Here is a 288,358-nt window from a genome sequence, read left to right as displayed (position 1 = left end):
TATAATAAAATGCTAACCAAATGCATTCATTTCGTAATTTATTTGATGAAGTAATCCTCCTGTATTTTTAAATAAAAATATATAACAAATATGCCTTTTTTATTTTATCATATTATTAATATGCCACACGTAATTTTTACATTTTGTTTTTACACGATAATTTTTACTACTTTAGTATTGTTGTTGTTACATGGTTTTACATTTTTGCTAAGGAACTATAGTGTCAAATGTATTTTTTAGCATAAGCTTTTAAACATTCCTCTTCCTTAAAAAATTTTTTAAATATTTTCAACTCAATGTGCAAAATTCTTGACCACTAAGGTCTCTGATTCATGTTGCCTTTCTACTTTTATAGGCATGTATATATATATATATATATGTGTGTGTGTGTGTGTGTGTGTGTGTGTGTGTGTGTGTGTGTGTGTGTGATGTACCAGCTTTTGTCCGGAATAAATAGATTGGTGAAGAATCATAGATGTAGTCGTAGCTTAAATTATCAGACGATAAGTTTAAAAAACAGGATCCATTTATTATTATTCAGGGGAAATAGCATTTACAAAAATCTGATCTCCGGAGTAAATAACAAAGAATTACTAATCACTTTTTGTATGAAGTTTACTGCATCGTGACATTTAAGAAAAGCCCTCAATATTCTTTTGGGAGTCCTTTTATAGCCTCTGGAAAGGCGGAGCTTCCAAGAAATAACGTCAGCCTCGTTAGCCAATCCAGTTCGCTTTAAATATTTCCAGAACATTCTATAACTGTACGTGTAGAAAAGTCGGGAAAAACAACTTGACTACGGGGTTGTGGATTTAATTAAAAGTACTTTCAAATAATAGAACGTCGTCATTAAAAATGAAAAGAACATACAGTTAGAATTTTAAATGTATTCTTGACTATGGTATTTTATTATATATATATATGTATGTATGTATGTATGTGATGTACCAGCTTTTGTCCGGAATAAATAGATTGGTGAAGAATCATAGATGTAGTCGTAGCTTAAATTATCAGACGATAAGTTTAAAAAACAGGATCCATTTATTATTCTTTAGGAGAAATAGCAGTTACAAAAATCAGATATCCGGAGTAAATAAAAATAACTACTAATAACGTTTTGTATGAAATTTATTGCATCGTGACATTTAAGAAAAAAAGCTGCCGATATTCCTTTTACAAGTCCTTTTATAGCCTCTGGAAAGGCGGAGCTTCCAAGAAATGACGTCAGCCTCGTCAGCCAATCCAGTTCGCTTGAAATATTTCCAGAACATTCTAAAACTGTACGTGTAGAAAAGGAGGGAAAAACAACTTGACTACGGGGCTGTGGATTTAATTCCACGTACTTTCAAATAAGAGAACATTAAAAATGAGAAGAACATACAGTTAGAATTTTAAGTATATTCTTGACTATGGAATTTTATTATTACATATATATATATATATATATATATATAATGTATTTACTCATTGATTTTTTTCTAAATAATCCATTAGTAAATAACTTATCATAACTTACTATTGGATTATTTAGAAAAAATGAGATTATTTAGATGGATAATTTAGAAGAAATCATAAATTTATTACTTTGCAACTTTTGCGCAAGTATTAGGTAATTTATGACGATTAATTAAATTGTTTACTAAGAATGTCTGTTTGTGTGTTTGTTCTTTTGTTCGCGTTATTGATTTCGGATCAATTATGATAAATGTTTTACCACATTGAATCGACTAAAATTGAATATAAGGGACATACTAGATGGAACTTGAGCTTTTACGCCCATTTGATTATAAAGACGAAAAATCATTAAAAACTGCGTGCCGTTGTTACTGATATAATGAGAGAGAATTAGCTTATTTTTTTATTGAAATTTTTTATGTGGGTTCCATATCGCATCAGAGTGAAAAATGTATGACTATGGATCGTATTTTTTGCATCGTTATTAGAGAAGGATTACAGCGGTATCGTTTTTTCTGTTTGTTAAATGCATTACTCTCAATGTAACTTAACTGACGTCGGGTACTTCCGCTAGTATAAAATAAAAACATTTCCCATAATACATCTGAGAGATAGAGCCGCACCAGAGGATTTGGAAACCCTCTGGTGATGCGACTTTAAAGTCTGAACCCCTTTAGATTTTTATAATGAGTTCATTATTATATTATTTTCTCCTAGAAATCTCCCTTTTTTCACCTTTCTGCTTTCATAGCAACTTTATGCATGCGGGTCGTGATAAATCAACTTTCTATGCACTTGGATGAGTTGCAAAAGTTTGAATAACGCTGAATTAGATGATAAGATATCAGGTTCAATGTTCCGCCTTACTTTCTTTGGGAACATGCAAGGACCTGACTCGGAACAGGGAGCTTACTAAAGCTATGTTCAATAACTGTGGGAAGTAGACAAGATACACAGGAAGGGTATACAAAACCCTTTATTTTTCACTCTTTACAATAATTTCCGTACTTCGGAATACAGAGACCAACTACTTGTGGTCTGAACGTAAGAATATAAAAATATAACTAAAATCTAACTTAAATTTGGAATAATCAACAAGGGCCTACGTGTAAGATTGGCCGGATATTAACAGGAAGCCGTATGTCGTACAGAGAACTGTTAACACTACAATACGTTTAAAATTATCACGAGGATTAAACCTCTGGCCTGGAAGGCAAACAGCAACCGAGTAAAACTTCTAAGGCAAGCGGCCTGCTTCGACTAACTCCTTCCTCTCTCTCACTTGGCAAAAAGCCACAACTTAAGTACTTGGCGTTCGCCAGACAAATTTTGCATAAATAAGTTAACGCTTTTAATTCTGGCCGGAAGTAGAAAATAAGAAGTGATAGTAAAGATTTAAAATAAAATAAACGTTAGTAAAACTTAAGATCCTTACAAAGAAAACTAAACAAATAATATTATCATGTTAAAGATACGTAAAAGTCTTATCTTTGAAATGGAATCCTCCATTGAAACACACAATTAACTAATTAAAGAGAAAACAGACAGAAATGGAAAAGATGTATGAAACTAGCAAAGACAACCAGGCTAAATCATTACATTAAAGAAGAATAAACTTCTTCTGAAGAAGCACAATCCTGGCAGAATACCTTGTAAGGTTTATTTCCAACTAACCCATTTTGTTTATGTAAGATCTTTCCTGCATTTCTACTGTTTCATCTTTCGCTGTTTCTTTTGTAAAAGCTGTCCTGTACTTCTACACCAGAATAGCAAATTAAAAGAAGTTTAAAACAGAGTAAAAAAATCTAAGATTAGCCTCTCCAGTCCTTCACAGCAATACTTCTGTTTATATTCAACGCCAGCATGGTATTTTCTGTTTGTAATGTTTTCGTATGAGGGAATTAGTTCCTGGAATTCACCGAATCGGGTACTAGAATGGAATTTAACTCGCGAATTGTATAAATTTCGAAGCTACGTGTTATATATTACACATAATTTGAATTCATGCTGAAGTTTTGTTTTATTCCATTGTGTTGTTGTCGTGTCCACATTACATGGAACCATGGTTGCCAGAGCTTACTCCAAAGAGACGTTGGACTTCTAATTTCTACCCGGAATTTTGAGGGAAAGCACCCAGAGGGTATCCGGGGTTCTCCCAGTAATCCACACGAGAGGACTTTCGGTTCGCCGCAATATAGAGTGCCGCCATGCTACACCGACACTGTATATTTATAAACATCCATGTCTTCTCCGGGATTCGAATCCAGGCCCTCCGATACCGTAGTGGGCTTCCCTTACCACTATACCGTCTGGGCGACATTCCATTGTGTTTATGTGTCATTATAAAAGTGTAGAAGAAGCAGTAGTGCGGGAAAAGGGGGCAAAGATGGTGGTTTACCCCGGTGGCACATTTTTGGCGCAGCAAGCATTATTTTATTGGACCTAGTCATGTGGACTGTCGAGTCAGGTGAAAAGTAATGAGTTCATGAATTGCTATAAGGAATAAAATCGAGAGGAAAAATAGTTTTGACTCTAGGAAAAATATCCAAAGAAATCGCCACGAGATTTTAGGATGCAAAGCCAGGACGAAAATTACTCTCTCAGACTGGACTAATTTTAGTCAAGAAAAAGGGAGTTTAACCTTATAACTCACCGAACAGATTGTTCACGGAACTCTATTGAAAATTTTATTTAAAATAACTGCTAAAAGAATATTCCCAAGTCAAACAGCAAAAATCAGCGTTAATTTTTCAAAATTTTCACACATCGAAACTAGTCTTGTGAAAATTTTGAAAACTAACGCTGATTTTTGCTGTTTGACTTGGGAATAGTACTTATTCGGCGTGTGTTTGTGTCTTAATGCTAAAAGAATGTCAAAGTTTTCCCAATATTACAGCAATCTTAATTACAGAAAACACAACAACATTCGAGAGGTCAAATTTTCCTTGCTTAAATTATGCAGGTATTACGTTATTATTAAAAACGAACAATGAAATGGAACGAATTAGTTATTTTTTGATATCCCGCAAACAATTTCCTTTCGAGTGTCTCAAAAGTCGCCAAAATTCGCCATTTAAATCTCAACTTCATGCACGCACGGAAAAGGAGCGAATATTTCTGTGAGAAGGCGGCGGAAAAATTAAATCCCCAATCAACGAGCCTTGTTCGCGACTTTTATCAGAGCCCAACAACCTGTCGCTATGGTTACCACCGAGAAGAAACTGCGAGATAAGAGGTATTTTAGGAAATTTCGGACACCATTCTCAGCTCTCTCCCTTCAAGAAGCTCTCATCAACATCGTTTTCGTATATTTTCCGGCAATGATCCAGTTAAACGGAGAGATAAACCGCTACTTCCTCAGAGTCTTGGCAAATTGGGAGGAAGTCCTGTAAGTCGTTGTAAGGCACTAGAAGGTACTTTTCTTACGCTTTTTCTGCACGCTGTTTTAAATCCGCATTTATTTATTTCGTTCACGTTAAGTTTTATTTAACCGCTGATTATTTCGCGACGTGCAAATTTGCACAATTGCTGAAAATTCAGAATATTTTTCTGCGTTTAGTTTTAATAATCGGGGGGGGGGGAAAGAAAAAGAAAAAAAAAAGAAAAAGAAGAAGGAAAAAAAAAAAAGAAAAGAAAGAAAAAGGGAAAAAAAAAAAAAATCGTTACTTTTTCGTTTCTTCTTTTTTCTGGTTTTCAGTTTAACCGTAACTTAGATCTACGATTTTTTTTTATCAATCACTTCTAATTTTTTTTTTTTTTAATTTCAAGTTTCAGATTTTCAACAGTTTCTGAAGTTCTATATTTTCACTCCGAGTTGTAAAAGGATTTATTGTTTTAAATTCTATTATTTAATTCATCATTTTAGAAAGGTCTGGTAGATTCAAACGAACCAATAACTCTTAAGAGCTTATTTATATTGAGTAATAATTGTATTAGCTTCTATTTTATGTTTGTTATAAGTTATCAGTAAAATATACATAAATAAAAAGCTATTTTTTCCTCGACTAATATATATAAATTAGAAGATATATGTATTTGTAACGACAATTTTTTACCTCTGAAAATTTTGTTTTATTATTTACGATCAAATTTCAGCAGAATTTAAAAAGATGCTGTCTGTAGAAATAAATAAATGAAAGTTGCAATCCTTTATTAATTTATCTAAAACTGCAACTTTATTATTTAACGTTCGGCACGCTGAAAATTCACAATGCAAATTGGTATTTATTATATTGTTATTTGTATATCTTTACCTTTTTAGAAGTAAAATTTTCTTTCCAAAATATAAATATTTAATGGAAACGAGTTTTAAATTCCAATTCTGTTATATATAATGTAATTAGAATTACATATAATAAAATATTTGTAAATAAATCGCAATTTTTTACTTTTAAAAATTATATGCATATAGTTACGTTAGCCTGTTTCCGAAATCTTTAGCCAAAAAGGGACGTTAGTTCCCAAGGGAACGCCAATTAGTCTCGAAATGGCATTTTACGTCGAAACGCTTAAGTGCGTTGTATCGTTTTTCACACTGCCGCTATCAAATATTATCGCCCTGTATTATATTTAAATTAAATAATGAAGAATCTTCAGGAATGTATGTATGTTTCTCGCATTGTGAAAAACGACAGTACCTAGAGACATCCGATTTTGAATAACGTAGTCCTTCACCCATAATGTAGTCGCCCAATGTTTATTAAGGTTTTTTTATGTTTTCGCTAAACTCGAAGTCTACCTGTCTGCTGCTCCATTTACTCCAAAACTTTTTTTTTTTTTTTTTTTTTGTGTGTGTGTGTGTTTTGTCTTTTTAGCTTTATAATTAAGCATCATTTTCTTCGCACTTACGCCCCATACAAACAGCAAAACTGCAAAAATTTTAAAAAGAGTATAGCAGTATACGTGTAGAATTCCCGATGCTGCCTTAAAGTGTCGCCATCTGTATATATATATATATATATATTGTAATAATAAAATTCCATAGTCAAGAATACACTTAAAATTCTAATTGTATGTTCTTTTCATTTTTTAATGGCGACGTTCTCTTATTTGGAAGTACGTGGAATTAAATCCACAGCCCCGTAGTCATGTTGTTTTTCCCGTCTTTTCTACACGTACAGTTATAGAATGTTCTGGAAATATATAAAGCGGACTGGATTGGCTGACGTCATTTCTTGGAAGCTCCGCCTTTCCAGAGGCTATAAAAGGACTCGCAAAGGAATATCGGGGTCTTTTCTTTAATGTAACGATGCAGTAAACTTCATACAAAAAGTTATTAGTAATTCTTTTTTATTTACTCCGGATATCTGATTTTTGTAACTGCTATTTCTCCTCAAGAATAATAAATGGATCCTGTTTTTTAAACTTATCGTCTGATAATTTAAGCTACGACGACATCTATGATTCTTCACCAATCTATTTATTCCCGACAAAAGCTGGTACATCATATATATATATATATATATATATATATATATATATATATATATATATTTTTTTTTTTTTCCGGACTTTTCTCAGTTCACGAAATCAAAATTCAGCTTTCTTACTTACTTTGTAAAACTTTTTTTTTTTTTTTGTTAGTAACGTTTTGTGCGTTTACTTTATTTATTAAATATCACTTTCTAGCCGCTTACGCCGCGTACAATTCAATTAAACGGTAAAATCACAAAATATTTAAAAACAGCATATCTCAGAATTTCCGATATAAAGTCTCGTGCGCTGGAGATAGAAATGTTTTATGCCGTACAGTTTTGCCACTGCTTTCTTTGATATCGTTGAGTATGTTATAAGGTATTTCACCCGCCGCCATAGCGAGCCTTCGCGGTGTAGTGATCTGCACGCTCAGCGCGTAATTAAGAGGTATGCGGTTCGATTCCCGGCGAAGTCGTTGCTAATTTTTCATCTTGCCTGCTTCCAAAAAAATACCTAATGTCTCTACAGCGGCGTCCAAACTAAAAGGGTGCTGATGATTATTCTCTCCACACAGGATTTGGTCCCCTGAAAACCCCAGTCGCCCTTTAAAAGGGGGAGTATGTAAGGTATTTCTCCCGCCTTCTTAGCGAGCCTTCGTGGTGTAGAGGTTTGCAAGCTCAACGCGTAATTGAGAGGTTTGCGGTTCGATTCCCGGCGAAGGTATTGCATATTTTTCATCTCTGCTGCTTTTCCAATTAACCTAATGACTCTACAATGTTAATCAATAATTCTTTAAAGTTTTACAAAATATTAAACAGATAATAAAACGAAATCGAAATTCCAAACTTGGTTTCCAGGTGTCCATGTTGGTATGGAGGACTACGTTATTCAAAGCTGACTGGTTCTCTGCAACGTTGTGTTTTCACAATGAAAAAAACGGGCACACATTCATGTAGATTCTGCTTTAGCTAACGTCTTTAAATATGTTACAGGGGGATAATATTTGGTGGCAACAATTTTCAAAGTGATGCAACGCATTTAAGTTGTTTTGACGCAAAATACCATTTCCAGACTAATATCCCATTCGGAACTAACGTCTCTTTTGGGCTTTAAAAAAATACATTATTAATTTTATGTTAGTTTAATGCTAATTCTGGTGCTGATAAAATATTTCAAAACTAGAACATAAATTGTTTCTAAATTTTTTACAAATTATCAGTCAGTGACCAGTTAGTACATATTTTGGTGACCTGGATGTGATTACATGATTTTATGTTAAAACGTTTTTGCTTGCAACATTCATAAAACGTAATATGAAGACGTCTCCATGATGATCTCGAGATACTTTATTATACTAGTTTTTGAGTTTTTTAGAACTTGATTTAAAAAGAGTATCAATTAACGTGCGCCTTCATGGCATAGTTGGAAACAAAGCGGCTAGCATTCGGGAAGTGCACGCGAACGGGCTGGCTGCATGGGAGTTTTCGTGGTTTTCCCCATGTGTAACGTGTATACGAGCCAGTTTCCCTTAGAAAGTCCTCCACGAAGGCATTTCTCCCTTAAGGCAGATAGCCCACGAGAGCTTTGCCGTAATCTAATAAAACCAAACCAAACCAGACCATTCGGGAAGTGCAAAGTTCTCCTCCCGGCAAAGGCATTATTGGTTTTCTCACATTTCCTGCCTCCAAAAAATTCTAGAAGATTCTACAAGTGGCGCTCGAATTAAAATGCGATGGACGATATTTCGTTTTTTGACTGGGAAATATCGACTGGGTCTCTGTATGAAATACAATGTGTTCAGCCAACGGGCGCGAAGTGAGAATTTTCGGTGCACAAATTTCTAAGTTAATATCCTGCTTCCAAAAAATTCTAGAAGTTTCTACAAGTGGCGCTGCTCGAATTAAAATGCGATGGACGATATTTCGTTTTTTGACTGAGAAATATCGATTGGGTTTCTGTATTAAATAGAAGGAGTTCGGCCAACGGGCACGAAGAGAGAATTTTCGGTGCACAAATTTTAAAGTTAACTTTCGGTCACACTGGGTAAAAAGACACCGAAGTTGGTGCACAACTGACTTAATTCAGTATTCTTCCAAATTTCAAAGGTAAATAAATAAAGGCCTCGTTAGGCCTAGCGCCACTTAAACTTTTAAATTATTGATAAATGCAACTACTGTGTGCAGATTAACTAAAGGTAAAAAAAAGTTAACCGGAGCATAAGCATAACATAATTCAAGTACTTTAAAAGCAAAAAATTCATAATTTATCAACATTTAAGAATAAAAATACTAAGCTCACCGAGAACAGAAGCGGAATATATATATATATATATAATTTATTTACTAAAGAATATTGATTATATTATCTCCCAAGATTAATTTTAGTAGAATTATCTTAAAAGAGTGAATCCATACTTAGTAAGTTCAATTTCGAAAAATGTTTAACGGGGACTTGAATTAAATCATGAATAACAAAATTTCAGTATGCAGCTTAAGTGTCTGTTTGTCGCCGATAGTTTATTGGTTGCTTGCGTAACTGCACTAGCCAATGGGGTGAAGTCGCCACGGCATTCAAATAGTCCATATACACTGATACCATACATGCAGTTATCACTGTTTTAATTAAATTATCATGGTATTTAATAAAATTTACATATGAATTACCTAGAAACTTGCAAGCGTTGATAAATTAAAGGATACGAAACTAACTAACGAGTTGTGGGTAGTACATCCCATCAGGTAGGTTTACCCAAACTCCTATGCTAAATATCCTTTCGCGTAAAGAGTTTAAAATTTTTCCCGATTTTATATTGACATTGTATTTTTAACTGAATTTTCAGCTGAATGCAAATTGGGCGTCTCAGGGGGAACGTGAACATTTGTTTGCATTAGCAATCATCTGTTTTTGAAATAGTTTACAACTGAACGAAAAATTGAACTGAATTCAGTTTGAATTTGCAGACACCTTTGCGGAAATCATTTTAATTACAATTTATAATATCTAGAAAAGCGGTCATTTCGTATGACCGCTGGGCTTTCTAGTATATATATGTGATGTACCAGCTTTTGTCCAGAATAAAAGATTGGTGAAGAATCATAAATGTAGTCGTAGCTTAAATATTATCAGGCGATAAGTTTAAAAAAACAGGATCCATTTATTATTATTCAGGAGAAATAGCAGTTACAAAATCAGATATCCGGAGTAAATAAAAAAGTTACTTATAACTTTTTGTATGAAGTTTACTGCATCGTGATATTTAAGAAAAGCCCCGATATTCCTTTGCGAGTCCTTTTATAGCCTCTGGAAAGGCGGAGCTTCCAAGAAATGACGTCAGCCTCGTCAGCCAATCCAGTTCGCTTTAAATATTTCCAGAACATTCTATAACTGTACGTGTAGAAAAGGCGGGAAAAACAACTTGACTACGGGGCTGTGAATTTAATTCCACGTACTTTCAAATAAGAGACCGTCGCCATTAAAAATGAAAAGAACATACAGTTAGAATTTTAAGTGTATTCTTGACTATGGAATTTTATTATTACATATATATATATTATAATGAAGAGGAATGTTTAAAAGCTAATGCTAATGCTAAAAAATACATTTGACACTATAGTTCCTTAGCATATATATTAAGTGCGGCCGATTGCAGCGAAAAAGCTAGGTGCACAACTAGATGTTATAGCAGTCCCATATACAAAATTTCAACGTTTTACAGCCACTCGTTTTTAAGTTATGCGAGATAAATGAATGGGCGTAGGTACGTACGTCCATGAACAAAGTGTCTTCTGTATCCATTTTAAATCCATTTTACAATCCTTTTTTGAAAAAAGGGTCCTTTATTTTGTCCGTGTGTACAGATATCACGCAAAAAATTCTTTCAAATGGTTCCCAGAAGGGTCGCAAGGGATATTTCCTTTGAAATAGGTTCCCCGAAATTTCAAGCGATTACAATACTTTTTTTATTTCATAAAAGGAAAGAATTAGATTTCGTTTACGGAGAAGCAGTCAAGAGCTAGCTGCTGATATAAATGAAACTTAATAATGTAGAATCAGTTTAAATATTTCAACTACATTAATTTCTGCCTAGTTATTCTACAGCATAAAAAGTTAAAATACCGAGAAGATTATGTCAAGTTCAATATCCGTGGCATAATGAGTTGATTGCGTGGCATGTTTTATGGCTTTCGTTTCGTTTTACATTATTGCTACATCTTATTCTTTCTCGGAAACATTTCACGCTAGGCTTGTTCCTTTGAGTCAGATACATCTAAAGCTTAAAATATACCTCTTTTGATATTGACGTAAATGTTTGGAATGTTGATCGGGAGAGAAGCATTATTAAAACAAAAGTAGGGTACATCGATCTCCGATAGAAACAGATTATGTATGTCAAGCTTAAGGAATCGCGTTTAAATGGCAGTTTAATGTTTCATTGGTAGAAATAATTTTGCTCGTATTTGAACTTTCGGATCAGAAGAAAAACGAATCTTGTTTATCAGAAGCTTATAAAGGATACGAAACTAACTAACGAGTTGTGGGTAGTACATCTCATCAGGTAAACCAAACTCATATACTAAATACTGTTTACCCAAACTCATATACTAAATATCCTTTCGCGTAAAGAGTTTAAAATTTTGCCCGATTTTATACCGACATTGTATTTTAAACTGAATTTTCAGCTGGACGCAAATTGGGCGTCTCAGGGGGGAACGTGAACGTTTGTTTGCATTAGCAATCATCTGTTTTTGAAATGGTTTACAACTGAACGCAAATTGAACTGAATTCAGTTTCAATTTGCAGACACTTTTGCACAAATCATTTTAATTACAATTTATAATATCTAGAAAAGCGGTCATTTCGCATGACCGCTGGGCTTTCTAGTACAGTAAGACCCCGCTTAACGCTGTTTCGTTTAGCGCTGTTTCGGTTTAGCGCTCTTTTATTTCAACCCGGGGATTCTCCGAAATTCTGCGCAGCGCTAGGTTTCCAAATAACATATCCGAAACAGTGTAGTTGTGTTTCGTGCTTTTTATCATTTGAAACATTTGTTGACATTATTGTAAGTTTAAATTTGTATAATACTATAACGATTAATACGGTGACAAATATTATGATCTTTAGTTTTTATCATGGGTGATAATAAAAAAATAAGAAAAGAAAGCAACCAGAAAAAGCATTTCACTGGAAACTCAAATGCAAGTGATTAGAAGATTAGATTCTGGTGAACGTCAATCTCAAATTAGTGCTGCATTGATTTTGGCAACTTCAACAATAAGGACAATTCTTAAGAATAAAGAAAAAATAATGTCATCGGCAACTGCAACTACGTCCAGCTCTGCAACTAGAATTACCCGTTCTAGAAATAACATTATAGAGGAAATGGGAAAACGACTGTCTATATGGATTGACGACGAAATTGAACGCAATATGCCATTAAGCCAATCTATCATAATGCCTTCTTGACAAAAAGGCAGAAAATTGGAAACCCAGAATAGACTGAATGATCTGACTGAGAATTTTATTTGTTTTTAAAAGTATATGCGTTTATATTGTTTTTATTTTTGTAAGAAATAAATGTTTGATTTTATTTTTATTAAAAAAACATTATTAAATTTAATGCCTAACCATTTTTTATCTGTCTTCCCCTAACCCCATTATTTACATGTTAAGATAGCCTCGCTTAGCGCTGTTTCGCATTACGCTCTACTTCGATGGAACGTATCCCCCGCGTTAAGCGGGGTCTTACTGTATATATATGTGTAATAATAAAATTCCATAGTCAAAATTACACTAAAATTTCTAACTGTATGTTCTGGCCAACTCTTAATCTTAAGTAGAGTGGATTGTTAAGGTAATGAGAAAATGCTTAAAGGCCTAAGGGAAGGGATACCTTCTTGGAAGACTTTTTAAAGGCAACTGTCTGATATTCACATTACACACGGAGGAAAGGTGTGGTAGCTCCCATGTACTTTTCCAGTTCTTCAGGTTAGAAACTCGATGGAACTACAAGTGTTACCCGGTTCTGCCGCTGGTGAGCCTGATATCTCAAGCAGAAATTCTCATAGAGTCAGAAAAAAGGTGAACTTTCTTAATAAATTCGTTTATATTCGGTCGATTTAAAGGTGGATTATTCATAGAAATATTACCAGGTCAAAAAAAGACAGAGCTATAATCTTTGTTACAAAATTTTGTTTGCGTATTTAATTTTTTATGTTTTCTGCTTCGGCTTCGCATTATGAGATTTTTGTTACGTATTTTCGAAATAAGTCTGCACGTATATGCACTCTGTTTATATTTATGTATAAATTCCGTATCACAGATGCTAAAAACGTAAAAAACAGGAGCGAATAAATAAATTAAAAAGTTAATTAATTCGAGGAAATAGGTTTAAATAAAGTGCAGCAATATACTAAGCCGTGCAAAGGAAGTGATGTGGCGTCTACATCATATTTTTTAGTTTTTAATATAAACTAAATTAAGGAAAATATTAAAGGTTAAAGGGAAAATATGCATAAATGATTAGCAATTAATTATTTTATATTTATTCATTTGCGTGTACCTTGGAAGTTAAAGATATTAGCTCCCTTCAACTTCAGAAATTCAATACTTAGGTTCCTTTGAAGAGAAAAATAAATTTGAAATTATCTGTACGAAACAAGTGAAGTTTTCAATGCATTTTTTTGGCCCAGAAGGAACGTTAGTACCGAATGGGATATCAGTCTTCAAACGGACTGTCACTAGTCACTTTTCAGACTAGTGACAGTCCGTAAGAAGCAACAGCAATCTCTACCGCTTACTCACGTACTTCTAGGGAAACCGCAGTTGAATTTCCACTGTCTCTGATCCGATACGCATCTCTTCCATGGCGCCCGAACTAATGTGGTAAAGGATAAATCTTCATTATCAGTTAGGTCTCGTGTCTCACCCCAGCCTTGTTTTAAGCGGAAGAGAAAATAAGAAATTCATGCATTCGCTTGCGCATGCTGTCTTAGTGTTGTAAGGATCCTAAGTTTTACTAACGTTTATTTTATTTTAAATCTTTACTATCACTTCTTATTTTCTACTTCCGGCCAGAATTAAAAGCTTTAACTTATTTATGCAAATTTGTCTTGCTAACGCCAAGTACTTAAGTTGTGGCTTTTTGCCAAGCAAGAGAGAGGAAGGAGTTATTAGAAGCAGGCCGCTTGCCATAGCAGTTTTACTCGGTTGCTGGTTGCCTTCAAGGCCAGAGGTTTAGTCCTCTTGATAATTTTAAACGTATCGTAGTTTTAGCAGCTCTTTGTACTACATACGGATTTTGTTAAATAACGGCCAATCTTTTAGTTTTAGTTAGTAGTTTTATATTCTTACTTTCAGACCACAAGTGGTTGGTCTCTGTATTCCGAAGTTCCGGAAATCTCTGTAAAGATAGAAAAATAAAGGGTTCCGTATACCCTTCCTGTGTGTATTGTCTACTTCACAAGTTATTGAACAGAACTTGAGTAAGCTCCCTGTTCCGAGTCAGGACAGTTCATGTTTCCAAGGCAAGTAAAGAGGAATACAAGTCCTGATAGTGTAAGTGCTTAACACGTATTGAAGTTGAAAGATTCATGGTTCGAATCCAGACAAGGGCACATTTAATTTTTTATGTTTTCTGCTTCGGCTTTGTATAACGATGGTTTTTAAAGAAAATTAAATGTGTGAAATAAAATATGCAACAATTTTAATATGCAAGAAATCACAGAATTTTATGCAAAATAAGATAATTAAAATACTATAAGAAGCGGAAGGGATTAAACGCTTTGTTTTTCACGCAGACTTCCATCACACACACTAAAATCGGCGCTGAGATATTTAAAATTTCCTCTCCTTTCAACTCGACGCCATGTTACTCCTATCGCTCACGAAGGAACAGATCAACAAGATATGTAATTGATGGTAAATCGAGCTCCACTTCGCTCTCATAGCTAGTTGACGAGTTGCAGAAAATAAATGGCCTCAGCATTTCCTTGATGGTACATGGAAAACTCTTTCGTAAAGTAACGCGTTGACAGTTGAAAATGTCTCGTCCCTCTCCAAGGCCTCTAACTGGGATCTGACGCCGACAGATATTGAAGTAAACAGAGCCCTTCGGCAGCTTCGGAAAAGGGACAAACATACAGATAGGCAGCGAAAAGGATTCTTCTAGCAAGTTCTTCTTCTTTTTTTTTTTTTTTCGTATTTTTCCCCTAAATCTGGTGAGAGGAAGTTTGCTGTTATCAGCATCTTTTATCTTTTATTTGTTAACTAGAGGAACGGGTTCCGCTTGTGACTAACGCTTCCCAGAAAAGGGAAGGATTAAAAAAAAAGTACCCTGTCAATAGATTGCCAAGAGGGTCTCGGGTTTTGAGAAAAACCCGGTCTTCAGTTCTAAACAAAGTATTAGCTATCTTCAACTGCAGAAATTCAATACTTAAGCTCCTTTGAAGTGAAAAATAAATTTGAAATTCTCTGTACGAAAGAAGTGAAAATTTCAATGCATTTTTTTAGCCCAGAAGGAAAGTTAGTACCGAATGGGATATCAGTCTTCAAACGGACTGTCACTAGTCACTTTTCAGACTGTTGGCCATCAAATATTATCACCCTGTATTATATTTAAAAAACCAAATAACGAAGAATTTCTTTGAATATATGCATGTTTCACGTATTGGGAGAAAACAACCGTACCCAGAGTCATCCAGTTTTGGATAACGTAATCTTCCACCCGAATATGGGCACCTGGAATCCCCAATTTTGAATTTCGAATTAATTTTATTATCTATTTCTTATTCTTTAAAACTTTAGCAAATTTTTCATTACAAACTGGACAATTTCGAAGCGGGAAGTGGTAACACAATAAGGAATAAAACATTTTTATCTCTAGCGCGCGAGACTGTCTATCGGAAAATCTAAAATATTATTATTTTTGAACATTTTGTGATTTTTCTGAATCGAATTTTATGTGGTGAAAGCCCCAAGAAAAATTTAATAAATAAAGTAAATACACGAAACGTTAATAAAAATACAAAAAATGTTTTGCAAAACCATCTTAATAAGAAAACCGAACAGTGATACGATGAACCTAGAAAAGACATAAAAAAACAGAAAAATCTATGCCAACACCTAACGCTACATCGGGAATTCTAAACGCATACTGCTATGCAGCTTTTAAAATTTTTGTAAATTTGCTGTTGAATCATATATGGTAAGTGCGAAGAAAATGGTGCTTAATAAAGCTAGCAGAAATGAGTGCAGCAGCAGGTTGCTAGACTGCGAGCTTAGCGAGAGCATAAAAAAATCTCAACAAATCATTTTGGGCCATCTTTAAAATCTGAAATTTTTTTCAGAAATTTTTTTAATTTAAGACAAGCAAAGGCGTACGGACAACAGAAACAAAATTTCTTCCAGTTAAAATACATGTCGTAGGATATACACAGCCAAATAAATAAATAAGTAAAATATGAAAAGGTTCAGATTTTAATCGAACCCAAAAGGACTCTTTTAAGGCTTAATAAGCTTTGTCAGTAGATATTTTGGGTAGAGATAACCAAGGTGGAATAGCGAAACATTTTACGGGATTTTGGATGAATATACATTACCGTGAAAGTCCAAAATTGAAAAAATGTCGACATTGTCCGGGGAATGTCAATAGATACTAAATACGTCGGCGAAAAACTGAATATTTATTTATATTCTTATACATTCGGACCATCACGAGAAATGGAAATAAAATTTAATAAGGAGAAACATAATGAAATTAAATAAGATATTATGCATGGCAAAATTTTAAAATGTGCAAATTATGAAGCCATAAGTCAACATTTCAGACACTGGCATTTTAATCTGTCTACTAAAATGGTATATCCCAGGTAAGTTACTGCATAAGTAAATATCAAATACAAAAATAATTAAAACGTGCAAAAGTACAATACCAGAAGAAACAGTTATTTGGGAAAATATGTACAAAACATCAATATATGATTTTAGAAACTGTAAACTTGAAAAATTGTTGCAAACAATTTTTATACCTGGAATATGAAACCAAATGACCCATTTCTGCGTTCAATTATGATTGTGCGCCGCCTCCTGTCCTCCTCAGGTTACGTAACAGTAACTCAGTCATTTTCTACAGTTTTCAAGAATCTGATGCTAAAAAAGTTCAGTAAAATTATAGAGACTGGCTTTTAATTAAAAAACATTTTTCAAAATAAAAATTTATTTAATATTTTAAAATAACGTAAAAAATAAACAGTTATTTCTGCTTAATACATTCCAAAATCTAACACTATACAAATGACAAATGAGCTCTTGAAAAGCAGATTAAGTTAAAGATTCAGTCACTTTAAAGTATCATTTAACAACAAATCACAGGAAATACATTCTGAAAAATTAAGTGGAAAACATGTTGTGTTATATTACAGCACTGGACCTTTCATTTAATTTATCATAATTCAGTCTCTTACTTTAGTCTAAATGCTTTTCTAAATGGCCACTACAAAATTATAAATAAAATACAATTGTAACATGTACTTTTATAGAATGCTATTACGAATTTATATTTATATAGCTAATTTTGGTAGAATTATAATTAAAATTGTTGTATTTCTCCTTGCAACGTAGCGCAAGACAAATTTTAAGAGAAAGCTATGCCGGAGAAGTAAAAATATAGGAGCACAGGCATTTAACATTGAGTAAATGGATATCTCGGTAATTTGTTTTGAAACCGAATAAGTGTAATTGACCACTATGTTGGCTGTAACCATGATTCCACACTTTTTGCTTTCCAGAAATCTCAAGAAGCAGAAATTACTAGAAAGATCTCGCCCGACCGGTTGAAAACTATTTAAGGCCGAAGTCGCGAGTTGTAGTTCCGTGTGAACTGAGATAAATCGGGTTAGTTTTCTCTTTAAATGTGCTGTGCATTGCATTCTGCTTAAAGTTTTTAGTAGTTTGAACTGATTATTGCTGAGTAATATTGTGAACACTTGTACGAATTCTCTGAAGAAAGTTCCAGAGTCCTGATATACCAGAGTTCTGATGTATACGAAAGTTAACAAGTATCGAAAGCTATGCTAGATTTTGTTTATATCAGCAGAGAAAACTAGTCAGACGAAATACTACTTTGTATTATCTTTTAGTAAATGAGTTTTTATTACAAAACTGAGTTATAAATCAGGTAATTACAGCAAATAATTCATTTCAAATCTGTATTTACTCTAATGTTACGCCCGAATCAGTTAGTTCCAAAAAGGTTTTTAATTCAAACACAATACATTTAGTTAGGATTTAAGTTTATCATCGGTGTATGTCGACAAATACAAATATGGTCTGTTGAAGGTCCAAATGAGAAGCAGAGAAGACAGACGGAGAGGCATTGTAAAAGCAAGGGACTCTTTTACAATTCAAAGTGTCATAACAATTTCAATTGTTGCAATAAATAAGATTGTGTAACGTCAATCATATAAGTTTATTATTGGCGTTATTTTCTTTTTTCGTTTAGAATGTACTGTTCGTTTTAGGTTCAGCAGTTCATTTACATGTGCTGTTACTTATGCTTTCTCCTACTATAATATGTTTTAATAATTAAGTATGATTTAAAAACGTAACAAAAATATTTTTATTCAACATTCACCATCCGACATTTCTAGGTGTAAGTGAGAAATAAAGGTATTTAGTAAATATACACCAAGGAACTATGTGAATGCCGATTTTCACAGGGAAAAGGTCAACATTCTCCAAATTTCGGTCTTTCACGATAACGTACACATTTCGACTAACATGGCATCTTCATTACATTTGAAAAATGAAGAAAAATATAACATCATTCAAGTAAAAATATTGAATGTGCTTAATTAGACATATCATCAAACAAATTGTAATGTTCCTCTCTTTTATCCTCTAAACTAAGTGTTGAGGAACCTAGCGAACTACTAAGCGAATAATCGCTGAAGTCCAAGAACAGGAACGTAAACTTAAGAAGGGTTAATTACCATTTATTGCTCAAAATAAAAATTCACAGATGGCCCCTTTCTCAGGGCGTACAACAAAGCCTCCCTTTGGGTTTAAACTAAAAAATCTGTTGTGTACACTACATGACTTCCTTGTACGCAATATTAAATCATACGCATTTTTTCTTCCATTTCATTTAAACTTATTGGATTGAATTAAATCTACTTCGCCGACAGCGCATAAACCACAGTAGAATAAATGCATTCTTTAAAATTCACTTTGTTTACCATAGCTACACTCTGGCGCTAGGTTTACTTAACAGTATTATATTTCGTTCATATTATAACTCAGAATGCATAAAATTTATATCATTTAAAGAATTATCTAATCGTTGCCACATGTTCTATTCAAATACTATAATAAAGCTAGAACAATGTATAAAAGAAATTAAGCAAACAAAACAAAAAAGAAACAGTTTTTCACAGACGATTGTGTATTTGTCATTCAATTAATTCAGTTCTCACTTCGCGAGAAGGCAAAAATACATAAAAACTCAAAATATCTATATTAAAAATTACGAAGTAAATCTTTTAAACACTTATTTCCTCGAAAAAAATTCCAGAAAGGATTAAGCATGATTTAATTGGCAATAATAAATGAAGGCGTTATCTTTGTTGTTTCGAAGCTAAGTTTCTCTAGATTGGTAACAAATCCACTAGTCTGCTGTTTCAAATGTAAACAATCAATGGCTGCCATTAAAAAAAGGCTTACCGGCACTTAAACAACTTTAAAATTGTTGATAATTCTAAAAATATTGCACACAGAATTACTAAAGGCATAAAAACCTAAACCGGAAGATAAAAACAACATAATTCAATCATTTTTAAAGCGAAAAATGTACAATTTACAAACATACAAGAGTAAAGAAACTGAGATCACTGAGCCGGGTAACAGAGTGGATATATATATATAAATATATTTATATACGTTTGGTGCGGCCGAGTGCAACCAAAATACGAGGTGCACATCTACATGTTATAGCAGTCCTATATACAAAATTTCAACGTTCTGAGGCTACTCGTTTTTGAGTTATGCGAGATACGTACGTACGCACGCACGTACGTACGTACGTTCGTACAGACGCCACGAAAAATTCTCTTCAGAATTAATTTTAAAGCAGTTTTATAAATTTTTTGAAGGAAAAGAGTATTTTATTCTGTCCTTACGTACAGATATCACGCAAAAACATCGTTCAATTGCATTCGATAGCGGTCAAAATGGATATTTTCGTTGAAATATGCTGTCTGAAACTTTTCGCGATTACAATGCTTCCTTTTTACTTCGTACAAGGAAGTAAAAATATATATTATAAGAACTAACTGAGGACTAACTAAAGGGATTTAGCCGAAGCTAACACAAATTCTCAAACTAGTTGGTCCGCAATATTAAATTACCCTGTGAACTATCAAGGGCGCGTAATATGGCAGAGCGTAGTGACAGCTTAGAGAGACGTATCCCAAAGGCAAACGCGCGCTATTCAGTAATCCTAATTCTCTCTCCCGAAGTCAGTGGAACTTTGACTTAAATACTTACTCCTTCTCATTTGCATTTAACGCGAATCTAAAACCTCATTGTGGTAAGGAATTGTAAACTGAAGCTAGAAAGTGTAATAAGCTTGAAATAAATGTTATAAAATTAGGATCTACGTTACAAAATTCCATTTAATTTGAATCAATCCAACTCAAAAAAAAAAAAAAAAAAAAAAAAAAAAAATTCTTAAGAACGATATCTTTTAAATAGCTTAATTTGCTAACTAGTAACAGACAGATTAAATCTGAACGATAAGTATCTTATATTTTTCCGAATAGGAATAGACTCGAATAAAAACTGAAACAATACAAAATTGCATTTCGAGACTAAAAGCTTTTCCGGGCAATTATAGTAACAAAAAACAATAACGAAATAAAAAGACGCTCAATAATAAGCATAATGCTAGAAGTTTGAGGCCAAGGTGGTATATACCATAAAATGGCCTAACATATGCGGCAACTCTTTGTCAGACAAAGAATAAGATAAAAAAATAAACAAACAAAATAAAGTTGTTTTTTCCGCCAGTACGGCAATAGCTACCTGTTGTAGCGTGGGAAGACACAGAAAGGAAAGGGGCAGAATACAGGGAACTTTTTTAAAGAAGGTGAGTACCCCAACATCTGGCCCACTTCCCCACATTTTGTGTCCACCGGACCTGTCGAAAACTTTCGCTCTCTGGTCAAAGACGACCCCGTCCCAAGAAAAGTCATAAAAAACTGTTTTCCTTTTTTTGGAGGAGAGAAAGCAGGAGCTAGGGGAGGATGAAAGTGGACTATCGGATCGCAGGTGGGAGGGTGCCAATAGTCCCTGGATGTATTTCGACCTTGAATATGTCTTTACTGGATTTCTCAATAGACAATAGCTTGGCTCTGAAAAAGGTGAAAATCGTTCCACGGCCTTGAACCTTTCTGCTCACGACAGCAGGCCTCCTCAAGAAGACCGGAAATTTTGTTTTTAATCTCCAAGGGAGTAAAAGAGAATAAAGTAACTTTTGAAGAATGAACTTTCTAGCTTTGATTACAAGACTTTGTGACAAAAACTTATGTATGAATAATGTACTTGAGATCTGAAAACTTCATAGAAGGAAAAGAAAGCCATCTTCGCAGATGTCACTTTTCTAAAAAAAAAAAAAAGGTTGTATTTTTTTTTCCCAGTTATTTTGCTAATTTATTCTACTGGAGCTGAAAAGCAATTTTTAACAGCTTCACTATATCGATCAATTCTTCGAAGCTTAATGCTTTGAGCTTTTAGAAATCTCACTGCTGGTATTAAAAATCATACAACTAATATATAGTAATCAACTAATTCCTAGACAGCCTTTTTTACTAATTTCCATTTAGACAAATTTTAATTATTCTCCGTATTTCGTTATTTATCTGAAAAGTTTTTGTCTTAAATAAAAAGAGAGAGATAAAAAAACAATCCTTTACGTAAGCATTTGCGTATTAGCCCAAAAGCTGCTGTCAGTCTCAAAATGGAATTTTGCCTTGGCTTTCTGTAAATGGCGCATCACTTTTTAAATTGTTGCCACCAAATATTATCGCCCTGTACTATTTTTAATGAAATTACATAATGAAGAATCTGCATTATATATGTATGTTCCTCAGATTGTGAAAAATCATGGCTAGAGCCATCGAAATTTGAATACGTTGTCCTCCACCCGAACATGTGCATCTGAAAGCCCGAAATTTGAATTTCAGATTTGCTGCATTATTTTTATTTCATATTTTGTAAAACTTTAACGAATTTTTTATTAACAAACTTGACGATTTGAAAGTGAGCAGTGGCAACACTGTACGGATATAATCTTTTTTTCTCCAATGCGCAAGGCAGTTGCCATTCGAAGAAATGTAAGATATTTATCTCTCAATTTTAATTAACAAACTCGGCTTTATGAAAAGAATGTGCTGCCTCGACCGGAAATGAAATACTCTTATCTTACACGCTCCAGCATGTTGCCCACCAGTAAAGCCTAAAACACTGAGCAATAAACTAAGTGATTTAAAAGCAATAAACATAGCTCTTAAGAATACTTTTTCTACTTTTTAATGCGATTGATTTAAATAAACATGAAATAAAATCACGGGAGGTCTGATAAGAAATATTCAGTATTTTTATAACATGACACTAGCTGAACACATTAAAATCATTATATACTTTTTCTTTTGTATAATAACCATTTTAGGCGGCTAGTATTTAAAAAAATAATATAGCAAATGTAAAAATATGCATGGCGACCCCTGACACTTTATCGGGAATTCTAAAGATATACTGTTTTTAAATAGTTTGTGATTTTATTGTTGAACTGAATTTTATGAGGCATAAGGGCGAAGAAAGTGATATTTAATAAGTAAAGTTAACACATAAAAAATTAGTAATAAAATGAAAAAAAAATTGTTTGCCATCTTAGTAAGAAAAATTAATATTGATAGGCTGAACTGAGAAAAGGTTGAAAAAATATAAAAATGCATACCAACACTTAACACTGCGCCGGTAATTCTAAGAATATGCTGCTATGCATCTTTTAAAAATTTTATGATTTTGTTCTTGAACTGTATGTGATGTTAAGTGCGATGAAACGGTGCTTAGTAATAAAGCTAAGAAGAACCGGAAAAAAAAAAAAAGGGTAAGTAAGAGTGAGTGCAACAGCGGTGTAAAAATCTTAACAAACCCTTTTGGGCGATCGTTAAAATCTAAAAAACTTTCAGGACTATTAATTCCGTTTTGGCTTTCTGCGTCGATTCCCGATAAGCCTTGTTTCAATTTTCAAATTGTTGCAGCAAAATATTATCGCCCTGTGTTATATTTGAAGAAATTAAAAAATGAAAAATCTGCATAAATGTATGTATGTTTCTTGCATTGTGATAAAACAACGGTACCTAGATTCATCAAAATTTGAATAACGTAATCTTCCATAGAATATGGGCATGTGAAAGCCCTAATTTGAATTCGAAATTTGTTTTATTATCGATTTCATATTTTGTAACACTTCAACGAATTTTTGGTTAACAAACTCAACGATTTAAATGCGAGCAATGGCAACACTGCGCGGAAAAAAAAATTCTCCAGCGCGCGAGACTCTGTATCGGAAATTATAAATAGGCTCATTTTAAAATTATTTTGCGATATTGCTCATGATGTTTAACAAATAAAGGTTAGCACAGTAAACGTTAGAAAAAGATCATTTGGACATAATTTAAAATCTGAAACCTTTCAGATTTTTATTTTTTAATTGAATGTGGGATTTTATTTTTCTATATTCTAGATGGGAAGAATTTTAAGGGCATATGACATTTAAAAGGTCATTAATGGGAAACTGATGTTTAATACTTTGCCTCATAATGATTTATTTACGTCGAATATGAAACTAAAACTTATAAGCAATGGCTGTTTATGTTAAACATTACATTTCAAAGTTAAATTATGTTTTCAAACTATCTGAAATAAAAGTCATTTAAGCTGGGCAAAATAAATGTTTTTCAGTATTTGCAAAGCTGTGAAATAATTTTAATGCTGTGAAATAATTAGTATTTCTTTTTCAACAGTTATTTTTGGGAAAATATAACGACTCACAGCAGATTACTTCACAACTACCAGCTCTCATGAACTGCACAGAGAAATGAAGAATTAGACAAGCGCCAATATTATGCTAACGTCTACCTACATAAAAAAAAAAGCTTTGTGCATATATCAAAGTCTATTCAAGAAAAGAGAATCGTGACCAAAATCGCTTTCTTGCATTATTTAAAAGCAATTTAGAGAAAGAGGTTAGGCGGGAAGTTGATTCCTAGCTGTGTAAATAAATTCGAGAAAATAAAAATTATGCATACGATATCAAGCGTTAACATATCTAATGAAAATTCTGTTGTGTAAATTGTTTTGGCAAGCAAAACAAACGCTGTTTCAAAATAAAAATAGGTCAGTAGAAAGTTTGTAAATAAAGGATAAGAATGGTTAACCTCTGATCCCATTCGCAAAAGTGCTAAACTCCATCGTGGAGTTAGTAGCGATAACGTTTTAAAGGTCAGTTGCAAAATCAGATACTTTTATACATATTTGTAGTGAACTGCATATAGTTGAAATATAGAAAGGTATAAATTTCTGAAACAGTTTTAAATTCACGAGTATATACTACATGATTTAAATTTAGCTCTAAAACTTCCCATCAAAATTAAGAATGTCTTAATTGAAGCAGGTTTTATATGCTGATAAATATCCACAGTTAATTATAATGTATCTTAGTACTGTTAATAATTATTTTGAGATTATATTTGTAAAACATAAAATTAGATGTATTTAAAAGTGGTAATGTATTTTTTAAATTTTCTCATGATTTTAAGAATAGCTCTGTCATATATTAATGGCCAACTGCCGTCTGTTACATAATTTTTCATCTACATTAAAATATTGTACTTTTAGTTTTTGAATATCAAATTTAACCCGATGTATACTTCAAGGAGACAAATTCTCTTTCAAGATTTGTAATGTAGAAAGTTTCATAAAAGTTAAATTAAATTAAAAGTATTACAGCATATAAACTTTAAAGATATGAGACAAAATGAAAGAAATTTATAACTAAGCTTGTGGATACCATTAGGTTTGGTTTGGTTTAGTTGATTATGGCAAAGCACACTAGGGCTATCTGCCTAGGGAAGGGATGCCTTTGTGGAGTACTTCCTAAAGGAAACTAGCACGTATATACGTTGCACGTGGGGAAAATCGCGAAAACGCCGATGCAGCCAGCTCGTATGCCTGGAATCGGACCCAGGTCGGAACTACCAGTGGTCAGCGATTTTACCGTTGGGCTGCTGGTGGACGTGGATACCAGTAAGCCTTTTTAGAGCCAGGAAAAAGGGAAAATCAACTATGCCTTCGCCGAGGTCCGAACCATTGATTTTGTGACTGCTAGCTGGATGTCCTACTAGTTACACCGTAACTGTAAGAGCACGCACAGGGAAAAGCGATAGTTCCTTATATTTTACGTCACTAAAAAAAAACCTGTGGGGAAAGGACATAACCCAGTCAACCAAATCCAGGTGAGGACGAATCATCGCCTGCCACATTTTAATTCTAGCATCATTGTATATATATTGTCGGTGTCGGGAAAGGGGAGAAGTAAGCTTAATTTGTTCTTGTCAGGGGTCGAACTATAGATCTTTCCACTGCTACCTGAACATGCTACCAATTACGCAATATAGCCTGCACGAAGGAATTCTGTAATTCTTCATAATTTATTCATTTTGTTCTAATTAAATTCTTTCATCATAGATTAAAAAATAGTAATCATCTTGAGCTTCAATATCATATAAAATTCCAATTAAGCATACTTTAGTTTTGTGGTAGCTCTTTAATCAAAAGGTATCTCTGTTCTTTAGTGCTTTAATGAAATTCAGTTTATGTAATGAAGAAAACAACCTTCATCAAGTTAACGAGACGCCTATGTGAAGATCTTTAATTTTGGCAAACGGTCGACTTGCGGTGCCAGAATCTTTATGACGTTTTATGAAATCCTCTAGACTGCGGACATGAAAATACCTTACTTTTATGTAATGGAATGAAGAATTAGATCCATAGATTATTAATTTTCGACGAGCCAATGACGACGGTATTATTTAATACTATTTGTATTAGTACATCTTTCGAATTTTATTATATGAAATATAAAGGTTAAGACGAGTATCCAATTAATCAGTAAGAAGATCCGAATTACACCTAGCTTAGTGTCCGAAATACATTATAATAGTTATAAAAGTAGGGTACAAAAAGTAATATTTAATACGAAAACAAATAGTGAATCAAATTGCGTTAAGTACTAAAAAGTAGACAAACAAAAAAAGGTAAAAAAAAAAAAAAAAAAAAAAAAAAAAAAAAAATGCATATGGGGTCTCTTTGTTTGGAGCTTCACAACAGAACTTGTCAAGGGAAAAGTGTTTTGAAGCTTCATACAAAGTTGATCAACTATCCAGCTATAACAAGTTTCGTTCCGACTAATTCACTGGTGTCCGCCGATAATATCGCGGTAAAAACATCGCGGACGAAAACGTCGGGGAGAAAACAACGCAAGGCGAAAACGTCGTGCTACAAAACATCGTGGGAGAAAACATCGCAAAGAGAAAACATCGCAGTTCTAAAACAACGTGGTACAAAACATCGTGGGAGAAAACATCGCAAAGAGAAAACATCGCAGTTCTAAAACAACGTGGTACAAAACATCGTCGTCGAAAATAAAGCGATTTAAAAACTTCGCAGTTTTAAAACATCGTCGTCGTAAATTAATTTTCTATGCTTAAGTTTCCTTTTTTTTTCTCAGAAAAAATTTATTAGTTAATAAAAAATATGAAAGTAAAAATTATCCTTCCTTCCATCTTGCGCTCACAAATCATTATGGGAATATCCATTTACAGTTATGAAAGCCTGAAAAAAGCATGGCTGCGATGCTATCGTCATGCGATGATTTGTAGATACTTTATTTTTTAAAACGATATTTTCGACGACGATGTTTTTAAACTGCGAAGTTTTCGAATCGCTTTATTTTCGACGGCGATGTTTTGTACCACGATGTTTTAGAATTGCGATGTTTTCTCCCACGATGTTTTGTAGCACGACGTTTTCGCCTTGCGTTGTTTTCTCAGCGAGGTTTTCGTCCGCGATGTTTTTGCCGCGATGTTTTCGGCTGTAACCAATTCACTGAGACTTAGAATAGTAGAACGTAATAAAATAGTCAAAGGTAATAGCAGAATTAATAGTCTCATTGAATTGCCTGTTGTCTCTTTTAAACCATTTAAATCAAATGATGAACTTACTCTACGGGCACCAGCGTCTCGGCAAGTTTCTCGGATTCCCCCCAACTTCAGCCGCCCTGCAGATCTCTGTCATCTTCTTTTGAAATGTATAGGGATTTTTATTAAATCAATGCTATTAAGTTGTATTTTGCCTAATTGTAAAGCATTTTCAGCATGAGGTCTAAATCTACGGCTATTGACAAAAAGTAATATTAGATAAATATTAATAAATATTTAATAACGTTTTGGAAAATATTTGTCACGTTATTTAAATGACCTGATGCTATTATTAGTCCAAAGAAGCAATTTGTCCAGAAGGGCTATTAATTTCGTTTTGGCATTTTGCGTCTGTTCACTAAAAATAATATCGGTTCACTTTTCAAATCGTTGCCACCCAATATGAGAGCCAGAGTCGTAGCTAGGGTTTTCAGCGCCCGGGGAAAGTTGAAGATTTCTCGCCCTCTCCTGTTTGCTAAGAATAGAAAATAAATATTTTCTAAAGTCTAAAATTTCTTAACACCAATTTGGCTTCCTCTGGATGCTGCGCCCAGGAACAGATGTCCCCCTTTGCTCCCCTCATGAGAGTCTTACATCATATTTAAGTAAATTAAATAATGAAGAATCTGCATGAATTTGTGTATGTTTCTCGCACTGGGTAAAAACAACGGTACCTGGAAATGTACAGTTTTGAATAACGTAATACTCCACGAAATATGGTCATCTAGAAGCCTAAATTTGGAATTTGTTTTATTATCTAGTTCATGTTTTGTCAAACATTAAAGAATTTTTTATTAACCGATTTCAAACCTAGCAATGGCAACACCGTACGAAAAATTCAACTCCATAGAATATTCGAAGAAAAAGGAAACATTTTCACTGTACGAAAAAGAAAACATTTTTACTGTACGAAAAAGAAAACATTTTCACTGTACGAAAAAGAAAACATTTTCACTGTACGAAAAAGAAAACATTTTCACTGTACGAAAAAGAAAACATTTTCACTGTACGAAAAAGAAAACATTTTTACTGTACGAAAAAGAAAACATTTTTATCTCCAGCACGCGAGACTGTGTATAGGAAATTCTTTCAAATTATATTGCGATATTTCTGCTGAATTGAATTTAATGGTTTAAGTGCGAAGAACATGATATTTAATAAATAAAGGTAACACACAAAAACGTTAAAAAACGTCCGTTTGGGGGTAATATAAAATCTGATGGCTTTCAAATTTTTATTTTTTATATTTAAAAATTTTTTACGTATACCATTCAGACGCAGTGTATGCCAAAAGAAGTTATTTTCATAGACAAATTTCCTTCATCTGGTAAAGTTCACGCCTTTGAGCAGTAAACTAATCAGCGAAAGCTGTTTTGATGAACCAAGTATGTCGATGACTTATCGGACGTCAAAGAATTTCGCAGTCTACAAGTCGATAACTTCGTAGCTTCCACAATAGAAAACGCAGGCGTGCCATCCCTTTCCAGTATCTTGCCTGATGTTGATACGCGATGCAAGTAAAGTGCAATAGATGAAAATGAGGCCAAGAGTTTATCTAAATGACCCACTTGAAATGCATACTTGGGTAAAGTTCGATGCACGTGCAGTTCGTTACTTGCTTCATCCTCTTCTCCGAATTTATTTGAAAGAATTTACAAAAGGGTGAAATATAATTTCGCAAAGTTATCCCTCGACACTTTACGATGAGTTATAAACCTGTTTCATTCCTAAATGGTCGCACTCTGCCGTTGCCAAAAAATCATTTTTATAAGTGGTACTACATTGAATAAAAACTGCTTTTGATTAACTCTTTCGCATCGAAGTCGCCCGTAGCGCCCGTTCATTCAGGCAACGGCAAACCGCCCCAACGCCTGGTTTATTTTCTATTTAGTTCTTTCCCCTTCACGTTAGTGTATGGCTCATTGGTTTCGCGAGTTGTTAAAAGACATGTCAATCATTCTTTTGAAGCAAATAAAGTAGAAATACGGAAAGCTATTGACGTTCGCAGGTGCAATCCGGCCCTAAGGTGAAACTGCACACAATGGATCTACCAGGCAGGGGGAAAGGAAAACTATTCCAAGACAAATTCGTAAACACGGGCGTTTTCGATGTTTGTTGAAAACAGATTTGGTCGTCTCTCGATGCGAAAGAGTTAAAGTTCTTAAATTCTTTAAAAATACTATGGTATTCAGTTTTGCAACTAACAATGAAACGCTAGGCCTTCCACTGCAAAACGCTTGTTAATTCATGAACACTTATAAGCTATTTCCCCTGCCTTCTTAGCGTGCCTTCGCAGTGTGGTGGTCTGCACGCTGGGCGCGTATTCCAGAGGTCCGTGGTTCGATTCCCGGCGAAAGCGTTGCTCATTTTTCACTTCTCCTGCTTCCAAAAAAATACCTAATGTCACTACGCATTCACTAATTATATACACTAATAATACACACACACTCACAATAATGTAGGCACACAACAAATTAGAAAAATTTAAATTGAATAATTATAGAAAAATCTATTATTCCAGAGGGATAATAATATATTCATAAAAAAACAGTTGTATTTTTCATTAGTTTTTCAATTAACTTGTTATTAATTTAGGCAAATTAATTAGCCCGTTTTAAAGTGTTTGCGATATCCACAATTCACCCATTTTCGAATCTTAACAAATACTTTGATGTTTAATTGAATGGTTAACTTTTAATTTGTTATTAATTAAAACAAATTAATTAGCCCGTTTTAAAATGTTTGCGATATCCACAATACACCCATTTTTGATTCTTAACAAATACTTTGACGTTTAATTGAATGATTATTTACTTAAATTGAATTAATTATCTTTTAATTAATTAACTTTTAATTTAACGTTTAATTGAATTGATTAACTTTTGATTGAACTTGCAGATTCATTATATAAATGCCAATTTTTTACAATGTTATTTTTATACTTAAAATAATTTTAGTTAACGTGCTTAAAAAAGAAAGCATGAATTAACTTTAGAGCACCGTCCAATAGGAAATTTTACAAACGCCTGTAAATGTTGTTTCTTTGTCGATATTCAACCCTTTCAGTACAGCTACATTTCAGGGTCAGCAAACGATTGATGCAAGAACTAAGCAAACGAAGTTACCACCAGTCAACTTGGGTGCATTTTTTAGTCGTTGACTATTTAGATATTTAAAATAACAAAAAACAGAATGAGTTATTAATGATTTATTAAAATACATACCCAATATGGAAAAATTATTCGAGAATGATGCCCCAAGTATTAGATTTGTTTTAATATTATTTAAGTTATATTTCTCGTTACCTTTCTGATTTGTATGACTATATTTTTGTAAGGTAAGAAGGCAAGTATAATTAATGAATTTATAACCCAACAGAAATAATTTAAGCCTTATAAATATGTGTATGAAAATTTGGAAAATACTTTTTACAAACTATCTGTAAATATGGCTGTTAATTTAACAAACTCAGTTCAAATAGATGCTGTACGCAAGTCTCGCGTTATTTATAATTATCTTATTATAGTCATTAAAACAGAGAATTATGATAACTATTAAACTTTTATTTAAATTTACAAACAAAAGAAATGCAGCGAATATTCTATACAGTTGAATACCTTTATGAATATCAGATTGTTAAAATAATCTCATTTTTCGTATTTTTCCGTTGAAACGGGACTAAAATCTATTTGGATAAAAGCTATAATTCTCTAACGTGGCCATCAAAAGTCGGAATAAATATTAAAAAAAATTGAATAATGCGTTTCTGAGTAGAAATTTCGAAATGCTACGTAAAATTTATTTCCATTAATTTATTAAAGGCAGTTTCCATTAATTTGTTAAAGGTTTAGCTACGCACTTTAGTTTACACTTTTTTTAATGTTATTTTTTAAAATGCGGATTAGCCAGACGTCGACCTATAACCCTCCTTGGAGTTTGGAAAGCCGTTCGAGAGGAATGGGATAAACTCCCTCTTCCGATACTACAAAAGCCATTATTGTCTTGGAAATTACAGTGTAGAAAGATAGCGAAGAATAAGGCTTATCAAACAAGATATTTAAAACGCAAAATTTTAATTAAAATATTTCTTTAAATGCAATGAAAATCGTCTAAAAAATGTACGAACAACATCTGTTCTTTAACTAATATGAATCTAACTGGAAAGTCTACAGAACAGGTTTAGAACAAATTTTGAAACGAAGATAATGAACTTGGCGTTATCGCAAGCAAAACCAGGAAAAGAAGTATTTGTTTATTTCTTGGACATTAAATTTGATTGAGCGTAAAGAGATTAAGTTAGAATTATTTAAATAATTTACGACACATTTAAGGCGTGCAAAGAGTATAAGGTATTTCTCCCACTTCCCTAGCGTGCCTTCGTGGTGTAACGGTAGCACGCTGGGCCGGTATTCCAGAGGTCCGTGGTTCGATTCCCGGCGAAGGCGGTTGCATATTTTTCATCTCTCTGTCTTCCAAAAAATGCTAATGTCTCTACAGTGGCGCCCGAACTAAAAAGGTTGTGGATGATGATTCTCCACACCCAGGATTTGGCGACTAGGTCCCTTAAAACCCTAGTCACCCTTTAAAAAGGGGAGTATATAAGGTATTTCTCCCACTTCTCTAGCGTGCCTTCGTGGTGTAACGGTAGCACGCTGGGCCTGTATTCCAGAGGTCCGTGGTTCGATTCCCGGCGAAGGCGGTTGCATATTTTTCATCTTTCTGGCTTCCAAAAAATGCTAATGTCTCTACAAGAGTATAAGAAATATTTAGTCAGTTACAGAAGCAATAATGATTCTTATTTTTATCATAAGCTTTTAGTTACGGAATTTCATTTTTTAATTAATGCTTCGTTGTGATTATACTACCGTATGCGAGTGACAATCATTATTACATGCTACTCACGTTTAGATTTAGGTTCAGTTCTATTCTACTAGTCTTAGCTCTTGACACAATATTCAGTCAGACAAGAAAATTATGCAAATTTAATAGAAAGCGACGTAGTTTTAAAACAGGAACTTAATCTTTGTTGTAAGATTTGTAAGGTTTATTTAATTTGCTTAACCAGTTATTTTTTATGTTCAAAATTTTTACTGTCACTTCTCTTTTTCTCTTTTCCCGCCAGCATACTAATTAGCTCGCGCGTATTTCAGTTGAGGTTTGAGACGTAAGTCAGAGCGTATTTTGCCTGGTAAAGGCCACGTTGCTAGGTGGACTATTCTAAGATAAGAATTCCTGTCATCGGCTATGCATTATAATTGCCGCACGTCGGTGAAGCCTTAAGAGCCAACTTCGCGATTAATTTACTCTGCGTAGCCTTTGGCTATTAGCTATTTAGATTTAGATTTATACTGAAATTCTGTTTTGAGTTTTTGCCATAAATGCTGGCTGATTTGTAAGCACTAGATGACCCTTTTGTTCAAGTTATTTTATTTTAAAATAAAGGGTCTTTTACATATTTCTCAAGTCTCCGTAATACTTTAAAATAGCGATAATTAGCTTACTTACTGAGGTTATAAGGATTTATTTAATTTTACTAAGCAGTTATTTTAATGACTCTTGCTGTCTTTTTCGCTTTCCATTTCCCTGCCAGAATGCTAATTTCTAGTTCTTGTATATTCCAATGAGGTAGAAAGGAGACAGTATTTAAAGGAATGTTTTATAGGGTAGAATCAGAGCGTGTGCAGCCGCTTTTGCTAATTGATTCGCTTGAGAGTAGTATGTCTGCGGCTTCGCGTTATTCTCGGCATTAGGCTTGTCGCGCCGAATTTAGGTCTGAGCCAATTTGTGCGTTTGGTGTGTGTAGCCTTTCAGTTAACGTAACTTAGTTACAATTTAAAATTCCTTTTCTTTTGATTTAGGCCAAAAATGCTGGCTGTTTCTGTGAGCATGAGTAGTGCCTTTTGTTAAACTTTTATCCGAGTTAAATGAGAAGTCTTTTACAACCTTTCCACGTTGCTGTCATAATTTCAAGACATAGTCACAGGTCACTTACGTCTTTAGAGTTCTCGTCTAATTTTTGCTACCAAAGAAAAGGAAACTCTATAAGGTTTCGTCAAAAGTTACATTTAGTGAAAGGCTAATAACTGTTGGAGATTTTTCATCTCTGACTAAGCGTTTCTTCCCAGCTGCGATTGTGTATGGCTAAAATTTTTTTATTAGCTGTGCCGTAGTAAGTGTTTTACAAATTTTACAAGTGTACAACCATGTGCTGTGTTTTTGATTCAGAATTCTTATTGAAAAATGATTTGAATCTTATCGGCCAGGCCTTCGTCTAATAATCTTTTGTAAAGATAAGTCAATTGTCTTAGTTTGTGTTATCATTGTGCAATCCACCAGAAATGGATAAATAAATATTTATTAGCCAAAAGGGACGTTAATCCCAAATGGGATATGAATCTTGAAACGGCATTTTGCGTCAAAGCACTTTAATACTCTGTATCACTTTTCAAACTGTTGCCATAAAATATTATCTCCGTGTATTATATTTAAAGGAATTAAATAATCAAGAATTTGTATGAATATATGTATGTTTGGGGGAAAACAACGGTACCTAGAGTCATCCAGTTTTGGACAGCGTAATCTTCCGCCGAACATGGGCACCTGAAAGCCCGAATTTTGAATTTCGAATTTGTTTTATTATCTATTTCATATTTTGCAAAACTTTAACGAATTTTTGATTAAAAACTCGACAATTTCAAATCGAGCAGTGGCAACACTGTAAAGAGTAAAACACTTTTATCTCTAGCGCGAGACTGCCTATCGGAAATTCTAAAATATTATTATTTTTAAACGTTTTGTGATTTTCCTGAATCGAATTTTATGGGGCGTACGCTCCAAGAACAGGATATTTAATAAATAAAGTAAATACACAAAACGTTAATAAAAACACAAAAATGTTTTGTAAAGCCATCTTAGTAAGAAAAATGAACATCGATACGATAAAGTGAAGAAAGATTTTAAAAAAAATATGCCAACACTTAACGCTACATGGGAAATTCTAAACGCATACTGCTATGCTGCTTTTAAAACTTTTCAAATTTTGCTGCTGAATTGTATAGATGTAGATTGTAGAACAAGATGATGCTTAATAATAAAACTCAAAAAATCTGATGTGTACACCACGACTTCCTTGTACGGAATATTAAATTATACGCATTTTTTCTTGCATTTAATTTAAGCTTATTGGATTGAATTAAATCTACTTCGCCGACAGCGCATAATCCACAATAGAATAAATGCATTGTTTAAAATTCACTCTAGTATTTGTTTACCATAGCGACACTCTGGCGCTAGATTCACTTAACAGTATTATATTTCGTACATATTATAACTCATAATGCACAAAATTTATATTCTGTAGCAATCTTGCTTTCAGCAAGATGAAAGGAGGTGAGGATATCAGGTTCAATGTTTCTTCTTACCTTCTTCGGAAACATACAATGACCTGACTAGAACAGAGAGCTTACTAAAGCTATGTTCACTAATTGTAGTAAGTAGACAGGATACAGACGAAGGGTATACAAAACCCTTTATTTTTTTCTTTATATACAATGACTTCCGTACTTCGGAATACAATGACCCTCCACTCGGGGTCTAACTTAAAAGATATCAAAATAAAACTAAACTCTAATTTAACTTTAGAATAAGATTGGCCTTATAATAACAGAAAGCGTATGTAGCACAGAGACTGTGAACACTACAATACGTTTAATTTATCAAGAGGATTAAAACCTCTGGCCTGGAAGGCAAAGTAGCAACTGCGTAACTTCTAAGGTAAGCGGCCTGCTTCGAACTCACGGCTTCCTCTCTTCTGCTTGGCAAAAAGGCCACACTTAAATACTTGGCGTTCGCCAGACAACTTTGCATAAACTCCTTCACGCTTATAATTCTGGCCGGAAGTAGAAAATAAGAAGTGATAGTAAAGATTTAAAATAAAATAAACGTTAGTAAAACTTAAGATCCTTACATACTTCCCGCCAGAGTTAATTAGTTTGAAACTGAGGTCTAAAACGACCTTGTTGAAAACTTTTAGCTCTAGAAACTAACGCGAGACCAACCTTTACTTGTTCGTCCTTGATACGGATGTACAAAGGTACTTTACCTACGCACTTACATTGTTCTCCTTGCGCCGCTAATACTGTTGTATTATCCGCATTATATATGCGGTATTTGCGAAAATACTTTCTAAAAAAGACTTCTGCCACACAGGAACACTGCGCGCCGGTATCCAGGAGTGCGGTGGCCGGGATATTATTTACCAAGACTTCAATCTTCGGAAGAGTTAAATTTTTCACCATTACTGTATTTAACTTGTAGGAAGAGGGGTTTTCGTGGCCTTCGGATTTCCGCACCCTCTCATCAGCAGAAATCCGTTTTAGTTTAAATTATTTTTTCTTTCGGTGCTTTCCTTCTTTCTCCACTGGCCTTGAGACTTTTTTCCTGGGTTGCTATTGAACTGTCGACGTTCGCCGGCTGTTTTTGAATGCTCGGGTTTCCTTGCCCACTGATTCGCTTTTTCTCCGTAGCCATGTGCTTGAGTTTGCTGTAGTCTTGGCGTACCAAATTGGTTTCGCTGTTGATATTGGCGTCTTCTTTCGACGTCCGCCGTTCTTCTACTTTCAAACTGGATTGCTAGCTCAAATAATTTTTCCAGTGTAGTCGGATTTCTCAATTCAATAAAGTCTTGCACTTGGGGTAGTAACCTCGGCAAAATCACTTGAATTATTTCAGGATCCGGACGGTTTCCATACAAGAGCTTGAAAACGTGAATTTTTCTTAAAATAAACCTGGAGAGGTTTTCCATTCTTTGTTGATATATACTGAACAGTTCTGTTTCTAATTTCGCACGATCCCTTACAACAGGGAAGGCTTTTAGTAGGGCAGTCTTGAAATTTTCGTAGGTATAGGTGGGACTTCCTGCTTGACCCAAGAGACTTCTGCCGATACATTTGAACCAGTTAAGCGCTTGGCCCCTCAAAGCGCTGGTAGCTAAGGTAACTTTTTGAAACTCGTGCACGGGGTAGAGCATGAAGTGGTCATCCAATTTTTCCAAAAAACTGGTTACCTGTGAGTTTCCATTAAACGTTGCTTCCGGTTTCATCGAAGCGCGCATGGTCTGGACAATATACCCAAATCCTTCCAGGGCGGCAGCTGGCATTTCTGGATTCTGAGCTGTTTCTGCAGGCAGCACAGGTTCTTCTTGAAACTCGGCCATGGTTATTCTTCGTCGGGCGCCACTATCAGGTTCAATGTTTCTTCTTACCTTCTTCGGAAACATACAATGACCTGACTAGAACAGAGAGCTTACTAAAGCTATGTTCACTAATTGTAGTAAGTAGACAGGATACAGACGAAGGGTATACAAAACCCTTTATTTTTTTCTTTATATACAATGACTTCCGTACTTCGGAATACAATGACCCTCCACTCGGGGTCTAACTTAAAAGATATCAAAATAAAACTAAACTCTAATTTAACTTTAGAATAAGATTGGCCTTATAATAACAGAAAGCGTATGTAGCACAGAGACTGTGAACACTACAATACGTTTAATTTATCAAGAGGATTAAAACCTCTGGCCTGGAAGGCAAAGTAGCAACTGCGTAACTTCTAAGGTAAGCGGCCTGCTTCGAACTCACGGCTTCCTCTCTTCTGCTTGGCAAAAAGGCCACACTTAAATACTTGGCGTTCGCCAGACAACTTTGCATAAACTCCTTCACGCTTATAATTCTGGCCGGAAGTAGAAAATAAGAAGTGATAGTAAAGATTTAAAATAAAATAAACGTTAGTAAAACTTAAGATCCTTACAAGGACTTTGGCGAACGCCGTTTCCTCGAATCCGTGAGGAAAATTTATATCATTTAAAGAATAGAATTATCTAATCGTTGCCACATGTTCTATTCAAATACTAGAATAAAGCTATAATGATGTATAAAAGAAATTAAGCAAACAAAACAAAAACGAAACAGTTTTTCATAGACGATTGAGTATTTCTAATTCAATTAATTCAGTTCTCACTTCGCGAGAAGGCAAAAATACATAAAAACTCAAAATATCTATATTAAAAATTATGAAGTAAATCTTAAACACTTATTTCCTGGAAAAAATTCCAGAAAGGATTAAGCATGATTTAATTGGCAATAATAAATGAAGGCGTTATCTTTGTTGTTGCGAAGCTAAGTTTCTCTAGATTGGCAACAAATCCACTAGTCTGCTGTTTCAAATGTAAACAAGAGCAATGAACGCCATCAAATTAAACAACTTTAAAATTGTTGATAACTCTAAAAATATTGCATACAGATTTACGAAAGGCATAAAAACCTTAACCGGAAGATAAAAACAACATAATTCAATCATTTTTAAAGCAAAAAATGTACAATTTACAAACATATAAGAGTAAAGAAACTGAGATCACTGAGCCGGGTAACAGAGTGAATATATATATAAATATATTTATATACGTTTGGTGCGGCCGATCGCAACCGAAATACGAGGTGCACATCTACATGTTATAGCAGTCCTATATACAAAATTTCAACGTTCTGAGGCTACGCGTTTTTGAGTTATGCGAGATACGTACGTACGCAGGTACGTACATACGTTCGTACAGACGCCACGAAAAATTCTCTTCAGAATTAATTTTAAAGCAGTTTTATAATTTTTTTTGGAGGAAACGAGTCTTTTATTCTGTCCTTACGTACAGATATCACGCAAAAACATCGTTAAATTGCATTCGATAGCGGTCAAAACGGATATTTTCGTTGAAATATGCTGCCTGAAACTTTTCGCGATTACAATACTTCCTTTTTACTTCGTACAAGGAAGTAAAAAAGAGAAAGGTTAGTAGGCGTGAACGTGACAGCAGAATGGTAGACTGTGACCTCATGGAGAGCATAAAAAGCCTTAACATACCCTTTTGGGCGACCGTTAAAATATGAAACCTTTCAAACTTTTTATATAAAACGATATTTCTGAATTAATATACTTGCTTTATTTTTAACTTTTTAGTGTTTACTATTCAATAACTTTAACTCTGATACTTCGCCAACAGGATGTTAACCGTCAGGATAAAATCTCATCTTAACTTCATAACACGGTAGTTATACGTATAATTAAGTTTATTTACAATCTTTACCAAAAAAATTGTCTTGTGTAATTAAAATCGTACCTTTAATGAAGTAAGAGATATAAATTTATTACTTCCATAAATGACTGGAGCATGATCCTCATATCCTGCTTGTCGAAAGAAATTATGGTACAAGAATACTTCAGAAGCAATGGACGATTACTTAGGGAAACCAGCGAGAAATAAAAGAGAGATATAAAAGTTTCATGCGCTGATCCGCAATAAAACAGTATTTGAGTCTGTCTATTAATAGTTTTTACAAACATTACGGCCCCGCCTAATTTTCTTGGGACAGGTTTGGGGAATGGATTAACAAAAGAACTCAGGAAGTACGGCTCATTTCACTTCACTTGAACAGCAGAGAATTTGAGTGATGGCCGGTGACAAGCAGTTAAGAAAGTAACGGTACTGTTTTGCAACCTCCCAGCAAGAACATTTGTTGTAAAACACCAGATCTTTTTGGGGATAGTGGAATACGAAATCCTGTTTTAAAAAACTGACACATGCTTCTGTATGTTACGGCATATAGAGTTAACGAGAGCCCACATGTCGTTTACGGCTTTATTATAGTTCTAGTGGACTGCTGCAGCAGGAGGAGCTCAAATTTCACGCTTAGTGGGTTCTTCAGGTATAGAAAACTCGCAGGATATATAGTGTGCGTTTCACAATTCACATACATGTAATAGGGGAACCGGAAAGTAATGTCGCTTTCTTACATTAAATTCAAAACGAATACATTTTTAACAAGTTTTTATTTTTAATCAGTAATATAATTCCCCTCGTTATCAATAACCTTTTGCTAACTAATGTGCAGATTTTCAATCCCGGACCGAAAAAAATCAATTGGTTTTAGAGTAAAATTTATCGAGAGGACATTTTGGACATCATCCAAATTTTCAAATTTTTTGCCACTAACAAAATGTTGTAGGGATCCGAATAAACGTAAATCCAATGCTGCGATATCGGCCGAGTATGGTGGGTGAGTATGGCAGTACCTCCCACCCCAATTCATTTATTTTTTCCAGTGTTCGTCTTGCACAGGGCGGTCTTGCATTGTCGTGTTGCAGAATGACGCCTTTTCTGTTGACAATTGATATTTTTCGATTAAAGATTGGTTCACTCCATCCAATTGTTCACAATAAAGGTCTGCATTAACAGTTTGTTCAGGTTTCATCAATTCAAAATGAACAATTCCGCGAATACTCCACCAAACACCCAGAAGCGCCTTTTCGGGATGTAAACCCTTTGTAACTCCTATTAAAACTGCCTTTTGAGTTTTTGATTATCATATAGGACTTATTTTTTTGTCTCCACTAATCAAAGATCAAAAAACGTTTCTGTAGGGTGTCGTTGAAGCAATACGTTGCATGAGATGGATAGGTTGGCTTTGTTCTTTTCGGACAGATTATGGGGGATTCAAAAACACCTGCTTTGCTTATTTTTCTTAAATGTTCTTGGATGGTCGACCAAGGTTGGTTAAGAGTGTTTGACATGGATTTGCTTCCACTTCTGCCCTTAGCATATTGTTGTCAACATGCGCAGAAACGACATTACTTTCCAGTCCCCCTATTATATTAACCAAAAACAGAGGAAGGTTTCATATAAGGAAATTAATGTTATTTGTTTTCTACCTTTGTAATATAATTAAAGAAAGGATAAAGAATCCATGCGTCAAGTAACCTGCGTTTGAAATAGCTTTTGCTTTTGGATCTTGCTGGAGACTTAGAGAGACACTTTTTATCCATAATATATAAACTAAATAATCAGATGTGGACACCACATGACTTCATTGTAAGGCCTTTTAAATTATACATTTTTGCTGCATTTCATTTGAACTTATTTCTCGAATTTCGCTAGAGGTATATTTCGTATATTTCTCATTCAATTAATTCAGCTCCCACTTCGCCGCAAAGCAAAAATACATAAAAACTCAAAATATCTTCATTAAAAATTGTAAAATACAGAAAAAACCTAAAACACCAAATACAGTTAAAAACAGCTGAATTTTTTTTCTTACAATTAAAATTAGAGTTTCTACGTAAAAACAAGCAATTCGGTCAACGGGCAGGAAGACAAAGATTTCGCTGCACAAAATCGAAAATTAACTTTCGGTCCCACTGGGCAAAAAGACACTGAAGTAGATACACTAATTGACTTAAATTACTACTCTACTAAGAGTTTCAAATCTAAACAACTGACGGCCTCGTTAGGCCTAGCACCACTTATTAAAGAACAGGACGCCCATTGAAGTCCACGTTCTCTGTCTATTTACTGGACATAGCGATAAGTCGCTTACTTTCAGCATGAGTCTCAAAGAAGTTTACGTTTCCAAAGAAGATAAGACTCTACGCATTAAACGCATAATGTCAAACAAATGAATATAATAATGCAAAACAATACAATAATAAAAATGCATAAAAACTAAAGCACATTCAAAGAAACACAAAAATTTGCAACAGTATTAAAGAAATTAATAATGAGTGAAAAATCTATCTACTAAATACGAAGGAACCAATAAAAATCATAACAATTGACTCTTTCGTATATTAAGAGGTAAAATGCCTAAAAAAACTAACAGCTAATATCTACCAGTTTATGATCTGTGTTATTCGAAACGTGTTCTTCCGATCCCATACAAATATCATATGCACTTCCTTCGTATGAGATTAAATTTCTTGCCTGGTTCTGTATTAATCTGCCACTCAAAAGCCGTTTAGAATCTTTCCTTTTGATTTAAACGGAATTTATCTCGATTCATCTGAAATATGATCTCAATGAGATTTAACTTTTTCCTTCTTTCTTAATTTTTTTATATAAGTCTCCGGAATCTATTGCATTTTCTGACATAAGAGTAAAGTTGTAATCTGTCGGATATTAAATCGAGTCTTAATGCTCTCAAACCGAGCTATGTGTCAATAAAGATGTAATCCTTAGATGTTTCCATCTGTTGCGTAATGCTCAGCTTTAAGAATAAGATCTTCAATTATTTTCTATTAAATAAATTTATTATTGATTTACATTTATGTACAGCTCGAAAAAATCTGAAAAATGAATCTAATTTGGCATAATAAGTGAGAGTTGCATATGGAATTATGGAGTAGAACTATAATAATGTTTCCAAAGATTAGATTGCTGTAAAACTCTGTTGTTGCTCTTTAGGAAACAAAAATTAAGTATACTCTTTCTCGTTTTGTCAAGAACAGCTGAAACCCATCACTCATTTAGCCATCTTTTCAAAGAGAACATTGCCTAGGGTACATCACGGGGGGCGATCGATATTAGATCTGCAACAGGGTTGACAAACTCTTATAACTACCCAAGTCTTTTCTGAAATTAAAAGCCAGAATCCAATAATAAGGTAGTCGACAATAATAAGGTAGGTACTTTCACAAGGGGGCTTCGATTTAAGGATGCCCTCAATTTTATGCGGATCACTCGTTGTTCGAAAAGGCTGGAACCATCATAACGGTGCACCAATATAGACGTGTCGTACTCTTATGAAGATCAGATCCTAACTTGGAAAAAAGCAGCCTTCATAAGGGTGCGGATACTTTATGCCAAGGCACCCTTATGTAAGACCTATTTTCGTCTGCATTGCTGATTAATTAACTGAGCAAAGAATGAAATAAATCTTCTTTACCTTTACAAAAAATGGGAACACTGCAAAAACGATAAATGAGCACAAATGTGTCCGCACCTTTCTGAAAATGACGTGATTTTGTATAAAATGTTAACGAAGATTTATTTTCTTTTCTACTTAATTAACTAATAATAATGCTGATGAAAATTATACTTGCATAAAGATATATGGACATTAAGGATTTTTGAATTAGAAAACACTAAAAATGAGCAATGCCCTCACCGAGACTCGAACCTGGACCTCTCGAATACGCGCCGAGTGTGCTACCGTTACACCACGAAGACATGCAGAAAAGAGGGAGAAAATTCCCCCCTTTTAAAGGGCGAATCGGGATTAGGGGACCCAGTCGCCGAATCCTGGAGGTGAAAAATCATCATCCTCCACCTTTTAGTTCGGGCACCACTGTAAAGACATTAGGTTATTTCGAAACAAGATTTTCATTACCGGGACTCGAACCACAGACACGCTTTCAGCGTGCTGACTACTACACCAGGAAGACATGCTAAGAAGGCGGGAGAAATACCTTATATACTCCCCCTTTTAAAGGGCGACTGGGGATTAGCGGACCTAATCGCCAAATTCTGGTGTTGGAGAATCACCATGCACCACCTTTTTTTAGTTCGGGCGCCGCTGTAGAGACATGTGGATATTTTGGAAGCAGAAGATACTGAGCAATACCCTCGCCGGGACTCGAACCACATACCTCTCGAGTACGAGTCGAGCGTGCCGACCACTACACCACGAAGGCATGCTAAGAAGGTGGGAGAAATATCTTATAATTTATAGCTACAAAATACCTTACAGTAAGTAACGCAATTAATTACGAAACCAAACGAAAGGCATATATTGGACATAAGGATTATAAGGACATTAAGGATTACTGACATTAAGGATTTTTGAAGTAAAAAACACGAAAACTGAGCAATGTCCTCGCCGCGACTCGAACCTGGACCTCTCAAATACGCGTCGAATGTGCTGCCGTTACACCACGAAGGAATGCAGAAAAGAGGGAGAAAATAGGTATCGTATCGTAAAAGTGCCAGCACTTTTTTTTTAAAGTGACGTGAATTTGATTACTGAATTAATACAGATTTATTTTCTCCGCTCCTTAATTAATTAATTAATAATGCTGATGAAAATCAGATTTGCATAAAGGTTCTTCGGCGTAAAAATGCCAACACCCTTATGAGAATCCTTCTTTCCTAATTAGGAACTGATCTTCGTAAGTGTGCGGCACTTTTACGCCGGTACAAATCTATGAAGATTTTAGTTTCAACCTTCGTAAGTATGTGAACGTCTTTATGAAGCGATCCTTTCAACTTTATTAACCGTACACCGAAAACGGTGGCAACAGTTTGGGAAATTGAAGTTGGTTATTTCACTATTGGTCTGTAAAACTTAACACAATTACGTGAAGCTTCACTTAATGTGTTCATTAGCCCGTTAGCCGTGTGAAGCATCCCGTTAGCCGTGAAGTTTGAAGCAGCTGAATTCTCAGAAGGTTAGTTTCTGAGCAGCGCTTATAGCCCTATCCCCGCTGGGAAACAATAAAGGATTGTTGGCCTCGTTTGTTCTTCCAACTGCTAAAAATACGAGCTAAAAATACGAATTTCGCGAAGTTTGTTGCACGAAATCATCAGCGAAAAGCTTGGTTACCACAAGTTTTGTGCAAGATGGATTCCAAAAATCTTGACAGAGGACCACAAAAATCAGCGAATGGCTGCAGCGTTGAACTTTTTGGACGCTTACCATAAGGATGGTGACTCTTTACTCGATCGCATCGTTACTGGTGACGAAACATGGGTGAAACATGTGAACTGTGAAACGAAATTGCAATCAATGCAGTGGGGGCACACAAGTTCTCCCCAAAAACCCAAGAAATGCATGCAAACAATGTCGGCAAGGAAGATGATGGCGACTGTTTTTTGGGACAGAAAAGGTGTAATTTTGGTGGACTTCCTGGAAAGAGGCACTACAATAAACTCTCAAAGGTATTGCCAAACTCTCCAAAAACTCAGAAGAGCAATTCAAAACAAGCGCAGAGGAATGTTGAGCTCTAAGATCTAGTTGATTCACGACAACGCCCGGCCCCACACGGCAAATGTCACTCGTAAAGTTCTTGAATCTTTTAAGTGGGAGTTGTTTCCTCATCCGCCGTACAGTCCCGACCTGGCACCGAGCGACTTCCACCTATTCCCAGCAATGAAGAAGTGGCTGGCTATGCAGCGTTTTGATGACGACGCACAGCTGCAAGAAGAGGTAACGAAGTGGTTGAAGGCGCAGGCGGCCGAATTTTTCGACGAAGGAATTTCCAAGCTCGTACATCGCTACGATAAATGCCTTAATTTGTATGGTGACTATGTAGAAAAGTAGTATTTGAGTGTGGCTTTCATCTGTATATAATAAAATTTGTTTCCTATACTTTGTTTATTTTTTTATTCCAAAACATAATCTACTTTCTGGATAGCCCTCGTACTTTTCGAAGGTCCTTCGAATGCCTTTCATAATGCTCCGGTTAAAGCACATTAAAAAAAAAAAAAAACATCGTTATGATTTTAGTGCCAGAAAGCGCAGGTGATCCTACCGGGTTATATATTTATCCTTGTCCAAGGACTCTTTCGCTACCTTTACCTTCTAAAATGCAAGAAAATATGCGAAGAAGTCAACGTTGCGTCTTTCTAGACGCATTAATATTCGATACGAAAGGGGCAAATATTGCATCACCTGCTTTGTCTGTATGTAGGTCGAAGTTATGTTTGGAAGGCAAGTTGCGTCATTAACTACAATCCACTTACAAATTTGCATTTGCATCTTAACTGATTCATCCCTACTGCGTAGATGTTAAGTGTGTTGCAGGTAGCTATAAAATCCCATTTTTCTAATGTAGAAGCAAAGATATATTCTTATGTAAACAGGAAATATTTCTCTGAGACTGAACTAATACAGGATTTTTAACAAACACAAAATACTACAAGCATTACCTTAAACCTTAGCTGGAGGGTAATGAAGGATATAAAAGAGTAGAGAAATTTTTAATCTAAATATTTTGTAAATATGTATATTTAATCAATACTGGATTCTTTCCTTTTACTAATAAAGGACAACTCTTTTCAAAAGTCTCAATTATAGCCCGAATTGAGTGAAGATTTTAATCTTCTTCTTCTAATTTTCTATACTTTAGCCAGTATTTAGTTAAGTTTTGATATACCAATTGAAATCAAGTTCATTTAACTTTTAATATTTTCTTTCATTAAATTTAAGTTTTAATTAACTTCCTAAAGTAATTTTTGAGAAATTTCTGGAATTTTTTAGAGGTTATTTAAGGACTTCTTTTCAAAAAAATTTGGGAAATTTTACTTTAAAACTTTAATATTAAAACATTTCAGTTTTCTTAATTACTTTAATTTTTTGCAATTTTCACACAAAAATATTTTTCTACAATTTTTACACACTTTTTCAACAGAACACACATTTCACATTACAAACACTTTACATTTTATTCACAATACCACTTCACTTTATTTTTCTTCAAGCAAACTTACATCTCTTGATTGGCTCGGTTCTTAACTCCCTAAAAAATTATAATTACTACCATTAGGATTTTTAATTTTTAATTTAATTTAATTTAATTTTTAATATTAATGTTTACAAAAAAAATTTTTACTATAACAAAGATAGCAGCTTGACACTCAAATTTACCTACATAAGCGCCATCTATATAATTTGAAGAACACACTTACTTCTCTTTTACAACACTTTTGCAGATCCCAACACTCATATAGTAGGTAAGTTAGAATTAAAACTTACTATTTACTTGCTTTAAGTATTTTTTAAATTTTTTTATGTAGTATCTAAGTATTTTCTAAATATGAAATTATATTTTTAAATATATATATATATTTTTAAAAAACTGTGAATTAGTTCTTTTTGTTTCTTATTGGTTTATATGGATTATGTCTAGTTCTTTTTTAGTTTCTTTTTATTGATATCCATATTCGTGTAGGGGAGGTTTCTGTAGACAAGGGTTTCTAAAATACATTGGTTTCTAGATTATTTTTTTATAAAAATTAATTTAAAAAAAAAAAAGTTTAATTCTTGACTTTACTTGCTTGTTTATCAAAAGACTTCATTAGCATTTTCCTTTTTGAACTTTAATTCTTAAATGTTAATTTCTAAGGGAACCACTTTATTGGAATTACTTTTGGTTTTGACTTTTACCCTTGCCTGCATGAATGACGAAACACGAATTGAATGATTGGAGAGTTAGGTTTGGAGGCAACTTCCCCTTGATAAGTCTGTCTACTGCCTACTCAACGGTCATTCACATATGCATTTTTTTTTAAAAAAATGTTTAATTTAATTTTAATGTATTAAATTAGTAAATTTATTTTCATGGATTGATTTTACACTTGATTTGCTTATGCTTCTGAATTTAAATGATATTGTAGATTAGTTCGAGTATTCAATCTTTTATATGTTTGCACATTTTAAAAAAAAATTATTTTGGTTTTTTTCCTTTTTTTAGGATTTAAATTTGCTTTTTTACTTTTATACGTATTTGTTAAAAATTAAATTTAATTTTAATCATATATATATATGATTAAAATTAAATTTATTATATATATACATATATAATATATATATATATATATATATATATAATGTTGTATGAACTTAAATCCATTTAGTGCGAATACAAGTTATTATTACTTGTGTAATACTCAATTGTGTAATTACTCAATTGTATATATTACTCAATTGTATATATTGTAAAAAGCTAATTGTCTTCAGACATATACTGTTACTATACTGTTACTAAAAAAATGGGCCTATTTCCTGCCTTTAGACTGTGTAATAGCTCTTGGACAGCGAAAATGCCTTTTTCCTTTCTTAAATTCTTAATCATTGCGACACGACAATTAGCCAGAAATTAATTAATTTCCATTCACTAGTATTTTAAAAAAAATCTTAACAGACGGTCTCTCTCAGATAAGAACTCCACAAAATACATCCTTCAAGAATTCCAAGTCCCACCCACTACCATAAATTACTTCACCCAAGTCTTACCGACTGATATTATTCAAAGCCCCTACTGCCGCTAAGAATTTTCGGACACCCTACACTTCTGAGTCAGACGCGAAGAGAACACTTTGCCAACTCCCCCACTAGAAAGAATGTAAGTTACTTAATACCTTTCTGGCCTTTATATCTTCATGTACCTTCACTAATCTTATTTATTTTATATTATTTTTATGTTTTCTTTAATTTGTTTTTACAAAGTTTGCATTATTTATCTTTTTTATAATCTTCTATGTTTATTTCAACTTTACTTTGAATTCGATTTCATAATGACAATTTCCAATGTTTAATTTCTACAAATAATATAGTACTCAAATACATAAAGATGATAGTGTCGGGGACGGTTACTCGAGTTTTACAGGATTTCTCTACAGTAATTGATTTTTACTCCAAATTGAATTAACTAAAATGCTTCATGAGAATAAGTTCTTTGAGTAGCAACTATTCGCGGAAATATTTGGCCTGACTAGAATTGCCGGTTTGGCTTTAACTTATAACTCGAGTAAAGACGAAACACTTTCATATTTACGTATTTTTATCAATTATTGTTCATTGAACGGGAGTTGGTTTGTTCCCCTTGAAAAGTCAACTAATTTCCGATCAATGACAATAATTACATGTTTTAATTTTTCCTTTTACAATTGAAATATTATTCTTCGTGATGATTTAACTCCAGTCCCCGTTAAAACATTATTAACATTTTGCTTTCAAATTACTTCAAAACATCTTTCAAAATATAACTTACCAGTATGGATGCACAGTTTTAAAATAATTCTACTTTAATTAAACTAAGGGGATAATATAATCAATTAATCAATACTGTTTAGGAAATAAATTATATATATATATATATATATATATATAATTTATTTACTAAATAAAATTGATTATATTATCTCCTAAGATTAATTATAGTAGAATGATCTGAAAAGAGTGACTCCATACTTAGTAAGTTCTATTTCGAAAGATGTTTTTAAGTAACTTGAATGTAAATTGCTAAAAATGTTTAAAGGGGACTGGAATTAAATCATGAATAACAATTTTAAAAGGAATAAATTAAAAGCTAGAATTAAATTAAATGCAAGTAATCATTGTCATTGATCGGAAATTACTTTACTTTTCAAAGGGAACAAACCAACTCCCGTCAAAGTACAATAATTACGAAATATATATATGTTTGTGTGCGTTTGGCTCTGCCTACTGCAATAAAAAAAATACAGTGCACAATTATACGTTATAGCAGAGCCATACACAAAATTTTGACTCTCTACGGCTCATCAATTTTGAGTTATACAGATAAATACATACATACGTGCATACGTAAAGACATCACAGAAAAAATTCCCTTTTGAATTCACTTTTAAATCCATTTTACAATCCGTTTTCGGAAAAAAGAATCCTTTATTCTATCCTTATGTACAAGCATCAAGCAAAAAAATCATCCAAATGGATTCAGGTATGGTTAAAACAGATATTTCTTTTGATATGATATCTGAAATTTTTCTCAGTGAGAGTATTCCTTTACTATGTACTTAAACTTGGAACTGTCTTTCGAAACTTGGAATCAGGAGATCTAATAATACAATAATTAATGTCATTCATACCAGCAAAAAATCTACAATCAATATTTTTTGCAGAGAACAGAAAACCAAATTACTCTTCCGAAAAACTGTACTTCGAAGAGCGTTTAAATATTTATATCTATGATTCTAAAAAGATCCACCTATTCAAAAGGAAATATCATCTGTTTTCAAACTGTCCCCCCTAAGAATAAAATAGAAAACTATGATTCAAACGTGAAAAGAGCAAAAGAGAAAAAGAAAAAGTACAGTATTTATTATCTGCTTTGGACACATGAGGGTAGCATAGCACCAGATGTAGAATTCTTTACGACAATCATTTTTCACGTAAAAAATGGTAGTTTGTTTTTGTTTATAGACAAATCACACCTATTTATGAATGTCTGTAACTGAAAATGTTCAAACTACTATCTTACTATTGGAGAGGGTAGTTCAAAATTTAATTCCGTGTGTGTAAAAGAATGTTTTAATAAAAGATGTACGGTTATACCTTATTTTTCATGCAGTGGGAAAATTCGAATTAAGAAAAGTCGAAAGAAAACGTAGAAATAACTTTACATTTTATTGAAGCTATGTGTTGACTCTCACATTTTAAAAAAGAAATCAGAATCATTTATATACATAGTGTAAAAGAACATGAACTTCACCTGAATATAGGCATGAATCATGTATCATCTGTTAAAAAATAAAGGAAGAAAATTTAATATAAAATGTACATTCTCCTCACATTTTACCGAAAAGTCTCCTGTTCTTGTACCGATGGTTTGCTATGCTTTTGAACTGTTAAAAATGGCACTTTCTACAAATCAACAAAACCAGATTATGTAAAGCAAGGCAAGAAAAGTGGGGAAAATTCCAGGGTATTAAGAAAGTCTTTTTAAGTACAGAAAATACAAAACCCAAAGCTAAAACTTATTATCCCTCACTTATCCTTACAACAAAACATATACTGAGGTTTACAGAGTCACATCGCACATTTTTTGGACTATTTTCATTGTATTTACAGAATTATTTTACTTAAATGTTTTGTCTTTAAATGTTCTGTTTGATAATACTTATTATTCGCCATCTTTCTGCACAATCGTCTTAATAACTTACAACTCTTAATTAGATATTTAAATTTAAAAAAATCATAAAGTTGTGCATGTGATTAATTTGCGAAATTCGTTCCGTTTTCGTATCTGCAGCTGATCCAACATCTACTCCCATTAAATGATGATGAATCTGTGATGTGTGTATGTTCCTCATTCTGCGAAATGATGTTGGTATACTTAAGTCGCCAAATTTTAAACACTCCTCCTCAAAACTCGAATTTTTAATTGCGTATTTGTTTCTTTTTTTGTTTATTTCAGGATTTTTGTAAACTTAATGAAATTCATTTAGCAAACTTTACAATTTAAGAGCAATATGTTGCTACTCGTTAAACTCATATTTCAAATTTAATCGTCAAATTTGGTGATTCAAACGAAATGTGTTGAGATATGGCCAAACGTAAGATATGTGCTTTTCGAATTTAATCAACAACCTCAATGATTTAAAAGAAATGTGTTGCCACCATTCGGAATGAAATACTTTTATCTTTCATACTCGACAATGTTACCGCTGAGCAAAGCGTAAGATATTTCTTTTTTCTTTCAAATCTGCATGAATTAATAAACTCGATATAAAAAAAATAAAATGCATTTCTTTAGCTCAATTATTAGCCCAAAAAGGCACCATAATCCCGAATGGGATTTTAATCTCGAAACGGCATTGAATCACTATAAATGGCGTATCACTTTTCAATTTGTTGCCACCAAATATTATCACTTCATATTATATTCAAAGAAACTAAATGATAAAGAACCTGTTTGAAAGTATACAAACGTCTCGCACTGTGTATAAAGAACGGTACTTAGAGCCATCGAATTTTGAATAACATAATCCTCCACTCGAACATGGGCACCTGGAAGCTCCAATTTTGAATTTCGAATTTGTTTTATTATCTATTTCATATTTTGTAAAATTTTAATGAATTTTTATTAGCAAACTGAACAATTTCAACCCGAGAAATGGCAACGTTATATGGAATAAAACATTTTTATCTCCAGCGCGAGACTGTCTATCGGAAATTCTAAAAATATGCTGTTTCTAAATATTTTGTGATTTTGCTATTGAATCGAATTTCATGTTCCGTACGCGCCAAGAACGTAGTATTTTAATAAGTAAAAACACAAAACGTTAATAACAATAAAAAGACATTTGTGAAGTCATCTTAGTAAGAAAATTGGACCTTAATATGATAAACTGAGAAAAAAGTGGTAGGGGCAGGAAAATATACGCCAGCACTTAAGACTGGATCTGGAATTCCAAACGTATATTGCTAAGCTGTTTTTAAAATTTTTTGAAATTTTGCTGTTGAATTGTATATGGCGTAAGTCGAAGTAAATGATGCTTAATAATAAAGCCAAAAAGGGGGGTGTTAGTAGGAGTGAACGTAGCAGCAGAATGGTAAACCGCAAGCTCAGTGAGAGAGTAAAAAACATTAACAAACACTTTTGGACGACCGTTAAAATCTGAAATCAGAATAATTTATTATTATTAATTTTTCCTCTTTTTCCCATGGCTTCCAATTGAACTCGTTATAATCATTATATATTTTTCTTTCTTTTTTTACAATAACTATTTTTGGTGATTACTGCAGATCTATTGAGGCAAACGGCTTAATCTTTCAAATATCCCCTTTTTCCACTAGGTACATACGCTTCATTTCTAAACTTCAAATTCATATTTGGTTCATTATACTGACTCTAACAAGCTCCATGTTCCAGAATCCTAACATTCTTATCTACAGTTTATTCCCGTGGTTGGTTATCAATATTTTCTTCTAAATATCGGCTAGAACTGGGTCAAAGTTCGAAGCGTCCGATTATCTTCAGCATCCACGTGTAGCTCGGTGGTTTTACGAACTTGCGGAATTACCGATGCATCATACGGTCTTGTTTGTCGGAGCAAAGGTCAAAGCGGACCTACGGAATTTGCAGGTATGCTCAGATAGCTGCAGTGAGCAGGCATGCACTTCGTGAAGCAAAGGTTGTAGCGAATTTAATTACAGCATGGCGACCTACATTTGTAAATGTGGTTCTCTCAAAAGCGCTTTCAGCTTTTCGTGATTTTTTTTTTTTTTTTCGAAAAATTTTTTTTTGAAAAGAAATTAAGTTATGATTATTAGTTTTATTAATCATTACGAAAGAAATTACTGAATTTTTTTGGCCTATCAATCGAAGATTTAGGTTAAAAAAAAGTTTTAAAAATTCTTTTGATCGATTCTATTTAAATTAACTAAGTTAATGATTATATTAAAATATCTGTTGTGGGCACCACATGATTTCCTTATACGGCCTATTAAATTATACAAATTTTTTTACTGCACTTCGTTTAAACTTATTTACTCGACATTTATTAGAGATGTATTTCTCATTCAAACAATTCAGTTCCCATTTCTCAACAAGACAAAAAAAAAAACTCAAAACAAATTCGCTCAAAATTGTAAAATACGAAAAAAAAATTTTATACAACAAACATAGTTAAGAACAGTTAAAAAAAAACAATTTTACAATTAAAATTTAAATTTCTACATGAAAACAAGCAGATCGTTCAACGGGTAAGAAGACCAAATTTTCCTTACACAAAATTGAAAGTCAAACTTTTGGTCCCACTCGGCAAAATAACGCTAAAAGTTGGTGCACCAACTGACATAATTCGCTATTCTACTGAGAGTTTCAAAGTTAACAAACGGCGGCCTCGTTAGGTCTAGGGCCAATTAAACTTTTAAATTATTGATAATTCTACAATTATTTCATGCAAATTAACTAAAGGCATAAATACCTTAATCGGAACATAACAATGACACAAATGAATCACATTTAAAACAAAAAAAACGCGCAATTTACCAACACATAAGAATCAGAATACTGATCTCGCCGAGCAGGGTAAAACAGTGGTTTTATATATATATGTATATGTTTAGTGGGGCCGATAGCAACGAAAAAGGGAGGTGCACAACTAGATATTACAGCAGCCCCATATACAAAATTTCAACGTTCTACAGCTAATCGTTTTTGAGTTATGTGAGATACTTACATTCTTAGGTAAATACAGATGTTATGAATAAAATCTCTTCTGAATTCATTTAAAATCCATTTTACAATTTTGGGAAAAAAGAGTTCTTTATTCTGTCTGTACGTACAGATGCCATGCAAAAACATGGTCCAAACTGATTTGAGAGAGGTCAAAATGGATATTTTCCTAGAAATATGGTATATGAGCCTGGTATAGCATGCAGTTGTGCACCTCCCTTTTATTATTGCATTCGGCAGTACCAAAAGTATGTGTGTGTGTATATATGTATATAATATGTGAGCGCTTCTCTGTGTATATAAGGCAAATGAAAAAAATAATTAAGTAATACGTGTGTTTAAGCTGCATGGAATTGAATTTTAAGAAATTTAAAAAAAAAAAATTATTAATAATATTATCCTATTCTAGGAAAAATTGTTTAGGTTGTGAATATTTCCTCATGTTAATGCGTAATTTAATGTTAAAGTTGTAAAAATCATTGCTAATTAATTGTCCAAAAATTGCTAAAAATATTTCTATTTGTGACAAGAGCAAGATTAAAAGAGAAAGTTATTGTCAGTATGGGATAATTAGAAATATTTTTTAGTAATTTTTGGTCAATTAATTAGCAGCAATTTGAGTCTCAAAATGACAAGAAGAAGGAAACACGTGCGTTCGGTGCTCATCAGACATCCGGGTTATTGTTTGAAATACTTAGCCGCTTGAGAAGTTCTATTTAAAGCATTAAGCAGAGGGGTATTAATACTTTTTATTTGTTTCTCCCAATAATATCTTTTCAAACTTCAATTCTTTCAAGAATTTTTTTTTTCAACTTAAACACTTAACTAGGAATTAACATGAGGTAATATTAAAACCGCAACCAATTTTTCCTAGAATGAGATAATAGTTTTAATAACTTTTTAAAAACATTTATTGAAAATATCCGCGTTTGTTGCAATTTTTGTTATTAATTTTCTGTTATATAAATAATTTTGCTAATTTTGAAATTAAAACCATCGCTTGGTTATTTCTTTGTTATATGCCCTCTATCTGAAATACTAGAGGAAAAATAAACTTAACATTGTAGTAATGTAAAAACTGAAATAACGCATTACAGTGAAAGAAATTTGTTAGAAGGAAGAGACAGCCGATTTCGGTCTTAACAATAAAGACTTTCCACTGAATGGCTTAACTACCACTTTCGCAAACTTGGTATAATCCAGTAACACTGACCTATATCCTTTTCACCCAGAAACGTTTAAGACTTTTGCATTCGTATTTGCAAACGGTTGGATAGCTCCTGGCGTCCCCTATTTTCAAAAAGCACAATGGAAATTCGTGAGAAAAATAAAATAATAAAGAACCCTTACTGCAGTACGATCTGAGACTGTAAACAACTGACTCATGCGTAGTTCTTTCCCAGCGTCCTCCCCCAGACACACACCAGGAAACACTGCATCCAGACGCAAGCCTTCCGCAAGGAGTTGTGGGCCTGTTCCTTCGATATTCGTAAACAACACACAGGTTAACAATGAGTTTTGTAGTAATAAGTTATGGCAGGAAAAGATTCCAGTGACCTAGTTCGCATTCGGACTTTGAGAGGGGAGAGTTGTTTTTCTTTTAACCCCTTACGGGAAAAAAAATGAAAGAGCATGAGAATCAAATAAAAATATGAGAAGATAGTTTTCGTTCTTCACTAAAGAAATATAAATCTGATACAGAAAGATCATGGTTTAAGTTTTCTTGTACTCAAATTTCTTAATTAATTGCAGAAGAGTCTTGATCTATCATTAACTTACCAATCGTTTTTACTCGTGCACCTTTCGCCATTTTAAATGTAGATTGAAGCTTTATAGAAATTGCTAACTCTAAAACAATCAGACACAGAAATATGAAAACTTTAATTTTTTTTACCTCCCCACTACCTCACTATGATGATGAAACTAAAAATATACAATATAAGGTTACCAGTCACCTGGATCTGACTTAAACACAAGCTTCCATCAACCTGCCAGGATTTCTAACACATCAATCCGTGGTTAACAGAGACTACAAGTTTCTCCTAATACCGCGACAGAGATTCAAATTGTAAACGTACCAAAACCAAGTCTATCCTTTCTATATTTCATTCAATACCAGCGTTGAAGTCGTCAGTAGAGAAAGCCAAACTTCACATTGCAAAGGCCAACGTACAACAGTTCTTGGAACTTCACAATAAAACTTCTTGCCACTCAAATCTACATATATTCTGAAATGTGCGAACCTTGTGGAAAAATATGGTAGATAGGAAGACTTAAATTACATACTATGGCGCACAAATGAATTGGGATAAAATTATATTTTTTTACTAATTTATGTACATACCTTCATATATATCGATAATAAAATTAATAGGGAATAAGTCCTCCTTTAACAGAAATGGCACCCAAAATGTTCAATTCTACAAGTCTTTTGCATATTTACTTCTTTATCACGGAACTACATTTTTAAAGAATTCATGAGCATTTTGTTGAGCAATCCATTTTGCTAAGATGTTCCTTGCGAATGTTCCATAAGTTTTCAATTTAATCGGTTTTAAGTCTGGTGAATTTCTAGGCCAATCTTTCTCAATAATTTTATTTTCCAACATGAAACGTCTCACAGATTTCAAATTGTGGCATGAAGCCAAATGATGTTGAAATGTCCCTGCAAAGGTTTCCGAGAATGACAACAATCTTACATTTTAAAATTTCCATATACTTCGATAAATTCATCATTTTATCAAAAGGAAAAAGGGCTTCCAGTGCCATTTGCAGAAAGAAAAAAAAATCCCAAATCATTTTTGAGGGTATTTTATGATTCATTGGATATATTAGTGTCATGATTCACAGTTGATGTCATTGATTTGTCTTGTCATTATGTTGAGATATGTTGTTGTCATTGATTCACCGTTGCATCGTCTAACGACGTCTGATGCGTAACTATGAGCAAATAAATTAGTCTCATCGCCGAAAATCACCTTTTCGAGTCATTTATGGTACAAGATTTGTATTTTTTGAAAACGATCCAATTTCATTGTGCCAAAGTCGTAGCTAGGGTTTTCAGCGCCCAGGGACAACTGAAGATTTCGCTCCCCATACTCAAAGAATCTGTAAGGAGAAGAATGAAAGCTTCCATAGACGCAATGTAAACCTGTTTCGCCTCTGCGCCGCTGTAACGAAGAGCCACGGCTATGCAGTGAAACTACAGCGCAGGGTGAAATTTAAACAGCGCAGTTCGAGGAGATAGTAAATTTTTTACTTTGCAATAATTCAAAATGTTTTATTTTCATACATTTCTGGAGTTTTATGAGCAAAAGGATGTTAGTTGGAATTTTGGGACGAATTATACAAATCCTGTCCAATTTTTATTTCAATTTAAACAGCGAGCCGTACGAAGACAAAATTTAAATGAAATAAATTTCTTAATTCTTTTCTTCTGTAAACTTAAAAAGGGAAAGAAACACATGCCATACAAAACGTAACAAATTTTTATGGATCCATAGTTAAAATTTTACAGTGAAATTTTAAAAGTAAAATTTGCAATAACTAACTGCAACAGAAAAAAATATTTAAAGACAATTAAAGGCACCCCTAAATAAATTGAAAACACTGAAATACATTATAATTATCCGACAACAACTTTAAAAACAAATTACCATGAAAACGTTTAAACAATTATTTGGAATGACCATTGTGAAAACCAAGAGCAAAGTTTTCACCCAATAGCCAAAACCATTTCACTTACAGCATTACATTTAAAAAGGCCTTTAAAAGAATTTCACATAGCTAAAACCAAGTACCTCTGACTACAACAACAAAGAACGTTTTCGAACAACGTGGTAAAAGATTGCTAACATGGCCGACGGCATGCTGCCTTCTTTGATGCTGCTTTGTTGCCTCCTGATGTTATTTCGCACATGCGCAGTGAGGTACGGAGGGTGGATAGCTTTGGAATGGTTTGCCCCTTTAAAGTAAACTTCAGGGATATACATAATGTGTCTCTTCGATCTGACGGAGCCACATTTGCCCCGGGGAACCTTTACTTCTCCTTAGAGATTCTTTGCCCTACTGCTTGCCAAGGATGGAAAACATTCAATTCTTAAATGTCGTTACATCAGTTGGGCGCCCCTTGGATTCTGCGCCCGAGGACAGATGCCCTCCCTTGCTCCCTCTAGCTACGCCCCTGCATTGTGCCTCTTCAGAAATCGAGAAACGTTCTGTTTTCTAACATCAACAGCGAAAGCAATATTTCTTACAGTGACTGTTAAGTGCGATAATCTTTGCTGTCTTTATTCGATCTTATATCCATTGTTATTAGGCTAAAATGAACGAATGCAAAACTTATTCAAAAGGTATGTAAACGTGTAGAGTCATTAGGGTTTTTTTTTGGGGGGGGAAGCAGGAGACATGAAAAATGCCCTCGCCGAGACTTGAACCTGGACCTCACGAATACGCACCGAGTGTGGTAACCGTAGAACACGAAGGCATACAGAAAGGAGGGAGAAAATACAAGGGGTGACTGGGGATTAGGGACCATATACCGATGAACAATGCCCTCGCCGGGACTCGAACCTGGACCTCTAGAATACTCGCCGAGTGCGTTACACCAAGAAGGCATGGAGAAAATACCAATTTCCTCTTCTCCCAGAAACGAGCTTAATAATGGTGCAATAATTCTAATTTGCTGTTTAAACCAGCTGTAAATAATCGAAAGCAAGCACCCAAACAACATTAAGGGGACTCGTACACCTTAAAACCCATAAGATGTTCGAATAGGTGACTGTCGCAAGAATTGGGATAACTTATTTATTTTAAAAGCAATTACTACCAACTTTTTACAGCTGACTACATAATATAGCTGCTTTCTGAAATAGTAATCAGAACGTTTGTGTTGCCACAAATATTTTTATAATTTAATCCCCTTTGTGACAACATTTTTCGTCATGTTTCCAACTTGCGCGCACAGTTTAAAACATTCTGTTTCAAAATTTAATTCCATATTTAATATATAGCTTTTATAACATTTGGAAACTACTGTGAACCTAAAATTCTAAAAATTTCATGTTAAATTTTTATTTTATTTTGAGTCGAGTTTATAAAATATATTTTATTAAAAATTTTTTTAATATTTTCATCCATAAAATTTTTTAATATTAAAATATTTATCAGATTTTTGGTTCAGTTAGAAGATAGTGCTCATAAAATGAATTCCATCCAATTTCAAGTATGTACCATTAGCCATTTTTAAAATATCTTGCGCGCAAGGTGGAAACACGACGAAATATTTTGTCACAAAGAGGATTAAATTACAAAAGTATTTGTGGCAACACAAACTTTCTGGTTACTATTTTCCAAAGCAGCTATATTATGTAGTCAGCTGTAAAAAGTTGGAAGTAATTGCTTTTAAACTAAATAAAATATCCCAATTCTTGCAACAGTCACATATTCGAAAATCATAAGGGGTTTAAGGTGTATGAGTCCCCTTAAGACAGATAAACTGCTTTGAGAGAACTATTGGTTCCAGCAAGCAACCAGTTTAAATGCTGTGAAAAAGAACGCTTTGTCCCAATTAATTGCAGACTGTAATAACATTTTGATAGTGAAACCTAAACACTCATTTTACAAATGAATAAATATGAAGCAATCTTTCTCTGATTTTATTGATACAAATTTAAAACATTCGTATTAATTCGCTACACTGAGTCGTGTGTCGTCTGACAGGAATGTTTAAATCAATAGTTTGACGCTACGTTTATGTATGTCAAATGAAATAATCCAACGCTTTTGATATATTTCTCGATTTCCTCGAACGAGGAACATAAAATTGCCCTTTCTCTGCAACGTATCCTTGAAATCACGTCTCACTCATTGCGTTTATGCAAATCCTCTTACCTTTGCACAATCGAGCTCTATTTTACTTTCCGTTATTAAGGAAAAGAGGAAGAAAATCAGCTGAAGACGTTTCATAAAAGAATGGATAGGAAAGGAATTCTGCGATAAATAATATTGTTTGCAACACTCTCTTTCAAGTGATGTCAAACAGATAGTAAGCATGAAATCAAACTCATTATAAAGTAGGAAAAGAGGGCTCGTATATAAAGAAAGATTAATAAGGCACTTTAAAAATTACAAGTGAGTTTTCATGACTGTGTGCCACAAAAAATGATTGCAAAAATTTTTTGATTTTGCAATTAAAAGCATTGATTTAATTTTAAACCATTACAAGATTGAATTTACTCCGCCTTGGAAGAAATGAGAATGGGAAATTGAAAATAATAAGTACGTCTTGATAAATGCATACCTGGAGGGTACATTAAGCATTTAATTCGAAGATATTATATAAAAATGAATTTCCTCTGCATTAGAAGGAAAAAGATTATGAAAAAAGTAATTTAGTTCGTGTTTGATAAGCGTGTGACATAAGGATATATTATCAAGCATTAATTTAATTCCAAGGCATTGCCAGAAAAGAAGAAAAAAGTTTTTCTTCGTATTAGAAACAGAATTCCTCAGGTATTTGCTAATATTAAGATCAAAATACCTGATATGGACACAACATGACTTCCCTGTACGGGCTATTAAATTATATGCACATTTTTGTTGCACTTCATGTAAACTTATTTCCTGGAATTTTATTGGAGATGTATATCTCATTCAAGCAATTCAGTTTTCGCTGCGCAGCAATGCAAAAATACATAAAAACTTAATCTTCATTTAAAAATTGTAAAATGCAGTAAAACATAAAACCCCAAACATGTTAAAAACAAGTCTTTAAAAATTTTTGCAAATTATTATTTACAATTAAAATTAGAGTTTCTACGCCAAAAAAAAGGGGGGGATTTCATTCGACCAGCAGGCAGAAAGACAGATTATTCGGTGCACAAAATTGAATGCTTACTTTTGTTTCCACTCGGCACAAAAAGACACTGAATTTATTTCACAAACTGACTTAATTCAGTATTCTACTAAGAGTTTCAAATGTAAACAAATGGCGACCTGGTTAGGCTTAAAAACCACTTAAACTTTTAAATTGTTGATAGTTCGACAGCTATTGCATGCAGATTAACTAAAGATGCCCTGGATGCCGATTTCATACACATATTGACATACGTTTGGTGCGGCGATTTTGACCAAGAAAGGAACTGCACAACTACATGTTACAGCAGTCTTATATACAAAGTTTCAGAGCTCTAAGGGTACTCGTTTTTGAGTCATGCGAGATACATTTGTACGTACGTACGCACAGACATCATGAAAAAATATCTTCTGAATCCGTTTTGTTAAAAAAATGTGTTTTATTCTATCCGTACATACACACATCACGAAAAAATTTCTTCTGAATTCATGGATTTTTCGTTCATACATTTTATATCCATGCATGATAGAGTTTTGATATATGCACGAAGAATAAAAATATAGTTCAGAATTATTTAAAATGAATTAACCTAAAATTTAATAATTTCCTCTAAAAGCATTGCTTCCAGGGATGTAATGCTTTCAGAGAAATTATTACTTATCGAATATAAGGGAGGTAATATATTCTATCCAAAAATTCGATAGAAAAATTTCAGTGAATAAATACGAATTAGGATCCTTACAACACGTTGGCACTGTTTTTAAAATTATATCTATCTGTATGTATGTATACGCCTATTGACCTTCCAAAAATTTCTGTTTTCCCTATTTAAACTTTCAGCATTCATATAAAGTGTTAATCAAGTGTGTAAAACTGTGCTGTAATTTATTTGTATTTTAAAAATTAAACTGTTTTTTAATTGTGTATAAAATTAAAAATTTTAATTATGTGTAAAATTATATTTTAATTGTGTAGACAACTGGAAGTACTATTGGACAACTGGAAGTGATATTTTTCTTGACGCCCATAATGGTTTTGTCCATAATGACACAAATATTGTCACAAGTACTCATATAAACTATAGTATATTGTTGCAACTGAACGAGCATTGTTTACTGATAAATATCGCGGTATTATACGTGCAAATCAAAATGAATTTAGATTTGTTGAATCTGTAGAAATAATACAGAAGGAAATTAAGTGTGATATTCGTTTCAAATTACTTATTTTAAATATATTATTAGCCCTTAATTTTCCTCATTTAAAACCAATTAAAATATATATTATTCAACCTCCCAATAAAATACAACTTTCAATTATAAAAACAGTAAAGGGGCATGCATTTAATTATATCAGTATATTTAGAAAAACCGGGATTTAGACAAGGCCAGCTGTGCCTAATAAAATGCAACCCAAAATTCTGTCTTACAAATCTTTCTATTTATTGGAACAGAAAATTAGATATTGTTTACAAACGATCAGCCGGAAGTGATACTTCATTTGAAGCTCGTTTCTATTTACAACACGGGATAGGTGAGAAGTCATGTGTTGGCTATATCTTGATTTTTCATTTGTTAGTGTCATGTGACCTCCAACGGTTTCGTTTTGGACATTGCTTCCATTTTTGTTGTATATATTTATGCGCACATAGACGTTATTGTTTCAATAAAACAATGCATAGTTTTATTCTTCGTCGGGTCAGTTTATGGTGCGTAAATTATTCGCGAACAATCTGGCTGTTCAACCAATGAAACTGACGTACTTAGAGTGGAGAGCATCCCTTTCATATAACTAAACAAATACCGCTCCCATTCCATCATATATTTAATTAGGAACGACGCTAACTGAATCGTGGAACATTAATATGCGACACATGGTCGCCAGTTGCTGATGATAACAGAGGGAAGCTCACGTGTACAGAAAGGGGGTATGTATGCGTTTGCTGATAGAAAACGATGGACGTTGGGAGGGAGGTGTTACACACCACCGACTACGTCACGCTTTTGATCGAGCATCTTGGATGTTGACAAAGGGGGAGAGACGTTAGGACAGAAAGAAAAGAAGGTAGGGGTGCTCGCATGACAAAAAATGTGTTCAGAGTTCAACCAATTCTCATGATGTTTACCGCAAAATGGCTCACTAGCTTGTTTGTTCGCGAAATATGTTTTCGAATTCGAATATCATTTCGCAACTTACTCTCTGGCAAAGGGTGCTGAAAGAGTATTGTGTTCAAGATGAGGAAGAGTAATAAAAACTGGCGTCCTTCTAAAGTAGGTTGTATCGTTTGCAGAGAAAAACTGGGTCTCGACTCCCCATTATGCGCTCAGTCTTGACCCACATTCATAAAAACCATGAAGGGTCCTCGAATCGAAAATCAATATCGAAACGTTCAGAGCAATTTCTGTGAGTATAAAGCCGTGTTTGACAAAGTTCATAAATGTATGATTTCCTTGTAAGTAGCGTGATCAGTACCGACACAGACCGTGATTTTGTTCCATTATTAGCATGATGTTGGTGTATTCTTTTACCACCGTGATACAGAACTATTTATTTTTATTAAAAAATATCTGATGTCGATACTATATGACTTCGTTTGTGCGGCCTATTAAATTATACACATTTTTTGTTGCACTTCAAGTTATTTCCTCGAATTTCATTAGCGATATATTTCTAATTCAGTCAATTTAGTTCGCACTTCTCGGCAAGGCAAAATACATAAGAACTCGAAACAAGTTCATTAAAAATTGTATACAGAAAAACCTAAAACACCAAATATAGTTTAAAACAGTTTAAAAAAAAGATTTGTAATTAAAATTAGAGTTTCTACGTCAAAACAAGCCAACCAACGGGCAGGAAAGTAAAATTTTCGATGCATAAAAGTAAAAATTAACTTTCTGCTCTACTGTGCAAAAGACTCTGAAGCTGGTGCACCAGTTGACTTAATTTACTATTCTACTAAGAGTTCCAAATGCGCAACCGGTACACACGTGGGCTGCCAAAATATTCGAAAATATCCAATTTGACTGCTCTCGAATCCATTTCATAGAAAATATCCAATTTGACTGCTCTCGAATCCATTTCATAGAAAATATACAAATTAAAAATTATCTCCTATTGGAGGTGAAGTAAAATTTAGTTAGTAAATGTGTACTAATGTGGAAATCAAAGATTGAAATTTGTAATTAACTGGCACTGGTAATAAAACGCTAAATTAATAAAAGTAAATTTCAACAGTTAAAACAAAAGAATCATTCTTGATTTCTCAGGAAATTTCCGACTTCGTCTTTTCCTGTTTCTGAACAAAATCTGTATTTCAATTTGAAATTTTTGATCAATTTTATAAAATATGAATTTAAATCTCAAATAATTTCAGAAATGTGAAAAAATTTCCCGACGCGATAATACACTATTAATTGTAATTAAACTTAAATATAAATAAGAAAAATATAAAAAATAGTATTCACACAGAACAAATCGTAAACTTAAAATTAAGAATAATTGAAAAAATGAAATAAAATTAAGAATCAAATGAAATTAATGCGGTTCTACAATGTAATTATTTGAAAAGTATTATAAACTTTATATTTTCTAAGGAAATTGAAAACGCATATTATTGAAAACGAATTAATTTTTTTAAATAGTTTTTCTTAAAATTTCTCCAAACGTTAATTCAAACGACAAAAAAAGAACAGTTCTGCGAGATGACTTACTCAAAGAATAAAAGGGATGAAATCGAATCAGTACCCCTTATTCAGGAAAAGGGAGAGCAGAGATTTAACGATTACTCAGTTAAAGTTCGAAATGACTCAATTAAAAGATCCTTTCTGTGATAGAATATAAATTCATATCGTAATATCAGCTAAAATGGCAGAATTACCTGCTCCGATAATCCCTTTTCGTGAATTTCGAAACGGAAGACAAAGCCATGCATTTTTAACGATTACAATTAACTCTCGGAGTTCACCTGCGGAAATGGCCTTACTGTATTCAAGCATTTGATCATCTTGTAACAGAAGAATAGGCGTTGTAATAAATAGAAATAGGCGGTCTTAATTCGTTTCATTTTAGGCACATATTAACACCATAACTATTATTATTATTATATTTCCTTCTTTAGTACTGGCGCAGTTAGAAAATAATACTGGTACAATCAGAGAATAATACTGGCGCAATTAGAAAAATGAAGTCTTACTTTCTTGGGAACCATAAACTAAAACGAGACTCAAGCTGAAGGTAAGCGACATATCGATATGTCCAGCTATCAGATAGAGAACGTAAGAAGGGTCTATAAGACGGGCCAGCATTTGTGGCGTAACTCAAAAAGTAATGAATTCAAATTTAAATTAAATTGTAAGTTAGCCAAAGGCTACACAGAAATGATTAACGCCCAAGTTGGCTCAAACATATGCTGGTGTGTTACAAGCACTAAAGCCAGAATAACGCAGCGCTGCAGACAGACTGCTATCAAAGTGTTTCAACTAATAACGGGGCCAAATGTCTCATAATGAGAATGCCAACTTAACATCTGATTACAGAATACATTAACTACATATAAGTATTTGGAACCGATGGTAGAAAAAAAATGTTTTCATATTCAATAGTTGGTAGAGCCTCTGTGAGCTTTTAAGTTTCTCCACCGATGTTGGACACCTGCAATTCGACAATCCATTTCGTCCCAGGGGTTTTCGATAGAGTTCATGTTTGGGCTCTAGGCAGGCCAGTCCATTCAGTTTACCTCATTGCCACCATGGTGGATCCATGGTGCCACCGTGATCATACCTCATTGCCACCATGGTGGATCCATGGTGCCACCATGATCATACCTCATTGCCACCATGATCCAATCCATGGTGGACCTCGCAACATGACAACCACATTGTCTTCCTGAAAGTAACACAATCCATGGTGGACCTCGCAACATGACAACCACATTGTCGTCCTGAAAGTAACATGGAACCAACCCGTAAAACTGCCACAACATAGGAAGCGCACTTTCATCCAAAACAGTGCAGCAGTCGTCGGCGTTGAGCTTACCATGAATTCAAACCAAGGGTCCCAATCCATACCTAGAGAAACACCCCCAGACCATAAGTCCACCTCCTCCGAACTTTACTGTGGGCACAATGCATTCTGACTGGAGGCCTTCTCCAGGCAGACGCCAGACCCAAATCCTGTCATCCGAACGGTAGAGCATGAATCTTGATTCGTTGATCCATAGCACCCGTTTCTACTGTCGACGTACCTTGCACCACATTAATCGAGCGGTTGAACTTTGTGATCAAAGGCTTATGGGGGGAAGCACGTCCATGAAAACAAAACAGATGTGCTTCTTTAGTGATGATATTCATCGAAACAACATTTCTGTATGCCTTCTGAAACTTTTGAAGTATGTGGGCCCTCGGTTGGGTGAGGTTCTTCCAAATTTCTCTGGACAGCATCCATCGGTCTCTCGGAGTTTCGTGGGTCTGGCGACTCGGGGCGCATTCCGACAACCACCGTTCAATTCCATTTCTGAATAACATAGGCCATTGTCAATTTTGGGTAATTCAGCTTGCGAAATATGCCCTTCAAGGACAAGCTATTTCTGTGATAACCGACGATTACGTCTTTCTCGAAATCAGTTAACTGTGCACTTCTTGCATGCGATTAATGCTAGTGTTGTTCCTACACGATATTTTAAGGTGGAGAGCCATGACGTGTATCAGAACCGCAGATATCGGCATTTACATGGGTGTCTAAATACTTATTCGTAGATAGTGTACAAGGACAAATACGAAGTATTGAAAGATGCCTATGAAGATTATTCATAAAGTCAACGATGGAAAGGACAAATTTTTTTTCAGCATTTCAAGGCTTTTAGAAACCACATAAGCTAAACCATATAAACGCACTATTAAATGTTGTTATTAAAAAAAAAGTAAACTGTTTCTTAATATGTAAGCAAACCAAGACGGTTAAATATCCATTATTTATAATTTTATTTAAAAACTTAATGGTATTATATATTATATCTCACACAAATTATTATATCTCTCTCACAAAACATTCAATCAATCAATCTACAATCAGTTTTTCAAAACAAACTTAAAAGGAGAAAAAATTTAAATAATATCTCCCAGCTGGGTTGTTTTAAAGTACAATATGGTGTATCAGTAAAGGTTATGAATAGAGATGTCCCAAGTGTAATAACGAAAGTTTTATAGTATACTAGAAGAACTGATGTTTAGAATAACATGGAAACGTTATATGTCATCTGTAAATTCGAAAAGTAAAAATATATATAACGTCATTGTATGAAAATATTAATGTTTTTAGTCACATATGCTAAGAATTAAATACATTTTTATTTAAATAAATCAAGTTAAAAAATAAAAAAGTATTCTGAAGAACTGCATATTTTTCTATTAAATAAATTAAACAGATTCAGTTTGAAAGATAAATATATTATGTTTTGCCGCATGGCAACACTCTCCTACGAAAAGAGAAACAACCCATTTAAAGTAAATTAACGCAAAATCGTGTTCAAGACTAATAGTCGTCTTGGGCTTTTAAAAAAAATGTTAATACTTCATGGAGCATAAACTTATTTCTTTTGAAGATTGTCCACTGTTGGTTACATTGTCAATGGTTAACTTTACCAACGATTCAGAAACTGACAGCAGACTGTGGAAAACTGAAAATACCTGAGCAGAAGCTAAAGAGATTAGGACACCGGTGGAAGAAAGGGGCCGCATTTTTTTCTGGCCCCATAATTCCCTCAGTTAACCCTGAGACGTGAGTTGTGAAGGCCGTGAAATGAAAACTGCATTACCTGATAGATTGTTCCCTTTGAAAAGAGAGCTTGCAAGTGGAGATTCAAGGCCATGCAGTCAAGGGCATAGATACATTTTCCTTAAGCATACGGTTTTTCCGTCTCTTCAGAATGTCTGCACCCTTTCTGGAAGATATCTATAACATGTGAAAATATCTTGACGAAAAAATGTTAGTGTCTCTCGGCTGTTACATTATAATAGTAAATTACTGATATCGATGAAAGAAAAACTGCAAAATTGTCATTTATCATCAGTACTTTGTTGAAGATTAAAATCCGGTAAATTTTATTCAAGGTACTAGGTCAGAACTTGTACGATGCCAAATTGTTCAAAAAGTCAAGAATTACACAGTACCAATACTGACATCCCATGACATACTAATCAGCAGCCATTTTATTTCTACAAGTTTATTGCTGGCTAGAGTATGATGAGATGTCAGTATTATTATCACATAATTCTTAACTTTTTTAACAGTTGCCATCCCAGATTTGTATGTTTTTATTATTTTCCTCGTAATATGATTATTTCATTCTTATTTGCTTGATAATTTATTTATTTATATGGGAATGAAATAAGCCCATACATATTTCAAATCGAAAATCAAAAGAATTGCATATTATCGGTGAAAGTTATAGTGGTTAATTAGGATTTCAGAAATTTTATTTTAATTTTTCCAATTTCAGAAAATTTTATTTTAAGGGGGCTCATACACCTTAAAACCCATAAGATGTTCGAATAGGTGACTGTTGCAAGAATTGGGATAACTTATTTATTTTAAACGCAATTACTACCCACTTTTTACAGCTGACTACATAATATAGCTGCTTTCTGAAATAGTCATCAGAAAGTTTGTGTTGCCACAAATATTTTTATAATTTAATCCGCTTTGTGACAACATTTTTCGTCATGTTTCCAACTTGCGCGCACAGTTTTTCATAATTTAATTCCATATTAAATATAAAGCTTTTATAACATTTGGAAACTACCGTGAACCTAAAATTCAAAAAATTTCATGTTAAATTTTTATTTTATTTTGAGTTGAGTTTATAAAATGTATTTTGTTAAAAAAATTTGTAATGTTTTCGTCCATAAAATTTTTCAATATTAAAATATTCATCAGATTGTTGGTTCAGTTAGAAAATAGTGCTTATATAAAGAATTCCATCAAATTTGAAGTATGTACCATTAGCCATTTTTACAATATCATGCGCGCAAGGTGGAAACACTGCGAAATATTTTGTCACAAAGAGGATTAAATTACAAAAATATTTGTGGCAACACAAACTTTCTAGTTACTAGTTTCCAAAGCAGCTATATTATGTAGTCAGCTGTAAAAAGTTGGAAGTAATTGCTTTTAAAATAAATAAAATATCGTAATTCTTGCAACAGTCACATATTCGAATATCATGAGGGGTTTAAGGTGTATGAGTCCCCTTAAATCTTCTGTCTTCCTAACAGAGCTTCGAACTTGAGGTTCTCACTTCAAATATTAAACTACAAAATATTACTGTTTTATATGATTCTGACTTTCCTATTATTTCATCTTTAAACGATGTAGTTTCTAAATGCTCTGCTATTAAGAACCACAGATTAATAATAAGTTTTATTTCTGAATTTGTTATAATCTGTCCTCGTCCCAGGAGCAAGGATGTTTGTTTTTGGATAATAAAGTAGATTAACAAAAGCACACGTACACCATATAAACATTTTTCAACAAATTGATATGTCTGGAGTTATTACTTAATTTTTAGACCGGAAGGAAAACCAAAAATAAGAATAGATAAAAATTAAATAAAACGCAGTTTTATCTACATGAAGTAGAAAATTTGAAATTTCTTGAAGTAAATGATTTTAAGACTTAAGGATTTTAAATTTACAAAATGAAGCTCATTGAAATGATTCTAAATTGTTTATTGTAAACACGGAACAAATAACAGCGGATTTTGATTTCCTATGATAATTAACAAAAGTTTTAATTATGATAATTAACAAACTATGATAATTAACAAAAATTCAAAGCTGCCACAGATTCATATATCCACCTCAGTTTTGTATGTATTGATAGCAGGATGACTGTCAACCAAATATTGCTTGAATTCATTTTATTATCCAATTATCAGTTTCATTTTCTTTCAAATCCTCATTTTCTTTCTACTATCGCATAGACTAAATATACTTTTTTATGTTCACGTTTTTGACCTAAGAAACATTTAGGCATTATTAGGTCCATTAAATTACTCACTGATGTTCTTGATCTTTGTCAGAACTAACTAAACTATTTCATGCTTATTTTTTTTTCCTCGCCAACAATAGCTACCGAACTGGAATGAGACAAATTTATTGCGAAGAAAACTTAAAATTTAGAGCTATGTAAGCATATTAGAATCTAAGATGCCTGTGCAGCGTTTCCAAAACTAAAACCGATACTATATTTTAACTAGAAGCTAAGTTTCACCCAACAATAAGGCTGTTGTTTAAAACAGAAGAACCTCCCCCCCTTCTTAAACAGCGTAATACAAGAGAATGTTTATCCCAAATGAAAGCGAGCACTTTCATTGAATGTTTCGGAAATGAATTGTTTTTAATGAAGTGATTCTTAATTTCTTAATTTGTTAACTCTGTGATCTCAAAATTACGGCCCATTTGCTGCATGCTTCTTCCCAAGCAATCCACGATGACATTTCAATTATGTGTTTGTTGCAAATAAGGTATTTGTTCCAAAGATTTGAAGCTTATAGTTATTTGAAGCCCCAGCTTACCTCATTTTCCATTAAAAGGAACATGAATAACGCACTAGAAAATATATAAATGGAGCTAATTAATTTACAGTGTGATATAAATCTTATTCAAAATTTCAAAATATAGATTTTATTAAATTTTAATTAAATTTTAAGACTAAATGTGAGTATACTGCTAATTCTTACAAAATTAGTTTAATAGTAATATGAATTCTCTGAATATATTATAGGTTAATTTTTTAATAAAATTAAATGAAGTAAGATCGAAGTAAAAAGTATACAACAAATCACACAATTAGAATGATATAATAACAGAACTGGGCAAACAGTCACAGCTTTCAAAACTAAATTATTTTAAATTCGAGTAAATTAAATGGAAATAAGTAGAAAAACCATTTTGCTAAACGCAAGAAATTCGTTTACATTCAGTCTTTTCCCCAGAAGTACTATTGACCTACTGCCACTTTATTACTGACGCTCACTTATCTGTCTGTAAACCTATCAAAAGAGAAAGTAAAAAACTCCAGCAACAAAAAATCATAAAACGCCAAAGGGTTTATAATAATAGATTCATCATACATCCTTGTTACAAAGAAGAAAAAAAAAAAAAAACAGAAGCAGGTGCCTTATCACTTTCACGCTTGAAAAAATTCAGACAGCGAAGTAATAAAAAAAATGATGAAGAGTTAGGGGGAAAAGTGGTTTGGGAAGAGCGATAGGGTTAGAAGACATCCCGCAGAAACCCTAACCTATCAGACGAATAAAAAGGTTGATACATACGAGAAACTTTATCGCTCTTTTGGCTTGATGGTTTCTTCTTGATAGCAGTTCTTAATAATGTATCTTACCCGTATATGATACCGCCAAACATATCAGATAAATCCCATTTTTCAAAATGTATAGCAAAAGAAAAGATATATCGCATATAAAATAACATCACATTTAAGACCTTGATATATTGAATGTGCTTGGCAGCAAAAATAACTAAATTGACAAAATATCATATTCTGAGAAAAAAGTAAGATTTTTTTTTTTCCCCCAAATTATTTGTTATTATATGGTATAGTAGCTTTATCTGGTTAAGGAGAGGTACGTCTATGTGGTGAACTTTTTAAAAGAAATTATTGTTCGTATTCACATTCCACACGGTGAAAACGCCTATGTAGCCAGCCCATTCCGGAGATTTTAACTAGAGTCGAAGTACCAGTTTTTATTGGTCGCTTTGCTGCTAGTGAGCCTAGTTTTATTTTAAAGTAAAATTTAAGTAATAAGATATAAATTATGGTAATATATTTTTGAAATATAATACTTAGCTCTATTTTAAGGGGGAGAGGTAAAGTCCTTTCTTTGTGCTCAACGTATCTGTTTAAAATTTCCTTCCCCCCTTTCCATTTTTTAACAAATACTTTCAGAAACATTCTGCTTTTCGGAGCAGGAATTTGAAAAATCCAGTTGCGCCATTGCCGGGATTAGAACCATGTATCTTCAAACTGCTAGATGGACGTGTTAGCAAATACCGTACAAACGTAAGCATACGGGAATTCGTTATATTTTCCTCCACATAAAGAACGACTCGATAGAGGCACGAAAACTAGTCGACCAAATCCAGATATAGATAAATGATCAATTACCGCATTTTAGTAGATACCATTAGTATTATTATCAATTACCGCATTTTGCTAGATCATTCGTCAAGTAGATACCATTAAGATTTTTGAACACCACAGAGCATAAAAAGTCGACTATATTCTTGCCAGTGTTCGAACCCCGGATCTTTAAGTTATTGCATGAATCGTGGCTGATTTGCATACATCTTTCCTTTTATGCAGCTCTAAAGGATAAAAAAAAAAAAAAAAAAAAAATCTGCTGTGGACACCACATGACTTCCCCGTGCGGCCTATTAAATCATACACGTTTTTTTCTGCATCTCATCTGTACTTACTTCCTGGAATTATTCTAACTTAATTAACTGATTCCTCGAGGCAAGTTGAAAATAAAATTAAAAATTGCAAATTTTGAAATTAAATATCTCGGTCAAATTTTTGCTCTTCGGAAATTTATGCGATTGCCAAAAAGTTTCCTCGAAGATTTTTTTTTTAACTCCAACAAGTCCCGTTGCGAACATTAGAGAAACTGCGATATGTTGGTTCCGGTAAAATATACCTATAATAATGTGTTGATTAAAAAAAAAAAAAAAAAAAAAAAAAAAAAAAAAAAAAAACTTAAATCTTTCAGATTTTACATTACGCCCGAAGGGGAGTTTTTTAACGTTTAGCGTGTTACCTTTATTTATTAAAAATCATGGGTCTTCGCCCTTATACCATAAAATTCAGTTCAACAGCAATATCGCAAAATAATTTTAAAGCGAGCCTATCTTTAGAATTTCCGATAGACAGTTCTGCGCGGAGATAGAAGTTTTTTTTTTTTTTTATTATTTTATTTATTTATTTATTATTCCCCGTAGAGAGTTGCCATTGCTCCTTTTTAAATCGTTGAGTTTGTTAATCAAAAATTCGTTAAAGTTTTACAAAATATAAAGTAGATAATAAAAAAAATTCCAAATTTGGGCTTCCAGATGCCCGTATTCGGGTGGAAACGTACGTTATTCAAAATTGGATAGCTCTAGGTAGCGTTGTTTTATCACAATGCGAGAAACATACACACATTTATGTAGATTCTTCATTATTTAATTTCTTTAAATATAATACAGGGCGATAATATTGGGTGGCAACAATTTGAAAAGTGAATCGGACATTTAAATAATCGGACTAAAAAAAAAAAAAGCAATTTTCGTCCTGTGTTTGCTGAACTATTCATTTAATAAATCAGCTCTGTACAATTCTATAAAGAAAAAGAATATTTTCAGTTTGATCATAACTCTAATCACGCTTCGTAGAACAGAACTAGAGTGCAAAGGCGGGAAAAATTTCGATTTATTTTTGACGCCAATGCGCCAACTTGGCATCTTTCGCACGCGACGTACCCAACAACCGGGTGTCGAAAAAAGACCCGAAGGGGTAATACATTAGACTAGTAGGCGGATAATCGCTGGAAGGGGTTAATTTGTAACTTCCTGCTGAGCGGATAACTTTTCGTCGGGAAAAACCCTTTACCGCTAAACATATAATGGGAGCTTCAATTTCAAGCGTCACTGAGCCGCTCACCCCTACCGCCCCCGAATGGAGCACGGGATGGTTCCAAAGGATTATTCTTCAGCCCCTCGTTTATCCCTCTTACCTCATGGATCACTTGTTGTTTTTGTCAACTGCTTTCTAACGATTTTTTTCCCTATTGTTATTTCCCTTTTAGAGGATTTATGTCGTTCATTTTTATGCATAGGCTTTAATTCTTTGATGTTGCCGAGGCGTGAACCAGGTGACTTAATTAAGAGGGCACGCTGACGTGTAACAATGCGAAACAAAGTGCGAAACGTTAATTTCTCGTTCCCAGGATGCCGTTTTTTCTTTGGAGGGGGGGGGATGTGATTATTCAACGAATAGACACCGGAATAATTTATTTATTTATTAATAAAAGCTTAAATACTTAGGTTTGGAGATGCACTCGTGCGTTATATCGTGTGTTCTGCAGGCTTTAAATAATGAGCAGGGTAAAGCTAAAATTTTCGTCATTCGTGAGGAATATAAAGCAGTATGTACGCCGCGCCGTATTAAAGAAAAGTGTGTGTGTGTATTTAATTATGGCAAAGCACACTAGGGCTATCTGCCTAAGGGGATGGATGCCTTTCGTGGAGGACTTTCTAAGGGAAACTGGCTCGTATACACGTTACACATGGGGAAAACCACGAAAACGCCCATGCATCCAGCCCGTTCGCGGGATTCGAACCTCGGACCGAACTACCAGTGTTCAGCGACTTTACCGCTCGGCCGCTGGTGGGCGTATTAAAGAAAAGAAAATTTAAACACTGCGTTCGTTTAATATTGTTGCGTGCGTATAGGTTGGTAATGGACTGAATGCACACATAACCGATGGTAGCTTGAGAAAATTTATTTTACCAAAAGAAACACTTCACAGTTCTGGAACTTTCTGCAACAAATATTCGTATAACTCCTCTCAGTATCACGTTATACTGCTTACTCAACGCTGAACTAAACACCCAACTACGGAGAAACTGGTCTTATACTACTTTTCTCCCGGCTGCCGAGGAATCTCCAGTACCTTCTCGAAATTACTGGAAGGCATACGAGGTGCGAATACGGTCAGTTATATATAGGGATCAATTACAGTTATACCTGACCAAAATGGTGCCAATTCGTCATGTTTCGCGACTTCGCACCATTGCTCGCCAAATTTGGTGACAAAAATAGTCGCCAAAACCGTCGCTAACTTTGTAATATCTCGCGAGATTACCATTTATTAAATATTTAATAGGCTTGCTCCCGTATTCTTATTTTTCCGGGAGAGCATCGTCTCTTCAAGCATTTCATGTTACTTTATACAGAAAAATATTTCAGTTTCACGTATAGTTTCATCAAAATTATTTACATATATTCAAAATTCGTAACAATATATATACAGTAAGACTCCGCTTAACGCTGTTTCGTTTAGCGCTGTTTCGGTTTAGCGCTCTTTTATTTCAACCCGGGGATTCCACGAAATCGCTCGCAGCATACGGGGATTCCCCGAAATATTATGCAGCGATAGGTTTCAAATACATATCCGAAAGAGTGTACTTGTATTTCTTGTTTGGTGCGGTATTGTACAGACATATTTTGAAGGGGTAAATGTGGAAGATGTCGAAGAAATAATTCAAGAAGCAGCGGCTAGTCTTTCTAATGATGAGCTCAAGGAATTAACCGAACAAGAAGAAAACAAAAATGTTGACAGCAGTGATTCAGAAGAAGAGCAAAAAGAACTTTCGATGGCGTTTGTAAAAAGGAGTTTGTCTACCATAACTGAAATAATGGATCAATTCATTGAAAATGATCCGAATTTTGACAGGAGCTCAAAAGTAAGGCGTGGTGTTAAGGCTAACTAAATATGACTGACTTAGAATTTTTTTTTTTTTTTAAGAATATTCGTTTTGTTATTTATATTTTGTTTTTATTTTTGCAAGAAATAATAATGTGGTATTAATTTGGGCTTTAAGAAATAAATGTTTGGTTTTATTTTTATTAAAAAAACATACTTTTTAAATTTAATACCTAACCAATTTTCTAGCCATCTTCCCCTAACCCCAATATTTACATGTAAAGATAGCCTCGTTTAGCGCTGTTTCGCATTACGCTCTACTTTGATGGAACGTATCCCCCGCGTTAAGCGGGGTCTTACTGTATTTATTTCTTTTTCAATAATATTATTATTATTGCTGCTGTTCCTATTGTTGTTGCTATTACTTTTCGCATATCTGATGTGCCTTTTGCTGTTCGTTCAAATGTTTTGCCTCGCAATTTTTCATGTGTGTCCTATTTTAGATTTATGTTACAAAATCTAATTTGTTTTGGTATCATAAACTAGTATTAAACTCCTTGCAGACGTTAAGAGAACTAGAGTCTTAAGAAGGTTTTAAAACAATTTTATTAAACCACAACTGGAACATAAGGGCTTACTAGTCAGCCAACCATTTGTAGCGATGTAACTTTAGTAACAGTTAATTCGAGTTTAAAACTTAAGCCTCGTAGCCACACAAATAATTCAGCGCGAAGTTGGCTCGCTATTCTAACCGGCGTGAGTATTTTAATGTCTGCAATGTAATTCAAAGCCGAAGATTCGAGTGTTATCTCAGCTAGCAAAATCCTAGTACCGTGGCCTCGAGAGACAGAAACACACTCTGTCTTGTAATCTAACAACTTCAGCTTAAATCGCTCACAACTAATTTGCATTCTGGTAGGGAAACTCAAGGGAAAAGTGACAGTAGAGATCTAAATCATAAATAACTGTTTAAATTAAATAATAATTCTTACAACGCATATGCTATTTTAGGTTTAAATATCTGTTTATTTCTGTTCCATATATCCTTCGAGTGATTTCACTCTGCATTTCAATAAAAGGTATTGCTGGCAGTTCTAAAATAAAGGATGAAGTTATCTTATAAAACAGGATTTCTTGTATTTTCACCTTTAGATAAAATTCAAAATCGATTGAGAAAAGTAAAAAAATCTGAGTAAGTTTATGAAAATTCATTTGATAAATTAGTGTTATTATTTTCAAATTACTTTAGTATTGCTGTTTATTACTTCCGTGTGCGAAGTGAAGGAAGTAGTGTAACCACGAAGATATTTCGAGTGTCATATTTCAGCGAAAATATTCATTTTGAAGTCTTCATTAAAAATTATAGAATACGGAAAAACATAAAAACCTAAGACAGTTTACAAACAGTAAAAAAAAAAAAAAAAAAAAAAAAAAAAAAAAAAAAAAAAATTTACAATTAAAATTAGAGTGTCTATGCAAAAACAAGCCATTCGGCTCGAGGGCAGGAAGACAAAATTTTCGGTGCACAGAGTAGAAAGTTAACGTTGGGTCACACTGGGCAAAAAGACATTGAGGTTGGTGCACCAACTGATTTAATTCACTATTCTACTAAGAGTTCCAAATGTAAACAAATGGCGGTCTCAATAGGCTTAGTACCACTTAAACAACTTTTAGATTGTTTATAAATGTACAACTTCTGCATGCAGATTACCTAAAACATAAAATCCTTAACCAGAACATAAGAACAACATCACTCAATCCCTTTATCCTTTTTAAAGCGAAAAATGCATAATTTACGAAATAAATAATAATAATAAACCCGAGCTCACGAAGTCGGGTGATATATTTATCGATTGCAACGAGAAAGGGAGATACACAAATGCTGTTAAGCAGTCCCATGTAAAAAATTTCAACGTTCTACGCCTACTCGTTGTTGAGTTACGAGACACCTACATGCGTACGTACATACGTACAGACGTCACGAAAAAAAACATCTTGTGGACCCCTGTGAAATCTATTTTACAATCCGTTTTGGAAAGAAAAGTCTTTTATTCTGTCCGTACGTACGGATATCACGCAAAAACGTCGTTCAAATGGATTCGAGAGCGGTCAAAATGGATATTTTCTTTGAAATGGGATACCCGAAATTTTTCGCAATTGAGATACTTCCTTTACTTCGTATGTGGAAGTAAAAAGGGGGAATGTCTTGTATTTTTCATTGCCTAGGGCGGTGAAGTTCTATACATGATTTGTGGACATCGTGTATAAAACAAAATTTTATGGATGTATATGGCTGCCTTAGTTACCATCTGCAATGCTTGTTGTCTGTTACCTATTCCCCTACCACTCAAGAGAAATATAATTTTTTACAAACTGACGCTTCTGCGTCGAAAGCGTTGTTTGCAAAGCGCCATATTAACGACTCTCATTGATTTCCCATTTATTTATTCTCGAATCCACTTTTTTTTTTTATTTCGTCTAACAAAATCGTAATTTCCCTCTTGGCTCATTTGACTGCGGATCGGAGAGAGAGTCCACACCGAAAGGCATCCAGCGAGTCTTTGTGTCTTGCGGTTTTTTCCACTACCAAGCGACGAGCATTCTGCAAATGAGTGCGGGGTTTTTTAGGGTGGGGTGCTCGAAAGGGGGCATCAGGATAAATCCAGATTCCCCCATCTCGATTTTTCTATATCCCCCTTCCTGATTGATGAGAAGGCCGCCAGTGCGTCATGCCCGAGTCAAAAGGAGAGAAAGAGAGAGAGACGGACAGGCAGACTTAGAGTGCAGAGTCGGGATGAGAAGGGACCAAAAAAATATCCCTGGCTGATTATCGTTTAAGGAGACTTCTGGAAACAAACATTAAATGCTGGACAGTGGAAAAAAGAGAGAGAGTGAGGGAAGCAGGGAGCAATAATTGGGATAGTGTAAGCGAAATTGTGAGCATTGTGTATGAATTGCGATAGCAAGTTACAGCAATCTGATGGAAGGGAGAATGTATTGCAGCTAGCAAATTTAGACTGTCAGAAAAGAAGGAAGTAAATGATGTAATTGAGGAGCAAAATTATCCTTAATGTGCTTCTGATTTGAAATTTCACTTAGCATTTGGAGGAAGTGAGAAAAATTGTGGTTACTAAGATGGTTTACGAAATAGCTGATTAAAAGTAAAAATAAGAAATGAAAATTTTATGTTTATATTTATATTTTTAATATGAGCTTATTACATTGTATTAAAACAGTAAAATTTTTTCAGGACATTCCTTTTCAACCTGTACATATTTCTTCTGACTGTTTCTAATCATCAAATGAACAAGTTATAGCTTGCAAAGTACGAAACAAAGAAAGAGTAATATTTTTTTTAAGGCCCAAAGATGCTGTTAGTCTCGAAATGCCATTTTGCTTCGAATCACTATAAATGCGTCATTTCACTTTTCATTCAAGTCTGTTACCATTTGGTAAAATGTAAGATTCAGACTGAATCTGTCTCTTGTGGATTAACAAATTAAGTTATTTGAAGGCAATAGATAGATTTCTTTAGAATATTCGTTTCTTACTTTTGAATCGGACTGATTTAGAGATTAAAAATGAATTTAATTCATGATTTATCTAAGTAAAAATATTTAGCACACTTACAGAATAACGTTACTTAATTTTTTATTATTTATGTTACATTTTGTAAAACTTTAATATTTTTTTTATTAAGAAACACAACGACTTGAAATCGAGCAGCAGCAATACTGTACGGAATGTACACAGACTGTCTGTCGGAAATTCTAAACATATGCTGTTTTCAAAGGATTTGTGATTATACTGTTGAATCGAATTTTATGTCGGGTGAGGGCGAAGAGCAGGATATTTAATAAATAAATTTAATACACAAAACACTAATAACAAAATAACAAACACAAACACACACACCAAAGAAAAAAAAAAGGAAAAGGGGAAAAAAAGGGGGGAGAAAGAAAAAGAAAATTTGTCAGCCATTTTTACTAAGAAAATTGAACATTGATACGATAAGCTGAGAAAAGACTGAAAAAAAAAAAAAAAAAAAAAAAAAAAAAATGTCTTTTAATGTGTGCCAAAACTTCAGAAATATTAGCGGCATATTTCTCTATAACTTTATTAAATTATATCTATATAGATGTCCCGTGCATCTGCTTAACATTTAGATTGTGAAGGCTCATCCATTTAGTCAATTAATTATGCACAGAAATGTTTGAATACCTTAAGGCAGCTGTAGTGACAAAGTTGCAAATACAATTTTTTGGGGTACCCCATTGAAGCATATGTCATCATAAGGTAATCTTGAATAAATATATTATTTAGTGTTGTACATTCTCTTTTGCTGCATTAATTATTAGAACAGATTAAGTTCTGATATTTTTTAGTGTATAAAATGTCTATCGCAGCTCCTCCAGGAATTATCTTAGGTTAACTAAATTTTAGCAAATATACTGCCATCTTTCGTAATCATCTGGTTTGATCAACATTTAGCGTTAGAAATTGCAAAATATTTCGTTTTGTTTAACGTGTCAGTTACCAGCAGCATACAATTTTACTGTATAGTACATTACAGTAATAACAGAGTATAATGTTTCTGAGCCTCATCTAGTTGAACATGTACTGTCAAATACGAAATACCATATTATGAAAGAATATTAGAAATCACGCAATATTTGAAGTGCAGTTAAAGAAGCATTTCTAAAATACAGATTTTAATTTCGATCAATTACAAGTCTCCGGTAGCAGAAGTTAACAGTAAGTAATAGGGCAACATTTGGCTTGATCCAATCGTCAACTCGGAGCGGTGTTGATTCAAGAAGGAGTAATATTCTGTCCCGAGGATCTGTAGACTATGTAGACTGGGCATTTCGCAGATTGAAGTCCTCAACTCATCCTCATTGCGAAAGCATCGGGGGAAAATTATTTCCAGAACAATCAGTCAGATCTCACCTTTTCTCGATTGTCTAGAAATTTTGAGGACCGTGCGGGCTAAAAGATGACCCGAATGTTTTGCGAAGTTAGCTGCATGGGGGGCGAACATTATTCTGCTGAAAATGTTGCTTGATATACCCCGAAAATACGATACTGAGCTAGATTGCAGTACCTCGTCATCAACATATCGGCTTGCCCACATTTTACATTGATATGCATTTTGAAAATAATGTATTGCTACTAACGGTATTTCAAATCATGACTTTGGGTTGATGAACTATGTAAATTTTATATTATCAGAGTCAGGTGGCCATCATTGCTCAGGCGAAATTGAAATGAGCACTGAATACCACACTGTGCTGTTCGTTCCAACAGGCAGATCTATACTACTGAAGATACGACTGTAGGCATTCACAATGGTGGTTAGAAGCAAGTCGCTTCGAGAAGGACTACTTGACTGCAAACCTGATTCAGCCAATCGATGATTATCTGTTGACATCAGAGCATCCTAACCTTTTACATACACAGCAAGATATCATCAACTGTGAAATGTGAGATTACAGCTCCCTGATGTCGAATACGTCTGTATATACATTGTTACTTCCTATCCCAAAAAGAAATCAAATGATCTTCTTCTAGTCATTAGAATTTGGTGTATGACTGCTGGATTATTTTTAAATTCTGCTATAATACATCGTGAATAGCAATTGGTTGTATGTAGTTCTGTAATAATACCTTCAACACGACCACCTGGTTGACAAAATCCTTCCACATGATGCTCCATTGCCATTTCCACCTATAAATCTTTATTCTGCCACAACATACAGCAGAAAAGAAAAAAATTAATTTTCGTCCCCTCGGAAAAAGGTCTTAACAGACTAGATTTCCCTTTTATGCAACGCCCAGATCACTTTTTGAAACTGAAATTCAACGCTTGTGCAACTTATTGGCCTGAAGTTTAAGTAGAGCTGAGGCAAAATTTTAGCAGTGTGTTTCTTCTCTGTGAGGTACCACATATTTACAAAAATTTTGAACATGAAATCCACTTTGTTTAATTAGATGTTCCACTGATTATATTGTAACGAATATGTAGCTTTTATACTCCCCCCCCCCGCCCAAAGAAAATTAACAGCAAAATAATAATTCCACGAAATTCTACGATTAGGGGAAGGATCAGAATCTTTGACTTTAACAGCTTATAGATTCACCATTCTTTCATAAACAATTAAATTATTGATTGTGAAATTATTATTAGTAGTAGCAGTTATTAATTTATTAGTTATTATTAATTATGATATTAGTTATTTCTGATAAAGAAATTAATTTATAATAAATACGTGTATAAGACTGGTATCGAATGCGTATTCTATAATTTCATTATTATTGAATTCATTTATTTAAAAGTGCGTTCTTCCATTATATTAAATTTGTCATCTCGTCTTTTAATAGATAAATTTAGAAAAAATATTGGTGATCAGAGATTTATTTTTAGCTATGCCATAAGATCGGGAAAATTGAAATTTTAGCAATACAGTTTGTATTTGTTATAGTTGGATATTTATTATGTACATATCTGTAATAAATAAACATCAAAAAGGCGTATTTTTTATCAAATGAATAACAGTTAAAGAAGGATCTCGTATGATTTGTACCATTGTTAATTCGAGCAATATCTTTTCTTTGTCAACGTATAAAACTGTCTGAAAGAAAAGAAATTTCTAGGCTTCTGTATACTGATAAAAACAAATAACGATTATATGATTTGTTTACTCTGACTGTTTTAAATCTATGATTACTCTGAAATAAAAGCTTCACTAGCACTGCATGCATTGCAACTGTGAAAAATTCTGAAGTCTCGTAAATGTAAATTTCTCAGGGTTATTTTGGAAACACTTGCAAAATATTTACAGTTCTAAAATTTGTGCTTTCCAGAAATAGGAGAAAATAGTCCAGCCTTTTTTTTTTTTTAACAAATATTAAATAACATAGCTAGTTATACAATCTCTTTTCCAAATTATTACAAAATTATTAATAATTTGCAAACTACTTGGCTTCCTCCTTTTGAATAAATTTCATCAAGATCAAGATTTCATTTCATCACTTTTCAAAAACATGAGCGATTTTTGCTTTCTTATTTTTTTCCTTTTCATAATTGGTAGAATTCATAAATTTTAAACTGCAATAGCTTGAACGAGAATTTTGAATATATTTCTCTATTTAGCTTCAATGAGTTGGATTTTGAAGAAATGTGTATTCAAATCATATAAAGGTTAGTCTGTCACACATAAGCACAGGGGGAGCAATCGATGGCAGTTATGTAACCGACCCGAATCGCTATCGACCCGAAGCGACAAATCAGGTGCGTCTCGAATTCTGTTGAAGGCTCTGTCGCGCGGAGGTAAAGGGAATTTGTCACCTTCGTCTCTCGACGCATAAATTGAGAAGAAGAACATGAAATAAATCAAAACCAGTAGGTGGGGATATGAGGGAATCCTGGATCGTCCTACCCCCATTGGTCCGAAACGCTGGCTATCGTCGTAGTGAAGTCCTGTGCCATTGGACGAGACGGCATTCGCGTGTTTCTTATTGGCTGCAGGGGGTCGCGGGTGAACGACCCCCCTTTTTTCTCTGGCACTTCGTCAGAACGAAAAGCTTACAGTAGGGAAAGGCCAGAGCTGGAACAAGGGGGTGAAATTTTGAGTCGGAGAAAGAAGCGTGGCTCGAAATTCGAAAAGAAAAAAAAGAAAAGAGAATAACGAATGAGAGAGAACGAACGCGAAGCGATGACAACACTGAAAACGAGGTCGTAAGAAAGATTCGTGTATTTCTTTTTTACCTGAGGTTGGAAGAAGTGCTTTTGGCGATCGCATGAGGAGAAGTGGAAGACTGGAGCTCGTGTGTGCACGTGCAGATTCGGAATGGGGAAGTAAAGGGAGACTCCATTGATATGGCGGCTGGCTCCGCGGCTGAGAGTGAAGTGGAGAAGAAGGTATGTTCATCTGCTTTATTTACAACTATAAAACGCGGCAGGTAGTGAGACAGTCACGAACGAAGAGCATAAAATTCGAGCCACTAGCATGGAGATCCATCAGAAGAGTGCCTCTCCGAAAGAGATGCACTAAAATTAAAAAGCTCTTTAATGTCTAGATTTCCTAACAATCGATAAGAAAATTAATTCACATCCCTAAATAATGGCCATAAATCAAATTTATCCACATCCAACAAAAGCTAATTTAATTTTATAAATGATAGATTAGGTTATGGACGCATAAATACTTTTTTTTTAATCAGCATTGTTTAAAGCTGCGCTCGAAGAAGAAATTTTGTATCAAAATTCTGCTATCGATGCCCGACAAATTTACTCTGTAACATAGCTGTAAGTTTAAAAGGCTTGCTTTGTCAGAAATATCAAAAACTGCATTTCTTATGCTGATGTAGCTTAGAGGATCAAGCCTCGAACAATTTATTAGTAATTTTGTCTTTACTCTTATGCATCCGACTCAATAAGTTAAAAATTATATTTAATGTTGTTGCCATATTTTGTATCTTTAGTGTTCTAAACATACAATTACATGTTAACGGAAAGTTAAATATAGTCGGTGCATAATTTTAAAATTCAAAAAACACAGAAAACGTATATGATTAGATGAAATAGACAAATATTGTGTTAAAATGTATTTCACAAAAGTACTGTGTAGCAAATATGGAGTTTGGTGGAGAATCAACAGCTGTTGGCTAAAGATTTATCAGTTAGGCTTTTCAGGCCTAAAGTCCTCTTCAAATAAGAGATTACGATAACAAGACTTAAGCAAAGAGGATTACAGAAAATACTATGCTTTGATTTATTTTTCCCACTGAAAGTATTATTTATGTTTTACACTCACACTGATATGCAAATAAATTGTTACGGTATGCATTTCAAGCTCGAAAATATGCTTTCCAATTTGAGAAGTTTGATAAAATTTTCATCATGAAAATGATCTTAATAATTTTATTACAGTTTGATGCTTTGCATTTTTCACCCGGATCTTAATATTTTGCTTATAAAGAATTTTTTTTGTATTCGAGAAAATTATATGGCTACTGTATTCTGATATTTATTCATATGCATAAAACCGTAAAAGTTAAGTATAATAGATTTAGCTTAAATGTGTGTTTTAATGTATGAAAGCGCATTGCTTTTCAAATCATATAATCCCATTGAAAATAAAGTTCAAGCTACTTGTTTTCAAACAATATGTTTCAAGGCCTGGCCGTGTTCGTTTAAAAATTCAGTATTTGAAATTACAAAATAGAAATAATGGACTATAAAATGAATGAAAAAAGAGAAAAATAGATTAGTGTCATAAAACTTGGTTTCATCCCTCTCTTAAATATTCTGAGCTAAGTAGATATGGTATGAATGCTATAATAGTTTATGCATGCTATGGATAATCTTATGTTGTGAAAATGTGAAAATTTGTATATTTAAAAGCATACTTTAGGAATTTTCAGTTTCTTAATATTCGGATATAAAATAATATGTAATATCCATTTTACAGTTTTATTTAAACTATCAAGAAACTAGTAATTCCTGGTAATGCATGTGTGTTTTATATTTATGCCATGTATAAAAATTTAAGATGTGCAAAAGATTAAATTAACTCTAAATTTTATACTGAATTATATTTGACCAAAATAGGTAGAAATTTTAAATATGTGTTAATGTTATGAAAAAAGGCCATAAGTTTTATTCAAACCAAGCTAATAACAGATGTTACTGGCGATTACCAAAGTTTATAAACATGAAAACGAAAACAAGTTTATTAAATGCATATTCTTGATTACTTTATGTGGCGACTAATAACTATTCGTGCTATTTATTGATTTATAAAAATCATTTACAGCAGCTATAAGTATTTCAATTAAAATAACCAGGCAGATAATTATTATGTACTTTTTAACATAAATACGATACATAACTTGCATGCAAGTATTTTAACTTGTATTGCATTATTTATATATTTATTTCTAGAGACATTTAACTCGAATTAGCTTAACATATTTTACTTAATCTCTTAGCTATTACATATTTCGAAATCTTAATATATCTATGAATAATATCTAGCCTCAAAATTATTAAAATTAAAACATTCGAATTTAATGCCTTTGCAAAAAGAGCACATATGCATTCTAAAAGGGAAACTGTTCTCTTTAAAGCCACTAAAAGTAAGTAATTCTTTAAGAGTAATCAAATGTAAAAATGAAAAATAAGAACTGCTATGTTTTAAAAAAGTTTAGTTACATTACGTTTTGTTACATTAATTGCTAACTGCTCCTAAAACGAATCCTAAGACAGCTCCTAAAATGATCTCGTACATAACGCAGCTTCTAATATGATATGCTAACTACGACAAGTGAATTCCTGTTGTACACTTGGACAAACCAGTTCCTAAAATTATAGAACAAATCTATTATTTAAAGGATGTTCTAAATAGAACAAATTAATTCCCAAAATTGCATTCTGACTAAAAAAATTACTTCCTAAAAGTATATTCTTACTAAGACAAATTAATTCGTGAAATGATATTATGTGTAAAACAAAATAACTCCTAAACTGATATTCTGATTCGCTAAATTAATTCGTAATATGATGTCATTCTGAAATGATGCTCTGATTTTAAAATGATGGAAATGTTCAAGAATTTTATTTGGAAAACTGTTAAATAGACATTCCAGGTAATTCTAAAATATACTTGAATGTTATAAACCATCATTGTTTACTATTTGCTTTAAAGGAAATTTAATGGCTTTTAAAATAAAAACCGCATTTAAGAAATTAGTGTGTTAGAATAAAATTATTGTTTTTACTGATTATTAGTATTAGTTTCAATATGAATGAGTATGCACATATGTGAACTTTAAAATAGTCCAAAAAAGTACAAAGGTAATTAATTCAATTGAACAGTTCAAGCAAAATGTTTTTCGAGTGATTTTTTTTTTTTTTTTTTTTTTAATTTTCTACCTGTTAGCCTGTATGTAAAGATTATGAACTCACTTCAATTTTAGATTTACTTGATTGATATTTCTAATAAAAATATCTAATATTTTTATCTAATATCTTTTTTCTAATACCTTTTCTCATGTTGATTTTATGTGTTTTCTTCTCAATTGAGATCGAAATGTTATTCGCATATATCTTCATCTGAAATGAAATATGCTTCTACTGTTAAAAGTACTGCTTTAAAATTGGTTATTTAAAACTTATTTACTTAATTAAAAGAATAGGTGAAGCCTAGATAAAACTTTTAAAAATAACATGGATTTCAATTTGCTATCCATTTACATGCATGCAGTGGTGTAAATACATAAAAATAAAATAAAAGTTTGTCTTAAGAATTTAAATTCCCTTACGAAAATTTTATATTTTTACTTAATTTTGTTATGAAGTTATTACTTAGTTCTTTACTACCAAATTTAAACCACGAAATTATCATCTTTGCAGCAATATTAAATAAATAATATTTTTGTTTAACCAAAACGACAAAGCAACAATAAAAAAATAGTGAATAAAAAATGTTATTTTAATTCTTAGTCTCTTGTATTCCGTTATAACATTGTTCTCATTTCTTTTCATAAACTAAGCTTTTTCTATTAATTTTTACCTTATTCAATTAGTTTTACACATTTTTAAACTCTTTTGCTGCATGTGAAAGTACAAGTGCATGTATCAGATTGTAAGGAAAAAAAATAGTCATGGTCAATTGAAAATTCAAGTGAATCAAACTGAAAAACTAATATTAACGTTCAAACATAATATCATTGTATTTTTATTTTTGCTATTAAAAATAATGCTTTTCGTTTTGCTCTCTCAGTGACAGAATTATTTCTAGAAATTACTTCTAAATTCATTATTTTATCTTTGTTAGTAGAATTTAAAAAATTGGATAAAAAGAAAAAAGCAAAAAATTTGCAAGTAATGCACTAAATGACGTTATAAAGGTAAATGGTAACCTAGAATACTCAAAAATGGATTTGAAATTTTAATACTCGTATTGAAACTGATTAACAAATTTACCTTAAAAAAAGTTTAAATATTCCCGGAAAGTAAAACTCTGCATTTTACTTTTTGGAAGATTTAGGCACTAAAATGTGAAAATTATGAATGAAATGTTTAGAATAGTACTTGCTCCTAGTGAATCATTTCTAGGGTAGTTACAAAAAATCAATAATTTAGTATATAAATGGTCATAATGGTTAGACTGGAGGCTTTTAATAAAGACAGCCAGATCTTAAATCAATTTTCTTTTACTTCGAGATAGACAGAGAGAAAAAAAGGGGTTAACAAGCCGTAATGACCAAATGTAAGTGACAAATAAGTTAATACAAGTCGAAATGACTTATTTACGGCATTTCAAGTCGTAATGTCATAAATAAATTATTCTCATAATTAATACAAGTCGTAGTCTATTTCTTCCAATATAGCGCTTTCCTCTTTAGAGTTTAATAACTATTTTTACTTCACTTTCCAAAAAACTCCCTCCCCAGACTCGAAACTTTAAGACTTAAAATTACATTTCTGTTTTTTCATAATGTGTACAGTAGACACATTTTCTGTGTAATAAACACAATATATTAAAATAATATAAAAATTATATTAATATAATATAATTTTTATACTTTAGAAACTATTTTAATTTTATACCTTATCCAAAGTATATTTTTCTCTAACTGCAGATTCTTCAAAATAAACAATTCAATTTTTGGCAACATTAACAATTTTATTTGAGCTTTTTTTTTTTAAGCACAAAATTATGTTAGTTATATCACCTTAACATTCGGTTAGTTACATTTTACAAAAGAGTTCATCGAATATCATTTAGGTGTTGCCATTCCGTTAAAACACAATTGTTTTCCCTTTAGTCGAGAACTTGCGATCTTCATTTTTTTTATCATCTGTAAAAATCATTTGTATTTAAAATTTAGAGAACTGAAAAACGACGTAACAAGAAATTTGACTTTCATCCCAATGGAATCGGGTATTTAAACTAAGAGACACAAAAATTATCTCTTCGTTTAGGAATTTTCCACTCATTCATAGAAATATAAGATCCTTTACTAGGCGAACAATAATACGCAAAGGCACAACATTTGAAGGGGAAAAAATGTAGATATTATCACCAATGGAACAATCACTTTCACTCCCTGTTCTAAGATTTATTTATAGGACATAAAGACCTCTGTGTCCCAAAAGAGATTTTTTTTCTTTGCTGGTATTTCTTTTGTTCTTTTCGGTAGCTTCAAAGAATTACAAGAAGTTGCGCAATTAAACGCTTTGTCTAAAAAATTAGAAGGCTTGTTTTAATTGCAAGTGCTACTAGTCTTTTAGCATAGGATAAGTTTTTATTTTAAATTAAAAATGAATTATGACATATATATTAGGAATTTACAAATATGAAAATCTCTCTTGGGGTAATTAAAAATTAGATTCGTGACGCTAAATGTAAACTTATAAGCTATTAAAATTTAAGATCATACTAAAACATTATGCATATGACACTGAAGCTGAATACTTATTAGTTTTTCTTCCACTTTTGTTAAGCATGAAAATCTGATAAGCATAGTATATACAAATACAGTGCTTATCAGATTGTATAAAACTGTGCTCATCAAATTAACTGACTATGTCTTCATTATGACATTGTCAGTAAATGTGCTGAGCAATGTAATCAGTTTATACAACAAGTAATTCCATATGATTTCAGTAGCCATGCTTTAAAAACCTGACATCGTCAGTAAATTTGCTGAATTTTATATCCGTCGAATACAATAAATCATTTTATATATTTTCGATATCCACGCTGAATATTTGATAGGTAAATCTGCACAGTGGGAAAGAAAAAAAGGCAAATAGAAAATTTTCTTTTATTTAACATTTGACAGTATTTCTGAAAATTTTAAAATTACTTTATGTAATAATGATTTATTATTTAAAATTTAAAAAAAAATTCTAATCAAAATTCACTGTTGGAAGAAATATATTGCATGTAAAACTATTAACTTTTTTTTCCTAATTCGTTGTAAGGAATTTGCAGCACAATTATAATTAATGTCAGAGCCATTTTTAATTTAGGATTGTAGCATAATATCATTACACCAGCTGTTTTCTTACTACTTTTCATAATTACACAAAGTTTATGCTGTCGATATACGAAAAGCTTAGTTTCATTCATTCATAGAGACATTATTTTCCCTAGTATAATATTAAAACTAAGTAGGATAATTATATTTACAACTAAAAATTCTATTAAAAGAAAAAAGAAATGAATGAAAACGAATTTCACTTCAAAAGTTGAATAACGAGATGTTGAGTGTAAATTAAAAATAAATCAATTTTTTTCCCACGGTTTACATTATATGTTAACTAGTCTACAACAAACGTGCATTTAGTTATGGAAAACATGTGTCTGTGTTATAGCAAGTTAAGTGTTATTAGCCCAAAGGAAAAGTTAGTCCCGAATGGGATATTAGTCTCGAAACAACATTTTATGTTGAATCACTTAAATGCGTTGTAGCTCTTTTCCAACTGTTACCACCAAATATTATCGCCCTGTATTCTCCTATGAAATATATATTCATATATTTAAAGAAATTAAGTAATGAATAATGTATGTATGTATTTATGTTTCTCGCATTGTGGGGGGAAAAAAACCAGAGCCATTGAATTTTGAATAATGTACTCCATGAGCACCTGGCAAGCCCGAATTTTGAATTTGTTTTATTATCTATTTCATATTTTGTTGTAAAACGAATTTTGGATTAACAAAATCAACGATTTCAAAGCGAGCAGAGGCAACAGTGTACGCAATAAAACATTTTTGTCTCCAGTACGAGAGACTGTCTATTGGAAATTCTAAACATATGCTGTTTTCAAATATTTTGTGATTTTACCGTTGAATGGGATTTTATGTGGCGTAAGTGCCAAGAACGGAGTATTTAATAAATAAAGTAAATGCACAAAACGTTAATAATAAAAAGACAAAAAAAGTTTTGTAAAGCCATCTTTAAGAAAACTGAATATTAATATGATGAACGGAAAAAAGACTTGGGGAAAAAAAAAAAAAAAAACACATAAATATGTACGCGAACACTTAACGCTGCTGGAGAATTCTAAACGCATACTGCTATACTGCTTTAAAATTTTTTTGTGATTTTATTGCTGAAATGTATATGGTATAAGTGCGAAGAAAATGGTACTTAATAATAAAGCTAAAAAGACAAAAAATAGTAGGTTAGTAGGAGTGAACTGTAGCAGCAGACTGTTAGAGTGCAAGCTCAAGGAGAGCGTTAAAAACCTTAAAAATCCTTTTGGTCCACCGTTAAAATCTGAAACCTTTCAGGTTTTTCTTTTCTCCTTTTTTTTTAATTTTACTATTAAAGACATTCACTCTTGGGCAAACTGTTTCAAGAATTCATAACAATTGTTTTACTAGGATTTTTAATGGAAACTTCAAAATTAATTGGATGCAGTTTACAAATATGTGTAACTACTGTTTATGTATATATATATAGCAAGTAATTATCGCTATTGATCGGAAATTAGTTGACTTTTCAAGGGGAACAAACCAGCTCCCGTTCAATGAACAATAATTAATAAATGCGAAGGTGACTTCCTACGTATGCGTTCCCTCTTTTTTGATACTTCTACTAAATTTATTAGGAGATAATATAATCAATATTCCTTAAGTGTGTGTGTGTGTGTGTGTGTGATTATGGCAAAGCCTCGAAGGCTATCTGCCTAAGAGGAGGGATGCCTTCGTGGAGGACTTTATAAGGAAAACTGGCTCGTATACACGTTACACATGGGGAAAACCACGAAAACGCCCATGCAGCCAGCCCGTTCGCGAGATTCGAACCTCGGACCGAACTACCTCGGACCTCGGAACCTCGGACCGAACTACTGTTCAGCGACTTTACCGCTCGGCAGCTGATGGGCCCTTAAGTAAAATATATAATATAAATCGTTTCCAGTATATGTGTCTGGGAACTAGTGAATTTTTCTGTTGCGTTTGTACAATATTTCTGACAACATTCCAGTTTAGCCTATGAAATCTTCCTTTTGTAGACTGCGCGGTTTTTCCTGAAAGTCAAATATGACTGAAATTAAAAGAGTGGAAGAGTGTATATATATATATATATATATATATATTACATTCACACATACAATTAAGGATATATGAGACACATTTCAAAGCTAAATCTTTGAAATGTAGGAAAAAGCTGATAAATTTGACGTCAACTCTCTTTCATATATTTACTGGAAATAATTGAAAGCAGAACATACATATGCAGTTTATACTACTTCTTGCATTTAATCACACTGTAATATTAACACATTTATATCACATTGTATTATAAGCAATATGATAAAACAAAGGCTTCCACCATATTTTTACTTAAACCATTAAAAATACTTAATTTTTACTTAAACCATTTACTTACCATTAAAAATTACTTTTGAATAATAAATATGCTATTACTATATTTTGAGCACTTTTTTTTTTTTTTTTTTTTGTATACTGTATGTCGCAAGGAAATCTAATTTAAAAGAAAAAACTAAAATTCCAGACTTGATATAAAAGCTTCCGCCGTCTTTAAACCCATTATGTGTCCATAGAAATATAACCACGTATATAATAAATTACTAATTATAAGACAAATAAAATAGCTTTCAAAGGAATTATGACAAAACCCTTATGTTTAAATTAAGACTAGGGCATAGAATAGCTGGAAAATTCGTTAGAATGTTTGTGAAAATGCTACCAATCAATAAGGGATTAAATTCTGAAAAAAAAAAAAAAAAAAAAAAAAATTGAAATGGCCAAACAAAATAACCTCTCTGGTATAAATAAATGAAAGTGGAGTAAATATTCGAGTAAACATATCCAGTCAAAGATAAGCATAACGAAAACATCTCTACTGAAGGTAAAGAATTGTTTTGTTAAATGTATGTGAGCAAGAATTAACCAAACAATTCAAAAATGTTGTTTACTGCTCTTTCTTGTTACGCTGTTCTTGTTTCGTTTCCAGTTGCGTTCTAAAAATCCCTTCATCATTATTTATGGATTTCCTGGACCTGGCTGATCCAGAAAATCCATACATTATGATGAACTTGTTTTTTGTACAATTGTAACAACTGAATTTTTTTATAGCTATTGCATGATAGCTATCGCAACTAGATAAAATCTATGGATTTTGAATTGTTTAATTATTTCGGATCGCTTTCAAAAAATTTACCTCGCAGTAAATAATTCTGAAATTTTTCTTAAAACATTATTTTCCTTTTAATTTTTCTCTTCACTTGCCTGTCTGGCTTTTCTTTCTGCGTTTTTCTGCCATTTTTCGTTTTTCTGTTTCATCATTTATTTTCCTAGATTGATTTCCTTGATTTTATATTCTTTGATTGATTACGTACTCCTACTGGTCATACGTTGTTGAAAATAGTGTATTACAATTATCATAGTTGAGATGTGTGTGTGTGTGTGATTATGGCAAAGCCTCGAGGGCTATCTGCCTAAGGGGAGGGATGCCTTCGTGGAAGACTTTCTAAGGGAAACTGGCTCGTATACACGTTACACATGGGGAAAACCACGAAAACGCCCATGCAGCTAGCCCGTTCGTGGGATTCGAACCTCGGACCGAACTACCAGTGTTCAGCGACTTTACCGCTCGGCCGCTGGTGGGCTATCATGTTTGAGAAAACTGTGAGAAACTAAATCAAATTTCTATAACCATCAATGGCACGCCAAATGTTGCTATAAAACAAAAAGGAAACAGACAAACAAGCGTAAATAATCCCTGCTGTAAATTAAAGGTCTAAAAAATTTATAACTGGGTTCTTTATTCATTTTTGCTGCCAGTTATTTTAATTTGTTTGGTATTAAAATAAATCTGTAGAGTGTCATTTGTATATCCATTCTCGGCCATGACGGCTTTATTTGGAATTACCGCTTCGAGGCAGTCATTTCTGCTTATGAATTTCAGTAAATTATGTCTTATTAACTTTCATGTAAAAAAGAACTTTATTTCCAAAAATTAGAATTTAGTTGATTAACAAACTCAACGATTTGAAAACAAGCAGTGCCAACACTGTTTGAAATAAAACATTTTTATCTTCAGGGCACGAAACTGTTGCCATTCTGAAAATTATCTTTAAGTTTTAATTAACAAACTCGACTCTATGAAAGCAATGTGTTACCGCGGCCGGAAATAAAATGCGTTTATGTTCTACGCGCCAGCGTTTTGCCATTCAGTACAGCCTAAGATACTTTCAGATGTAATCTGAAAATTTATTGTGTAATAAACTAAGCGATTTAAAAGCAATAAACACAGTTCTTAAGAATATTTTATTCTATTGTTAATGTGATTGGTTTAAATAAACATGTATTAAAATCATGATACGTATTCTTAGAAATATTCCATATTTTTATGAAATTACACTAACAGAGATGATTAAAATGATGATATATTCTTTATGATAACTATTTTAGAAGGCTGGCAGCACGAGAGGTTCATTTTTAAAGAAAATAATATAGGGAATAAAAAAATATGCATGACAACCTCTAACACTCTATCAGGGATTTTAAAAGATATGCTATTTTTAGATAGTTTGTGATTTTATTGTTGAATAGAGTTTTATGAGGAGAAAGCGCGAAGAACGTGATATTTAATAAACAAACAAAAAAAAATTGTTACCCATCTTGCTAAGAAAACTGAATATTGATATAATAAACTGAGAAAAGACTTTAAAAAAATGTAAAAATGTTATGCCAACACTCACGTTTGTACGGTGAGAGGAAAACGGGAAAAGTTATTGCGCATTTCAGCAAAGATATTTATAGAGTTGAATCCCTTGTTTAAATTTTGAACAGTAACTGGGCAAGAACTAACAGCATTATATTTAAGATATAAAATATGATTTAATTCCTGATTTTAATTTAGCTACGTCCCTTTCCTGGAATCTCAACTGTATCACTTGAAATTTAATCCACATGTTATCTTATTAATTCTGGAATGGAGTCAGCTCTTGCCCAATCACCTTTCGAAATTGAAACAAAGGATTTAACTCTATAAATATGCTTTGCTGAAACGTGCACCCACGTTTCCTGTCTTCTTCTCGCTGTGAAAAGGCGAGTTGTTCATTTTTCTTATAGGCTTAAGTTACAGGTGACAGGTAAGTAGATGATGGTCTACCTACCTATCACCTGTAACTTAAGGTGCCTATCACCTGTAACTTAAGCCTAGGTAGGAATTAGATGATGGTTTTATGATACTATTTTTGGGCCTTTTTCTTTTTTTTTAACTGATTTTCTTTCTTGCCAAAAATTACAAATACGAAATCAAAAAGATCTGATGCTCTGATGCGGACACCACATGAATTCCTTGTATAATCTATTAAATTATCCCCCCCCCTTTTTTTTTTTTTTTTTCTTGGCTGCACTTTGTTTAAACTTACTTCTTCGAATTATTACAGCGTAATTAACCCATCCCCAAGGTGAGTTGAAAATGACATCCAAAAAACGTTCTCCAACTTTCTCTCGTAAAGGAACCGGGAAATCGCATTAAAGATTGGATATCGTTAATTTTCGCAAATTAATTTTTTTAACCAATGAATATGTAGCAAATGTAACCAAGCAAACAGCAGATGTAACCAAATGAAAATATTGTATATACCAATGTAACCAAGGATCATTTAGCAAAGAAATACGGGAAATGTAACCAAACCAGCATATAAATGAGCGTCAAAGGAAAATGTAAATGTAGTAAAAAATGAAAAAATGAACATTATTAGACTAGAAAAAGTTATAAATAGCATTCAAAAATTATATTTACAACAAAACTTAAGCAATGTCATTGAGTTCAACCTTTAGTCAGGCAGACCATTAGAACCTTTTGCTATTTGCCAGAGTTCATCTAGCAGACACATCGTGTTCTATCACTACTGCTATCACCCGCTTTTTTCTTTCCATTTTGTATCTTTCGTGAACATTTTTTTCCCTGACGTTTTATGATGAAAATTTTTACATTCTTCTGCAATAAAAAAATTAACATTTTTAGCCCAAAGAGGCGTAAGCTCAGAAAGGGCTATCAGTCTAGAAACGGTGTTTTGTGTTGAATCACTGAAAGCGTTGTATCATTTTCCCAGTTGTTGCCACCAAATATTATGCCTGCATTACATTTAAAGAAATTAAATAATGAAGAATCTACATGAAAGTATGTATGTTTCTCGCATTGGGAAAAAAATGGAACCTAGAGCCATCAAATTTCGAATAATGTTGTCCTCCATCCGAATATGAGCCCGAATTCGCAGTTTGTTTTATCGTCTATTTCACATCTTGCAAAACTTTAATGAATTTTTGATTAGCAAACTCAATGATTTCAAAGCCAGCAATGACAGCACTGTACGGAAAAAAAAAAAAAAAAAAAAAAAAAAAAAAAAAAGTATCTCCAGCGCGCGAAACTGTCTACCGAAAACGCTAAAGATATGCTGTTTTTTAATATTTTTAGCTCAAAGAGACATCAGCCCAAATGTTCTCGAAACGTGTATGTGTGTAAATGAAAAACGGGCGTAAAATAAAATCTGAAAGCTTTCAGATTTTTTTTCTTAATTTATGTGTGTGGGTTTTTTTTTGGGGGGGGAGATGCACAGGACGCAGTTCATCTGGAACCTGGTTAAACGGGAAGTGACTATATGTGCAACACCAAGTACTTGAAAAATAACTTTAAGGGATAAAAAAAAAAAAAGGGGGGGGGGAAAGAAAAAAAAAAGAATCTGCATCTGTACTCTAGCTCAGCATTTTTAAGTGCCAGGCAAAAAAAGCGTTACAAAACAAGACCCCCTTTCTTTCTCCCTCTCTGTCTATTTTCCTACCTTTAAATGAAACCCTCCCTTTCTGTCTTGCAGAAGAATGAACTTCACTCGCTCTTCAAACTGAAGACTCATCACCAAATAGAAACATGCCACTCGAATCCAAACGTTTTGATTCATTTCTTTTCTTTCTTTCTTTCTCCTTTCATACATATTTTTTCCTTGCCGCGAATTATCGCAGCTAGTAATAGAGGAAAATATCTTTACACAATCGAAAATAAACAAAAGTACTGCTAATGGACTTCGCTCCTACAAACTAGTTTATTTATTTATTTATTTTTTAAGCTTGTGTGTCTATTTCGTAGAAAAATAACGATCTTTTTTTCCTTAGATTCTGAAAAGTTTTTTTTTTTTTTTTTTTTTCCCCTAAGCAATAAGTGTTTGTAATTCGAAGCGTATGAAGATATCCCCGTTCTCATTAAATATTTCGATAAGCAGATATCTTTCTAGGAAATAGCCAAATTATTACCATTTGCTAGTATTTGTAACCAAGTTATTAACATTTGTTAATTCTTCATTGCTTATTGTTTAACGTGAGCGAAAAAAATATGATATGTATTCCAAATCATCACTTTATAGAAAACAGTGACTGAAAATGAATTTTAATATAAAATTACAAAAAGTTATATATTTTCTAATCAAAAGTAACCACCTTTAATTTAACATCTTCGTCAAAAGTTAATTTTCATCCTGTGTCGAATGCTAGGCAGACTTTTTTTCAGCTTTTTATCTACAACATGTTACATTGTTTTCATAATAGGTGCCAAAGATAAAATACTTCTAAAACTTCGATTTATTAATTTACAAAAAGTCACAAAAGGTAATTGGTGTTCCTCTGTCAAAAGATGCTTTTCTCTATTCCTGAATGGCAACACGAGAAGTAATAGAGAAAGTAGTAGATTGATTTAGAAGACGATAGATGGCCATAATGTGAATTAGAATAATCTTTTGATCTGTTGATGCAGCTTGTTAGATTACAGTAGATTCATTTGGTTGGCGATATCGATTATCGCCAACCAAATGTGTGTCTTTGAAGTTAGAATAACCACTGAACTTTATATGTAGGTTTTAGATGCGGCCAATCTTAGATATGGAAACATTTACTTTTTAAATGTTTCCATTTTCAATTTTTTCACGATTCATATTTGATGTTTCTTTTTAAAAAATTTTCAAGATTCATTTTTAAATGCTTATAAGTTACTTGATTCAACTAAAATTCTACTAACTTTCTCAAAGGACATAATATATTCAATAATCCATTAGTAAATAAATTATTGTTTTATTACTTTGCACCTTTTGCTCAAGTATTGGGCAATTTATTAAGATTTATTAATATCTTTACTATTATGTTTTACATGGCTGGGAGAGATGTGTATTTTTAATTTTATATGTTGATGAACTGTGCATTTTTTTGCTTTAAAAAGTGGTTGAATTTTCTTCTTCTTATGTTGCTGTTAAGGTTTTTATGGCTTTAGTTAATCTGCATGCAATAGTTGTAGAATTATCAACAATGTAAAAGTGGTGGTAGGCCTAACGAGGCCATCATTTGTTTACATTTGAAACTATTAGTAGAGAAGTGAATTAAGTTAGTTGGAGCACTAACTTCAGTGTCTTTTTGCTCAGAGTGAGCGATGTTTTAAATGTTCTGTTTCATGCCTTTATTCTTCACTAGCATTTTACTCCTTGATTTCCTATATAATAAAAAACCTTTTGTAGCATCAGAAGAAGTATTTTATTCATTCCCTTTGAATAGATTTCCAAAATCCAAGGAAGGTTGTCTGTCGACGTCTGAACAATCCACTTTTCAAAAGTCCAAAAGTGCAAAAATCCATGGGTGATATATCAGAAGATTTAGTGGGTATATGAGTGAAGGATATGTCCTTGCTACCTGTTTCTTTTTCCATTTTTTCCAGGAAATTAAGAATGGATTTTGACATTTTTGAATGGATTTGTTCCATTTTTTCCAGGAAATTAAGAATGGATTTCCTGCTCCTTGCTTTGTCTTGATGCAGACTGGTGGCACTGTGGATACAGAGAATCTATTTCACATTTAAAAAATTAGGTATAAAATATGCTCCTGGTAATATGTGGAGCTGATCTTAAAATTTTTCTCCATCCTCTTATTTTTAAATTGCCAATACAGGGAAAACCAGCAACAATAATAAAGTAACTATATAGTTACTTTATTATTGTTGCTGAAAATACTAATTATTAAATAAATTAAATATTATAATTATTAAATACTATTATTATATTATATTATTATATTATAATTATTAAATACTATTTATTGTTGCTGAAAATACTTAATTATTGCTGCTTTATTATTAAATTTTAAGAAAGTTATTTATATAAATAACTTTCTTAAAATTCTTTGAATCATGTTTTAAGACTTTTTGCTCCTCTTTGATCATAATAAATGGATCTCTTTTTATTGCATTCATTTAAATACATCCAAGATTCCTCTCTGGTGACAACGATTTTTTCATTTTTTGCCGGATAAATTTTTCTCAAAGAATTTTGCAGCACGTTCTGCCTTCTGCGAAATACCACGGAAATAGAAGATTTATTTTATATTTGTTGTTCTTTTAAGATTCAAATCAGCATTAATCACTTTGTTTACAGTTGGCAGAGCATTTTTACTATTTTGTAACTATCTTTTGACTTGGCGGATTTTCTTCTTTTAATATTAAAGATCTTTCTTACCTTTGGAACATTCGAAAGATTCCGTTTTTAACTTGGATATGTATTTGAAATAATTTTTCCACTTGAAGCCAGATTTTGACGGATTTTTCCCCCCTTTCTTTTCTTTCGGAAAGAGCACAAACATAGCTTCATTCACTGCTTCTTTAAAAGTGGAGTTTGCATAAAAACAAAACTGTCAGTAGCAGATGATAATTTATATTTTCAAAAATATAGCTGCAGTTAAAAAAGATTCCAAGCAGACGGTTTTTTTTATTGCTAAGCAAAATCGTCTAAAAAATTTGCGAACAACCTCTGTACTACGAGCAGAACGCTGCAAACAAAGAAAAAATAACTGTAATAATAGATCGAGGGTAAAATATGAATTTGAACGACTCGCTCCTGAAGATTGGGCTGATTTTACTGAAGAAATAATATAAAGAAGTATTACGCAGGTTTCTCAATTTCCCACAAATATTGTAAGAAAAACAAATATGCAAAGATTAGCACATCCCTCTCTCTAATGTATGGATTGGAATAGCCTGTGTTGTAAAAATTCTGTGTTCTCAAATCTCAATATAAATAATTAGAAATATAACAAATACGACATAAATAAACACAAATACAGTATAAATAAATAGAAATATAACAAACCCAGTATAATTAAATATAAATAAATACAGAATAATATAAATAAATGGAAATAAAACAAATACAATATAAATAAATACAAATACAATAAATATGATATAAATAAATAGAAATCTAGCAAATACGATATATTCTCCAAACGTAAGCTCACTTTTTTCTTATTAATATACATATCTTAGCTAAGCTCTAATAAATTCAATTCTAACAATTTTTATAAGTTTTCTCCTTAATATATTTCTTAATTCTACAAGAAGCTTATATGATTCTTACTGTCTTAAATGTTTGTAAATTGTGTGGCCTTTTAAATATAACATCATTTAATTCTATTACTTTTAATGAAATATCGCTTTTATATGCATGAAATTCATAATTTTAACAAATTATTTTAATCAATTACATGAATTTTTTCATTAATTAATCAGGCATCAGCTGAATCAGTCCTGCTTACATCCATAAAATAAATAAAAGTAATAAATGAATAAATATATTAAAATGAATACGTTACAATCGTAAAGAATACTTTTCATTTGCAAAATTCCGCATATAATTTCAAACAAAAATCTAATTATTTTGTTTTTCTTCTTACAGATCAGTTTAATCAAATCATATAATTTGTATGACTTAAAATTTCCTTATATTTCCCGGATTATTTACAAGCCGTTCAATTCTTGTGTAAATTCAGCTTCGCTGTAGCTTCAGCTCACTCACTTTATGTTGTAAAGAATTAAAAGTTACAATAATGAATTAATACCTTTTAAAAAGGTAGTTTCGAAATTTTGTGCCAGTGGTTAGTTAATGAATCAATAAAGTACACTAAGCTATTTACGAGCTGCCTATTTAAACAAATATCAAAGGTAAAGAAGAATTTTGAAACGGATTTTTTTTGCAGGTTCGCTGCCATCACAGAAGCTCTACATAAATACTGGGATATTTATGTACAGAATCCTAATATTTATGTACAGCGATCTGTGCCTTGCAGTGATAAGAATTTAAGGGATAAAACTTTGAAGAAAAGAAGTCACAGTTAATGTACAACATTTAAACAGTTAGGCAGAATTAATGTCACACTTAATGTAAAACGCAATTAATGTACATATTACATTTGTTTTATTTTCATTTGATTTCAACGCTATCCAATATAGCAGTCGAAGAATATAAAAAAATCATTTTAGATATTTTAATAAATGCGATAATTCAAAAGAAGAAATATGAAATATAAAGAATTAGTAATTGTCATATTAATAGACACATGAAAGAAAAAGTAATATGTAATAACATAATCTAGTTTAAAGATTTAATTAATTAATTGGCAGCCTTCTACAACGAAATGATTATTGTTAAATAATTCAAGTAAAGAAAGTTCTTAACTGTGGGAGAACGTCCTCTATTGGGGGGGGGGAATTAAAACTTAGAGAAAATGATCGAATAGATAAACATTGTAGTACAGCTGATATAATATTCTTCTATGCATTAATTTTATGTATTAATTAATTAATATCCAGTATTGCAGTAATTAATAATGGCATTATCAATGTATATTAGGGTCTTATCGAAATTATTATTATATTTATCATATATTTCATTCCATTCTGTCCTGAAATATTTAAATCTTTCTCATAAAAATGCCTGAAACATTAAATTCGAATGGAAGGCGATAACAATTCAAAAGTAATGAATGAATAGGCGAATAAATGGGACAGCATTTATCTCGATGTGCAAATTATGTAAATTATAATTTCTTGCGGATTCGGTATCACTCATATAGCAATAGTACACTAAATACGTTTATTTAATTTGAAAGTGTGTCAGGAGTTCAAAGAGAAAAGAAAGAAAAGAAGGAAGAGAGAAAGAGACAACAAATGAAAGTCACTCTTAAGAAGCCAATAGTGATTCGTTACACTCGTTCGACTATTTGATCAGCGAACGGATCATGCTGACACGTGCGTCAGCTGGGCGCGTTAACCCCACACATCACCTGTTCCCAGATTTGGCCTCTTATCGCTCGCATGGCATTCACGGAAGTCGTGATAGTTTAGATCTTGCTAATGTGAAACTGCGTTATCGAATGAGACGGAAATTTATTATGCGGAATTAATAACATGTATGTATGTATATCACAAGTACTTAATAAATGAAATAAGCTCAATTAAATCCGTGAATTAAACAACGCTCGGAAAGCTTAAGTAGTAATAAGGAAGGGAGAAAAAATGTACAAAAATGTCTAAGAGGTTTTAGATTTTAACGGTACTTCGTCCAAATGAGTTTGTTAAGGTTTTTTACATTCTCGGTGAGCCCGCAATCTACCAGTTTGCCCTTGCACTCCTCCTGCTAAACCATTTTTTGGGGAAGGGGGAACTCTTCTGCTATAGGGACAGGATTAAGAAATAAATGTATGTATGCACCTGTATACGTATGTCTGTATATATTTATGTGTATACCCACAAATACATATGTTTGTACATACATGTGTACATACATGAAGACATATATGCATACGTACAGGCATACATACATTTCTAAATCTGGTCCCGATAAAAAAAAAAAAAAAAAAAAAAAAAAAAAAAAAAAAAAAAAAAAATTATTTTATTTTATTTTATTTTATTTATTTTTTTTTTTTTTACTTTCTTGTACGAAGTAAAAAGGAAGTATTGTAATCACGAAAAGCTTCAGGCAGCATATTTCAACGAAAATATCCACTTTGACCGCTTTCGAATGCAATTTAACGATGTTTTTGCGTGATATCTATACGTAAGGACAGAATAAAAGACTCTTTTCCTCCAAAAAAACTAAAAAACTGCTTTAAAATGAATAAAATTATGATATAAATTTTTAAAAGATATAAATTTTGTGCATTCTGAGTTATAATATGAACGAAATATAAACCTAGCGCCAGAGTGTCGCTGTGGTAAACAAAGTGAATTTTAAAGAATGCGTTTATTCTATTGTGGTTTATGCGCTGTCGGCGAAGTAGGTTTAATTCAATCCAATAAGCTTAAATTAAATGCAAGAAAAAATGCGTATAATTTAATATTCCGTACAAGGAAGTCGTGGTGTACACATCAGATTTTTTGAGTTTTATTATTAAGCATCATCTTGTTCTACAATCTACATCTATACAATTCAGCAGCAAAATTTGAAAAGTTTTAAAAGCAGCATAGCAGTATGCGTTTAGAATTTCCCATGTAGCGTTAAGTGTTGGCATATTTTTTTAAAAATCTTTCTTCACTTTATCGTATCGATGTTCATTTTTCTTACTAAGATGGCTTTACAAAACATTTTTGTGTTTTTATTAACGTTTTGTGTATTTACTTTATTTATTAAATATCCTGTTCTTGGAGCGTACGTATTCAGTCTAATAAGTTAAATGAAATGCAAGAAAAAATGCGTATAATTTAATATTCCGTACAAGGATGTCATGTGGTGTACACATCAGATTTTTTAGTTTTATTATTAAGCTCTATTTTCTTCGCACTTACGCCATTTACAATTCAACAGCAATAAAATTTTAAAAGCAGTACATACGTTTAGAATTCCCGATGCAGCGTTAAGTGTTGGCATAAAAACACTTCTTTTTTTCAATCTTTTCTCAGTTTGTCATAGCATTTTTCAGATTTCTTACTAAAATGACTTTACAAAACATTTTTTTTTGGTCTTTTTATTACTAACTTTTGTGTGTTTACACTTTATTCATTAAATATCACGTTCTTTCGATTGAAAGGCAAAATCACAAAATTTTCCGTACTGTGTTTCCACTGCTCGCTTTGAAATCGTTGAGTTTGTTAAATCAAAAATTCGTTAAAGTTTTAAAAAATATGAAAAAATAATAAAACATTTATTATTAATTTAGAATTAATTGTTATTAACTTAATGCTTCATTATTATTAACTTAATACTTAATTATCTTTAATTTTTTTTGGTTTCTCTTTCACTTTAGTGTATTAAGTTATATTTCACTGGAAATGTATCTAAAACTTCATAGGTCAAAATAAAAATTTCCTTAATTATTAGTAATAACAGGTTATTATTATTATTATTATATTAATAATAACTACAACTTTTGGCTAATGTAATAACTAATGCAAAATAATCACATTTACTGGTAAATATTAATAAATACCACTGCAGTTTGGTCAGTGCAATTAATTAAGCATAATAGACGGAAATCCAAAACTCTAATGTAGTTTTAATGTCATGCGATAGAAAGTGCATGAAATTACATGCATTAGCAGTTTGATTGCAATGAAATGTGGTCAATATAAAAAAAGATGTATGTTATACAGTAATAATTACTATTATTTATAAGTTGCATTCATTATTTATTACCTCAAAGAAATTACATTTCACACAAAAGCTCAAGGCGACACTAACAAACAGCAAATTGAAAGCAAATTACATTACAAATATAACTTTATTGCATTTTTAACAAATTACTTATTTTGATAAGAAGAGCGACTGTGGAATCTGATGTTACAAAGGATTTTTGAATTTTTACATTTGAAGCGATTTTTATTATGTCTCTCCGGTCGTTAGAAGTAAAAATTACGCTGTTCTTGTGAACCGGAAGTTTCTGTTTAAGAACCCGGAAGTTGATGTCTAGAGGTACAAAGACTGCTCTAAACAACTTTACATGTTTACATGTTTTCATGTTTAATTGCACTGACCAAACTACAAACAAAGAGAATTTTTTGATTTGAATACTTATGGTGATGTTTAGAAGATGATTTTTACCCTTTCTGTTTGTAATCATGTGTCCGGGAACGAGATTAGTTTTGCAATTGAATTTTCATGGTTGGCAACATTTTCTTTTTCTTCTGCTTGTGCTTGTTTTACTTTGAACCTTTAAAAAAAAAAAAAAAAAAAAAAAAAATTGATTTTCTCCAAAGTTTTTGTTACGAAAAAAAAAAAAAAAAAAAAAAAGCTTTAACTTAAAATATTGCTCTAGTAGTTTCACGAGACTTTCCAAAAATATTCTATGAAGTATTATGAATTAAATGCACTAAACGTGAGTTTATATTGTAGAGACATAAGGATTTTTTGGGGGGCCGCAGAGATGAAAAATGCAGAGACATTATGTACTTTTTGGAAGCAGGCAAGATGAAAAATGAGCAACCGCCTTCGCCGGGAATCGAACCACGGACCTCTGGAATACCGGCCCAGCGTGCAGTTACACTTCGAAGGCACGCTAGGAAAGCGGGAGAAATACCTTATTATATATATATATATAAAATTTTTTCAGACAATTTTGTAAATAAGAAAGAGAGAAATTTCTCAAAAAATAGCAAGTGCATGTACTCAAGCAAGAAATTTTACTTTATCATTTAGATTTTAGTCCATTTAATTCCTAATACCTTAATAAATATACGCGACAAATATCTGACAAATATAAAATGTGGGAACATATCTAATAATCTTGAAATTTAACACATTTTTAACCCAAAATTTAAGGAAAAGCCAAAAAATTATACTTTGATAATATGTTTATTTCCTGTTACTATCATTTTAAGTATATCTGTTAAATAACACCAATAATAGATTGACTTACTTTATTTTCCTCAATTTGGGTGTCGAACATAGACGGCTTACAATTTTGAATTCATGCCACATTCTAAAAATTTCTTTAATAATTTCATTGCCAGAATCCTGGTCATTGTCACTTTGAAAGATGCATGGCGCTTCAAATATTGTCCATCCAATGATAAGTAACTTCCTCTTCCAGTTTTCTGTCTAAAGTTCTTAACTGAACAACTTTCGTTAATTGGTCTTGATAAACCATTAAAGTCTCCCCTCCCGTTTGTGATTGCATGTCAATGAGATCAACATGACTCCTCAAATTTCACTCAATGTCTTGTCTTTATAAAAAAAAAAAAAAAAAAAAAAAAAAAAAAAAAAATCTGAAAGGTTTCAGATTTTAACGGTCGCCCAGAAGGATCGGCTTAGGTTTTTTACGCTCTCTCCGAGCTCGCAATCTACCAGTCTCCTCTTACACCCACTAATGCTAATTTTCCTTTTTTTGTCCTCGCATTTATGCCACATACAACTCAACAACAAAATCACAAAAATTTTAATAGCTACATATGTTAAAATTTCAGATGCAGCGTTAATTGTTGGCAAACATTTTTATACTTTTTCAAGTTTTTCTCAGTTGATCACATCAATGTTCAATTTTTTGGGTAAGATGGCTTACAAAACTTTTTTTTTGTCTTTTTTTTTGTGTTGTTTTATTACACAAATTATTGCGTTTTATTTTATTTATTATTGCGTTAATTTTATTTATTAAATATCACTTTCTTTGCATTACGACCGATAAAATTTAATTCAACAGCAAAATCACGAAAAATTTAGAAACAGCATTAGAATTTCCGATAGACAATCTCGCGCGCTGGAGAGAAAAATATTCTAGTCCCAACACGCATACACTGGTGTGCAAAAATTAAGGACGAAGTCGAAAAATTAGCATATCAGCTGAACGAAGAGGCAGAGCGGACAAAAGACCAATCTGGAGATTAACTAAAGTGATGTACGGTAGCACATGCGCAGATATGCAGGTAGACGTAATGGGGGAGTGTCTGAGTAGTATAAAGCATGTTGTCGGTGTAAGATCAGTATTTCTGGCAAAGAGATTGCATGCCGTATAGCAGTTAAAATCACACCGAGTTGCTGCCTCAGCGAGAAATGGCGAATAATCAATCTGTTAGACGACATCTGGATGCTTTTACCCGAGGTCGAATCATTGGGAAGTTGGAGGAAGGCCGCAGTGTGACAAGTGTGGCTGCAGAGTTCGGAATTGCTCACAGCATCGTTTCACGACTTTGGAGACAATTTCAAACTAGAGGAAAAGCTATCCGGGGGTTTAGTAGTGGTCGTCCACGAGGAACCACACCCGCAGATGACCGGTATATTGCCTTTCAGGCCAGAAGAAACAGGCGGCAGACAGCGGAAGAAATCGCTAGACACACGACACAGGCGACTGGACGACCGATATCGCGTTTTACCGTGGCCAAAAGACTGCACGGTGGTGGTCTGTTTGCACGACGTCCTGTACGGTGTGTACCTCTAACGCCTGCCCATCGGAGAAGGCGTTCTCTGTGGTGCCGGGAACACCGGAATTGGAGAGACAATGAATGGGGACGAGTCTCTTTACAGATGAGAGCAGATTCAGTCTGAGTAGCGATTCTCATCGCATACTCATCTGGAGAGAGCGGGGAAGCCGCAATCATCCCTCGAACATCATTCAAAGGGACAGGTATGAAGGTGGCGGTGTTCTCATTTGAGGAGGCATCACGCTTGGTAGTCGTACAGACCTTCACATCTTCGACGCAGGTTCAGTCAACGGGACCCGTTATTGTAACGAGATTCTTCTTCCATATGTGCGTCTTTTTAGAAACGCTATGGGTCCTTTTCATGGAAGACAATGCACCATGTCATCGCACAGTAGCTGCCGAACAGCTCTTAGAGAGTGAGGATATTGAACGTATGGATTGGCCGGCACGATCTCCGGATCTCAATCCCATCGAGCATGTATGGGATTTTCTAGGCAGACGCTTGGCAGCTCGTACCTTACCACCAGTAACGATTCCGGAGCTTCGATTGGCGCTGCAAGACGAATGGGCAGCAATGCCTCAACAACTCATTGACACCCTCATTCTCAGCATGGGCAGACGCTGTGAAACCTGCCTAGCAGTGAGGGGAGATCATATCCCCTATTAAAGACCGGATGTTTCTTGCTGAACACCCATCACAGGGATGTTTCGGCCTTCAGTCGCATTGCGCTCCATGCTACTTTTTCAATAAAGCTTCTTTTTATCCCTCTGATTTCTCTTTTAGTAAGTGTTGCTTACATTACTCATGTCCTTAAGTATTGGGGATCTTACGGTATTAAATGTGTTGATTTAGAAAGCTTTTGTACAAAGTTATATTGAAAAAACCGTCTCGTCCTTAATTTTTGCACACCAGTGTAAACCATGTATGCTTTGAGCTCTTTGAGTATGCTGATCAAAAATTCATTCAAGTTTTACAAAACATGAAATAATAATAATAAAATATATGAACACAATCTATGAAAATACTGAATACTTTTAACCGAATAGATCATAAATGAAATGCGTTTTTATTATTTAAATCAATCGGATTCAAAAGTAAAAATCGAGTATTACTTAGAACTACATATACTGCTTTCAAATAGCTTAGTTTGTCGATCCACAACAGACAGATTAATTTTGAAAGATAAATATCTTATATTTTACCGAATGGCTGAAAACTCGAATGAAAAGTGAAAAGACGCATTCATAATCATTCAAAGCAAAATTGCATTTCGAGGATAACAGCCCTTTTCGCTTTAAAAAAAAAAAAAAAAAAAATCTGAAATGTTTCAGATTTTAAATTACGTCCAAAGGGGCGTTTTTTTAACATTTTGTGTGTTACCTTTCTTTATTAAATATCATGTTCCTCGCACTTAAACCATAAGATCCAGTGCAACAGCAATATCGCAAAATAGTTTTAAAACGAGCATATCTTTAGAATTTCCGATACAGAGACTCACGCGCTGGAGATAAAAATGTTTTTTCTGCACAACGTTGCCATTGCTCGCTTTGAAATCCTTGAGTTTGTTAATCAAAAATTCGTCAAAGTTTTAAAAAATAGGAAATCGATCATAAAACAAATTTCAAATTTCAAATTTGGTCTTCCACATTGCTCATATTCGTTGGAGGATTACGTTATTCAAAATTCGATGACTCTATGTACCGTTGTTTTATCACAATACGAGAAATATACATACATTTATGCAGATTTTTCATTATTTAATTTCTTCAAATATAATGCAGGACTCTAACATTTTGTGGCAACAGTTTGAAAAGTGAACCGACATTTATGAGTCCGACGCAAAATGCCAAAACGAAACTAATAGTCCTTCGGGAATCAAATCCCTTTGGACTAAAAAAAAAAAAAAAAATTCTTGGAATGCTTTTTTTTCTTTCGAAAAGGTTCACAAAGAATTTAGATGTATCATAATTTCGACTTTAATCTCCTTATAGTTTGTCTCAAACATTTTTATCATTTTGCTTCTCCCGCAGTGGCCTACTGTAATATGAATCTTACGAATTATTTGAAAATTCTGATGTAGAAAAGTAACGAATAGTCAGGTCTTTTTCATTCTCAGCCGGAACGAGGAGTTTTTTAAGTTCTTATCGTGCCTTGATAGTAACTGATAATCTTCGGATGATTTTCCAAAGGTCTTCTCCTTTCTTTCCTTATCTTCCTTGCAAAAAACGCATTATACTCTTCTCTTGCAAACAACTGATGTGTGTTCTTTTTTTTTTTTTTTTTTTTTCTTCCTATTTGATCATATCCAAATATTAAGTCAAAACTTGACTTTTAAATCATCTTCTGCAGTTTTTATAAATATAGTAAAATTTGCGAAAATTTGAAATCATTTATGCTTACCCTGGGAACTGACAAATAAAAGAAGATTACATTGACACTAAGCAGAACGTATAACATTTGAAACTATCGGGCGCGAAGTATTTGCGAGCTTTCTGAAAAATGCGGGAGCCGCCATCCAGATGGGGGAGGGAAAATAAATTAATTGATTTTTTTTAGCTGTTGCCAGCAGGCTGAAATAAACTCGAACACTCACATTAGCTACCATAAGTCTGCACAATTGTGATGCATTGACGCAGGAATCGTATTCATGCGTAATGAAGAATCTCAAACTGAACGCGCATAAAATTATTATATTTACCATTCATTGATGGGACTTATTAATAACGACTGGTCCCTGTCATAGATTATTCCCTTTATCCGGCTTGTTTGGTTACTATTAATAGTAACCGATAAATCGGACTTACTGTAACATGCACACTGGGTTTACAAAAGTCCTTACCAGGTCTTTATTTTCGTAAACGTTCAGTTACAAAAGTATTTTAAATGAAGTACATATTCATGTTTTGGCATCCTTAAATTTTAATTTTTTTAATAAAATCATAAGATATATTTTTTTACGTTCTCTCACTCCCTACACTTGCATTTAAGAAAGTATTATGCTCATTATAAAAAATATTATACATAGAGTGTGCTTGCTCCAGTGCAATAAAAATTAACCGACATATTAAATTTTAATCTTAGACATTATTTCCAGTAAGCAAATTCAAAGCGAATTGTTTAAATTTCTATTTAACTAAAAATAAGATATCGTTTTAGGAAAAAGGTTTCTGATGCTAAGTTAAGAAACGAGCGTTTCTATGCAGATTCTCGTGAAAAATATTGCTCAATTTAACTTTCTTCCAAAAAGAAATTTTATTCACAGAATCTTACAGATTTCATGTTCAGACTTAAATATTGTCATTTAGACCACTCGTAACAATATTTCAATAAATTAAATACCTGATGTGGACATCACATGACTTTCTTGTACGTCCTATTAAATTACATACATTTTTTGCTGTACTTCATTTAAAATTATTTCCTCGAATTTCGCCAGAGATAAATTTCTCATTCAATAAATTCAGTCTTCACTTTGTTGCAAGGCAAAAATCAAAACATCTTCATTAATATTTGTAAAATACAGTAAAATTTAAAACATCATGCAGTTAAAAATAGTCCCCTCCCCCTTTTTTTTTTTAACAATTAAAATTAGAGTTTCTACGTAAAAACAAGCAATTTGGTCAACGGGCAGAAAGACAAAATTTTCGCTGCACAAAACTAAAAGTAACTATCGATCTCACTGGGAAAAAGACCCTGAAGTGGTGCATCAACTATCTTAATTCACTATTCTACTAAGAATGTTAAATGTAAACAAATAGAGGGCCTCGTTACACTTAATACCACTTAAACAACTTTTAAATTGTTGATAATTCTACAACTATTGTATACAGATTAAATAAAGGTATAAAAACTTAAAAACAGGAACATAATTCAATCTTTTTTAAAAGAAAAATTGTACAATTTACCAATATATTAGAATTAAATAGTGCATTCGCTGAGCCAGGTAACAGAATGGAAATATATATATATATATATATACGTTTGGTGTGACCTATTGCTATGAAAAAAGGAGGTGCACAATTAGATGTTATAGCAGTCCCATATACAAAATTTCCACATTCTACAGCTAGTCATTTTTGAACTATGCTTACGTACATACTTACGTACGTACATACTTACGTAAGTACATACTTACGTAAGTACATACTTACGTACGTACGTGCGTACATACAGACATCACGGAAAAAATCTCTTTTGAATCCATTTAAAATCTATTTTACAATCCTTTTTGGAAAAAGAGTATTTTATTCTGTCTGTATGTACCAATGTTATGCAAAATCATCATTCAAATGGATTCGAGAGCGTTCAAAATTTTCTTAAAAATATGACGTCCGAAATTTTTCGCGATTACAATGCTTCGTATAAGGGCGTAAAAATTAAAATATTTCTAGTTTATTTCTAGTTGCTAGTTTTCTAGTTCATAAAGTAATAAAACTGCATGACAATATTAGTAAAGTGCTTTAACGGTTGAAAATTTATAAATTATGTTTGTGAGAACTCTTTTGGCATACCATTTGTAACAAAATTATAAATTAAAGAATTTTATACACTAGTAAATCACAAATAATAATAATAATAATAATAATAATAATAATAATTTTTTGGCATTTAAGGGGAAAAATTCAATCTTGAACCATTCGATTTTCTTTATTAACTTATAAGGTATTTCTCAAACCTTCTTAGCGTGCCTTCGTGGAGTATTGGTCTGTACACTGGGCGCGTATTTCCAGAGGTCCGTGGTTCGATTCCCGGCGAGGGCGTTGCTCATTTTTCATCTTTCCTGTTTCCAAATAACGTAATATCTCTACATTCGCGCCCGAACTAAAAGGGTGGTGGATGATGATTCTCCACACCCAGGATTTGGCGATTGAGTCCCCTAAACCCCAGTCGCCCTTTAAAAATGGGAGTATATAAGGTATTTCTCCCGCCTTCTTAGCATGCCTTCGTAGTGTAGTGGTCAGCACGCTATATATATGTGTGTGTACACTTATGGTACGGCCAATTTGAACCAAAAAGGGAGGTGCACAACTACATGATATAGCATGATACAAAATTTCAGCGTTCTGAGGCTTTTAGTTTTTAAGTTATGCCAGGTACGTACATATCTCAGGAAAAAATCTTTCTGAATCCATTTTAAATCCATTTTATAATCTGTTTTTGGAAAAAGAGTCCTTTATTCTGTTCTTACGTACGGATATCACGCAAAAACGTAGTTAAATTGCATTCGATAGTGGTCAAAATGGATATTTTCGTTTGAATGATACCGCAAATTTTTCATGATTACAATACTTCCTGTACTTTGTACAAGGAAGGGAAAAAAGACAAAATGGGGATATGTTCCGACACGGAACATATCTAGAAATCAGAAATTTTAACATATTTTAATACAAAGTAGAAGAAAAAAAAGAAAAAATTATGCTTTGATAATATATTTGTACTATTTCTCAAACTTTGCAAGTCGAATACCTTAAAAAAGCAAAAATGCAAAACGGCTTTTAGTTTGTTCATTTCCGAATTGTCTGAACCACTTCTGTAGTTCCTGTGAAGGAAGAGAGAAGTAAAACCTGTAAGGAATTTCATATTTTGTAGAAAAGGGTAGTAAAATTCGATTATCTCTATAAAGTTGCATTATTACTCTTAAAATTATATTTAATGGAAATCAGCCGAGAAGCTGTTTCAGCTGTATTTCATGATGTAATTTTGTTTTGTTTTCCTATTCGACTCAATCGTGCAAATCGTAATGTTTGAATCATTTATGTTTGAAGTAACATTTTATAACCTAATTAAAAGAGTTCCTTCAGGCTTTCAGATTACATATGTTTGGGAAATACATTCCTTTCAAAAATCCTTTTGTTAGTTCAACGAATTACGAAAATGAATAAACAAGTTAATCATTGTTTGAAGAGCACGAAAAGAACAAAGATCCATGAAAGATCAATAATATTAAATATCGCAGTAGATATGGGATACATAATCTTTTTCAATATAAACTGAAAACAATGTCCTTCTTATTTTGAAATATCAGATGTGGACGTCACATGCGTTCCTTGTACGGGTTATTAAATTATATACATTTTTTGTTGCATTTCATTTAATCTTATTTCCTGCAATTTCACTAAAGATACATTTCTCATTCAATCAATTCATTTCACTTCTCGGCAAGCCAAAAATACATAAAATGTCAGAACATCTTCCTTAAAAATTGTAACAAACAAACAAAACAAAAAAAAAAAAAAAAAAAAAAAAAAGCATAAAACAACAAACACACTTAAAAACAGTTAAAAAACAACTTTTTAAAATTAAAATTAGAATTTCTATGGTAAAAACAAGCAAATTGGCCAACGGGCAAGAACATAAAACTTTCGATGCACAAAACTGAAAGTTAATTTTTGGTCTCTTTGGGCAAAAAGACACTGAAGTTGATGCACCCACTTATTGAATTCGCCATTTGACTCAAAGTTCGAATGTAAACAAATGGCGGCCTCATTAGGCCTAGTGCCTCTTAAACTTTTAAACTGTTGATAATTCTACAATTACTGCATGCACATTTACTTAAGGCCCAGCATATAAGAATAAAAATGCTGAGCTCATGGAGCCGGGTACCGGTGGAAGCATATATGTATATACATAATGTTTGATGCGGCCGATTGCAACAAAAAAAGGGTGCACAACTACATGATATAGCAGTGCCGTATACAAAATTTCAATATTCTATGGCCGAACGTTTTTGAGTTATACGAGATACATACATACGTATGTGCAAACGTCACAAAAAAATCCTTTCTGAATCCATTTTACAAACCTTTTTGGAAAAAAATAGTCCTTTATTCTGTCGTTCGTACAGATGTCACCAAAAAAATCGTCTAAATGGATTCGAGAGCAGATCAAAATGGATATTTTCGTTGAAATGTGATATGCGGATCTTTTCGTGATTCAATACTTTCACTCAATACTTCGTACAAGGAAATAAAAAATGAGAAGGGAGACTTAATTTTGAATAGTTCCTATTCGATGCTTCAAATTTATCAGTTATATATGTAATATCTAGAAAAACGGATGTGCACAAATGTTGAGCCATAATTAAGAGCAAACTTGTCAGCTGAGGCAAATTAAATATTCATTTTTATTTTGATTGGAATTCGCTGCCACAATTGACCATAATCGTGACTATTTCAAACATTTTACATTTTTGATGGCTTTACGGTGAGAAGAGAAACCTCGTGGCAGCGAGAACAGAAGCAAAGTGTGTAGCTATGCAATACGAAAGCTCAGTAAGAGATGAATTCAAAATTTCGAGAACTGAAACTAAGTTCCGAAGTAGCTACGTTATCATCGTTATGTAAATCATATGATGTGGAATGATCTAGAAAGAACGCAGTCCAGAAATAAATTTTATTATTTTAAGAACAGAGAAAGGAAATACTCATATTAAAATGAGGTAATTAAAGGCCATTAATTTAGGTTATATTTTTGGTTTACATATTTTTTATCTTGTATTTATATATTTTAATATATATCACTATAAGATTTTTCACTGAAGCCATCAACTGAGTTGAAAGAAATTTAGACATTGACAATTGACATAGTTTAAGGTTCGTAATTTTGAACAAATTTTTTCAAATTATTCAGTGAAAGTTACTATAATTGATAGTTTTCACTGAGTGATATAAAGTCTGCATACAGAGTAGAAAAACACGTATTGAGTTTTCTCACTCTAAAGTTAATTTAAAACGTCTTACCTTTAGTAGTTTCGAATTCACAAACGTTAATCTGGAGCTTCTTGAAAGAAATCTGGATTTAAAGGAATTTTGCTGTAATTAAAACGTACATATTTTTTTAATTTTGCGTTATTTCCCAATCTGACTGACATATAGACTTTTCGACTGGTTTAAATGTCTTCCACAATTCAAAAATTTTTTATTAGCTTCTATTCAAATCTTTTTACTCGTTCTGTTTTCCCACTAGATGACTTTTACTACGCGCATGCGCAGTACTTTTTTTTTTTTTCCCCCGCCGTTAAAGTAGAAGTCCTTCTTGATTATCGTTTGTAACAATTATTACTTTGCTTTCGCTGTCTTACAATATGTTATTTTCATTATTCCAATTTTACTAGAAGAAAAGGATATGTTTCTTTGTATGTGAAAGAAAAAAACGCGAATGATTTTTCAGATGAGTGCGTGTATTTACAAAAGCCAAATCTACATACGACTTCAAAGCATTTCCAACTTTGTTACTTAAACCGATGCTTTGAGTTTTTAATTCGTTAAATATGAATTTCACTGTATCATCAATGAGTCATATTTTAAACTAATACTTTCACAACAAAGTGTGCGATTATAGAATATTATTGTCCGCAACTTTTTTCAAAATTTTATCAGAAAAACATAGAAGCTGAGAAATTTATGTTAGATTTTTTAAATTTATGATCTTTCTTCTAATTTACCAACAGCGAAATCGAAAAGATTGATACGAAGCATATTGACATACAGTGTCTTACAAAAGTGATGGGACACTTGTGCTTTACAAAAGGAAACTGTAAAATAAATTTTAAAAAATGAAAAAATTTTTTGTGAGTGTGTTTCATACTGAAATTTAGTAACAATTATTACATAACATACATTTTCTCAAAACATTAAAATATTAATTTAATAAAAATACAATTGTTTAGAACGGAGCAAAAATTGGCTCACATAAGTGATGGGACACTTACTTTTCCATCAAATATTTATCCAAAAATTTTACTTTTTAAAAGGTTTTTAATATTTTGTTGGATTTCCTTTTACTTTTAAAACATGATTTAATCTTCTTGGGATGGATTCGACTAATTTTTTTGTGATTTCTGGAGTGATTTTACCCTATTCTTCTTGAAGCACCGATTTTAATTGTTGTTTTGAAGAAATGGTGTGTTTGCGAATTCTTGATTCCAATTCTTGCCAAATATTCTCTATGGGATTTAAGTCTGGAGATTGCGGTGGTGTTTGTATTATTTCAGGATAATTACACAGCAGCCAGAGGTCTAACGTTCAAAGCAGTGTGCTTGGGGTCATTGTCATGGTAGAATTTAAAATCGTTATGAAGGTTCAATTTTCGTGCTGAAGATTTCAAATGATTAATTTGATTTAAAATGTCAATATACTTGTACTGATCCATTATACTGTCAATAAAAACAAAATTACCAACGCCAGCGGATGACATACACCCCCATACCATAACTCCTCCTCCACCATGTTTTACTGTTGGCACCAAGTTCTGTTTGCGAAATTCTTCTCTGGGTTTTCTCCACATGAAGATTCTACCGTCAGAACCAAATATATTAAATTTACTCTCATCAGCAAATATAACTTCATTCCAGTAATCAGAATTCTTATTTATGTTGGATTTTGCGAAAGCCAGTCTAAGTTTTCTATTCTTTTTACTCACGAAGAATTTTTTCCTGGCTGCTCTACCGTGATATCCAGCAGATCGAATTACCCTTCTAATAGTCTCAGGATTAATAATTACTCCATATAATGCTTGTAAATCAGCAGCAACTTTAGGAGCACTCATTCTTGGATTTTGTTTTAATATTTCGAACGATAATTCGCTTTATTCCATTGGATAGCTTTGATGGTCGGCCAGGTCTTCTTTTATCCTGAATCATATGATTATTTTTATATCGTTTAATGATATTGAAAACTGTTGAATGACTCAAGTTAACTGTTTCAGAAGTTTCTGTAATAGATTTTCCACGTTCAATATGCAAATTAATTACTAATTTTCGAATTTCAGGCAAAGTTTCTTTTCGTTTAGCATTCATGGCTGCACAGAGCTAAAAAACGCAAAAATTCCAAAACAAACTGGAGAGAAATACTGCAGACGATTTTATAAATTATTGCCAATTGCTTTTGAGTAAAAATAAAAACCCCCAAAAATATCTTTATTGTAGTATGTAGTAGTATCTAATGGTGTCCCATCAGTTATGTGAGTCACTTTTTGCTCCATTCTAAACAATTGTATTTTTATTAAATTAATATTTTAATATTTTGAGAAATGTATGTTATGTAAAATTTTTACTAAATTTAAGTATGAAACACACCCACAAAAAATGTTTACATGTTTTTTAATTTATTTTATTACAGTTTCCTTTTGTAAAGCACAAGTGTCCCATCACTTTTATGAGACACTGTATATTTTTTCTTGCCAATAAAATAATTTTAATCATGGGTAAAATTTTTAGGCTATCTTTCGCGATTTAACGACAGAATTGCATTCCTTAATAAAAAATCTATTCTTTCTGACCCTTCGTTCTGGCTCTTAATAAGGTTACTGGATGTGGGCGACGTTTTGAGATCTTTGATGAAATGTGTTCCGACTATTCTAAGATTTGTCCCTGAGCCTTTGTCTCCTTTTCGATGAATTTTTCAGTTGCTAAGATATTACATAACAGTTGAATCTATTTTCAGATTACGTAAGAGTACGTAAAGGCTGAATCTATTTTCAGCCACTCACATGAACGTTATGGTGGTCTGAAATCCTAAAGGATTATCAGAGGAAAAAAAAGTTTTGAATCTATGCCATGGAGAGAGAATCACCTTTCTTTTCTCCTTCAGTGTTATCCTAAGTATAGGATTTCATGAGCTCGACAGTTATTCGAAATTCTTTATCTAGATAGTTTATCTTTCCTTTTTTAGAAGAACATCATAATTTTTATAACTGAATTCCTTGTCACCATATACAGTTTAATTTTAATGTACATTTTTTTAATGAAATTTTTAATTCTGTTACACGCTTCTTGAATTAGTATTTAGGACATTCGTATTACTTGATTTAATACTTTAGCGAATTATTATATTAGCTCAAATGGGCTGTTAGTCTCGAAACGGGATCTAACGTAGCCTATTATAAATGGAGAATCGCTTTTCAAATTGTTGCCACCAAATATTATCCCTGTATTATTTTTAAGCAAATTAAATGATAAAAAAACTGCATGAATGTGTTTATGTGTTCCTCGCATTGTGAAAAAATGGCGGTACTTAGAGCCAACAAATTTTGAATAACGTAGTTCCACCACCCGAATATATGCACCTGGAAGACCGAATTTTATATTTCATATTTTGTAAAATACGTTAATGATAAAAAGACAAAAAAAAAAAAAAAAAAAAGTTTTCTAAAGCCATCCTAGAAGCAAGCTGAACATCGATATGATGAAATGAGAAAGACTGAAAAACAGAAGAGTGTATGCCAACACTTAACGCCGAATCGAGAATTCTAAATGTATACTGCTATGCTGCTTTTAAAATTTTGTAATTGTGCTGCCGTACTATATATGACTAAAGTGCGGAAAAATTATGCTTAATAATAAAGCTAAACACACACACACACACACACACAAAAAGGGTTAGTAGAAGTGAATGTAACAGCAGACTGGTAGACTGCAAGCTCAAAGAGAGCGTAAAAAACCTTAAAAAATCCTTTTGTGTGACCGTTAACATCTGAAACATTTCATTTTTTTTTTTTTTTAAATGGTTAACGTGTAAGGACTTGTGTTTCCTCTTTATTTGCGTTGGAAACATCAATGATCCTGAATAGGAACAGGGAGCTTACTCAAGCTATGTTCAAGAAGGTGTGAAGTAGACAACACAAGCAGGAAGGGTATACGAAACCCTTTATTTTCAATACTTTAGAGGTATTTCTGAACTTCGGAATACAGAGACCAACCACTTGTGGTCTGAACGTAAGAATATAAAAACTACTAACTAAAACTATAACTGAAAGCTAACTTTGAATTAGTATACAAATGCCTAGCACTGACTGGCCTTTATTTAAAAAAGGTACGTATGTAGTACGCCAAGCTGCTAAAACTACGATACGTCTGCAAATATCAAGAGGGCTAAACCTCTGGCCTTAAAGGCAACCAGAAACCGAGTTTTAACTAAAACTGGTTGTTAACCTAAAACTCCTTCTCACTCTCTCTTGGCAAAAAGCCACAACTTAAGTACTTGGTGTTAGCAAGACAATTTGCATAAACAAGTTAAAGCATTTAATTCTGGTCGGAAGTAGAAAATAAGAAGTGATAGTACAGTTTTAAAATAAAATAAACGTTAGTAAAACTTAGGATCCTTACAAACGATTCCGATAAAATGGTGTGATAATTATCAACGTATCCGTTTATTAATGCTTAAGATTTTAAATGTTACTAAGCTACATCATGTATACGAGAATATTGATTATAAGTTAGAAACACTTAAAAGATAATTTTGTTGCGTACGGGTTGTAGTTGGATTATTGGATTGAATGCCCATGGAACTGAGGATAGCTCGATGATTGTTTTTTTCAAACGTACTTTACAGTTCTAGAACTCTTCACACAAACGTACTCACACATATCTTCTCAATATGACACAGTCAGTTGTAACCACTCTAAGCCACTAAGAATGTTGAACGCAAGGCAACACAAAGTGCCTAAATTGCGTAAGCTTGCACAAAGAAATCTCAGTATTCTTAGGTAAACTCTGAACTCAACTAAAAACTGGTGACTTCTTCGTCTCTTATATAGTTTTCCCCCGTTCGCCGAGAAATTTCCAATACCTCCGATTTCTTGAAATTGCTGCAAGGCATTACAGTGCCATAAGGCCGGGTACAGTTACAGTTACATAGGGATCAGTTGAGTTACAGTACGTACGGATCGGAGAAATATGTCGCCAAATGGTCGACAAGTACCCTGACATTTAGCGATTTCTCGCCAACTTTTGGGCCAACAAATAAGCACCAAAACCAACGCCACCTTGGCGCTTGATTTATCTCAATGTTTAGTGGACTTCTCCGGTAACTCTGTCTTCTCCCTCTTGAAGTCTACCATGTTACATTATATAAAATATACTGAAATGTGCATATTATTTCACTAAAATTATTTGCATATATACAAAATTCGTAACAATATTTATATCGCTAATGAAATAACATGTAATATTGATATCCCTCGGCTAATGAATTATTCTTCTCATGAATAATCATTTTTCACTTATGTTTTTATTGTATAACAAAGTATTGTTTTTTTTATTCCAGGTGAGCCGTAAGCGGCTGGCTGGAAAGTGACGATGAAGGAAGAATCGGAGGGGGATGGCGGAAGCAATGATGTCCCGACCTCCAGAGATGCAGACAGCACTGTTTCGAACGGCAACACCAATGGACCTGCATCGGTGGTCTCAAGCCAGCCGCGAAGACTGCTTTCGGATCGACCACCATCCATGGGGGTCACACTCGCCGCTTTGGGTGCCGAAGTGGCTAGCAGTGCTCTTGCTTGTACTACTATTGCCGAGCATGGTAATTTACCATTAGGCGGAACGACTTTAGCAAATGCCCTTCGAGGAATGGCCATGGATGTGAACCGACGTTCGAATGGGAGCCCCAGCAACAATGGAGAATCTATCATAGGCGGTATTCATTCTACAAATTCCAACAATGGCGGAAAAAGTGGAAAAGGTGATAACATCGGACAGAATAGAGACAAAGTGTTTGTATGCAATATTTGTAACCGCTGTTTTGGTTACAAGCACGTTTTGCAGAATCATGAGCGTACTCATACGGGAGAAAAGCCTTTCGAATGCAAGGAATGCCACAAGCGATTCACGAGGGACCATCATCTCAAGACACATATGCGTTTGCATACAGGGGAAAAGCCATACCACTGCGATCACTGTGATCGGCATTTCGTCCAAGTGGCCAACTTACGCAGGCACTTGCGAGTGCATACGGGAGAACGACCATATGCATGCACAATATGTAATTCTCGATTTTCTGATAGTAATCAACTTAAAGCTCACATTCTCATACATGAAGGAAAGAAACCGTATGAGTGCGAGAAGTGCAATGGACGATTCCGTCGGCGGCATCATTTAGTTCATCACAAATGTCCGAAAGATGAAGCTAACATTGGGAAACCTAGAAGAGGTCGCCGCCCTAAAGCATACGATCAGCTCCCATCGAATTTGCCTATACTATCACCAGTTCTTCAGGAGCGATTATCTACACCCATTCCTGAACTTCCACCTCCCCCACTGCCAGTAACAATAACGTCCGTTATAACAAAAAATAATTCACCTCCTTTGCCTCCTTTGCAACTCCAACAACCACCTGTGGCTCACATGCAACAGCCGAGGAGAAATCACATTCAAGCTCCTTATCATTTAAGTCTTGCCCAGAACTTAAATGGTCGATTTCATGATATCGTACAGACGGGTCCTTTGGATATGACGGTGTCCTCTGCACCAAATAATTCTGTTTCAGTAATAGTGCCTCGAATACCTCAGCCATCTGCTTATCATCCTAATAGCTCCCCGATGGATGGAGTGCTGGACTTGTCCAACTCGCGGAGTGATTCAGAGGCTGAACCCATCGAGGAAGAAGTGGACGAAGAAGATGAGTGCATAGATGAAGGAGTGGACTCAGAGTGCGAGGACGAGGATCTTCAGCATCTTCGTATGATCGATGACCCCTGGCAAGGGCATGGCTACCACCAGCATCATCATCATCATCATCTAGATGATGTTCAACAAGGAAATGGTGAAACGTACGAAACGTACAATAGCGAAGGAGAGAACAGTAACATGGCGCTCCAGCTCACCACTTCCTAGAAGTATATCATTTTCCGAGTTCATTTGCTTCAAATCAGGGATTAAGTGTTCTTTATTGACCGTCATTCAATATTTTTAACAAGAAACTACCTCAGAAGGGTGGTGGGTTTTACATCAGCAACTTCCATGTGACCTGTCTGACATTTGCAACCTCGGAAGCCAGGATATTATGGGTTTGACACTGTTGGGTGTAACGCTTGTCCCAACGCACAAAATTATTTTCACCTTTTGTACAATTGTCCAAAGCATTGTACAAAGAGCTTTCCATACCGTCATAGGCGGAACACCAGAAAAGTCGAATGATTTCCAGTTGAGATTTTCTAATTGTTTTTACAAGAATTTAGAGGACTTTTTTACAATATTATATGAGGGGTATTCATTTTTATTTTGAAAGCCATCAGATTGATTAAAAAAGAAAAAAACATATCCTGGCGCAGAAGTTAAGAAATTCAACAAACTTCGGGAAATAGTATCGCTAATTAGAAGTAATATTTTACTTAAAACGCTCTCAGGAATACTAGGTGTACTCTAACCAGGCTCTAAGGTTGTAATACACTGGTGATAAAGGAATCAAAAATGCAATGTCAAAAAGAGCACTGCACATATTCACTGTGCAGCAGTCAATTATGTTCCTAAATGAATCAAAAGTAACCTATTAGTGTCATTGTAGACGTGCTGAGGGTCACTGTGTTCAATGTCTGTCAGAACTCAGTGATCCCACGCCTTGCCTGGTTAGATGATTACATTGAAAGGCAGGTCACATGTGTGGCTTTTGATTTCGAGAGAATGCTGCTGAGTCCACCTTCCAGAGAGAATTCTTTATATATACCATTAATACAGAGATATATAAATATATATATTTATTTTGTGCTCGTTACCCTTTTCCTGGTGATGTTCTTGCCCATCAGGCTGAAAATAATGCTAAGGAATGCTCTCAGGTGATTGAAGGTAAGGATAAGATATTTGTGTTGTTTTTAAGAAGTTCTGTACTTTTTTTTTATGAGCATAGATATAGGTGATATGTAAAGCTCACTGCAATAGACTCTATTCAAAGTCCTTGCAAATGATGTAGCATTTTGCCAGGATATGTACACGAATAATGGAACATCTGCATGTCTTCAAAAGAACGATGCACTTAAATTTTAAATCCCGCACCCTGACTATAATGTTCTAAATTTGTAGATATATAAATACACGCATATATCATTATTTATCTGTACACGAGATAAAACTCGCTTTTGAAACATAACCCAAGCTCACTAAGAAATATATTTTTTATTTGCTTGTCATGTACTGAAATATATTTTCCATCACTACTTTCGAAAAATTAATAAAAATTATTTTCTGAGCCACAAAAGTGAAATATATGTAGATTGGAATTTTTAAAAATGCGTTTAGAATTTAAATAATGAATGTTTTATTCCTACGAAACAATTATCCAAAAAGTAAATGTTAATATTTGTTGAATCTTTAAGTCTAAATTTCGAAGAGCTACCTAAATTATAATTTTTCGAACTGGCTAAAAGAAAATTTATTTGTCTTTCTTTTTCCCATTTATTTACTTAAGGGGACTCATACACCTTAAAACCAATAAGATATTCGAATAGGTGACTGTTGCGAGAGTTGGGATAACTTATTTATTTTAAAAGCAATTACTACCAACTTTTTACAGCTGACTACATAATATAGCTGCTTTCTGAAATAGTCATCAGAAAGTTTGTGTTGCCACAAATATTTTTATAATTTAATCCCCTTTGTGACAACATTTTTCGTCATGTTTCCAACTTGCGCGCACAGTTTACAACATTCTGTTTCATAATTTGATTTTATATTTAATATATGGCTTTTATAACATTTGGAAACTACTGTGAACCTAAAATTCTAAAAATTTCATGTTAAATTCTTATTTTATTTTGAGTTGAGTTTATAAAATGTATTTTATTAAAACATTTTTTAATGTTTTCGCCCATAAAATTTTTCAATATTAAAATATTCATCAGATTGTTGGTTCAGTTAGAAAATAGTGCCCATATAAAGAATTCCATCAAATTTCAAGTATTTACCATTAGCCATTTTTAAAATATCATGCGCGCAAGGTGGAAACACGGCGAAATATTTTGTCACAAAGGGGATTAAATTACAAAAATATTTGTGGCAACACAAACTTTCTGGTTACTAGTTTCCAAAGCAGCTATATTATGTAGTCAGCTGTGAAAAGTTGGAAGCAATTGCTTTTAAAATAAATAAAATATTCCAATTCTTGCAACAGTCACATATTCGAAGATCATGAGGGGTTTAAGGTGTATGAGTCCCCTTAAAGAAACTTAAATGATGACGAATAATTCATATTTATGTTTGATATCTGAGCAGGTATTATAATTTAATTAAAAGATAGGAGTTTTGCTATTATTTAATGAGAGGCATTCTTTACACATTTCAGCATTATCTTTGAGTGATTAGTTAACAGCAGGCAAATGAATTGATTTATAATTAGCTAACATTAAAATATAAAAAAGGGAAGATAAAGAATCCTTTTTTTCCCCCAAATCTGGCTTGCAGCAAGTGTGGAAAATTTTATTTCAGTCATGGATGCAGTACCTTTATCGCATATTATAAATAATCTGTTATACACTGGTTTTACGAACTTGTATTCGTTAGTGTCATTTTAAAAAAATGCTTCTCCTTTTCTATCATCTCTTCCTGTTTACTCTTTTCTATTCTATAAATCATTTCGAAAGGATATTGATGCGACCTCACCTGAGAAACGTTGAAAGCCTTAAAAGTACAGAGAGCATTTGGTCTAGATCTTAATGTATTTTTATCCCCTTTTTCGATGCTCAATCTCCATGCGAAACTTCTGCCAAAATCTTCTACGGAAGATCGCAGAATCAATGATCCAGGCAAAACTCTGTTGTTCATGTACATAGTACCTATAAACTTTCATTTTTTGCTGAATAGTATTTACACAGAAAAACCGAAAACTGAGCTTTGTTTCATGTGTATTATAAAAGTATTATATAACCGGCCGAAGGAGTTAGTGCCGGTTTAAAGCTCAGTTTGCGATGTTTTTCGTGTCGAACAATCATTTAAACATTCTTTTGTGTCATAGATGGCTGAAGTACGTAAATGTTATAAACGTTAAAAAAAATTTTGTTTTTCCAAAATATGTATCTAACATGTTTGGTAATTCAGACTACTTTTAAATCTTTTATGTTGTAAATGTTGATATTTAAAGTCAATATTTTCTAGTTCCTATGGCAAATATATAAATGGACATATGTGCTTATTTTTCCAGAGAAGCGTATATTTAAACAGGTATATTATTATAAGGTTGTGGGCAAATGTAGAGTAGCAACGGGAATAAATCATTTTTTTTATTTATTTATAATGAAAAATTTTTTTATGTAGTTTCTGAAGCATTTTTCGATGTTACTCAAATGCATTATTCAAAATATGTAAAAAAAATTACAAAATTTTAGAATAAGTAATAATAATAATAAGCATAATGAAGTAATATAGTTACGAATTATTTTAATTACAAATTAATTTCAGCATATACCTGCTGAAGGGCCACAGTATGTGCATTTAGTAACATCGATTCTTCAAGAGGTTTATTGTCAGATTTCTTTAAAAGATGCAAAACAATGCACGTAACCAGAGAAAAGTGTTGACTATGAAACACAAATTTTTATTCCAACTTTGTACCTGATAGACTAGTTCAGCTGTGTTTCGAAAAATATGTGCATTGTTTTCCGTTTTTTAACAACCCATTTTTTTGGATCTAACATGCGGTGACCAAATTTCTTCCTGTGATGGTCAGTAAAGATGTCTGGCCGGAAATATACTGCAGACTTAAGACTCCAATGAAAATTTCTTTTAGACTGCTTATTCATGCGAGTTAATTTTCAAAGACATTTCTGACTAATGCCAAATATCAGCCAAATTCAGAAATGCTCTTTAAGCCAAATCCAAACATGCTTATAGAATACAAAATATTCAGCAAAAAGCAGTGCCTTCTGTAGTTTCTAGTCTAACTAATCGTCCATTATTCAAATTTTGCTTAAATAATTCCATCAAACTGGATTTTAAGTGAAAATTCTAGACACATTTTGGTCACCGTCATGTAATGCCAGTAATCTAGAGCAGTGGTCTTCAAACTGTGCTCCGTGGAACGCTGGGGTTCCGTGAGTCAGACCCCAGAGTTCCGCACCAAAATAAAAATTCGGACATTTTGGTAACCGTTATGTAATGCCAGTATTCTAGAACAGTGGTCTTCAAATTGTAACCCCGAGCCAAACTGCAGGGTTCCACATCAAAATAAAAATTCGAAAAGCACTTTTCTCACTAGCCGACTAGTGTTTGTTAATTAAAAAGCATAAAGATCAATTTAGTTACAGATTAGCTTTAAAACTTAACATGTGGTCATGTCATGTCAAAGAGAATGACGTGCTATCCTTTGCAAAACTAAACAGTTTTCTAATGTAAAATGAATTAAATTTAGACGACAGTGTCATCAGTTATAGAATGAAGTATGTTTTGACTTGAAGAAAACTTGTAATGTTCCCACTTGGAATTTACAGCTAAATGTGTGGAGCCTTGAGAACTGGTAAGCGAATAATCGCTTTAGCTCAGAGAACAGAAACCCAAGAAGGGTTAATTACCGTTCATTGCTCAAAATAAAATTTACAGATGGCCCTTCCTCAGGACGTACAGAACAGCCTCCACTTGGGCTTTAACTCAAGAATAATAAGAACCAAAACTTAACTAATGCTTAACTAAAAAGATATAGCCGAAGCTATCAAAATTCTACAGGAGTTGGCCCTTAAATGCTAACTAAACGGTGAAGCTATCAAGGGCCTGAAATACGGCCGAACGTAGCTTAGAGAGAGAGAGAGAGAGAGAGAGTAGCCCAAAAGGAGAACGTGCGCTAGTCTAGAATCTCTGGCTCTCTAGCGAAGTCAGTGGAACTTCGACTTTAAGTACTGCTCTTCCTTCATTTGAATTTAACCGCGATTCTGAAAATATATTCTGGTAGGAAATTGTAAGCTGAAATTAGGAAGGACAGGAAAGTGGCTTTAACTAAAAATAATTGCTAACTGTAATTGTTAGGATAAACCTTACAAACTATAAAAGTATATTTTCCAGAAGACGAAATATAGCATGAGTGGATAAAAAAATAATTATGATATATCAGAAAGGGCGCCATAGAAGGAAAGAAAACCACTTATTGATATATCAATAGATTTGTTAAAAATCTAAATTTAAGAAAGAACAGCTCCTAAATTTTTGGCTGTAGATTCATGCAGAATACCCAAAACGTTTCTCACTTAGCTTGTAAGCATTTGAATGCAGTTTCGAACAATGTATTTAAATGAAAAAATTTTCTCGTCTTATCTGACAACAAAAACAAAATATAGAAACAAATTGAATCAGAATATGCAATGCAACTTGTGCAAAAACAATTATGTTCCGTGAGTCGACATAGTTTGAAGACTACTGATCTAGAGCAATTATTTAGTTCTGTGCTAAAGATTTAAAGTATATCATTGTCATAAAGTGTGCAACAGCTCAATCATTTTGCCTTCATTTAAATCATCAGGGTAATTAACCAAAGTTTCAGCATTTAGTCCCAAGATACGGTTAAAGTTTGTCATATGTCGTTGCAAGAGAACTGTCTTTGGATTGACTCGGGTACAGAGAGGTGGAAGCAACACCTTATGATTCTCAGGAAAACGAGTAAGTTTCATACTGTAGCTGTAACTAATTTTAATATAGTATTGTCAAAGATGTCTTTAACTTGATAACATTAAATTTTTTTTTTTTTTTTTTTTTTTTTTTTTTTTCAAATTTGTTTAACTGTATAACTCAGCAAAGTGTCATTACGAAACATATTCTTAAAAATACATCTTATTCTTCCTTTCGCATTACAGATTTGGATAACGATTTTCGTAATTTATCCCAAAACTTACAAAATTTAATTTTTTTAGATGGTAATTACTCTTTGTTACCGCAAATTAATTTTATTCTAAACATGTATCACACTTTCAATATAAAATGCATTTTTCATTAAAATAGTTCATAGCTTTGAAAAATATTTCAAAATTTTATTTTGCTGTTTTGAGATTTACAAAAACTCTCTTTATTATTCTCTTCGATACGTAAATATTTTCTCGCCATAATTCAAACGAGATTTTAAGATATTCTTGTGGGTTTATACATTATTCAAATAGCAAAGGCAGTTGTTTTATAAATTATCGCTTGCACAATTAATTAAGCCTTTAAGAACTTTCCTTTTTTTTACATAAAAATTTTTATGACATAAGATATTCACGATTGTTTAATCATTTTAATGAATGTTATATGGCATCTTTGGCAGTTAAATTACTGATTAAATTGAATTAAATGTGAGCCATCCAATTAAATGTCAAGAATTGTTTCTTTTTCAGCAGTCATCTTCTTTTTCTCTTCCTTTTTCTTTTCCTCAGAAACATAAGTAAGAATCATAGTACATTTTTGTTATTAATTAGGCTTAATGCTGTTTAGAAAATTAGAATTATGCTATGTTTTTATAACTGTAATCTTATTACAGTAAAAAATAGCATAATTATATCTTAAAAAGTATGATTCGTTTTTCCAATGCTAAAATTAATTAATTCTCTTAACGAACAGTGTTTATTGGACGTTAATCAAATGGCGCCGAATTCGAATGAACAATTTCGTTATATATTATACATACAAATTGTAAACATATAATAATTAAATATCTACACATAAATATCTAATAATAATCCGATATCTAGCGATGGAATTCTAAGGAAGACAACTCGAAAGCGTGTTGCTAACGCAGGGTGACGAATAGATGCAAATTAATTACGAGATGCGTGAAAGTAAACAATTAGTTTATACTTATGTGAGGCATGTTTAAGAAAAATACAAGTTATGAGGTGTAAAAGTGCATAGAAACAAAATAATATCCGAATAAAGAATAATAAAATAAGAAATTAAAAAAAAAAAAAAAAGTTAACATTGAATTAGAAGCTGGGATAATTCGAAACTTAGAAGTTTAACATTTGAATCACCGTTACAGTTATCAAATAAATCAGATTTAATTTTATATTAGAATATCAAAACCTTGCAGATTTTAATATAAAATAACTAACTGCTCTTTTTTCACTGAGTGTGCAAAAATTTCTTTTAAAGCAGAGATTATCATTAGACTACAAATAATAATGAAAAGTTTTTTTAAGTCTTTTCCGTCTTATTTAATCATTCATTCAACTGTACATTTTTACTTTTTTTATCCCCCCTCCAAATTGCTTTTAAGTTATACATTGAAACTGACGCATTGCATTGATACTAATATTTAATTTTTGTTCTAATTTTAAAATATTATTTCGACTATGAAATACTGCAAAAAAGCAAAAGCAAATCTTTAACCGTATTGTATTGTATTATGAGGCAGACATATACGTGTTTTTTCGTGCAACAATATACAGTTATACTCCCTTCCCTAATCTTTATATATACTATATATAGTACTAGCGGAGCGAACACTTAGGTCTTAATGCTGTTTTCCTTTAGTTTTCATAAATCATGTAATAAAAAAAAGTATTATCGATTAAATTATTTTATTAAAGTATTATTTTATGACTTTATTAAAATTTGATTAGTTTTGATTGATTACTCCTGAAAAATTGATTATTGATAATTTTATTGAAAATATTACCTAGTAGATTATTTTATTAATACAGTGTCTCAAAAAAGTGATGGGACACTTGTGCTTTACAAAAGGAAACTGCAATAAAATAAATTTAAAAAACATGTAAAATTTTTTGTGGGTGTGTTTCATACTTAAATTTAGTAACAATTATTACATAACATACATTTTCTCAAAATATTAAAATATTAATTTAATAAAAATACAATTGTTTAGAACGGAGCAGAAAATGGCTCACTTAAGTGATGGGACACTTACTTTTCCATCAAATATTTATCCAAAAATTTTACTTTTTAAAAGGTTTTAATATTTTGTTGGATTTCCTTTTACTTTTAAAACATGATTTAATCTTTTTGGGATGGATTCGACTAATTTTTTTGGGATTTCTGGAGTGATTTTACCTCATTAATCTTGAAGAACCGATTTTAATTGTTGTTTTGAAGAAACGGTGTGTTTGCGAATTCTTGATTCCAATTCTTGCCAAATATTCTCTATGGGATTTAATTGTGGAGATTGTGGGGGTGTTTTTATTATTTCAGGACAGTTATACAGCAGCCAGAGTCTAACGTTCAAAGCACTGTGCTTGGGGTCATTGTCCTGGTAGAATTTAATATCGTTATAAAGGTTCAATTTTCGTGCTGAAGATTTCAAATTTTGATTTAAAATATCAATATACTTGTACTGATCCATTATACTGTCAATAAAAACAAAATTACCAACGCCAGCGGACGACATACACCCCCATACCATAACTCCTCTTCCACCATGTTTTACTGTTGGCACCAAGTTCTGTTTGCGAAATTCTTCTCTGGGTTTTCCCCCACATGAAGATTCTACCGTCAGAACCAAATATTCATCAGCAAATATAACTTCATTCCAGTAATCAGAATTCTTATTTATGTTGGATTTTGCGAAAGCCAGTCTGAGTTTTCTATTCTTTTCACTTACGAAGAATTTTTTCCTGGCTGCTCTACCGTGATATCCAGTAGATCGAATTACTCTTCTAATAGTCTCAGGATTAATAATTACTCCATATAATGCTTGTAAATCAGCAGCAACTTTAGGAGCACTCATTCTTGGATTTTGTTTTAATATTTCGAACGATAATTCGCTTTATTCCATTGGATAGCTTTGATGGTCGGCCAGGTCTTCTTTTATCCTGAATCATATGATTATTTTTATATCGTTTAATGATATTGAAAACTGTTGAATGACTCAAGTTAACTGTTTCAGAAGTTTCTGTAATAGATTTTCCACGTTCAATATGCAAATTAATTACTAATTTTCGAATTTCAGGCAAAGTTTCTTTTCGTTTAGCATTCATGGCTGCACAGAGCTAAAAAACACAAAAATTCCAAAACAAACTGGAGAGAAATACTGCAGACGATTTTATAAATTATTGGCAATTGCTTTTGAGTAAAAATAAATACCAAAAGATATTTTTATTGCTTACTTCAGACGATTTTTGTTGCATAGTACGTAGTGTCCCATCACTTAAGTGAGCCATTTTCTGCTCCGTTCTAAACAATTGTATTTTTATTAAATTAATATTTTAATATTTTGAGAAAATGTATGTTATGTAATAATTGTTACTAAATTTAAGTATGAAACACACCCACAAAAAATTTTACATTTTTTTTTAAATTTATTTTATTGCAGTTTCCTTTTGTAAAGCACAAGTGTCCCATCACTTTTTTGAGACACTGTATATTCATTTTAGTTCAGGAGAAACTTAGTTCAAACGCTTTCCAATTTGCTTTTTCATATTTCTATCAATACACTTTGAGAAATTGAAAGTGTAGAGACATTCAGTTTATTTTATCTGTAGTGAATCTGAGCATTTATATTTATAAAGTTACTTTTCTACGCAACGAAAACCTAAGGAATAGTATAAATATGATTAAACTACCTTATTTAAAATTATCCGGAGCTGATAAAATTTAATACTTGAAAGAAAATAGTAGAAAAATAAACCAAACGAATTCAAGTATAAAACAATGTGGTACATATCTCCTAATAACCATAATAGGGTTGATTCCACCCTATAACGCAACAAAATAGTCATGTTTGTAAACTACTCAATGAAAATTTAATAAAGTCAAAATTTAAAAATTAAATCAGTGAGTTCTTTTATAACATAATCAAAAAATCAAATAAATTGCTCATATATATATAATCAGACACCTAAGTGTATATAAAAGAAAAAGAAAAATGACTCATTTCGTATCAAGAAAGCAAAGCAAAATGGCTTGCAATCATGCAAAATGGCTAGTAATGTGGCGTAAGTCCAACCAAAAACACAGAACAGGTTTAAAAAAAAATCAATGATATATATTTTTAAAAAGAAATTTGCTGCAGCTTTTTAGCAGGACGAAGGTACAAGGTGTTCGGTTTAAGCTTATTTCATTTTTTTATTATTTTTTAATTATATATATATATATATATATATATATATATATATATATATATATGTTACACACACATACAGAACAAATCATAACCTATTTTACCCTATTTTTTATCCGATTCGATTTCTGAAACAACCGGCTGTGCAACTGAATTAGTAATAAGGTGGTCCCTGTCGGCGTGCAGATGCATTTTACATCCGTTGTCATGACAACAGATCCAATGCACAAAGAAGGGGAAGAGTCGTTTTTTAACCAGTGAACACTTTGGAAAGGCATCTTGCCCCTCTGCCCAAGCAACGCTAGTGGTCAGAAGGGTTTTTCCACTTACATTCAGGCTATTTTCTGGGAGTTACACATGAAGAGAATTTTACTGTTATGTAATAGAAGTCATCATGAATTCATTGCAGTATACAGGTCTTGGATTGATTAGATTCTAAATGTATCGTGGAACGAGGACGGGAAAAAAAAAAAAAAAAAAAAAAAAAAAGCATAATGAAAAGCCTCTTCTTTTTTTCTGGTGCTTAAAATCGGAATCTTGATTATCGAATTAGATTAAAGTTTATCGAATTAGATTTAAATTGTGATCGTAAAATAGTCAGACGATATGTAACTCCGTCAGACTGAGAGAAGCAGCCCATTTGTGCTTTCTTGATGTAACGTAAAATGTCTGATTTTTTTTTTCCAGCCAAAAAACATCCCACCCCGAATCACATTTAGTTGTACTCCCAAGAACTTAAGACTATTTCCTTGATTCGAAATAAATAATAACTCAAATGTGCTTCCTCCCCCTTCAACAATCATTGATCGTACATCGGCGAGCTAATGGAAACAACCCCCCCCCCAAACATTTACTTCCTCAACTGCAGCCCAAACGCATGTGGGATAAATTTACGAATTCCCAATACTACTCAGTAGAGGGGGGTGGGAAGTACAGAAAATGAGAAGGGCTGAACGGACAGGGAGTTAAAAAAGAGAGAGAGAGAAGAGAGAAAAATTAGAAAAATAGACGTAGCCATTGGAGATTCCATGTTGTAAAAAAAATAAATAAATGGTAGAGGAAAAAATTATACTCAATAGCTTCTTCAAAAACTAACGAAATCCCCTGTGCTTACAGGTGAAATGGCTGTAACAGCCTGACAAGCATTAGTTATATATTTATTGATGCTCTTTTTTTACCCTGTTGCTGTCGCCACGATCTGGCTTCAAAGTTGTTTGCCGTCGAAATGTGCCTATACTTAGTCCCAAGACGCTATCGTCTGAAGAGAAAATACACACGCTCCCACTAAGAAGCTCTAGAAGCGTAGAAAACAGAAGCTTTCTTATTTTATTTGCGCTTCCTTCTTTTATTTACGAAATTTAGCGTAGTCTACTGCAACCAAAAATGAGTAATGTTGCTGGCGTGCCTAAAATTATAATTCGTTACTTTTCGTGTTCTAATGGCAATAGAATGTTTGAGAAGTTCATCCAGCATTTTTGGTAATAAACGCATCTACTGACCTTCCATTTCACAACGAATTTTGAAAACCTTGTGCGCAATCGATCAAAACAATTTTATTAAAAAAAAAAAAAAATTCGAATTTTGAGGATGGGTACCGTTAATTTTCATAAATTTTTAAAATGATATTATTTAATGGTTAAAGGGGTGTCTTAGTATAGAAAGCAGCTTTCAAACGAAATTCGATTTGAAGTTAATAGTCTTCTATAAATTTTGAAAAATTGTAAATTTATGTCATTTTTCCCGGAAGTAGAGAATTTTACTATTTAATTTTTTTCATAATTATATATTACTATAAAACATTGGAAAGCTATCAGAATTTTAAGGACAACTGGCTCGTATTTGAACCAAAAAATCTCCATGGCAACTAGACCATCTTTGTCATCCAGAAATGAATTCTGGATTTACAGCCAGAAAAGTACCACGCACGCAGATCTCTGGTTGCAGCCTCTTATTATTTTAATTGAATTAATTAAATTATGACAAAACACATTGGAGACCTAAGGGGACGGATACCTTTGTGGAGGACTTTCTAAGGGAAGCTGGCTGTATTCATACTGGACATAGGATAAACCACAAAAACGTCCACGCAATCAATTTGTTTACTAGGATTTATACTAAGGTCGAACTACCAGTGTTAAGCCTTCTTATTTGCTTGATCGCTGGTGGGTGATATGGTATGTTGATCAAAATCTAGACTCAAAGGGCGAAGACTACTAATCGTTTACAAGTTGTATTGAGTTACAGTTAATAACATTATACAGCCTCTTCCTCTAATTTATTACCAACTGGTTAAAAAAGTATTTAATTATTAGAAAAGGATGAAAACTTGCTTAGTCTAAAAAAAAGTCAACTTAGTTTGTTTCATACAGAATTTTGCTTTCTAATGATATGATGAAAGTCTTAAGTCTCTAAAATGTGATTAAACAATTAATAATTATTTAAAATTTTTAAGTTTTTTTCCTGTGTTTTCTTCATCAAGAAAAATCCCGAGAGACATAAAATATCTATTTTTAAATAATAATAAAATACTTTTTTCATTTTAAAGTTATTTTAAAAATCAGTTCCATTCAAGAAGTATTAAAAGCGAAGAAGTTTCCCTTAGAAAGTCCACGCTGGTGGATCGGATAAGATCACTGAATACTGAGAGTTCGACCTACGTTAAAATCCTAACAATAGGCTGCCTATATAATCTCCTTCGTAATTTTCGCTATGTATAAGGTGAATGCGAGCCATTTTGCCTTAGGAAGCCCTCCCCGAAGGCATCCCTTTCTTTAGCCCGCTAGTCGTAATGCTTTGCCATATAATCTAATAAATCCAGATAAAAATCCTTGGAAAATCCTTCACGGAGATATCTCTTATTTGATACGTAACCTTCTTGTGCTTTGTTTTATTGATTACTACCCTCCTCCCCCCCCCGCAAAAAAACCTATTGAAGTAGGGATTAAAAATAAATTAGTTACATATAAAATTTGAAAACAATAATAAATACTTTTTATTAATATTGTCATTTGGGAATATTGAGAGATAAATGGTTACAGTTAGACTGTTCAGCTTTTGTAATATTTTCCTTTCTTGCTTTGTTATTAATTTTTTAAAACTTATATAGCAATCGAATCGCACATATTTTTGCAAACATTCAATTCAATTTTAATTTTTCTGCAAACAGACTCTGAAGATTATTTCCCCCCCCCCCCATTTTTCAGTCTCGTGATTTTTTAAGGAATGTCGCTTAGGAACCCAGTGTTATACATTCTGTTACCTTCTTATACGTAGAATATTTGTACACCAGATATTTCCGTAAACATTATTACGAATCATAAATGCTCAAGTTTCAAATGAAAAGAGGAAAATATTCTATAATAACCTTGCGCTATTTTTCAAGAGAGCCTTTTCAGTTAATTTCTGTCATGCAACTAAAATTCTAATTCATCAGAAGAGAAGATAGCTTAAGAGATCAGCGATGAATCATATAAAGCTGTTGGAATTCAACAATGAAGAATGTGTATGAATAATTTTCTTTCTCTCCAAGAAAGCCGGCTAAATTTTGCTAAGATTTTCAGCACGGAATGCAGACATACAACTCACCAATTTCGAATCCCTAGAACGGGGATAAACAACAACACCCGTCTTTTGAACTTCTGGCCCCCTTTCCTCAAGCAACCTATCCCCCCTTTACTACAAGTAACCCCTCTTTTTTATTTTTTTTACAAGAGCCAGAGAGTTTTTTTAACCTCCTTTCTGAGGGGCCCAAGCCCCCATCTTTTTCCGACCGAACTCAGGTAAACAACTGCATAAGTTTAGTCAACCTGTTATTGTCGGAGATTCTGAAGCAGTTACAGACAGAGATAGAAGGAAAAAGAGAGGAAAAAAAAAAAAAAAAAAAAAAAAAAATTGTCTTTAATTTTTTATGCCTTTTTTCCTGGGGGTGATGGGGATATTTCGGCATACCTGGAGGGAGGGGGGAGGCACACTGAATCTTGTTTACGCCCAATGCCCGTTGAGGTCACGGGTTGTTGTTCGTTGACCTTGCCGAGTTCCGGACTGGGTTGGTTAGTATTCATGATTTGTCTGTTTGTCTACTCATTCAGTTTTACTTCGTAGTTGTTTGCGTGGCAACATTCGAGAGGGAAGTTTGGGGAACTGGCTGATTTTATGAAGTGGTTATAATGGTGTTAATAGTTTGTCAGAATTTACTAGAAAGGATTTTAGAATTATTTTTTAATATCAAATATTCTTCCGCCCAATCTAATTTTTTTAACAATATTTTCCAGACTTAATGAGTAAAAATATGAGAAGGAGGTCACATTTCCTGTCTTAATTTTTTTTTTTTATAGGGACAGAGTTACAAAAGTGACAGAGCCTTTACTGCAAGCGGCTCTTACCCCCCCCCCGGGTCTAGTTTTATTTATTTATTATGTTTTATTTTTTATCATTATTATTATTATTATTATTATTTGCGAGGTAGCACATATCAGTAATGACATTTATACCAATTAATTCATAAAAGCATCGTATAATTCAAAATTTTTTCATTTAAAATTATTAATTATTATTATTAATAATTAAAAATTATTAATTAAAATTTTAAATTATTTTTCAATTAAAAAATTTGTTTTTATGGTGTCGATGTATAAAATGCTGAATAAAACATAAGTTTACACACATTTAAATCGAGACCTTATTTCTTCTGGAAAGTAAACAAGCTGTTATAAAATACGGCGCAAAGCATACGAGACCTATCTGCCAAAGAGGTGGGATGCCTATGTGGAGGCTTTTTTTAACGAAAGTGTCATTCGTGCGCAATGCAACCAGCTTGTTCATATGAGTTCGAGTCGAGTCTAACTATCGCAACTCAGTGATCTTAACCACTCGGTCACTTTCAGAGTTTCGTTTTGCTTTGTAAAGTTAGGTTAGGTTAAGCAATTAAAGCAGGACGCAGAAGTATCATTTGCCTTATCACATGTTCAATTTTCTGAGAAAATGGCTAGCAAAAATGTTTTCTGTCTTTTTATTATTAGCAAGTCGTGCATTAAGTTTGTTTATTAAATATCACTATTTTCCACTTACGCCACATAAAATTCAGTTCATTAACAAAATCACCAGATATATAAAAACAGCATATCTTTAGAATTTTCAATAGACAGTCTCGTGCGCTGGAGATGAAAAGGTTTGATTTCATGCAGTGTTGCTACTCCTTGCTTTCAATTCATTGAGTTTGTTATTCAAAAATTCGTTAAAGTTTTACAAAATACGAAAATAATTTCTAAATTCGGGCCTCCCGGTGGCCATGCTTTGGTAGACGATAAGTTATTCAATATTTGATGGCTTTAGGTACTGTCGTTTTTTCACACCGCGAAAAGCATTCATACATTCATGCAAATTCTTCATTATTTAATTTCTTTAAAAATAATACAGGACGATAATATTTGCTAGCAACAATTTAAAAAGTGATAAGCCGTTTATAGTGATTCAAAACCTAACGCCCCTCGAAATAATAGCCCATTTCAGCTAAGGCCCTTTTTCGGCTAACAAGTTTGAATTTTAAAATTATTTAATTTGACGATTTTAATTGGTTTGAGAGAATCGGAAGAATGTTCCTCACCCAAGATTGCAATTCTTTACTTTTGCTTGCATAGTTATTGAAACTGTCAATAATAAATTATTCGTTCTTTACGATTCGAAAATGGCATTATAATACAAATGCGAAATCTTTATGTACAAAAGTTGCCACTTAAATAAGAGCTGAAGTGTGAAAGGAAGAACAGTTATTTTTAAAATATCAACTGAATAAAAGAATCTGATTACATTTCCTTTCACATACTGCAAGAGCAAAAAGGGAAATGAACGCGTGATTTAGGTCAAACAGACCAAAATATTAATACAGCTTTCTTATGAGCTATTTTTGTTTTCCGGTGTGCGTCTAAAAGAAGAAAGCAGTCTGCGCAGGCTCTACAACACCTGCGTTTGATTATCATTATCGTTTGAACGTTTAAGGAGGGGGGAGGGGTGAAAAAGCGGCTTTAACGCAGTTCATCCTTTTCTTTTCCTGAGTTTCTCAGACGTGATTTAGATTGTAAGATTTCGCCATTCGACCTGCTATTGAAACACAATAAATAAATTAAATACGATTTAAAAATGGCAATAAATATAAAGGAAATTAGAAAAAATTATAAAAAAATAAATGCGATTTTAAATGTATGCATTTGAGGCGGAAAAAAATTGATGTGTACACCACATGACTTCCTTGTACGAAATATTAAATTATACGCTTTTTTTTTTTTTTTTTTTTTTTGGCATTTCATTTAAACTTATTGGACTGAATTAAATCTACTTCGTCGATAGCGCATAAACCTCAATAGAATAAATTCACTATATTTCTTTACCATAGCGACACTCTGGCGCTAGGTTCACTTAATAGCATTATATTTCGTTCATATTATAACTCAGAATGCACAAAATTTATATCATTTGAAGAATTAGCTAATCGTTGGCACATGTTCTATTCAAATACTATAATAAATCTAGAAAGATGTATAAAAGAAATTAAGCAAACAAAATAAAAAAGAAACAGTTTTTCACAGACGATTCAGTATTTCTCATTCAATTAATTCAGTTCTCACTTCGACAAGGCAAAAATACAAAAAAAAAAAAAAAAAAAAAAAAAAAAAAAAAAAAAAACCCTCAAAATATCTATATTAAAAATTACGAAGTAAACCTTGAACATTTATTTCCTCTAAAAAATTCCAGAAGGGATTAAGCATGATTTAGTTCGCAATAATCAATGAAGGCGTATTCTTTGTTGTTGCGAAGCTTATTCTCTCTAGATTGGCAACAAATCTACTGTTCTGCTGTTTCAAATGTAAACAAATATGTCCGCCATGTTATTTAAAAGTTAGGCTTAATCGCACTTAAACAGCTTTTAAATTGTTGATAATTCTAAATTGTTCAATTTTAAATTGTTCAATGTATTACAATATTCCAGTATTACACAAAAATATAGTATGTGATTTTAATCCACCGTGCATATGAACATGAATGTTACGTAGTAACACTGATATTCTCAAATGTTAATTAGCAGTATACAGAGGATGTTCGCACATTTTTCAAACGATTTTTCATTGCATTTGCAGAAATATTTTACTTAAAATTTTTGTCTTTTAAATGTTTAATTTGATAACCCTCATTCCTTACTATCTTTCTATACCGTAATTTCTAAAATAATAGAGCCTTTTGTAGTATCAGGAAGGGGTTATTTCATCCCATTCCTCCTGAACAGCTTTCGAAAGTCCAAGTCGTGATGCATCAGAAGATTTAGAAGGGGCTGCGAGTGAAGAATATGGCCTTAATGCCTCTTTCCTGGTCCATTATTTCCAGAAAACTAACGGTGGATTTTAACGTGGGGCTGCTTTCTTTGTCTTAATGCAGTTCTGATGATTGACGGCACTGTAGATAAAGAGAAGGTATTTCATATTCGAAAATTGGATATAAAAATATGTTCTTGATAATACGTGGAGTTGATCTTAACAATTTTCTCCGAATTAAGACTGTCTTAATTTTTATTTTGCCATTATATGAAAAAGCAGCCACAATCATAAATACTTTGAATAATTTTCTTTTTATGTTCTTTGAACAGTATTTTAAGAAGTTTGTTCTCCTCTTTGAGGATTTTATTGCAGTAATTTAAATGCATCCAAGATTCATCTATTGTGACAGCGTTTTCCCATTTTTGTGCGAATAAATGTTTCTCATAAAAAACCTCGGCGCCATGTCTTGAAGGAAGACGATGCACATCCAGCACTAACAACAGCAATTATTGCATGAAAAATTGGAATGCTATTGCAAAGCATAACAAGAAACTGTTTTCTGCTATGAATTGGATAATCTTGGGAATATTTTTGCAATTCATTTAAAATACTTTAATATGTACTACGTCTCGCCGAGATGGGAAAGTGGTTTGAGACTTTGACTGCCGTACTAAAGAGCAAAGGTTTGAATCCCGGAGAAGGTATGGATGTAATTCGTCTGTCCTTCATAAGATGCAACGGTGATTCTCCTGTTAAGTGTCTCCATAGTAAAGTGACCACCGCCTCCGGCCTTAGTAGTGACCAACGCCTATAAACGGCTACTGCCCACCGATAAATTTATTTTATTTTTTAGATACCCAGACGAGAAAGTGGTTAGTGACTCTGACTGCCGTACCGAAGAGCCTGGGTCGAACCTCGGAGATGGTTATAGATGTAATTTGCCCGTCTCTTCATAAGATGAAACGGTGCTCCTCCTTCTACTTGCCTCCATAGTAAACAGACAACCGGTTCCGGCCTTAGTAGTTACCAATGCCTCTAAACGTTTACAGCCCGCGATGGGAACAAAACAAAAAATGTAAATGCATTTAAAAGTGAATTTTGAATGTACTATTATGAGTCTATTTACTATGGAAAATTATATTACCTTTTCATACAAAATTTTTCTCGAACCAACATATCCAATAAACGAAAACAAATATTAAAAAGATTTTTAAGAAGGAAGAAACTGGATGACACATTTAAAATCAGTCACGAAAATCCTTTAGAACTAACTACATGTTCCTGAATACAAAGACCAGGTAATAAATACTAAATTTCAAATAGGAAATTGAAACTTATTAAAAAAAGAAAAGTGTTTCGAAAGAAACTTAAGAAAGCAACCAGGGCAAAACTAATTTAAAGTGGGGGACGTAACAGGAAAAAAGACCGCACTTATCTCGAAACTGAGACAGGTTCTTTCTTCGTAACCTCGAAAATATTCAAAGCGTGCGGTGTCTAAACAAACAACAAGTGCCCTAGGGGTAGTTATATCATGGGGGTTGCATAACGACTAAGGGGGCTAAGCGCTGACCCTAATCTTGGCCACCTGAGGTCAATGACCCGACACCTGGTTCTTCAGGGGATGGATAGGGGTCTTCTGAAGTGGGTTTGGCCGGTGGGGGGTCGCCAGAGATAAGTCTGTCAGAAATGTCTAGGCAGAAAAGTAACTAACCCTCAGTTGTTTATTATTACGTCTTTGTGCCCGCAGTTGCATAATTGCGGTGACCGCCACACGAAGGGAAAATACGGCTTGGAGATTTAGATTGTTTCTCTATGTTCTCTGACAGACATTAAATTTAATTGGAAAAATGTGGCAAGCTGAAACAAATTACCTTTGTCCTTAACGGTTCAAACTGAAAGCATCTGAAATTTTAAAGACCTTCATCTAGTAGCCGTATACATGCATTTGATTTAAATCACCTTTTAAAAAATAAGACTTTTCAAATGTAACTGCTATGCAGTTTTGGGCTTCTTACGTATAGGCAGACCATATAAGCATAATTTTATCCATTCTCATCCATTAACCCTTTGTACAATTTTTGCTATCAAATCTCCGTTTGATTTTGATTTGTATTTTGATTGCAACAAAGTAGAAAAGAGTTATCTGCCTAAGGAAACGCCTTAACAAAAAAAAAAAAAAAAAAAAAAAAGCCTTTCCCTTAAAATAGGAAAAATTTCATAGGCGGGTTTGCTGTATTAATTTGAAAATATTCTTTTTAGGTTTAATGTGACTTTTACAGTTATTAAAAACCTTGAATCGTTTAAGTTTCGAAAAACAAATTTCTCTAAATCTCTGCATTGGGCATAGAATGTTCCGAAAAGTCATAATAGAGAAATATACCGTAAGGAAAATTCGGATGCAATTGTTAAAAATAAAATTTAAAAGGAAGCAAAATTATCTTAAATTTGCTGTCATGATTTCCCAACCGAATTTAGCAAATTCGGTTGGGAAACGTATTTAGCAAATTGTGCCCCCACCCTTAGCCGAATGGCTTAATCGGAACTGATCGTCTTTGATTCGATTCCTGGCTCTGCTGACTGTATGAATTCTTTTTTGATGTGTTACTTTGACTTATTTAATGTGTTACTTTGACTGTATGAATTCTTTTTTAATGTGTTACTTTGTGACTTATCGTCTTAGAGTAACATAGATCAAGTCTGCAATTTTATCGTGGCGAAGAATGTTGGACTTCATCTCTCGTCGGCATAGACTTTGCACACATGCCCAGCTCTGTCCCTGTTTTGAATGAGAAACCGGGGGATGCAGCCGAGGATATCTCCCCTTATTTTCCCGCCACCAAGCCACTATAGAGGACTTTTCGGTCAGCCGTATATTTCAAGTGCCCCCGTGTCGCAAAAACGTACATTTACAAATAAGCAAGCCTTCTCCAGGATTCGAACCCAGGTTAAGGGTACGGCAGCCAGCAGTGCTAACCATTATACGATCAGGGCGGCATAAATTTTGTAAACGTTAAACTATTTTTTTTAACCAATGGCGGGCACTCGCCTATTGCCACTTGCATTGGCCACTCCTGACGTCAGAAGTGGTGGCCATTTTATTGTGGAGGCACCTAATAAACGGCCACCGTTATTACCTCCTATTGAAAGGACAGACAATTTTACATTATCTTTAAGTCCAATAACATAACTTGCAAGAGATTTTAAATTACAAATTCTTCTGTATTTTGGTTTTTTGAAGCAGAGTTTAGGATAAATGATATACCCGAGTAGAGGTAAAGAAGAGTATTAAGTACTATGCCCAAGCCACAGAAATGGACAATGAATTAAGTTCTGGTAAAAATATAACAGCATAAATTTTCAAATCTCTTGAAAGTAATTTTAAAGGTTATTGGAATCGTTATAAAGCAAGCATTTTCTCGTCAAGGAATTTCTCGCCAAGGACGCGTGGATTTGACAGTGAGTTAAGCACTCACTGTCAAATCCACGCGTCCTCACCGAGAACGGTGCCCATGCAACCGATATCACTGACAAGAAAGGAGGAATGGTATGTCAGCCAGTTTCACTAACCGCCCTACAAACAACCCTACCGGCATAAAGAATCTTAGACCGTCTTATTACAACAATATAAAACAAATAATTTCTTGATAAACGACTTTAATTCCTTGACGAGAAAATGTTTGCTTTATAGCAATTCCAATAACCTTTAAAATTACTTACAAGAGATTTGAAAATTTATGCTGTTATACTTTTATCAGAACTTAATTCATAGTCCATTTCTGTGGCTTGGGCATAGTACTTAATACTCTTCTTTACCTCTACTCGGGTGTATCATTTATCCTAAACTCTGCTTCAAAAAACCAAAATACGGAAGAATTTGTAATTTTAAATCTTTTGCAAGTTATGTGCGTGCGATATTTGTGCATTCTGAAGGTACACACACACACAGATATCCTGCTGTCTGCTCGAAATCGTTCTCTGTTTCCATCATATAAGCTCAGTGTTCTGTATCATGTCGAACTAAACAAACACCATAAAGTAATTTACAAAGTGTATCTAATCTCATTTATTATAACTGCATTACGAGAATCTTTGAGAGTCGAATTTGTTTATTTTTAAAACACTCGTTTCTAGCGTAAATATCATATCCATGTTGGAAAGTATTGCTAAAATCCTGAAGTTACCACAGAAGCTTAGTATTGACATTTTCGCGTGAGGTGGATCATTGAGGAACTTGGAGTTGGAAGTACAGGTTGAAAGGCAAAAGGCACTTCTGTACATCGGCGAAGTTATAATAACCCTTGAAAGACCATTGTGCAATCGTAACACGTGATACACATAGCCGTCACGCAAAGCATATAGTGTATTAGGTTTCCCGATCCCTGCACTTTCCTCCTGTAATTTGCTATACACACGCAATAAATCTTCCTTTAAAGTAACTCCTCCACTACCAAACGCGCCTGGTTTACCCACTAACGTATTCTCATCACGAGTGAAGCCGAGGGGAATAAATAATATACAAAGTTTAGCAACGTTACTGCAACGAAAGGATGGAGGGGCAAGAAAAACTTGCAGAAGCAACCTCCTTCCCCAGAGGAAATACAAAAAAATTAAACGTAATTTCTTACAATAAATTACCCAAATTTCATTCAAACTAAATTTGGCAAACCTTTAATCAGATTAGTTAAGGACAATGAAATCGGAGTCTGATGGATATATACGGGACGTCGACTTCGCTTTCAGGGCGTCCTCATAATCTTTCCATAATTTTTAAAATGTGTAAATCTGTTTTTATTTGTATCTAGGTTTTGAAAGTATAAAATTAAAAACTAGAAAAAAAATTAAATATCGTGTTTTAATTTTTATAGCTTTCTTCAAAAGACACTGGGCCGTTCTCTTGCACTTTCATTGGTGATTGACCAGCATTCGGTGAAGTTTCGATCTGGTTAGGTTAGGTTAGATTATTTGAGTATGGCAAAACTCACGAGGGTTACCTGCTTAAGGAAAAGGATGAAATGTGAAACAACTCAAAATTCTGTTTTGAGACATTTTGGATTGTAAAAAACCTTGGTTTAAAATGAATAAATTTAGAATTTAGAAAACACATTGTAGGGAATGTGTTTTGCAACTAACTGTAGTTTGTGACAAATCCCTGAACAGACTTGTTAGCGACTTATCGCTATGTCTAAGATGAAACATGATTCCATAATACTAAGATGATTCCTTTAAATACTATCTCTTTCATATGAATACGCGCGAGCTAAAAATTAGCATTCTGGCGGGAAAACGGAAAGGGGAAATGACAGTAAAGTTATCTGACATAAAATAACTGGTTAGGATAAAAATAATTAAGGGGACTCATACACCTTAAACCCCTCATGATCTTCGAATACGTGACTGTTGCAAGAATTAGGATATTTTATTTATTTTAAAAGCAATTACTTCCAACTTTTTACAGCTGACTACATAATATAGCTGCTTTGTAAGCTAGTAACCAGAAAGTTTGTGTTGCCACAAATATTTTTCTAATTTAATCCTCTTTGTGACAAAATATTTCGCCATGTTTCCACCTTGCGCGCATGATATTATAAAAATGGCTAATGGTACATACTATTTTCTAACTGAACCAACAATCTGATGAATATTTTAATATTGAAAAATTTTATGGACGAAAACATTACAAATTTTTTTAACAAAATACATTTTATAAACTCAACTCAAAATAAAATAAAAATTCAACATGAAATTTTTTGAATTTTAGGTTCACAGTAGTTTCCAAATGTTATAAAAGCTTTATATTTAATATGGAATTAAATTATGAAACAGAATGTTGTAAACTGTGCGCGCAAGTTGGAAACATGACGAAAAATGTTGTCACAAAGCGGATTAAATTATAAAAATATTTGTGGCAACACAAACTTTCTGATGACTATTTCAGAAAGCAGCTATATTATGTAGTCAGCTGTAAAAAGTGGGTAGTAATTGCGTTTAAAATAAATAAGTTATCCCAATTCTTGCAACAGTCACCTATTCGAACATCTTATGGGTTTTAAGGTGTATGAGTCCCCTTAAATCCTTACAGCGTAATAAATTGAGCCATGAAAGCAAAACATATAGAGAGGAGAAGTGTGTATTTTTGTTTAAATAACTCCAATAATAATTTATTTAAATGAAAAAAAAATAGTAAACCCTTTGGTTACTTTACGAAATACTTTATATAATTCGTATCAATGATATTTGCTACCTTAAAAAAATAATGATATTAAGAAGTTCCCCCATAAGAGGTTTTGCCCCAAATCTCCAGGTTTGTAAATTTGCCCCAGATATTTAATCTGTATTTTGTTCGAAAAATTTTGCGTAAAACTTTCAATATGTACTCTTCGTAATAAGATCCTTAAGATTCTTTAACTAGCAGCAATAGAATCGGCCCATGAATTGTCAGTTTGAAATAATCATCCAGAATAATATATTTTTTCAATTCTTTTGTTTCGGGAATTCCCTCCCCCCTCCCTCGGTGAGAGGGGAATAAAATGAAGATACTTCTACAGATATAAGAATTCGCCAAAGCTGTTTACGGTTTAAAGAAAAACTGATGTTTCAGTTATAGTTTTAAGAATTCCTCTCCAGACATAAACAAAAAGAAAATCAGCTAAACTTTCGCTTCTGTACCTTAGTGCCCTAAAATACTAGTCTATGGCATTAATAATAATTATATAAACTTATTTTTAAATTCAGGCTCAGAACAATTGAATATTTACAAAATAAATCTTATATTTTCAAAATTTCGCCACTTTTAGATCTTCAAAAATAAATACCCAATTTTTCTGTACTGTATTAAAATTCTATGTAACTTCATTATTAAATTATAAATATATAGTAACAGATATTTTAAGTTTTCACATTTTTAAAGTTTTCCTTTGAAAGTCCTCCACGAAGGCATCCCTCCTTTAGCCAAATAGCTCTCGAGGCTTTGCCGTAATCATTTAAACCTAAACCTAACCAGATTGGGCAGATTTAAAAATACCCGAGACCCGTTCACTACACTTCAGTCTCCATAATGGAAACCATTCTTAAATTTTAAGCTACGTACAGTACATTATCGATTTCTTATTATATGCTTTCAGGAAGAGTAGTTTTATAAATATCTTCTGTGTATAACAGTTATTACTAATAATATTCATTAATAAAATTAAGCCTTCTTCAAAAGACTTTTTCCCATGACTATTTCACTGTTTCATCAGTTATGCAGATAAAAAGCTCATTTTCGGTTATATATGATGTTCTACTGTCTTTAAACTATTATATTCTACCTGTAATACTCGTATATTCATACGCCTGTCCTCGTTTATTTACATTTCTGTGATAAAATAATCATTACTTTTATGTTTTCTATTGATTCTACAGTGCAAAGTTACCAATAATTATCCATTCTATTATAATCGCGCCATTTTGTTTCTGCGGCTAATATCAGGCATATTTCTCAAAATTATCATTCCCTACACGAAAGTTTTTACTTCACATTTTATGCTGTTGCAAATGCTTCATTATTAGCCCAAAGGAGCAATTGGCCCAGAAGGGCTATTAATTTCGTCTTGACATTTGAAATTGTTGAAAGTAAAATGATCATGTGATCTCTGGCGGTCGTGCGTTTCTAAACGTCTGATATCTTTTTCCCGGCAGGCCTTGTGATAGATGATTATGTAAACAAATATTTAGAATTCGAAATGTAACGGATATTTTTTGCTTACTGGGTTAGTTTATTCTTTATTCTTTTTCTCGGATTACCTGATTAATTATACTTGGATTATATTTCAGACTAATACATTCATGTACAAGATGTGTTATGAATAAAAATAAGAAAAACTTGGACAACATGGTTTTCATGCGAGAATCACGTTTATTCTTTAGTTTGATATAATATTTTTTTTTATGATATTGCTGTTGAATTGAATTTTGTGGTTTAAGTGCGAAGAACGTGATATTTAATAATTAATAAATAAAGGTTAATAATAAAACGATAAAAAAGTTTTGTAAAGCCATCTTAGAAACCTGATCACTGGGCGGAATACAAAATCTAAAGGCTTTCAGATTTTCTTATTTTTAATTTGAAAGTTAATTGCTTAATTTTGGACAAAATCAGTAGTTTTCAATACACGCAGTACTTAATTTCATTACACGCAGTACTTAATTCGCAAGAAATGCTCAAAAGTGTACTTTAAGTTTTAGTACTATTTTAGCATTTCTCATTAGAAAATGTTCGTGATACTGTTTTAATTATTTGAATGTGTCCATAAAACTGTTGTAATTTCATGTACTTGCACCAAAGTGCTTTTTATTAAGTACTATTATAAAAAGCGCATACCCCTAGCCCTAGTGTATAGTGTACTTTTAGTGTGTGTTTGTGAAGGATTTCTAAAATTAATGACTAAAATCTTGTAATCTGATTACATAATTCCATGCAACAGAATATTATTATATCAACAGCATGTAAATTTCCTTTCTATGCCAATTATTAAAAACACCAGGTACTTTTCCATAACCTGGCTAACGAAGCACAAACTTCATACTACATCTGCCCGTCGACCAATCAGACCCGAAGCGCTCTTCTCCAATTAAATACAAGCCCTTGAAAACCAATCTTCATGATGGCCTGATCAAAAGTTTTTGTGTGTTTCTCTCTGTGTAATGATGATGGCCAACTACTCATCCAAACCCAAGCACGTGGGCACGCATCACACGCTTAATGTACTACGATTGGTCGAATGAATGTGGAAGCATCGATTTTCGATGCAGATAATGTAAAATGGGAGGGTTCTAACAAAATATACGAAACTTTATCGTTATGTCTAAAAATTGATTTCTGTTCAGTAACATTAAATGGCATATTAGCCGGAAAGCACGTTAAAGAAAAACGAACGACGAGTTGCCGCAGTAATCAATTTATTAGAAATTTTCGGCTTTATGTTTTTTGGAGGAACGGGAGAGATTTTAGAAGAAATGTTTTATACATTTATGTCCTGTTTATCATTATTAATGTACTTATTTACATAAGTATTATCAGACATTGCTTACAGCATTGGTAACAGCTTGTCAACAGCACTAAATAGCAATTCATTTTTAAGCCAATATGATTAGTTTGATTTACTTGATTTTTTTGCTTATTAAGTGTTCCACTCTTAAACACTACACGGAAAAGGTATGGATGGTACTAAAGGTATGGATGCCCCGTGGAGGTCCTTTTAAGGGAAACTGATTCGTATCCACGTTACAAATGGGGAAAAACACGAAAACGCCCATGCAGCGGGATCCCTGGACCGAACTACCAGTGTTCAGTGGCTTTTACCGCTCAGTCGCTGGTGGGCTGGTTTGTTTGATTACGGAAAAGCTCATGACAGTTATCTGCCAAAGAGGCGGGATGTCTTTGTGGAGGGCTTTCTAAGAAGAAATAGCCAACGTTACACATGGAAACGCCCACGCAGCCAGCCCTTTCGCCTGGAATTGAACCCAGATCGAACTACCAGCACTCAGAGACTTTACCGTTCTGCGACTGACCAGCCACAACCACTATGGATTATTCCTTATTTACTTCTGGAAACAGTGGTTTAATGATTATGAATACAATAATAAGAAACAGTTTTAATTGTGATTTAATAAAGGATAGATGAATGATTTTTTGCTACGAAAAACGTATTCGGTCGTTCCAATTATGTTATATCAAAATTAATATACACTTGTGAACTGAATAAACCCAGTTACATACGTCAATTTCTTGCATTTTGCCGGCTCATTTTATAATACGCCTAACGGGGCTTTTTTTTTTTTTTTTTTTAACGTTTTGTGTGTTACCTTTATTTATTAAATATCATGTTCATCTCACTTAAACCATAAAATCGAATTCAACAGCAATATCGCAAAATAATTCAAAAAGAGCATATCTTTAGAATCTCTGATGCACAGTCTCGCGCGCTGGAGATAATTCCCCCCCCCCCGTACAGTGCTCATTTTGAAATCGTTTAGTTTCTTAATCGAGAACTCATAAATGCTTTGCAAAATATGAAATACATAATAAAACAAATTTCAAATCCCAAATATGGGCTTCTAAATGTCCATATTCGGATGGAGCCGTACGTTATTAAAAATTTGATGGCTCTAGGTACCGTTGTTTTATCTCTTCATTATTTAGTTTCTTTAAACAGGACTCTCTAGGCTCTTATACAGGGCTCTAATATTTGGTGGCATCAATTTGAAAAATGAAACGCCACAAAATGCCAAAACGAAATTAATAGCCCTTCTGGGCTAACTCCCTTTGGGCTAATAATAATAACAATTTCCTTTCTGCCTCATATCACATACTAAAGTTTATTATTTAATTCACATAATATCATGGGAAAATATTTTAGAGCACTCAGTTTCATTAAAATTAAATTATTAGCTTGGATATTCATTGAAATGCAGTTACACAAATTAAACTAAATAGATTCAATAACACGCTTATTTTATCGTGACGGTCAGTTCTCCTAACGTGATCTGATCGGCAACTGTAAAACAAGCGGGCAAGATAAGTAAGTGAATTGAAACGTGTTCTTCCCCCTTTCCCGCTAGAGTTAAGCTTTCTTTTGCACCTTTAATGGGTAAGAAAGAAAGGTTCCGAATTCGTAACTTAGCAACACGTTGTCAACTGACGCCCACGTGTACGACCTAGTTTATTCCAGCGACACGTGGCGGTGAGTCTCGAAACCTCATGTAGTCCCCGAACTAGCATTCTTATGGCTTATTTACCCCACTAAAGATCAAATCGATGAAAACTTTATTGGCAGCTCAATTTACGTGTAAACATGGAAACGAAGTGCTAGTATTTAAAAAATTCACTCAGTGGATTGTGTTTACTTATTAAATAAATATTCAGTACCTTTGTCTCAATTTATAACTAAAGTTTTTCTTGAGTTTGAAACTAACTGGTTTGAATTTCACTACGTCAAAGCGGACGATACAATAAAGTACACCTTAACTATTTTTTTAAATAAACTTTATTACTTTTGTTATACCTATGAATGTTATTGCCATTTGGCCGATTTTTTTCTGTTATATATATATATATATATATATGTATATATGTAATATTTTTTGGTGTCTTCCTTTTTCCGCGGTTGTCAAAATCATTCCTGTTTCCGCGCATTCATTAATTTTCATTACTCTCTTCCTAAAGGGGTTACATAGTGGGGGCGGAGTGGACCATAGCCTCTCTCAAAAGGTAGGAAAGCAAAACATTTTTAAATTTAAAAAGAAAAATTTTTAAAAGAAAGAATCGAAAAATATTTACGATCTCAGATCTTTGCATGAATGAAGATAATATTGTATTTAAAAGGAGAGAGAGATGTTCAAACTCCGCAATGATTTTGGCAGTGAACTAAAATATTGTTTCCTAAAGTAAAAAACAATATTCTTCCAAAATTCTGCATAAAGGTGAGTTATAATAAAATCTTTCAGAATAAATATTCATTCTAAAACGAACTTCTTTCGTCTGAAACGACTTCTTTGGTTTTAATTACGCTTTTGCAGCTTTTAATTATTTCATTAATGCAAATCCAATAAACTGCATTTCCCTTATTTTTATTCTGAATTCGCTTCTGATAACCTTTATAAAGGGCTAAAGGTTTTTCTTTCCTTTTAGTTCCAATAATGTCTAAAACATTCATATTGATTAATATAAGATGTGAAAATAACAGCTAATATTGTAGCAGAATTACAAATGGAATGAAACTAAAGAAAGGAATACACGTCTTCAATCTAATGAAGACTAACTTATTCACAAAGAAACTGCCCAGCTCTTCTTAATGAATCATCATGACATCTCCTGAGGAGCTGTGAGATTTCGCGAGAACAGGAAGAATTTTTAAAAACGCGGAAACAGGAATCGCGGGAACAGAACTAATTCTCTTTTTTTTTTTTTTTTTTTTACTTTTATTATCAGTATTATTCTAACTTAAAATCACCCAAAGTTAACCAGTAATTGGTGTCTTATAACTCCGTGCCCTTCGCATGACATAAATATGTAAATAACCGTATTAAGTATACCATATTTTGAGCACATTTACTTTAGTGACACTCCCATATCTAAAGTAATCATTTTAAATCTAAATGGAAGAAATTATGACCGCCTTATCCCTGTATGTCTCACTTTTCTATAAATAAAAGATTATTAATGATTTAATCGAGAAAAATATATGCAATTCATAAAGTTTTAGAGGCCGTAAACTTTTCCATTTGAAAGGCATTTGAGAATAGACCATTCCTTTCTTTATTTTTAGCTGGAAGTTGGGTAGAAATCAGTCGGAATTTCAGTTATCAGATGCAAGCAGGCCCGGTGCAACGGATGGCGGCAGAATTTAGGAGAGACAAAACGTTTAGTATTTGAGAAGCAGCGAATAGCAAAAGTTAAAGATGGGAAAACTTTTATGAGAACCACTGGGCAGCATAATTTAGGAGCAAAATTTTTAAAATTTAGAAAGCAGCATTTGTCAACAGAATTTAGGGTCTAAGTTTTTAGACGTTAGGAAGACACTGATAAGCAGAATTTAGTACCAAATTTTTTAGAATTGAGGGAGACACTCATAAGCAGAATTTAGTAGCAAATTTTTTAGAATTTAGGGAGACACTGATAAGCAGAATTTAGAATCAAATTTTTTAGAATTTAGGAAGATACTGATAAGCAGAATTTAGTAGCAAACTTTTTTAGCATTTAAGGAGACACTGATCAGCAGAATTCAGGGGCAGTATTTTTAGTATTTAGAACTTGCAGAGTTTGAACCAGGGGGCAAAATGCCTAGCGCCGTTTCTGAATGCAAGCCAATAAGAGTAACAGGAGGGCTTGCCAGTTTTACATTCTTTAAATTATACATTTAACAAAACTGTATATTGACAGGAAAAAGCTAAGACATTTTCTCTAAAGATTTCACTTTGAAAGAAAAGATTTCACTTTGAAGTCTGGGAATTAAACTGAAGAATTCGAAGACTTTCTTTCCCAAAAGATGTGACTGTCGTCTGATTATTGATGACGTAATTGGGTTATCAGGATATGGAATTGGAAGTGTCTTTTTACGATACCAGTAACATATAAAAAAAGTTTTTTCGTAATAAAAGCCGATATATTAAGAAAAGGTATGCAACATTTCTCTATATATTCATTCTTAAATTCGATAGGGTCTTATAAATGATTATTTTTATCAATGAAATTCCAGAAAATTAATTACACTAATATACAGAATAATTACACTGTTTAAATACTAAACAAACCGCATAGGTGATTATTTTACATATAAACTGAAATTACGTAAGCAAGAAATTACTCTTTCTGTTGTACCAGTAAAGTTTTAATAGACAATGTGTCCAATTTTACGGCAAAATAATAAATTCTTTATATGAATTCAGAGATGTTAAATAAGGGAAACAGAAGCTTTGGGAAGTTGATTTGAATCCCGTGTTTTAATGAGGTAGCAACATTTCCTTCATGCGAGCGAGAGATAGTCACACTAGCCAGTCAGCGCATTGTGTATGTTTTGACGTTCCAACGTCTTTCTCCCTTCAGAGTCTATCTTGCGGTCAGCTGGGAGTGAAAGTCTGCTACAGTGATCTCGGCACGAATTTCATTTCAGTATGTGGTATAAATTATATTTTTATACTTAATGCTGTTTTATACTGCTTCATTAAAATACGGGAATCAGAACAATAACTCACCCCTTCACACCTACTTCTATCACTTTGCATCTTTAAAAAGATCAAAGAATGTTCTTGTTTTTATGTTCTAACTAGTCAGATAATAGTAAAACATAATAAAGCATTAATCCCAAGTTCTTAATAAGAGAGCATACCATAGGTATAATAGAAGTAGGCCCTCCAACTGAACTTTAAAATTCGGCAAATTTTAAACTTAAAAATGGATGTTAGGTCTTACAGAAAAATTCGTAGCACTTCGAGAGAATCAGACAAAAATCCCTTTTTTTTCCCCCAACGAGGGGGAAAAAAGAATCTAAGTTAGATTTCTTCGAGATGCAGAGAGATTTTTCTATAAAATTAATTTCAATACGAGGTTGAAATGCCGAATTTTAAAAATTATAAATCATTGTTGATTATTCATAAACATGTACCTCCTGAATAAATATTTGCAGTATAGTAATAAATACTGATGCTTTGACGCAGTGCTAAGTTCTATTTTGCATGCAGGTTCTAATTAAGGTTCAGAATTTAAAGCATATTCAATTTGTAACTGAAAATCGTTAGCCACACAATTACTTCAAACTATGGGCATACTTATTTATTATAAATATTTCAACTAGATGGCAGCACTAAATAACAAGTAATAAACCAATGCAACCAAAAATTTCACGCCTCTTCGAATTAATACCAAAAAAGTACTTATAATTAATTATCCTTTCAGGGTATTGTACAGTGTGTGGGGGGTAGACTTCAGTAACAGTATATATTATGATAATATTGTTTAATTTTAAAGCAGAAAAATTATTTAGGAAATAAAATTAGAAATCTGAATTTAGAGAAAAGTCTCAAACTTTTATTCTTTTGACCTTAACACTTTATTCTACTGAGAATTTTTTATTTTTATTTTATTTATTTATTTTTTTTTCCCAAGGTAGATATTTTTTTAAACATGAGAACAGACAGGCAGTCTGGCTGTTTCTAAAAGTTTAAAAAGAATTTTAAAACCAAGTTAAGTTATATGTTTCTTTCTTATATCATATTGATTTCTTTTTACACTTCTTTCTTTCAGAAATATATAAAACTTTTTGAGTATGTTATTCTTAGCTTACATTTAAAATTATTGAAGTAAAATCATTTTAAAATATCAGATATATATAAATTATAGAAAAGTTTAATTATTGTGTAAAGTCTTTTTTCACACTTCTCACTAAATCTGAAATGATCACTGTGTGCTAAGTGCTAGAATTCTCCAATGCCAATTAAATTGAATAGTATTGTTTTTTAAAAAGGGCTGTTTTATAAAAATTGCAAGCTGCAAATTTTCCTGTAATCTCTCCTACCCCCCCGTTCTATCTCTATAATTTTGTATCTCTCAAATATTTATCCCCACCAAAAAGAATATAACCATTACACTACAGCTAAAGGCTTCTTAACCCGAAGCATAAATATCATGTTACAATTTGTTGCCAATTCTTAAAGGCACAAATCTAAATATTCTGTACAATGACTGTTTGAGAGCAATAAATCTTGATATTAAATAGGATGGCTTATTTTATTTTTATTCCTTTGAATTAATAATCATATGAATGTTGCTTAAATTTCGGTGAGAGGTGAAAGGTAAGGTTATGCCAGCTATTAATAGGTGCAGTCAGAATTGTCTTAGCTAGCAAAAGGGGAAAAGATTGGGCCAGCTGAGAAATTGCTCATGTATTCTATTGTGATGTTTTACTTTTTTTTTTTTTTTTTTCATGTATAAAGTATAAGTATATTAAAAGAAATGACGTGGTTTATATACTTCATCTTGCACAGTTTTTTTTAAATGACATGTAATATTTGAATGTAATGTGTTGCATTTTCTAAACTGGTTCATTAAGATCTGTTTCGATGTATTACATCTGTGTAACTTGTTAAAATGTATTTGATGTATGCCAGAATAATAACAAATTTTAAAAGTCACTACAAAAATTGCAAAAATATACTTTTACTAATTAAAAATTTGCTATATTTATACCATTGCCAAATATTTTTTAAATGTTAAAGTAATCAGACTAATAGCTCTTATTAGCTCAATCAACAATTATCTTGTAAATTCTTTTTATCATAAACATAAAAATTAGTCATTATCATATTAATCTCAGGCAATTACTAAGTCACTCCATTAACTCAGGTGTGAAATATTTTTGAAGCAAAGTATGAACCAAGTGATTTATTACAATGAAAGCACCATATGATTACTTTACTAAGTATGACACTAATTTAGTGTTTCATTTTCTCAAAGTGAAAAATAACATTTTTTAAGTATTTTCCTAAACAGACGGGAAAGAGGAAGGAATTTATTTAAGGCATGTGGGTGTAATGTAACATGAAAAACAGAAAATTTTTTTTTCCTTTCTAAAATTATTGAGAAACTGAGATTTGGTTAAAATGTGTCTGACTACGTTTGACACCCAAATTTTTTAAAATAGTACAAATAAATCTACTTCTGGTATTATTTAGCAAAGTAATATTAAAATGATAGGAAAAGGTGATAAATATATTATTAAAGCATATTTTTTTATATTTTGAGTTAAAAACATGTTAAATTTCAGGATTACTAGATATGGCCCCATAAAAATATTTATGAATATTTTACTTTTATTTTTAACATTTATATTTATTAAGGTATAAGGAATTAAATAGACTAAAATCTAAGAGATAAAATGTGTCTATTAAATATACCTGTCTGAGTACTTGATATTTTTTGAGAAATTTCTCTTTTTCACTTAAAAAAAATTGTCTGACAAAATTCTTAGATATGTACATAAATCTAAACTTTTAGGCAATTTAAAGCATAATATTTCATAGAATATTTGTAGGAAGTTTGATAAAATTAATATACTAATATTTTAAGTTAACGCTTGTTATGTAACATAAAAGTTAAAAAAAAGATAAAGTTTTTCGAAAAATAGGTATAACGTAATGTAAACACAAACAGAAGGAAAAGAAAATGTTGCCAAGTTTGAAAAGCAAATTGTAAAATTAATCTTGTTCCATGATACATAATAACAAATAGAAAAGTTCAAAATCATCTTCTGAACATCACAAAAAGTATTCAAATGGAAAATGTATTCTACTAGAATCATACGATTTGATAAAAACATGATTACGATACGATTTGATTAACATGATAATACGATTTGATCAAATCAAACGTGAATGAAATAAGGATGAAATTTGTTTTTTATGCTACCTATGTCATTGGTACTTTCATTGTAATAAAAAAGGAAAAAAAAAAAAAAAAACTTTTGTATTTTGGTGAGAAAATTGTTTTAATGGTTACAGCTTTTGTCTAAACCCAAGTTCTTTGTTATTAAATATCATTTATATGTGTAATTGATGTGTGAATCACACCGAAGTCAATCAATTGTGTGTTCCTTGTAGAGTACAGGCACATTATATATGGAAGTGTTTCCTATATCATATCAAGCTGGAATTTCTGATTTATCTGTTTTTATATATAAACTAATTTAAGATTTATAAATGCAGTATAATTGCTGAAACATATTTCTGGATATCTGCTGTCAGATTTACATTCCGTTTGTATAAAATATAGGTCTTTTGCTGCTCAAGAAGATTTATTATTATTATCTGTAAGAGTAATATAACTTCATGTGTATAGGACATGTAGTTTTGTGATAAGTTTGTAGCATAAAACAGTGTTTAATTCAGAACATTAATTTATTTGTGTTTTGTTAGGGGAAATATGTTGCTCAGGTCAATGTTAAAATGTGTTACTGTTTTGTTGGTGAAATATACCTACTAATTTTTTCACCATGTGTTGTTTCTTTCAAAAATTTTATTCTCAGTTTTAATTCAAGCATTGTATTGTAAAATGTATATCGCATAAAAATCTGTTTAGTAATTTGAAACTTTTGTTTATTCAAAGGATAGATGAGTCATTTTTTTTTTTTTTTTTTTTTTTGTTTTTAAATTAACTAATCATACTGGTCTTGTTCTTGCATGACATATACTAGCATGAATATTAAGTATCTATAATTAAATATTTAAAATATAATTTAACATCTATTATTAATTTTAATTTCGAAACAAACTGATTTTTACATGAAATTCATAAAAAATTAGCCTGCTTCAAGAATTAAATTATGAATATAAAAACCGTTAAATTCCTAATTTTATAATATTAAATATTTTTATACATAGAATTAAAAGCGAACAGATACAGCCATTAAAATTATATTATTTATTTTCTTTACATATTGATGCCTTTTTTTCTACTCTTCAAAAATTTTCATATAATTCTCCTATGATCAGGAGAATTATTTCGATAATTTAAGGAAGAAAAAATAATTATTTTCATAAAGAAGAAAAATAATTAAATCAATATAAATTGAGTTGAAATATAAATTAGAAGATATTAGAGAAGAAAAAAATTTAATTAAATAATTAAGAATTTAACTAATTGAAAATTTAATAATCCCTAATTTTAATGAATTGTTTACAAAAGTATTTTCAATAATTTGTAATCAGAATGTTTGTTTTTACAGAACTAAACAGTTTATCTCATTAACATACATTAAATAAATAATAATTAAAAATAACTAATTCTGAAATAATTTATAAAATAGCCACAAAATTACTTCAGAATTATTACAATATTGAAATAAAATTTTACGTAAATCTTAACTTGCATCCCCTAAATGAATATTTCTTATAAAGCCTACATACTTCAGTTTGAATAAGTTGCAAAATATGAGCATCATTGAAGAATTTTACTCAATGCATAAATAAAAGTGCCTTCTAGCACGTAATAGAAATAGATGTAATTTTCAATACATTAATATGTATATTTTCTTTGTATTGTTTCATTTGAAATGGGAAAGAATTTCAACAACCATCAATAATGCATTAGGCCCATATGCATAATTAATATATTTTTATTTCTTCTTAGAGGATAAGATATATGAGAGACTGCAATTGCATAAATTAAATAATTTAGTTTTGTATCGCGTGTAGATTTGTACACTTAAAAACAATTGTGGTACACACACTCTTTTTACATAAATATATTCAACTCTATCTGAGCACAATATTTACTCTGATTGAGCAAATAAAATATAATCGCAATCATATGTGAAAGGCACACAATTTAATGCATCAATACCTCAAAACTCAGGAATAATCAGAATAATCAATTTCAGAAAAAAAATATGATAAATTTAGATAGCTTGTTCTCAGAAAGGGACAAAAAACTGGTACGGTAGTTCCTTTAAATAAATATATTGATGAGTTATTTAATAATTGATGAAATTAATTATTACAGATCAGTTATTTATGTATATATCTGTAATAAAAAAGTCCCTTTATTTATTTAGAGATATTGTATTCATCTATTCAATAAAATTGCTAATGTGCAGATTCCTTGAAATTGGTTAAATTAGAAGTTAATCTTTATTTCTAAATAAGAATTCATGTTCAAGTACACTGCATATAAATAGTTTTGTGTAGCATTAAATGACAAAGAAGTTACTATACTTAGAAGAATTTTGTGAAGTGGTGTTAAATTAATGTGAAACTGTCATTTTTGCTCCTTGTAATCTGTATATACATAAATTTATTGTGCATAGTTTTATTATTTTAATTTCGAATCTTGCATTGTTTACAAAATTAATGCCTTTTCAGTATCTTTCGTATGCTATCAAATCTTGTTACAAAAATTTTTGGTACTTTTCCGTTTCTCCGGCGCAAATCTCGCCAAGCAGACTTTATTGGGGACAACATACAGTATACACATAAAAAATATTAAAAAAATGTTAGTTCTAAGAATTCTTTTTTTGAAGGCATAAATATTTTAATATCGCTTAAAATTTTATAAAAAGCCAATAAATAAAGACAATAAATTTATAAAAAGACATTAATTTAAGAATTTACTATGTTTTCATGGTTCAACATCCTGATTCGCCGGTTCATATCACGTGACCCCAAGCGATCTCATCTCACGTAAACTACTGTACAAAAATCTAATGCTCTCAGTAATTATCTACATTCTACATTAATTTCAAGTTAAATCTTAATTTGGAACACAAGTTTAAATGCAAGAAATATTTCAATTCGTACGAATAGCTTACTCAGAAATTATGTAAAACTGCAGTGCTTTACTTCGCTAATGCATTCTCATTAGAATTAATGAATTTAACTCTTGACTTTACCTTTTCTATATTTTCGGCTTCGGGTAAGCGCTATGATTGCATCCTAATTGATTTAATTACCGATAATGGCCTTAGACATAAAACTGAACTATCTGATAAAAATTCTATAAAATTATGTGCCAGTATTGAAAGAAACAATCAATCTGATAGGAAAAAGCTGCGACTTGTTTTGAAAATGAGGCGTAAAAGGTTACCAGCGAGAATATTCCGTTTGGCATTGGTTGTACCATTATTGGCGACTTTATCGCTTGCGCCGGCAAAACGGAAAAGTACCAAATTTTTATTTGTCTAATTTAAGATTTCAATTTATAATTTTAAAATATGGCTAATATTTGTAGTGGATTATTGTTTTGGCGTCACTGCACTTTTATCGATTCGTATATAAATATATATATAATCTTATACATGATCAACTCTTTTTTTAACTATTATAAGAACTCTAAGTCAAATCTGGATCGAAATTTTATTACAAAACTAATTCTAAATTCAGGCATATAATATGCAATAAAAATGGCAAAATAACAGCATATCTCCAGATTAAGTTAGAAAAACTGATTTGAGATGTTAAACTAAAACTATAAAACGTTTAATCATATTTATTAGTGAAATAGTTAAGATTTACCAGGGATCTTTTAATAATAGGCTATTGCTTATCAGAAGTTATTTTTATGTTATTTTCTTACTTTATTAAAAGAAGTAAAAGAAAAATATAATTAGGCTTGAAAATTCGCGGTTTAATTGAGTTACAATGGAAAACTATTACTCTGCACTCCACTTGAAAAGGCATATTTCCATATAGCGAATTTATTATGCTTTTTAATTTTATCAGACCTCATGAAAATGTTCAAATATGTACTAAATATATATTTATATAGTGGTTTAAAGCAATTTTTATTGTACAATATTTCTTTGTTTTTGTTATTGTTGTTAGAGTATATAATGAGACTCAAGTATTATACAGAAATTCTGAAGTCATTTTTTTTTCAATGCAATTGAAAAAAGAAAGAAAATTAACCCATTGTGTATTATTCTTCATTAATTGCAAAATTTGAAGAAATAATGAGAATTTCACTACCAAATGTTATTTTAATCAAATTTTGTACAAATACATGTGTATTGTAAAAATTTTTTTGCTCTGACTGTGGAATTAAAAAGCATCTTGAGATACTATTACTTTATTAAAAATTCTTCAACACAAATTATCTGTTTGTTTTTTCCTACACATCAATTTACAGATTCTGGTTATTTTAGATATCAAAACTCATGCTTAAATATACAACTGAATGTAATTTGGTAAAAATTATTTAATTTTAAGCGAATAAAGTACAGAAAAAATATAAAAGTTAAAAATGGGTTTTAAAATTTGAAACTTTTTTTTTTTCCTTATCATTCTCAGTTTTCTAACATAAAATATAAAACAAGGAATTTTTCTTAAGGATAAACGTAGCATTTCTTTCATAAATTCAATTTTGACCTTGAAAATTTATTTTTATATAACCTTTCATTCATTTTTTAAATCTTCTTTACAAACAGTCATGTCGGCTTGACAATTAATTAACAATTCAATCCATTCTTTTTCACTTCATATATGTTTTCTTTATTATTAGTCCAAAGGGGCTTTCCCTGAAGGAATATTGTTTTCGTTTTGCAATTTTGCGTTGGTTCACTATAAATGTCCGTTTCACTTTTCAAACTGTTGCCACCAAATCTCCTGCATTATATTTGAGGAAATTAAATAATGAAAAATCTGCATAAATGTATGTCTGTATCTAGCATTGTGATAAAACAACGGTACATAGAGCCATTGAATTTTGAATGACGTAATCCTACTGCGAATATGGGCATGTGGAAGTCCGAATTGAAATTTGGAATTTGTTTTATTATCGATTTCATACTTTAACGTAAAACTTTAACGAATTTTTGATTAACGAACTCGAGCATTTCAAAGCGAGCAATGGCAACGTTGAACAGAAAAAAAAAAAAAAAAAATTATCCCCAGCGCGCGAGACTCTGTATCGGAAATTCTAAAAATATGCTCAGTTTAAAGCTATTTTACGATATTGCTTTTAAACTGAATTTTATGATTTAAGTGCGAAGAACGTGGTATTTAATAAATAAAGTTAACAAACAAAATGTTAAGAAAACGCCCCTTTGGACTTGATTTAAAATTTGAAACCTTTCAGATTTTCTTTTTAAAATTTTTTTTATTATTATTATTAAAATCAAAAGTAAAAATGAATTTCCTTTTCCTTCTCTAGTTAAAAAAATCAATCTGATATGTACACCACATGACTTCCTTGTACGGAATATTAAATTATACGCATTTTTTCTTGCATTTCATTTAAACTTATTGGATTGAATTAAATATACATCATCGATAGCGCATAAACCACAATAGAATAAATGCACTGTTTCTTAAAATTCACTATATTTGTTTACCATAGCGACATTCTGGAGCTAGATTCACTTAGCAGCGTTACATCTCACTCATTTTATAACTGAGAATGCAAAAAAATTATATCATCTGAAGAGTTATCTAATCGTTGCCACATGTTCTATACTATAATGAATCAAAAAAATGTATAAAAGAAATGAAACAACAACAACCAAAAAAAAAAAAAAAAAAAAAAAAAAAAAGTTTTTTACAGACGATTCAGTATTTCTCATTCAATTAATTTAGTTCTCACTTTGCGACACGGTAAAAATACATAAAATTTCAAAATATTTATATTAAAAATTACGAAGTAAATCTTAAACACTTCCTCGAATACATTCCAGAATAGATTAAGCATGATTTAATTCGCAATAATAAAAGAAGGCGTTTTCTTTGTGAAGCTTAGTTTCTCTAGATTGGCAACAAATCCACTATTTTGCTAAGTTTCAAATGTAAAAAAATATGGCTGCCATGATAAAAATAATTAGGCTTAGCCACACTTAAACAACTTTTAAATTTTTGATAGCTCTACAAATATTGCGTGCAGATTTACTAAAGGCATAAAAACCTTAACCCGAAGATAAGAAGAACAACATAATTCAATCATTTTTAAAGCGATAAATGCGCTATATATATTTATATATATACACTTTTGGTGCTGCCGATTGCACCCAAAAAGGGAGGTGCACATCTACATGTTGTAGCAGTTCTATATACAAAATTTCAACGTTCTGAGGCTACTCGTTTTTGAGTTATGTGAGATACGTGCATAGTACGTACAGACAGCATGAAAAATCTCTTTTGAATTCATTTTAAATCAGTTTTATAATTCGTTTGGGAAAAAAAGAGTCCTTTATTCTGTCTTTAAGAACAGATATGACACAAAAACATCGTTGAATTGCATTCGATAGCGGTTAAAATGGATATTTTTGTTGAAATATGATACCTTCCTTTTTACTTCATAGAAGGAAGTAAGAAAGTCACATAACGAGCAGTTTGCATACAGCAAATTGTATTCATTGACCCCTCGATTTCAATTTCATTATGCACCTGCCACATATTTCGGCGGGTGTTTGAATAGTAAAGTTTCTAGCTATACGAATAGTTTATAAATTGCATACACATGTCAAAATGCGTGGCAGGTGCATCACAGAAAAGTACCCAGTTACGGATAGTAAAAAATATCGAATCACTTTTTTTTTTTATAGTTGAGAGTAAGCATTTTAATGATTTTGAAACTGCCCTTTGGTTGGAGGATTTTTTTAACAGGAAAGATCTTACCTTTTCAACATTCGAAACATTCCGTTTTTTCCTTGGATTTGTATTTGGAACAATTTTTCCACTTGAAGCCAAACATTGACGATTTTTTTCCCTTTCTTGTTGACAATATTACCTATCGTAGCTTTATATATCGAAAAACCATAGCTTTCACAGCTTGTTTTTATAACTAGATACGAATAATTGTCTTCTGAAAGATAACAAACATATTCTTCCATCCATTTTGCATGAAAACAAAATTGTCAAGTAGCAGACGATAATTTATAGTTTTAAAAATACAGTTGTAGTTAAAAAAAAATTTCTAAGCAGACGACTTTTTTTCATAGCAAAGCAAAATCGTCTAAAAGATGAGCGAACAGGCTTTGTATTCCCTTAATTATACTGTTGCGTGCGTACGGGTTCGTTACGAATTGAAAGCACAAGCCCGATGAAAAATAAACAAAATTATTATTATCACAACAAAAATGCTTCAATTCCCTCAGATATTCGTGCAGTATTACAGTATTTCACAGTAGTTGTCTTTTAACAGCTCAAACGTTCAAGAGAACTTCACTCAAAACAGCTAGCGAATTCGCTACAGTCAACAAGAGCAGTTTTCTATACAAACTCTTAAAACAACAACAAACTAAATTGCCATTGCCGATGATTACCAATTACGGAGGGCCTATTGTTCAAAACCATGTACCTCCACATAAAAATATCTAAGTATTTATAATTTTTTGGTATTTTTATATTTTTATAACACATACATAAATACAACACTAAAGCAGAAAGCGGAAAGATTTTACAGATTAATAGGCTCATTGGCATATGGCACTAATCATAGTGAAGTATTAAATTTTCGCGAGGAAATATCCAGGGCAGAGATTTATTTCTGCGGGCATAATGTGATTAAGTAGTGAACAGATTGATAACAATGCAGAAGTGGCAACTTTTCAGTAAAATTGGAGAAGATAGCAATTATGGCAGTACGTCTTTCCTTCATGGGTCGGGCGCTGGAACTGAGAAGAGAGTGACTGTGATACTGTTACTTAGGCTGGTCTCTTACCAGCACCTCAGGTACTCCTTAACAGAGATTCCACGCGTATGAGACCTTATTTGAATTGCCAGTAATGGGTGAACTAGATGAGGGAGAAAAAACTGCTGATCAGGCTGCTTAGTACTGAATCCAGATGTTTATAAATAATTCTTTCGAAAATTTTGCCTAGTGTTGGTAACAGGCTAATCGGATGATAGCTTTCTACGCGTGTAAGATCTTTCCCGGGCTTAGGAATAAGAATAATCATTCCATGCAGTCGGGAAGTGGCTCAAATACAGTCAGGCGTTAAAATCCCACATAGTTTGGGGATGTAGCGACTCGGTAAATTTTTAATCATTCTATTTGAGATATTGTCCTTGCCGGGTGCTTTGCGATTATGCAATTTTGAAATAATGGTGTTTACTTCAATGGGGACAGTGAAATTTGGGATGTTTCGAGCAGTAGGTTGGAGTAGCCATCTTTCGATATTGTTATTGACATGTTCTATAAAAGTAGGAAGTTGGCTTGAATTGTTCTGTGAAGTGGTCAGCGAAAGCATTTGCTTCTGCTTCATCCGTATATAAGTGCTCAGTGTTGTTTTTCAGTGGCATGTTTTTAGTTTTTGCCTTCTGGTGTATTTCCAATATGCACCATCTTCAACGTTAAGATTGTCGTGGCTCCAGGTGGGGACGCGGTGCTTGTCAATGGGTTTTTTAAATCTGTCTGTTCGTTTTACTGACCAATGACTTAACAGCTGAGTCACGTGAATAGATGTAGAGCTTACTGAGTCTTTTTCTTTCTCGGATCATGTTTTTTTTATGTTGGAGGGGAGTTTTAAATAATCTTTATTTGTTTTTATTTCCACAGTAGCAATTTTGAAGGCATCATTTATATGTTCAGTAATATTTTGTATGGCGTTATCAACGTCCTCTGTGGTACTTAGGGGATAGGTGCTTGGGATCTGAATGTTTACCAAATTTTTGAATTTATTCCAGTCTGTGCTTTTAAAAATGTGCACCTTCTCCACTTAGATTCCCAAGTGCGCTAGTACTGGAACATGATCTGATGGTAAATCGTCTATCACTTCCGTGGCAAGTGGAAAATTCGTGGATGATAAAATTAGTCGAGAATATCTGGGTTACGTCTGGTATTAGTCGGAAGGTGAACTCATTTGGGAGATGAATGTAGAATGGGTTGTTGGAAAGGAAATTATAAAGAATTTCGCCGTTTTTGTTGGTCCTACGGCAGCCTCAGCTGGTGTGTTTGTTATCTAGGTCTCCGCCTAATAAAGTGCGAAATGGATTATTTAAAAGATTGAGAAGGTGTTTATCTTGGAGACTGAGTAAGGGGGGTTGTAAAAGGCGCATATTGTGACTCCTCCCCAGTTAGGAATGTGAACGGTAGATCTTACTTCTTCCAATCCATTACTGTTATTCGAAGAATGGTAGCTTGAGTTAAAACTGCTCTTTACGTAAATAAGGGCGCCTTCTCCTCTATGCCGAATTCTATCACACTTGTAACTGCGATAGTTTGGGATGCTTAATGAGTGTGCGGGCGTGGCATGTGTTTCAGTGATGAGGGCAATGTCAATGTTATGCATATGAAGGAAATCTTGAAGTTCACCCAGTTTGTTTGAGAGGTTATAAGCATTCCAGGTTAAGACCGTCACTGAATTAATTTTTAATTGCGGCCTAAGGTTCATAATTAGTGGTAGATTGGGGCCTCATTAAATTTGGTTCAGCGATCATGTGCTGAGAGTTGTGTAACAGGGAAATGAGGTCCTGTAAGTTTTGCATAACTTTTTGGGCCTCTAAAACTGCTTTAGTAATTTTTTCAGCAAATATGTCGGACTTAACAACCCGAGCACAGGATTTGTTTACCACAAATCTGTCCTCATTTTTAGGGATGGTGTCAGCTTTGGGTTTCCGTGTGGGAAATGCATTCACAACCTCTCCAGTTGCTAATATGTTTTCCAAGGGAGTTGCAACACGTGGGTTCAGAGTCCTTGGGGTTTGGGACAATCTCGGATTTCGTGGTCGCCCGCAAATTTGCAGCAGCGTGGTGGGTGATTACATGCCGCTTGTGCATGATGATTCGCTGACATCTGTAGCATTACGTGGGGCCTTTACGTCCCCTATATCTCTCAACTTTGAGGTGCAGCCTCATGAGAAATTTCATTTGGTGTATGCGCTCGTTTTTGGGTAAAGTGACCAAAAATAAGGGTAGTTTTTCACATTCTGTTCCTCGTCACCGCAATAATGGCTCGATTTTTAGAACTTTGAAGTCTTTTTCTAAAAGCTTTCCTTGTATGGATGCCAGGTCAATGTCAATATCGAGATTCCGAATAACAACCTTCAAGTTTTTCTCATTTGGCAGCAGATAGGAGTGATATGAAAGCTCGTGTGCCTTGAAAAGTGTAGTCATCTTTTTGTGTGTGTCAGGGTTTTTTTATATGTATCTCGTATTGTCCTTGTGCTTTCCGTTTTGCCGTAAAATCGATTAATTCCGTTTTCTCCACCATCTCATTAAAATCTTTCCAATTAAATTTACATCCTTCAATGTAAATTGGGGGCATTTTAGGTTTGGGTAAATTGGGGGCGTTTTTGGTTCCGCAGAAAATCATTCAGATGTTTTAAGTAGCACAAATTCGTATATCTTTGATAACGAGGATAGGTGGCTGATGGGTCTATAATTTTGAGGATTTGAATGGCACTGGACAGGTTTGGAGTAGGCGCAGTAAGTGCTCTCTTCATGCTTTGAGGAAAATAGCAATGCAGTAACATATAATTTATGAGTATTAGTAAGAAAAATAGATAACTGGTGGGCAGATATTTAATCATGCGATTAGAAATAGAGTCCGATCCGGACGCTTTCTTAGGATTTAATTTAGCGATATATTCGCTAACTTCATGCATGGTTGTATATTGTATATCTCTCTGACATGAACAGTTTAGAAATCTTTCAACATCTAGTTGGAAGGAATTTGCGGTATTAACAAAAATCCCTTTATTATGTGGTGTGAATTGTGTTTGGAGACTGTCAGAATTAATTTAGCTTTCTCCGTGTCTGTAATGAGCCACCACTGCGTCCTTAGCTAAAGACGGAATGCGAGATTTGTGTTTGCGAAGTCTGGCAGTTGCACGCCAAAAGACTGTTATCTGTGGTCGTTAGGGACTGAATATGATTAGAGTATCGGTGATTGGTTGAACTGGTCACATGATGCCTTAATCTCGTTTTAGAGAACACGAAGTTGTAATTTTAAGTTAGGACTTCTAATTCTTTGCCAAAGTCTTCGTACTTTATTCTTTTCTCGAATTTTGTGTTTGATTTCAGCTGGAAGTTTATTAACATTGGTGCGAAGGGTGGGTCTTGATACTTCTTTAAAAGTATCTGTTAAGGAAGAAGTTAACTGATCAACTGCCTTATCAATATCGTCACTGGATATAATTTCGAGAGAAGGTAAACGTTTACTACTAAGTTTAAATCAAAAATTGTCCCAATTTGTAGAGACGAGTGCTGGAGAATTTTAATTAAAAGAATCAGTCAAGGTCGATGAGTACGGGATTGTAATCTGAGGATAAGACATATTTTCCACAGTCACGTGATAGTCAAAAGGAATATTTCGAAAAAAGCCAAATCAATATAAGGAGCTCCCCGTACATCATATCGTGTGGGTGAATCCGGCGGTATAATTTTAAATTGGGCGCACTATTTTAGAAGGCCACGACCAGCGGTGTTGGAATTCTTACAACGCCAAGCCTGGTGGTGACAATTTAAATAATGATATTGTTCGATAAATTGAGCAGTTTGTTACCTCCACCGGAAATTTGTCTCCTGTTTTGGATAAAGGTGGAAGATAGGCAGAGATCAAAACTAGGAGGGTGAATTTTGAATAAAAATTTTGATAATCGTTGCCTCGAGTTTGCTCAGAATAGGTGTGTCTATTCTGTGAAGGGGAATATGATTTTTATTAAAAGACACATGTACCACCATGATAAACAGCACGGGGATCCGGTGCTTGTCTGTCATTTTTATAACATAATTTGCAAGCTTGGGAACTCTCCCTGGATGGAGTCTGGTCTCTTGGACAAAGATAATGTCAAAGCCCTTCTCTTCGACATAATCACGAAATTCGTGATATTTACACATAATTCCATTGGCATTCCAGGTACATAATTTTAAATACTTCAAACCTTTCAAAGTATTGAATTTTAATGCGAGGGGAATCTAAAAATTGGAGAGCTATATAGCTCTCAAAAATATAGAATGCAGCGTCAGTACCAGAGGGAGCCACTCGTAGCTGAGGCAAAGCATTTTTGAATGCTAAAAGTAATTTACTCTGGTCAATGCGAGGCTGGTGAGAAATTTGAATTATTGCCAAAAGGATTTCGGTGCAATTTTGGGTTGTATAGCTCCTTGAGGGACCGAAAAATTTGGAAAACTGCGGGCAGCCTGTTGCATACCCGTTGAAACGTTGGAGTACGAAACCCTGGGTTTAACTTTACTAGCATTGGATATTGGTGCAGCCGGATGAGAAGTGTTATTTTTTTTGTGAGTTATTTTTGCGGGAAAGACCAACAGATGACCTAGGTCGAGTAGCTTGTTTAGTTGCAAAGTTCTTAGAATTTGGAAATTTTGGACAGGAACGCCAGTTGGCGGCGTGGTCTTCAGAGCAGTTAGCACACTTCATAGGTTCTTTAAATGGTTTTGGGTAGTTACGGACTTGTTGAGGTCCGGCACAGCGAACACATCGTTGAAGGTGGCAAACTTCCAAGCTGTGAAAGAACCCCTGGCAGAGCCAACACTGTGAGGGGCCTTTTCTTTCACGAAAAAGTTCGATCTTGACTAGGCTTCCCAGGAGTTCAATGACATGGTAAATCTCGTCAGCTTTTAAACTGTTATGGATCTGGAGGTAGAAGAGTGCATTGGTATTTTCGTCTTCCATCTTTTGAGTTGGAAGATTTTGTGAATTTTTAATCCTAGTACATCGACGGCGGACTCACCCTGACTACTTGTAACATTGGAGTAACTTGTGTAAAATGTTGAATGACATGATTTCATATGCTTCATCTAAAGAATTGTGACTGTAATAATTGTATAACCAACGGAATACAAAGTATGTTCGCTCTTTAGACCATTTTGCTTTGCTATAAAAAAGTCTCCACTTGATAATTCTTTTTTAACTGTGTTGGCAACCGCCGTCGATTCCCCTAGCGCATGCGCATGATAAGAAAGTTCTCTGCTGCGTAATACTTATACGTAGTAGGGAATTAGCCAAAGTCAATGGTGAGTAATGCATGTAAACGAGAAGGGCTAAGCGCTGTGTAATATCATGTTTCTACTCTGCTGTTCAACGTCTTCGTAGTTTAAATAAATGTTTGTTATGTACATAGAAGACGTCATTTTATTCTTCAGAGGTTATGGGCCCAGATAGCGCTTAACTGTGCAGTGCAACTACCATTGTTAAATTCTTTCGGCAAGCCAAGCTGCGTCGACTGAAATGAAAATGGCGACGACTAATACAGTGTCAATTGAAAAGTTAAACAAGGACAACTTTGACACGTGGAAGTTGCAAGTGGAAGCCATACTGATTAAAAATGATCATTGGGACTATGTAACTGGGAAAATTCCGAAACCAGAACCTGGTGATGAAGAATTTGCTAAATGGAAAACTACTGGCCAAAAAGCACGAGCGGATATAATCCTATCCATCTTACCCAGTGAACTTCCACAAGTAAAGAATTGTGTAACATCTCACGAACTGTGGCGTAAATTGCATTCTATTTACGAATCGAAGGGACCAGCTAGAAAGGCCACAATTCTAAAAAAATTGCTTTTTACAAAAATGAGTGATTCTAAACAAATGACTGTTCATCTAAATGATTTTTTCATTCTTGTGGACAAACTGAAAGAAATGGAAATAAACATTGCGGATGATTTGCTTACAATATTGCTTTTATATAGCATACCGGACTCTTATGAAAGCTTTCGAATAGCAATCGAATCTCGTGATGAACTGCCTTCTCCAGAAATGCTGAAAATTAAATTGTTGGAAGAAGCTAACGCTCGCAAAAATAAAGATTCGACGTTTTCTGAACCACAAAATGCGTTCTATTCAAAAGATCGGAAGTATACTCAACGACCGATTCCTAAACCGAAACCAGATAAGTCTGCAAACCGAAGACAGTATCCAGTTAACTACAGATGCAACTTCTGCCATATCTATGGGTATAGAGCATCGGAATGTATGAAGAAAAATAAAGAAACTAAAAGCAAATGCCTCAGTGAAACTGCGATGTCTGCAGAATATCAGAATTCCTTGGAGCAAGAAAAAGCCATAGCATGCACTAATACTAATTCTAAAGCCATTTTTTGTCTGGATAGTGGTGCAACATCGCATATGTGTAACAGCAAGGAACTGTTTCAAGAAATTCACGAGGTAGGTGATACTTATGTTAAATTAGCTGCTGATAAAACTGTTAAAGCTATTGGAAAAGGAACTGTTAAATTTAAAGTTTGCATAGGTTCTAAAACTGAAAATATCAAACTCAAAAATGTATTGTGTGTACCTGATTTGAAAAATAATTTAATCTCAGTGTCTAAAGTAACTGAAAATAATCTTTCAGTAATTTTCAAAGAAAAATGTGCTCAAATAATTAATTCTAATAACGAAACAGTAATTTTAGCTAAACGCGAAAATGATCTTTATTTTGTCATGCCAATATTTGAATCTGTATCAATTGCTAAAGAAATAGATCAGTGGCATATAAGATTTGGCCATTTAAATGAAAATGATCTTAAAAAACTTCAAATAAATAACATGGTTAGAGGTCTTTCTTTTTCTCAAAATGACTCTCTTTCTACTTGTAAGGTATGCATTCAGGGTAAACAAACCGCAACCCCTCTTCCCAAAGAATCTGAATATAGAAGTACTGAATTGTTGAATCTAATTCATTCTGATTTGTGTGGTCCCATGAGAACTGAATCAATCGGTGGATCATTTTATTTCGCAACATTTATTGATGATAAATCTCGATATGTTCGTGTTTATTTTCTAAAATCTAAGGATGAGGTTAAAGAAGCTTTCAAAAATTTTAAAGCATCTTTTGAAAATAAACTTAATTCTAAAATCAGAATCCTGCGAACCGATAACGGGCTAGAATATTTAGGGAAAGACTTAAATACTAATTTCTTAATGATGCGGGAATAAAACACGAAATGAGCACTCCTTACACGCCAGCCCAGAATGGCGTCGCCGAAAGATTAAATCGCACTTTAGTTTCAATGGCGCGATGTTTGTTATTGCAATCCAATTTGCCTCAGAAATTCTGGGCCGAAGCCGTCAATACGGCTGCTTACATTCGAAATCGCTGCCCAACGCGAGGTTTAAAACACGAAATAAAAACACCTTACGAAGTGATGTTTGGCAGAGTACCTGCTGTCTCTCACTTCAGAACCTTTGTCAAAAAAGCATTTTCGCTAAATAAAAGGCCAGGAATAGGCAAATTTGATATTCGATCTAAAGAATGTATTTTTATTGGCTATTCTGATGAATCAAAAGCGTATAGACTTTGGGATCCCGAGGCATGTAAAGTGATAATAAGCAGAGACGTAAAATTTATTAATGAGTTTGAAAACTGCTGTAGTTATGACTCAGAGCAAGAAATAAATCTGCCTTTCGCTCCGGAGGAAAAAAATTATAAATAAAACATGTTGTGATGAATCATCACCTCTGGACGGTAGCGAGTCGCCACTTCACTCTGAAGCTGAAAAGGAAAGCGGAAGTGATTTAGATAGCGAATCAATGCTTCCTATCCTGATTAAAAGGGGGCCTGGTGGACCCAAGAAAATAAAAACAGGTTTGCCAGGAAGGCCTAAAAAGGAATATCATTATACAGTTGTAAATAAAAATGAACAAACTCAAAATGTTGTTGAGGAAAGCATTAATCCTACGGTGCAAGAAGCATTAAATGGACCATATGCTGAAAATTGGCATAATGCCATGCTGTTAGAATATAACTCGCTTGTTCAAGAAAAGGCTTGGGAATTAGTAAAAAGACCTGAAAACAAGAAAGTTATTGGTAGTAAATGGGTTCTTAAATTAAAATATAATCATGACGGCACTATCGAAAAATACAAAGCTAGGCTAGTTGCTAAAGGGTGCGCTCAAATCCCTGGTCTCGATTTCACTGAAAACTTTTCCCCTGTTGCTAGATTAAGTTCCATAAGAACAGTTTTAGCCTACGCAGTAGAACACAATCTCAAAGGTTACCAATTAGATTTTGTAATGGCCTATGTAAATGGAAATTTAGATGAAGAAATCTACATGGAAATTCCCGAAGGTTTTCACGATGAAACTAATTCAGATAAAGTGTGTCTTTTAAAGAGATCATTATACGGTCTTAAACAGTCAGGACGTCAGTGGTACAAAAAGTTGGATGAAAAATTGAAATCTATGAAATTTAAATCTCTTAATTCAGATAATTGTGTTTATATTAAAAAGACGCCTAACAGTGAAACTATTATAATCGTTTATGTAGACGATCTTATCGTTTTTACCGATTCTCAGCAAACGTATGAAACAATTCGCGATAGTTTAGCTTCTGCTTTCAAAATGAAAGACTTGGGAAAATTACATTATTGCTTAGGAATAGAATTTTACCAAAATGAGAATTCAATTAAAATTTCTCAAAAGAAATACGTTGATGATATTTTAAATCGGTATAACATGCAAAATGCTAAATCTGTGTCTTCACCTATAGATAACAGCAAAAAATTATCAAAAGAGATGAGTCCTAAAAACGAAAACGAAATCGCTGACATGAAAAATGTTCCATTTAGAAATCTGATCGGATCATTAATGTACCTTTCAGTAGCTACTAGGCCAGATATCACATACGCCGTGAATTTCTTAAGTCAATTTAACAACAATCCGGGAAAAGAACATTGGCGTGCTGCGAAAAGAGTACTTCAATATCTAAAGGGAACACAAGATCAAGGACTAATTTATACGAAAACAGGAAAACCACTCATCGCCTTTGTGGATGCAGACTGGGCATCAAATGTCGATGATAGAAAATCTTACACCGGTTTTGTATTTATATTAAGTGGTTCAGCTATAACCTGGGAATCACGAAAACAACGCAGTGTAGCTCTATCTTCAATGGAGGCGGAATATATGGCTCTGTCTGAGGCCGCCAAAGAAACTGTCTACCTACGTCGTTTCCTGAAGGAGCTGGGTTACAACATAGAACACCCAACAACAATATACTGCGACAATCAAGGAGCTCAGAAAATTACAAAGAACTCTGTGTTTCACTCCCGTACAAAGCACATAGACATTCGCCATCATTTTGTGCGTGAAGTGTATGAACGCGGTGAATTAGATGTGAAGTACATACCTACCAGTGAAATGGGAGCTGATGTGTTAACCAAACCCCTGACTCCTGTTAAACATCAAAACTGTTGTACAATTGTAGGATTGAATATTATTTAATATGTATTTTGTTTTATTTTTCAGGAATAGGAGAATCAACGTCGAAAGGGGGTATGTTGGCAACCGCCGTCGATTCCCCTAGCGCATGCGCATGATAAGAAAGTTCTCTGCTGCGTAATACTTATACGTAGTAGGGAGTTAGCCAAAGTCAATGGTGAGTAATGCATGTAAACGAGAAGGGCTAAGCGCTGTGTAATATCATGTTTCTACTCTGCTGTTCAACGTCTTCGTAGTTTAAATAAATGTTTGTTATGTACATAGAAGACGTCATTTTATTCTTCAAACTGCAGCTATATTTGAGCTCTTTCAGAAGAAAATCATTCGTATCTAGTTATCAAAAAGTGCCGTGAAAGCCATGTTTTTCTATATCAGCAGGAATGGGAAAAAACTTCAAAGTCTGGCTTCAAGTAGAAAAATTGTTCCAAATACACGTCTAAGGGGAGGGGAACGGAATGTTGAAAAGGTAAGATCTTTCACGTTAAAAAAAAAGCCAATCAAAGGACAGTTGCAAAACTATTAAATGTTCAACTTTCAACTATAAACAAAGTGATTAATGCTGATTTGAATCTTAAAAACACGAAAATACTTAATATGTGTATCGTTTTCCTCCACCACATATCGCCGAACGCGCTGCTGAATTCTTTATAAGAAACATTTATCCAGACAAAAGTGGAAAAAGTATTGTTACGATAGTTAAACCTTGGGGTGTATTTAAATGATTGCAATAAAGAAAAATTCATTTATTATCATCCAAGAGGAGAATAAAATCTTAAATTATGTTTCAAACAATCTAAAGAAAGTTTTTTAAAAGGATAAATTATTGTTGCTGGTTTTTCATATAACGGCAAATAAAAAATAAAGAGAGTGAAGAAAAATGTTAAGATGAACTCCACATATTATCAGAAACATATTTTATACCCAGTATTCAAATATGAAATGCTTTTACTTTACTCACAGTGCCAAAAATCGATAGAACTGCCTCAAGACAAAGCAAGCAGCCACACGTTAAAATCCATTGTTAATTTCCTAGAAAAAGTATAACAAGAAGCAGGTATCAAAGTCATACCCTTCACTCATATCCATAGTAAATCTCCTGATGCATCATTTATGGATTTTTGCGCTTTTGAAAGAAAGCGGATTGTTCAAACATGACCTACAACGCTCCTTGGAAATTATGATAAGAATGATAGCGAAGAATAAGGGTTATTAAATAAAGCATTTAAAACATAAATATTTTTCGTAAAATACTTCTGTCAACACAATGAAAATCGTCTAAAAAGTGTGCAAACAAACTGTATATAAATACTTATAACAAAAATGTTTTAAGCAGCTAAACTTGACAAGTGGGTTGTTACTGCCTACTTGTTCCACAGTGCTCATTTACTGCTTCTCAGATCAACCAATAAGTTTATGCTGGGAAACTACACACTAAACTATGCCCGTTATTTTAAAACGGTCTTGGAAAAATGATAAAATGGATTGAAACCAAAAGAGCCCAAAAAATCTAATAATAAAACAAAAACCAAAATCGATTGCAATATTCATTTTATACATAAAAATATTCTAAAAAGATAAGGCTGCTGTGATCATCGACTTAACCTTCTTTTATTTATAAAAATAAGTAACAATTCAAGATGTTTAAGTTAGATTAAAATATGGTTCAACTGAGAATCAAATGATTGGATCATTCTCTCTAAGGATCAGTTGGGAATAAAACTGTTAAAGCTGAATTGGGAATAAGGTGAAAGAAAGAGAATGAAATTTTTTATGTACAGATGTTTTTAACTGTTTTTATATTGTTTTAAAAATTTTTGTTCTTTAAAAGACCTTGAGAGTTAAACGCAGTAGTATTTGTAAAACTGAGGTTCTCTGCTGCAGAAGTACAAATTGCCCCAAGTTGAAAACATAACACTTAATCAGTTACTTCCCTTAAGATTTAACAACATAGATGAACATATGGTGTTAGACTATGACACACTAGGGAAATCATATGATGGGTAACATATGAATGTACTTGATTGGTACAACATGATTTGAGCCTGCTTAACAGTTCATTCAGACAGGCAGGTACTTAGTAATGTAAAACAATTATCCGGAACACTTGGTTAGATTCATTTTTCCACTGTGCTGTTTCTTGTTAGGACTCTATGCATCACTTTTGTGGCACCATGCTGGAGAGAATCACAGCTACTGGCCACTTGCCAAACTTCTCGAACAGGTATAGCAGGAAGGACAGCCTTCAGCACCATCAGAACCAGAAACTTTCTCTCTCTCTCCATCAGGAGGATTCTTCTGCACAATTATAGAACTCACCTTTTCTGATCAGTACAGTCGCAGACGTAGGAATGTAAATTCCAACAAACTGTATAATACTTTTTTTTATTCTATTTTCCTCTTGATTAACTGTCATTCTCTACAGTAGGTTTTTTCATTATAAAATTGATAAAAGAATGATTAAAAAATACTCAAATATGACCCAATGTTCAATAACAGAAATGCAAAGGCATGTAAAGAGGATAAAAATAAGCAGAATAATAGAGTGTAAATGTGGAAGTGGTGCCCTGAGGTGGTATCAGGTGCTTTTGAAAGGTAGATAATACATGAGCACTCTGCTCGTGTAAATCATCATCCCTCATGTGGTCCTCGAACTGCATTTATCGCTACACACAGAACTGACCAATATGCATTTTATTTGTAAGGCAGGCAAGGAAAAATGGAACAGCTGCTCAAAGATAATACTCAATCATTCCCTGTACCTCTTTTGCAGCAACTCTATACATAAAATGGATGTTGGTAAACTATGTGTCCGTAAGGCGATGTACATCGCACGGAAATCGCGATTTTTATAGTAATACAGTGTTAAATACCAGGTTGATCGGGCTTAATGCCCTATCCCTAATCAAACAAAATTAAAAGTTTTGAAATTATTTGTCTTTGAGTAACTTAAATGATATTTGAATTTTACAAACATAAGATAATAGATGTCTCGTAGCTGAACAATTTTCAGCTCTTCATGAACAGTACTGAAATCAGCCTCAAAATTTCTGGGCAGTTTGCAACTGCTTTTTATTAATTCTGCAAGAGTATGCTCGGACTGGTCAGGCATAACATAGCATGTGACACAAAAGGGATTCAGGGCCGTAGCTAGAGGGGGGCAGGGGGGGCATCTGTCCCTGGGCGCAGAATCCAAGGAGCACCAAACTGATGTTATGATATTTTAAAATTAAATGTTTTCCATCGTTGGCAAGCAGTAGGGGGCGCGAAACCTTCAGTTGTCCCTGGGCGCTGTAAACCCTATCTACGACTCTGAAGGGATTCATAAATGAGTAACTTGTTATTAATAGATAGAAGACTATTTTGAGCGATTCAGTGGTAGAGTCCAGCTTTACATGCTCGAAACTTCTGGATGAAAGAATGTATGTGTGGGAACCATCTGAGAGAATAAGTGAGGATCACCCCTAAATGAAAGACTTGCTTAGTCCATGGTAGAGTAGCTCAATAAATAATTTGCAAAAACTTCAGGAAGCACAAGGCAATTTTGAGATGGGGTAATATGCAAAGTTTTCATTCCAAGGTATAAATTCTAAATATTTTCTTAATAAAGAAATAGCAAGCTAAATTGAACGACAAAGCCATTGCCATGTGTTACTATAGAAAAAATTTAAACTATAGGCAATGCGAATCAAGCTGGGCAAATTTTCAATGAAACAGAGGCCCAGTAAGACTCGTAGAAAGATGAGTGGTGCTTAGAAAGAAAAGCTTTTGTTAAAAGAAGATGTCCACTAAAGACTGTAATGTAATGTTTTGATGGAAGAGAATTCTAATCTAAACACTCTGCTTTTCACTACTGAAAAGTAAAGTAATCTCTAAAAGCAATCTCTGAAGAGTAATCCCTGAAACTCTGCTTTTCTATAGTAAAATTTAATGCTGTCTGTTTTAACTGTTTAAGACTCTGAAAGGCACTATTTTTTGGATCTGCTCATGAAGATTTATATTTAAACAGCTTCTATTACCTGAATTTATATAATTATTTAATGTAGGCATCAATTCATTAAGATAATATTAACATCATTATCATCAGAAAGAATGCAAAATATTTTAAACTATAATTTAATATGTACCAAGTGACAAAATGTCTCATGATGGGATAAAGGGGTCATGCTACTCAGGGAGTTAATATTGTGTCCAGGAGTCAGGGAGTTAATATTGTGTCAGGGAGTTAATATTGTGTGTTTTTGGTTACAGACTTAAGAACAAAGTATTGTTGCGAAGCTTAAATAACCTGTGGTCCAGGAGCGAATTAATCCCTTTAATTCTTATTGGAAAAATTGTTTAACTTTGCAAGCATTTTAATTGATAAATAGCCTTCAGGAACAAATTAAACTCATGAACCAAGTTTCACTGTATTTGAAAATTATGTCATACCCCTCAGTACAAGCCTGTTTGGTATTGAAGCAGCTGGGTTCCATATGCCATTATGCCACTATCAAACATCCAACAAGTTTTAATAGACACACTTTGTATTTCCTAAAAAACATCCTACATTATTAAGCTGTGGTAACCCTTAACAGTGAGAGATTGTATATATTTGTACCATGTGCAACTGAAAGTCTGAAGCAAAAGAAAGTGCTCACTTATGTTCCGTAGAGCCCTGCAACACTGGAGGCACTTTAAGTGTTTTGCAAAAAAAATCAAACTTTTAAGTAAAATTGTTGCAAAAGAAAAATTGATGCGACATAAAATACCTTTTATATGGGATTTTAATGAGCAAACATGAATGACAATTAAATATTTTAGTTACATGCAAGGTATCATAAACTCAATACACACCTAAACTGCCCTGAAAAATAACATCATATACTAGGCCGAGTGGTATAGAAAAACATCATTATAGTAACATCACAATGATTGTCAGGAGAAGGGTCCATCCATTGGAAATATACAAAATTTACATTTATTTATTTATCGCTTATGAGAACAACTAATTGATGCCTTTGAAAATGGGCATCCTAGGCAGCTGCCGATGTTGTCTTATGCTTGAAGCAGATGAAGTGAGAGATACTTTATGCAACTTCACCAAAAAGAAACGTTGAATATAGCTAACAAAGCCTGTTCATTTTATTTATTTACTAATTCCTTCTGCCCATACTATCCACAAAATAAATACATACTTGGATAATTATTTCAGCGTACATATTAGGAAATCATTTCTGGAGAATTCGATATAGAACCAAAACTGTGAAAATAAATTAGCCAGCTTTTCATTTCAAGTCCTTCCCACTCTAAAAGAAAATATGAGAGACAAAACAAATAGATAATATTTATTTATAATCATCACTTAAAGGAACTTTTTCTGGGGGATTTGAGGTGAGCATTTCTAGCTATCTTTAACTCACACTTTTCATAATACTAAGTGACATATACATAAAGTTATGTAAGTAAACTAGAAAATAATCAAAACAGTTAATATTTATATTTAGATTGCTATATAATATAGGTACAAGATTTACAAAATTTTTGAAATAGCAAACAGAATATAAATTCTAATACCTTGAGATAAATTTTTTTATACAAAGTTCCATAACCTTTAATATTTAGATTAAAGAAAAATTGTTAAAGATTGGTTAAATTTGGCAGTTGTTATAATGAATACTATTGGTGATGAAAACTCATAACTATTGATTCAAGAGCTCAGCCTGTTAATTGCAACAAATTTGGTGATAAATACTTGGTTCACAGTATTTTACTTATGGTTTCATGAGGAAACTGCATCTAAAGTTTTAATTCCTTTAATTTTATTATATGAAATTGCGATGTCTTGTTAATATAGAGATGAAAATCATTTTACATAAATAGACATGCATGTAATAAGAAAAGGCACCCATTCGTTTCTTTCAGTTCATTTCTGTAAATATGAAATTAAACAAATAGCACAGAGATCAATAAATTACACAACTGTAGAATTTCTATTACATTTCTGAAATATAAGTACACTATACAATTAATTCACTTTTTCAGGTACAAAATATTTGTTAAAAATAAATGTGATGCACATAATATACATGCCTACATTAAAAATCGGTTTTATCACAGTTTAAAGTTTACACCGTTAAAATTAATGATCATCAACATGATTAAAGACCTGTATCAAAAGTATTTGTTAAAAGCAAAGATCAGTTGTCAATTTTTTCCATAAGCAGCGTAATGTTTTTAAAAAACTCTGAAGATCATGGTTCATCACAATTAGCCTGATTAAAAGTTAATGGATATAACATTACTGAAAAGCAGGACAAAATTTTTTCATTTGTTAGTTACATTACGGCACATGATAAATTTTTCATAGAAGCTTCTCACAGAACCATATTTCACCAGATCTGTAGAATACTGTTCAGTTTCAATCTAGGGGGGAAAAAGGTTAACAATCACATTTATTGCAATTACAAGATAATCTATGAAATACTATGCAGCATTTTCAAACTATGGTAATGCATTCCAAGGGATACATAAACAGGTTGCTAAGGAGATATGTTTTTCTTAAACCTCAAAAGAAAATTTTGATTTTTTTCTCCCATACTGGCACCCTAGCTCCTTTCTTCCACACTTCTTATTTTTTGTTAAAGAGTGACCCACATTACAATTCCTTGATCAGTTCCATATTTACATCATAGATCAGTTTCATAGCTCAACTTTCTAGAACATGGATGGGCAACTACGGGCCACCGGAAGGTTCTATCCGGACCGCAAATAGAATTTTAATTTGCTGGTCCGAGGCAAATTAAAAGAAATATACATTTGTATATTATATATCTATCTCCTTTTCTACTTTTTTAAAAATTATTTTTTCCCTTCCTTTTTTTCCAAAGAACTGATGACCTTTTTACTTTCTGTATTTCTGTTCTACAAAACACAAATCGACAGAAATAGCAAGCACAGACAGCTTTCATTCGGTAAAGTGTTAAAAGAGGAAGTTCTTTGTTAGTTTTAGCTGTAGATTGGCACCAACAATTGTTATCTCTTTCTCAAGGAGCAGACATATGGGAATCCAATACAGGTGAAATAGACCTCACATATGGCGGACTGCACATTTTAAGCTCCAGCCAGCGGCTTTTTCTTTTGGCACGAGTTCTAATATTATTGATTGCATATGGAAAGATTGTATATGTAGCATCATTGTGAATAGTGGTGAAATTATTAAAAGTATAGCATAGCTAGTGCTTGTTTGGGTTATTCATATAATATTTGAACCCCAAAATGGCTACTAAAAAAAAAGAAAGTTGATTCAGAATGCCATGCTTTTAATGATGAATGGACCTGGGAATATTTTCTTACAGTTGTAAAAGATAAACCAGTGTGTCTCGTCTGCAATGAAGCTGTAACAGTCTTCAAAGAATATAACATATCCCGTCATTTCACATCTAAGCATAAGAATTCCAATTACGAAACAATGTCTGAATATGAAAGAAAACAAAATGCAGAAAGTCTTTGTAAAAATTATCAGGCCAACAAAATTTTTTCAAGAAGGTAAACAGTATCCAAGAAGCAGCTACTCATGCAAGTTACATTGTAGCATACAATACTACTAAAAATAATAAATCTCTCAGTGATGGGGAGTTTGTTAAACAATGCATGTTATATGTTAAACAATGCATGTTTGTTAAACAATTTGTGATGTTTTATGTCCAGACAAGAAAAATAATTTTGAGTCTGTAAGCTTATCTCGAAAAACAGCGAGATCTAGAATCATTAATTAATAAGACATTAATAAAAATTTGACATCACAATTAGAGCCAAAGATTAGCTAGTTTAAATTTTGCTCCATAGCTATGGATGAAAGTACTGATATAAACGATACTGCTCAGTTAGAATTATTTATAAGAGGTGTTGATGAGAACTTTCAAATTACCAAGGAACTGGCGTGTATGCATTCTTCACAGGGAACTAGAATGAGATGTGATACTTTTCGCGAATTTCAGGAAGGGCTTTTAACTTTGAAATTGCCTATAACAAATATATGTAATATTACAACCAATGGAGCAGCAAATATGACAGAAAAAAAATCTGGATTTCTTGGACACTTTAACCAAACTATCCAGGAAACAATGCTGTTTTCCTACATTGAGTTATACATAAAGATGCTCTATGTAAATCTGCATTGAATATGAAACCCGTGCTTGATGCAGTCGTGAAGCTTGTAAATACTACTCAATCTTGTGGGCTTACTCACAGGCAATTTCGAGATTTTCTTCAGTCCGTGCAATCTGAATACTCTGATCTATGTATTTCATGAAAGTAAGGTGGCTTAGTGCATGATGCGTTTTTGGGTGAGTTTGGCAGCTGAAAGACGACATTGTGTTGTTCTTCCACGAGAAACAGTGTTCTGCGGAGTGCAAAATGTTAGAAGATACAGAATGGCTTTCTGACTTTGCATTTTCCCCAGATCTTCTTTGTTGTATTAGAAACTCGAATGTCAAGATGCAAGGGAAGAAGAATCAATTTATTGACGATATCTGGGCCCTTTTAAACTAAAACTTAATCTGTTTGCTGGGCAGCTAGCTAAGAACAACTTGTCTCATTTCTCAAGGTTAAATTCAATGCCCTCAGTGAATGAAGAGAAAATAAAAATATATTCAATAAATGTTATAGCATTAAGTATTCAATAAATTAAGCATATTCAATAAATGTTATAGCATTAAGTATTCAATAAATTAAGCATATTCAATAAATGTTATAGCATTAAGGCAATAAAAATATTATTGTTATATTCTTTAAAAAAGCATTTCTAGCAAAATTATTACTTAAATAACTTTGAGATCGCATTTCAGACATTTTAAAGATTTCTACATTCAACGTTCTAGGGTAGTGTTTAATATACTGCTTTTGCAGTATATTAAACACTAACCTAGAATGTTGTCAGGTAATTGTGTTTATGGAACACTTTCTGGAGAAATCATATAGGTACCAATAAGCTGTACTCACAAAAGTACCACTAAACCGAGGTACATTTGTGTCTCTTTCTAAAGAATTCATTTTACAAAGCCATAAGGTGTAATCAAATTGATCAGCAGTTAATCTGACTTTTGTCATGGCATTTGTATCAAGGCTTGAAAACCACTGCCATAAAGATTATTTTCCGCATGGTAACTGAATTAATAAGATCAGTCACTAACACGTCAACACAAAAAAAGCAAATTTTCAGATAAAATAAATGGGGTTTATATAAAAAATGCTTCAAATAAGAGTATATAAATATAACAAAATTTTTTTTCTATAGAAAGGAAACAATTACATCGTATGAGAGAAAGATTATCATGGAAAGAAAAAATAATTAGTATCTAAATAACAACTGAAGCCTTCAATTTTATTTTCCTTTTAAAATAATAAATCAAAATTAAATAAAGAATCTAATTATTCAAAAACCAATGTTATTTCTACAGCATTTTTTAAGCATGTCATATTTGTCTGAATATGATTTTCAGTGCTTCAAACGTACCACTAAGCTGAGGTGACCTCTTTCTAAAGAATTCATTTTACAAAGCCACAAGTTATAATCAAATTGATCAGCAAGTAATGTAGATTTGAGGAAGACAATTTCAAACAGCAAAAACAGTATTACATAAATTTAGTTATACATGTAATAACCATAATATTCTACAACTTTTGCTTATTTTCAGGCAACTTTAAGCCCCTTTTTTGAGGAATCCTTTCGTTTTGCATAAAAATAATCTTTTCCAAGAGATTACTGAAAAATAATCTAATGAAATCTGTGGAAATGTTTTTGTTAACAAGAAAATGTTGCAGTGACCTAAACAGATGATAACTGAAAGTATCAATATCTGAATTCTTGAACAATTCTTCTTAGGCTTAGTTAAGAATAGGAGAATTCTTAGCAAGGATTTTCCTATTATTAATTAAGCCTTTGGTGAATCATTCTTGCAGTATGTAATTTAACATTATACTGCTGAATAGTCACATCAGACCTGCTAAGTAAGGCTGATAACCTGATGACTGAAATCCATTTCAGATTATCTAAGATGACAAGGTATATCTGTATTAATGGTTTAGTTACTTTTAACAGTTAAAAAGAAATCACACATTTCATATCCTAATACACACACACACACAATGCAATCCTGATTTGAGTGCAATTTGGGCATAATATGAGACCGGCTTCTCTTTTGCATTAAACAGATTTTTCCCTCCCAAGTAATAGTACCATGCAGAATCTTTTTTGCTTCTTATGAAATCAGAAATGCAAATAGATACTCTTTATTCAGTTATGAATTCATGTGGTACCCTAACAACTGCATAAGAAAACTTTAGTACTTTAGTTAGTAGTACATGAATTTGACTCTTATGAGTATCTTCAATTTATCATTTTCCAGCTCTTTCCTGGTCACCAACGTCTAGGCTTATTCTCTTTAACATTAAAATTTCTACTTTGAAACTCCTTAATCAATCTTAGTATTGACATTTGCTAATAATACATGGATTTGCTAAAAACAATCTTCTGACTGGCGTCTGGAGTATTTCCATGTAGCTAAAACTTATAAAGTATGAATGGGAAAATATTCAATTTATCAAATGGCATCCAATGCATTTGAATTTTTGCAAACTAAAATCTTACACTGCTTTCAAATCATTCTGCTATTATAATATAGCTAATAAACATTTACTACTATTGGGAGGCCATTGGATAGCACATTATACTTTAGACGTTAAAAAAAAATGCATCCGTACATCTAATATTATAAAATATGTGTAAGAAATGCATGGTAATAATATGCCAGTGATGATTCTAAAACATTTGGTCAAGGGACTTGTTGAGATTAGCTTTGATGACTTCAATGCAGCACATTTTCATAATAACGATACACTGAAAATGCTACTACCGAAAACTTAATACAAATGCAACTGCTGAAAACTTTATCATCATCAGTTCCAAAAATCCAGAATGGTATCCAAACTTAGCAAATTGGATTCATACAAGCTGACCAGTATTTCAGAACAAAGTTCTTTAACACCTTCACTGCTCTTATCTTCAACAGTTTCATCTCTTCTTATGAGCTGTATAGACAGTAAGATTTTTTGGAGAATAGTTTAGGTTATTTGAATATACCAAAGCTACAAGGGCTAGCAGCCTTAAAATGACAGATGTCTTCGTAAAGAACTTTCTGAGGGAAACTAGCTCATATTCATGTTATATATGGGGACGGGGAACCGTAAAAACCAACGATTCAGCCAACTCATTCACCTGATATCAAACCCAAAGCAGGTTGAAATACCAGCATTCAGTGGTCATAACTACTTGGCCACTAGTAGGGTGGTTTTGGGGGAAGAAAACACAAAAGTCATAGATTTTCCAGTTGCTTAGTTGGATATAATACCACCAATTCCATGACAGCATGCACAGGGAAATGCAATAGTTTCTTATATTCTCTAACACTTAAAGGGCAATTGGAAAGCAACATTAGATCTAGTCGATCAAATCTAAGTCTCCACTATATTTGAGTTCAGATGTTGCTGTAGAAAATTTTAGAATTTTTTTTTTGGAGGGGGGAGGGAAAATAACAACAACAACTACGTAAAGATTCAAATAGAAGATACCCCAGCTGCCAGCTAGGCAAGTTATCATTTACACCATAACAGTGTAAAAGGAATAATGTGATAATGCTTTATAATGCAATCATGTTTAATGTAAAGCAGATATTTTGTAAAGAATTTTAAACACTGAAAACAGCAGCCAAATCAAGATCTTTACCCTCAGAAGGTAAAGTGTTTAATAGGATTAAAATTATACATTGTGAATTAATTGATATATATCATAAATCAAATTAATATTGCTAAAAACTACTCTGAAAAATTCAGTTGAATGAATAAAAAAATGAAACAAAAATGATTCATCATGAAAACACATGGTCTAAGCAAACTAAGCTGATCTTATATTTTTTTATTTTTCTGGGTGTCCCATCATATTAATAAATATATCAATTTTCCCCCATTTTTAACAAAAGCTATGCTTATGCTCATTTACAATTCAGTCATAAAAACCCTCATTTATCAAAAGTCTAAGCATGGTTGATGTATTTTAATCTTAATTTTAGTCCACAAATAGGGAAAAAAAAAAAAAAAAAAAAAAAAAAAAAAAAAAAAAAAAAAACCTCATACTCTTATATCCCCTCCACAATCATAGCTTCGCAAACATTTCCGAGATTTAATTATTTAATTTGCCTTTAACGTGGTTTAATTGAAAATTCATTTCAATAATATTCAACTCTATTTTCTATTATAATTTTTTCCTTCTCTCCCTAACTAAAATTATGAGATTCTTTCTTTCAGTTAACTTTTTTTTTCTATTTTCTTTAGATGCCCAATCCCTTTAATACAATAATAATAACAACACAAGGGAAAATTCAAATTTATAATTATTTTCTAAATGAAGTCTAAATTTTGGTAGCTGTGAAAAATTTGTTTTGGTTTCAGTCTGTAATTCAAACATATTAACACCTAAATTTAAACTTTCAAGCTAACATTTATTTCAAACACTTCTAATACGGCAGATTACCAAAACTAACTTATTTCAACTAAAAATAAACGAATTCATGAAAACTTTCCAGAAACAATTCTGAAGTCGGACAAAACATGAGAATAAATAATGAGAAACCCCTTTCTTTTAATTATTAAATTTTTCTTCAATAAACGCATAAAAATACATATTTTTGTATGTAAACCATTGTAAGCAACTTTATTTTTTACTACAACTTGGCATTTGATGGAAATTTGATTCTGCTAAAGTTTTTAGCCAATGAGAAAAAAAATACTAGAAATTACCTCACAATGGATAGTAAATACTATTCAGCCAAATGGGTTCTTTTCTTAGAATTATTAATTTTCAACTGTGAAAAACATTGTTATCTCTTATAAATACACCCCCAAACAAAGTGATTATTCTTATTACAAAAATTTGTGATTGAGGATATTTATGTTTCAACAAATACAAATAAAAGTTAATCAAATCTCAATCTTCAAATCCTAGAATAAGACCATACAGGATTTGTATCATACTGATAAATTAACTCCATTAGACAATTTTTTGTTACTTTGTTAAAGCTCATTTTAATGGTAATAAAAATATATGAAATTGGACTAAATCATTACATCTTTTTTTTTTTTTTTTTTTTTCCCCAAGTTTCTTGTCATGATGCTATTTTTTTGGCACACTTTTTGAGAATCTTCATATAAAATAATAGAGCAACATTTAAGATGTAGGAAATGAATGAATGATTTAAGTTGTGTTTTTTAATTTAAAAAGGTTTAATACAAGCCAAACACTGAAGAGGCAAAACATTATAACCATCTATTCAATAGTGCATTATGCGACTTTTGGCCTGTAAAAGAGCTGCAACTCACTTTGGCATGGGTACTATAAGTTCTTTGGTAGATTGACTGGAAACAGATTATACCAAATGTTTCAGCAATGGTCACACAAAGTTTGAGATATTCCGACATGGTGGTGTTTGAGTTCTGAGATGCCTCTCCATGGCATCCCGAATATGCTCTATAAGGTTAAGATCTGGCGAGTTAGGTGGCCAGGACATTAATTGGAATTCATCCTTGTGCTCTTCGAACCACTCTACACAGTTTGAGCCTTGTGACATGGGGCATTGTTGTGCTGGAAAATTTCCTTTCCAGTTGGGAAAGCAGATGCCATGTAAGGGCACAAACTGATCCATATTTATGTCCAGAAAGTCTGCAGCATTCGTGGTCTCATCTGCCAAGATAAGGATCCCCCAGCTGCCCATGAGAACATCCCCCAAAGCATAATACTTCCAACACTATCCTGTGTATGAACTGCTGTACAGGAGGGGGTAGCAACTGTGCACCTGAAAGTTAGCCTACCCTGACACGGCCACTGACATGATGTATGAGAACTTATGATTCATCCAACTAAGCCACTGTCTTCCTCTTATACATGGTCTAGTCTCGATATTCTTAGAACCACTGTAGGCATAGTTAACAATGATGCTTAAGTAATGGTGGCACATGAGTGGGACGTCTACTGCACAGTCCCATATCCAACAGTGTCCACTGAACTGTGTGCTCCGAAATGCTTGCACTTGGACCTGTATTGTATTGGACTTTCAGCTGAGCCTCTGTCTGGTGCCGATTTTGCTGTACCAAGCAAGAGAGTCTCCAAAGTCCAACACCTTGGCGTCTACTGCTGGTTTCACTGTTATTTATCCACTTTACATCAATATTAACTAAGGCAGATCATGAACAGCTTACCAGTCATGCAGTTTTGAAAATACTCGTTCTGAGTCTTCAGGCCATTACAATCTGTTCTCTCTCAAATTTGCTTAGATCAGCAGCCTTTCCCATCACTCGCAAACGTAAGCACAAGAATGATTCCTTACTTTGTCCAGCAGCTGTTAGATACCATTCCCAATTAATCATATGCCCTCTATGTCATCCAGACAAGTTCATTCTAAAATATGGAAATGGTCAATGTTTTGGCTCACTAATGTATACCAATGGTAAATTTAACCTTTCCTCATAGCTGTTTATTGAAAATATTCAAATATCCAGTTAAATAAAAAAGAAACACTAAATCTATTATCCATGAATTATTGTAGCTCACCAATGGTTTTTTTATTTATTTATATCTGTTTAATGAAAATTTTAACTTCCTTTATTAGATAGAAAACTGCATTAGTACAAATCCTTGGTATAACTACCTCACCTCATTATAGTAAATAATTTCTCCATACACACTTTCAGCATCTTCAAGCAATACAATAAACTCAATGATTCAGTATTTGTCCACAGATAAAGTTTACTGTTTTAGTTATTGTTTCAATAATATTATTCATCTGCAAAGATTTGGTACCATATTTACCATAAATACACAACTAAAATGTATTAACAAGACACATGAGGCCTGCGGACTGCCAGTTTAAGACCACTCATTAGATAACTCTAAAAAAATGCTCAGTATAAACTCAAATTATACATTGAACACAAACTTACTTCTTTATTTTTAATTGTGCTTTCAGATCTATAGGCTTTTCTTAAAAATGGCACTTTTCGAGATTTCACAGCAACATTTCGTTTGAGATTTAATGCTGGCTTTCCTTCGGTAGATGGATCTTTAAACTTTCTAAAAAATAAGCAATTATAATTTTTAATAAAAATCTAAATCTAGCTATCTATACTTATAAAATATGAATGTGAATACTTATAAATGTGAAAATGTGAATACATACTGAGGAAAAGAATCACTTACTTTCAAATGGCTGGGTGAGAAAAAAAAATTAAAAGTAGCGTCAAGTCACTTAAGACTAACAAATTAAAAAGCCTAAGCAGAAGTACAGAATTAATGAGCTTATCTGTACTCATACTGAATTTTTTTTTTATTTATGTATACCATCATATATTTTTATGCATACATATTTTCCACAATATTTATGTAATAGAAATAACATTTTGTGATTTATAAACATAATATTTAATTAGAAACTTTACATAAAAACAAATGAATTCAAAACCTTTCTATAAATAGGATGGTCTCTATGAATAAAATAATAAATTCAGAAATAAAAATGAAGAATAAATTAATTAAAGCAGAAAAAAGTGCAATGTACTTTCTACTGTTACAACCAAGAATTGTCCAAAGCTACATGAAATCAAGTTGACAGGATCATGAATGGAAAATATCATGGAATCTTTATGTAGACTATTTTTAAATAAATATTACACATCTCTCAAAACATTACAAAATTGCTTAAATTACGGGATGACAAAAATTTGGAAAAAGAATTCTTCAGTTGGCCTCCTCCCCAGAAAAAGAAAGTTAAAAGCATAGTTGTGATTTATCTCACTTGTCTCACAGTAACACCAGCTTAACAAGCTCACAAAATTCATCATGGCAAGAAGTGCAAGATTGCACCTCTCATTGGCAAGAACACTGAACACCATACAAGTGACACCATGACTTTGCTCAGTCTTCCCCCCCCTCAATTTTGACAGAGAGCACAACAAGGGGTTGGATCTGAGGGTCTCCCACTCCTCTATCCCTACCACCAACCCCTCAAAAGGACTTTCAGTTTGCCACATATTTAAAGTGTTCCCATGCCATACAGACATTATACACAATTACAAACATCCATTTCATTCTCTGGGACGAAACCAGGCTCTTCAGTACAGCAGTCAGCATCGCTAACCACTATCCTGGTTGGGCGGTTAGTTAAAAGCATTCAATGCAGAATTCATAATATAACCAGTTTCAAAGCAATAAGAGCAAACCAATTTCTCTGGTAACTTTGGTATGTTAAAAAGTAAATTATCTGAACAATGGAGGAAAATTTTTTTACAAAAAAGCCTTATAAGAAACTCTTAATAGTTAATGTTTTATATATGTATTAAAAAAAACCTACAATTACATTTTTATTTTTTACATTTTGTTTCTGAAGCTAATAAACACAAAATATACATAAAAATTTTTACTGCAATTTGAAACAGGTGATGATAAATAATTTGCCCCCAAATCAGATCACACCAAAATCATGAGTCAACATACTGATTTAGTAATCCTTTTTAATGCCAGTTTGAAACTGGTGAATTTTGATTCATTTTAAGGCATTTTTAAAATTTCTCATTATATATCAAAGATTAATTTTTCTTCATAAAATGATTAATAAATTTACAGAAAGTTTTAGTTTATAATTTTATCAACTATGCCTTAACATTAAAGGGGGGAAATTTTATTTTTCCCTATCATAAACTATCCCTAATTCAATCTTTCTATTTGTCTTTTATGAACTCAAAATATTTTTAACATTACATTTAATTTTAATATCAGTTTGAATATTATCATTTGAAATATCTTTTACTTAAAGATATTTCAAATTACTACTGTTCGTAGGGTAAATAAATGAATACGTACATACATTTATTTAGTTTATTTTGCATTGCGTAGTGCACATATATATCTATAACTACAAAACAACTTTTTAAATACAAAATATAAACATGCCTAGTATTTTTGCTCATTAAGCTGCTGAAAAATTATCAATAAAGACAGAAAGTAAGAAATTTAGAACTTATTTTTCAGAAAGACCAAAAATTAAAGTTCATAATTAATAAATTTCAAATAATCCTATACATGCAATAAAGAATTAAAAAAATTTTAAAACCGAAACATTTCAAACAAGTAATACCCCAATTAAAAAAAATACTTCACAAACATAATAAAAGAGGAATTCAATCAACTTCAATGCCATTTCGACAGGAGGAGGAACACTGAAATCTCTCCTCCACAAAAATCTTTGCTTTTCTGTATCCAGAATTAGCCGATGTACCATTTCAATGTATTTTAATTAGAATAATTCACATGAAAATTCTGGCTCCTCCCCAAAGCAAGAGGAAAAAAACAAAGTAAATTATAATTAGAATCTTGTACCTTAAATAAAGGGAATTCTAGTTAAGAAAACATAAGTGAAATGATAAAATACTTCAGTGAAACATTTTACCTTCAAACAAATAGCAAAGAATTTAAAACATAAGTAAAATTATAAAACTTTAGTGAAAAGACTTTATTAATGCAAAATAAAATAAATAATATGATAGAATTCATCCCATATTTAATTTGGAATACACATTATGCAAAGACCAAAAACCAGAAGCACAGTGGCAAACAGCAAGAAAAAGTGGGAAAATATGTCACAACCAAAAATAAAAAAAAAGAAATTTAGTCACCCTATCCTCATCAGAGGGATTGTGCAACAAAAAAGTAATAAATCAATGTGTTTTTGAACTAATAGAGACACAAGTTAAAGTTTAAAACTTAAAATAATCTCAGAAAAACAGTCAAAGCAATAAATCTCTTTATCAGTCCAAACCCTATAGGCCGAAATAAACAGCTTCAAAAATTGCAAAATTATAGCATAAAGAAAAATTTAAAAAGCATTAAAATATTATTTTGAGCAGATAGAGTCCAAAAAATAAAATATGCAAATATAAACAATCCAATATATGAAAAAAAAAAAAAAAAAAAAAAAAAAAAAAACACATGCAAATTTTGAAACCATATGCAGACCAAGTTAAATTTTTTTAAAAAAGAGTTACATATATGCATACAGATATGGGGGGGGGAGAAAAATTCATTATTTGCTTTGAATGATATTAAGTAGTAGAAATATAAAGATACATTAAATGTATGCAACATACTTGATGGCTGTTTGAATTTCTTGAATCCAAATGCTACCCTCTCCAGGAATTTTACATAAAAATAAATAAGAGAGATTTCCATAGTTTATCTGTAAAAATAAAATATAAGCAAAAATTTGAAAGAAAAGAACAATAATCAATATTTTAGAAAATAATATTTATATATTCAAGTAAAAAACACATATTGATGCAGATTCATAATCTTCACCAGCAGATGGTTTAAGAATTATTGTTTATTTTAATGTTTCATTCAAATGATCATGGAAGAGTAATGATGTGAGATGAAAGACATACTCTTATATTTTTATAATTGTGTAAGTAAGTGTGGAACAACTCTGATATACGCCCCAATTTCACCAAATGTGGCGATATATGTTCTGCGCTGGTTTTTGGTGCGATTGCGTGTTCTATGGCAACCCTGTTGACGTTGAACAAGCTTTTGCTGGAGCTTGTTGATTCGCGTCTGTGTCCGAGAAGATGGGAGGGAAAGATAAAATGGTAGAAGTTGTTGAATTGAAGTTCGGCAAAAGGAAATATCATTGTGGCCATCCTGTTGAGGGGTAGTGGGTATTTGGAGGTGTGGGAAGAGGGTCTGGGAGATTATTTTTAATGGCTGTGCATGATAGAAATAGGGATTTGTGATTTTATTTATTTGTGAACCATAGTATGAATTTTCTGGAGTGTGTCTGGCTGTCATGTAAATATGAAAGTGATTACGTGGCGGCATGTTAAAGGCAGTATGAAATTGGTATTTCTGCTGCTCGAAAAAGCATTAATTCATGGTAAGTGCATTTTATTTTATTCTTGTTCTTATTTTGTAGAATGTTATGTTCATTGGTTATTTAGTATGAATTTCTGTCATTATTGTTGTTTTTGAAACAGAACGCTGTGTACATGGTATTATTTGAAATTTATTGTTATTATGTTATTTTATTAAAGCGAGGTGTGCGTAGATCGTAGATTCGTTCCTTGCCTAAATTGCACAATTCGTAGATTTTTTTTAAGCTTAAACAGGATGCTGTGTACATGGTATTCTTTGAAATTTATTGTTGTTATGTTAATTTGTTAAAGCGAGGTGTGCGAGTTCGTAGATTCGTTCCTTGCCCAAATTGTGCAATTCGTAGATGTTTTTTTTTAAGCTTAAACAGGATGCTGTGTACATAGTATTCTTTGAAATTCATTGTTGTTATGTTAATTTATTAAATCGAGGTGTGCGAGTTCATAGATTCGTTCGTTGCCTACATTGTGCCATTCGTAGATTTTTTTTAAAGTTAAAACATGTCGCTGTGTACATGGATTCTTGTCAAATATTTTTGGTTAGAAACTTTACGTTTTTGCTATCTAAATTTTTTGTTTTTGTTTCGGATTTTTAGCTTAAATCGTGTGTTCAAAATGTAGTTTTTGCATGTGCGAAAACCGCGTTTTTGGAGACATTTTAGGCTTAAAGTTCGAAATATAGACAAAAAATTTAGATAGTAATATGGCAGCGTGAAGTTTCTTGGCAAAAATGTTTGGCGAGAAATTTGGCGACTTGAGGGCGCATATCAGAGTAGTTCCGTAAGTGTATATGTTGACTTTACTAAGACAGAGTTTTTCATTCACTGGAATCATGGTCTAAGGAACACAAGAAATAGGATACAAAAGTTAACAATTTACTTTATTAAGAAATAAAAAAAAATTATAGAAGAACTTTTTATTTCAAGCATCTAGAAAAATTACTCGATCATGATAAAATTTGATACGAGCAATGGGAAGGCAAAACTAAGTGATTAAAACTGAACTATGATTAATCCATTTATTAAGAAAACATAAATCCAGAATTGTTACATATTAGAATGATATACAACCATCTTTGCTTGCAGTGCATGATGATGTTTCGGTTTGCATCAGTTCACAAAAATATCAAATACTACCAAGTAGAATGTAATGCCAGGTAACTGCTCAGCAAGTTGCTGTATATTGCGAGGTAACGGCTCAAGTTCCTATATATTGTGAGGCAGCTGTAGCCAGTATCTGAACATATACCATGCTGTCTGGAAATCTGGCAAACCAAAAATGGGTTACACAGACCTTCCTAAAGAAATTTCTTGTATACACAACAGCGCTATTTTACAGCAATATGGTCACTGACAGGTGTGACAGCATTGGCAGTACACTGCATGAGCAGCTTTAAAATCCAATTATCATTTTAAGACCTGCTCAATCTAGTGGTAGAAACTGATCGGCCTGAATTTTGGGATTAAGTTAAAATATTATGCAGTTAAATTAAAAGTTCTAGGTCATAAAATTTATGAAGCAAATTTACAAGAGAAATACAGTGTCTCAAAAAAGTGATGGGACACTTGTGCTTTACAAAAGGAAACTGCAATAAAATAAATTTAAAAAACATGTAAAATTTTTTGTGGGTGTGTTTCATACTTAAATTTAGTAACAATTATTACATAACATACATTTTCTCAAAATATTAAAATATAAATTTAATAAAAATACAATTGTTTAGAACGGAGCAGAAAATGGCTCACTTAAGTGATGGGACACTACGTACTATGCAACAAAAATCGTCTGAAGTAAGCAATAAAAATATCTTTTGGGGTATTTATTTTTACTCAAAAGCAATTGCCAATAATTTATAAAATTGTCTGCAGTATTTCTCTCCAGTTTGTTTTGGAATTTTTGTGTTTTTTAGCTCTGTGCAGCCATGAATGCTAAAGGAAAAGAAACTTTGCCTGGAATTCAAAAATTAGTTATTAATTTGCATATTGAACGTGGAAAATCTATTAGAGAAACTACTGAAACAGTTAACTTCAGTCATTCAACAGTTTTCAGTATTATTAAACGATATAAAAAGAATCATATGATTCAGGATAAAAGAAGACATGGCCGACCATCAAAGCTATCCAATGGAATAAAGCGAATTATCGTTCGAAATATTTAAAAAAAATCAAAGAATGAGTGTTCCTAAAGTTGCTGCTGATTTACAAGCATTATATGGAGTAATTGTTAATTCTGAAACTATTAGAAGAGTAATTCGATCTGCTGGATATCACGGTAGAGCAGCCGGGAAAAAATTCTTCGTAAGTGAAAAGAATAGAAAACTCAGACTGGCTTTCACAAAATCCAACATAAATAAGAACTTTGATTACTGGAATGAAGTTATATTTGCTGACGAGAGTAAATTTAATATATTTGGTTCTGATGGTAGAATCTTGGTGTGGAGAAAACCCAGGGAAGAATTTCGCAAACAGGACTTGGTGCCAACAGTAAAACATGGTGGAGGAGGAGTTATGGTACGGGGGTGTAAGTCGTCCGCTGGAGTTGGTAATCTTGTTTTTATTGACAGTATAATGGATCAGTACAAGTATATTGACATTTTAAATCAAATTAATCATTTGAAATCTTCAGCACGAAAATTGAACCTTCATAACGATTTTTAATTCTACCAGGACAATGACCCCAAGCACAGTGTTTTGAACGTTAGACTCTGGCTGCTGTATAACTGTCCTGAAATAATAAAAACACCCCCACAATCTCCACAATTAAATCCCATAGAGAATATTTGGCAAGAATGGGAATCAAGAATTTGCAAACACACCATTTCTTCAAAACAACAATTAAAATCGGTGCTTCAAGAAGAATGGGGTAAAATCACTCCAGAAATCACAAAAAAATTAGTCGAATTCATCCCAAGAACATTAAATCATGTTTTAAAAGTAAAAGGAAATCCAACAAAATATTAAAACCTTTTAAAAAGTAAAAATTTTGGATAAATATTTGCTGGAAAAGTAAGTGTCCCATCACTTAAGTGAACCATTTTCTGCTCCATTCTAAACAATTGTATTTTTATTAAATTAATATTTTAATATTTTGAGAAAATGTATGTTATGTAATAATTGTTACTAAATTTAAGTATGAAACACACCCACAAAAAATTTTACATGCTTTTTAAATTAATTTTATTGCAGTTTCCTTCTGTAAAGCACAAGTGTCCCATAACTTTTTAGAGACACTGTATATATGTGAGAAAATGTGGTATTAATATTACATATTATTTCTTATTTGACAGTCTGATTTGTATCTTACTAACCTTGAAGAGAGTCCCTTCCATGGAATTACTGCCCATTACGCTTGAAACTGTGCAAATATTGAGAGGAAACACAGCAATGCACTTCAGAGATTCTTTTATATCATAGTCAACAGATGGAATCACCACTCTGCAGCATAGAAGAATATCACTGAAAAGAAAAGCTACTTGCTTCTTCAGACGTTGTTTTTTACATTTTACCTACAGAACAATAATAACATATTTTATACTCTCTCTTTTAACCCATAGATAGAATAAAAATTTTAAAAATTATACATTTCATTCTGTTTTTACACGAAATGAAAATAAAGATTTATTCTTAGTTTGCACATGCCATTTTGATTTAACACAAGTAGGCCAAGCCAGTTTCTAAGTTTTTTTTTGTTTTGTTTTTGTATATAAATTCTGAGAAACATAATTTTTATTTGTGGCATAGTACTATACACATGCATGAATAAACTGCCTATTTACTAGATGGTAAACAAGAAGGCCTGAGTGACCACTGCTACTTTTACAGAATGGCATGGTTCAACAAATGTTTGGTCCCAGAAGTCAGATGTTATATGCATATGAAAGGTCTTGAATTTAACCTTGATGTGATTCTTGATAAGGCAACTGACCACATATCTTGAAACACTCAACCATACAAATTTTATTTCTGTCACCTAATACTACATTTTTGTACAACTGCTACACCATGTTATAATTGCATCATTCAAATACTACATAAAATGGACATTACAGCATGTTTTAGAGAAACTGAATGATGAAATATTATCAGTCACTGAAGTGGGGAAGAATTCTTAATTAAGGATTATATTAAGCAAGTTGGATTAGCATTAACTAAATTAAAACTAGCAACTCTGAATACAAGCTTTGAATGGTCTTTACACATTGGCCACAATGTGTAAAAAGCAAGGATACCAGCATCCTTATGCAACCAAATTTCACTACAAATGGCATGCAATTAGTGGAGAAGGTTTTAATGATTTATCATTTGAAGGTATTGATGAATTGTTACTCAACAAAGCTTTAAATGAAGATGAAATATTAGAAGTTGTTCAAGAAACTTTTAACCCCACAGAACACAGTGCTAATGAAGAAAGTGATCCAATTCTAAATGTAGATTTAATAAAATTCTGGAACTGAGCAGTTTCAATGTGAACTAAAGTTATTGATAACCTCTTTTAGATAATTATATAACAGCCTAATCAAAACACGACAATGATTAATAATCAAATTTATTCATAAAACTAGTGAAACATTAGACCTAGAGAAGACTTGTGCTAATTTTGCGCAAAAAATCACAGGAGGAATTTTATTAATAGAGGAAGATGATGTTCATAACTTTTCTAGTGTTTACAATTTATACTCCCCAAAAGACATAGACTCTACAATTTTAGAAATTTACTTCGGTTTGAAAAATTCATTCCAAAACATTTTGATAAGATTAACCGAAATGCTGATCACAATAAGCGATGTATTTTCCATGTTTTCATATATAAATGGGCAAGACTTCAACAATTCAGTAACAGTATCCAAATGATAACATTAACTGCAATCACAATAAACAGCATTTACTGTAGCATTTCTACAATATACTACAGTTTCCCATAGATGGCATTTTATAGCCACAACACCAAGAGTAAATACAGTTGTCTGTAGGGCTGAAAACCACAGGAGTGTGAATCATTTGAAATTTTTATAAAGAAGGTTTGGGGATAATACTGAACTCTGATTTATCAAAGAAATGTAAAGAAAATAATTTCGGCATCATTAAAAAAAAAAAAAAAAAAAAAAAAAAAAAAAAAAAAAAAACTTAACAAATATTTCAACTAATTATGCTAAAGAAATTGAACTTATGTAGGAAGTAAATATTATTATTTTTTTTTAATATTTCATTTGGGGGATGGATATTCAGTTTGACTTATTGAAAATCTGAATTACAGAAAAATCTAATGTATCTAATTTTCATAATTGTTAAGACACATTAATGTAAACACATGTTAATATTCAGAATAACCCCCATGCACAGTTGATGGCATCTAGACAGACAGGTAAAGGTTCAATAAGTTGATGACAAATGTTTTCAGGGATATGGAACCATACTGAAGGCTGCTGAAGGATACATGGCAAAGTATCCATAGAGCGTTCAACCCATGCAAGGTGGTCTCGTAGACTCTGGATTGAATTTAAATCTGAGAAATTTAAAGATCAGAGAACTACAGCAAAGTTTTTCTCATGCTCTTTTAACAATCACATGCAGTCCTAGCTGTGTAACATGTTAGATTATGCTGGATGACACCACCATTCTCAGGGAAAGCAATTTGCATATATATATGTGTGTATATAGTCAGTTAAGATTGATACATAGCACTGTCCACAATCACAAGTGGACCCAGAGAATGCCACAAAAACAATCCCTGGACGACAACATTGTGTCTACTAGCTTGTATTGCTTACAAATGGTTGAGATATATTTGTTTTCTGATGTTTCTTGCCATATGCCAAAGTTTCCTGCAAATATCTACCCATTCATAAGTGCAAGAAATGTAATTCATTGGAGAAGGCAACCTCTTACTAATCAGTTGAGATTCATTGTTGGTATTGCCATACAGAATCAGGCCCCATCTGTCGATGAGCCCTAATTCATAGCAAAGGTACTATCACAATTCATTTTCTTGCAGACATAGAAAGGTTTGCTGAACTGTTGTTTTGGACATACTTCTGGTAACTCCCTGGTATATTTGGGTTGGAAATCATTCCACTGTAGCACGTCTATTGATTTCAATGCATCGTCACAGCCACTGCTAATTTCTTTTATCTATATCAAGTGGTGCTCCAAAAATGTGCATGTTGCTTATTTTGATGGTGCCTTTCTGTAATTCTTGGTACACTTTAAGCAAGCAGCATGCGAACATTTCACAATGGCATAGTTTTCAAAATGCTGCCACTGCTGGCCTGTACCTAAAATCTTTCCTTGCTGTAAATCTGATAAATCGCTCATCTTTTTCATGAGAACAACTGAAATGTATCCTGAATGTCTAAAACACATTTTATGTAACCACCAAACCTGCTGCTGAAACATGCCTTACATCGATAAGTTATTTAGCATTAACATCAACTGTAAGAGGTGACCACATTAATATGATTCAACGCTATGTATCTTAAATTTCTTTCCTAACATAAATAAGCCATGTATAAAATTCATGAAAAGTATTGAATACTAGATATCAGTAGTCAACATATTACAGAAAATTCTGATTGTAATTAAATTAAACTGGTACATTCTGAAAGGATCCGATTGAAAAATCTTATTTAAATGCATTTCATGTAAAATTCTGATTTGAGATTAATTGGATTTGTTTCGATTTAATTTTATTGCTTACAAGCAATAATTTCTTTTTTCAAATTACATTTTACAATTTAATAACTATGTCTTGCTTCACTTAATAAACAAAAATCTACAGCTTCAGAATTAGTTATAGTCATGAAGGAAAACTTAGACTTCCACCTTCTGTAATTCAATAGTGATATTCAATTTCTTGCTCACAATCAGTATTGAAATTAGAATTTGTATGTCAAATGCTAATTATTATGCATAATTAGTAACATATTAAATAATACTGAATGTTAACACTCAGAACTCATTTATGTGTAGTGGCACTAATATTCCTTAGCAGACATATCTGTTTAAAAAATCTAGCAGTTCTGAAACATATTTTAAGTTAGCTACAAAAATATTATTTGTCATTAATAATATACATCCAAGAATGCTTGCAATAAGTTGAATCTATTTAAAAATTGACCGTGAGTCTTGACTTAAAAGCACCAAGTGAACAAAATATGTCATATACATTAAGGCAAATATTTTTTTTACAAACAGTTTTCAAGCTAAAGACTGGAACACATATATTCCCGCTGTAGTTAATAGTGGGATACATATGTCCCACACATAGCGATTGACTTACTATAAGCACATCTATGATTCTGGAAAACTTTATTATACTTTTTTATAATAACATATAATAAAGTTTTAATATTTATAATATTTTAATTTATAAATATAAATCTTTATTATACTTTACTATAAATAATAATTAATTTATAATATTGTTTTAATAATTTTTTTTATTTAGAAACTGTATTATAGATTTACATCATATAGAGCAGGGTAGAAAGCATTATTTACATAACCCAACATTGCCCATTGGCAACTCATTCTTTTCTCTATGTTTATTTATGTACGAGTACAGACGCATCTTGATTTTCCAACTATTGGAAGATGATCCCCAACCTTCAGAAGATTCAAAGCAGTAATTTTAATTAATTATTAATTTTTAAACTTTTAATGGGACATATATGTCCCTTTAGTAGTCAAAGCATTAAGGGCACAATTTAAGTTGGAATTGAAACATGCATCCATGACAGAAAGGTAAATAATATGCCCAAAGTATAAATACAACATTTAAATTTAAATTAATCAACATTGAAAGTATTTTCTCAAATGTACATTAAGAATTACCTGAAATAGATATCCTTCTTTTAGTAATAGTCTACCTGGGAAGATAATTTTGGGATTACGATTAATGAAAAGTTTCTGTATCTGATACATACGGGTATAATTCTTTCGTAAAGATGATAGCATTTCCATTCCAGTCAATGCCTTTTCAACAGCACATAAAATACCTACAATATAAATGAAATGGGATTCAGCAGCACACAAACCATTTATCAGCAAATCCAGAAAATATAATGTGATTAGAACTCGTAATATTTGCCTAATAATGAGGAGGAATGGTAGTTAATATTAGGAATATAAAAAATTGCTTTGGTTTAAACATTTATAATCGCACAATAGTTTGACAAAAGAATTTATTATTTGTTTGAGTCATCTGAATGATACATTTTTAAAAGAAGGAGGAATCATTTTAAAATGTATATGCTGCATTATTCACTAAATACATACTATACATAAAGCATTTTTGGTATTTCGGTTATTGCCCTCCCAATTTCAACATTCAATAGAATTGCTAACAGAACTTCCTTGTTTTTTTGGGTATTCTCAAACACAATATGACATTGGCCAACTTATGCTATACTACAGGCATTTGAGTACATGTGGATTTATATGCTTTATATTGAACATTAGCCATTCCCACTGCTGTAAAAATGCCACTAAAAACCCATTCAGTCTTCCTTTGCCACTTCACGCTTCATGTTTTTCAGTTTCAGTGCTTCGCGCGTTTTTTCAAAATATTCATAAAAAAATACAACTATGTAGGCAGCCACATTGTGGAAAGGAGCATTGTTTCATGTTGATGCCCAAGAGAGAAGGATCCCTGCATGTCAAACAAAGAGATGAGTTGACTCTGAGTATGTACCACGGGCTCTCATAAAGGCCATAAATTCTAGCTGGAAGAAATTATGGCCAAACATGATGCCTGACTATCCAGGCTTCACTCCTGAAGGATTTGTCAACATGACAAAAGAAGACATCAGCGACCTTATCGATTGCCACTCGGACCCACTGACCGATGAAGACCTCCTTGAAATGGCAAAATATGGAAGTGAAGAAGAAAACGAAGAGGAAGGCGAAGAAGAAACTGAAAAGTGTGGCCTTACTCTAGAGAATCTGCAACAATTGTGCAACATGGCAAGAGCAATGCAACAATTTGCGCAAGACATTGACGGCAATATGGTTCGAGCTGTTGAGTTCAGCAATCGCGTTGTCGGAGTTATATCCTTGTACACAGGAATTTTGAATTCAGAATACAGAGGAATCTTTCATCTCAAGAAAAAACAAAGACAAAAACTACCCATCACTATGTTTCTCTCCAAGGTAAAGGCCCCAGCTCTAGCATCAGCTCGTCCAACAGATGAGTCTCCGAGTGAGCCTCTACGATCAAGTGAGAGCTTCTCCTCCACCACCAACACGACTCATTGCCTCTCTCAGGAAGCAATGCTGATTAATGTTTATTATTGTATAAGGTTTTGTAATTAACCTCATTAATTAGCACTGACACGTTTAAGTAAATACGTATACTGTTATAATTTTTCTCTTAAATGTGTGAAGTATAAATACTGTTTACATATTTAAAACATTCTTGTACCTGCATACATGAAAATTCCTAGGGGCAAATCCTATTTTGTGGTTTTTCAGCTTTTGTGGAAGGTTCTGCTCCCCATTAACTGTGAAAAACGAGGGATCACTGTATACCCATATAGACCTTTGTTCCTTTCCTCATAAAACTTCTTATTTCCAATAGATGATTTTTTATTAGAATTTGTGAACAGAATAATATATAAAAGTCATAAAGATAACCAAGCAAAAGTTTTTTATCAGTTCACAAAGTGAACAACGAGTTGCCGATTTTTCGTGGGATTGAGAATAATCAGAAAGTGCCATATATAATCAATAAAAGTATGATTAGTCAATATTTAATAAAATAAATTTTGTGTGGCTAAGCTATACATCACTTTACACTTTATATTAAAAAAACTGAACAAATTTAACCTCAGCTCTTCAGATCCAAACATAAAACAAGTGTGTTACCAAATTCATTCACTCTAAGAATATGTTTACGAAGTGCAGCAACATAACTTAAGTTTTTGATGGTCATCAATGAGCTCATTCATATTTCAGTTACACATCACAGTGGGTGCAAATGAACACAGCTTGCATTGCAAATTTATGATAAACAGATATTGTGCATTTGGGATGAAAGAATTGCTTAATCACGAATCTGCCATAGGGTTAATACTGAAATCTTGAATTTTACACACATATTTTACATCAAAATTCAAGTTTTATTCAAATTTATAAGTTTACAACTAACAACAGTAGCAAGTCTTTTAAAATAATGATTGTACAATTCATTTTACAAAAGCAAAAATCATATTAAAAACGAGTCTTAACTTTTTCCTAAAATTAAAATTAAAGCCAAAAATATCAGTGCCTGATTGCCTAAGTTCAGTTTATATGAAATGAAATTCAAAGAATAAAGAATAAAGTGCATGCAGGTTTGTGTGTATACATACATACATAATTGCATATTCATTATCCAGGATATTAGGGTAAAATTTGCATATACTTCATATAGTATTATATCCAAAGTATTGGGTTGTTCGGAAAGTAATTTCGTTTTTTTTGGGGAACATGAAAGACAATTTTCGTATAACGAATAAATATTTTATTAAATTATATATTTGCCATTCTGGTCCAACACCTTTTGCCATCTTTCTGGCAGTAACATGATTCCCCGCTCATAAAAGTTTTGGTCCTTGCTGGCAAAAAACTGATTCAGGTGGTTTTTGACATCTTCATTTGAGGTAAAGGTTTTACCATCCAAAAAATTTTGCAGGGACCGGAACAAATAATAATCGGAAGGCGCCAGATCTGGAGAATATGGTGGGTGTTGCAGTATGTCCCATTCAAGCTGTAAAAGCTTTTGGGGAGTGACCAAACTTGTATGAGGTCTCGCATTATCCTGGTGGAACACTACACCCTTCCTGTTGGTTAATTCTGGCCTCTTCTGTTTAAGTGCATCATTCAATTTGTTCAGCTGATGACAATAGACTTCCGAATTAATAGTTGTATTGTCTCCGGTAAAAGCTAAAAAAAAAAAAAAAAAAACGATTCCTTTGAAATCCCACCAAACGGACAGCATCACCTTTTTTTGGTGAATGTTGGCTTTTGAAACGCTTTGAGCCGGTTCATCTTTTCTGCTCCATGACCTCTTGCGTTTCACATTGTTGCATATGACCCATTTTTCGTCCCCAGTAATAAGCCGCTGCAAAAATGGATCATTTTTCTGACGTTTGAGGAGCGAATCACACACGTCAATGCGACGACACAAATTTCGCTCCGTAAGAACATGAGGCACCCACACATCGAGCTTCGAGGTTAAACCCAGGCCTTTCAAGTGGCCATAAACAGTCGAATTTGACAAATTTAACCTCTCACCAATCTCTCGTGTGGTTATTCGCCGATTTGCATCAACTAATGCCTTTATCGCATCTTTGTCAGTTTCGACCGGCCTTCCAGACCGTGGTGCATCTTCGACATCAAAATTGCCGGATCGAAACCAGTTCTGGCACTGGCGTACTGTTAACACGCCTTCTCCAATCACATCCGTCAATTTTTTTCTCGCTTGGACAGCATTTTTACCTTTTCTGAAGTAAAAAAGTAAAATATGACGAAAATGCTGCTTATTGCTCTCCATATTTAAAAGGGCACCAACCAAAAACTACTGCGTAGAATTAATAGAACTTTTTCACACACAAGCCTTGTAATATCAGCTCTCAAGACATATAATGGTTATGTGGCTTAAGTGTGAAGTTGATTTCGAAAAAATGTAATTAAGTCCTCTAACGGGAAAAAACAAAATTACTTTCCGAACAACCCAATACATGATTGAGATAAAAGCAATTTCTGCCTTATAAGCCATAGAATGAAAAACAAAGCAATAAATTAATATTGATAGTTGGATTAGGAACTAAAGCTGCATTATTTATATTATTTTTCATAATATTAATTACTCAATTAATGATTACATACTAATGATTACAAACATGTAAAGATAGAGTTTAAGTACACGTTATGAAATAAAAATTGAAATAATACTCACTTCTGTATTGTGGTTCATCTGGCATAGCATTACACAGATTTTCAAATATTTTTTTATACCTAATAAAAGTCAATACTGTGAATAAATAAATTCTCTACACATGTTAACTACATGAACTTAATATTAAAAGTCAATGGATTATCAGCTCAAAGATAATAATATTTGTAGAACTTCACAAGGTGCAACTAGTGCGGCAAGAAGCACTAGTTGCAAATGCACATCTAAGCGTTGCAAATGCACATCTAAATATAAATATAAGCATTAGCAACAGCACAATCAAACTGTAAACACATTGTGGCAATGTAATTATTTTGAAGCATCTTCCCGTTTCTAATATAATGCAATTAGCCTGCTGCAGTATTAATGTGAAATTAGGCATTGTATTTATATAACGCAGGTCATATTCCCTTTACATTTAGCTTACTTTATTGTAATAAAAAAAAAGCATAATACAAATAACATATGGAATGTGTATATATCTATTATTAATGTTATCAATACAATTCCATATAAACAAATCAAATCAGCAAATGTAAACAATAAAATAAGTTAAGCTTTTTTGAAGCGAAAAATTATACATGAATGTGCAACTAAGAGGGATGCTAGCACCCCTACTGCTATGTAATTCAGAAGTCATGTGCAGATTACTTTAATACTATATTGCACGTTTTGAATTCCATGTACTTCTGCAGCAAAGATTCTAATTCTGATGGCAGAGTCTTTAGGACAGTCAGTCTACATCCTATAAATGAGGTGTCTTGTCTGCATCGTAAATGAGACTGCACCTTGGTAAATTAAACTTACATCATTCTACTCTAATATATATGGATTACTTCAATGTACTGCACATATTCCTAGATAATAATATCTTTGAAAAATAGATTTTGCTATGTAGCTCAAAATTTCTCAAATTTATTGACAATATAAGACATAATTTAACTCAGGCACTATAATCAGTTTCTTACCACATACTTCCCTTTGAGATGCTTTACATTTTTTAATAAAGCTGCTATTATATATTTTTTAAAATGCAGTAAATATGCAACTAATAAAAGGTACAACTTCAGACTATTTTTATATTGAATCCATAACAAAATGCCAAAAACTGATGAGAAAAGATCAAAATATTTACTATTTACTGATATTTATTTGGCTTTAGATTTTATGTAATAAATAAAAATTTAAGTATTTGTACTACTAACAGAAACTTAATATAAGAGCTTTGCTATTAATTTAAAAATAGCTTTTAAAAAGTGTTCTTTGTTATGAGGCGACCATTAAAATTCTTATATGGTAATAAAGGTATTAACATCTCTAAAGTAGCATTCATTTCTGTTTAAATATATTTGATTATAAATAACACATCTCTGACTTGTTCTAGGTTTATTTCTCGATCATTCTGAAAACATTAAATATCAGTATGAGAGTTGAGTTTGATATTTTTCATAACTGCTATGTTTTCATTCCCTTAAGTTCTCTACAATAAACAAATTTAATTCACTTTGAAGAAATATCTCTTTTCCTACATTATATGGAATCTGCTGGACATCATATTAATAATCATAAACATCAAAATGTTTTAACTGCTTCTAAGGGTTATGGTTATTGGAACAGGCAAAGTTCCCAAGGGCTATATGCTTAGGTTTAGGGATGCCTTCATAAAGGAATTTCTAAGGGAAGCTGGCTTGTATTTATGCAACATACGGGGCAAACCAAGCATACAACCAACCAATTTGCCTGGATTTGAACCCAAAACGAACTACCAATATTCAGCTTTATCTCACTCTAATTATTAATTTTCTAATTTGCAAATTTGTTTTCAATTTTTTTTTATAGTTAACTGCTTCAGTTTTTCTCTGCTTAAACACTTAACAATTATTATCATAAGTTTTAATGTTATCAAAAATATTTCAGCATTTTTCACAAAATATCTTCTCGTGTGCTCAGATCAATTAGGACTTTTATTTAACAATTACATTCTAAAAAGGATGACTTTATTGCCTCCATAATTTTCTGCTTTGCCTTGTAATTTAAAATCAATAGCGATGAATTTTGTTCACTTCATGTATTTTTGGATCACTATCAACAGGAAATGTGTCTGAATACTTGTAACCGTTTAATTTTTTTTTTTAACCTATGACATCTTTAATTTTTACTCTTTCAAAATCAGTTATACTTATGCAAATAAAAAAGGAAGGTAAGTTTTATTTGTGTACAAGTAAGTGGCAACAGTCATAGTACAAAGTGAATGGCAATAATAGAATTTCTGAGTAAATGATGACAGTGATTAATGTTACTATGTCTTCTCTGTTATATAATAATTTTTCTCCCCTGTGTTTTTTTTATGTGATGCACTGAGTAAAATAATATATATATATAACCAAACATGCTTTTCACATAAATACAAAATTCTTAAAATGATAGCAGGTTCATGGATAGGTTACTTAAATGAGGTTACAGTTATTTGTGAAGAATTAATGTGAATAGAATTGCTTTAAAAGAAATAAAATATCTGTGAATGAAAATGTAGTTAGTTATATTGAAAAGATAAATGATATCATTTCATTCCAAGCTTGCATATTTCAAATAATAATATTATTTAAGTTATTTTGTTTATATAACCAACATAATAATGAAAATTTCTAAGTAAGTTGAAAGATGAACCTAAAAAGACAGAGTGGATTAAAAAAAGTATTCCAAAGCTTAAAAAGTAATTTCTTGGGCAGAATAATCAAATAATATATTAAACTGTATTAATTTAAAAGATATGTTTGATTAACTATGTTCTACACATGAAAGATGTTTTGATCAATAAAGTATACCCTTCTGCAAAAACTTTTTAATGTTAAATATTAAAAAAGAATAATTGTATATTAGTAAAACATAAAATCTGGCATGTATGTAAAATTCATTAAAAGAACCAGTTAATGAAAAGACGATAATCTTTAACATTTTGATAATTTATTAACTAGTTAAACATGAATTTGATAACTTATTAACTAGTTAAACATGAATTTGATAACTAGTTAAACATGAATATTTCATTAGTGCTTGGAAATAAATGCCAGCTGTTGTCAAAACATTAAAACTTTTTAAAATTTATTAAAATAATAATAATAAAAATTGTAAATAAAGAAAACATATAGAGTCATTAGGTTATTTCGAAGCAGGAAAGCTGAAAAATGAGCAATGCCCTCACCGGGAATCGAACCACGGACCTCTCGAATACGCAACGAGCATGCTGGCCACTACACCATGCTAAGGCATGCTATGGAGGCGGAAGCAATACCCTATAAACAGTGTTAAATAAACATATTTAAAAAAAAAAAAAAAAAAAAAAAAAAAAAAAAAAAAAAAACTAATTTTAATAGTTAAGAGAAAATATATACATCAAGCAGATCTTTACTTTCTAAAAGAAAGGTGACATCTATGCATCTGAAATGTATGGAATAAATAAGATTTTTTAAAATTTTATTCTTTATATTTTGCTCTTTAACAATTTTTTTTTTTTCAGTTTTAAATAAGGGACTTTTTTTTTTTTTTTTTTTCAAGTAGTTTATTACACTCACTCCTTAAAAATAAGAAAAAACATGGAATACTTTCACAAAAATTTTCAAAATTTTCTTTTCATCAATGTGTTCTTTTTTCTTCTCCTGCATTTTAGAGTACAACATATAAAATGCAAGGTATTTATCTCCCTCCTTAAGACATTCCTTCGTAGTATCATTGGAAGTATGCTCAGCGTTTGAATCCAGACAAGGACATTGCACATTGTTCACTTCTTCTGTTCTGGAATAAAATGCTTAATAGTCTCTAAATTGGAACCCAAACTACAATGTGATAGATAATAATTTCTCACCCCCAGTATTTAGCCACTGGGTCCTCACTCCCCAGTCACCCTTGAAATGGGAGACAATGAAAAGTATTTTCTCCTTCCTTACTATGTGCCTTCATGGTGTAACTGGAAGCATGTCCACCTAGCAACTGGGAGGTCCGGAGTTTGAGTTCTGGCAAGGGCATTGCACAGATTTCATGTTTCCCGCTCTGGAATATAATGCCTTAACTGTATCTATAACTTATTTTAAATTTTATAATATGTTTCTTATGTTTCTCAGTGCCTTAATAACAATAAAAAATATTTTGATATATCCAAGTATTTATGAATTCTGATTGCTGTTAGAACTATATATTTTTCATAAAATAATATCTCTATAAAATTCACACTTCAAAAAATCATGTTAGATATACAATTTATTCGTAACAGTAAAATTTGAATTAATTTTTTTGTTATAAGAATTAACGTATACATTTACCTTATAACGTAGCGCATAGTTTCAAACTTTAACAGCATTTGTGAGAGCATGATTAATTAGATAGAAGAAATCTTATCAGACACAAGATTCTTTTTTTTAATAAGCAGAGCGATTTTTATATAAATACCAACATATTGCCTTTTCCTAAAATTATTTTCATAATCTATATCACAAAAAAATTAAATGATCCCAAATCTTTACCTTAATTATCAAAAGGACCAACTTTTGCAACGCAATTTGCATATTAAAACATACTTAAACTAGGTAATTTGCTATACGAAAGCTTTTAAATAACACACTGAGAGAAATGTACATAATTTGCTGTTTCATTAATTCTAGTCGAACCTTTTTCCAAAACACTTCTTAACTGCCTATAAAATATCAAAATAATACCAAACCTGATTATTAAGCTATTGAAAAAGACTATTCAGTAGTAACCCTCAGATGTTGTTGTGCAGGTCCGCTTCACACAGCTAGTAGTGAAACTTAAATGATGAAATTGGCAATAGACAAACACAAATGATACTGTGAACACCTGCACGAGAATTTCTGTGGAAAATTCTAGAACTTTGAAGTGTTTCTTTTGATTAAATAAATTTTATTAACCCATCATCAGATCTGTGTGCATTCGAACCTGTACGCATGCAACAAATTTATTATTATCGAAATTATGCTAATGATAAGTATTAAAGTACATCTCAATAGCATAATTTCAATTTGTTCTCAAATTAATGGTTAAATTATAAAATCACAGGCTTCTCAACTATCGTATTCAAATAAGAAATGCGAACATTAGCAAACTCAAGCACAGAATTTTCATAAGACTTAGAATAAATGTTTGTGAAATTAAATACAGCCTTAGAACTTAAAAAGCACTGAAAATTGCTTCCATATAAAGCTCATTCAGTATGAAATACTGCTACATTTAATTACCAAAGCAGAAAAATCTGAGAAAATATGAAGTTTTAAAAGTAATTTAATGATTTTTAATTCAGTAAAATATTCATATTTTCATCATGCATACTGATAAAACACTGAAGTTTTCTCAAGAAAATTAAAATGCATACACACATCTTTCCAAATAACATACAGAATTACACAGCTGTTTCCAAATAATCTGTACGTAATGGTGGATATGTTCAGCATGCATCAATGAACTTAATTAAATGTAAATTATTAAAAATTAACAGTTTAACTAATCTTTGAGTAAAATTAAGCTGAATATTTTCCCATCTTTTTAGCAATTTGCTTAGGAAAAGGAATTCTAAATTAGAATATTACAATACTAAAACAATAGCAACAAACAAAAAGTTTGATACTTCCTTGTTGAAGGAAGCCGTTTAAATTTTTAGGCAATGTCTAAATTCTGTGCATTACAGAACTAGGCTTGCCAGTTTTGGCAGCTAAGTGAGGTAGCTCCTTAACAAGGAGGTATCATAAATTTTTCTTTTACAGTAACTTTCAATTAAAAAAAAGGTTGAAAATCATTGATAAAATATTTTTTATCATTACCTTGCAATATGAGACAGAGGTTCACGGAGAAGCTGCTGGCAATCATCTGTGTTTCCTTTATAGAATTTTAAAAATTTCTGCAATGAAAATTCATGTTACGGAATTAAAATATTACCTTTAAATTTGTTTGTATACCTTAAAAAAATCTAAAATAACAAAACTTATGTTCTCCCCCCACACACATTAGATAAGTTTAAATGCACTGCATATTTTGCTTTGTAGTAACTAAAATGCATTTTGTGCATTTTATTGCATGCAATACAGATGCATATAAGTGGCTCAGAAAAATGAGCAAACAGCAGGGTAATAATGCCAATTTTCTCAGTCCTTTCCTTCCTATGCAAACATCCCCATTCTTCCCTTTTTAAAACTTTATAAATTTGTGAGTATAGTATAAATAAGCTTTTTAATAATTGAAATATAGAGTTCTAAACAGCTGTTATGACAGAAATATTCAACTGTTTTGCTCTCTGTATAATGATACTCTCATTCTAATTTACAGAATTTCTATCATCCTTAAGCAAACAACAAGTTTTCCTTTCATCCTCATAATTAAAGTTGCATATTTAATTATAAGATGATTTTCCTTTTTCATATGCAAATATCTTCCATACAACTCTTTCTGCATGTATTGTTTTAGCAGTTCTAACAAACAAAATTCTTGCATACATTAATAATTACATATATTCCTAAATCATTGAAATCTCTCAGTTTTAGAATACTAAGTTCCCAAAGATGTATGTATCATTTGTGAACTTAATATTCTAAAATTAACTACCAATAAAACACTACCAAAATATCTTCAATTTCAGGCACATTGGACAGATAATGCAGTCACTAAAACTACACACACTGTTATGATTTATACTGCCAATTTGTTCACAACTAAATAAAATGAGAAATTTATGTATGTCATAATAAAAGCACAAGGAAAAAAGACGGAGCAGTGTCGATGCGTGCTTAGATCCATATTGAAGAAGAATTTTGATTGCGTAGTATTTAAAGAACTTGGCAGTTTTAATTCCATTTTTATTTCCAATTGATATTTGTGGCCACAATCACTTGGCACTCTAGTCGTGCCTTTCCACAGAGGATTTACATTTTTTATATTGCTGAGATAGAAAGCAAGCCAGCGAAATTACATCTTAGCAAAGTATCTTAGCATACATCTTAGAAACACATCTTACATCTTAGAAAACTTTACATCTTAGAAAAGCATCTTAGCATCTACGCACTTCAGCTGAAAGATGGAAGCATGCGAAGAGAAAAGTTTTGGTTTACAATTCGGCGATTGGTTGTCAAAAGGCATCTGGTATTAACGGTTACGTAAGATCGCATGATTAATTTGAATGACGCAATGCAGATAAGTTATTACGATTTTAGAATAGAGAGGAAGAATTAATGTTTATAGTTATATTATAATTCTGATTCATACATTTTTATCTTACATATTCCCCCCTTCAAAAAGAAAAAGGCGTAGCGATAGACACACCGAAAGACTGGATTACTCTTGCTAGGAAACTGTTTCCAGTTAAGATGCCGTTAGATGGTCTAGAAAATAGTAATTACCAATTTGTTTCTCCAAGGCAAACTGTTCCGAAGTGCTATTATCCCAGACCAGTGCAAGCCACTCCTTATCAAAGTTTTCGTAGTGTGAGACCTTTTAATTATCAAAAAGTGCAATACCGACCTCTACAGTATGCGTATTGGCCAATTCGATATCCACAATTACCTGCTATTAATTATAACACGGTTCCTAAAAGAGAAGTTAAAAAATGATATTACTTTAAAGTGAATGTCCAAATTGGACAGGAAAAAATTCCCAGTATTATTGATACGGGATCGCAAATTAACGTTTTACCGTTAAAAAGTTTTAGTAAAATTGGTGATAAATTTAGAGAAATTTCAGTGAAATCCCATGATAAAATATTTTCAATATCTAGTCAAGTCCATATAGAGAAAATAATCAAAGTAAAGTGTAAAGTAGGTAAAATAGAAAATAATGTGATATTTTATGTAGTAGATTCAAATTTGAATTATTTATTGCTTTCATCACCATGTGTTTCATTATTTAAATTACAATTGAATTTTCATAATTATGAAGTGTATCAGTTTGGAAAACAGGTAAGTAAAAATGTTAAAGTAGACAAGTTTTTCCAAAATAATTATGTATGTAAAAATGATATCGGTGCTGAACAATCTAGTAAATATTTTGATAATAGCGAAAATTTTGTATGTAAAAATGATCTTAGTTCTAAAAATTGTGGTAATTATTTTGAAAATAGTAAAAATTCTGATAGTAAATTACAGAAATTGTTGAATGATTATAACCATATATTTGCAAAAAGTAAATATGATGTTGGTTGTATAAGGGTTGAACCTCCCAGAGTTATATTAACTTCTGAATTACCAATAGCCTATAGACCATATAGAGCATCTCCTAAAGATAATAGTGAAATTAAAAAAACAAATAGATGAATTGTTAAAAGCTGGAATTATTAAACCTTCTTATAGTCCTTATGCTGCTCCTGTAACTTTAGCTTATAAGCAAGACGAGCAGTCCAGAAGCAGATTGTGTATTGATTTCAGGAAGCTTAACCAAATTACTAAAACTGATTCTGAACCTATTCCTAGAATTGATGCTGTATTAGATCAATTAACAAATGCAAAAATCTTTTCTACATTGGATTTGGCATCAGGCTATTGGCATATAAAATTAAATGAAAAGGATACTGAAAAATTGGCATTCACTACAAATTTTGGACTGTATGAGTTTACTAGATTACCTTTTGGTTGGAAAAATTCCCCAGCTGTTTTCCAACGAGCTCTTAGACAAATTTTAAACAAATATCAGATTCAATTTGCTTTAAATTATTTTGATGATATTATAGTATTCTCTCCAAATTTTGATGAACATTTAAATCATCTTAAAATAATATTTGATATATGTGAGAAAGAGAATATAAAATTAAAACAATCTAAATGTAATTTTGCTAAAGAAAAAATAAATTTTCTAGGATATGAAATTCAAGCAGGTAAATACCAGCCCAGTAATGCAAATATAGAGGTTATTAAGAAATTGCAGCCCCCTAAAAATATCAAAGAATTACAAAGATTTTTAGGAAGTATTAATGTTTATCATAAATTTATTCAAAATTATGCTAAAATTAGAGCCCCATTAACAAATTTACTTAAGAAAGATACTCCTTATAATTGGACTGATGAATGTCAAAAAGCTTTTCAAAAATTAAAAGATGCATTGATTTCTAGACCTATTTTAACTTTGTTTAATCCTAAATATCCCTGTCATGTATTTGTTGATGCGTCCAAAGAAGCTGTTGGTGCTGTTTTAAAACAAGAACATCCTGATGGTAGTTTATATCCAATTGCTTTTCATTCTAGAAAATTAAGATCTTATGAACAAAATTATGCCATTACTGAGCTGGAATGTTTATCTATTATTGATACAATTGATAAATTTTATTATTATTTACATGGTAACCATTTTACTGTACATACTGATCATGCTGCTTTAGTTTGGCTTAAAAATATAAAACACCCTACTGGTCGTCTATTTAGGTGGTCTTTAAAATTATCTATGTATGATTTTGATATAAAATATAAAAAAGGATCTACTAATGTTGAAGCTGACATGCTCTCTAGAAATCCTATGTGTCAACATTTAAGATTGCAAGTTAATTTATTATCATTAGAAGAAATAAAAGAATATCAAAATTTAGATAATGTTTGTAATACTAAGTATAGGAAAATGAATGATGTCTTAACTATTAAAAAACAGGGATTGTACAAAATTGTGATACCCATGTCTCTACGTACGAAATTACTTGAAAAGGCCCATATACAATTTGGTCATATTGGTGTATCATCTATGCTAAATTTGTTATCTCCACAATATTATTGGCCAGGAATTGTTCAAGGTGTTAGAAATTATTGTAAACATTGTGAAGTATGTCAGTTCAATAAGAAAAGTAAACAAAAGAAATTTGGTTTAATGCAAAATTTACCATCAGTTAGTGAACCTTTTGACATATTATCTATTGATACTGTAGGTGGTTTAAATTATTATAATTCTACCAAAAAGTATATTCACATAATTATTGATCATGCAACTAGATATATCTGGACTTTTGCTTCCAAAAGTGTAACTACAGATACTTATATAAATTGCTTGAAACAAATTTTCCAAATTCAGGTCCCTAAAAAGATTTTAAGTGATAGGAACGCTGCTTTTACATCTTCAAAATTTAAGCACTTTTTAAGGAATCATAATGTAAAACAATTGCTAACTACTGCAAATAGACCCCAAACTAATGGTAAAATTGAACGTGTTAATCAAACTATTATAACTAGATTAAAATGCAAACTAAATTCTTATCACGGTAATATAGCATGGACAAAATTATTACCCCAAGTAACTGAAGAGTATAATAATACCCCTCATTCTGTAACAAAATTCCCTCCATCATATTTAATGTATGGAAAATTACCTTATGATTCCTTAATTCAAAATCAAGAATTGTATCCGTCAATAGAAGAAGCTAGAAAAATAGCTCAAAAGAGATCTGATGATTATCATAATGTAAATAAAGAAAGATATGATATTCATTTTAAACCTAGTAATTTTAAAATTGGTGATTTAGTAATGTATGAAGAATTTCAATACCCTAATACACGTAAATTATCTCCTCCATTCTCAGGACCTTATAAAATTTTAAAACAATATTCTGAAGTTACTTATGAAATAGATAAACCTAATCCTTTAACTAAAAAGGAATCAGAAATTGTTCATTCAACTAGATTAAGACCTTTTAATCCAGCAAGTGAGTTTAAGTTAACTGTCCGAAATAGTAGAATTCCTATCTCTGTTCAAAATTAATTTTTTTTTTTTTTTAAATTCTCTTTTAAACATTTTCCTGATTATGACCTTTAATACCTGATTTAGACTTAAACCCTAACTATGACAAGTTATTTTCCCGACTATGACAAATTATTCTCCCGATTTTGACCTTTTATATCTTTCACATAATTTGAATTATTTTGTAGCAAAAATTTTCTTCTTATTGTAGGATAATATTTGTTTCTAATTTACAACATTATAAAAAAGACTAACTTGATTATACAAGTTATCAGTCTTATCATTTCGATTTTATATGATCTTTTATTTTTCTAAAACCACTTTGAGGTAATGTGCAATGCCAAAAACCAGTTACCTTCTATTAGGCAACGGAGGTTTTTCGATATTTGTACCTAGCACCCCCCAACCATCAGCAAGTAATCACGCTGATCTGTTGGCGAGGGCATGCCATAGTTTTAAAGTCAAAGTGTTCATATGTTCTAGTGTATAATTGTATTACTTATATTGAATTGTTTTTGAATAAGTATAATATTTTGTATTAAAGTGTAAAACATGTCAATCTTTACGATGAGAGGAAAAAATGCATCATATTTGTGAACTATCTGGCATTTAGAGATTTTACCAGATATTTTCATTCTATTCGAACTCCTTTTATGAAAAGGACTTTCAAAAAACAAAATGGACATTTTAAACAAAATTGAGGACTTTTGTAATTATAACTTATTTATTTATCAGTATTCCATATTTATTATGTTATAGTCTTAAAATTAGTCATATATTGTATATTTATTTATAACTCATTGTTTTAATGTTCAAAATTTCATATGCTATAAAGTCAAAATTTTATATGAGAAAGTCATGAACTATGATAGGCCATAGTTAAAGCTTGTACGCTATGTTCTGGATGTTTTCATGTCTTTTCTCATACTTTTGCTTCACTCCTGTACTAATGCTTTTCTCACCCCGGCCTCTCTTTTTGACGGGGGGGGGGGGAGATGTAAAATATAAAAAAAAATATGATGGCTTTGCTCTTTGCGAACCAGCAACCTTTAATTACTTTTCTGCAATTCAGGATTGTCCCCTAACCCAGTACCTGCTAGAACATTCACGCCTATTACATAACCTCCTCATATAAATGCTGCGTCATAAGTTTTTCTACAATTTTCTAGAAGCTACTCTGTTACATAACCATTCATATAAATGCTGAGTCATAAGTTCTCCTAGACAGATGCCTTCTCGCCTTCGTCCTGCTAACGCTTCCGCTATGCTCCTCTTTCTTTGTTAGAACGTTATGAAGTATTAAAGTTTAAAGTCAGTCGTATCTAATAGTTCAATTACTGAATAAGTTATTTGATTAACTTCATCTGGAAAAAGTCATCTGCTATAAATTAAAATAAAGATATGCTTGCTGTTAAAAGTGAAAAGTCCTGAGTCGTCATTTTACTCCGTGTTTCAATCACCCCAGCTTCGTTAACCATCTGCCAGAACGTGTAATGGAATAGCCTCACCATTCGCTCACGATGTGTTGGAATAACTGAAAACATTACATGTATTAGTCTTAGATGATAAGGCAACATTCCATCTGTCAGAACTTCTGAATCATCATAATGTAAAGAACTTCACTAACTGATTGTGATGAACAATCCGAATGAGTTCCCCCTTCATCTATGTTTTAAAAACCCCATTGCAAATTTTGGAAAATAATAAGATGTTGAAATCAGAGAGAATATTTGTGGACATTCTTTAGCTAAAAGTATGAGATGAAATCATAAATAACTGCACATGATAAATATGAAAAAGTGTGTAATATCATCAATGCATAATTAAATAAAATACTGGAACAGGAGGAATGCAAATGTAATTATTACATATAAAATGCCTCAACCAAAGATATTAGATGTCTTATGAAAGCAACTGTCATAACACTGAATGATAAAAGTTCAAAAGACTTCAGCAAATGCAATACATGCAACCAGCGGCGTAGCTAGAGGGGGCATCTGTCTTCGGGCGCCGAATCCAAGGGGCGCCAAACTGATGTTACGACATTTTAGAATTTAATGTTTTCCATCCTTGGCAAGCAATAGGGGCGCGAAATCTTCAGTTGTCCCTGGGCGCTGAAAACCCTAGCTACGACTCTGCATGCAACACAGCACAAATGCAGTACAGCTTAAAAAGGTTTCAGACATTATATGCAGTGTATGTAACGTTTCAGAATTTTCTAAGATATCAAAATATCTGAAACAGTTTCATAGCTATAGCCACAATATTTACATGAACTGTAATATAAATTTTCTATTATTTATAGTTATGGAACTACTCTTATATGCGACCTCATGTCGCCAAATTTCTCGCCAATCCATGCTGCCATATTACTATCTAAATTTTTTGTCTACATTTCAAACTTTAAGCCTAAAATATCTCTAAAAATGCGGTTTTCGCACATGCAAAAAACTATGTTTTGAACACACAATTTAAGCTAAAAATTTGAAACAAAAACAAAAAATTTAGATAGCGAAAACGTAAAGTTTCTAACCCAAAATATTTGACAAGAATCCATGTACACAGTGATATGTTTTAACTTAAAAAAACATCTACGAATTGCACAATCTAGGCAACGAACGAATCTACGAACTACGCACACCTCGCTTTAATAAAGTAACATAACAATAAATTTCAAGAATACCGTGTACACAGTGTTCTGTTTAAAATTGCACAATCTAGGCATTGCACACTAATCAACAAAATAAACTAAAATAAATTTCAAACAATTCCAAAAACAACAATAACGACAGAAATTCATACTAAAAAACAAAGAAAATAATATTCTACTAAATAAGAACAAGAATAAAACAAAATGCACTTACCATGAATGAATGCTTCTTCAAACAGCAGAAATACCAATTTCAAACATCACCAAAACAATTTCACCACAAATTTGTTAAAAGCATCGTCTCCCGTTTCAGAACAACGATGGAAAAGTATATAAACCACCAAATAAATCTCCAAATCACATTTCCGATTATAAGTCGGCAACGTCGCTTTAACGCGCCGCCACGTAAGCTATCATGACATAGTAATCTTAATTTATTATTTATATGACAGCCAGACTCACTATCCACAAAGTTGATACTATGTTTCACAAATTAATGTTCAAAACCTTCTTCTCCTAAATACTCGTAGAATTTTCAGCCACCAGAAAAAAATAGTTGTACCAGGCACACGACTAAAATTTTGCCAACACATCATAAATCCCTTAATTACCCCCACGAACCAACTAGCAAATCCAAGTTTCCACATAAAAAGGGTTGCCATAGAAACCAACATCGCTCCGAACACGTAATCATGCCTAAAACCAGCGCACAACACATATCGCCACATTTGGTGAAATTAAGACACACATAAGAGTAGAGCCATAGTTATTATGTTATGTAAAATGTAGTAATTAATGTAAAAAAAAGAAAGACTAATACTATTTCACATAAATCAGCACAATAAATGTGTATTTATATAATACCAGTGTGATAATTACACATCACTTTGGCATACAAAATAATAACTATATGTATATCACTTGTCTGGTATTCAAAAAACATAAAAACCTGCTTTAGCATATTACATATTCACTGGTCACCCATTCTTGCATATACTACATAATTTACTGTAAATACCGCTTTTCATTATTCAAATATTGTTGTTAGTATTACTTTTTAATCATAAATACATTTATGTTGATACTTTATACTGAACAAAAACAAGTAAGTACTTATAAAATAAACTTCTGCTTTACCATCCAAACTCATGCACTTATGAAAAAAATGTATTAACTATAACTGCATAGTATATTTTGATCACATTTTCTGCTCAACTCTGACAAGAATCACCAGGCAAAATGCTAGGCTGCCAAAGAAGGCAACACAAAATTTGACAAAAATCTCTTTATATGGCAACCCAGTAAAGCTTGCGTGTACATTACATACCTAATGCCATCATATATGGTAGCATTAAGCAGTGGTGGAAAGGTGTGCTGTTTTGAAATTTGAGAGTCATGTTTGTGGTTTCTGTTTGCTGTGATTAGCATGCAATTTTTTTCCCTTTTTTTATCTGTAACTAATCATTATGCCACCATGGAGTTTGCCTTCTAATGAAAACAAAAGTGCTGTATTTTTCAGAAATATGTCATTTTGCCTAACAGTAGAGAGTGTAAGAATGCACTTGCATGAAGTTAATTTGCATAATTCATTAACCTTTTTTTAACAAGTTAAAACAAGTCATTATGTATACGAAAAGCAATGCCAATAATTCTGAAAATTCTCTGATGTTTTTAAAGTTAAAAGAGATACACCCACATATACAAAAGACTAGAGAAAAAGGACATTAAGTGTTTTATTATGAATGCTTTTAGCATTTTTAATTTAACCAATTTACTGCTGTTTCACGCAATTTTGAGTGTTTTGTTACAGATGTTTGGTTAGTTTTTAGCGTTCACCTTGGATTATCACCGAGTTGTTGTTTCATTTATGGTAACCCGAGTAGTTGAATGTTAAACCCTATTATGACGCGATTGGTTGCATGATTACAGTGAATTTGACTGATGGGAAAATATTTATAAGGGCTTATTTATGTGTTGGATGTTGGTTAGGAAGTACATTGCTTATTTCGCGATTCGCACCGTAAAATGGCTGCATACGATAAGATTAATTTGAAGTTTCTGTACGATGTGGAACGAAAGGGAAAAAAAGCAATAATTGACAGGTGTGCCAATTAAGGTTTACTTAGTATTCATTATAAGTGTCCTGTTTATACAAAGAAAATGCGTATGGTCGAACATAAAGATCGTTCAGATTGCTTTGTCTGACACTACTAAGAATATTTTTATTCATATTTTTGTGAATTTATGTGGCAACTGCAGCTTCTAGTTCAGATAATTTTAGAAAGTTTTTGGAAGCTGTTAAGGAATTTTGTGTTCCATAAACTGAAGACACAGAAATTTCTAATTAAGGTACGTCGATATTTATTTTTTGTAGTGCGTAGATGAGATAATATGCACTTCCTTTTTTATGTTATTTCCTTGTTTGATTTAAAATGCAGTTTATTGAGATTATATATTTTTTGTTTTAATTATGTTTTATTGCATTATGTTTTGGACACCATTTTACTGGGGAGGGCGTTTGATGTAGACAGGAATGGCACCAAAAAGTCACCAGTTTTTGCCAAGGGGTATCCTGAAATATATTTTTACCAGATGTTTGTTGTTTTATTTTGGATGTTTCTTGCAATTTTAATTTTGTTAATCTGTTACTGTTTTATCTAACTTTCAGCACATCGCCATTTTTTAAAGTAGCTACTTTGCAGGAGGGTACTGCACATAATACAAAAGTAGCTTTTAAATTTCTAAGTCCTCCCATCAAAAACGCTCTCTCACTGTATGACTGTGAGTTTATAGATATTATATGAATACCTGTATATAAAATATCAAACTTAAGTAAGTGGAATAAAACTTTTGAAAATTTTTTAAACATAATTTATTGTTTACTATTATTAGTTACACAAGATAATATATGTGAGATTTTGTTTTTAAGCTACCTTTTGAATAGTTTCAATAACCACTTTTATGACAGATAAATAAAAATATTTAAGAAAAGAACCAAATGTAAACTATGCAAAATTTATGTAATTGATTTCTAGATTTTACAACAAAGTGCATTTACCTGTAATGATGTTATATCCATATCGAGAATTCGAGAATAAGAAGTATATAGTTTCAGATTCGATGATAACTGATTTAATGCTTCTGCTAAGTTACATTCTCCAGAAATGATAACATTGTGCAGGTTTTCATGAATCAAAAGCATTTCATTGACAAAATTATTCAGATTTTCCAGAGATGGTATACTCCCTCTCAACATAGGATGTGATAAAAGCTGAAATTATTAAATAAACCTATTTAAATTAATGCACTTATTTTTGGGAGAAAATAACATTTAAAATGAATTATTCATAGATTAGGATACACTATACGCTATTATTTCACCTCTAAATAATGTAATTGCATAAATTAAGCTGCAATACAAATATAACAATATATATATATATATATTAAAGTAGTACAAATGTAACTATATATATATATATATATACATATATATACACAATACAAATATAACAATATATATATATTGGTACTTATTAAAATTAGAATTTTAGTAAGTGCCAAATATCAACATAGAGAAGGAAAAAAAATATATAAACTTTATTTAACACATCAATAATGACATTCTGATTAGAAAAAGGAACTGCCGCTGCATGCACGCCATTCTCTCCTCCATCCACTGCTCATCAGAGGCGGGCATGCACAGAACTCTCAAAACTTCGTACGATATTTCGATGGCAAAACCACAATGTCAGTTAGAAATAAACATCCCCTTTTATGTTAATCGCAATGCCTCAGTTCTCTAATCCAGCAATTCTCAACCAGTGATATGCAAGAGGAAATTAGGTGGCATGCAAAGAAACAATGCATTTTTAAATATTAAATTCAAAAATTAAAAACTCAACATTCAGTTTAAATTACTTCTCTAACCCACGCTAATTTATGCAATCTGAGTTTTGTTCAAGGTCAATAGCTGCTCATAGACTTTAACAAAATAACGCATTTTTATTTTCACAAATATTCTTTTAGCCATAGACATAACATTTGTCATAAATGATGTTTTTAAAGCGAGTAAATAGTATTAATGTATTTAATAGGAAATAAGTTTCTATAAAAAGATAATAGTATCTCATTAATTCTTTTAGAGTTATTGATTTAGTAGCATGTGTACATTTTATTTCGACACCATTTCCATGCTCACATTGCACTATTTTCAATTAGAATCACTCTTCCATGTTGTTTTGCTGTCTTTCAAGGCAGGTCTTTTGTCTTCTTGTTGCTTTGTGTTCTTCACTTTTCAATGCGATTTGAGAATATCATAATTTATTTTTGAAGAACTCTTAATACATTGCCCATTTAAATATTTGTGAAAAAATAATAAAATAAAGCTAGGTTTTCAAAATGGAAAAAGTGACTAAGTGGAAAAGTGATCATTCACAGGTCAAGGATATAGGACAATCTACTAACACTAAGAATACTGATAAGAAAAATTGTTTATAGAAAATATAATGATAGTTATTTTTTCATTTAGGTTTACTTATAATGGGGATGAAATGAACCCTCAATGCAATTTAAAGAATAAATCTGAAGAATATTTTAAGAAGAAATTATCGGAATTCAAAAAGAGCAAACAAATAATGAAAGGTTTTGTTGCTTCGAGTGAAAAGGATTTGGAAGCTAGATACATAGTAAGCCTAAGAATTGCCAGGACTGGGCAGGCTCACACTATTGGAGAAAACCGTCTATGACCAGCAGCTAAAGATATTGTTTTAACCTTATTCAACAAAAAAGTGGCTAATAAACTTAATAATATTCTGTTATCAAACAATACAGTAAGTCGATGAATTTATAAAATGACAAATTCCATAAAAGACTCACTTATTCAAAAAATAAAATACAGTGAGTATTTTGCATTGCAATTGCATAAAAGTACAGATATAATGAACCTTGTTCAATTAATAGTTTAAACACATTTCGAAGAAGATAAACAAATTACTATAAGTGTATTTATTTGCAAATGTCTTCATGATAGAGCAACTGCAAATGAAAGTTTCTGAGTAATTGACAATTTTGTGTCTGAGAATGATATTCCTTAGAATAAGTGCAGTGATGGAACTCTTACTTTAAGATGAAAATATTCCTGTGTTATTTCTCAAATAAAGAAAGTCACACATGAAACTAAATTTACTCACTGCTCCCATTCATCGTGAAGCTTAAAAGCCAAAATGATCACTGAAAACCTGAAAATTGTTTTGAATCAAGCTGTGAAAATTTTAATTTAATTAAAAGCCAAGCTTTAAATTCAAGAATATTTACAATTTTATAAGAGATCAGCTGTGAACATGAAACGCTTTTGTTATATTCCAAAGCAAGGTAAGCATCTTATATTAAGTCCATCCAGAGGCAAAGTTTTAAATTGTCTTTTTGAACTTCAATCAGAAATTCAAATTTTCTTCTGTGATTCAAAATTTAAATTGCAAAAATGTTTATTTACTTAATTATGGTTGGCATTTTTGGCATATTTAGCTGATATTTTTGGAAAGTTAAATGAATTAAATTTAAAATTATAAGGACAAAGTGTTAATTTGTTTCCCATTAGAGATAAAATAAATGCAATGTTAAAAAAACTCGAGCCATTAACCAAAGAACTGGATAATAATATTTTAAGCTTTTTACCACTTTTAGAAAGATTTCTAACCTAAAATAGTTTGAAAATAAAAGAAGAATTAGCATCTGAGATTAAAAATCATTTTTTTTTTCATGAACAAATAATTTCAACATGTATTTTCCCAAGGATTATGAAAAAGAAAATTGGGTTAGAAATCCATTTTGTTCAAATGTACCTGAAATTCTATCTCATGAAGAAAAAGAACAATTGATAGAAATTTCCTGTGATCAAACTCTAACTGAAGATTTCAAAAATAACACACTTGTTAACTATTAGTTGAGTCAAAAAACAGAACTTAAAGGCATTTCAAATAAAGCTACTAAATTTTTATGGCCTTTTTGCACAACCTATTTATGTAAGTAAGGATTTTCTTCCATGTTATATCTGAAAAATAAATAGAGAACAAAACTAAAAGTGGATCCTCATTTATGCTTAAAACTAAGTAAAATAAGACGAGACATAAAGAAATTGATCTTACTTAAAAAGGCCCAAATCTTAGAATTAAAGTATTATAACTTAAAATTTTGTTACTTAAAATCGTAACCAATTTTTAAGCTGATATTTTTTATGTGTGCATATTTAATGCAAATAGCCAATAAGTCAATAACAAAACAATATATATATATATATATATATATTTCTTAAATATTTCTATAGAGAAATTGAAAAATAATCATTGTAAAATGTAGTGGTTACTAATGGGCTGATCTTTAGAATATGGTAACTGGTAGTTTGGCGACATTTTGGAGGCGATAAAGGTTACTACCTGGGACTTTGGTAATAATGTGAGCAGTACTCAGTTCCGATTACACATTATTTTGTGTGAGGGAAATGAGAGATCATGGGATATGTCATGTGATATTAATGGACGAATTACGGTTCTTTAATCGGAAAAGGGGGGAATTTGGAAAAATATCTGTGGCTGTATATTATTTTGTATTAAGCTTCATTGTGTGTTGTGTGAAGCAGGGTTGAATAATTTTGAGATTGTATGGCGCTGTCTAAAGTGAATTCTAAATTTTTAATGCATTTGTGTGATAATTCAAAAGAATTGGTTGAATGGTGCATGAGTGTAGGTTTAATTGCGGATAAGTATGAATGTCCAAAATGTGGGAATGAAATGAGATTGTGTGAAAGGAAGGATATTACTGATAAGTTTGAATGGCGGTGCAAGAAATCTGGTGAAAATGGACATTTTGTGAAACGGAGTGTAAGGAAGGGTACGTGGTTTGCTGAAAGTCGTTTGAGTATGGGTGAGATTTTATTGATTTCTTATTATTGGGTGAATAGATTGCCAGTTGACTATTGGATTTCGGATTTAGAAATTAGCAGTAGGACTGCAGCTGATTGGAATTCTTTTTGTAGGGAAGTGTGCGTGGAATTTTGCGAAAATGATATGGGTATGCTTGGTGGTATGAATGTTATTGTGGAAATTGATGAGAGTAAGTTTGGGAAGCGGAAGTATCAGAGAGGTAGGAGAGTGGAAGGAAAATGGGTGTTTGGTGAGATTGAAAGGGGTAGTAATAAATGTTTTTTTAAGGTTGTGCGAGATAGAAGTAAAGATTGTTTATTAAGTTTTATAAAAGAATATATTCTACTGGGTACTATAATTATTTCAGATTGCTGGAAATCGTATGAATGTTTGGAAGATAAAGGTTATAAACATCTTGCTGTGAACCACAAATATTATTTTAAAGATCCGGAAACAGGTGCACATACCAATACAATAGAGGGCACGTGGAGTGCTATAAAAAGCGACATTCCGAGGCATTGTGATAAAGAGAAATTTGCTTTTTATTTAGCGGAGGAAGTGTGGAGGAAAAATTCGCAGAAAAAATCGTTCAATAATTTTATTGAATACATAATAAAAGTGTATCCACCATGTAAGCAAGATTCTGAAGAAGATTAGGTAAGATAGTATTTTTAATTATTTGAGGATATTATTTTTATGCATTGTTCTAAATGTAAGGTGGAAGTAAAGTAATTTGGTATTATTGGGAAAATTGTTATTAGCAATGATTTAGTTTAAAGTAATTAGGATTGTAAGCTAATTTTTATTAATTTAATGTATGTGCTTATTTATATTTTAAGTAGTGTTTTTGAATTTAAGTACAGTCAAAAGTCGTTAATCCGGACTCGTCGGGACTTCGGCGATTCCGGATTATAGATCATCAGTTTAAATCTCGTAAGATGGCATGCAGAAATTCTAAAATTAAAAATATGAAACCGAAATTTATGAAATAAAGAACAATTATGATCTAAAGGGTATCAAAATTTGCAAAAAGAAAAAGCTTAATATTTATTTGTTTACTTTATTAAACATTTCTTTCAATGTAAGTTGTTTAAGTTTTGCTTCGTTTCATGTGATAATACTTTCTCTTTAATTCTATTAAACAGACATAATTTCTTGTTTTTTGTTTTCAATAACCTCTGTCATTTTTCTTCGCTATCGGAAGCGAATTATAATGACGAGGAACTTGTTTTAAATCATATCAAAGACGGAGCATATCGAGATGAAATACTACATTTGGTAAGGAATTATAAGCCAAATAAAATAAAAACATCTGCGCTGAAGATAAGGATAGTGCTGACAAATCAACTTCCAATTCATTAGGCGCCCGCCGCCGAGCAGCGTGAAATTGATAAACATATTTCGGATTTCAAAACATACTTTCGCTTTAGATCCTTTACATATTAACAAATATATATCGGAAATTCTATTTGATATAATCGGAAGTTTAAGCTTACTTTTATAAAATTGCTCTTACAGTCTGCAAAAAATAATAAGCCGGATGCAATTCGAAAATTAAGGAACAACGCAATCATCAACATTAACTGAAATAGATAATTAGATAATTTTAGCTTATACGTCCATTATACATAAAATGCGCACGCAAAAACGTATTCTGCACTTGCGCACACTCATATGCACAGTCGTAAAAGGTCTTACGCGCACGCGTGAACGCCTCTGTGCATGTGTCAACGTGGCGCATGCGCAGAAAGTTTTTAGTTTTGATGTCCGGATTATAGATCATTCCGAATTATGGGTGTCCGAATTAACGACTTTTGACTGTATATTTTAATTAAATGATAGTTATTTTGTGAATTTTATGTTTGTAGGAATTTGGTAAACGTTCTAGTTGAAGTAAACGTGCATGGAAATAATTTAAATATTTGACACTAAGCATTTGTAATGTTTGTGGTATGAATTCGTTGGTGACGTTTATAATATAATAGATAATTTAGAGGTAAAAGTTTGTGGGTATTTTATTTATTTTATACATGGAAATGTTCATATTCGGAAAGGGTATATACTTTTTTGTTATTAAGTAATTTCATATATGTTCTTTTTAACGGGTTAAAAGATTCAGAAAATTGTCATGCATTTTCGTGAAAATTTTCTAATTTAAGAGAAAAAAGCAGTGTACATGGATATGAAGAGTGTGCGCAATGCCATTTTTGTGCAATTCTGGGATTTTTTTTTTTTTTAAGTAAAAATAAGTCGATGTGTACATGGTTTAGTGATATTTTAATTAAATGATAGTTATTTTGTGAATTTTATGTTTGTAGGAATTTGGTATACATTTTAGTTGAAGTAAACGTGCATGGAAATAATTTAAATATTTGACAGTAAGTATTTGTAATGCTTGCGGTATGAATTCGTTGGTGACGTTTATAACATAATAGATGATTTAGAGGTAAAAGTTTTTGGATATTTTATTTATTTTATATGTGGAAATGTTCATATTTGGAAAGGGAATATACTTTTTCACGATCAGGTAATTTCATATACAGTCAAAAGTCGTTAATTCGGACATCCATAATCCGGACCTCAAAGCTACAAACTTTCTGCGCATGCCTCGCGTTGACGCTTGCGTGTAAGACCTTTACCGCTGCGAATTTGCGTGTGCGCGTGCGCAAAATACGTTTACGAATGCGCGTTTAATGTATAACGGACGGGATAAGCTAAGCTAAAATTATCTAATTATCTATTTCAGTTAATGTTGCAGATTGCGTTGTTCCTTAATCTTCGAATTGCATCCGGATTATTATTTTTTGCAGACTGTTAGAGCAATTTTATAAAAGTAAGCTTGAACTTTCGATTATGTCAAATAGAATTTCCGATATATATTTACTAATATGTAAAGGATATACAAAGCGAAAGTATCTTTCGGAGTCCATTAAACAAAAAGTGGAATTGCTGCAGAAAATGGATAAAGGCATATCCTTTGCTTATTTAAACTTTAACGTTTGTTTATCTAAACTTTAACGTTTGTTTATCTAAACTTTGTTTATCTTTAACGCTGCGGCGACCTGCAATGAATTGGAAGTTGATCTGTCAGCACTATCCTTATCTTAAGGGCAGATGTTTTATTTTATTTGGCTTATAATTGCTTACTCAATGTAGTATTTCATCTCGATGTACTCCGTCTTTGATATGATTTAAATCAAATGACTCGTCATTGTAATTCGCTTTCGATAGAACAGAGTAAAGTAACAGAGGTTATTGAAAACGAAAAAATTTGGATTGACAAATTAGTCGGTATTCTAGACACAGCAATTATAGTACTTGAACAGCGGAACTTTGTAACTGAACAAGAAATTATGTCTGTGTATAGAATTAAAGAGAATGTAATATTACATAAAAAATGAAGCAACTTAAACAACTTACATTGAAAGAAATGTTTAATAAAGTAAACAAATAAATATTAAGCTTTTTTTTTTTTTTTTGTAAATTTTGATACCCTTTAGATCACAATTGTTCTTTATTTCGTAAATTACGGTTTCATATTTTTAATTTTATAATTTCTGCATTCCATTTTACCAGATTTAAACTGATGATCTATAATCCGGAAAAATCGATAATCTGGAATCGCTGAAGTCCCGACGAGTCCGGATTAATGACTTTTGACTGTATGTTATTTTTACCGGGTTTAAAGATTCAGAAAATTGTCGTGTATTTTCGTGAAATTTTTCTAATTTATGAGAAAGAAGCAGTGTACATGGATATAGTGAAGAGTGTGAGCAATGCCATTTTTGTGTAATTCTGGGATGTTTTTTTAAGTAAAAATAAGTCGACGTGTACATGGTTTATGTTTTTGTGTTATTTTGAAAAACGCGTAAGGAGTATGGTATTGTGCACTTTTTCCCAATTTTGCAGTGAATATTTGTCATGATTAAAGCAGTTTTGTTAGATAAAATTTCTAGCATAAGTGTAATTCGGCTAGTAGATTGTTGGAAGAAGTGTTCAGTAGATAAAAAGAAAAGAAACATGTCTTTACTTCGTGAAGACAAAATGGCGGCAGGAAAAAAAGAATAGAGGGTTGCTGTAGGAGAGTTGGTCGCCAAATTTTCGCCAAAAATCGCCAAGTTACCATAATCTAAAGATCAACCTACTAATGTTTTTCAGTTTTTGTTTAGATGGTACATGTCAAAAGATTGCAAACCACTGCTCTAATCTATTTTAATTAAAACTGGAAAGGTTTTGCTGTCAATCACTTGGAAGCTACAGGTATTTGATCAATATTTAAAACATCTAGATGTGTAAAAGAATCCTACAAATTGTGCATTGTTATCTATAAGCACAATGAACTTGTTTTATTGGTTATGTTAAATGCTATTAAAAAAAAACTTAGGGCAATGATAAGACTACTTAAAATTAACTTTCACTCTATTTTTTTTACAGCAGTGTGGAGCAGAATTACTGTTGAGTGGTATATCAATTAGATAATTATGAATGTTTTGTACATTATAAATGTTTCAAAGAGACGTCAAATTGTTTGATGTATCTTCATGTAAATTCAAATTCTATTCAAACTGAATAGCAGTCCAAAGTAAAAGAAAGCTGCCACTAACAAAATAATATTACAAGTTTGGTTTTGAATATTTGAAGAAATCAAATGTAATTGAGTATTATATTCATTGCATACAATAACAGTATAATAAGTATCTCAAAAGTTTCAGTTGCAAAATAAAAAACATGAATTGTAGACATATGCCCAACATATACTGCATGATATATGCTATGAATTTTTTAGATGTAAGTAACTAGAGTAATGTATTAAACAATACAATACTGTATGCAATTTTACAAAATTTCAGAATATAATTGGACTTTCACATCATGGTTTCTGTTACCGAGATTATTTCATTAAAATACCGCCAATAAACAGTGCCTTCCTTACAAAAAAATTTTATAGAGCCTGATAGAGCTTTATAGAAATTCTGGCATGTACATGTCAGTGGGTAAGGATTAGCTAACTTTGGCAGTAATTTGATACAATTTTCTTTTATTTTTGGGTGAAAGTGTTTGGTGACTGATTCTAAAAGAGTTTCAAAGTTAATCTAAAAGTCTTTTTACCCTGACATACAAATTTCTGTTGCCACATGAACTCCACTAAGTATGACTTCAAATGGTGTCTTTGTTGTACCCCTAAGTTTCCTTTTCCACCATTTTGAAGAACCCCATACCAGCTCGATATTTTACATATGAACTCCAGCATGTGGATCTGGAATGTGCAGATTGGAATATTGATGGTTACTTGGCATATATTTTTAAGAAACTAATAGCATAACCTTTATTGTTTATAAGATTCCATAGATTCATTATCAAATTATAAATTCTGAAAAAAATTACATTGTTAAAACTGTGGATTATAGGTGTTCTTAAAAACCTAGTGATGTCATATGGTTGCAATAGCGATTAATTTGCATTTGATTTTGTTAAAGTGCCTACGTTGGCACCTTAACAATTCATTCTTTTTTTTGGCAAATTTTGCCTTTTCCTCCATTAACATGCAAGTACTGAAATTCTTATGGAACTTTATAGGTAATCTTTCATACTTCTGCATAAAATTACTTCATTTACTTCTTCAAAATGTAGAAATTAGAGTAATTACAAAGAGTAGTACTAGTAGCCTCGCGTGACTTTTTCAAAAGTTGCGCCAGTCTAATTCAATCTGCAAACGAAATGCTTCTCTATAAAATTCTAGAGAAATGTTATAAAGTTTTCACAGACCAGAATTATATACAAATGTTGCTTTGCCAAAAAAAAAAAATTATGATGACTTTACGGAATATTATTCTATATAAATCTGCAATCTGGAATTTTCAAACTTTAACCAATGCAAATTTTAAATTTCTGATGTATTATATGGGATACATAAGAGCAAAAATAAACACCTTTTATTCATTAGTGTTGTATCAATTCTAAATGGAAACTTTTGCCTTTCTATCTCTAGCTCAATATCTTTTAGTTTCTAAACTTCTGTAACATTTTATGCAGCATTTTGTACAGGATCACTTATACAAAAATCTTAAACTTGTAAAAACAGAGAATCAAATATATCATAAAATTAGTTAAAAGATTAAATTAATGCTTTTAATTACAAAAGTTTAATTCATGAAATTAATACTGTAAACAATTGCATATATACCCTTGATAAGAGAAATGTTTCATAATTTTAATTCAACTTAGCTATTATTTAAAATGAAAATGTTTTTATTTAAATAGTTTTCGAAATCAAAACAACATTGAAAGTTTTTATTATTCCCCCTTCCATATCCAGATCATTTTAAAATTTAGGTTAAAAAAGTTCTATTAAAAATAAATATATCATTTATTGTTTATAAAGCCCAAAGAATATTTTGTTAATTTTATAATGTTTTTAAATATTCAAAAGTTTCTATACGTTCTTTTAAACAAATTTAAAGCAAAGATACATATTTACAATTCTTTATAATTACAACTCTATTTTCTATAAGCTCAATCTGATATTTTCAGCAAGATTCTGTTAGTTAATTCTATACATATATAAGATGATATACAATTCCATAAGCAGGTCCTTTGCAAACTGCAGATATTTTTATACAATCTCTGAATAAATCTCTACAGAATACCTTCACATATTTCTATAGAATCCTTACACATAACTCTATAGAAACTACATCTGAATTGTTACAGAATTCTAAAATGATCTTTGAGGCAGTTTATAGAAAATCGTGCCTAATTCTAAAAGATTATACAGAAATATGACACCGGATTTCTTTTTACAGAATTCTAAAGACATTTTCATAAAGGCTTCCAGGTACTAGGAAGTCTGAATATCTTTACTAATAAATTTGGTTAATCTTAGGATTATGGTAACTTGGCGATTTTTGGCGAAAATTTGGCGACCAACCCTGGCACAGCAACCTGCTAGTTTTGTTTTGGACGCCATTTTGTTTTCATGAAGTAAAGGCATGTTTTTTTTTTTTTTTTTTTTTATTTATTTTTTTTTTTTAACTCAAGATTTTTTCCAACAATCTGCTAGCCAAATTACGCTTATACTAGAACTTTTATGGAACAAAAATGCTTAATCATGACGAAGATTATGTGCGAAATTGGGAGAAAGTGCAGAATCGCAAACTGCTTCCCACGTTTTTAAGAATTGCACATACACGGTATCCATGTACACATCGATCTATTTTCACTTAAAAAAACATCCTAGAATTGCACAAAAATGGCATTGCGCACACTCTTGACTTTATCCATGCACACTACTAAAGTCCTAGGTAGTAACCTTTATCGCCTTATCAAAATGTCGCCAAACTACCTGTTACCATATTCCAAAGATTAGCCATAATTTTTTTCACAGTGATGGTAGAATTTGTATTGAGAATATACACTGAGAAAACATACTCTATTAAAGTGCTATTACCAACAGATTTACCTTAACTAATCCCAAGAAAGCCACAATAGACAATACCGACACCAAAACTTCTACACAGCATCTGCAAGCATGCAATGATAAACATTCTTTAATAGAATATATCTATGTAGTAAAAACTAAAATTCTTCCATACAAAGTCCCTTTGGCTCTCCACCCCCAGAAAAAAAGATGGAAAACAGCAGACTGCTTTTCTCTTGTGAGTCGCTGATTTCCACCAGCATCTTCAAACTGAATTACGTATGTGCAACTGATACCTGGTAATTAACAAAATTAATATTATGAACCAGGATGATTCTGCCACTCATTAACATGCATGGGAAGTACTCATTGCTACTTTCTAATATATCAATTGGTCTAATATATTAATATCATATCTTATCAATTGTCTTTATCAATCTTATCTTTATCAATTCTCAATTTATGTCTTAATTCATGACCTTCTCTTCTACATTTAGTTAAAAGGAAAATACTTTTCTTGAAGCCAGGTTTGTAAATTAAATACAATTAATGCAAAGAAAACAATGAAAATTTTATTTATAACATGTAAAATGGAAACTACAAGCAAAGACAGACAATATAACTTATGAGTCTTGCATAGCACATTCAAAATATATTTAAGATTCTTTAGAATTGGTACCAAAACTAAATCATTAATAATGTATTTCTTATCTTATTATAATTCTTATCAGGAAAAAGAACAGTATTATTTACTCCCGTTCCTGATAAGAAATGTAAAGAAGTTTTATCTTCCAAAAGAAGAAAATTCTGTTTAAGAATCAGTTTTCAAAATTATTGCACATATTTATCCTCGGTAATTAATGCTTAGAGAAATAGCTTAAAGAAAAAATTGTCTTACTTGTTGGAGCTCTTTTAAGTGCTCAATATAAACTTGTTCATTCTGAAGAAACGTTAGTACTTCTTTTCCATGTTCAAAAATGCATTCATCTTGTATTTCATCAACATTCTTTTCAATGCCATTCCCCTTAGAATCCATATGCTTCGAATTCAAGTATGATAGCACTTATAAAAGAAGGAAAATATAATAGTTAACATATAATAATACATATTTTAACATTAATAATAAATTAACATTTAATAATACATATTTTATAATGGTGCCAGGCACTCACAAGCAAACTGGCATAACACAGAATTTTTTATTTAAATATTAAAAATTTACTTAGACTACTAAATCTATTACTTGGTTTAAATTTCTTTTTACAGCATTATTAACTGTTAAATATGAATATTAAAAAAAGTTAATACATTTTTAGAATATCTAAAGCAGCTCATTTAAATCTACACATTCTAAACGGGTGATAAAATCTTGCCTTTCTTACAGTTCATGATACTGACAGTTTTATATATGGTACAACATTGTGCATGACAGATGGCACACCAATGCCTAAATTAGATAGAGGAAGCAATATCCAACATAATGATCTGATAAATGAACAATATTGGATAACCTGAACATCCATAATGACAAATGAATTTTGAATGATGGTAAATGTATAGTTTAGGGTACTCCTTGGCGAAACTTGGCGATTTTTGGCGGTACATGGATACCAATTTTGTGCAATTGTTTGACTCGTTATTTTGGCTTGCGAAGCGCCATTTTTGCGCCAAAAATTGCCACTACACAAAGCCAAAATAACAAGACAAACAATTGCACAAACTCTGTATCCATGCACTTATCGACTTATTTTCACTTAAAAAAAACCCAAATTGCACAAAAATGGCATTGCGCACTCTTTTAACTTTATCCATGTACACGTCGACCTATTTTCACTTAAAAAAAATCACAAAATTGCACAAACTTGCATTACGCTCTCCCTTTACTTTGTCCATGTACACATCGATATATTTTCACTTAAAAAATCAAAGGAGCACCAAATTCTACAATATAGGCAAACAAAAAATACATAATCTCAATAAAATACATTTTAAACCAAACAATAAAATACAGTCAAAAGTCGTTAATTCGGACACCCATAATCCGGACCTCAAAGCTACAAACTTTCCGCGCATGCGCACAGGCGTTTCTGTGTGCGCGTAAGACCTTTATGGCTGCGAATGTGCGTGTGTGCATGCACATAAAACGTTTACGCATGCGCGTTTAATGTATAACGGACGGTATAAGCTAAGTTAAAATTATCTAATTCAGTTAATGTTGCAGATTGCATTGTTCCTTAATCTTCGAATTGGATCCGGCTTATTATTTTTTGCAGACTGTTAGAGCAATTTTATAAAAGTAAGCTTGAACTTTTGGGTGCTACTTTGGTAGACGGTTGCACGGATTTTTGGCAATTTTTCTTTTGGCGAGTAATACGACTTATGGTAAACCCATTGCTGGATGAGTTATTTATCGTAACCAATACTTTGTTGACATTTTATTTAAAAAATAATGCGTCTTATTATGCATAAATTCTGCGTTTTAAATAGTATTTATGGCTTCTAAATATTAAAAATCAATATAATTTTGCATTTTTATTTGAAATAAAAATTTTATTCTTTATCATATTTTATGAAATTTTATGCTGTGGATGATGTAATCAGTGACGTCACCTTACTTTAAAAGTAATTGGTTTTAATATCTATAAATTTAATCTAATGTTTTAAACATTATTTATGGCTGTTAAATATTAAAATACAATTTAGATTTGGGTTGATCTTTACATTATGGTAACTTGGCGATTTTTTTGCGAAAATTTGGCGACCAACTCTCCTACAGCAACCCTCTATTTTTTTTTCCCCGCCGCCATTTTGTCTTCACGAAGTAAAGACATGTTTCTTTTCTTTTTATCTACTGAACACTTCTTCCAACAATCTACTAGCCGAATTACACTTACGCTAGAAATTTTATCAAACAAAACTGCTTAATCATGACAAATATTCACTGCAAAATTGGGAACAAGTGCACAATACCATACTCCTTACGCGTTTTTCAAAATAACACATACACATAAACCATGTACACGCTGACTTATTTTTACTTAAAAAAACATCCCAGAATTGCACAAAAATGGCATTGCTCACACTCTTCACTATATCCATGTACACTGCTTTTTTCTCATAAATTAGAAAAATTTCACGAAAATACATGTCAACTTTCTCAATCTTTAAACCCGGTAAAAAGAACATATACGAAATTACCTGATCGCGAAAAAGTATTTACCCTTTCCAAATATGAACATTTCCACGTATAAAATAGATAAAATATCCAAAATCTTTTACCTCTAAATTATTTATTATATTATACACGTCACCAACGAATTCATACCGCAAACATTCCAAATACTTAGTGTCAAATATTTTAATTATTTCCATGCACGTTTGTTTAATGGACTCCGAAAGATACTTTCGCTTTGTATATCCTTTACATATTAGTAAATATATATCGGAAATTCTATTTGACATAATCGAAAGTTCAAGCTTACTTTTATAAAATTGCTCTAACAGTCTGCAAAAAATAATAATCCGGATGCAATTCGAAGATTAAGGAACAACGCAATCTGCAACATTAACTGAAATAGATAATTAGATAATTTTAGCTTAGCTTATCCCGTCCGTTATACATTAAACGCGCATTCGTAAACGTATTTTGCGCACGCGCACACGCAAATTCGCAGCGGTAAAGGTCTTACACGCAAGCGTCAACGCGAGGCATGCGCAGAAAGTTTGTAGCTTTGAGGTCCGGATTATGGATGTCCGAATTAACGACTTTTGACTGTATATGAAATTACCTGATCGTGAAAAAGTATATTCCCTTTCCAAATACGAACATTTCCACATATAAAATAAATAAAATATCCAAAAACTTTTACCTCTAAATCATCTATTATGTTATAAACGTCACCAACGAATTCATACCGCAAGCATTACAAATACTTACTGTCAAATATTTAAATTATTTCCATGCACGTTTACTTCAACTAAAATGTATACCAAATTCCTACAAACATAAAATTCACAAAATAACTATCATTTAATTAAAATATAATTAAATTCAAAAACACTACTTAAAATATAAATGAGCACATACATTAAATTAATACATACATAAATACCCATTTCGAATTCACTTTAGTTACGGCCATGGGATCCAAAAATTCACGAACACTGTTTCACACAACACAGAATAAAGCCAAATACAAAATTTCCAGATTTTTTCCCGATTCCCCCCCTTTTCCGATTAAAGAACCGTAATTCGTCCATTAATATCACATGACATATCCCATGATCTCTCACTTCCCTCACACAAAATAATGCGTAATCGGAACTGAGTACTGCTCACATTATTACCAAAGTCCCAGGTAGTAACCTTTATCGCCTCCAAAATGTCGCCAAACTACCAGTTACCATATTGTAAAGATCAACCTAGATTTGCATTTCTTTTTTAAAATGATTTTATTATGTATGATTATTTAAATAATTTTAATTCTAGGCATGATGTAATCAGCTCTCTGATTGGTTATAGAATATTTGTGCATTAATGAGCTGTAATCAGCTCCCTGATAGGTTGCTGAAAATTTGTGCATTACCGCGCCATTTTAAAATTTAATTCATATCTTCGAATTCCTTCAAAAATGTCTCCTTCAAAGATGAATGTTGTTTTTGATAAGTACCAAGAATTTTTCGTTTCGGAATCAAAAAATTGTCCTTTGAGACCTTATTTTCGCCAGCCTGGCTTTCCTAATCAAAGATTTATTTATAAATTCTTACAAGGGTCAGAGGAAATTTATTTAAATTTTTGGAGGAAACGTCGCTAATTGTTTCTTCAATCAAGTGCGAAAATGTAGATCACAGATGAAAACCGTTAGAAGAGCCGATTCTGAGACAGCCGTATATGATATTGTGGTCATGTTGGAAGAAATAACCGCTGTAATGGTAAGAAAATTATTAGACATTCCTCCTTTTTTACCGACAATAAACTAATTGCTGTCATTTTAGCTCTAGTGTACGAAGCGTTCTTATTTACTTATTTTAAAGTATTTAAGTAATATTTTAATTCTTTTAAACTTTGGTATGATGGTTTTTAATTTAATATTCAATTTACGTAATATTTTAATCCAATTAAACGTTGACGCAATGTTTTTATAGTGGTATTTTTATTCTATTTCTATGCTATATGAAAGTAATAATTTAACCTTTCTTTAGTATTTTATACTCATAGTAAATGTATTTATTCTATATAATATATATATATATTATATTCTATATAACATATTTTAAAGTATTTAAATTTAATAATATTCTAATTCTTTTAAATGTTGGATGATGTTTTTTATTTCGATATTCAATTTCAGTAATATTTTAATCTAATTAAACGTTGGCACAATGTTTTTATAGCGGTGTTTTTATTCTCTTCTTTGCTATATGAAAGTAATAATAACCTTACTTTAGTATTTTATACTCATAGTAAATGTATTTATTTACACTTGCCTGCCATCTTAAAAAACGACATTTTCAACAAAAAATTAATCCATTATTTCTAACGATATTTTTTTTTTTTTTTTTTTTTTAAAGTTTCGAATACTTTACTATGCGTAAAAACAGCGTTTTTCAAGATGGCTGACGTTTGCAGAAATCGTGCCAACAATTGCGCCAACGTAAATCGCCAAAAATCCGTGCAACCGTCTACCAAAGTAGCACCAACTTTTGATTATACCAAATAGAATTTCCGATATATATTTGCTAATATGTAAAGGATCTAAAGCGAAAGTATGTTTCGAAATCCGAAATCTGTTTATCAATTTCACGCTCCTCGGAGGAGAGAATGCCGCGGTGCGCAATTAATTGGAAGTTGATCTGTCAGCATCCTTATCTTCAGGACAATTGTTTTTATTTTATTTGGCTTATAATTCCTTACTAAATGTAGTATTTCATCTCGATGTACTCCGTCTTTGATATGATTTAAAACAAGTTCCTCGTCATTATAATTCGCTTCCAATAGTAAAGAAAGAGACACAGAGGTTATTGAAAACGAAAAAATTTCGATTGACAAATTAGTCGGTATTCTCGACACAGCAATTATAGGACTTGAACAGCGGAACTTTATAACTAAACAAGAAATTATGTCTGTTTAATAGAATTAAAGAGAAAGCATTATCACATGAAACGAAGCAACTTAAACAACTTACATTTAAAGAAATGTTTAATAAAGTAAACAAATAAATATTAAGCTTTTTCTTTTTGTAAATTTTGATACCTTTTAGATCACAATTGTTCTTTATATCATAAATTACGGTTTCATATTTTTAATTTTGTAATTTCTGCATGCCATCTTACCAGATTTAAACTGATGATCTATAATCCGGAAAAATTGATAATCCGGAATCGCCGAAGTCCCGACGAGTCCGGATTAATGACTTTTGATTGTAGTATAAAAAAGGAAAAACATGTTACACATTTAAGCACTACCAAACGCAAATATTCACTTACCATGATTTTCGAGTTCGCTTCGTACAACCAGAGCCACGTAAAAATCAAAATATTAATCATACTCAAATTACTTTTTTCAAACCAGGTACTTTTTCTGATCGAACGCTTCACATAGTGACCATCTGAACCTTTCTTCCTACAAACCCATTCAAATCCATCTAAACAGTTTTAACACACACCACAAAAACACTTACAAAACATTCCATGATTCAAAATTTCCCAGAATCATGCACCCGATTATGTCGCAATAGGGTTTCCATAACATTCAACTACTCAGGCTACCATAAATGAAACAACAACTTGGCGATAAATCAAACAACAACTTCAGCATAATACAAGGCATACCTTAAAGTCTACTCTACCCTGAATGATTTTGTAATCTTTTCTAAAATATTATTTTTTCACTGCTTCAAGAACATTTATTTTATTAGTCTCATATAGTTTTCTAAATAACAGTAAAATAACGAATGTCATAAATAATACGATGCACATGTGCTCAAGTAAAATTGCCAAGCACGCGTGCTGGAAGGTTAAAATATTGCAACTTTTTCTAAGGTAGTTGTGCAAATATGCAAGTATCCCTTTATTTATCAAAGTACAGTAAAGTTTAAACAGATGAAATTGAAACTAATAATAAACCTATATAGTAATGTACCATTTATTGACATAAAACAAAACTAAATACAAATATTAACTCGTCAAACATTGGTTGAATTTCATAAAGAGTTATGTAAATGTCTTCAGTAATGCTGCCTTCCAAGTGGCCAAGCAGTATTGCATTCAAAAATATTCATCATGTTCAAAATTAATGAATGTGATAAATAACCAGTCATGCATCCTGAAATATGCCCAGATAATTAAGTTGGCATATGTATCGGAAGAAAAAGAATCAAGGCACAATGCAGCAGTTATTTTTGGAATTATTATTTTAAAATACTATTTACTCGAGGACTTTGGGAGGAAGTTCAGCATTATAGAGCCAAACCCTAGCTCACATGGATAGTTTAAGATTAAATACAATTTCATAAAAAGAATATGCTGAAAAGTGCTAGGGATGGGAAAATGGAATTTACAAAATTTAAGTTCAGTTAATTCAATAAATTTTATGTATTGTTGGGCTAAAATGTATTTCAGACTAACAATTAAAAACTAAGATTTGTTCAGGAAATTGGAAGATGCAATGAAAAATCTGTGAGTCTCTCGATAAAATTAGAAGACCTGGTAGCTTTGAAGTATTAAATCAGTAAGGTTATAAAGAAATATATTTTCAAATTGTTCCAATGTACATATTTTTTGAGAAAGGAAAAAAATTGCAAATTATGGTAATTTCATACTATGTGGGTAGGTTAATTCTATTCAGTGGAATAATAAACATACAAAAAATGCAATTTATAAATATATTATGACTCTAACGTTTATAAAAACATAAATACCTTTCATCTTTCGCCGAGTCGATAATACATTTTTCTTAGGTTTGCCAGCAATTCGTAGGCAGTGTTGCTTGTCAGCGTTAAACATACTGTCAACAGTTTTCTTGTCATCTTAAATTAAAAGATATTTTAATTAAATATAAGTCAAACTTAATAGTTTTAATTTACAAAGCTATAAGAAATAAAATTGAAATTAAGTGAAAAAATCAGACTACAAGTCAAGTTTATGAAATATTTAGTTTAGAATTCAATAATACCACACAGAAAAAAAGTCATATATTAATTTTCAATTAAATGGGATATTTAACTATTCCAAATTTTAATGCCTCCTTTGGTTTTATTAGGTTACTTACAAAATAATTAAACCTAAAATAATTCTCTACTAGAGGCAAATTGGTAAATTAAACATGAAATTTCGTCAGTTCAGTAAAAATTTAAAACTCCCGCTAGCCACAAAAATTCAAACGCAGACGCGTGTTTTGCACATAAGCCAAATCTTTTTGCCTTTTAAACATTGCACAAAAATAATAAATGAAACGAAACGAAATGAAACTTATTCCACCAGTTCAGTAAATCGGACGATCGGACCCTACACTTTTAGAAAATGAAGGGAGTGAGAAAAGAATTTCTAATAGTCAGAAACTTGAGTTGACAAGCCTTAGACAAATTATATCTGAAAAAAGTTGTCAGAATTTTAGATGGATATTCGCGTAAATATATTTTATAAAACAAAACCAAAATTATCGCATGAATAATGACGATGCTTGTTTAAATATAAAATAAAGGCTTAAACACAATAAAAAATTTGCTGTCTGAAAACGTCATATTATAAGCTAGTACGTTGAAGAAGCGTTTGCCGTTGTAATTTTTTTCTTAAATAATAGTAATATGCATCATTATTAGTTTTGGAAACTAAGTATTTACTGATGAATAAAACTCAACTGAAAAAGAATTCAGTAACTTTTCTTTCGAGCATAAAACAGTATAAGTAAAACTGTAGCCAGGACTTCTATAATATGGTGTTTTTTTCTCTTTTGGTGTCAAGGCTGTTGTCCGAATAATATCTGGAAAGTAAAAATATGTATGAATAACAATTTTTATCAAAAATCGGAAATAATATTATCTTTAAGGTATACTAATTTTACAGAAGTTTTGAAATTCAGAGAGGGTGTGGCTGGAATCAACATTGAGCAAGGAAGAACTGCATTCTCTTTTATGAGCGAAGGGTTTCCAATTCGAAAAGAGTCGTTCGATAAAGGCGTTCGCCATATTTAATTTTATCTTGTTTGCCGGTAAGGAACCAGTAAAATGGATCAAATACTTGAAACTGAAATTCAGAAGCACGAAGGAAAGACTGAAGAAGTAAACACATTTTCTCGTAGCAAATTCAAGCATTATTTACACTTTAAATTTTGGTGGTTTTTATTCGTATAATTTCAGATTTGACTTTTCGGCGGTGGTTGTGCGCCTATGGCGTCCTTAAAATTTTAATGTTTAGCTTGTCAATTATAGTGTTTTGGTAAAAATGTTGTGTACACTTATTATTTTTTATTTCAATTTAATCAATATAAGTTTAAATCTCAAAATCTTTATCATATTATCATAAATAAACGTATATTTATTATATGTGAACATTAGCATTAGGAAAAAAGGTATACATAGGTATTGATTAAGATGCGAAATTTTTTTTATTTTCCTTGGACTTTTATAGCGTTTCATCACGTAACTTTTCAGGCATAAGTAATTGCAATGATAAATAAGTTTTAAAATAAAAGACACGGTGATAATCATTCCATTTTGGTCAATGAGGAGATAGTGAGTGATGTAAATTTAGGAATTTGGTTTTATCTATATATATGATATATGATTTAAAAAGTTTAAATGGAATGAGTTATGAAAACTTTGTCGTATTGAAAATATGTGAAGAATCTTTCACTTCCGTACTTCTTTATGTAATCTTGATGTTTGTTTTCTATTTCATCTAGTAAGAAATCCATCTGATTAGAATGCATTTATTTACATCTATAAATAAATATGCAGGCTTCTTAAAGTATTTTATGACTAGTGAATTTTTTAAATGCAAAAAAATGTAACTGTTTCTAACTACTTAGAAAAATAATGATTTTTTTCCCTCGTGTTGCCGTAGTTATTAATGAATATGTTTTTATAGAAGAGATTATTTTAAATCTGCATAACAGGGCATACTTATTTAGAAATCTTGTGAGCAGTAAAATTTTGAAACCCTGGCTCACATTCATATCGACGTTTATTCAAATCCCTGATGAACAGATTGGCTGCATTTGAGTTTTTATTGTTTACCTCTAGTATAATATGAACATGAGCCAGCTTTCCTTAAAAAGTCCTATACTAAGGTATCCCTTCCTGTAAGCAGATAACCATTACATGCTTTGCCATAATCAAATAAGCCAAACTAAACCATTAAAAACCTTGTGAAATATCCATGTACGTTATTTGTCTTAAATATTATGGTTATATATATGTATATACAGTCATAAATATTCTGGTTATTTATACAGCATGCGCTGTTATCTTAAATTTAAAATGTCTGTATTGCATACTATTTACATGGAGAGATTTGGATGAATCTTTGGTATATGAAAACTTTGCGACCAATCCAAGGACACTAAACTACATTATTTTTAATGCCATGTCCTCTTGTTATGTTTTTCAGCCAAATTACATTTTTATGATAATTTTTCTTTTTTGTTATGAAATCAGCTGAACGAAAATGTTTCACCTTTGAAATAGGGACAAGAAATGCATGTTAAAATGTTTCAAAGTGCTTATTAGCTGACCTAGTCGTTGAAATATTAGCTGAAATAATGGAACAAACAACACCTTCTTTCTTTCTCATTTCCTTCCATTTTGTTTCAAGCGTTCTAAGCATTTTGGGTAAACATAAATGCTTCATCTTTGAAATGGTGATGCAAAATACATAAGAAAAAAAAAGGGTTAATCTTTGGATTATGGTAACTTGGCAAAAATTTGGCAACCAACCCTGCTACAGCAACCTGCTAGTTTTGTTTTGGACGCCATTTTGTTTTCACGAAGTAAAGGCATGTTTTTTTTTTTTTTACTCAAAATTTTTTCTACCAATCTGCTAGCCGATTTACGCTTATACTAGAACTTTTATGGAACAAAAATGCTTAATTATGACGAAGATTAGGTGCGAAATTGGGAGAAAGTGCAGAATCGCAAACTGCTTACCGCGTTTTTAAGAATTGCACTTACACGGTATCATCCATGTACACGTTGACCTATTTTCACTTAAAAAAAATCCCAGAATTGCACAAAAATGGCATTGCGCACACGCTTGACTTTATCCATGTACACTACTAAAGTCTTAGCTAGTAACTTTTATCGCCTTACCAAAATGTTGCCAAACTACCTGTTACCATATTCCAAAGATTAGCCAAAAAAAGTTTTTAAATTCCTATTATCTCGGGTTGCAATCAAAATTTTTGCTGAAATAATGAAACAACAGAAATTAATACATACAGAATAGTATACAGAAATTGCTGAAATAGTATACGGAAATTAATTTTCTGCGGGATAAATTTATATGTGTAATATTTTAATAAGCTCTAGTATAAATTAGAAGAATTGAGTGCAGCAAGATTATGGAAGATCTTTAAAAATAAAGAAAAGAACGTGTTATAGGTTAAAAAATTACCAGTATATACAGTCATGTCCATATTTATTTTAACATACGCAAAAATAATGTCATAGCCGTTTGATGTAATCCATTTTTGCAGGGAATATGTGAAAGACAAGCCTAAGCATTATCAAATCAAAAGCGATCAAATGTTTTCTGATGTGCAAATCAAGGCATTACTTCAACTGATGATGAATCAAGTGCTTTGCTTAGAGTTTGTTTGAGGGAATTTTTGCAATACAGCATTTGATTTTTTTGTGCATAAGGACTCAAAATGGCTTGCTATGGCTCTGAAGTGTCATGTGGAAGAATCTGAAGTGGTGAATTGTTAGCCATTTAAAAGCAGACAGTTGGTCATGGAACCTGTGAGATGTGTGAATATTTCAAGACTGTCTCGGAGGTATAGAAACAATTTTAGACAACTGTTCCTTAAGGAGGCACTAGTTAAGTTCTAATTGAATAGCAATTGCTTCTCAAGATCGATATTTGGCAGTAACTGCCTGTCATAACGGAAAGTCTTAACAGTGCAGCAGAGAAGTGCTTGCAGCTGCCACTGGAATTGTTGGATCTTGACAAACTGTATACGGAAAGTTTAATGAAAAAGCCCTTACCAGGTTATCTGTTTTGTTGTTTTTGCAACAAAAGAGAGATCACTTTAATTGGTGAAAAGAACATCATAACTGGAGGAAACATCAGTGGTCCTATATGTTCTTTATTGATGAGTAGAGTTTACATCAGATGTTTACATTTGGATGGAGTTGGGAATGCAAAACCTTCTTCTGAACAGTATGGAATGTGATCATTTTGGTAAACTTTCGACAATGGGTCAGTGACTAGCCATAGATATTGAGATAAGGTGTTAGAATCTTATGTTAGACTTTCCAGAATCAGATCCATATGTGACTTTTTATTTATGAACAATAATGCTCATCCGCATTGAACAATCTAGGTTGACAAATTTCTTAAAAGTGCAGTCATTGAGCAAGTACCATGGGCAGCAAAATCTAAATTAAACATCTAAGATTGATGCTTTAATTTAGATATAAGGTTAATTTCATATAATACTTTTTTATTATTATAATTTATATGAAAAAGGCTAAACATGACTGAATGGAAGCATAAGAGTAAATAACTATTTCAGATTATTATGATTTACGAGGGTTGGAACTTGAATAGTGGCAACTATTTATTTACAAGGAATACAAAAGTGATTCATGTCACCATTGGTGGATGGTAAAGCACTTCCCAGCCCCATCGCTTGAACAAATCAGTCACAGCTTGCGCTGCATGCGGCCGAGCATTGTCATGCAAAATGAGAGGAGCGTTCTGCAGAAAGTGTCACCGTTTTTTTCTCAAAGCTGGTCGGAGATTGTGCTCCAAAAATGAGCAGTAATACTGCGTAGTGACGGTCTGCTGTGGGGGAACGGTATGCGTTAGGATGACACCATCATGGTCGTACACGAGAATCACCATAACTTTCACATTGCTGGGGCTCTGACGAAATTTCGAACGTCGTGGTGACCCGTGATGATGCCATTCGTTTGATTGGCGTTTCAGTTCTGGCTGGTACGATCGGGCCCAAGTCTCATCCAGCATAATGATACGGCGTAAAAAAGCATCTCCTTCGCGCTCATAGCGCTCCAGGTGGGTTCGGGCAGCATTGTATTGTAGACATTTCTGCATTTCCGTCAATTGATGTGGAACCCATCGTGAAGCAATTTTTCTCATGGACAGGCGTTCCTTCAGAATGTGCAGCACAGTCTTATGCGCTAATCCTGTTTGTCCGGCCAGCTGATGAAACGTTTGGCGGCGATCACTGTCCATTAGTGCGGCAACAGCTTGCATGTCTGCATCGCTGACACTCGGACAACCTGGCCGCAGCATGTCTGCCATGTTTTGGCGTCCTTCATTGAATGCTTTCACCCATCTTGCTACGGTTCTGTAAGGCAATGCAGATTCCCCGCAAGCCTTTTGAAGTCCTTGATGACACTGTCATGCTGTACGACCTCTGGCACATTCAATTTTTATCCAACATCGTTGTTCTTGTTTTGAAAACATCCTGACAACACTTACTTTAGACCGTGAGCTAATACAAGGATTCGTTCTTCGCGTCACTCCGCATGTGCGTGACGTAGGCAGGACGAGTCTTTTTGCTGAGAGGTAAGGTAGGTATGTAGTTCACGTGTGGTATATGTGATATTCTTTGGTTTTTGTTGCGTAGCATTTTTTCAGCTGTGTTGCCACTATTAAAGTTCCAACCATTCTATATAAAAATTGCTAAACATAACTGAGTGGATGCCTGCATCGCTATTTCGCTACCGACTTATCGCTGAAGCATAACTTCATCTCATTGGCTGTTTAAACGTAATTTTCTATAATGAATGATGCCTTTTCTTTGAAAATATTCTCGGTAAAGTGCAGCAGAATTGCTCACTTATTTGTTCGCCGCTTTTTACAAGGGTAAAAACAATTAGATTTTTGTCAATTTTCTTTTAAGTGAAAATAGGTCGATGTGTACATAGATAATGTCAAGGGTGTGCACAGTGCCATTTTTGTGCAATTCTAGGATTTTTTTTTAAAGTGAAAATAGATCGATGTGCACATGGATACCGAGTATGTGCAGTTCTTAAAAACGCATCAAGCAGTGGATGATTCTGCACTTTAACCAAAATTCTATTGCCGACTTTTCGTCATGGGCAATTGTTAAATCCATAGGATATCAAAAAAGGATTTAAAATCAAAAAAGTATTTAAAAATTAAACTAGTATTTCAATGGAGTCTTAAGAAATATAGAACTATATAAACATATGCAATCTGAAATCAGCGCGTATGCTAGATTTGGTGCGCTGTTAAATGAGCGCGTTTGCTAGTTTCCCTCTTTTGCGCATACATTTTCGATGCAATTTTTTTATGGCCCTCAAAACAGAATAGTACCGTTATTTTATATTTTATTAACCTATTAATAAATATAAGGGAGGAGGATGGATGTGATATTTGCCATTGGTGATTAAATTGATTCATTTAGTTACAAATCTCACTGGTAAATTTACGTAAGCAGCAATAGCAGCAAGAACTCTTAAAATTGATGTTCTTATGAAGCGAGCAGGAAAAGTAGCAATTATTGATCAAGCAGTGCGATGAGGAAGTACATATTTTATGATAAAGAGATTGTTAGAATTAAGATTACCCTAATTTTAATAATTTACCTACCATTAACCCTAATGTTTCACTAACAGAAAGACTGTGGAATGATCTTGCAGAATCGGAAACTCTTCTATCTACACCGTATATAGAGAAAAAAAAGCTGCAGTCTGAAGAATTGACGGGAGGCGAGAATGGAAGAATGTGATGTTTATTCTTTTTGAAATGGAGGGTTTATTGCAGAAGGAACCTTAGGCAGAAGTGGGACCCAATCTTCATTTCAGGTTAATCATCTGCTGATTACCATACTATCCAAGCATATATACACTGCGGGGAAAAAAGGAACGCTTCTGTATAGCCATCATTCATACTTTCTGATAATTTTAACAAAGTGCGTAAACCGCATTTTCAGTATTATCGCTTATAATAAATATGCCAAATTTCAAAACGCACCAAAATGTTAATTCACGTATATCTTAGCAAATTTTGAATAAAAAACTCGAATTTTTTGAAGGTATGCTTAGATATATATACATCTACTTTAAGATTATGGGAACAATCAAAATCGTAAAAACAGCCTTGTATTTAGCGTAGGTATAATAAAACACTCAATCGATTTCGAGGGCAGCTAAAGTTCCCTCCTCATCAGGAGAAAGAAATACCTAGAAAGAAGAAAATAAAGGAGAAGGAGTCACAGAAACACGTGGTCCTTATCAGCACTGCACGTGGTTATAACTAGATTTTTAATCGGAGTTGCACTGGCCGCCTACTTTTACTGAGCCAGGCTATCTGATCGAGCATGAAAAATTAGCGAAGTTAAAATAGGGAGCGAGGGGCAAATGCACCTTATGCTCAAAATCTGAACTTCAATTAATGGAAAGCAACCACTGAACGGATTTTTATACCCTCTGGTAGTACCAAACGCGAGGAGGTAACGCCATCTATCGGCAAAAATAACTGAATTAAGATAGTAGAATTTTAAAGGCATTAGGAAGGACTGGATTGGACTTCAAATCATTAACTAGACCTGCTAAATCTTTGTGAATGTGAAAAGCCTCAAGAAAATCCAATTCACCTATGGAAGAAGCCTTTTGGATAATTTTTGCAGATCCAAAATCAAAATTATGGTTAAAAGTCCAACTATGATATGCTATTGAAGACTTGTTAATTTCGCCTTTTTTGACATAAGATTCATGTTCCTTGATACGAAACTTCAAGCATATCATAGTTGGACTTTTAACCATAATTTTGATTTTGGATCTGCAAAAATTATCCAAAAGGCTTCTTCCATAGGTGAATTGGATTTTCTTGAGGCTTTTCACATTCACAAAGATTTAGCAGGTTTAGTTAATGATTTGAAGTCCAATCCAGTCCTTCCTAATGCCTTTAAAATTCTACTATCTTAATTCAGTTATTTTTGCCGATAGATGGCATTACCTCCTCGCGTTTGGTACTACCAGAGGGTATAAAAATCCGTTCAGTGGTTGCTTTCCATTATTTGAAGTTCAGATTTTTGAGCGTAAGGTGCATTTGCCCCTCGCTCCCTATTTTAACTTCGCTAATTTTTCATGCTCGATCGGATAGCCTGGCTCAGTAAAAGTAGGCGGCCAGTGCAACTCTGATTAAAAATCTAGTTATAACCACGTGCAATGCTGATAAGGACCATGTGTTTCTGTGACTCCTTCTCCTTTATTTTCTTCTTTCTAGGTATTTCTTTCTCCTGATGAGGAGGGACCTTTAGCTGCCCTTGAAATCGATTGAGTGTTTCATTATACATACGCTAAATACAAGGTTGTTTTTACGGTTTTGATTGTCACATTAGCGTGTTTTTCTTCTAGTCTATTATGGGAACACTTTTATAGGTTACTAGCAGCTTAGCTGCCAGCCTTCGTCTGGCTTTTAAATGTACCCGAAAAATGGCTGAATGAAACACCAAACGTTAAATTTAAAAACTGCGTAAAATTTTACTCTGCAGAACAACTTCATAAAAAAAAGTTATTACGTATAACAAATTTACAATGAAATAAGCAATATCCCTTAATACGTATATTAATTATCCTAATAAGTAAATTAACCAACTTCCCTTTGCAAAATCTTAAGAACTCAATGGTATAAAGGAGGTTAAGAACTTTGTTTCATAAAAGAATTCCTCTGAATTTTTCAATATCTTAAAACAGTGAATTGAGCAATAAATAACATAAAAGAATACAAAAAACAAAAAATTCTGAAAAGTAAAGTATAATTAATGATATTTTATCTTATATTTTCAAGAGAAAAAAATTACAACGAAATAAGCTATATCCCTTAATACAAATATTAATTATCCTAATAAAAAAATTAACCAACTTTCCATTGAAGAAAAAAAATCAGGCAAAACTTTTCAATATCTTACAAACAGGGAAATAAGTAAAAAATAACATGAAAGCAACTCAAAAAACATAAAAGTCCGTGCAGAATTTTACTCTGCAGAACAACTTTATCAATAAAAATGTATTATATATATATAAAGATGACACTGAATATGCCAATCTCTTAAAAATAGTAAGATAAGAAATACGATGAAAAATTGTTGCCAAACCCATATTTCTAAAAGAATGAAACAATTCAAAATGATGCGATTTCATCAAAAATCTATCAACAACAATAAGACGCGAAAATTGTTGCCAAAACCACATTTTTAAAGATATGAGATGTGAGAAGTGTACTCCGAAGCTTCATTTAAAAAAATTCTTTAAAAATACAAAATATTATCATTTTTCCAAAATTCTTTTTGTAAAAGCAGTCGCAAGGATGAAAGTTTAACGTGTCCAAAAATCAAAGAAAAATAAACTGTACATTTAAAAAAATAAACGTTTTTAGAAAAAATCCCGTTGAAAAGGTGTTAAGCTCCCTTTGTTAAATAAATTCGTATTTAATCGATTTATTGAAACACGAAATTTATTTTAAGTTCGTAAAATAATAGCTAAGTGCCTAAGTTTCATGATGATGTGAAAAGGGAGTGTATAGAGTAAAATCTCGCTTTCCTATAGCCTATTATGTCTAAAAATGACGCAATTTCATCACAAAACATAAAATAAAAAAAATTCGAATTCGAATTTCGAAAAAATCGCTTCGAGGTGCACTGGCTCTTGTCTAGATGCACCTATGTACCAAATTTCGTAGCCATGGGTCTATTAGCTTACGCACAGCGCGAACGAAAGACACATACACACACACAAAGACTCTTTCTTTTATTATATGTAGAGATAATTCAAAATTCCTTTTGAAAAATTTATAAAAATTTTAAAAATAAAGAAAATCTGAAAAATCTTCAGATTTTAAATTATGTCCAAAAGGACTTTTTTTAACGTTTTGTGGTTACCTGTATTTATTAAATATCATGTTCCTAGCACTTAAACCATAAAATTCAGTTCAACAGCACCATTGCAAAATAATTTTAAAATGAGCGTATCTTTAGAATTTCCGATACAGGAGATAAAATTGTTTTTTCATTCAGTGTTGCCATTGCTCGCTTTGAAATCTAAAATTGTTTTTTCATTCAGTGTTGCATTGCTCGCTTTGAAATCATTTAGGTTGTTAATCAAAAATTCATTGAAGTGTTGCAAAATATTAAATGGATAATAAAACAAATTTCAAATTTAAATTAGGGCTTCCACATGCCCATATTCTATGGATGATTACGCTATTCAAATTTTAATGGCTCTAGGTACCGTTGTTTTATCACACTGTGAGTAACATATATGCATTCATGCAGATTCTTTATTATTTAATTTCTTTAAATATAATACAGGGCGATAATATTTGGTGGCAACAGTTTGAAAATTGAAACAAGGCGTATCATATTTTTGCATAATGTTGAAAAGGCTAAGGCAGAGCGAATGAAAATAAACAACAAGAGCCTTTAGATATAAAAATGAAAAAATACAAACAAGATTTCTACACGGCCTTTGAAGAAATAGAGAAATATGATTGCGCTTGCAAGACACTGCTTTTAGAACTTATAAAAATCTATTCTGAAAAGTTAAAAGAAGTATATTGTTTCTTAGAAATAACTAATGCCAGTTTTTCCATTTGATAATAAATGCTAATTAATATAAATAATTTGCTATGCCATCAATTTTTTTTCTGTAGCATCTATTACTTCTTTTATATTAAAAAAATAAGCTGTAACCCATGTGTATATGTTTACATATATACAGTCAAAAGTCGTTAATCCAGACTCGTCGGGACTTCGGCGATTCCGGATTATCGATTTTTCCGGATTATAGATCATCAGTTTAAATCTCGTAAGATGGCATGCAGAAATTCTAAAATTAAAAATATGAAACCGTAATTTATGAAATAAAGAACAATTATGATCTAAAGGGTATTAAAATTTACAAAAAAAAAAAAAAAGCTTAATATTTATTTGTTTACTTGATTAAACATTTCTTTCAATGTAAGTTGTTTAAGTTGCTTCGTTTTATGTGATAATACTTTCTCTTTAATTCTATAAGCAGACATAATTTCTTGTTCGGTTACAAAGTTCTGCTGTTCAAGTCCCGTAATTGCTGTGCCGAGAATACCGACTAACTTGTCAATCGAAATTTTTTTCGTTTTCACTAACCTCTCTGTCACCTTTTTCATGTCTTTATCCATTTTTTGCAGCAATTCCACTTTTTGTTTGATGGACATCGAAACATACTTTCGTTTTGTAGATCCTTTGAGAGCTCCAGCATCGGAAATTCTATTTGACATAATCGAAAGTTCAAGTTTACTTTTATAAAATTGCTCTTACAGTCTGCAAAAAATAATAAGTGTGATCCAATTTGAAGATTAAGGAACAACGCAATCATTAACATTAACTGAAATAGATAATTAGATAATTTTAGCTTACACCGTCCGTTATACATTAAACGCACAGGCGAAAACGTATTCTGCACTTGCGCACACGCATAAGCGCAGTAGTCAAGGTGTTACGCGCACGCGTAAAACGCCTGTGCGCATGTGGCAACACGGCGCATGCGCAGAAAGTTTTTAGCTTTGAGGTCCGGATTATAGATCATTCCGGATTATGGGTGTCCGAATTAACGACTTTTGACTGTATATATATATATGTGAGGGAGTCGGAGTCGGTCATTTTTGCTACCGACTCCACAGCCCTGCTATTGTGAGAGATGTGATATGTGACATTGTATTGTTCCATGGTTTGAAATTTTTCAAATGTGGTGTGTTTCAACTAAAAAACTATTCGAGATATTTTTGAAATTTGTAGCCAAAATTTTTTTTGACAAAGTAACCCCCCTCATACCCCCAAAACAACTAATAAACTATTTCGTTTTTTGTGATAAATGTGTTATGTATGCTTTGATGTCGAAGGCAGATTGTTCCAGCTGTTTTAACGGCAAGGTTGAAAAACATTTTCCAAAACATTTTTTACATAATTTTAATAATGATTTTTATGTAGCTATTTATCTAAGATCACTCAGAGCAATAGAATTAATACATATAGTGTCAGTGTATTTTTAAAAATTTAAAAATTGGGTGCATTGTAGGGAAAACCGGAGATCAGTGGATGAGATATCGCATATTTGACCACTGGTAAGCCAAGGGAAAAAACTGCTTATTTACAAAAATATTTTGTATTTTTATTTGCATTTATTTTGTATATATTTTCAGCAATTTAAAAAAAAAAATTAGGTTTGGAAATAGTAAATTTTTTTTTAAAGAAAGAGTTAAAAGAATTGAATGCATTTATTTCCCCCCTTTTCTTACAGGTAATATGAGTTTTTTTAAAAACATCTGTATTATGAACAATCTATTTTGTTTTTCAGGTAACTGAATTAAATCTTGAAAACTGTGGTGAGCCAATAAAGTTGAATCTTCTTGAAAAATTTACGAATTTAGAATCTCTTAATTTAAGCAATAATGGCATCAACAACTTAAGAGGCTTTCCAAAATTACTTAATTTAAAGAAAGTAGGTATTCATTTTTTAATTGTGAGTATTATTATGTTCCAGAGCCTGTAATTTGTTGTTTAAGTGCGATTCTGTTTGTTAAAGAATTAAGTAATCCTTTGTTACAGAACAAAAGGACATTGGAGATTTAAATTATGTTTAAATACTTATAAAGACATTGTGTATTTCAGTAATTCAAAAATATTATTCCTTATATGAAATTATGAAAAAAAAAAAAAAAAAAAAAAGGAAACATCATTCAATCTGTTCTTAAAGATATAATTACATAATAGAGCATATGATTTCCTTTAGCAGAAATTTACACTTTAAAATGTCTTTCCATACTGCTAATTGAATAATCAGTAAAGTTCTATGGGAGCAAATGTTATTCTTAAAAAGCAGAAGAGGGTTGTAGGTTTTTAGAGAATATCTAGATGCTTCGAGGAAGGGTCTGATGAGTTGCAGACCTAGAATATCCCAGACGTGCTGTATGGAATTTAGGTTAGGTAAATATGATACAATCAATCAGCTCAAATAATAACCTCTGTTTGCATATTTTAGCCATCATAGTGGCTTGATGAGATTGACCACTGTCATTTACAAGAGGAAGAGAAATTCTGGGACTTTTGGACTCAGAACTCGGGGGAACCGTATTTGGGGTTGCAGAATCTAATCTACATATCTGTACATGGGTGTAAAATCTCTACTATAGACATAGAGCTTTTTCTTGCAATTCCTCGCCCTCCTATAGAAAACTATTAAACCATCACCACAACTGTAGTGGATTTATACAGTGAAAAGTTTTTAATCCGGACGTCCATAAACCAGAATGATCTATAATCCGGACCTCAAAACTACAAACTTTCTGCGCATGCATAAATGCATGTTGCATAAGACCTTTACGCATGCACATAATACATTTACGCATGCGCGTTTAATATATAACAGACGGTATAAGCTAAGCTAAAATTATCTAATTATCTGTTTCAGTTAATGTTGCAAATTGCGTTATTCCTTAATCTTCGAATTGGATCCGTCTTATTATTTTTTGCAGACTGTTAGAGCAATTTTATAAAAGTAAGCTTGAACTTTCGACTATGTCAAAAAGAATTTCCGATTCTGGAGCTGTCAAAGGATCTACAAAGTGAGAGCATGTTTCGATGCCCATGAAACAAAAAGTGGAATTGCTGCAAAAAATGGATAAAGGCATATCCTTTGTTTCTCTAACCATTCCGAAATCTGTTTATCAATTTCATGCTGCTCTGCGGGAGGGGGGGGATGTCGCGGCACACAATGAACTGGAAGTTGATCTGTCAGCACTATCCTTATCTTCAGGGCAGATATTTTTATTTTATTCGGCTTATAATTCCTCAATATATAATCTCAATAAACTTAATTTTAAATCAAACAATGAAAGAAGAGCTTGGGTTCAAATCCCGGAGAAGGCATGGTTGTAACTGTTTGTCCCTTCATAGGAGGCGATGATGGCCCATCTATTAGGTGCCTCCATAATAAAGAGACCACCTCACCTGGCTGTGTATAGATTAATGGACAGGGTTGCACTGTAATTGTTCACAATCTGCCATTAGGAAAGAGGGGGAAAAACACAAAAAGGAAATGCATGTTATCGCATAAACGTACTGCAAAAAGGAAATATAGACTTACCATATTTAGGAATTTCTGTGTGCTCAGTCTGTGTCACACAAAATTCCTTAACTCTGGTTTCCAGATCCTTAAATGTCACTGTGTGATTTACTGAGAAGTAAACGAAGCCATTTTCAAAAAGACAGTCACATGGCTTCCAGCAGTTGGATATGATTGTTGTTCCAGGTAAAATATTTTATTGAATTATATCCAACAAAGTTTCTTTTCTTCTGTCCTTAACCATTCTCTTGTTCTGTACCACCAAACACACAGTTTACCACCAGCAGCTATTTTATGATGCAAAGCACAAAATAAGCAATGTACTTTCTAACTGACATCTAACACAAAAATAAGCCCATACGAATATTTTCCCATTGGTCAAATTCACTGCAGTCAGGTCATAAGGTCATAATAAGGTTTCCATAACATTCAACTACTCAGGTTCATAAATGAAACAACAATTTAGCATTAAATGAAACAACAACTTGGCAATAAACTAAGGGGCATCCTAAAATATAGACACACCCAAGCTATTTTGTGTATTTTTCTATTAAAAAATTTAAAAAGGTTTGAAAATTCACCTTCTGTTTCTATCTTATTAAGTAAAAAATATTTTATGTTACTGGTTTAAGAAAGAAGCTATGAAAACTTAGGTAACCAAAGCTAAAATTTATTGTTTCTGTTCTGTGATTGATACTGTGCAAGATAAAAAGATTTTGAATTTATATGTTAAAAATATTGGTTTAAAATGCATTTGTGAAAATAAATATAGAAACTACTTGAATATAAAAATACAGTTTTTTAAATTGCTGCACTTTTGATATATACTGAGCAGAAAGCTTTGAGAGAACTGTATCAAGATAATGAATTTCACAAAAATGTAGTTGCTTTTTTTTTTTTTTTTTCTATAAAATATTTAAATTATACAATGAAGGTGTATATATGTGAGTGTGTGCATATTGGGTCAATTGGAGAGTTCTGCAGTTTTTCAAATGGAGGTGCATTGTTTTCTAATTATTTTGTTACTGCTAATAAGAAGTGGCTTAAACTAGATCAAGGCATATGTTTAAGTTTGGTTTTTTATTCTCTCCTGGAGTAATTCTAGCATGTATTGTGCATAGTTTTTATTTCAATGGAGAATTCATAGGTTCATTTTCATCAAAGCATGTATTTCGATTTTGGAAAACATAATATTCTAGTGAAACTGCTTCCAAAATTTAGCTATATATGAACAAATTTCTGTTTCTGGTGGCATAGTTTGGAGGTGGTTCGAGAAATTTAAGTCTGCAAGATAACACTAGCTTTGGATGACAAAAACCTGTTAAAAGAAGGTATCATTAAAAATCCACATTATCCAGTTCAGCAGCTATCAGGTAGACTAAATATTCCAAAAAGTACACTGCAGTACATGATCTTTAGAAGAAGATTGAGTTATGTAAGCTGGAGTTATGTATGCTAATATTTTTACATAGCAGAATATGTTTGCTTGAGTTTAGACGTGGGTTTCATAGCTGAAAAAAAAAAGTGTTTTTTTTTTTTTTTTTTAAATCATTACTGGAGTTGAGAAGGGGATAATAAACAATAATGTTACAAGGAAAAGATCATGAATTAAGGTTAAATAAAATCTTTAATAACATTGAGAGGGAGCTACAATCACAAAAAAGTAATACTTTAATGCATGGTGATATTATAAAGGAATTAATTGTTCTATGAATTAATCACTATGAATTAATTGTTCAACTGTATCAAACAATAAATCTGGAAAATATTATTTCCTAATTGCAGTTTTAAAATCAGAAACTGAAGCAAAGTGTTAAGAACTGAGTAATAGTTAAAGTGGTCCGCTAAAGTGCAGAATCGCCCACTTATTTGTTTGGTGCTTTTTACAAGAGTAAGAAGATTTGGATTTTTGTCAAATTTTTGGCTTTTTAAGTGAAAATAAATCAATATGTACGTGGACAAAGTCACAATGCCACTTTTGTGCAATTCTGGGATATGTTTTTTAAGTGAAAATAGGTTGATGTGTACGTGCATACCAAGTATGTGAAATTCTTAAAAACGTACCAAGCAGTGGGCAATTCTGCACTTTCTCCAAGTGGTCAATGAATGCCAAGGATTTATTATGTGTGGCTGTAATGTTTTGTCTCACTTCTTGCATTCAATAAACCTTATCCCTTGAATTTTTGTCTGTGACTTCAAAATTCTGTGAATGGCCAGAGTTCAGTTGTTTGGAGATTGTCAAACAGTACTTTAAGTTCTTTGAATAAAGCTGATTAAAAAAAAAAAAAAAAAAAAAAAAAAAAAAAAAGAATTTTTCATGTGCTGGAAAGCAGAAAGTCATAGAACAACATGATGCGTATGTAATTGACTGAAATTTATGTTTTTGTACTACTGCTTATAATAATCATACAAAAAATGCAGAACTTTTCTGGATGACTTAATATATACATGCACAAAGATATACATATACATGTAATTTTTACTTGTAAATTAATTTATATATTATGAATTGTAGTGAAATGTTTTTTTTGTGCATGATAAATTGTTTTTAAAATTTTTATTTGTGTGCTCTAGTTGGACCTTTCATCAAATAGTATTGCGAATACATTATTTTATCTCCGTGGGTGTTCAAATCTTACACATCTCAACTTGAGCAATAATAGGATAAAAGACGTTGGGCCTCTCAAACCAATGGTAAGTTTTAAGTTTATTTGAAAAATTTATGCATGTTTATTAATAGTTATATCCATCTGCAATGATAATGGTAAAAACTACCTGCTTTTTATCCTGTTGCTTTTGTAAGTGACATTTATTTTCAGTAGCATTGCAGAATGTGAAAGAGCTAAATCTTAAAAAAGTGCTCTGCCTGTATTTTTAATAGAATCTTAACTACTTTAAATTAAAATTTTAACAATTGCACACAGTGCTGAGTAGTTAAAGAATAAGTATTAAAATAAGTTAATATCACAAACAATTTAAAACTTTGAAAACAATTAAGAAATATAGTTACATAAGTTTTCTTTGGGGGGCATGTGCTAAATTTTGAAACAGAAATACATTAATGCAAAGTTTCAGTCTTTGCAATAAATGTATAAATGCATACTTTCACATTGAGTACGTTTGCTTGTGGAGCTGAATTTCTGTAGGTTGCTTTTTTCTTGTCCTTAGGAGGAGTGTTATTGGGGAAGCAATCATCCAATATTAAAATGGTTTCTAATTCAATAATTTTATGTGTATTATAATATTAAAAATTTTTAGAGTGTTAATCAAATCTGAATTTGGTACCCTTCTGTTAACAAGGCACCACTTAGTGCCAAACATTAATGTAGATGTGAAATGTTAATAAATGGTGATAACTATGAGAGAATGTAGAACTTCATGAAAATAAGACTTTTAAGTCTAGAATTAATAAAATAATATAAAAGATTTTATGAAATTAACTTCTAATATAAAAAGCATAAAACTGCCAATTTGACATTACTGAAAACATCTGCTTCTTTTCAAACAATCATCCTCATATGAATTCAGTGAAGTAGGAATCTAGATTGGGGCAGTCAGTGCTGTGCTGATGTTTATTTCACCATTTTGCGGAAGGCATTGCATATCAAGATAAGTAAGATTGTACTTAATTTGCAGGTGTTCATCGTATCTTGTAACAGCAAATTCATTTGCTTAAGCAACTTGTAACATTGTAAAATAATTTGGCGATTTTTCGCGGAAGAACCATAAATGAAGTCAAAGAATTGCACAAACTCTGTATCTATGTACCGCCAAAAATCGCCAAGTTTCACCAATGGATAGCTGTAAATATACTTTTGCTGAGAAAATTTCTGGATTGATGTTTATTCTTTGTTTTTACTAGCAACAGTGTCATTGTTCAGCTATTTATGATGCGATATAAACAAGCTACTGCATTTGGCAACTGGAACCCCTTTCGCAGAAAAGTGTCCTGAATTCTAAATTTTATTTTTTATTTATTATCAAGACTCAAATAGTGTTGTAGATAAGTGTATTTAATAAAAAATGAAACGTTCTAGTATACTTTTTCGTGAGAATCTTGGTTTTTAAATTGAGCATCTTAGCAAGGCAATATATGTCTTTCACTGTACTGTTGTTGTAATTTAGTACTGTTTGGTTTTATCATTTAAAAATTTTACTTGCTACTTAAGCCACATCAGCATTATGAATTGACTTAATGGAATGAACATTTTTCTTTTTTTCTCCCTTTTTTTAAAAAAAATCTTTGCACATTGTTATTGCTTTCTCTCTTTGAAATGTGATTAGCAGTCTTCCTTCTCTGTTTTTTCTATTTTCATTTCTTCTGCAAGATCTTTTTCTGTTTAAAATTAAAAAAAAAAAAAAAAAAAAAAAAGTAGTTTTGTATTTTTTAGGCCAATTTAAGATGCTGAAAAATGGCACAAACTAAGAATTACATAAAACAGCTATCAATTTAATGAAAATGCAAGAAACGGCCATAGTGTAGCACGTAATTTTTTTAGGCATTGTTCTCCCCATGTACAGAGCAATTTTTTTTAGCTTAAAAAAAAAAAAAAAAAAAGGAGTGTTGCACAAATTCAGCGTCTTGCAGAAATTGGTGTTGTGCACACTGTCACTTGTTTTCACTTAAAAATATGGCACACATGAGCATCATACACAAATTTCAGTACATAAAATCCATCACTTAAGAAGTATAACTTCATGCTTTGCAAATTTTTGAATTCTCTATCGTTGAACAAAACACCATGTTTCTGAAGAAATGCAAAGCTTTCTTTTTCATCAGCCAGTAAATTCCACAGTTCCATTAGGATTCCTTATGAGGGGGAAAAATGTACTTGAATGCAAGAAGAACAAACATTAATCAGGAAAATTACTGTTGAATTTGAAAGCAGAAATCAAGCTTTTTCAGCTGCATGTACGTGCATAACATTGGCAATGTCAGGGGTTGTCTGTTCTGGCCACATAGTACGTTGCTTTGTATTTTTCAGGGAAATGCAGATTATCAGAAAGATCATGGATTTTTCTTTAAGAATATGGAATTTTGTATTCTGAGCGAAAATGGCTACCAAATGAGATAAAATATTTGGTGATACAATGTGAAAAGCTGCAGGGGATGGAAAGAGATCTTAGTGCTGATAATTTTTTTCATGGTTCTAGGATTTTGTTTGTAACTGTTTTGTGTTTCATACTGTTAGGCTAATTAACTAACTTTCATCAGATGGTGCAATAGACAGTTAATTAAATGTGGGTTTAAAGCAGTATTTGTTTCTGTAATGGAAGGTGTTGCCTTTTAGAGCCTGCATAAAGGTATATAAAGTTTTGAGACAACAAGTACCTTTTTTTTCTCAAGAATTTATATTATCTATAGATATGCATTGGTTTATTTTGGTAGCTATATGATCAGAAAGCACATCATCAAAGGATCAAATGTATTTTTTTAAATATACTGCCATTCTACCAGTGTTTACTTTCATTCTCCCAATTAATTGTATGATATTTTTTTATTTCATCCGTTATACAATCATGCAAACTTGAAAAATTCTCAAGCCAAATGAAATTCACAGCCATTATGAATTTTATCATAAAGGCTGTGATGAAATTTTGCACAAACATATAGATTGCCAGCTTTTACATAACAGATTATTTTAAATTTATGCTATATATTAATTTTGTTCAAAAACATTTTGGTATTTTTCTGTATGTATCATTATTATAATTAAAGGTGAATTGCAGAAACATATGCCAAAGTTTTCTGAATTCAGTTTTAAAGTTTAAGATTCAATTTCCTGATTTAAAGGTGTAGTTTTTGTTAAAGAAGAGAAGTAAAATATTTTTGGTGATATGGAAAATTAATTAAAATAACATGGAAATCTTACGGTGTTTTTTTTTTGGGGGGGGGGGCAAGACACGCGACTGCTACTGTTATCTGTTGTGAAAAATCACAGTGATTTACTTCTTGTGTCCACTTCATTAGTATGCATTTTATACTTCATATGAGTGTATTGTAATTTTACTCCCTGCTACCTTTTCATACAATTATGTTTATATATGAACCTTTTTTTTTTTTTTTTTTTTTTTTTTTTTTGCGGTAGACAAAACTGAAGAAACTACAGTCACTGCTACTAGTTAATTGTGATGTGTGTCAAGTAACTGATTATAGAAAGAAAGTTTTCAAAATTCTTCGCAGTTTAATTGATCTAGATGGAGAAGATAAAAAACCCATAGATGAAGGTAAAATATTTTTGAAAATTAAGCAATGAAGTATACTTGTTGACTTCCTTATTTATATTATTAAGTTTATAGAATTCTATGTTAAATTCCTTTGACAAGAAAATGTTTAGTAATTTGGTTAATGCTGAATATGTGAGAAATTGTTATATACCATTATATATATATATTGTTGTATGATCTTAAATTCACTTTGTGTGAAATCGAGTTATTCTACTACTTGCACAATTGCTGCAAAGTAAGTTAATAGTAATTTATTTATTAAAGAAATATTGATTATATTATCTCCTAAAATTAATTTTAGTAGAATTATCTAAAAAGAGTGAATCCATAATTAGTAAGTTTAATTCCGACAAGAAACATCCCTCAAGCATTCCTAGTCACTCCCTCTCCCATAAATTACTTCACACAAGTTTCGCCAACTGATATAATTCAAAGCCCTCGCTGCCGATCAAGAATTTCGGAAACGCAACCCTTCTGAGTAAGACGCGAAGAAAACGCTTTGCCCACTTCCCACTAGAAAGAACACAAGTTAATTAATGCTTTTTCTGGCCTTTTATATCTTCATGTACATTCCCTTTTCTTATTTTATATATATTTTTAATTTATATTTTTACTTTTTTGATTTGTTTTTGCAAAGATTGCATTATATTTCTTATATTTTGTAATTTTCTAATGTTTATTTCAATTAATTTGAGTTCTTTTTCATAATGCCGATTTCCAATGTTTAATTTTTACAAATAGTTTTGAATTAAAATACATAAACACGAGGGTGTCGGGGGACAATCACTCAAGTAATTTATCAATTTTACTGCATAAATTGCTTTTCACTTAAAATTGAATTAGCGAAAATGCTTAATCAGAATGGATTCATTAGTGCTCTGCATTGGTTCATGATCCCTTCAATTCACGGAAATATTTTGCCTAACTTAAATTGCCAGTTTGGCATCCCTTTATTACTTGAGTAAAGGACGAAACAGCTTCGTATTTATTTCTTAATTATTGTTCATTGAATGGGAGTTGGCTTGTTCCCCTTGAAAAGTCAACTAATTTCCGATCAATGGCAATGGTTACTTGCTTTTGATTTAATTTCTTTTTACAATTGAAATTTTGTTATTCATGATTTAATTCAAGTCCCAGTTAAACATTTTTAACAATTTGCATTCAAGTTACTTTAAAACAGGTTTCGGAATTAAATTTACTAACTATGGATTCACTCTTTTTAGATAATTATACTAAAATTAATCTCCTAATCTTAGGAGATAATATAATCAATATTTCTTTAGTAAATAAGTTATATATATATATGTATATTGTTATATACTGATTGTGAATATACTGCTACTTGAATTCAGCTTTATTATTTTTTGTTTCTGTGTGTATATAATTTGATTGTACTACCTGATTATTCACCCACCTCTGCTGAAAAGTCCCCAGTCATTGGTGACTAATTTTTCACCAGCTTGTAGAGACATTAGGTTATTTCGAAGCAAGAGAAGACATGAAAAATGAGCATTGCCCTCGCCGCGATTCGAACCACAGATTTTACGAATATGCACCGAGTGTGCTGGTCGTTACTACACGAAGGCATGCTAAGAAGTTGGGAGAAATACCTTATAAGCTTAGGAAGGAAAAGATGACAGTCTTTTTGAAAAATGGCAGTGCAGTAATAATTACATGAAACAGCAACAAATTAACAACATTACTAAGGCAAGAAACATCAATAATAATAATAAAAAACCATACATAATAATAAAAGAAACCCCTTTTCGCCCCCTATTCTCTCCATGTTCACACATCAACCTGTTTTTACATGGCACAAATTTGACAATAGTGATTATCATATATTTTTTAGGAATGGGTTCAAAAAAAGGAAGTGTACTTTTAACGAAGACCTACAGAAGGAATACACATTTATTGAAAAATATTGAAATTCCGATGTATGGTGCAATATATGTTCTTCAAAATTTTCAATAAGCCATATTGGATATACGAGATATTAATCTTCATATAAATGGTAATAAACATGAAATCTCAAACTCTGCTGCTGCATGTAGCTTGTCATCAAAGCATTTCTTCAAACAGGAGAAAATAGGGTGATGAGGAAGAAGAATTATAAATGCAGTAGAAGGTACTTTTTTATACCATATTGCCTGCCACAACCATAGCTTTAGGTGTATGGATTTTATGTCCAAGCTGCTTCATTGGCATTTGAGCCTAAGTTTATATGCGCACAAACCAAGACCGAAGCAGTAATACTAAATATTTTCATGCATTATGCTTTAAAGAGCTGTGCACAATGATTTGGAAAAATGTTCACTTGTTTTTTTCTTAACTGATGTGTTAAATCACAAGGAAATAAAACTTTTTTCAATACTCGTTAGATTTATAGATTATAGTTATGGAGTTAGAGTAAAAATTGTATAGTTTATATCCTTACTTGGTGAAACATCCGATATTGTCAACAACTAATTAATTACTTGAAGAAAATAATTTAAAAGAAAAAGTTATTGGTTTTTGTGCCAATAATATCCATTCTAACTTTGGAGGAATCTCTGAAACTCTGAAAAATGTGGATAAAATGTTTTTGTTAAACAGAAACTTATGGCTTAATTAGAGTGGGATGAGTAGCGTGTATTGTCCATCATACTATAAAAACATCAGCTGTTGTTTTGCCAGTTGATATAGAAATGTTATTTCTAAGATATACTTTAAATTAGCAGTTCTCAACCTTTTGACTAACGTGCACCATCTAAACAGTAATTGAAAAACTTTGGTACCACCACTACATTTTACAGTGATTATTTTTCCGTTTCTCAATAGAAATATTGAAAAGGTATACAGTCAAAAGTCGTTAATCCGGACTCGTCGGGCTTCGATTCCCGATTATCGATTTTTCCGGATTATAGATCATCAGTTTAAATCTCGTAAGATGGCATGCAGAAATTCTAAAATTAAAAATATGAAACCGTAATTTATGAAATAAAGAACAATTATTATCTAAAGGGTATCAAAATTTACAGAAAAAAAGCTTAATATTTATTTGTTTACTTTATTAAACATTTCTTTCAATGTAAGTTGTTTAAGTTGCTTCGTTTTATGTGATAATACTTTCTCTTTAATTCTATAAACAGACATAATTTCTTGTTCAGTTAAAAAGTTCTGCTGTTCAAGTCCCGTTAATTGCTGTGCCGAGAATACCGACTAACTTGTTAATCGAAATTTTTTCGTTTTCACTAACCTCTCTGTCACATTCTTCATGGGTTTATCCATTTTTTGCAGCAATTTCACTTTTTGTTTGTTGGACATTGAAACATACTTTCGTTTTGTAGATCCTTTGGAAGTTCCAGCATCGGAAATTCTATTTGACATAATCGAAAGTTCAAGTTTACTTTTATAAAATTGCTCTTACAGTCTGCAAAAAATAATAAGCGGGATCCTATTCGAAGATTAAGGAACAACACAATCATTAACATTAACTGAAATAGATAATTAGATAATTTTAGCTTACACCGTCCGTTATACATTAAACGCGCAGGCGAAAACGTATTCTGCGCTTGCTCACACGCATATGCGCAGTAGTCAAGTTCTTACGCGCACGCGTAAAACGCCTGGGAGCATGTGCTAACACGGCACATGCGCAGAAAGTTTTTAGCTTTGAGGTCCGGATTATAGATCATTCCGGATTATGGGTGTCGGAATTAACGACTTTTGACTGTATTTTTTACCATCTGCACAATCTATTGGCTATTTGTATTAAATATGCACATATAAAAATATTAAAGATTGGTTATGATTTTAATTATCAAAATTTGAGTTATAATACTAATTCTAAAATTTAGTGCAAAATGTGGGCCTGTTTAAGAGTGATCAATTTCTTTATGTTTGGGTCTTATTTCTCTTAGTTTTAACCGTAAATTAGGATCTGCTTTTAATTTTGCTATGTATTTTTTTTTTCAAGAAGAAAATTTCACGGAAGAAAATCCTTATTCGTACGAATAGGTTGTGGAAAAAGGTAGTAAAAATTTAACAGCTTTATTTAAATGCCTTTAAATGCCTTTTTTTTTTTTTTTTTTTTTTTTAAAACCAAAAATTAACAAGTTTTGAAATCTTCAGTTCACAGGAAATTTCAAGTTCGGTCACAAGAAATTTCTGTCAGTTGTCCTTTTTTTTTCTTCATGAGATAAAATTTCAGGTACATTTGAACAAAATGGATTTCTAATCCAATTTTCTTTTTCATAATCCTCAGAAAAATACACGTTGATGTTATTTATGAAGTTATTTATTAAAAACAATGAAGTTATTTATCAATGAAAAACGATGATTTTTAATGTCAATGCTAATTCTTCTTTTATTTGCAAATTATTTTCGGTTAGAAAACTTTCTAAAAGTGGTAGAAACCATAAAATTATTATCCAACTCTTTGATTATTAGTTTGAGTTTTTTTTTTTTTTTTTTTTTGTCATTGCATTTATTTTATCTCTAATGGTAAACAAATTAACACTTTGTCCTTGTAATCCTAAATTGAATTCATTTAACTTTCCAAAAATATCAGCTAAATATGCTAAACGTGGCAACCATAATTCACTAATAATTCACTAATAATTTTTGCAATTCAAATTTTGAATCACAGAAAAAAATTTGAATTTCTGATCAAAGTTAAAAAAGATTTAAAACTTTGCCTCTGGATAACCACCTTAATTCGAAATGTAACAAAAGCGTTTTATGTTCACTGTCTGTCTCTTGGTATAAAATCATAAATATTTTTGAATTTAAAACTTGGTTTTAATAAAATTAACAATTTTCACAGCTTGATTCAAAATAGTTTTTGGGTTTTCAGAGATCGTTTTGGCTACTAAAGCTTCAGTATGAATTGAACAGTGAGTAAATTTAGTTTCAAGTACGACTCTTTTTATTTGAGAAATCACACATGCATGTTTTTCTGTTAAAGCCTGAGCTCTGTCACTGCATGCAATAATCCACTTATTCCAAGAAATGTCATTCTCAGACATAAAATTCTCAATTGTTCCAAAAATTTCATTTGCAGTTGCTCGATCTTGAAGAGTTTCACAAAATAAATACTCTTTGGCAATTTGTTTATCTTCGAAACATATGTAAACTAATAATTGAACAAAGTTCGTTTTTTCTGTACTTTCATCCAACTGAATGCGAAATACTCACTGTGCTTTAGTTTTTGAATAAATGTCTTTTTTATGGAATTTGCCATTTTATGAATTCGACTTTTACTGTATCATTTTATAACAGAATATTTTAAAGTTCATTAGCCGCATTTTCGATGAATAATCTTAAATTTAGCTGCTTTTGTAATACAAGGTTTTCTCCAATAGTGTGAGCCTGCCCAGTCTTGGCAATTATTAGGCTTACCTAGGTATCTAGCTTCCAAAGCCTTTTCATTCGAAGCAACAAAACCTTTCATTATTTGTTTACTCTTTTTGAATTCCGATAATTTCCTCTTAAAATATTCAGATGTATTCTTTAAATCGCATTGAGGGTTCATTTCATCCCCATTCCTAGTAAACCTAAATGAAAAAATAACTATCATTATATTTTCTATTAAAAAATTTTCCTTTCAGTATTCTTAGTGTTAGTAGATTATCCTATATCCTTGACCTGTGAATGATCACTTTTCCACTTAGTCACTTTTTCCATTTTGAAAACCTAACTTTATTTTATTATTTTTTCACAAATATTTAAATGTGCAATGTATTAAGAGTTCTTCAAAAATAAATTATGATATTCTCAAATCGCATAGAAAAGTGAAGAACACAAAGCAACAATAAGACAAAAGACCTGCTGTGAAAGACAGCAAAACAACATGGAAGAGTGATTCTAATTGAAAATAGTGCAATGCGAGCATGGAAATGGTGTCAAAATAAAATGTACAAATGCTAATAAATCTAAAAGAATTAATGAGATACTATTATCATTTTATAGAAAGTTATTTCCTATTAAATACGAAATTTATTACTCGCTTTAAAAACATCATTTATGACAAATGTTGTTATGCCTATGGCTAAAAGAATATTTGTGAAAATAAAAGTGGATTATTTTGCTAAAGTCTATCAGTGGCTATTGACTTTGAAGAAAGCTCAGATTGCACTAATTTATGAGTATTAGAGAAAAAACTTTAAAAGTTGGGCTATCTAATTTTTGAATTTAATTTTAAAAAATGCTTTGTTTCTTTGCATACCACTGGTTGAGATTCGCTGCTTTAAATCTTATACTGCTAAAGTAGAAACCCTGAAACATTTCTGTGATTATGTAGAAACCGATTTTCCAGCAATACTAGGATATTCACAAACAAGACGGTTAGCATTACTTCCTGGTACTCGAAAAGTTTTTACCTCTGAGGGCATACTTTTTATGTTTAGAAAAGTGTTCCATGCTTATTTTAAAATTCTTTGAAAATTAAGTGGCAGAAGTTTGGCTACATTTTATTTTATGCTCAGGTTTTTACTAATTCATAAAGGCATTACAACAACTGAAAATCAAGCTGCATCTGTATTTGATGTAGACTGGTGTGCAAAACTTAAGCAACAGGTGTTCTTTTTGACATAAATCCACGAGATATCATCTGAGAGACATGAAATTCAGAAATAAGAGAAAACATTTTGTATTTAAATGATGACAAAAGCATAATTGCACAAAAATTAATACGATGCATACAGTATGGAATTAAACAATAACAGGTTTTTGAACTCATAGTATCGTTACGCATGATTGTCTGTATAAGAGGAAGAACAAGCAGATGTTCCTTAGTATGGGATATGCCCTCCCCTTACTGCAATGGTTGCTTTTTACCGTCTTCCCATACTCAGCACCAGATTGTCCAACAGATCTTGAGGTGAGAGTGGCCATTCCTCAATCAGCATCTGTTTCAGTTGTTGAGTGTTCGTCGGAGGATGTAATCGTGCCTCAAGGCGTCTCCCCAAAGCATCCCACACGTTCTATGGGATTTAAATCAGGGAAGTATGCTGGCCAATCCATTCGAGTAATATCTTCACTTTTCAGTAGCTTCTGAACAGCAGGAGTCCGGTGTGGCCGTGCATTGTCATCCATAAAAACGACTGGTCCAATAGCACCTCGGGTCACCAGCGGCTGAGCAGTAAAGTCGCTGAACACTGGTAGTTCGGTCCGAGATTCGAATTCCGCGAACGGGCTGGTTGCATGGATGTTTTCGTGTTTTTTCCCATGTGTAACGTGTATACGAGCCAGTTTCCCTTAGAAAGTTCCTTCACGAAGGCATCCCTCCCCTTAGGCAGATAACCCTTGTGTGCTTTGCCATAATTAAATACACCAAAAACACCAATAGCACCTCGAAACAGACACACATAGGGAAGGATCACCTCCTGACAATAGCGATCTCCGGTTACAGAACTTCTGTCAAAAACGTGGAGCTCTGTCCGCCCATTCAGCATAATGCCTCCCCAGACGAGATCTCCGAGACACCGTAATGGTCTCTTTCCATGATGTTACTGAGATTAAACCGTGTCCATACCTCTCTCCAAATGAGTTGGCATCGAGAATCGCTTGGGGCACTAAAACGACTCTCATCCATAAGGAGAACACGACTCCATTGATGAGATGCCTAGTTTTTGCGCTCCTTGCACCACTCTAAACGGTAGCAGCAATGGCCAACTTTCAAAGGAATGCAGCATTCAGGACGGCGGGCGAATAGGCCATTCTTTGTGAAGGTGTCTGGGCACAGTAAACCACGACAATTGTCGCCCGCTGCTGTACACAGTTGCTGAGCTGTGGAGCTTGCTGACTGGTTTTGGGTTTTTTTCACCTGTAGGACAATATATCGGTTATCTGCTGCAGTTGTTGTCCTGGAGCGGCCACCACCAACCTTTCTAATAGCTGTACCTATGGTTTGGAAGGCTTTCCAAGCCCACAAAATGACACTTTTGTTGACTTTGAAATCTTCAGCCACAGTTGTCACACTACGCACCTCCTCCAGCTTTCCGATCATTCTTCCACTCGTTACGTCATCCAGATGATTTCTTCTAGCCATATTTCACAAAAGATTTTACTTGTACTTGCAGAGAATGTCTTTAATTGCGTCTTTGTCCTTCCTTTTATGGTAGTCTCGAGTGGAGCGCACATGTTTTGCGTACGATCACGTAGCCTGTGATGTGTTTTTCCGGACATTTGCATATGCATGACCTTTCTACTGAACTGCGTGTTCATTGTACTGATAGCAAGAACCCCTTTTCTGCAACTGCATGGTTATCTGATTAAAATTTGCATTGTTGCTTAAGTTTTGCACACCAGTGTAATTGCTTCAATAGATACTCTGAAAGCTTCAATATTGAGCAAGCTAAAGGGTAACAAATATATAAAAAAAAAAAAAAAAAACTCGGAGAATGCAGACGTGCCACAATACAAAGTTATTGAATTTCGAAAAGCTATTGTTTCATTTTATCCAACTGCTGCTACTTATTTGGAGAAATGATAAAAAAGAATTGCAGGAGATAGAAATGTACAGCTAATGAATGAAATATCTTACTTGGAGTCAAATTGAAAAGCTTTTTTATTAATAAATTGGCACAAAACCATAAATTATTGGAAATTAATATATATGATTAATATGTTTACTTTAAACAATATATCACAGTACAAAAATTAGTGGAATGGTAAAAAAATAAGTTATGGCCAGTTCAGAGGCAGATGGAAATAACTGCATATTTTAATAACCAGATGCCTAGTTCAAATGTTTTAAAACTACCAGAGTGTTTATTTTGTCTTCCTGCCTGCAACTGAGCAAGTATTTAGCAGTATGAATAGTTTTTGGGCTAGAGATAAATCTCAGCTTAAAGTGGATACTTCGAATGGTATACTAATCAACAAAATAAATTTTTATAAAAATTGTACGGTCTCTTATAAGACGATCAAAAAAGAAAAAGATGTTCTAAGAAGTATTCATACTTCAGAGAAATATAAAGTTGCTTTATCAAAATAATTTAGAAGAATTACAAATTTATTATTAGTCCAAAAAGGTAATTTGCCCAGAAGGACTATTAATTTCGTTTTGGCATTTTGCGTCGAGAACGATAAAAGGCAAATCACTTTTAGAATCTTCTCTCAAAGAACCACAGGAAGAGGGAAAAAAAATCAAGATAAAGGAGCTTCAGTCGATATTTTTACAAGGCAATAAATATAGAATGGAAGTACAGAAGATAATGAATACTCAGAATTTACGTACGGAATTATTAGCACAAATTCAGTCACACCAGATAAAATTAAAAACAACTTTATTCAAACCAATTACATTAAAAGTTAAAAAAAAATATGTTAACCAACTTCGTTTACTGGTTTTAAATTGCTTACTTTGTCAATCTTGCTGAATGGTAACACAACGGCACATGGAAAATACAAACATTTTACTTTCGGCAGCTTCGCATCACACTGCTTTTGGCAGCATATACGAAGTATTTTAATTAAATCTGAAAGATAAATCGAATGGCAACAGAGTAATGCGCGCTCCGAAATTAAAATGGTTTTAGTCCAAAGGGGCAATTTGCCTAGAAGGACTATTAATTTCATTTTGGCATTTTGCATCGGTTCACGATAAGTGTTGTTTCATTTTTCAAATTATTGCCACTAAATATTATTGCCCTGTATTATATTGAAAGAAATTAAATAATGAAGAATCTACATAAATGTATGCATGTTTCTAGCATTGTGATAATACGACAGTACTTAGAGACCGTACCAAAATTTGAAAAATATAATCTTCCATAGAATATGAGCATGTGGAAGCCCTAATTTGAATTTGAAATTTGTTTTATTATCGATTTCATATTTTGCGATATTGGTGTTGAACTGAATTTTATGCGTTAAGTGCAAAGAACATGATATTTAATAAATAAAGGTAACACATAAAATGTAAAGAAAAGCCACCTCTTTGGACGTAATTTAAAATCAGAAACCTTTCAACTTTATTTATTTATTTATTTTTTTTTTTTATTTTAAATCCTTGAGGTATTTATGGTTTATTTTGTGTAAAAATGAATACTGTGTTTTGGTTTGTTCTTTATTTATTAAAAATGTTTCACTATTAAAAAATGAATAAAAATTTGTTTAATTAACGATCTTAATTCCAATCCAAATTTGCCTTCGTCCTTTAAAGAAATTATGTTTTAGTTCTGGTTTCACCAACAGATGGCGCCACTTGCTTATTCTTGTCCAGGCTTTCTTATCTTATCTAATCATTATTTCCTGTCTGGTTCATTTGCGGCTTTGCAGCTGAAGATGGTGGTTCGGTAAAACCATCGAAACTAATCTTGTGAAAATTTTGTGGATATAACGCTGATTTTTGTTGTTTGACTTCTGAAAAAATTGTTTGTTTTGATACTTATAGATAGACCTCCACCACAATAACAATAATAAATAGTAATAAAATAATTTATTTGTAATAAAAAATATTGAAAAATTTATTTATATAAATCGGGACGTTTGAAATTTGGGATGCCATATATCCCGAATTTCAAATTTCGAAATCTGGGTCAGTCACCTTACATGTACATTCTATCAGATGAGCATTATTAAAATATATTTAAGCTATTTTGTAAAAAGTCTTTTGTGAATTTCAATAATTTTATTAGGTCCGAAAAATTTTATTTAAAATTATATACTGTGGGTACAAATATCTCAAGTAATTGTTCCAACAAATTACTGTCTTATACAAAGGCAGACCTACAGGTATGGAGGGCTGAGGTGAAAATCTTCCTGTAGGCTTCCTTATTGGAATGATCAATGTAAAAATGTCAACACAAGTATTTAATTAATTATTTGATTACAATTAAATAGGATGACTTGGAAAACAAAAAATATGTTAAGAATAAAGAAAGAACATCTTGTATGTAGCAGATGTACATATATTTAAGAAATTTATTTAAAAAAAGTTTATTAATCTGCTGCTTTCTATTTTTTATAAATATTTTTAACATCTTTGCCCCCCCCCCCAAATGAATGTGTTTAGTTTTGGTTTCCTCTGAAAATGTAACTGTCCATTTTCAGTGAAAGACTTACCATACTGTTAAGTCTTACTTAGCTCATTGTTAATTGAAGATATCTTTGAATCAACTTCAGTCTTAAAAAAGTCTAGTCTTGCAAGAAGCAACTGAAACACACTCAAAATAGTCTTAAGTGTCAAAAATAAGTCATGACTAATTCTTGTAATCCATTTCTATAATAAACTTTAATATTTTCAGTGAAAACCACTTTTTAGCTTTTCTCTTTTCAACTTTTACTGCCTAAAGATGACATCTGAACCGTTTAATTTATATTCCTATGTATAGGTACATATAATCGAAAACTTAAGGTTTTTCGAAGGCCCTGTCTGATCTGCATCCTCTTCAGTATGCCACTGGTCTTGTAGTCCAAATTCAACTGTTCTTGTTTCCTTTCAAAAGATGTTAAATGAGTGCATCATTAGTGTTATATCTGAGCCCTCGGATCATGTTCCTTTTCAAATGAAAATTTGCTCTTTCACTTTGCATCACCATTGCTTATCAGCTTTCAAATAAGCTCCCATATTATGCTTATTAACACATATTTTTATGCCAAATCCCATAACATTAAAAATACTGCACTGCAATTCAATAAAAAGCAGGTTCCAGAGTTTAAGATTTTCCCCCAAAATATGAGTTCAAAATACAAATGGCTGTTAACTTAAAATTAAACAAAGCAATAACCTTTTGTTTGGCATAGATTTAAGTCAAGACTATCAGTTTCGAGGGCAAACAGGTACAAGTCATTCTTCATCAAGAGTTAAGAAATTTACAGTGAAGGGAAAGACATGATTATATTTATGCCCCAAAGCAGTACAAATGCAAACCTTGCTTTGCTTAATTTTATGTTTTAGTTTGGTATGTTTCTCGTTTTTTTTTTAATGTTTTTCAGTACTTGTTTGTTGTAGTGGCCCTCAACCATATTTGGCGATTTTAGATTTGCGCCAATATCTCAGCTATATAATTTCTCCAAGCTCGTGAAGTGCGAATATAAAAATAAACAACACAACATATGAAAGAAGTCTTGCAGATTTCTTTGCTCCTGATGAAGAAGGACCTATACCTGTTTGCCTTTGAAATTTATTGAGATCTTGACCTAAATCTACGCCAAACTCAGGATTGTTGCGTTACCAGTTTTATGAACACAATATGTATTAATAACAGTAATAGTCACATGTTGTTTTCTGAGAACATATTAAAGAATACGTCTTATTATTTTATCACATGTAATTGTTCCTGTCAACTGCAGTGTTTTTCCACATATTATGCTGTTTGTTACACTCTTTCATAGATGTCAACTCCTCTGCCCAAAGATATATAAATCTATAGCAGTGACAAACAATATTCTGGAACAACTACTTTCCAACACACGGGCTTCTCTTCTTATTGCATTGTTTAACGTTGCACCTCCAAATGGTTTTGTCATTAACATAACGTTTTATGTTATTGCTATTTTTTCATACTTGTTTGACCTCTTTCTTGTAAAAAATGATATGGCATCCACTATTAAATTAAAGATTGCCTATGCCACACACGCACAACCAAAAAAATAAAAAAGGGTTCGTTACGGTCTTTTAAGCGTCCTTAAGTTTTTTGGAATCGATTTTTGGTCCTTAATTTCGGCCAAAATCGGTAGAAGGTCCTTAATTTTAATCATCTGAAATTTCTGTCTGTTTTTACAACTGCCATTTTGAGTGTAAATTAGCATTTTGCAGGAATATATTTGGTGATTCACTGACAAATATGGTTATTTTTTGAATGGCTGAATGGGTTCATGGGTTATAATTCGTTCGTATTTGTAATATAAATGGTGGGATACTAGAGTTTCTGAGCAAGAAATGAAACATAAGCATTTAGAAATTATTTAATTTTTTGTAATAAAGAGCTCTCAAACAACTTTCCGCTTTTGGGAATGTGAATTCTTTTATTAAATGGTTGTAAATTTGGCGACTTATCAACATTTTAGTGATTTTAAAATCGGTTTCTGTAGAAAATTGTTAATTCCGAGATCTAGGAATTTTTTGACGGTTTTTTTAGAACATTCTAACATTGATAAATTTCATTAAAATAATGAATTAAAATTTCATTAAAATATGGAATTATATTTAAGAAATAACATTAAAATAAAGCATTTTTATTTTTCACTGTCATATTATAAAGTTCCATTTTGGCCAATATTATACAATGTTTTGAATCTGAAAAATAAGCAAAGTAAAATGCAATAAAGCACAGTTTACGAAACAGTTTTAAGCAAAATAGCTATATAATTAATTAAAAATGTCTTTTTAATTTTTTCATGGTAAGTGTTTTCCTCATTTCTCAGAATATTTAGAATTCTTAGAATATGCATCAATTTTCTCTATAAAATTAAATTCTCACTTTTCCCTCCGATTTTTTTTTCAAAACATTTCTTGCTTTTTGCTGTTACAGAATTGGTAGGGGTAATTTTTCTTTAGGATTTTAGACATTGCAGCTTGGAAAGTTTAGAAAGATTTGAAGGCAAATTTATAGACCCACGATTCTAAAAGATTCCAGAAAAATGTTACAAAATGAAAAGTGTCTTCATTATAGTAACATGCAATTTCTTACTTTTTGGAGAACATCTGGAAGAACACTGAAAACGTAGTAGTTGAATACTTTGCTTCTGATACTAAAATCGCTTTCTTAACATTTTTATCTTCCCTTTATTTTCTCTACTTTTCACTAGGTACAAGCGTAGAAAATATCAAAAATTCCTCTAATCTTATCATATGGAGAGGCATTATAAGAAAATTATATGGACAGGCATTATTATTCTAAGTTTTCAATATAAAGAAATTGAAAACTTAGAATTCAAAAGATTCATCTAATATGTTTTAATGCATCATACACAGGGATGACACTAGGCATTTTGCCACCTGACGCACTCTCTGTGGCTCTTTAATTCTGCTGCCTGGTGCCTTTCTAAATTCTAAAAGTTTTGCCATTTCTAGATTTTGTTGCTCGCTGTGTTACTAAATTCTAAAAATTATGCCACAACAGGTGTGTGACCGAACCTTACCATGTGTATTTCATATTTCTTCCGAATGTTCATATTGCTAAAGAAATAAAATTAGCAGCTTTTTCCATACATTCTAAATGCATTTAGTCTTTTAGAATAACAGAAATCGTTAATTAAATCAAAAAGTTTTAAAGTTAAAAAGAAACATGTTGAAGAAATGAGCTAAATATGTAAAGAGAAAGCAAATTATTCTTCAAAGATATGTACAGTTATTATTGTGTAAATTACCCAGTTTACAATTTCAGCCTTTATTATAATTTCCCATTTCTATTTCCTCACCAGAATGCAAATCACTTAGACAATTTTTAAACTGAGGTTTTTGGAGTGCAAGACAAGAGTGTGTTTCTGACCTCCACTTGCTCCCTGCATTAGTTCCTGTCATCTCTAATAATTTGTAATTATTAGTCTTTCCATCATCGCTGCCGACATTTGAATTTATTATGACGATAGAATTACTGAACCAGATTAAATTGTATAGTCTGATCACTAGTCCATATTTTTAGTTTGAATTTGAATCATCTTGTTTAGTTACATCACCATGAGCTGTAATTGATTTTGTTAGCATAAGGACATGCGTTTGTATTCTAAGTTCTTTTTAAATAAGAAGCTTATTTAAACCTCTGATTTATAGTTACTTTCAGACATAGCAAACGTCTGTCGGGGGAGGGAGACTATTTACCTTTTACCAGATCAAGTAAACCCCTCATAGGTAGCCCATTGTGGAGAGCTTGACAGTTAGGAGATAAAACATGCAGAAACTAACAAGAACATTGTTTTGCATATTGAGACAAATTTCTAATCGTTAGAAAAGATGCGTAAGGAGAAGGAAATCGATATAAATTAGCCAAAATGTCTGGGCAGCCCTTCAAATTAAAAAGACGCATAATTATTTGTTTGTTTAAAAATCAATGTCATAAATTGCATATATTTTAAACTGTGAAATTTTATTAGATTGTGATAATAGATTTTTTTTAACAAATATTATTAAAAGATAAATTTAATTTAATGGTGGCCATGTAAATCCATATTGACTAAGGTTATCTAATACCTAATTTAATTACTTATAACTAAGTGCTTACCCTTAAAAATTATCTCAGCATATTAAAGTGAGTTATTGCCTTTCATTAACCTTTGCCGTGGTCGCAAGATAAAATACAAAATATAAAAATTCAAATAAAACATATTCTTTGCATCTAGTAAGACTTAAAATAATGCAAAACAACTTATCACTTCTAGTGCTTTAGTTGCTTAATAGAACCTTAATGTATATTAATTGAGTTACAACCCCTGGAACTCTACACGAAGCTACAACACTAACTGCGTCAGACAGAACTCAGCTAACTTTCAAAACTTGCTAACTGTGCTTATATCAGGCCTTTCAGGTTTGTTTTGATCAGCAGGTCTCTCTTTAGGCAAGCGGGAGCGGTGACAACAGCTAGTCTTTTGTTATGAATCATGCTGATTATGATTTTAATACTCATTTTAACCTATGCTGCTTGACATAAAATCTACTTACTATTTACTAAACCTCTAGACTGAGCAAGTATGTGACAAAATGAGACATTAAAAAGAAAAAGAAAAAAAAAAGCTAAACGTAATTAAAATTAAAACGTAACTAACCTTCTTTCAAATATGTCCAGTTATTATATGTGTAAAATATTTAATGCTACTTGATAAATTTCATAATATTTATTTTATTCTCAAACACATTAATAATTATGTTAATTAAGTTATGTTTAATAATAGTGCATCCTACTTACGGACTTCTTTTATTTTTAGGATGGTATCAAAAAGTGAAGTTCAGGCACAGATAATAATATTTTTAGTTGAATTTATTTAATTCCCATTTGCTCATAGGTCCTTAATTTTTTTCATTAAAAGTACTTAAATTTTGTGTGCAGAAATGTGTACAAACCCTTAAAAAAAGCAGTGAATATATTTGTAATAAACAATTTGATTTTGAAAACCTTATAAAAAATTAATAACATAAGAACACATGGCAAGAGCAAAAATGCAACGTGGTGCTAATATACAATTATGTGGCGAGGTGTAACAACATGCAGCCAGATTTGGGGGAGATATCTCGATTGCTTGACGATTCAATCTGGCGGTCTGCTAGGACAAAGAATACCCTTTTTTTTTTTTTTTTTTACAAATACAGTACAAAGTCCAAAATCCGGACGACCATTATCCAGAATGATATAAAATCCGGAACTCAAAGCCATGAACTTTTTTTTTTGGTATGCTTTCTGCATGCATATTTGATTTTTCCTTCCTTAATAAAACGTGGAGATTTTCACTTAAAAATTCCGATTCTTAATTTCACTTTGGCACTAAATAAAATACCTTGTTATGGAAAAACAATCATGTAAGCATAAAATTAATAACTTCATGAGATTAATAACTTGGCTCCGTAGCTGAGTATCTGCTTGGGATACAGGGATACATCTCAAACCGAAACATTCACCTATTTTATATCCCTAACGCCAAACTGGCGAGTCATCATTTATTATATTTTGCTTTCGTCACTGCATGTGTGACAGCTTCAGTAATAACTCATGCAGTGATATCTAAACTTTTTTTTTTTATATTAGTAATTGAATAACAAGAGTATGACAACCTTTTATGCTAATGTTACGCTTGGCAATGATTATAGATTTTTACATGCTCTAAGAAATATTGACAAGGAAAAATTCAACAAAAATTTTTTTTCATATGCTAAAAATAGATTTTGTTAATGAAACTCATAGGCCAAAAGAATACACTTATGTGACAAAATGAGACATTAAAAAAAAAAAAAAAAAAAAAAAAAAAAAAAAATTAACAAAACAAAGGCGTGCCATTCAAAACAAACGAAGAGGAATGCTCAGTAAAGGAATTGTGTTGCTCCATGACAATGTGTTGCTCCATGACAATAGCAATAAATGTATATATGTTATTCAACATAAACTCAGAAGCAGGGGCAGAATATGTTGGCAACGTACCGCAGAATTTAGGGAAGACAAAATTGTTCGAATTTGGGGAAGCACTGAGTGGCAAAATTAAGGGATGAGAAGTTTTTTTATAATGCAAACTTTTCGTAATCGGAAAACATGCACAACCTCGAGCATTTAAAGGAGTAACGATTTTCCCTGTTATATATCCTCCAAATAAAAGAGCATGGATGACACAAGCGTATGAATGATTGGTTTGAAAATAATTTTATACCTGAGGATTGTCAACATTTGAATTTGGTTGGTTTACCTGATGACTCAAAAATAGCCCTGATTGTAGACAACTGTTCAGCTCATACTTCACTTAAAGTTTTAGTAAAAGATAATATTTCCGTATTATTCTTTCCTCCAAATTGTACATCTGTCATTCAGCATATGAATATTGGAATAGTGCATGCGCTGAAATGCAAATATGAAATAGCTTTTTAAAATCCATGTTAAATTTCTTGAACAGTGGCAAGACTATTCAAGAGTTTTTGAAATATTTTATAATAAAATCTGCTGTGTGGAGCATCACAAGATCATGGAAGGATGTGTCTCCAGATACATTAAAAAATGCTTTGCATAATTTATGGCCAGTTACCATATTTCATGGTGAGGATGATGAAAATGATAGCCGCGAATTTGAAGGTTTTTGGATATCGAAAACTAAAGGTGAAATTTTCCAGTTATTGGATTTTGTAAAGAAATGTGGAGAAGTGGTAATAAATGAAGATGATATAACAGAAGTTTTTCATTGCGACGGCAATGCCCCAATCATCAATCAATTAGCGGACGGCGAAATCTGTAGTATGGTTCTAGATCCAGAAAGTACCGCTTCCGATAGTGAAGAAAGAAAGAGAGAGGTTATTGAAAATGAAAAAATTTCGATTGACAAGTTAGTCGGTATTGTCAACATGGCAATTACAGGACTTGAACAGTGGAACTTTGTAACTGAACAAGAAATTATGTCTGTTTATACGTAGCATATTCGGAAACTAAGTACCGTTTCATTTTAGCGCCGTCGCAGCGCTGTGGTAGGCGTCCCGTGCATGCGCACTAGTCTTTCTTCTTCACTGACTTTCAGTTGTCGTTATTTTCGTTGTTCTATGTTGTGTTTTCAGTTTGGTGTGCACATTCAAAATGTTTAATACAATTAGTTCTCCCGCTGACTTTGAGATTTGTGCCGTGATTAAATTTTTGAACGCGAGGAATGTTAAACCGGCCGAAAGTTATCGTCAAGTGACAAAAGTTTACAGTGAATACGCGATAAGTAATGGAATGGTGAGAAAGTGGGTAAGAATGTTTAATGCAAGTCGAACAAATGTCCACGCTGAGGCTCGGAGTGGTCGGCCTTCTGTTGTCACCGATGATTTGGTAAGGAAAGTTGATGAAGCAATTCATGAGAACAGACGCTTCACAATGACAACTCTTTCAGAGGCATTTCCAGAAATTTCATGTACTGTTTTGTTCGAAATTGTGTCTGACCGCTTGAATTATCGCAAACTGTGTTCCCGATGGGTTCCAAAAATGCTCACTGATGTTCACAAAACAAAGCGACTTGGTAGTGCCCTGACATTTCTCACGCGGTACAGTGATGAGGGAGAAAACTTTTTAAACCAAATTGTGACAGGTGATGAAACTTGGGTGTGTCATTTCACACCAGAATCGAAACAACAATCGATGGAGTGGAGACACACTCATTCTCCGAAAAAACAAAAGTTCAAAGTGACAATGTCATCACAAAAAATCATGTGCACCATCTTCTGGGATAGGAAAGGCGTTTTGCTTACTGAATTTCTTCCCAGAGGTGAAACCATTAATGCGGCACGATATTGTGAGACTTTAACAAAACAAAGGCGTGCCATTCAAAACAAACGAAGAGGAATGCTCAGTAAAGGAATTGTGTTGCTCCATGACAATGCCCTGCCCCATACTGCTGGTGTCACTTAATCGTTAATTCGACAGTTTCATTGGGAGCAGTTCGATCACCCGCCGTACAGCCCGGACTTGGCGCCGTCCGACTATCACTTGTTCCTGCACATGAAGCGGGAGCTTGGTGCGCTTTGGATCTGACGATGACACGAAAAATGCTGTGGAGTTGTGGTTATCGAAACTGGCGGGAAGTTTCTTTGACAATGGTATACAAAAACTGGTCACCCGCTATGACAAGTGTTTGATCATTGGCGGAAACTATGTTGAAAAATAGTTTAAGACATGTATTTTCATGTAAAAATAAAATTGGATTCGAAAAAATTGTTTTACTATTTTTTTTTTCAAAATGGTACTTAGTTTCCGAATACGCCTCGTAGAATTAAAGAGAAGGTATTAGCACAAAAAATGAAGCAACTTAAACAACTTACATTGAAAGAAATGTTTAATAAAGTAAACAAATAATTATTAAACTTTTTTTTGTAAAATTTGATACCCTTTAGATCATAATTTCTCTTTATTTCATAAATTACAGTTTCATATTTTTAATTGTATAATTTCTGTATGCCGTCTTACCAGATTTAAATTGATGATCTATAATGTGGAAAAATCCCAAATACGGAATCGTCGAAGCTCCGACAAGTCCGGATTTCGGACTTTGTACTGTATTAAACTGCCATAATGATGATTAGTTAGGATTGCATAAAATCAAAAGTGTGAGCTGATGCTATGCATATCCGTTATTGACAATAAAATCATGCTATTTGGTCTCGAAAATGGTTGGTGTAAGCACTGTTTTACATGTATGTCATTTTTTTTTTATGAATCGTTATAACAAAAAATTTATAACCATAATTTATTAAAATGATAAAAAAATTTTGTGGAAGTCTTTGCATGTTAGATTTTAAAATTTATTTACCAGAAGTATTTAAAAACATTTTTTGTATAAGAAAGTTAAATTTTGTTTTTGCAGATGATACAGTGGATATTGGTGAACATAAGAAAGAGCCTGATGGCACAGATGGTTCTGAAGCGATGGATACCGGAGGCGAAAAAAAGTCGAGGAAGCGGAAATCAAAAGAAAATGACTCTTTTCAAAAAAAGAAGAAAAAACTTCAGAATTTTCAGGCAAAAAATGCATTAATGCAACTTAATGAGTTGAAACCTGGGTTAAAGTATATTGTTGAAGCTGTATCAGGACCACCTCACAATCCTGAATTTGTTGTATCAGTTGAAGTGAATGAACAAAAATATGTTGGGCGTGGCAGTTCCAAGCAACTTGCTAAGCATTCAGCTGCTCAGGCTGCTTTATCATCAATGGTTCAATTTAGAAATACTCCTGAAGCCATGACAGCATTAAGTAGGCCTCCTAGTATGTCAGATTTTACAACTGACAATGTTGAAAATGAAGGCTTCAATTTTAATAAGTTTGAAGGACAGAAGAATGGAACACGAAATGAAATAATTTCCAAAGATAATCCTTCTTTGAAGAAACCTCTGAAACTGTTAACTGAAGCTGAGAAGAAGAATCCAGTTATGCTTTTGAATGAAATTCATCCTGGATTGACATTCAAACTTGTTGAAGAAAATTCTGCCATACCTAGTCAGCGGTTCCGTATGACTGTAGAAGTCGGAGGAGAAAATTATGAAGGTACTGGTCAAAATAAGAAACAGGCTAAAGCCGCTGCGGCTCGTGCCGTTTTATCTAATCTTTATAATGTGAGTTACAGTATGTTTCCTCAGTCATTATTACCTACTTCACCAGATTATGCTGAGCTTTTCAATTTTCCTCAAGCTGTGGCTGATAAAATTTCAAAACTTTTGATGAGTACATTTAGTGATGTTATGACAGATAATCCTGATAATGCAAAATGGAAAGTTATTGCAGGAATAGCTATGACAAAGGATGAAGCTATGCAAGACATACAGATAATCAGTTTTGGAACGGGTACAAAATGTATTAATGGTGAGCATATAAGTATGGTTGGAGCTAATCTTAATGACTGCCATGCAGAAATAATTTCTCGGAGGTGTTTGAAAGACTTTCTGTACACCAATCTTGAATATCACCTGGAAGGGGAAGGGGATCAGTCTATATTTGTAAAGAAAGAAACTGGTGGTTTTGTTTTGAAACCACATATAAAATTCCATCTGTATATTAGCACAGCTCCTTGTGGAGATGCTAGAATTTTCTCACCCCACGAAGAAATCGTAGTTGATCCCGTCGATAGGCATCCGAATCGAAATTCTCGTGGTGTTCTACGAACCAAAATTGAATCAGGAGAAGGAACTATTCCTGTAAAAGATGGACAGCGTATACAAACTTGGGATGGAATAATACCCGGGCAGGAGCGGTTGTTAACTATGTCCTGCTCCGATAAAATAGCATCGTGGAATGTCTTAGGTCTACAAGGAGCATTACTTTGTCATTTTATTGAGCCAATATATATTGAAAGTGTCATTCTTGGTGGCTTGTTTCATCCAAATCATTTACATCGTGCACTTTTTGGCAGAATCGAAGGAGCAATTAAAGATTTGCCTCCAATGTTCAAACTCAACAAACCTAAAATGTGTACAACAACTAGTCCTGAGGCTAGGCACTTGATTAAATCACCCAATTTTAGTGTCAATTGGACTGTTGGCCTTGGAAGAGCTGAAGTTATAAATGCCGTGACTGGCAAAACAGAAAGTGGTCAAGTTTCTCGTTTAGCAAAAAGATCCTTTTTTCAGAGATTCATGAACATATATGACCGATTGCCACACATTGATGAATATGAAACTCCCAGTCCTGCAATGTATTCTGCATTCAAAAGTGCTGTAAAAAAGTACCGAGAAGCCAAAATATCGTTGACATCTGCTTTTGTATCTGCTGGACTTGGCCACTGGATCAAGAAACCTACTGAACAAAATGAGTTTGAACTCGACTTCAAGTAAATCATTTTTTCACATTCTTTTAGCTACGGTCAAACCATATATGGGGTTATATTATGTAATATTGGAGTATATGTATTACATGGATTACATTGCAAGTCTTAATGTATGATTCACTTAAAATCTTTTAAAAGTAAATGTGTCATTTGACCATTAGCTGTTTGTCATTCTTTCGAAACTTTTATAATTAGTATATACATATTGTAGTTACATTTTATAGGTTACTTCTTTCATTGCCATGATAAATTAAATAATTTTGATGGTTAAAATTTTTATATATTATGAGATAACTTGTATTTGAAATATACAATTGATTATATTTTCATAGCTGCCAATTCTTTCAGTTTTCCATCACATATATTGGTAGATTACTGAATTTTATGGTTTTTAATTTATAACCTTTTGCAAAAACTAATTAATGGTTCTTAGATTACGTGAGTTCCTTGCTATTAGCCCGAGTGGTTTTCAGCAAAACGTTTCTTAGTAAATTTTATTTGAGCTGAATTGTCTTATTTGACATGAATTGTCTGTAGGCATTTATGAAACTATTATGAAGATTCAAGCACTGTTTAATCAGTTAGTATTTGTACTTAATCTTGTTTTACATGAATGTATAATACATTGCTATGTTTATCCACGTAATACCATGTACATTAATTTTATTTTTATCTTACTTAAAAGTGCTTGGGATTTAAATTAGAGCTTTCTTTCCATATTCAGGATTTTCTGAGTTTTGTTTTTTAGTATTGTAGTATCAAATAGCTGCACATTTGCAACTTAATGCATTCGTTGAGAATTGCCAATACCCATCTGCCGTAACTGAGAGATTGTTGCACAAGGCCACAGTGGGTGACCACTTTTACATACAAGAGAAGAGGGAAGTTCCGTTCCAATTCTGGCGTAGAACAATCGGGTTGTATCCAAGAGTCTCCCACCTGCCATTTCTGACCATCAAGCCTCGAGAGGACTTTTGGCTCACCATTATCATAAGTGTCCACATGCTCGATGCTATGCACATACAAGCATCTGAAATCTGAATCTGGGCATAATGATACAGAAGTGAGCGGTGCTCACTAATATGCTGATAGGATGACTTTTTTTAGTATAAAAGCATTAAGTAACTTACAAACTAAAATTAGCCAAAGAATTTAAAATATATGATGTCTACTTAAATATTATATATATATTACTTAAATACATGAATTAAAATTCATAATCATCAAAATTATATTACTAATAAAATGTATATAATCATCAAATTTGTAATACATTATAAATTGATTTTACACCAGTTTGGAGATCTTTTAAAATGTTGCACCAAAATGGTCAAACTTTCCGGAAATTCACATTATTGAAATTTAAGGTTGGCAGCTATGAATGTTAGTTTTTGAAATAGAACTATTATTAACCTTCCAGCACGTTCGCTTGGCAATTTTACATGAGCACGTGCACATCATATTTTTTGCAACATCTGTTATTTCACCATTTTTGGCACGAAAAACGACAGAAATAAGTGAATATTAGTAATAAATCTGTTAAGAAATAAAATATTAATCTTATTATTGCAAAATACAAATGATATCACATTCAAATATAAGTAAATTATTTTTAAGTTCTTATGTTAGTGAGATGGAAATGCAATGTATTTCATTATAGAAAATTTTAAATTTATTATTTAATAATTATATTTTAAAATCAAAGCTAATTTTAATATTCACCAAAGACAAGTATAAACAATAAAAAAGGAAAACACCTTGGTAGGAAAAAAGTAAGTTTAGCAAGGAAATTTACTTCTTACTGGTTACAAAAACGCACTTTAAACTAACTTTAATGTTTTTATTTATTTCTAAAAAATAGAAATAAAAGAAAATAAAGAATGGAAATCGCTATTGTTCTCCCATCGAAAGGTTTCCTTGTCTTCCTTTTCTTCATCAGATAATTCTTGAAGAATTCGAGCAAAATTAGCTGGTTGCACATATTTTTTTGCCATGAAAACTGATATAAAATTTACAGAGCCAAATGCATTCAAATTAAAATAGTACACGGCAATTAATAACACAAAATTACAAAACATTCGAGGAAAAAATTATTTCCGAAATTTAAAACACAACCGCACGCGTGTCTTGAATTTTATGAGAAAGCTGCCACGTAGCACAAAAGCCCAGTTAAAAAGAAAAAAAAAAAAAAAAAAGACTTCCTGTTGGCACATTGTCTTGAATTTTATGAGAAAGCTGCCACGTAGCACAAAAGCCCAGTTAAAAAGAAAAAAAAAAAAAAAGACTTCCTGTTGGCACATTCCATTATGTGGGGAAGGATAGAAAGGAGGAATAGAAATGACCTTCAGGCGTCTCAGCTTCGATATGCGAAAAATGTGCATTAAAAACTGAATTTGTCATAAATTTTGCGCATGCGCGCGTGCTGGAAGGTTAAGTAGAGATGTACATTTAGTAACTACAGTAAAACTCCTAGTTAACTGGGCACTATCTAAAAGATTTTATTACAGAATGATGGATAAACAGGAGTCATCAGTGTTGCAAAAGTTTTTGGAAATGTAAAAAGGAAAAGACATGGGATAAAATCAGTGGTAGCTGATGATATATTTTTGTTTTTATTCACAATAATCATACATAGTCTGGGATGTATAAGTATTCTTAAATCATCCCTCAAAAGGTAAATTGCTGTATCATTAAAATAAATCAATAGTTTGGCCATTAATTTTCTGTTTTCCATTGATGCCTATCAAAATGCAAGAGTGATGTAAAATGAAAACAAGAACAAGATTCACTGTGAACTGAGGAAGAAACGTAAAAGGGAATAGCAAATAAACAAAAAAGATAGTGTGTATGTGCTCGAGAAAAAATTTTAATATTAATATAATCTTTGTAACCAAATAAACTTTATTTCCAGATTAAACTGAAAATACACAAGTTTTTAATAGTGTTTTTTAATTTAATTTTGGATTCAACGTCCCTTACAAAAAGTGCCTTTTAAAAATGCTATACAAAATCTGATGGCAGCACCACATCTCATTCTTGTATGGCCTAAACCCATTTTTTGCTGTACTACATTTAAACTTCCTTCTTCAAATTTCACTCATATTTCTTATTAAATCAAGTAAGTTCTCACTTCATGGCAAGGCATGCATAAAAACTCAGTTTTCATTAAAACATTAGATTCATTTTCAATTCATTAAACAATTTTCATTAGATTACAAAAAAACATAAAACAGCAGATGCAGTTAAAAAACAATTTTTACAATTAAGATTAGAGTTACTATTAAAAAAAAAAAAAGGCTAGCAGGCAGGAAGATAAAATTTTCAATGCACAGAATTGAAAGTTATCTTTTGGTTCCACTGGGCAGAAAGACATTGAAGTCAGTGCACTAACTGACTTAAACTTGAGTTTCAAATGTAAAGTTATGCAAGATACATACTAATGTATGTATGTAATCTCTTCTGAATCCATTTTGAAAAAAAGAGTGCTTTATTCTGTCCATGAGTACAAATGTAACACAAAAACATTGTTCACATGGATTCAAGAGTAGTGAAAATGGATTTTTTTGTTGAAATATGATACCGAAATTTTTTTTGATTGCAATACTTCCTTTACTTCATAAAAGGAAGTACAAATCCAATGTTAAACTTCTTTAGAATTATGTCCCAGTTTTCTGTCAGAGATCTGTAAAATTTTAGATACAGCTTGTATACAGTTATGTTTAGATATTCTATCGAGATATGCTGAGATTCTATAAAAATTTGTATAGTTTCCCGAGATTTGACATATAGAATGTTATATAATGTGTATAAAATCAGATAATAGAATTCTACTGAAAATATGAAATCCAATTTATAGATAATTGGGCCATAATTCTAAATGAGTTTCATTGCTTTAATTTTCCGCGAAAGATCCCATTGAAGCTTTTCAACATTTAACAGCATAAAATTAGTCTCATTTTTGGGGGATCAAAAGAATTGATGAAATATTCATTTTTGAATAGGCCTCTAACTTTGGTCTAAATTTTAAAGTGATCTGTAACATGGATGGGAGGAATAAAAATTTTCAGAACAGATGTGATTTCTTCCTAATAAAATATTTTGATAAAAAATGTTAAGAACATTTTAAAGAATAGTTAATTAAAATTTAAAAACCATTTCTCATATCAAGTATGTATATATATATATATTCTGGCCATTTATGTATATTATGACATTTCCTTTTCATAAATTTTAATTTTACTTTTTTGTCTTATGTGAATGTAATTTTATTCATCTTTCTTGTTTGTTTTTACTAAGATGGCATTGTGTTTATTACTTTTACAAAGTTTACGTAAATATGATTAAAGGTGAAGGTGTTGGGGGGGGGGAAGATTTTTCTCAGGTAAAGAAAATGCAGTTCACTCTTACAATAATAAATCATGATTTTGAGTTTTAGACTTGACGAAACAGCCGCCAATTTTTTTACTGAATTCTATACAGTGCTTTTACTTCAATTCATCTCACTTAAACTCATCTTACTAAAAGACTATTTTAACATAATAATTCTTACGTGAGAAAAAGATGAAGCACCTTCACATTTATTAATTGTTAATTGATTGGAAGTTGGTTTGTTCTCCTTGAAAAGTCAACTAATTTCTGGTCAATCGCAACAATTACTTGGTTTATTGATTATATATTCAATTTTAATTATACCTTTTTAAACGTTTCCATTTTCAATTTATTCAAGATTCATTTTTTCATTTTCCATTTACATAAATTTTTTCTAGATTCTATTTTTTAATATGCTTATAAGTTACTTTATTTCAATAGAATTCTAACCACTTTTGTCAATGGAGATAATATATAAAACAATCCATTAGTAAATAAATTATTATTTTATTACTTTGCAGCTTTTGTGCAAGTATTAGGCAAATTATTATGATTAATTAAATTGTTTATTTAAATTCATATATATATTTGTGTGTATAATTAAAAGCATTAATTTTAGGAATTACAATTTTAAATTAACATCAAAAATTAAATCCTTTAATTAATTTTATGATTTCAATTGATTTTTGACTTCTATTTAAGATTCTATTTTTGAATTATATAAGTGATATTGTACAAATATGAAGTAATAATGATAAGAAGTGTTTATTTTGGCCCTTCTACATTCTGTATGGTATGTTCGAAACAAAAAATTGCTTTGATTAACGTTTGAAAACGTTACAGATATCTGTAGAATACCATTCTGTGAAGGCTTTATAAAATTTCTACATGATTTTGGAAAGCAATATTTCTGTAGAATTTTGTTCTGTGAAAGCTTTATAATTTTTTTTATTCATGAATTTTATAGGGAAGCATATGTATGGAGTTCTGTAGAAATTTCTATGGAAATCTGTTAGCCTCTATAAAAATTTTTTTGTAAGGAATGTATGCTGTTTCCTGTAATACTGTGTTAATCAGAAGTTAACTGTGCATTCAGATCATTAGCTCAGAAGGGCTATTAATCTCAAAATGACCTTTTGTGTTGAATCACTATAAATGGCTGGATCACTTTTCAAATTATTGCCACCAAATATTATCACCCTGTATTACATTGAAAGAAAGTAAAACATGAAGCATCTACATGAATGTATGCTTGTTTTTTTGCACTGTGAAAAAACAACGGTACTTAGAGTCATCAAATTTTGAATAATGTAGTTTTCCACCGGAACGTGGCCATGTGGTAACCTGAATCTGGAATTTGTTTTGTCTATATTTCATATTTTGTAAACCTTAAACAAATTTTTGATTAAAAATGTGAATTTCAAAGGAAGCAATGGCAACAAACAGCGTAGGCAATGAAACATTTTTATCTCCTGCATGCAAGACTGCCTATTGGAAATTCTAATGATATGCTATTTTTAAATACATTTAGCCCAATGTGGTGAATGCTGTTGAAACGTGTGTGTCTGTTAATGCAGAAGATGTTTTTTTGGGCATAATATAAAATCTGAAAACTCTCAGATTTTTTTTCATCCCCCCCCAAATGGTAGGCCCAAATGCTGCACAGATGTTGGCCACTACTAAGATCAAAAACTGTGGATACTTTAATTATGGAGGCATCTAATAGGTGAGCCGCCATTACTTTCTGTGAGGGGACAAAGAAATACATTTATGCCTTTTTCGGGATTCAAACCCTGGCCCTTACGACAGTCAGTGTCTAACTACTTTCCCATCTGGGTGGATTAATAATTTACAAAGATAGTTTAATCCCAAACTTTTTCTGGTTACACAGGTTGGTTTCCTGGGATCTATTTCATTTACAACATTAAATAACTTTAAAAATTTCTTACTGATAATATTCTTTTTAAAGAGAATGGATTTTGAGTGCTTGAGTAGGGGGGGGGAATTGATTAAAAAAAAGTAGTCTAATCGTAAAAGGACCATTGGATAATGGAAGGATTAAGTTTGCCATTTCTATGTAGTTTTAAAATTCTGTTGTTGTAATTTGAGATCTGATTCACCAAAATTTAATTTGAATAATCCTATCTCAAATGGGAGCCTTATTCGTGATACAAATTAATAAATGATGTGTTAATAATTAGAAGCCTTATTGCCAATGCAGAGAAGTAATTGATGTGCACTTTATTTGCTTTTTGTGCTTCAAAACATGTAAAAATTTCAGATTGAATTTTAATAGTAAATAATTTTAATGTATAACACACCCCTGTAGGTTAAAAAGTATACTGGAAATTTAAGTTGTAGTTTAGGCTGTTACCTACAAAAACATGTTTGGTGCAAGATAGACACGAGTAAGCAGAATGAATTTATATGATTGAGCATTACTTCACAGTGCTTAAATTTGATTGTGATGTCAACTTTTTCATAATCATTGTTGTGATTGCAACATTTCCTGACTTCATCCATTTTGTTTCTTAATGAATGTTGCAGTTTCTTGAAATCAAGTTACCAAAAAGAAAATTACCGTTTTATTAAGTTCACAAACATTTGGGAAAATCTCTTTAAATGCTTTGACAACTTTTACATAATAATGTGTTGTAAAATAATGCTGAAGCATAAAATTTCATTCTTCTTGGGAAAAACTCATTTCTGTCCTGCACCAAACAGTTTTTGATTTAAGTTAGAGGAATATTGAAAAGCCACAAGAGCAGGGATGCCTTCATGGAGGTTTTTTAAAGGAAATTGCGTCATATTCACGTTACATATGAGGAAAACCAACCATGTAGTCAGCCCATTCACCTGGGATTGAATCCAAGCCAGATCAAACTACTGTATTCAACAGTTTAAACCACTCAGTCACTCGTGAGGCTCAAATGGTTTTTGACCTAAAAATAAATCGTTAAAAATAGGCGAATTTTATAGCTAATAGCATAAACTGCAGCTGAAATTTGAAGTGATATATCATTTGCAGCATACGGTATGGGGTATTAGTCATTGAACCAATTTATTATTAATGTTCATTTGGGAATTTCAACACTTGATTGAAGGTTTGAACTGCACAATATTTTTAGCATTCTCTATTTCTGCACATTGTTCAAAAGATGAATCAACTTTCAGTTAGTGTTGTCCAGGGCTGTGGAATCGGGCAGATTTTGGGGTAAAAGGAGTCGGAGCTGGAGTTGCTAAAATCAGGTCGACTCCAGTTTTTGTTGGACAGATTGAATTTGAAATGAAATTAAAATGAATTGAAAAAAAAATTAATGACAAGCTGAGCTATTATTTTTATTTATGAACTATATACATTAATAAATAGTTATTTTCTATTTTATTGACATATTAAATAAACATAAGGGAGGAGGATGTGATATTTGTCATTAGTGATTAAACTGATTCATTTAGTTACAAATTTCAC

At 32.3% G+C, this 288,358-nt stretch overlaps 3 protein-coding genes and 1 non-coding gene across 6 annotated transcripts; 3 read left to right on the top strand and 1 right to left on the bottom strand.

Moving 5' to 3' along the window:
* The first annotated feature begins 31,812 nt into the window (after window positions 1–31,812).
* Window positions 31,813–31,884, top strand: TRNAT-UGU (transfer RNA threonine (anticodon UGU)). Its single transcript has one exon. It is a non-coding gene; the product is annotated as a tRNA-Thr (tRNA).
* A 49,777-nt stretch (window positions 31,885–81,661) lies between these two features.
* LOC118193347 (uncharacterized) lies at window positions 81,662–121,181 on the top strand. The gene is made up of 2 exons (XM_035364425.2): window positions 81,662–81,983; window positions 118,319–121,181. The coding sequence occupies exon 2, from the start codon at window positions 118,351–118,353 to the stop codon at window positions 119,884–119,886; it is 1,536 nt and encodes a 511-aa protein (XP_035220316.1). The 5' UTR covers window positions 81,662–81,983; window positions 118,319–118,350; the 3' UTR covers window positions 119,887–121,181.
* Window positions 121,182–176,762: 55,581 nt separating this feature from the next.
* Window positions 176,763–238,477, bottom strand: LOC118193353 (rho guanine nucleotide exchange factor 39-like). Of its 2 annotated transcripts, none has more exons than XM_035364435.2 (11): window positions 238,346–238,477; window positions 237,996–238,103; window positions 230,975–231,138; window positions 218,798–219,010; window positions 208,214–208,290; window positions 202,389–202,447; window positions 198,284–198,447; window positions 193,762–193,959; window positions 189,678–189,766; window positions 186,480–186,609; window positions 176,763–177,854 (listed from the first exon to the last, which is right to left on the bottom strand). In XM_035364435.2, the coding sequence occupies exons 2-11, from the start codon at window positions 238,078–238,080 to the stop codon at window positions 177,756–177,758; spliced, it is 1,278 nt and encodes a 425-aa protein (XP_035220326.1). In that variant the 5' UTR covers window positions 238,081–238,103; window positions 238,346–238,477; the 3' UTR covers window positions 176,763–177,755. The 2 variants fall into 2 exon arrangements, with proteins under 2 accessions (XP_035220326.1, XP_085672281.1); XM_085816155.1 differs by lacking the exon at window positions 238,346–238,477 and adding an exon at window positions 234,014–234,073 and having other exon boundaries at window positions 237,996–238,079.
* A 584-nt stretch (window positions 238,478–239,061) lies between these two features.
* On the top strand, window positions 239,062–280,681 carry Adar (Adenosine deaminase acting on RNA). 2 transcript variants are annotated; one of them, XM_035364348.2, is made up of 5 exons: window positions 239,067–239,354; window positions 250,623–250,766; window positions 254,964–255,083; window positions 258,479–258,617; window positions 278,568–280,681. In XM_035364348.2, exons 1-5 carry the CDS (start codon window positions 239,301–239,303, stop codon window positions 280,526–280,528), a joined length of 2,418 nt encoding a protein of 805 aa, XP_035220239.1. In that variant the 5' UTR covers window positions 239,067–239,300; the 3' UTR covers window positions 280,529–280,681. The 2 variants fall into 2 exon arrangements, with proteins under 2 accessions (XP_085672280.1, XP_035220239.1); XM_085816154.1 differs by lacking the exon at window positions 250,623–250,766 and having other exon boundaries at window positions 239,062–239,354.
* The last annotated feature ends 7,677 nt before the right edge of the window (window positions 280,682–288,358 follow it).

This window comes from Stegodyphus dumicola, chromosome 4, assembly GCF_044657685.1.
Source record: "Stegodyphus dumicola isolate Sdum_Otavi_A_Nest chromosome 4, ASM4465768v1".
Classification (NCBI taxonomy): Eukaryota; Metazoa; Arthropoda; class Arachnida; order Araneae; family Eresidae; genus Stegodyphus; species Stegodyphus dumicola.
This window is presented reverse-complemented; position numbering and strand designations above follow the sequence as displayed.

Coding starts and splice junctions, on each gene's coding strand:
- LOC118193347 (XM_035364425.2), top strand. CDS start 118,351: ATGAAGGAAGAATCGGAGGGGGATGGCGGAAGCAATGATGTCCCGACC.
- LOC118193353 (XM_035364435.2), bottom strand. CDS start 238,080: ATGTTTAACGCTGACAAGCAACACTGCCTACGAATTGCTGGCAAACCT. Junction 208,291..218,797: donor TGGATATAACATCATTACAG/GTAAATGCACTT, acceptor TTTTCATTGCAG/AAATTTTTAAAATTCTATAA. Junction 189,767..193,761: donor TGGAAGGGACTCTCTTCAAG/GTTAGTAAGATA, acceptor TTATTTTTACAG/ATAAACTATGGAAATCTCTC.
- Adar (XM_035364348.2), top strand. CDS start 239,301: ATGGATCAAATACTTGAAACTGAAATTCAGAAGCACGAAGGAAAGACT. Junction 250,767..254,963: donor AATTACTTAATTTAAAGAAA/GTAGGTATTCAT, acceptor TGTGTGCTCTAG/TTGGACCTTTCATCAAATAG. Junction 255,084..258,478: donor TTGGGCCTCTCAAACCAATG/GTAAGTTTTAAG, acceptor TTTTTGCGGTAG/ACAAAACTGAAGAAACTACA.